This window comes from Ascidiella aspersa, chromosome 2 (genome assembly GCF_963924565.1).
Source record: "Ascidiella aspersa chromosome 2, kaAscAspe10.2, whole genome shotgun sequence".
NCBI classification, from domain to species: domain Eukaryota; kingdom Metazoa; phylum Chordata; class Ascidiacea; order Phlebobranchia; family Ascidiidae; genus Ascidiella; species Ascidiella aspersa.
Genome location: NC_139448.1, coordinates 34,979,965 through 35,268,322, shown reverse-complemented (window position 1 = coordinate 35,268,322; position 288,358 = coordinate 34,979,965). Strand labels below are relative to the sequence as shown.

The 288,358-nt window shown below is 35.4% G+C and overlaps 18 protein-coding genes, 2 long non-coding RNA genes and 1 other non-coding gene across 22 annotated transcripts; 12 read left to right on the top strand and 9 right to left on the bottom strand.

Annotated features, from left to right (window-relative positions):
- Positions 1-9,231: 9,231 nt before the first annotated feature.
- LOC146165506 (E3 SUMO-protein ligase RanBP2-like) lies at positions 9,232-79,539 on the bottom strand. The gene is made up of 72 exons (XM_083380940.1): positions 79,421-79,539; positions 78,582-78,788; positions 77,993-78,124; positions 77,492-77,611; positions 74,998-75,114; positions 74,475-74,620; positions 73,502-73,628; positions 72,613-72,855; positions 71,714-71,849; positions 70,732-70,873; positions 69,970-70,138; positions 69,686-69,738; positions 69,299-69,425; positions 68,638-68,831; positions 67,162-67,276; positions 66,679-66,780; positions 65,992-66,109; positions 65,298-65,356; positions 64,642-64,731; positions 63,800-63,970; positions 63,077-63,226; positions 62,156-62,501; positions 60,344-60,453; positions 59,658-59,753; positions 59,222-59,327; positions 58,661-58,806; positions 57,689-57,847; positions 56,559-56,778; positions 55,924-56,034; positions 55,041-55,118; positions 54,478-54,621; positions 53,771-53,934; positions 52,640-52,771; positions 51,480-51,702; positions 50,538-50,621; positions 49,968-50,050; positions 49,455-49,503; positions 49,196-49,330; positions 48,544-48,647; positions 48,144-48,183; positions 46,799-46,902; positions 46,125-46,164; positions 45,676-45,767; positions 44,383-44,437; positions 43,318-43,452; positions 42,268-42,383; positions 41,103-41,199; positions 39,323-39,499; positions 37,817-37,908; positions 36,818-37,067; positions 36,299-36,373; positions 35,407-35,570; positions 34,664-34,792; positions 34,198-34,296; positions 33,707-33,892; positions 32,713-32,845; positions 31,274-31,410; positions 30,118-30,224; positions 29,544-29,634; positions 28,702-28,839; positions 27,023-27,151; positions 26,180-26,312; positions 25,487-25,693; positions 24,675-24,829; positions 22,739-22,874; positions 21,735-21,872; positions 20,976-21,128; positions 18,029-18,210; positions 16,830-16,979; positions 13,280-13,417; positions 10,571-10,667; positions 9,232-9,653 (listed from the first exon to the last, which is right to left on the bottom strand). Exons 1-72 carry the CDS (start codon positions 79,493-79,495, stop codon positions 9,547-9,549), a joined length of 9,465 nt encoding a protein of 3,154 aa, XP_083237066.1. The 5' UTR covers positions 79,496-79,539; the 3' UTR covers positions 9,232-9,546.
- Positions 79,540-81,139: 1,600 nt separating this feature from the next.
- LOC146165505 (myeloid differentiation primary response protein MyD88-like) lies at positions 81,140-85,864 on the bottom strand. The gene is made up of 7 exons (XM_083382255.1): positions 85,453-85,864; positions 84,811-85,104; positions 83,983-84,133; positions 83,419-83,601; positions 83,044-83,230; positions 81,955-82,046; positions 81,140-81,713 (listed from the first exon to the last, which is right to left on the bottom strand). Exons 1-7 carry the CDS (start codon positions 85,753-85,755, stop codon positions 81,544-81,546), a joined length of 1,380 nt encoding a protein of 459 aa, XP_083238381.1. The 5' UTR covers positions 85,756-85,864; the 3' UTR covers positions 81,140-81,543.
- Positions 85,865-87,245: 1,381 nt separating this feature from the next.
- LOC146165504 (obg-like ATPase 1) lies at positions 87,246-93,471 on the bottom strand. Of its 2 annotated transcripts, XM_083381136.1 has the most exons (8): positions 93,291-93,471; positions 92,610-92,720; positions 92,013-92,156; positions 90,748-90,888; positions 89,925-90,062; positions 89,463-89,515; positions 89,381-89,399; positions 87,246-88,051 (listed from the first exon to the last, which is right to left on the bottom strand). In XM_083381136.1, exons 1-8 carry the CDS (start codon positions 93,426-93,428, stop codon positions 87,662-87,664), a joined length of 1,134 nt encoding a protein of 377 aa, XP_083237262.1. In that variant the 5' UTR covers positions 93,429-93,471; the 3' UTR covers positions 87,246-87,661. The 2 variants fall into 2 exon arrangements, with proteins under 2 accessions (XP_083237262.1, XP_083237263.1); XM_083381137.1 differs by having other exon boundaries at positions 87,250-88,051; positions 89,381-89,515; positions 93,291-93,458.
- Positions 93,472-101,276: 7,805 nt separating this feature from the next.
- LOC146165503 (cysteine-rich protein 2-binding protein-like) lies at positions 101,277-105,198 on the top strand. The gene is made up of 3 exons (XM_083381927.1): positions 101,277-104,058; positions 104,636-104,802; positions 105,123-105,198. The coding sequence occupies exon 1, from the start codon at positions 101,345-101,347 to the stop codon at positions 103,340-103,342; it is 1,998 nt and encodes a 665-aa protein (XP_083238053.1). The 5' UTR covers positions 101,277-101,344; the 3' UTR covers positions 103,343-104,058; positions 104,636-104,802; positions 105,123-105,198.
- Positions 103,956-107,092, top strand: LOC146165502 (uncharacterized). The gene is made up of 7 exons (XM_083380939.1): positions 103,956-104,058; positions 104,636-104,802; positions 105,123-105,198; positions 105,638-105,699; positions 106,005-106,126; positions 106,500-106,599; positions 106,945-107,092. Exons 1-7 carry the CDS (start codon positions 103,956-103,958, stop codon positions 107,029-107,031), a joined length of 717 nt encoding a protein of 238 aa, XP_083237065.1. The 3' UTR covers positions 107,032-107,092.
- A 4,226-nt stretch (positions 107,093-111,318) lies between these two features.
- On the top strand, positions 111,319-112,976 carry LOC146165501 (uncharacterized). The gene is made up of 3 exons (XR_014494498.1): positions 111,319-111,404; positions 112,465-112,554; positions 112,886-112,976. It is a non-coding gene; the product is annotated as an uncharacterized LOC146165501 (long non-coding RNA).
- Positions 112,977-113,757: 781 nt separating this feature from the next.
- On the top strand, positions 113,758-115,539 carry LOC146165500 (uncharacterized). Its single transcript, XR_014494497.1, has 3 exons — positions 113,758-114,081; positions 114,577-114,716; positions 115,398-115,539. It is a non-coding gene; the product is annotated as an uncharacterized LOC146165500 (long non-coding RNA).
- Positions 115,540-116,640: 1,101 nt separating this feature from the next.
- Positions 116,641-153,073, top strand: LOC146165499 (NFX1-type zinc finger-containing protein 1-like). The gene is made up of 37 exons (XM_083380938.1): positions 116,641-116,734; positions 117,345-117,490; positions 118,498-118,650; positions 119,192-119,283; positions 120,103-120,192; positions 120,854-120,966; positions 122,620-122,809; positions 123,214-123,339; positions 124,167-124,286; positions 124,637-124,829; positions 125,542-125,831; positions 127,266-127,412; positions 128,680-128,754; positions 129,223-129,303; positions 130,446-130,523; positions 131,082-131,192; positions 131,958-132,023; positions 135,605-135,782; positions 136,824-137,016; positions 137,690-137,869; positions 138,331-138,537; positions 138,895-138,994; positions 139,493-139,623; positions 140,067-140,156; positions 140,307-140,460; positions 140,901-141,091; positions 141,360-141,519; positions 142,246-142,385; positions 143,054-143,223; positions 143,736-143,829; positions 144,144-144,271; positions 144,959-145,132; positions 146,067-146,217; positions 147,353-147,669; positions 149,430-149,550; positions 150,595-150,772; positions 152,661-153,073. The coding sequence occupies exons 1-37, from the start codon at positions 116,690-116,692 to the stop codon at positions 152,771-152,773; spliced, it is 5,286 nt and encodes a 1,761-aa protein (XP_083237064.1). The 5' UTR covers positions 116,641-116,689; the 3' UTR covers positions 152,774-153,073.
- A 3,846-nt stretch (positions 153,074-156,919) lies between these two features.
- On the top strand, positions 156,920-185,303 carry LOC146165498 (uncharacterized). The gene is made up of 27 exons (XM_083381601.1): positions 156,920-157,059; positions 157,593-157,723; positions 161,321-161,547; positions 163,012-163,166; positions 164,340-164,518; positions 165,187-165,324; positions 166,141-167,842; positions 168,379-168,496; positions 169,584-169,707; positions 170,259-170,416; positions 171,059-171,183; positions 171,624-171,701; positions 172,160-172,259; positions 172,682-172,957; positions 173,751-173,906; positions 174,532-174,704; positions 175,225-175,290; positions 176,731-176,874; positions 177,750-177,961; positions 178,494-178,598; positions 179,414-179,513; positions 180,712-180,866; positions 181,405-181,529; positions 181,993-182,209; positions 182,820-182,951; positions 183,331-183,416; positions 184,516-185,303. Exons 1-27 carry the CDS (start codon positions 156,927-156,929, stop codon positions 184,685-184,687), a joined length of 5,487 nt encoding a protein of 1,828 aa, XP_083237727.1. The 5' UTR covers positions 156,920-156,926; the 3' UTR covers positions 184,688-185,303.
- Positions 185,304-186,253: 950 nt separating this feature from the next.
- Positions 186,254-189,093, top strand: LOC146165497 (testis-expressed protein 264 homolog). Its single transcript, XM_083382189.1, has 4 exons — positions 186,254-186,530; positions 187,248-187,466; positions 187,904-188,034; positions 188,353-189,093. The coding sequence occupies exons 1-4, from the start codon at positions 186,267-186,269 to the stop codon at positions 188,444-188,446; spliced, it is 708 nt and encodes a 235-aa protein (XP_083238315.1). The 5' UTR covers positions 186,254-186,266; the 3' UTR covers positions 188,447-189,093.
- A 197-nt stretch (positions 189,094-189,290) lies between these two features.
- On the bottom strand, positions 189,291-190,955 carry LOC146165496 (DNA repair protein XRCC4-like). Its single transcript, XM_083380937.1, has 2 exons — positions 190,706-190,955; positions 189,291-189,971 (listed from the first exon to the last, which is right to left on the bottom strand). The coding sequence occupies exons 1-2, from the start codon at positions 190,946-190,948 to the stop codon at positions 189,291-189,293; spliced, it is 924 nt and encodes a 307-aa protein (XP_083237063.1). The 5' UTR covers positions 190,949-190,955.
- A 594-nt stretch (positions 190,956-191,549) lies between these two features.
- LOC146165495 (peroxiredoxin-2-like) lies at positions 191,550-194,120 on the top strand. The gene is made up of 5 exons (XM_083383082.1): positions 191,550-191,791; positions 192,081-192,265; positions 192,643-192,882; positions 193,291-193,456; positions 193,766-194,120. The coding sequence occupies exons 1-5, from the start codon at positions 191,747-191,749 to the stop codon at positions 193,814-193,816; spliced, it is 687 nt and encodes a 228-aa protein (XP_083239208.1). The 5' UTR covers positions 191,550-191,746; the 3' UTR covers positions 193,817-194,120.
- Positions 193,984-197,205, bottom strand: LOC146165494 (peroxisome assembly protein 10-B-like). Its single transcript, XM_083383081.1, has 3 exons — positions 197,127-197,205; positions 196,221-196,375; positions 193,984-195,256 (listed from the first exon to the last, which is right to left on the bottom strand). The coding sequence occupies exons 1-3, from the start codon at positions 197,203-197,205 to the stop codon at positions 194,594-194,596; spliced, it is 897 nt and encodes a 298-aa protein (XP_083239207.1). The 3' UTR covers positions 193,984-194,593.
- A 1,528-nt stretch (positions 197,206-198,733) lies between these two features.
- On the bottom strand, positions 198,734-237,040 carry LOC146165492 (kinesin-like protein KIF21B). The gene is made up of 40 exons (XM_083381255.1): positions 236,875-237,040; positions 235,490-235,565; positions 234,769-234,915; positions 234,214-234,329; positions 233,287-233,410; positions 231,419-231,508; positions 229,779-229,919; positions 229,225-229,280; positions 228,514-228,646; positions 227,349-227,464; positions 226,514-226,709; positions 226,094-226,207; positions 225,509-225,663; positions 224,740-224,846; positions 224,054-224,171; positions 223,428-223,530; positions 222,791-222,902; positions 220,486-220,674; positions 219,792-219,889; positions 218,997-219,098; positions 218,078-218,185; positions 217,158-217,296; positions 216,602-216,657; positions 216,440-216,526; positions 215,904-216,044; positions 215,277-215,381; positions 213,987-214,127; positions 212,786-212,921; positions 211,530-211,705; positions 210,638-210,804; positions 209,598-209,753; positions 208,807-208,935; positions 207,556-207,695; positions 206,337-206,413; positions 205,770-205,873; positions 204,962-205,126; positions 204,124-204,232; positions 202,661-202,837; positions 201,474-201,682; positions 198,734-200,506 (listed from the first exon to the last, which is right to left on the bottom strand). Exons 1-40 carry the CDS (start codon positions 236,913-236,915, stop codon positions 200,464-200,466), a joined length of 4,899 nt encoding a protein of 1,632 aa, XP_083237381.1. The 5' UTR covers positions 236,916-237,040; the 3' UTR covers positions 198,734-200,463.
- On the bottom strand, positions 203,541-203,615 carry Trnat-ggu (transfer RNA threonine (anticodon GGU)). Its single transcript has one exon. It is a non-coding gene; the product is annotated as a tRNA-Thr (tRNA).
- Positions 237,041-238,058: 1,018 nt separating the features above from the next.
- LOC146165491 (E3 ubiquitin-protein ligase RNF139-like) lies at positions 238,059-243,576 on the top strand. The gene is made up of 7 exons (XM_083381966.1): positions 238,059-238,380; positions 238,743-238,969; positions 239,402-240,322; positions 240,817-240,972; positions 241,364-241,596; positions 241,968-242,113; positions 242,752-243,576. Exons 1-7 carry the CDS (start codon positions 238,254-238,256, stop codon positions 242,883-242,885), a joined length of 1,944 nt encoding a protein of 647 aa, XP_083238092.1. The 5' UTR covers positions 238,059-238,253; the 3' UTR covers positions 242,886-243,576.
- Positions 243,577-244,858: 1,282 nt separating this feature from the next.
- LOC146165490 (triacylglycerol hydrolase DDHD2-like) lies at positions 244,859-261,116 on the bottom strand. Its single transcript, XM_083383249.1, has 19 exons — positions 260,989-261,116; positions 259,946-260,059; positions 258,699-259,304; positions 258,170-258,363; positions 257,669-257,776; positions 256,937-257,045; positions 256,079-256,168; positions 255,417-255,506; positions 254,819-254,960; positions 254,155-254,363; positions 253,164-253,465; positions 250,873-251,079; positions 249,987-250,140; positions 249,664-249,752; positions 248,526-248,628; positions 247,958-248,094; positions 247,060-247,138; positions 246,289-246,427; positions 244,859-245,670 (listed from the first exon to the last, which is right to left on the bottom strand). Exons 1-19 carry the CDS (start codon positions 261,110-261,112, stop codon positions 245,505-245,507), a joined length of 3,162 nt encoding a protein of 1,053 aa, XP_083239375.1. The 5' UTR covers positions 261,113-261,116; the 3' UTR covers positions 244,859-245,504.
- Positions 261,117-262,287: 1,171 nt separating this feature from the next.
- On the top strand, positions 262,288-263,615 carry LOC146165489 (small integral membrane protein 8-like). Its single transcript, XM_083381278.1, has 2 exons — positions 262,288-262,446; positions 263,451-263,615. The coding sequence occupies exons 1-2, from the start codon at positions 262,291-262,293 to the stop codon at positions 263,613-263,615; spliced, it is 321 nt and encodes a 106-aa protein (XP_083237404.1). The 5' UTR covers positions 262,288-262,290.
- A 24-nt stretch (positions 263,616-263,639) lies between these two features.
- Positions 263,640-264,830, top strand: LOC146165488 (uncharacterized). Its single transcript, XM_083381277.1, has 2 exons — positions 263,640-263,842; positions 264,075-264,830. Exons 1-2 carry the CDS (start codon positions 263,640-263,642, stop codon positions 264,385-264,387), a joined length of 516 nt encoding a protein of 171 aa, XP_083237403.1. The 3' UTR covers positions 264,388-264,830.
- On the bottom strand, positions 263,986-280,147 carry LOC146165487 (vacuolar protein sorting-associated protein 16 homolog). The gene is made up of 19 exons (XM_083381276.1): positions 280,083-280,147; positions 279,830-279,921; positions 279,643-279,736; positions 278,429-278,558; positions 277,872-277,991; positions 276,799-276,955; positions 276,373-276,485; positions 275,637-275,931; positions 274,439-274,515; positions 273,800-273,931; positions 272,951-273,081; positions 272,468-272,612; positions 271,339-271,473; positions 270,660-270,762; positions 270,157-270,260; positions 268,679-268,861; positions 266,855-267,024; positions 265,462-265,662; positions 263,986-264,659 (listed from the first exon to the last, which is right to left on the bottom strand). The coding sequence occupies exons 1-19, from the start codon at positions 280,127-280,129 to the stop codon at positions 264,518-264,520; spliced, it is 2,571 nt and encodes an 856-aa protein (XP_083237402.1). The 5' UTR covers positions 280,130-280,147; the 3' UTR covers positions 263,986-264,517.
- Positions 280,148-280,573: 426 nt separating this feature from the next.
- LOC146165486 (mediator of RNA polymerase II transcription subunit 8-like) lies at positions 280,574-284,762 on the top strand. The gene is made up of 6 exons (XM_083382510.1): positions 280,574-280,666; positions 281,034-281,155; positions 282,486-282,630; positions 283,038-283,181; positions 283,591-283,744; positions 284,148-284,762. The coding sequence occupies exons 1-6, from the start codon at positions 280,661-280,663 to the stop codon at positions 284,243-284,245; spliced, it is 669 nt and encodes a 222-aa protein (XP_083238636.1). The 5' UTR covers positions 280,574-280,660; the 3' UTR covers positions 284,246-284,762.
- The last annotated feature ends 3,596 nt before the right edge of the window (positions 284,763-288,358 follow it).

Below are 288,358 nucleotides of genomic sequence, written 5' to 3'. Positions count from 1 at the left end.
GAAAATTGAAGACACAAAATACCTGCCATTTTTTTGCCGCCCCACCAACTTCAACGCTAATTAACGAACATAGAATAATATAATCGCTGATAAAAAAATCCAAACGATAAAAAATAAAAAAAAAAATAAAAAAAAACGCAAAAAAAACGTGTGCTGTATTTTTGTATCCTTCGAAGCACAACGCTAATTATGCTAACATTTTCAAATAGTAAAAATACTTTACCAAGAAAAAGCTTATTTTCCTTCAAAGTGTTGAATAGGTTTCAGGTCAATAATTTTAATATGGCGATCCTAATGATGAACGACCTTGTGACCTGACAAGCAAATATTTGATGGGCAACTCAGTCACGTTTCTTTTCGTGGCTCTTGTTTCGCGCAAGGCACTGCTAGCGTCTACTTTAAGAGAATTACTTACCCGCGTTGGGGCGTGGAAAAAGTTGTTATGGCTGGCAGGTCACAGTTTGAGAACACTATTTTAGTCTTGTTCAAAATTCAACAAATCGGCCTGGCCGAAACTTGAGAACTCAAGATGTTTTGCACTGGCCATTCTCACAACAAAAATATTTTTTGTAGGTTTTTTTTATTGTGTGTGTATAGTTAATTTGTTGTTTTTATTTTGTTTTATTTGCAGCACAAATTTTATTTTGGATATTTACCTTTACGTGGTTTCCTGCAATTTATTTCAAAAATAAAATAATTTTTACGTGCAAGTAATCGGTTATCAAAGTGTATTCTGCTTTTCAATAAATTACAATTTTGTGTTTATTTTATAGACGCTTTGTTTGGTTTAACTTTGCAAATAATGTGTTGATTCTTATATCAACAGAACGTATTTTAGCTGCATCTATACCAGTCAGTTTTACGTGTTTTGTTGCACCGCTAAAATCACCTAAGAAACGTAAGCATATACGAGATATTGTAGACAACAACAATTCAGAAAATTTTGATCGCGGAATTTATAACATTTTCACCAACAAAACAAAAAAACAACATAATCTCAAGTTTTTGAACAACAGTGGTTTTAGCGCGGTCGGACAGTTTTATAGGAAACAGAAAAATAACGGAACAAAATGTATATTACGCAGGAAAAAAACTTAAAATGAAATGGCGGAGGCGGCTCGACTTTGCGTAAGGCAACAAATGCAGAGAGCTATCCTAGCTGACAAGTCACTGGTTTTTAGTGTTTTCAAACAGTGACCTGCAGCTAGAATAGTTCTTTCCTTTTTCCTTTGCGAATTCGTTTGTTTTGTCAAAACGAAACAGCAAAATAACGCAACAAAAATGTGAATTTCGCGAAAAAATAAAACGCTAAAAAAACTCAAAATTCAACAGCGGAGACTTCTTGACTTTCGCTAAGGCAACAAATTCGCCAAGGAAAAAGCATTTTCCTCCAGTCGCCAAAAGAGCCCACTAAAGCGAGGACGTTTAAAATACAATTAACATCGGCGAAAAATCGACTAGCCAGCGCCAAGTCATCGTTTCCAACCTGCGAGTGAATTACCATGAGGAGGACAAGGAGAAAGTCAGAGAAGAACTGGATGCAAGCCATCACGGCGCATCTCCGCATCAAATGGACGACTTTATCCTCCGAACCGGATGCTCTCCCGTGTATCGAATTGCTCCCGAAGAATTTGCGACGCTCTCGGTTGAGTTTGTACAACGGGAAGAGGAAAAGGATGAGAAGGGTTGACTGGACAGCTGTACAGCCGATCAGCCAGGATAAGGCGTCGTAAAACTCGTTGCCTTTTGTGTATAGGTACCAGACCAGCGCCATTTGGGTGACCGCGTTTAATACAACGAAGAATAGGGAAAATGCACTGCACGCTTTTAGGAACTTGTTCCTGTAGAGGTGACGCAGTGACGAAGCGTCGTTGTAGAAGAGGCGTTGGCGTACCCAGAAGAATAAGTAGCCGCACACAATCATACATCCCACAGTGTACTTGTCACTTAAAACCAGAGCTTCAAAGTGTCCGAAACGCCAGATCATAAGCTGCTCCAACACGAAATGTACAAAGCAGCAAAACGCGCACAACTCGCACAGCATTAGCATAGCTGTACGGTAGCGCTGAATATCCCTGTTGGCTGGTTTTGTAACGGTACCGCGTCGCGATTTGCTCAAGTCCTGGGCGTTACTGCTATGGCTGCTTTGCTCGTTTACTGCAAAACGCGCCTTCTCGGCTCCTGAGCATTTCCACCTAGACCCGGGCTGCACTGTACAGCAGTGGAATACAAAGTAGCAAGTTATGGCCAGGTAGCAGTAGATGGCGGCCAGGAAAAGGCCCACCACTATACCGTATAGCGCCCATTGCTTTGTCTCGTACTCCAAGTAGAGAGGTTGAAAATCGCCGCCCGTAAGATTGCTGGAGTTGTCCATTTATTTTTAAATTGAAAACCAGCAGCGTTTTTTTGAGGTGTGACAGTTACAACCTAATCTATAGAATGACACATGCAAATGTTAAGTTTAAAATATTGATGCTGAATTTATTGTCATGCTTAATTCTTTTCGTGTCTATTATTAAAATATTTTAGGACATTAGTCACACACGAATATAAAAAAGGTTAGTCGACACTGTTGTACACGTTTAAGTAAACAAAGCTCTTAAATAAAGTTTAATATATCTGGCACACGAAGTACTGAACAATGCTGCTGCTTAATATACATTTTAGATTTAAGGCGACATAGTACAAAACTGGTGAATATACCTTCATACAACATGGGTATTTCGTCTAGTTTACATATGACGTAAGTGTCAGTCAAGTCATTTGTAAAATAACTTAAGTCCAAGTCACGTCTTTTAAAATATATAACAAGTCAAGTCCCAGTCATCAGTTGCCCAAGTCAAGTCTCAGTCAAGTCATAATTAAAGCAAGTCAAGTTCAAACCCAATCCTTGTCATTAGAATTAAACGTCAAACTTCTAAAATTGGTAAACTAGCTTGATTACGAGCAAATAACTCAACTAACAAATACGAAAAACGCAACATCGAGCAAGCAAATTGTTTGATGTAGAATAGATACACGACCTATTTAAAAAAATCTTTATGAAAAACCATTCATTTAAACCCAGCAGTCATTTGTCCAAAAGACTTAATTAAGTCAAATCATTTGAAAACAGTGACTTAAGTGCAGTTAAGTCAAGTTATATACTCAAGTCATTACAACACTGAAAAATTTGCAGTCGATTTAAAATCTCAACTAGGCAAACAGTCATTAATAACTCCGATCAATATTGAACTCAAGTAACCCCGCTCATCCTGTATCTCTCCTGCAACTAAACAACGCACTTCCTTCAGTGTGTAACACCTGCTTGCATTGCCACACATGTTTTTTAAAGCTGCAGACTGATTAATTTGACGCATCCGTCAGCTCATGATTTCGTTCGTTGGCCCTGAGCAAATACAAATGACCGCGACAACAATACCTTCATCAAAGCTTCCTCGTTTGCTCATATCCTTGCTTTATTGTCTACACACCTAGCGTTTAGTGTAGACCTGTGCAAGCAGCAAACATTTTGCGAAAGCGATCTATTTAGTTTGCAAATGACAGCTTTTCTGACACCCCTTTGCGTTTTTTTACGCGATAATGCTGTTTTAATATAATACAAACTATATTCTCCGTAAAAATCCCTGTTAAAAACTGTTGTCCCCAGGTTAAAACATACTAGCAACTAAGAAAACTTTTTCATTTGGACACTAAGAGAATATGAACTCTTTATAACTGATAAGCTTTTGTGGCTGGTCTATTTTCTAATTATATTCCTGAATAACACATAACGCGAAGGTATATTTAAAAGATTAAAAAAATTGTAGCATAAATACAAAATCAGCCTGCGCAAATTCAAAATCCCTAGCCTACCCCCCAACTAACAGGTCAAGAACCTATTGGATAAATTCTCACACAACTTCCAACAATATCCTCACACAATTACTACTCGATGTAAAATAAATTAACTTAAATCATCATTGTTGGCAACTCTATGGAAAATACTTTAACAAAATGTTATGCCCAACGCGGGACAAGGTATGACGTAATGCTCAATGCAGCTAGGCTACTCGCAAAGGTAAAAAATATGTTTTGTATTTTTAGGCATCTATTGACCTAGAAGAATATATAGAGTAATAGCTGACCCACTCAAACCCAAACGCTAACCCGTACCGAACCTAACTAAACAACTGCAGTAAGCATTACGTCATACCTTATACTGTGTGGGATATTTGGATATAACTTATCCTGCCTAACATTTGGCCGAAGTATTTTTCTAACATAATAGGCTGTTATTTTACAGGAAAACAGTTAAGTGTAGAAGCAAGGTTAATACGATCCGACTGATTTTCCGACCAGAAATCCTAATAATGACCGCAACTTATAAAAGGCTGCGCTTTTATTCATTGCAAAACACCAGACGCACCTATTTTTATGACATCATTACAGTCACAAATCTGAATAGAATTTGGTTTTGGGCGCTTGACACTGCAGTTTACCCTGTGTTGCTACTGAGCTAGCAAAACAATGCTTTTATAATTCCCGGGTCCATTAGATGTGACGTCATTTGATCAGTCTGTCGGCCAATTGTTTGGTCATAGACAGTTGTGTATTTATTTTTAAATTGAAAACCAGCAGCGTGTTTGAGATGTGATAGTTACAACCTAATCTATAGAATGACACCAGCGAAAGTTAAGTTTAAAACATTAATGCTGAATTTATTGTCTTAATTCTTTTCGTGCCGTGTCTAATATTAAAACATTTTTGGACGTTAGCCTTGTAAGTACTGCAAAACTGCTGCTTAATATATATTTTAGATTTAAGGCGACATAGCACAAAACTGGTAAATATCCTCAACAAGGTTATTTCGTCTGCAAGGCTATTAGCACGAACCGTATGGAACTTGCTATGAAATTAATATTACAATTTGTAGGAATTTAACACAAGTTAAGCGAATTCAAACTTTGTTGTTCACTTTTATATGACACTTAATAATATGCACTTCACGGCTGAATGCTAAATCACTTCACGAAAAACTTTACTACGTTTTTATTACACTAACACTGTACAGCCTAAATTTGCAGTCGATTTGAAATCTCAATTAGGCAAACAGCCATTTATAACTTCGATTCACATTGAACTGAAGTAACCCCGCTCATCCTCTATCTTACCTGCAACAAAACAACGCACTTCCTTCACTGTATATCACCTGCTTACATTGTCATACGCGTTGTTTAATGCTCCAGGCTGATTGGTATTGACTAGAAGTGGCTAAACTGCGGGTCTTTACCCAGTTTCCGTCACTATTCTGTTGGCTTTGAGCAAACACAAATGACCGCGGGGACAATATGTCAATTGAATTTGTCCGTTACCCATTTGTTTGGTTTATTGTTCACTCACAAAGCGTTAAGTACAGACCAGTGCAAGCATTGACAAACGTTTAATGTTTAACGGAAGAGAGATCTATTTTGTTTGCAAATTGCAGCTTTTCTATCATTCCTTTTGTCACATTTTTTACATTATTATTTGTAAGATTGAACAGTTAAACGCTTGCGAACCACATGCATCAACACAAAAGGCGTTTGTTACTTGATACTGCAATTACACAAACCTGTAAAAATTTCCCCTGTAAAAAAAAACTGTTGTCCTCAGTTAAAAATCATCTTGCCAAATAAACTTTAAGCACTAAGAGAGTATGACCTCTTTAGAGTTGATAAGTAATTCAACTTGATCTAACAACGCAAGGGCATATTCAAATCAATGAACATATTTTATCATAAATACGAATTTCGCTTAATAATGAGTCCATAAACCAAAAGGTTGACTAGATCGACATCAACGTGATGAAGACATTTCGATACGTACCGCTCGCCCACTATCACAGTCAGTTCATGCGCAATTAGCCTTTGCAAACTTAAAATGCCGCCAGTTAACAACCCTATGACAATTTCAAGTCGACCCACTTGTTTAGGACCTACTGGACGAATTCTAACACAACTTTTAACCGCATCCTTAGACAATTCTAGTAGTTACAAAAGGAACCTACTCAAATCATTACAAGCTACACATAGGATAACATACCGCATTTCCGAACAGTAATCTTAGCAATGACTGTCTGATAAAAGGCTGTGGTTTTATTCATAAGAAACACGCGACCCGCCGATTCGTAGGATATCATTACAGTGACAAATCAGAGTAAAATTTCTTTTTGAGACCAACGCAAATTATTCTGTTTTTAGTGTCATTTCAAATATCATTTTTTTGCTATCTGTTTAATCAAAATGTGTTGACTCTGCCCAGTAGTGAATACACAACACGACAAATTTTTAGTTCTTGGAATAAGGTTGAGTTGCCAGCACGAAAAAAATTTCATTTGCAACTAATAAAAATGACAAGACATGACATGGTAATTCCAGTGCCACAGTACGCAGTGTATGCCAAAACATGACAAATCAGAATGCAATTTCTTTGGTAATATTAGTAGCCTACCGTAGCCTACAGGGGCATATTCTTCGAATTTATTCAGTCTTGGGTTAAGGAGTAATTTATAACTACAGATATATCACCAACTTGGTTTGTTTAACAACGCAAAGTTCTTCGAAACAATATTTCAAATTAAAAGACATTAAAGCCAATGGGCATGCATTGATTAATACGAAACCACTGGGGATGCCAAATCACTCAACGTGTAAGTTGTTAGAAACGATGTTTTAAACATTAAAATATTCCAAAAACTAAAAAATAAATATGTATGTAGGAGCAGGTTTACCAAGAATCAATAGCTTCACGTTGTAGTACGGGCTAACGCTACCTATCTCAATTTCTTACGCCCAACTAACTCAGGTGACAGGTTTTATTTGCAGGTGGTAAACGTGTTTGCTGAGACTATTTAAACCATAAAACCTTATCTTCAGAAAGGCGATTTCTTTGAAATGGAATTCGAGCATAGCATAACTTTGTGCCAACCATTTGAAACGATGTGCAGTCCTATATTCGGTACTATAACAAAAATATATTACTATAGGTTGCATTATACACTTGACTGCAATTAGCCTTATGTTAAGCTGCAATAATCCACTATATTCAGTACTACAGCCAAAATACATTACGAAGACCGTACGCTACGGTGTAGTTTGGAAAGTAGGCTGTAGAAAACAAAAAAGCTATTCAATCATAGTTACAGGTTGCGTGATACACTCGACCGAAGTTAAAATGCAATTTTGCTAAAGTGGGTGTGTGAATAATGATTTCTCACACAACACACGGGTCTAACAGAATGTAAATTGACCCTTGGGTCGAAAAAATAGCACGCCTAACCTTACCTTCATGCAAAACTACACTTATACGCACGCAAAAAACAAATGCAATGATAAAAGCAAGCTACAGGACAGGAAACTCTTGTCCCAATTTCGGCGCGAACAAGCTTAGCATTGTGCCATACCTTCAGCACATTGTTTGCCTTTTCAGCGTACGGCCTCAGAAATAATTCCAAAGGCCTTGGGCGCTTTAATTAAGCTAATTCCGATCATCTGTTATTATTAGTCGGCTTTAACCAGGGTCGTCCAATTGCCCGCCCTGAGAAACTTCTTAAGGGCGCTTGACACTGAAGTTGACCTGTGCCGCTGCTGTGCTAGTAAAACAAGGCTTTTATATTTCGCCGGTCACTTTGTTGTGACGTAATTCGATAAGTCTGTCGGCCTGTTGTGTTGTCATAGAGAGAAAAGTACCCCGACTTAAATTCGTGACAAGCCAAGTAGTGCTGTTGCACTTTTGTTTTTGAAAAGCGTGCATTGTCAGCCGGTTTGCACAAGACCTTTCAATTAAGTGGGAGTTAAATAGGGAATAAAAGTTTATGTAAACATCGTTTGGAAAACTTTAAATTGGGTATGCTTTTTCATATTAACGTGTCTGTTTTTCTTGAATGCTTACTTTACGCGTTTCAATAATTTGTTTGGAAATATAATAAATATATATAAAAGTCTGCGAAGCACAGACTTGGGCTATCGACTTTACAAAAAGTTTTCCTTCGTGTTGTAGAACTTTAGTGTTGTAATGACTTCACTTCAGTCACTGTTTTCAAAAGGACTTAACTAAAGTCTTTGAGACAGACGACTTGGCTTGGACTCGAGTCATTATGTCAAATAATTTGAACTAAAATTTGGTGCTTTCATTTAGAAATTTTTTTTAATTTGGGTAATTTATATAAATTTTACACGTTAACAATTAAATCGCCGTGTATTGCGATTTTGGCATTTTTAGTTTTTTAAGACATGACTTGGACTTAAGTCATTTCAAAATAACTTGTTTACCACACTGTAACAGCCTAACACTTAGTGTCCAACGAAAAACAGTCATTGTTAAATAATAGTCAAAAAACAAAATTCTCTTTTATGCCTAAGTAAAAAAAACAACAAGCAGTACTCTCTAAACGCAGTAAACGCTTGCTGTTCCAAGTTTCCGCCGTTTAGAATTTCATACTGGAAAAAGCTCAATTGAAATCGACTGGGCAGAAGAGAGTTTTATTACGAACAGAAGCGAATACAAAGAAGCACAGAAGCTAGGGTTGTGAAAAGCTGCTGCTGTTTTCGATAATTGCGCGTGGCAAAAACTGCTGCGTCATCGAACAACAAAAAACGCCCCAGAAGTGACGAGCAGAAAATGCTACGATTCAAAAATAAAATCACCCCAAGTATTAACTCGTTTCGCGTAGTGATTTCCGATACTTGACATTCCGATGCCGATACCCGATATTTAAAAAAAATTATCGCGATCCGATACCAAATGACGTCATTACAGTGCAAAATAGATCAAATTGAAACGTTCAAAGCTAATATTTTTCAGGTTATTTGACCATACTTTGTTTTACGGTTCAAAAGTTATAGTCACACCTTAAGTTGTCAAGCTATTGTTTTTCGATTAATTTAATTTCCACAAAGAAGTGCACAAAGAAGCAAAATGTATTACATTGAAACGCTTAAAGCTAATATTTTTCAAGTTATTTGACCATATTGTTTTACCGTTGAAATGTTTAATCATCTCCAGTTGTCAAGCTTTTGTTTTTCGATTAATTTAATTTCCACAAAGAAGTGCACAAAGAAGCAAAATGTATTACATTGAACCGCTTAAAGCTAATATTTTTCAGGTTATTTGACCATATTGTTTTACCGTTGAAAAAAGCTTTTGTTTTTCGATTAATTTAATTTCCAGGATAAAATAACTGCGTTGGATCGTAAATCAAGCCTGAAAATTCCATGTTAATTTGATATCGGATCGGCACCGATACCACCCTAGTATCGGACGAGTACCGATACTACGACTTGGTATCCGGTATCGGCTCTGATCCGATATTATCGGGCATTCCTAGTTTCGCGCAAAGAGAAGTAAGCGAAGTCAACGGATTTGTTTCAACTCTCAAACAGAACTCACGATTTTCTATAACTAAAACGGGAAATCATTGTATGGCACAAACAACAAAAATGCAAGCCTTATTAGGCCTGCATAAATCACTTTTAAAATAATCAGTTTTTGGACAGTTGGTCCATTTTTTGTGTTTTTTTCCTGCCTTCAGCCCTGCTGTTTTGCAATGCAATCTTCCCACACGTCTCTGAAGTGATTTGCGATCTCCGGGTATTTGAAACGGGCCGTGAACTGCTCGACGGTCGCCTCGGCACCTGTACATTGTTACGTCACAGTTGGAGGATTTCAAAAGATGCGATTGCGGTTGATAGGGTGTTAATGGCAACTGGATGCATTGTATATATTCAGGGCAAACATATCTTAGGTGGATTTAGAATCACTTGGTATATCAAAATCGATTGGACCGATTTCGATAAAAATATTAAAGTCAGAATATAGACATGTACCTCTTTTAATGCTTTCACTTTTATATTTTATTGAAAGTTATTTTTTTTTCGTATTTTGAGGTCAATTCTTTATTTTTTGCTCGATTAGTAAATACAGAAATAGTCGTTCAGAAAGAGATTAAAATCTATAAGATTGAAAGGATTTACAAGCCATACAATGTAGAAATGGCTTTAGAACTAAATTACCTTAGCGACTAATATCACATGACAATATTTGGATTTTGGTCCAATTGATTTGTTTCAGACAGCTAACATTTCGTGGGAATGTTGGGTTTTGCACACTAATGTTACCTTTATAAAAACAACTTAGTGTTTTTTGATACCGAACACTTATGATTTTTTTTCGATGGTATCCATTTTCGGAAATATGAACTATTAGCATTAAATTTTACATAAATATTAAACAGTATTGCTAATGTAACAACACAACACTCTAATGATATCATATGTTTGTAACTAAGTTACATAATAAAAACAGAGCTTGATAACCAATTGCAAAGCCAAAAAGGTCGAGTAAATCGACATCATCTCAAAAAGACGTTTCAACACTTGTATCACCAACAGTCAATGTGACTGAAATATATCAAAACCTCACTTATAAAAGGTGGGACGCAAATCGTAGTTTTAAACAATAAAAATAACATGGGTACAAGAAAACTATTTTGTTTATATTAAAGTAGGGGATGTTTTGAATTGATATTCATTTTAGACATGATGCAATTTACCTGAACGATCGTTGGCTACATAGAGCCAGGCTTTCTCCCCATTTGACATTAACTCCATGCCAGGTGATATCAGATGGTTGGCGCAAACCTTTAGAACCTGTAACATGCAGAAAAAAAATTAACACACGATTGGCGACGAGTAGGGCGTGTAAACAATTTAATATCACGATTTTTGTAAATTGAAGTAAATTCGATCAAATAAATCCATCAGTTTAAAACTAGGGGTTAAAATGGCACAATGATTTTAATCCCAGTTGGCAAATAAAGTTATTCCAAAACGAGGTTCGAAGATATAACATTAAAAAAATAATAAATTAAGGCCAGAAAAAAAAAGATTTTTGCTTTGTGGCTCGAATTGAGGCCGATTTGAAATCGTGGGCAAATGCAAAAGTAAGTTTTACACTCTTCCTGAAAAACACTTCAAAAAAACAAGGCTTGAAATAAAACAAACGTTTGCAGGTCATAATTAAACTGCTTTAAATTCATAGCCAAAAATTATTAAAATAGTTATAATTAGAGCTCAAAATGAATCAACCCAACATTCTCCCTGAAATGATTTTTCCAAACAACTTGTGGTATAAGCAAGACTTAAAATGTTGCAAAAGGACGGGCTCAAAAATTTGCATCTAAGATAAAATCTACGGAAGTAAATGCATTCAAGTTGTAGGTAAATCGCCGGTATTCGTGTTTCGCGTATATACCTTAACCGAGCCTCAATGCAGGAAAAAACAAACATGTCCGGTTCTACTTGTGCTTATACACAACACAGGGAAACACGAGGGCGGTGGTTACGGCGTTGAAAAGCGCGCAAGTTTATGTTCGTGAGTGCTCGACATTCACGATTAGAGCCTCATATTTGGCCAACTTTCATGGTCGCTTTGATAAATCGGCGAGGTTCCAGCCATTTTTGCTCCTATTTAGTGGAATTTGGCTAAACTTAAACTTGGTCAAAAAAATGAAAAAATATAAATATTAGGTCCTAAAGAACAACTTTCGTTTCTAATGTTTATTACGAGAATAAAAGTCGTATACTTATTTTTTGACATACAGTTAAAAATTCGATTTTTTGACATATATTTTTTTGACATATTTCATGGCCGCTTCGATAAACGAGCTAGGTTCCATTTTTGCAGCCATTTAGTCAAATTTGGTTGAACTTAAACTTTGGTCAAAAAATGAAAACAAATAATACAAATTTGGCGCTACAGAACACTTGAGTTTCTCATGTTTATTACGAGAATATAGTCACATCAAAACGATTTTTTGACCAACGGTTAAAAACACAACCATAAAAAAAATTGTCACTTTCCGGATCAACCTTGGTTTATACAGAGAAAAAAGGTATACAACTACTTTTTGAACGTTTATAAACTAATATATTGATATATTTACAAAGAAAATGTAACGGGATTTATCTGTAAACTATCTGAAATCGCTGCCATGCTAAAATAATCACCTTTTGGGTTGCAAACCGATTAAAAAAAAGTAAGTTTCAATCGGCCAATTTGTTTTAAAAGGGCCATTTTATTTTGCCACCAAGGACTTGCCAAAAACACGAACATCTGAGCAGGCAAAAAGCCGGCACGACAGTAGTTCGAATCGCCGCTGGCTATCATGGTTTTGCGCGATAATTAGTCCAGTAATTTGCCAAACAAGCCACCTTCTCGAAATATTTCGTTGGAAATTTATTTTAAAATAATTTTTAAAGAGACAATTAAATGCATTTAACACGGGGTACTTTTTTTTTTGAAGTTATATAAGTTTGGAAATTATGTTCACAGGTGCGATTTTAAATACATTTGTCGAAGGAAAGTTGTAAAACAAAAAGACGGACTCGAGTCATTCTGCAATTAAAAAGTCTAATTTTGTTTCATATTTTTAGTATAATTGCATTTCAACCTTGGTTTAAAAAGTAAAAAAAAATACCGTTTTTTCCAAAAAAACACCTGAGTGGTAAAATCAAATTATTTTTCCACAATTTATGTTTTGTACGTTTATTTATTTGTTTGGTTAGAAAAAGTATGATTAGCAAACATAATTTCAAAAATCTTCCAATTAACTTAAATAAAATAGTCAACAAGCTTTTTATGATAAAAACATACCAACAGACATAACAAAAAAAAACAATTCGGTTTGTTTAAGCTTGTTCAAACCAAGAGTCACCAAACTACGACCCGCGGGCCAGATTTGGTACACAGAGCTAATTCAACCGGCCCGCGGCATATTTCCTTAATGAAGATGAAGTAGAGTTTAAATACTGCCGGTTGCAATTCTAAACTAAATTTTAATGAAATTTAAAACTGTACGACTATTTATAAAGGTCCACTACAGTTTTCATTTCTTATCGTTTTTTATATTTTTGTCGTAGTAAGAATATCAAAGCCCATACAGAGGTAGGTATCATTTCGAACTTTTCGAATTACTCTTTATCCTTTTTCAACACAGTCTGGCTTCTTCATGGGATTGATATTCTTACTACGTCTTATTACAACCTCCAACCATTCCTATATCGTTTAATGATAATCAAGTGAATAAAGTTCGACACAAAAGTTTAAATCCGACCGGCGACGGTCAAACCTTGGAATAATCCGAACTTTTTGAAAATATTTTTGAAAAGTTGAATAATTCCTGATTTAAAAAAAACAAACGTTTATTAACAGAAAATAAGTTTTTTAATTGAAAAAACTTAAATAAACCCAAGATGCCGACCTGTTCTCTTCGCATCACCACCCTGTATGTTCCCCTCTCAGGATGATACAAAATCCTCATCTCGCCAAGACCACGTTCCTTCCACTGGTTGGCAGCAGAGTCGAAGCGGAACAACTTGCAGCGATCTTTGAATAGAATCTGAAAAAACAAAGTTTACTTAAAAACAAACGGTTTTTGTGTCATAATTGTGCTATAGTCTCTATTATGCATTCTTTTTAGACAGGGACTGAAAAACGTTGAAAGAAAACTGAGCCTTGCAGAAAGTTTTAAAGAGAATCTAAAAACAAAAAACAATTTTAATTAAACTTTATTGTAAAAAAATTGTTTTTCTGTCGTAATTGCGCTATAGTCTGTTGTACATTCTTTACACAACGTTAAAATAACGTTGGAAGAAAAAAAGCGTCACAAAGTATTTAAAGAACATCTGTAAAAACATTTAAAACATTAAAAGTAGGTTTTGTGAAAAAAATAGGTTTTGAAATAAGTTCTTGTGGCTTAATTGCACTACAGTCTATTTATACATTCAATGAACAAGCTCGTATCGAAAGGTCTTAATCACAATGATGTCGATCTACTCGACCTTTTGGCTTTGCAATTCATTATCAAGCTAAAAAACTATTTATCTATAAATCGTTTTGACAAATAGGTGTGAATAACGAGCCATATGAATTGCAATAATACGACAAAATGTTGAATTAAAACCTCTAGGGTTGGTAGCATTTACACAATTCAATAGTCAATAGACATTTTCGATTAAAAATGTGCTTTCTCACGATTTGCCAAACTCTGGAATTTTACAGAGATCAGGAATTTTAAAAATAAACATTTCATCACTTTATCAGTCTAAATTGGCACAGTTTCGCATTCGAAAAACTTAAAGACGTCGAACATGCAATGCTAGCTATAAATAATCAAAACAAACCCAAATAGTCGTCAAGCGACGTATTTGCTTATGAGTCAAAAAACGACCAACCGCTTCAAAGTCGTGGCCAGACAAAGACACTTTTAACAACTTTCGTTTTTAAAACATTACTCTGAATTTGGGAGGAGTCATAGCACTACTATGTAGTCTCAAGCCAGCTGCGTTTTATTCCCAAATTTTTTGAAAAAAAAACACTGTCTAAAAACGTGATATCTGTAAAGACTCTAAAAATTGCTAAAAGTTCATTCGCGTTATTCGTCGATTAACTGATTAGCTAATAAAGAAAAAAATACCAAATTTCGTAAGATCCCGAAAAACTTATTTTATAACAAATCACTACTTGATCGGAAAATTTTCAAAAAAATACAGTAAATTTTTTGCAGTGTGTTTATAGCATGACCAATGCTCAAAAACGTGGTATCAGTAAGGTCTCTATAAATGGCTAAAAGTTTAATTTTTTGTCGATTAATAGATTAGCTGGTAAAGAAAATTCGGCCGAATTTCGTAGACCCTGGAAAACTTTTTTACAATCATCAAAATAGAACTTACTTGTTCGCTAACATATACGATAAAATATTAATAGAAAATTTGTGCCTTGAATTAAGATAGATTGGTCCTCAATATAGACCTAGTCCTATAGTGAAAACGTTGAAAATGAAAATAATGGGAAATTATTGGTTTGGCAACAAAGTCATTCTGACAGTGATGAAATGACCCTGACATGAATAACAGTGATGAATAATTAATAACATTTAAGGAATTTCAACCTATGTGAGTTCGTTAATCAATCATCCAACGCCTATTCCTAAAAGCCGTTAAACCGTAGTTCATGTAAGAAGTCATGAGTAGGGCGATTATTTTTTGACCTAAAAAATAGGAAATTTTGACCTGAAAATAATTTATTTTGACAAAATTTTGACCTGTTAGAAATATGTTGATTTAAATAACCTAGGCGTCGTTAATCACGCGTTTTTTATACCGTATATTGCTCTAATGAAGATGTAATACGGTTAAAATGACTTTAACATATATCAAAACTACATTTTTTTGATAAAATTGAACGATAAATTTGAAAATAACTGAACGATCAATTTAAAAAAGCTGACATTAGTTTTTTTTTTCTATTTTTTAAACGATTTATGTGCATTTTTATTCGATTTTGACTTAAATTTTGACTTTTTTTGACAAGTCCAAAAATAATCGCCCTAGTCATGAGATAATAAGGCGCCCTTGTACTATAATAACGACAGGTTTCCAGTCCAAACACATCACGTTTATGCATATTTCTACAGGCCCTATATGCTTTTCAGAGCTCGAAGGAAACCTTACTTCCAAAACAATGGTCAGTCCGCTTGCAAGGGCATCTGTGAAAGCAGTGAAGGGTCGCGACCCAAAATTGCGCCTCTGTTTGATTTGGTTGGGTCGCCAGAAGAACTTACTACTTAGGGTTGCCAATTGTCATACATTATTCAAACAACAACAAATACATTCAAAGAAAATGTGCAGGTTAATAGAGTGGAATATTTTCCAACCATCTATTGCAGTACGTTCTTTTCAACCTTTAAAAGAACGCACTTTGTTATTTCGGAAAATTTTCATTTGTACCAAGCAAGCACACTAAGTGCGCAACCTTTAGTCTTCCCTATTTGTGGAATAACAATGAAAGGGTTTGTGTATTAAAATCAGCGAGCCTTAACCGATATAAAATAGATAGCTTAAGCTGTAATGAACTACTGAAGAGACTATATTGCTGTACCTGTATTACAGAAGTGGGTGCTTCAGTTTATTTGATTACTATATTAGACATACCAAAAAATAATACAGTAAGCACCACTTCCATCAGCACATTCAACCTGCACAACGTCTGTCATGCGCATTACAATTTTTATCTTTCGCACAAGTACGCACCATTTCGCGGGTTAAAAAGCACTGATCTATTGTGTATGGGTGATCTGTATGACACCGCCAAGAGTTGTTTGCTGAATATCCTTATGATTTAGTTCGGTTGGAGTCGAACTAGGGTTCAATTTTTTTTAACCAGAGTGGGACTTGTGTTATTTTAAACCGACTCCGCAGCCTTGGTTCAAATAATAATTTTGTTGTACGTTTGTACAATCGTTACCTGTTCGCCTTCTTGTCCAGTTACAACTTTACAACAGGCGGAGGTTCAGCCAGGGCAGGTTTATAAGATTAATATATAAAAGGACCAATATAAAATTATAAAAGTCTAAAACAACAAATACTAAGCAAAGTTTAATAAGATTGTTCACATAATGGCTTTACTTACTTCATTTTTTTCGAGACATGTTGAATTGTTTATATAGGCCCAACAACTTCCGCAAACTGTAAATTATATAGGTGAAATAGCATACAGTTGAATATTTTCCAGCCACGTATTGTGAGTGGATGAGTTATATGACACCCTTATGAGTAGATTGATGGATATCCACCTTGTTTTGGTTACGTAAATGGGTTGAACCGTGGAATACAGACTATAGAGTCGGAGCCGTCTCGGGACTCGACGGAATCGGCATATCTGTCCGGAGTCGGGGACTTGGGTTGTTTTAAACCGATTCTGTAGCCCTGGTTTAATTGTTACTTCTGTGTATATGTTGTACAATCGTTTACCTGTTCGCCTTCTTCCCCAGTTACAACTTCTACAACAGGAGGTGGTTCAGCCATAGCAGGTTTATACTCAGGGTCGTAAGCTTCAGGGTCGTATTCCTTCTCCTCGTTGCTTCCAGTGAACATCATCTTACCAGCGTCGGACACGTTAAACTATGGGGGGGGGGGGAAAAAGGAGAAAATATATAAGCTGCTCTGCGCCTTTGAAAGCGAATTGACAGCGAATTAATGGCGTTTTCTAGGCGAAAGTGTTTTTTATGCGTCTGACACGTTAAACTATAGGTGACAAATTGCACTGTTCAAACTTTACAGCGAGTTAATGACGTTTTCTGTGCGTTAGTGAATAAAAAAAGGAAAAATATTAGGCTTTTGGCACCATTAAAGACAATTATAGGCGTTTTCTATTCGTCCGACACCTTAAACTAAAGAAAAAGAAGAAGAAAATTGTAAGCTGGTCTGTACTGTTTAAAAAGAGTTAATGGCGTTTTCTGGGGTTAGTGCTTCTAATGAAAACTGACGAAAAAGATTAAGCTAACATCATTTTTAAACTATGGGGGAAAAGGAAAGAACCTGTAAGCTGACATGCACTGTTTAAAGCGATTAATTAATATTTAAGTTTAACACTTGCACATAAGTAAGACTAAAAACAGAAGGTTTTCTAAAGGTACTGTAATCATCATCTTACCAGCGTCCGACACGGTAAACTATGGGGGCAGAAAAGAAGTAAAAAATTTAAGCTCACGTTCATCGTTTAAAGCAAATTAAAAGCATTAGGTTTTGAAATAAGTTTTTGAGTCTTAATTGCGCTATAGTCTATTATATATTCTTTCCACAGCGACTGAAAAAAGTTGTAAGAAAAATTTGTCTCGTTGTTTAAAGAAAATTAATGGCGATTTCTATTTTTTTATGACCTTTTTTAAATTTCAGTAAACTCTTTGAAAAATGACACGACTGTTTCAAAAGAAAATAATTTTAAACGACAAAAAAAATTTTTGGCGCCTCATTTAGAACGTAATTAACTCCATCTTCTCATATGTTTTGGACCAAAATCCAAAAAATATATATATACCAATGTCCCTACTCCACGCGAAAGTAATTTTTTATAAGGGCCCGAGCTTAAAAAAACGTTTTAAAAGAAAATGCAAAATTAGCAAAATCATCCCAAACATTGAACATAAATAAAATAATATCAATAATCTCACCGCCGCGTCCTTTCTTTGTCCAAACGCCGCCGCATTTCCCGCTGCCAAGTTCGCAAAACCGCCCAAGTCCGATGAGACCGCGAAACTGCCGAACACCCCCGGCCCTGCTCCCTCTGCTTTTGTGGCGTCATCACTGAAGGGCTTCTCAGAAGGCGTGACGTCATCCTTTGTCGGTTCTGCCGCTAGAGATAAAAATACGCGGTGGTGAATTAAAGTATTTTTAGACTTTGTTGTAATTGGTTTATAACGTGACAATTTTCTTGTTGCACGATTAACTTGAGCTTGACTCAGCAAATTGCGACGTGACTCATCGATATTACATAATATTTTCATGTTTTAACCGTATTTGACATCTTTGTTTCTTTGAATTAGAAAATTTCCCAAACATTCGAACGTGGCCTTGTTTAATTTAATTCTGTCCATATGTTATCAAAAAGAGTATTAGATTGGTTGAATTAAAAGGATACATACATAATTAATTTCCAGCACTGTAACTCAACCATGTTTTTACCAAATTTGACATCCTTGTTACTTTGAATTAGAAATTTCCCTATGAACGTAGCCCGGTGGTTTATTTTTAACTTTGTTCAAATGTCACTTTTTTGTTCATAGAGGCCTCTATATCTGATATAGCTAACAGTAAGTTTGATACAAAGAAGTACGCAAATAATATGAAAATAAAAAATAGCAAGATGTTTTATATTTAAGGGGTATTTCACTAAACTGATCTTTAAAAGTAAAAAAGTAATTTATGTTTGGTTATTGCAGTGAATTTTTTATACTACTAGCGACACATATACGTCGTCATGTTCAGTCATGTAACACAATTGGTTTAATATTACGCAGAATTTTTAATCGGAGAAATGGCAGACAGAAAACGGTCCTTTTATGTGAGTTTTGGCGCAAAATTATGTAGCAGGGCGGGAAAATTGAAAAACACGGATCCCAAGATAATTTCGAGCACTGTGACCACACACATAACATTAACCACACACATAACACATCAGAGAATTTCCAAACCTGCAAAAAGGGCCATTAAGAGTTATAATCAAAAGACTTGGCTTTGCACAGGTCTCGCCAAAATTTGAGCAGTTCTATTTGGGCCTAGCACAGTGGTCCTCAACTTTTTATCTTTCGTGGTCCATTTTCGTTGCACAAAAATTCTGTGTCTCAATAAATGTTTATGAAAAAAAGATTAATGAGAAAAATATTAGTGAGACGTGCATAGGTGAGATAGTTGCTGCTGAACAATAAATTGGCATTCCTTCTCAATTCCTCCCCAAGTCATTATTCATGTAAAATTAAGTATAGTGACACATATGAAACTAAATTCTTCAATTGGTCTGTGGCCCACCTCAAAATGTTCTTATGGCCCACCAGTGAGCCATTGCACACTGGTTTAGAACCGCTGGCCTAGCATATGTTTACAAATAATTTCCCCTGTGATTTAGGGTTAAAATCGCAAACAAGCGGCAAAGTAAAAATGGCAATGACGTAATAGAAACATGAACATGTCTATAGCTGCCATCGTAATTAACGTCTAAATTACAAAATGGCGGGTGTTTCCAGCATGAAATGACTGTGGCAGAGACGATTACTTTGTGATGTTGACAGTATTTAAAACATCTGCGCTTTGGGAAATAGTGACAGCTAGTGGCAAACGATTCACAAACTGTTGGCATTTTTGGAGAAACCTCTATAGCAGGGGAGGGCAAATTACTTTTGACAGCGGACTGCATGACAAACAAAAAATGTAATGTCTTGGCGGGCCTTGTGAAAAAAGGGGATCTCGAATACACATAGTGCAACAAGTGAATTATTTTACAATCTTCAAATATCCTTGTTTTGACAACCTGGTAAGAATAAGAATAGGTGAAGATGCCTTGCAAGAGTAATGTATTCAACAAAATATTCTGAAATCTAGAAACAAAAGGTTGAGGCTTATTTTTGCTTAATAAAGTTCTATTAAAAATGGGGCGCGGACCGGATTATATTGCTTGGCGGGCTTTAGTTTGCCCAGGTCTGCTCCATGTTCTAAATTTCTAAAGCAAGGTTCAACGACTATTTACGCCCCATGACATTATTTATAAAAACTCTCCCCATCAGAAAGTTTGAAACAGCGGTTCCCAAACTTTTCTAAATATTTTGCCTGGAGGCCCCGTGGCAATTAATTTGATCTTTCGCGGCCCTATAAAAATTCAAGGGTCGGTTTATCCATGTTTCTTGCAGTACCTTACACTACTAGTGCAGTCACGATTCTTTCTAATGTAACAACTTTTCGAACTCATTGTCTTTAACTTTTCTTACTTCAGGGTGCACCTATAGAGACATTTAAAAAAAAGCGTTGCGGCGCACGTGGCGAGCGAATTTTTTGCAGTATACCTGTATTTCTTTTGAATTACTCGCATAGTTTCACTATACATAGGCTTCGTAGTTATATTGAGATTACTGTGAAATCAATGAGCTAAGCCGAATGGAAAAGTAAAAAAATATGTTTTATACATCAAAATAATTTTCCTTTTCCCCAGGTGCACCGGCAACTTTCCATGGCGCACCGGTTAAGAAGCGCTATTGTAACTAACGCGATCTAGCTGATAGCAGGTAGTACAGCATAATAGATGCTTTATGATGTCATATAGGAGACATCATAAAACACGCTATATTATCGGATAATAAAGCATAACTAAAGACCATATTGATGACAGATAATGTGTAAAACATAGACTCTCCTTGCGGACCCTCTAAAACTGCTGCACGGACCCCAGTTTGGGAACCGCTGGTTTAAAACGAGGTAAAAATAATTTCACAAACAACAATACCGAAAAAAAAATCATTCTTATAACAAAATAAATGACTACCAAAAAATTTTACCAAAATAAAGCATATTTAAAAATGTTCTGTCAGTAAGGAACGCGTGTTTATAAGGTTCGTACAAGAAAACACCAACCTATGGGTTCAGCGGGCGGGGTTTCCAGGGTGACGTGGGGACTTTCCCCGTCTGTGACGTTACTACGCTCTACACTGACGTCGTAATCGCGCTCGGGGTCGTCACGGCGACGGATGTAATCGAGGATTCGGTCTTCCTCGTCGCTGTCCAGTTCTAAGGAAAAAAAAGAAATAGGTTACGTAACGAAACAATCTAGGTTAGCCTATTTAACATCAACTGATCAGCTCTTTAAAGGATGGAACACTTTTAGCTTAAAGGAAGGAACACTTTAGATTTTTTTTAGTGGGTTATTTCGTGTTTAATTATCGTTCAGCTCTATTTCTGTGTGTGTTTTGTAACTGAAAAACCTTTCTGTTTTTTTGCTGTTTTTGTTTTACTGATTCAAGTGCTACATTTTCCAATATAATACCTTACTGGTATTTATATTGCTGATTCGCCCACAAATTTACAAAACAATGGGAAGAAGCCTTTAAGCTACCGCGTAGTTTCGTATCTTGGCACCGGAGGCCGAATAAACGCTGTTTACAGTTTACTTTTTCAACTGTTCGTGTAAAATATCCATGCGTGGCCTTGAGGTTAAACCACATTTTGTATTAATTGTAACTAAAGTAGTTGCAGTCAAAGAGGGGCTGACTTAAGAAAAACTAAAAATTAATAGGTTACGTTATAATCTAAATATGCCTATTTAAAGTTCTTTTAGACAGTCTCTATTTATAGGAGTGTTTTAACGTAAATCGCTCCAAACCGAACATCACTGACCCTTAGCATTTGCGTCCTGCTCGTAGATGAAGAAAGTGGGAGGAAGTAGGAGCTGCTCCGCTCTTCTCCTTTGCTCCGGAGTGGGAGTCGCCTCACACACGAATATCACGTCATCGTCATCATCGGAAGGAGAAGACACTGCGGAGGTTATAAAGCTATAAGTGCTTTTAGCATTGGTGCATATCAGGACCAGTTCGGTAAAATTGAAAGGAAATAACAATGGCGTTTATTGCGATAAGTTTGACTTCCAGTCAAAAATATGCTGTGTTATAAATGTAACATTTGTATTAACATAATAACCAAAATCATTATGCAAACAAACAAATTTGACTAATAATGTGGCCAAATAAACTTGTACTTTCCTTACGTTACACTCAACTTAGACGTTATTTTTTTTGTCTTTTCAACCAAAGTCATATACATCTAGTAGAATAATATTACAGTTACAATAATATTCAAACCAAGGTCGACACTTTGCACAATAAATTTGTTGTGAAAAACCTAGTGTTTACAACTTATAGCGAATATGAAAAATAATAATTCAGAAAAATGAAAATGCCTACAATAAAAAATGTTGATTGATGCACGTCATAACCAGTTTGATAACATTAAAAGGAGAAAATATTGGCGTATATTGCGATAAGTTTGACTCAATGAGTAAAGCATGTCTCAACAATCCAGTCGAAAAAGTAAAATATATGGAGCGTTCTGAACGAAAAATTGGTGTTAGAATTAGAACTATGCAAATTAAGGTTGTCACTTAAGGTCGGCACAATAAATTTTTTGTGTGAAAAACCTATAGTGTTTCCAACTTAAAAAATAATATTTCGGAAAAATGAAAAAGAAAAATTTATTACAGAAAAATGAAACTTTTTAACTAAAATTAGCCTACAGCGTGACTATGGTAAAAAAATAGTCTTTAATCATTACTTAATGGAGAATTTTATCACATGGGAGTACGAACGAAGTAGTATACGTTTTCACTTATCATTTCGCACGTTTACCTTGGTCAACTACAGCTGGTTTCGGCTCCGGTTGGCTGACCAATGAGCTGACGCCAAGTCCTGATTTTGCTGACGTGGCGGGCGCTGGTTGGCTGGCGCCGAACAGGGACTTTATCACGGTCGGTTTCTCTCCGATCTGAAAAGTTTTAGGATTTTGAAAGTTTGAATGGCTCAACTTTTATCTTGAAGACGTTCAGTTCCTTTCGATTTTTAACTTAATATTTTTCAATAAAAATATGTTTTAAGGTAGGAAACGCTGCTATAAAAAAATACTTTTCTTAGATGGATATCGGATTTACAACGATACAACCCTAGCATTGGACGAGTACCAATAGTCGAGTATGGACAGTGGACACTGATCCGATGGTACAGTACAGGGATGGCGAACCTTTTTATCGCGCGGGTCACAAACACGATTTAAATCCTTACAAAATGCACAAGTTGGTTATATATTTTATTATTCGCTAATTTTATGCGAAGCTTAGCTGTTGCGTCGTGTGAAGTGTTATTGTCTGGATTAGCAATTCAAGGTTTTTGGACGATTTCAAAATTCGTTTTCCCACGAATATTAAGAGCCTAATTAGTTAACAAATGTTGCATTTTTTTATGGGATTACAGGACAAAAAAAAAGCGTTTCAGCATGGTTTAACCAGGTTTTTGAGAACGCGGTTCAGTGGTTCGCCATCCCTGGTATAGTACATCGTTAGTAGCAAACCATCCTATAGTGTCAGACGAGTCTCTATGCCAGTGTGTATCGCCTGTATCGGGTGTCGGGTCCGATCCGATATTATCGGACAAGTATCGATCTTGGTCGTAGGTATGTGTTTCGATTCGATATTTTATCGGACGACCCTAGTACCGATACTACCACTTTGTATCGGGTTTCGGCTTCGATATGATATTATTGGGCATCACTAGTAGAGATACCACTCTATTATCATATCGAATAAAGATACCATCACATGTTATCTATAGCAGGGTTTCTTAAACAGGTGAATGGTTCACACCAGGGTGAACAAAATTTTTGCAGGGGTGAATCAACCAAAAGGGGCAAATAAGGGTGAACCGTCAGAAATGAATGATAGCTCTGCAGTAAATCGACTACTGAATTGGTGTTTTTTGGTGTTTTTTATTGTAATAGTGAAGTTGGTTTGCACTGATTGTATAAGTACGAAAATTTGGTGACTGTGTTCTGTTCTTTTGTAGCTTTATATTTCTGGACTCGAGAAATTGTAGATAGACGAGATAGTTTTATCATATCATGAGACAAGGGTGAATTAAATCTGGAGATGGATGCTAGGGGTGAACGAAACTAAAATAGTTTAAGAAGCACTGATCTATAGGGTATTGGGTCTGAACCTATATTATTGGACATCCCTAGAAACGATGCCACCACTGTATCGGACGAATAGCGATACTATAAGCTAGGTATCGGGTATAGGCTTTCAATCTAATATTATCGGACCTCCCTACAGCTTAACCTCACCTGGTTTGACTGTTTACTTCCATTATCACCCACTGGGGCTGTGGTTGGGGCTGGGGTTGCGCTATATATTATCGGAGTACCGATGCTACCACTTTGTATAGGACATCAGCTTAGATACGTTAATATCGGACGTTATTAATACCGATATCATCCTAGTATAGGACGAGTACCGATACTACTTATCATCGGGTATCGGTTCCGATCCGATATTATCGGACAAGCACCGATACTAGAATGGTATATATGCTGGTATCGCCTCCAACTGATATTACCGAACAATCATACCGAACCTCACCTGGTTAGGTTGTTTACTCCCAGCATCACCCACTGGGGCTTGGCTTGGGGCTGGGGGTTGTGCTATATATTATCGGACAAGTACCGATACTAGAGTGGTATATATACTGGTATCGGCTCCAGCTGATATCACGGAACAATCATACTGAATCTTACCTGTTTAGGTTGTTTACTTCCATCGTCACCCACTGGGGCTGTGGTTGGGGCCGGGGGTTGCGCTGGGGTGCTCGTGCTACCGAAGTTAAACGAAATCGAACTCAGGTTGAAGTTGAACTTTGAACCCGCGGCCGGTGCTTCTTGCTTAGCGCCACCTGGTGATCAAAAATGTTATCGTTTACTTTTTTATCTGAATTCAAGAATTACATGGCGAGTGTGAAAGGAATCAGTCGTATAATAGGCCGAAATAAAATTATTTAAGCTTTCTCTTAGGTTTGGATATGGGGACAGTTTCCAATGGATATAATTTGCGTTTCTCCACGTTCCACATTAATATATTGAGAGTCGAGACAGAAACAATATACTGATGCATTAGGGCAAAAGGTATTAATTAAAAGGTTTCGACCAAAGCAAATGCTGGATTAAAAAACAATATAAACAGTTGCTGCCAAAAGATAAACCAAACTATCGATTTCTTGCAATAAATTTTGCACTCCAACACAGGTCGCCTTCGGTGAAGCACAAATATATTTGAAATAATAGGTTAAACTCCGAGAATGACGTCAAACAGAAAAGCGGAATAACATCAAACACCGAAAATAACGTCACAGATACTGAAAAACGTTATAAACACCGTAATTGTCGTCACACACCAAAAATGACGTCACACACAATGGGAATGACGTCACAGTCACCAAAAAAGGTTATAAACACCGTAATGACGTCAGAAACTGTAAATGACGTCACACACCGTAAATGACGTCACACACCATAAATGACGTCACACACACGACCGGAAACAGTGACGTCACCTGTTGGGGCGCCGTTGCCGAACTTGAATCCTTTAGAGAAGAGATCGGTCCCGAATGGACTTCCCTTGACGTTTGCGAATGAGAAGAGGGGAGCTTTGCTGATGACCTTGACCGGTGACCTCTGGTCCAGGGGGGTCTCACCACCGGGGGTCGTTGCGGAGGTTGAGGCGACTGAATCTTCTAATTCGTCCTCGGGGGCCGTTGTGTCTGTGAGGAGGGAAAGTGGTATCACAGTAATGTCGATGTTTTGTTTACTTCCATATAAGTTGGCCAATGTATTGTCATTCAACTTGCTTGCCCTAAATTAGCCAGCTAGTATTTTCTGCCTAAACTTTGCTTTACAATTTCGTTTACAGAACTGGTTTTTAAACTTCTTTTCTTGCGACCAATTTAGAAACTTTTTGTCAGCACCAAGTGACAGGAAATTTTACATATTTTATTTATTTATTTGTTGTAAAAAAATCATAATCCGATGATGCAGTTTTCTCGCAACAATGAGTACATTACCATTGGATAATGATATAATGATATATGTAAGCATATTACTCCGGCAATGGAGTTAAGATACAAACCGGAATCATTGTGTGACGCTCTTTTAAATTAAAACGGCGCACAGAGTAAGAACTTTTGGCTAAGGACAAAAAAATATTTTTTGTTCACGTATTTGCCAAACACCAAATGTTTCCCACTCACAAGATTGCTCGCGACTAGCGTGGAATGATTCGAGCAGTTTTCCATCTCCAGCCGCCTCCTTCGCTTCACTCAGTGCTTCCATGAACTGGGAGGCAATCGAAGCTGTCTTGAACTTAATCGCTAGTTGTAGAAGCTGGGAGGTGAAGCGAAAGGAATTTAAATAAACTATACGCTTTGCATTGCTTATTACGATTGGCCTTTTTTCGTAATATATTTTTTGGGGGAGCTTTTGATAGGCGATGTGACGAAAAAAAGCGCAAAATAAAATAATTGCCGTATTTTTAAACCACTCTTACGCTTTGTTTTGCTCATTACGATTTGCCTTTTTCTAATAATATTTTTTTGGGAGCTTTTGATTCAAAAAGGCGAAAAGTAATACTTACATCTAAAAATAAAATATTTTTTATTGAATCACTATGGAATTTCTAATTGAAATATTTTACCATTAGAATGTGAAGGACACAACTTCTTATGCTAAGATTGTCACGCTTTAAAGTTAAACTAAGAAACGAAAAATGCCATTGAGATTTACGGTAAAACTTGAATTAGTTTAGAAATAAAGCAAAAAACATAAGCATTTCACATAATAGATTAGAATTAGTAGTATTTCGCTCTTACTCGTCGAATAAGACATTTTTTTGACAGAAATTTATTAAAATAAATTTATGTTTTTATTTTGTGTATAATTATTTTTTTAATAACTTTACAGTTGTCGAATTCTGCGTGAATGTTGTGCCAAGATAGATTAACAACCGCATAACCACGAAAAGAAGTCCCTTTTATAAACTTTTCATACATTCCGCAATTCTTTTTCAATTGTCGTTAACACAAGTGACGACTTACCTCCCCGTTTGGTTTTTCGGGGTCCGAGAAGTCCATGGCTGTCCACAAGAGCGACTTTTGGTCGGTTCCGTCCTTGTACGTAAACGTCATCTCTGACGTCACACGGTGGTTGAGGCAAACTTTGAGCACCTGGACAATGTAGTGGACATTTACTTTTTCGACATTGTTCCGGAATATATGTCTTAAATGCGCCGATGTCATTTTTTTTTCAGCCACTGAAATAATTCAGCTGCTCACCCGCTCCACAGCGACACCTGGCGACACGCACGCGCAATGCGTCCAAAAAATCACGCCACCCGGATGCTGCCCGACTATTATTCGGTTCAGGTACAGAACTTGAAAAGGCGCCAACACCCACAAGCTGTACGTCAGTCGATATAATAGACCCATGGGAAAATATCCAAGGCAGACCAGGGCAAATGGAGCATTTTAAAAAGAAATGAGTTAAAGGCGCACAAACATAGATCTATTACATTCATTTATCTTTTTATTTTGTTTTTTTACGGTCTATAAATATAAGAGGCTGGCTTATGCCCTAAAAATTGTATTTTTTTTACGATATGTAGTGTTATAAAAAAATCTTTAAATTTTGAATTTAAGCTTAGTTTGGTTGAGTTTTTTAATATCATCTCTACATTTTAGATTTAAGGTATGAGCACATGGATGGACAATGTAGTGGGGGTTGGTATAAATTAAATTTTGGGGTGGCGGAATGTTGGGAGTAAAAAGATTTGAGAAAAAATCGAAAAAAGTTAATGCTGTTTTAGCAACGACATCTCTAAAAAACGGAGTTGAAAGAACAAAACATGTCAAAACAATACCCATTTGGCTAGCACCAGCTAACTATTTGTTTATGTTAATTACCTCACGATAAAGACCCCCAGTCCTCACGATAAAGACCCCCAGTCCCCGATCTATAAATCAAATCTGTGTTTATAAATTCCACTGTATATTATGACGGGGAATATTTTTCAACAATATATTGTGGATTGATGAATGACACAGCCTATAAGTGGATTGCTAAATATCAACCTCATTTTAGTTACGAAACTTGGCGGAATACAGGATGTAGAGCCAGGGCCAGGAATACTCAACCTTTTGACGCGGCGGCCCAGATGCTAAGCGTAAGAATACCAGCGAGGCTTTAGAGACCTAATTCTCATTACTGAACGTTTGTTACGTACATTGGCGAAATACAGGCTCTAGTGCAGAGTCATGGGCTGGGAATACTCCATCTTTTTTCGCGGAGACCAAATTCTCATTATTGAACGTTATGTACGCGAACAAAACAAAACATAAGACAAACTGCACCAAAAAACTAGAATTTAGTTAAAATGAGCCAGGTCTACGTATTTTCCCAATATTTTAACCAATCTCAATATATCTAACAATGTGAACTACTGAAGTCGGCCAACAACAAAATTAAACGGCCAAGTTCAAATTTGATTTTTATAAGTCATGTCTCTGTATTACAACGGCAATTTTCTTAAAATTTAGAAAAAATCTTGAGAAACAATCCTAATAAATTTAAGCTTTTGAACTCTGCAGTCGGCGACCCAATCAAATCAAAAGATCATCCAATTCCGAATAGCGACCCATAGGTTGAGAAACACTCGTTTAAAGCGGCTCCATAACAAGGCTCTTTTTTGCTCTCACTCCCTCCCACTTTTTTCTCTCACCTGCTCCCTCCTCATAACGAGTCGTATCTTGAATGTGTTTGTGTCCTGGAGGAGCTTCACATCCCCGAGTCCCCTCTCCTTCCATTGTTGCGAGGAGCGATCGAACGCGAACGCCTTGGAACGACTCTCGAACAATACCTGAAACAATGGGGGCATTGGTGACGTCACCATCAGATGAGCATGCTTTTGAATAAAGGCGCAATTTGTTTATTTTCTCATCATTGATATCATTTTTTATTCGATATGTTGGGTATTAAAGTGTCCGTTTTCCATATATTAAGATTGGCATTTTTGGGGTTTAGAAGCCTGTGCGGAAACTTAATTGCATCGTATGGTATTGTAAAATGTAAACCAAATGTCTGAATCAGAATCTAAATATTTTCGGTTGAAGTCTTTTTTATTTTATTTTTCGTGGTTGCAAATTTATTTCCCAAATTTATTGCTAGGACTTTCCCTGGTTAGACAGCAAAACCAGAACTGAACATCGACAATCCTAAAGTATGACAGAGATCCAGCACAAATGGTAAAGATACATAAATAACTGACGATTTCGGGTAAAACCAATCTCCGGTATTCAACAGAACCGAAAATGGGCAAAAATGTAGGTTAAATATGTAAATTATATGTTTAAAGAACAGGAACTAAACCAACGTTTTACCAAATTTAGAAATACAACTAATAGCAGTACATCGAAAGCCATTGCAGACTCATCGAATCTGTCGATCAATGATGCAAGCAAGGCAGCCTAAAAAACACCTAGCCTGCAGTGAGGTTCGAACTCACAACCCCGGTCATACACATGTGTGCGCAAACTGCGCATGTTTCATGGAATATTAACAAACCTGTTCATTTTCTTCTCCGGTTACGGTTTCCACTTTATCGGGAAGAGGGATTTTAGGTTCGAAGTAGATGTCGGCTGCGTTCGAATCATCACTGGAGGAAATAAAAATTATACCAAGTGTGATTTTACGGAACGACGTTTGTGACTATGCTCTGCTACTGCTTTGTACTTTTGTGAAAAAACATCTATACGTAAAGCAGGGGTGAGCAAACTACGCCGCGTCATGCTTGGATAAAGTAAACCAAAATTATTTTATTGGTAACAATTTTTAAGAAAACGCCCAATAAAACACTTGCATAAAATTTTAAGAAACATCTTTCTTAGAGACCAGGAAACTGACAACGTTTGTGAAAATTTTAAATTTCTAAAACAAATTCGGTCTGGTAAAAATCGTTCTAGCATCTGTATTGTCAATATAGATAAAACGACAAATAAATTTATCTTTTTAAGTATTTAAATCATCTTCCAGAAGCATTTCTAATTTAGTCATTTTTACCGCTTTGAGCTAATACAATTATTAACGATCGTTCAACAAAGGTCTAACAATCGCGTGTTTGTTACTGATTATGACGTACCTGGTCGCCGAACAAATGCTGACGTCACGCCTTCTCGGGGCATCTTGGCTGGCCGCCAACTTGAACTCGAACTTGCTCAAACCGATACTAGTTGGTGTTGTAGCGGTCTTAGTGTCTGTTAATGAATTTAAGAAACTTTTTCAGACACTGTAATATGCAGAAAATCGATTTGTTTTATAATTACAAAAAACTGTCAGAAGAATAAAATAAAATTGAACTGTGATGAAAGGTTAAATTGTTCGGAATAACAAAAGAAAATGATCGTTGCATGGTGAAATGATTTGTTTGTGAAAAAGTGCTTCTATTTCACCACCTAAAATTCAGAGGTTCTGCGTTTACAATTGAAAAATAGCAGCTAAAAACTAACTTTTACGAATAAGTCCTCCGCCATTTAGTGTTTACGGTATAGTACAAAATACTTCAAGTTTTTAAGTTATGGTAAGGTAAATATTAAATGCGAAATACAAATGCGGGGGTTATTACATTATCATAATTAATATATTAAACTTTTTTTGAGCGATCCTAAATAATTAAAAGGGTAAACACATTCTGTGAAAATGATATCACTTTTATCCATTATCCAATGTAATAGTATAAGTCAGGGGTAGGCAAACTGCTGCGGCACTTCGGCATGTTTTTTGTGGCTCTTCTAGTCCAATCGTAAAATTCAAATTGTAAAAAAAAATAAAAAAATAAAAATTGTAAAGGCTACCAAGAGTACAGTTTATGAACGTTCCCCTTTTTTATTTCTTTACTTAGGCCAGTATTTTGATTATGACGTAACACTAGACATAGAAAAGTTAGTTGCAAGTCAAGCAATTTCATTGCTTATATTTCAGAGATTAGCAAATCAAACAAAAGACTGATATTGATAAATAATGTGCGTGTTGCTTTGTTATTACAATTTTGTAATTATTGCTGAACTTGCACTATTTTGCGTTTTTGTATTGAAATATTTTTGTGGCTCTTTGGTACTTGTATTTTCTGCAAATGGCTCTTCCATTGAATACATTTGCCCACCCCTGGTATAAGTTAATAAATGAGCCCCAACATTGTTTCGAAACTGTGGTGAGAAATATTGCAGTTTTTAAAAAGAGACTAATAATAAAATAAAAAAAAATCCGAAAAAGATTTTACGATCCTTAAAAGGAAAAACTTTTTTACCTTTAGGAGATGTGACCTTGGGTTCAGTGGTGACCTTGGATTCGCTCTTCTGCTTGATATGACGTTGAACGAGGGGGGTGAGGGCCACTTTTGTGGGGTCAAACGTTTCAGGCCCAGAGGGGGCAAGACCTATGGACGGACGAGTGTAAGTATAACAAGGTAATAACCACCAGTAGTTTAACCTGGTCGGACGGTTTTAACTGCTTTTCTGAAATCTTAAAATTGGTAGTAGGGGCGGCCGATACTTTACATTTTATTCCGATAACCGATAAAAAAAAAATAGTTGCGATCTGATCTGATACTATAGGACGTCCTTATTAGGTATTTTATAAAAGATTTTTTTAAGAAAACATCCCAAACCGCAAAGAGCAATTGTTTACTGGCATCAAATATTAGACATAATCAAGAAATTATACAAGTAATTAGTAAAAAATAAAAAGTTGCTCCAGAGGCAAAAAAATGCTTTTTACATACTTCGACTGATATGTCTTCAAAATTTTATTATACAAACAAAGGTTTGTATAGGTCGGCAACCTACTGTACCCTCTTTGACAAACTATACACGAGTTCATTTCAAAAACTTTTTGACTATTTTAACTACGCAAGTGCGAAAAATTTTTAACGTTTTGATGCTGTATTTTCAACTAGATCAGCGCTTCTTTACCGTTGCGCCGTGGAAAGCTGTCAATTGCGTCGCGGACAAACCGAAAACATATTCAAAAATATTTGACATATATTTTTTAACATTTTTCATTTTCGGCAATGTAATAAAAACTTACAAGAAATTTAAAAGAAACGCCGTTATACCAAAAAAAAAATCGCGCTCGCTTCGCTCGCCAGGTGCGCCCAAACTTAAAACGGTTATCAAACGCTGAACTAAATTAACTAACTATTAAAGTTAGACCGTTTTTTCGAAATAGTTTTATATGTCGCGCTAATCGAAAAAAATACCCGGGAAAAACGATCTCCGTTTAGTATTGCAGATGGCGAAAGACGTGCTTGCAATATAGCCTAGTCCCGTACATGGATCTACCAAAATCACACATATTTCATGGTTTAGTTTTTCGCCTGAAGTTAACGATTGCACACTAAGCGGTTTCGCAGCTGACGCCTGGTAGGATTGTCGATAACGCACGTGTTCGCTTTGCGTCTAAATGTTCGTTTCGGATGATTTTTTTTCTTGTTTATGACGTCATTACCATCGCTATTTTGTGACGTCCTATCCGTCACTATTTTATGACGTCATTAACGTCAGACGAAAAAACAACGGGGACTTCCCTAAGTTGAAAATTCGTAACCCCCCCCTTTTTGAATTTCTGGATACGCCCCTGACTTGTATAATTAAGTCCAATTGTTTTAATTTGTTATTCAGAGAAAAAACGCAAAGCATCGATTCCAACATCATAATTCGATAATTTTGTTTACCTTGACCTTCTCCCTGCTTCGGTTTCTCCATGAGTTTGTCCTTGAAATATCCCAGTTCCGATTTCATTTTCTCGACTTGGTTGATGAACTTGTTGGTGCTCTCCTCCGATTTACTGCCTGAGCTCGAGTTGAGAAGCAACTGAACATATTGAACAAAAAACTTCAGCAAAACTTAAGGCATTGAAAGCAGTGTATGGTATTTTGGAACACAATAAAACCACAAGTTATCGATACAAATTTTGAGAAAAAAAAAGAAAATTAATAAAAGCATGGCTATAGGAGACAAAAATGCGTTTTTTTTTAACTTGAAATCGTAACATATTTTCGATTATTTGCCAAATTAAAAAAAAATACCTAATTTAAAACAATCCAGAAAATAAAGAATGAAAATCGCGAGGCTTTCGTTTTAGATAATACTTTTAAACAGGTAAGAGTTTTTGGGGGGAACGTTAAACAAAATATCACATTAAAGAAAATATTTTAATATTATATATATCAACATTGTGTTTTTTCTTTTAACAACATATTTCTAAAACGGCTGACTTCAATGCCAATATTTTGAAAAATACCAAATTAAGCGATTTTTTATCAATAATTATTTGATAAATATAATTAAGATTAAGTTGCAAAATATAGAAAATAAAATCATGTTAATGTGGGACACATTTACCATTTGTATTGAATTAAATTTTCGACCAAAGCTACAGGTTAATTTGCTAAATTTAAAAAAATATTAATTCTAGCAAAATTAAATCAAAATGGCTATTATTCATTAACATTAGTTTTTAAAACATGTTGCTGATTCATTAACTTAAAAATGAAAAAAAAATCGTAAAAAATCGCAATTTTCTCAAGCTAAATTAATCCCACCATTCTTGAACCTTCAAATTAGTTTTTGTAAACATTTTACGGATTAATTCGTCAAACTTTTATAAATTACAAAATTGCATAAAATCACGAAATTAAAAAAAATGCGATTGCAATCGTCAATAATTTTTACCTGGCATTCTTGAACCTTCTCCTTAAAGCTTTCTGCGATTTCCTTGTTTTTGAAGCGAATCGCGAAGTTCTGCATTACGGGGCTTACCCCTTCCGAGAAGTCGTTGGCTAGCCAGGTCCAGGCCCGGTCTGACCCCGACATTGGGGTCAACTTGAGGTCAGGGGTCAAGTAGTGGTTCGCGCAAACCTACAGGAATTGAAAGCGTTTATATGTGTTATTTTTAAATGTTTTTTTTTGCGATAGTTGGGAAAAGTTTAAAATGAATGATTGTATCTTTTGGTCTCATATACCCTTTTTTTTTTTTAAATTGAGTTATTAATTTATTTTCACATATTCTGTATACTAAAGGGAAAAAATATACCTAAAACTGATTAAAAAGACATCATTTTTTTCATGTGATCTCCAAACATAAAATCAAATTGTTTTATCATTTTTTGCAAAACACCAAAAAAAATCCGACATCATTACACCAAACACAAACATTTTGTTACCTTGAACACTTGCTCCCTTCTCATAACGATCCTGTACCGAGATGTGCTTGAATCGTACTTCACGCAAATATCACCAACACCACGTTCCTTCCACTGGGTCTACAATACAAGCACACAAGGTCTCGTTATAAATATTCAAATCAACAGGTGCGAACAATATTGAGCTTATTTGACCGTTAGCTGCTAACAAATCCCGTTAAGAAAATACAATGTAATTTAAAGGACTCCAAAAACTCCAACAGAAAACACGTAAATAACGGGAACACATCTGTATGGGCGTTTGTGCGTATTGGCTTTTTCTTAACCATGTTTTGCCTCATAGAGCACCCGTGGACCTTATTTTAATGCTTGTTTCTGGTTCAAAAAATGTCGAAAAACGCCGGGTTAAAGGATTAACATCGGGGTGTCGGTATAATAAAAACACCCCTATCTCTAACCCCATAACGATAACACCTGTATTTCTCACCCCGTCAAATCTGAAGAGCTTTGCTCGTTGTGAGTAGAGAGTCTCCTCATTTTCCTCTCCAGTCACAAGATCCACTTGTTCGGGAAGATTAACGATCGGATCGAAGTGGATGTCCCTTTCCTCTTCCTCCTAGCAACGTCATAAATTTAAAGTTGGTTAAATATTACCATGCGGCAACAAAAGCTATTACAGGGTATATTAGTCGGGTCATTCAAATCAATTCTGTTGTTTAGTATTTACGGCTTTTTAAAATCTGACAGCAAACAATTGTAGTGAAGTCATTTTAAATACGCGTCCAGATTCACAAAATTATGCCTGAAAGTTGAAAACCTTATGGCCAAAAAAAAAATCTAAAGTAAAAAAATTAAGTGACCGTCCGACAAAAAACAAAAAACATAGAAATCATGAAAAATGGATCGTACATGGGCCGAGCAGTTACAACAGAAATTAAAATGAAAAGTTTTCGATGAGCGTCAACATGAAAGTTTTAAAGAATTCGATGTCCTGAAGCCTCAATAAAAACAGTTAAAGTAGAAACTCTAAAATCGAGAGGCCTTCAAACTCCCGAAACAGAGTAATAAAAATCATAACATTAAAAGTTGGGTATGGTCTTTATAAAAGCAGTAAACATTCAAAATTTAAATAAATAGGTTTCTTTACGCCCAATAAAAAGGATAGATAAAGAGGACATCTCAAAAAAGGAAGATAAATATGTATTTTAAAGTCTGAAAAATAGAAGTCACCTTGTAATGTTCACCACTCTCGTTTGGATCTTGACTCTTCTGCGCGGAGAACATGGGTTTAGAGTCCGGTTGCCATGGGGACGACTGCTGCTTGACCCCTCCGAAGCTGAACTGGGTCTTTGAGGCCGCCAGGTCCGCGAAGGTGGATCCCCCAGGGACGCCCCCTGAAGATATGTTACGCCATTGATTACTGTAGCTCATGTTTGAGGTTTATATGTGACAGCTAAGCAGTCATAAGATTGCAAATAGATAAATATTCATAGGAATATAATGGTTGGCTGCAGTAAAACGTAATAAGAATATCGAAGCCCATACAGAACATAGTGCATTATGTTGAAAATGAATAAGATATTCGAAACGTTCAAAATGATACCTACTTCTGTATGGGCTTTGATATTCTTCGAACGTAAGTAGTAATAGATTCACAAAATAGACAGATCACTAGATATTCATAAGCAGGGACAGCGTTACCTTGTTTCAGATAGCGATAATTTGCAGATAACATTGCTAAATAGTATCGCTAATCATGGCTGAACTGCTTATATTAGTTTGGTTTCATATCGGTACCAATACCGCCCTAGTATCACATAATTACCGATACTACAACTTTGTATCGGGTATCGCCACCGATCTGATATTATGGGACATCACTATTCATAAAGAACATCATAAAGGCATTTCAGAAACACGGTTTTAGCAATAAAATAAATAACCAGTAAGAAATCACAATTAAAAAAAAGGATTGTATTCGGCATCATGCACAACAAAGTTTTTGCCTTTTAAAGTGGACTAATAATGCCTTTTCGACTGGGATCTTTTTATTGACTACAACAGCTATTCGCTTTAAGCAACTTAGCTTTCCTATTGCAACAACAAGATTATGATTACTTACCAAATGTGGGCTTGGCGATTGGGTCCTTGGGTTTGTCCGCAACTTGCTTTGTAGTAGAAACAGTTGCCGACGGTTCTGAAGAAATCAAATTAAAGTCAATCGTTGGTGATAGGCATAGGAAGGATAACTCAGATTTTTTTGACAATTGATTAAAATAAAAGATTTGTTAGCTGTGGTAACCAGGGTTTCGCAGACGGAGTCGGTTTGTATCTCCGGAGTCAAATTCGAGACTCAAGTAAGACTGCCCGAGTCCGTATCCGCCGAAAAAATGAAACGGAGTCCGACTCCGACTCTACAGCCTATATTTTACATATTTTCCTCACTAAAATAGGGTGCATATATAGCAATCCACCCTAGGGGTGTCATAAATCTCATCCACCCACAATACTTGGTTGGAAAACATTTAACCTTTACAATATACAGTACGTCGTTGTGAGTTTTAACAATTACCATAGCCAAACCTTACCCAAAAACTGCCCCATGAAATTCAGTATCAAACTACAACCTCATCCAACCCACCCTTTTTTTCCCCACTGTTTTCCTCTTTTTCATCTTCTTCTTCCTCTGTGTCGCTGCTCTGTCCTCTGTTGCTCTTCCCGTCTTCCAGGTAGTTGTAGAAGCTCGGATGCAGCTGGAGCTTCTCCGCCTTTTCCTGGAGCTCCTTAGACGGCAGAATCTCGCCCAGACAGATCACGTCATCATCTGGATTCTGATCCGCATCTTTAGGAGGACGGGAGGTGATTGGAGAGTCCTCAGCGCCTCTTTGCTGCTGTTGAAGGAAAACAAATTAAAGCAAGAAAAAAACGTTATTTTGTCATTTTTATGGTTCGCTGTCCATAAAAAATTATCACAACAGCAGAAATGATTCTTTATTTTTTTTTGTAATTTTAAAATTTTATTGATTTAATAACATTTCTAATTTGGAAGTTTAACTTTGCTTTGTCGATCCTTACATGTCTTTTTAAAAATGATTTATTTGACATTGTGGATATTAAGTAGTGAATTTTTTTACGGTTTTACGGCAAAACATCTTGCATTTTTTTGTATTTCTCTTATTTTTCTTACCAAATTTAACAATTTTAGTCTGTTTTTCTTTATATTGTTACAACTAGTTCTTATAAATAGAGGCATTTAAATTAACAAAGGTGTTTAACAGCTTTTTATTGTCGTTAACAAAATTTGAAGTACGTTAATATTAACTAACAGTTTTAATAAAATATTTTCTGTTTCAAAAAAAAATGTTTTACAAGCGTTAAATTCCTTATTAATGCTGTAAAACGCCACTTTCAAGTTTGGAGGTAAAAAAACAGCGTTTATTTTATTTTTTATTTTTACAAGTTTACCACAATTTATTTTACGAGTTTACCACAACAACAATATTCTCCCAGGGGCGTTTACCAGCAAAACACTGATTTCTCACATTACCTCCCATGAACAACGCAAACAGCAACTGTTACTTCGAAGAATTTCAAATCTAACCATTTTAACACATCCGCAGTATTTCTCAGGAAAGCTCACCTGCTGAGCAAGCCTCGTCATTGGAGATTCGTAAACTGCTCCGTCTTCTTCGTCTTCCCGTTCGTCATCCGATGAGTCCTCCGTCGTGTAATCTGAGTAGAAATACCAAATGAAGTTGTTGGGGGTAAGTAAAAAAATTAAAATTAGAAATCGTATAAGGACGTATGAATAACTGGCGTAGTCTGAACAGGAACATCGACTTGTGTTATTAAGGCAGTAAAAACTGTTGTTTAACTGGTCTATATCTCTGTTGTTTAACTGGTCTAAAATTAGATTGACTGATATATCGGTTTTACGATAATCTTGGACGATATTCCGCTTCTACAGATATATCGGTATCAGTAAATTTTGGCTGATATTTTACTACGAAAATAAGATATAGTTGTTTCTGGATAACAAACATCATGCCAAGTTAACATGCAAAATAAGAGTCTAATGAATATAAGTAGCTAAACTGACTTTTAAGTTAAATCTCATTTTTGATTCATTTATCAACATTTCAGCTATGTAGAAGTCGGTATCGCCCCTAAAAAGTGATATTGGTCGATCTCTACTACTTGTAGTACTTAGGCACAATGTATTTACGCAAGCGAATTAGTAATGTGGTAAACGCAAAACTGGAAATTTAGATATTAATTAAGACGTTTAATTCAGTTGGTTTGTGCTCATTGTGTGATTTGCCGTATGCGTTTGTCGAACAAACTTTGTACGGTATACAAAACTTTGTTGCTTTGGGATATGGACCAGCAACGTATTTTAAAAGGTATGTTGAATTCACCATGAAGTTTTATTGTTGCAAAAGCGAAAGAAGTGGGAAATAGGCAGTGTTGTAATGACTTAAGTCAATGACTTGGCTTAAGTGCACTAAGTCACTGTTTTTAAATGACTTGACTTGACTTAAGTCTTTTGGACAAAAAGACTTGACTTGACTTAAGTCTTTTGGGCAAATGATTTGACTTAAGTCATTTGGACAAATGACTTGGGTTAAAATAAATTGCTTTCAGTAAGCAATTAATTATAAAATTGCGTTATTTAGCCCAATCTTTGCACATAAAAGAATTTGCTTGTAATATGCTGCTTTTATGTTATTTTTGACTTGTGTTGCTCATAATAATCGGAGGAGTTTGCCGGTTTTCATAATTTAAAGTTTTATTTTTTTTACAAGGGCTGGACTTAAGTTGACTTGCTCCAATTATGACTTGACTTGGACTGGAATTGGGCAACCGATGACTTGGACTGGGACTTGGCTTGTTATTTTAGTCAAAAACACTTGACTTGAACTTAAGTTATTTTACGAATGACTTGACTGGGACTTATAATAAAAAAATAAAAAACCTTAAGATGTTGGTAATATAACGGCGGAATTCCATGCGCCAGTTTATATTATCGTAATTTAAAACAATATTCAGACTGTAATTTAAAGCAACAAACAGAAACAAAAATAAACACGACTTAAAGCCGTTTTGATTCGCAGTCATCTCTCTTAGCTTTTCATTGAACTCTAACCTTCATCGGAAGACCCAGACGAAGAAGAATCTTCCTCTTCCTCTTCATCTTCATCTTCTTTGTTGCTCCCTAAGCTTGGGAAGCGAGGTTTAGGGAGCTGAGGTCCTCCACCATCCGATCCTGCTCCGAAGAGCTTGACGGTGGGATCAAGCTTGAAGATCATCGGCTTGCTCGAATCTGGGAGAGGAGGATGTTGAATGAGGAAGATACTTGCTCGAAAAATCAAATGGTTTAAAAAGCAACAGGCGCTTCAGAACCTCACCATCACCTGAGATTTAATAAAGTGCTAGGAATTGTGTTGGCCACAAGCGATATCCTATAACTGACACGGGCAGGTTTTTTTAAGGTTTGGTTTGGGTGACCGCTAAGTAGTTTTAAGAGACCGCAAGTGTTTCATTTAAATACCAAAAAGTTGCAAGTCCAAAATTTGGGAAACCGCTGGAGAAATTTGGACCGTTTCGGTCCCCCAAAATACCTTAAAAAAAACACTGGACACAGGCCTCTGGCCTAAATGCATATAAAAAGTCCAAAAGTTCGATGTGCATTCAAACTTGAACAGCCGACTAAAATATAAATGGATTTACCAAAAACTTAAAGAGTATAGGTTTTATAGCATATATAACGAAGTATGTAGTTTACAGCGGTGAACTTGTTTTAGTAGGAAGTAAAGCGGATAAAGTTCGTGCGACCGCGTAAAACTTGTTTTTCTATGGTTGAACTTGGCTAAAACTATAGTTTAGGGGGCTATGACTTAAATGCCTGTGATGCCAATAAGCCACTTTTAGAGGGCCGCGAGCTTTTTTATTATTTTATTCAAGCTTGAAATATCAACGGCTCTTGAGTCTTGAAGACAGGGGGGTGTTTAATAAAGAAGGTACTTATCGAAAATAAAAAAATTGGTTTTAAAGGTGACTGCTTTAGATTTGAATGTACACCGAAAGCCGTGACAGACTCAATGAATCTGTCGATCGATGATGCAAGCAGGGCAGGCCAGAAAAACAACTGGCCTGCCGTGAGGTTCGAACTCACGACCTCCGGTCAAGCCGGGACCGTCGCTCTACCAACTGAGCTATGCAGGCTCAGAAAGGAGCGAGTCGAGAAACAACCATAGGCCAATACTTGCTCAATCTGTTAGTACAAGCAACGCTCAGTTGGTAGAGCGACAGATTCGGTGAGTCTTAATGATACGTAAGCCGTAATCGTTGGTCAAAAAGCAGCTTCAGAAAGGCCAGATCACAGTTGTTAACACAAATATGTGTGTGCATCTTTCATTGACTTTATATTTGAACTCACAGCCTCGGACATAACCTTGCTGTACCAACTGAACTGCACAGAATTAGCGCCAAGCAGGTCAAACGACACAGGACAAGTCATTTCTGCAGATATACTAATTTTAAGAGCTTTTAAGCAAATTCAATTAATTGCAATCAGGAAATTCATGCCATGAATCGGAATTGAAACTTTATTTTAAAGGTTCACGGAAATCCATCTTAAATTAAAAAAAAAAGTTTTGTATGCTATTTTTGGTTTCTATAGTTTGTAATTCCAAAAATCGTTTAGGTTATAAAATTGAAATAAGGCGTGTTTCAAACGAAAAACGAGTAAAATCTAGTCATAACGTTCAGAGCCTATTAAACAATATTTCTAGAAAACCATGCCGAAAAGTCTGAACAGAATTTTCAACATGGAACAGAGTTAAGGATTAAAATCAGATCTGTCATATTCAAGAAGATAGCTAGAAAACCGTTTAAAAACAACATTTTTCTATTAGATCTCGTACCACCTGCGGCGTTAAGGTCCCCGTCCAGTTTGAAGGTGAACCCCCCGTCAGTCTTTTGGCTCCCCCCTGCTCTCTGTAGCACTGGGTGGCTTGAAAGCTGCAGAAAAAACAAAAAAATAAAGAAAAGAAACAAAATTAGTAAAGGCCTAACAAGATAGCTAGACTCTACTAAGGTATATGCTTTTTAAAATGGCTTTAAAACAATAAAACTTGCAAAGCGTATGTGGCTAAATTGCACTAGACCAGTGGTTCTCAACCTTTTTAGCTTACGGTAAAGTTTTAAAACAAGTTTTGCGGACCGGTGGACCTTCAAAAATAAAAATCAACCCAAAATTTAATAATAACCCAACAGTTGCAACTAAAACACTCTTATCTTTCACATACAACTGGTCTTAAAGTTTAGGACTTAAACGAGTTGTAGCCTACTTTAAAACAGTTGGGCAAAATACTTGCAGCATTGTGACGATACAATGAAGTTTAAAGTAGACCTTTAACTCATATAAGTTACGTGACAATGCTGCAAATTACGGAGGTGGCGAAGTTCTTAATTTGATGGATAAGCCTTCAACATCTTGAATTTGCAAATTGATTTAAAATTGTACTACATTTGGCGGACCGGCAGGAGAGTTGACGCGGACCGGCGGTTGAGAACCACAGCACTAGACTTTTATTAAAGTTAACGTGTTGATTTTATATTTATGTTGGTTATTTCCTTTTTCTGCCAAGAGTGGAAAATTAATTCTATTAAAAAAAATAATTTAAACTTGACTTAATTTGGCCAATAAAAAATTGGGGTCAGTGGGCTAATTTGAATAAAAGGCTTGGACAAAAAATATGAGTGAATATAACAGGGCATTTCAATTTTGTTGATGTATGATCGTTTATTTTGTGACTTTTAGGAAAGTTTATAATTTATTGCTATACAAAAAAATAAAAAAATGCATTATTACCTTGAAAAATAATTCGCTATTTTTTACGGTAATTTATCCAGTTTCAAGCAACGCTTAAACACAAAACGGGAGCAAATTTCTAGTAAATACTTTCCTAAAAAACATTTTTTTTAATGTTAATTGTTAATACTTTAATTTATGTTTACTTTCAAAAAACAAATATTTACAACTGAACAAGCGTTTGAATCAACTATAAGAATTTAAAACACAATTACCTTTGGGGCATCTTGACCTGGTTTGACCCCAAACGAGAATCCAGATGTGGCTGGTGGAGCCGAAATCCCGGTTCCGAACTTAAGTGACCCCGAATTGGAACCAAATAATGACGGCGCTGGAAGAAAACAAGGTTATGGACATGGCATTTTTAAGTTAATTGCTTCTCACACCATTTGTGTAGTTAACAGTTTTTTTAATTTGATGTAAGGCGTTTATTTATTTGCGGCCTAAAATGCGAGAACAGTGACAAATATACATTTGCGTCAGTGGAAAATGTTTTTTAAATTGGCCAAATACCTTCTTCTTAGAATAAATTTATAAATATGGATGTTACAAAATGTCATTATAAATGAATAGCTGGTCGCAAAGTTTGAATAATTTACTACGTAATCAAAAACCAAGGTGTTTTTAAGTTTGGCTGTTTAAATCTTGTTTGGTTTAAATTAACCATAATTTCAATAGTACACCGGAAGTCTGAGACCGTCGCTCTAACAACTGAACTTCTCAGGCTCAGAGAGAAGCGAGTCGAGAAACAATCACACGCCAATGCTTGCTCAATCTGTTAGTACAAGCAACTTCATATTGAAGGGGATCTACAGTATCATATCATTCAATGAAAGATACACGTTACACATACATATGTGTACAACAACAGTGATCTAGCCGCTATGAAGTCCTTTTCAACTAGCGATATCGGCTTAAGTGTTAATATTAGTACACCGGAAGCCTTCGACAAACTCATCCATTCAGTCGATGAACTATAGTTTTTCAAAAACTTCAATGCGCAAATCAATCTAAATACTTTGTGGCCCTGTAAGCCGTTATCGTTGGCCAGTGCGACATTCAAAGTGGCTGATCACATCAGTATATGTAAAAGGCAGGGGATCTTAAACTGGGGACCATGGAAAAAATAGTTAATTACAAAAAATCCTGAAACGCTTTTGGACTCTATTTCACTTTTTTTTTGACTGAAAAGAGCAGATTTCTTAAGCCTATTTGTATTGTAACGTTAATTATGACGTAATAGAAGTCCATGTTTCAGATCCTACCTGCAGATGTTTCCTGCTTTGGAGCACTTGGGTTTGGGGCGCCACAACATTTGCACTTCACTTCGGTTGGTGGGTTGTTGGCCAAACAGTCGGGACAGCCCCAACTACCAGATGGTCGCGAGAAGCCGATGTAACCTGGAAATATATTTAATTTACGACTTTCGATACTAAGGGGCGTAAGTTATCAGTTTGGCTATACTGGCGATAAATAAAACGTAAATTCCGTACGATTTGGACGTTATTACGAATATATTAGGTATTTATTTTGGCCTTATTTCGAAGTTGATGTTATTCTTATTTCGGTTATTGCCAAACAAAACTATCTTTTAAATCGTTGTAAGACAAAAACATTCAGCATTCAAGTTTCAATTTTTAGCTTTTCACTTTTTTCCTTAGCCATACTATAGTCACTTATTGATCACTAATAAGCATGTCCGATGCATTTTATTGGCGATTTTTTTGGACAAAAGTATCGCTATTTTATACTTTACCAAATGACGTCATGACTACGCTTAAACGAGCAAAATAGTGAAATTGAACGGTTTAAAGGTATTTTCCAGGTTGAAAGACACACACAAACATATGTGTTTGACCGGAGGTCGTGAGTTCGAACCTCACTGCAGGCCAGTTGTTTTTCTGGCTTGCTCTGCTTGCATCATAGATCGACAGATTCGGCGAGTCTGCGATGGCTTTTCGGTGTACTATTTTCCAGGTTATTTGAAGGAAATTAGCTTCAACGCAAAGAAGTTTAGTTACCGCCACTTGTTAACCTATCATTCGATAAATTCGCCTTTTTAAGGTGGAGTCACAGCATTGGATTGTAAATCATCGATAAAATTCTTATATTAATTTGGTATTGGATCGGCACCGATAACCATCCTAGTATCAAATGAATATCGATACTTCCACTGATTTCTAAAAAACTTGAAAACTAAATATTTAAGAAACAAACTTTGATGTATAATTTTGATATTTCCTTTTGAAATAAAAAAAAATCTCTGTCATTTTTTTTACATAAAATATTTTTTTCGCATATTTTACATTTATGTTGCTTCGTTATATTACCTGATGTTGTGGAGGAAACGTCAGACGACTGAGTAGATGGCAACGAAGGTGCAGGCTAAAAAATATTAGAAAAAACCAAAGTAGTTTGAAGCGAGTGATATACAGTGGTGCTCTGGTCAAGATTGGTTATAACATTGCTTTAAAATATAAATACATGTTTAATAGTCGTACAGTATTTCAGCATCGTTAAAAAACTGTTACAAACAGAGATAAATAAATATTACCATTTTTTTTTATTTCGGGCCATAGAATACAGGATATTTTAAAAATAAATCTGCGTTTAAATTAAAAGAAAAAATAAATTTTAAATACTCATCACCCCTTGCAACTGTTTTCCAAGAATTGCGAAGATAAAACAATTACAAATTCCACTAACATGTGTGCTTTTCAAATCAGTAACTTTTTTTAGCAAGCAAGGTTACTGATACGATTAATTGTAGCCTTTATGGTTACCAAAACACATTTTAAAAATAGTACCTTTGGCCTCCTTTTAAAACAATGTATCTCAACCTATGGGTCGCGATTAATTATAGGATTGTCGTTTAATTTGGTTGGGTCGCCGACTGCATTGGATTACATGGTTAGGTTTTTTGAAATGTTTTTTTTGGAGCAATAATTTTTCACAAAATTGAGAAAGCGTGAGACGGATCCAAAGACATGCTTCATATTCTTTAAAGTCGAATTTATTTATACTGATGTCGTATGTAGAGTGCAGGTAATTGGATGGCCAAAACTTTGCTGATACACCCAAGCTTAGCATTCTGGGCAGCCACGAAAAGAAAAGTGGTTAAGAAACACTGTTTTAAACCTTGTGCAACATTAAGTCACGTGCCTTTGGATACTGTTTCATGGGGCCCACTCACTATAATGGATATAATTCTGGGTTTGCAGCTTTGTAATAAATAGTTGTGCAGGCAATTTTAAAGAGTTTTAATTACCATCGTCAATTTAAAAAAAAAACATCAAAAATTTTTTCTTTTTTTTTCTGTTTTTTAGTTAATCAGATAAATTTTCAGACCGTTTAAAAAAATTGTTATAGCATGAATCATCAAGTTATAAAAATAAAATGTGACAAATTCGAAGACCTGGTTCGTGTTAATCGAATTCGAATTTTGTTCGCTTACAAAAGTTGGGTGACGGTCGCCTAAGCTGTTATACTCCAGCATGGTTTTTGGCTCGCCACGAAAAAATATTAAGAAACACTTTTTTAAACCTTGTGCCTACAACCATATATGGCGGCATTTTTTGTAGTGCACATTTCCTCTATAGCTAACAGTAACTTTTAACACCAACCTTTTGCGTGTCATCCTTCTTTGGAGCAAAACTAAATGAAGAAGCTGGTTGGCTGCTCCCAGTTCCAAACTTAAGCAGTGGAGGTGGAGCACCTTTGGAATTTAGAAGTATTAAAAGTCTTATAGTTGTCACTAAGAGACGAGCATCCCATCAGGCATTATTGTTAAACAATGATTCAGCGTTGTAATGACTTGACTTGACTTAAGTCACGGATTTCAAATGACTTGACTTAAATAATTTGCTTGGTATATGTTGCGTTTTGTGTTATTCTTTAGTTGAGCTACTGTTCATAATCGGAATATTATCTAACTTATCAGCATATTTAAAGTAACTTTGGGTATTAAAAAATACACATTTCAAAGGCAGGAAAAAAGCGGTTTAAAGTTCTGTAATATTTAACATAATTTAGCAATTTTTATTTCAGCAATAGTTTAAAATAGATTTCTTACTTGTATTTGAGCCACTCGACAAACTAAACGACGAAGTGTCCTAGAAAACGAAAACCACAGCGTTAAATACAATTTCAACCGAATAACGAACTTACGTATTTATATTCATGTGCAAACCAGGGATGCGGACTCGGATTCAGATCCAGTTTATTTGGCTGGAGTCGAACTCGGTACTCGAGTAAGACAACGCAAAACTATACGAGTCCCTGAGTCCGACGTGCGTATGCGAAAAAATTCCGAAAACTGTTAAGGTTGCGAAACGAAAATTGTAAAACTGCAATAGCAAATGGTGGAATATTTTCCAACCATGTATTGCGGTTAGATGAGTTGTATGATACATCTACCGATGCACACTAATTAAGTCACGTGAATGGTTGAAAAACAGGCTCTAGTGACAGGGCCGAACTCGGGACTCGACGAAATCGCACGTTTTGGCCGGACTCGGAATCGGGACTCGGGTTGTTTTACAATGGCTCCGTAGCCCTGGTACAAACATTGCCAGTTATTGACCAATGCCGCCAATTAAGTAACAGCCATATAATAATAGCCAAGAAGAAATGGGTAATTGTAAAACAGGTTGGAACAACTGAGTATGATAGTTTAGAAAAACAAAAGTTGCAAGTTTAGATTTTTGAAAACTATATAAGTTGAAGAATAGATTAAATCGCACTTACTTTTTGAGGAATGCCAAACAGTGACGACTTGGGTGCTTCCCCCATGCCAGTACCGAACTTCAAACTTACTTTGGAGTCTGTCGTTGAGCTTGTTGGAGCTTTGTCTACAAGCAACACAGTGACGTATAAGTTGCACTGAATATGTGATAATGAAATCACCTTGACCATTGCAAGATAAATGTCGACCTTAATTACTGATCAGTAACAGCAGAATAATTTAGCGAAGCTAGCAATTTAGGTCAGACACTACTAAAATATCTTAAAGATATATATATTTCGACAACAAAGGTAACTACTATTCAAATATTTTTTTGAACTTTATTTATTTTATTTTGTTTTATTTATCTTTCAATGTATCTGACTAATTCTTATACTGTTGCGTTTGTTTATTTAGATATACTGAAGATGCCTTTGTTGGCGAAATACACATATATCTTTAAGGAAAGTTTAATAGTGTCTGACTTGAATTGCTAGCTTTTTTAGATTATTCTGCTGAGGGTTAAATTTCCCGATCTAATAGAAAACTGACACATTTAGAAATAGTTTCGCGGCCCACTGGTTGGGAAGCTGGTCTAACACAACGTTGTGCAAAATAATAGCAAACTAAAGAGAAGGGTTCAAATGAGAATCGTAATTTATTTAGGGCGTGTCCTCAATCTGTTGCGGCACACGGATTAGCATAATTGGACGTTTTGGGGGACGCCTGTATTGCATCGACGTTTGGGCGCCTCTGTTCTGGCACCGGATTGTTTCCCCGTGTTTGGGGTTAGTGGTGGTTAATGGCTGGGGATAGAAATTGTGTTGGGGTTAAAATTATTAGGGAAGTTTTTAATAAAGTTTCGGGTGGGGTTTAAGGTTAGGTAAAAGATGTTTAGGCCTGATTCTGACCATTTAGGTCTTATTCCTACGGGCTTAGGTCTTTTCGATTTAAACGTTGTTACGACTACTAAAAGGTTTTACTCATTTTTCGGCCTTATTCTGTGTTTTATTCCGACGTTGATGTTGTCTAATTTCGACCTGATGGGATCGAAGTATACCACCTGGTTCGGAGGAACCTAAATTGTTTAAACTTGATAGGTTAAATGTTGTATGTTTCGTACAAGACAAGCATCAATATGTTTGATTGCGCAATGCGCATATTCACAACCGCTTGGTTTAAATTAAAAAGAAAACAGTGTAATTGTTACGTCAAAATCAACTCTCTCGTATTATAGTTCTTTTTGTAATTGCAAACAGTTTATTTAAAAGTTTAACACGAAAAGTTTTAAATACAAACGTACAAAAAGTTTTAAATAGTAGTTTATAAATAAATAAGTTATTAATAATTTTTATACAGTTTTCTTACTTGCATTTGAACCACCGGACAAGCTAAATGATGAGGTGTCCTAAAACAAGAAAACAACAGGGTTAAATACAATTTCAACTCAACAAGAACGATCACCGTTCATTTAAGACGACGTCTTGAAGATATCTCGTTATAAATTAATAAAACGGAACATCAAAAGAACATAATATAAGAGAATGGTAGTTTAGAAAAAACTATACGTATATAGTTTTAGCTACGTTCGCAGTCCTGGTACAAACGTTTCAAAGCGTTAATCAAATTTCCTAAATAGCTTATAGCCAACATAGTGGCCAAGAAGAAAAGGTTAATTCCCAAAACAGGTAATAACAACTAAATAAAGTGTATGACAGCTTAAATTTTAGAAAACTATAGGTTGCAGAATAGATTAAATCGCACTTACTTTTTGTGGAATGCCAAACAGTGACGACTTAGGTGCTTCCCCCATGCCAGTACCGAACTTCATAATTACTTTGGAGTCTGTTGTTGTGCTTGTTGGAGCTTTGTCTACAATCAACACAGGGACGTAACTCGTAAGGTTAGATATAAAAATGAATAGGAGGTTGGTCTACCACAACGTAATGCAAAACAGTAGCAAACTAAACGAAAGAGATCAAGTGAAAATTATTGGCCACCAACAATTGTAATTTTTTATGGCAGTACTTTCCAAAGCTTTTTGGTCGACGGCGTAACTGAAGTCTAAGATTAAAAATGTGTAAAATAATCTAAAGGCCGGCGGCTTCAACTTGAGAATTTATCTGATAAGACACCTTAAAATTTGCTAAATAAGGTAAAAAAAATATTTGATAAAGTTAAAATACACTTTTAGCAAAAACAATTAAAGACTTTTGGAATAAAATGTATAGCATTTCAAAGACCTAAAATTAAACCCCTAGTCGTTTTTGATGTTTCTAAAAGCATAAACAGCATGTTTTACTCCACACAGCAAAAAAAAAAATAACAAATAACTTAAGCTGGGCATAAAAATAAATTCAAAGACATTTGGAAAAATAGGGTTTTTAGAGCAGCCTGAACTACAATTGCAGGTTGCTTACCAGTAGATGTTTCCTGCTTTGGAGCACTTGGGTTTGGGGCGCCACAACATTTGCACTTCACTTCGGTTGGGGGGTTGTTGGCCAAACAGTCGGGACATCCCCAACTACCAGATGGTCGCGAGAAGCCGATGTAACCTGGACAATTAAAGGGCATGGTTACTGGTTAGCAGTTAGTAGACTGGTTGCTTTTGTAAAATGTCGATAAAGTTAGAAATATATATTCAAGCGATGGTTTATTTCCTTTTTTTAGATGACTTACCTTTATTTGTATCAGCTTTGGGTTCTACACTTGTCTGGGAAGTTGTACCCTGAATAAGGTTGGAAATATTCACTCAAAAAATAAATAAATAAGTTTGGTATTAAAGCACAACTAATATAGACGCAAGAACACTTTTATTTTAATTTAAAATAATAAGGGCAATTGATAGTATTGCTATACATACATAATGTTTGCTGTGGCTCAGTTTTTGCCACAATATATATTACTTTCTTTTAGTTTGCCAGAAATCTAGGAAAGAAATAATATAAAATATTTGTTAAGGATACTAAAGAGGTAAATTTCATAAAAAAGCACTCAAACTAAAAGTTTATTTAAACGTCTTCATAGAAGTACTTGAGGCAAAGCGTGTTTCTCTACAAAGTTGTGATAATTAATCTTTCATAAAATTATAAGGTTTACGAAACAGGGTAAACGAGAAAGCAGAGCTTTAATTTTTGGTAATTTTAAAATAAATCATGTTTTAATCGAATAGCCGGCGAAATTCGAACTTACAAAGCCACCAAACTTGGTTGTGGTGCTGCTGTTGTTATTTTTGCTAGAAGGTGCACCGAAACTCGAAGGCTTCGCAGTTGAACCTGCAATTCACATAATACAACGTTATCAGGGCAAGAGAAGAATAAAAGCCATTTGGTGACAACAAAATAAATGACAAGTAATTTAACGTATTTGTGCTCCCCCTGTTTTACCCTGGCCCTCCACAATATTTTGGCAGCTCCTATAAAAACTTGCCCACCCGTGACATAATGCAAAGACCAACAAGTTTGAAGTTAAAATCATGAGTTTAACAGACTAGTACTTAATTGGTCACTTAATAAGTTAAATATATGTTATAACTTTGCATGCAACATTTTATACTTTACGGACTAAAAATGAAGTGTAAATGACAGACAAGTGTATTGCACAGTGTCAGGATTTATTTAATCAAATTGAGAACATATTTAGTTTACCAATAAAACTAGATATGCAGACAAGGTCCAGCAAATTGCAAAATCGTTTAAAAAAGTCAAATTCTAGTCAGAACTACTTTAGTGGTGAATAGTGATTTACACTCAATGTATTCACCTTGTTTGTCGCCGTCTAAACTTTGCTGTTTCATGAAAGCAGCGGCTGCTTTAGATTGAGATGTTGGTGTTGGCAACAAAGGTTCTACGAACAAAAACAGTGTAAAAATAACAGTGTTTCTCAATCTATGAGTCTTTGGACGTTTAATTTGGTTGGGTCGCCGACTGCAGTAGTTTATATGGTTACATTTATTGGGATTGGTTCTGAGAAGAAGTTAACCAAAATTAAGAAGACATGGCTTGTAGTACACCGAAAAGCCATCGCAGACTCGCCGAATCTGTCGATCTATGATGCAAGCAGAGCAAGCCAGAAAAACAACTGGCCTGCAGTGAGGTTCGAACTCACGACCTCTGGTCAAGCCGGGACCGTCGCTCTACCAACTGAGCTATGCAGGCTCAGAAGGGAACGAGTCGAGAAACAACCATACGCCAATACTTGCACATTTTGTTAGTACATCGGAGGTCGTGAGTTCGAACCTCACTGCAGGTCAGTTGTTTTTCAGGCTTGCCCTGCTGGCATCATAGATCGACAGATTCGGCGAGTCTGCGAAGGCTTTTCGGTGTACTATTGATACGGAAGCCGTTATCGTTGGTCATAAAGCAACTTCCGAGGGGCTAGATCACAGATGTTATTAAACACATATGTTTGTGTGTGTCTTTCATTGACATGGCTTGTATTATTAAATTCGATCTGATTAATGCTAAATCCTTGTGCTTTGTTCGCTTAAGAAAAGTTTAATAGGAAAATTGAGTCGCCAACGCTTCGCTGTTGGACTTAACATTCCAGATTTTGCCTCGCCGCAAAAAAGTAGACTTTTTTGGGGAAAAATGACTTTACTTAACTAGAGTATTTTCTTTCGGTAAAATGACTTGACTTAGACTTGGGGACCCAATCATTTTCAAAATGACTTGTTTACAAAATAGGCGAATACACAACACCAACCTTCTTTGCTCTTCACTTGGTCACAAGCGGCGGCTTCGAACTGCGCCTTAAACTCGATCACGTGATCTGGGTTGCCGAACTTGGCGACGAACAGCTCCGGTTTGGGGGATTCCCCCAGCTCTGCGAAGTCTACTGCGGCCCATGTGAGCGCTTTCCCGTTCGTCCCGTGTGCAGAGATTTGCATACCTTCGGTTATGTAGTGGTTCGCGCACAACTTCAGCACCTGGGGACAAGGGTAATGGTTTCGGGTTTTAATTAGAAGTTGGTTTAAGAATAAAACACCAAGTATGAGAAATCTATAAATCAAGAGATCGTTAAACTTATTCAAACCGATAACAATACCCCATTTTTACGTTTTCGACAAACCGATATTTGATACCGATCATGATTTATCAAACCTGGGATATGGTAATAATTTAATTAAATATGAACTCTTATTTTAGCATAATGCGGAACAACTTTTTTGCAAAAAATAGGAAATTTGTTTGTGTTTCAGGAAAGCTATATCCTATTTTTACGGTAAAATATCGGCAAAATTATTGGCAAAAATTTACCGATACCGATGTATCGTCTACGCGGAACATCGGCTTTAATCTTTACATTAAAAAAATCTTTACATACAAAAAATTAAGCATTATATGTGATGACTAGGGCGAATATTTTTTAACTTGTCAAAAAAAGTCAAAATTTTGTCAAAAATTACACGTTAGGGTCAAAATTTTTTCAAGTCAAAATCGAATCAAAATGCACTTAAATCGCTTAAACAATGGAAAAACAAAATACTAAAGTCAGCTTTTTGAAATTGGTCGTTCAGTTATTTTAAAATTTATCGTTCATTTTATCAAAAAAATTTAGTTTTGATATATGTTCAAAGTCATTTTAACCGTATTATATCTTCATTAGAGCAATATACAGTATAAAAAACGCGTGATTAACGACGCCTAGGTTATCAAAAAAAAAAAATTGTCAAAATAAATTATTTTCAGGTCAAAATTTGTCAAAATTTCCTATTTTTTAGGTCAAAAAATAATCGCCCTAGTAACCACCTAAAAATGCTGATATCAAGCATTTAAATGGAAACCGGGCAATTGTCTTCAGTGATAATTTCAACACAGGGCCACAACAACGTTTAATTGCATGAACAAATGGATTATTTTTACCTGTTCCCTCCTCATAACGACTCTCCACTTGTTGGTAATCTTGTGACGAAGTATTTTGATTTCTCCCAAACCTCGTTCTTTCCACTGAGAGTCGGAGAAGCGGAACAACTTGGATCGCTTGCAGAACATCACCTGAAAATACACATTTAAAATAGATTTTTTACAGGCCACAGTAGATTTAAGTGTTTTTAATTTGTAACTTGAATTGTTTCGTAAGATCACGTTAGAGAATACCCACTGTGCTTAAGGTTAAAAACTTAGTGTTTTTTAGTATTTAAAAAGGTAAAACTGTGCTAAAAAAATGAAATTTGTACAAATTGAACATAAAAAAATGGTTAGGTGTAAAAACAATTAAAGCAGGGGTTCTTAAACTGGGGTTCATGGACCCCTTGGGGGTCCGTGAACTAGTTTTAGGGGTTCCATGAAGGCCTAGTTAAAGAACTAGTGTATACTTAAGTAATTAATTTTTCAAAGAAAACACTTTAATTAAAAATTAAACGGTTTTGCACTGAATGTATAGTTAGACTCAATTTAACTTTTACATTTTCGGACCGAAATAAACAGAGTTATGAAGTCAATTTGTATTGTGACGTCATATTATGACGTCATTTTGGAGCATTTGTTGCCTACCGGGGTACATGCAAAGCAAAAAAAAGTAGGGGTCCGCGGTAAAAAAAGTTTAAGAACCCCTGAATTAAAGCCTTTCAAACAACCGATGACAATTTTGTACCGGTGAATGGTTAGCAAATAGAATAGCATGGTTACAAGGAAAAAAAAAAGAACTAATTCATTTTGCCTTTAAAACGGTAATACCGAAATAAGGGTTGCTTATGCTGCATTGTGGCCAATAAAACCTTTCAATTTAATTAAAAAAAAGCTGTTTAGCGAACAAAGTAAGTGTGGGCTGCTTTTATGTTCGTAAAATATAGCGCGCGGCCATTCTCTATTACTCTGGGTTTAAAAGACCAAATAAACGGGAAACAGCAAATCTTCATTTTAGCTAGTTGTTAGCAGACTCCGGAAATCTTTTGGAGGCCGAATTAAGTAGCTCGGCGAAATATAGGAATTGGCGTTAACTTTTCTATAGTATCCCACATATCATAAAAGAAGAAATATTTTACTGATTCTTACCTCTTCGTCTTCTTCGCCTGATTTTGCTTCCACCAGAGCTGGAAGATCGATCTTTGGTTCGAAGTGAGGTCCGTCGCTCCTGTCGTGATCCGGATGTTGATCCTCCTCTGCATCGCTCTTCTGACTCTCACCAGCTTCTGTGGGAGGAGCAGGTTTGCTCGTTTCTCCTGAAAAACAAGGAAGAAGAAATAAATTTAAATCTAATATTTTAAAGAAAAAAGTAAAATTCTACTAATTTTTTATAGAACTTGTTTTTTATCTACTAAATTTCTCCTAGCTGTAAATGTATAATTTATTTTATTTTTGTATTTATATTGTATAACTGAGGTTTGCTCGCTTTTTTGGAAGAGAAAGAAAAATAATATCTAATATTTTGAGGGATAATTTGAAATTTCCATTAAATGTTTTCATAGTTCTAAATGTAAAATTTACTCGATTTTTGCTCGTATAACACAAACTTTGTTTTTTAGATGTATAGTTGGCTTCTTCTGGTCAAGAATAAAGAATTTAAATCTAATATTTTAAGGACGAAAATTAGAAAAATTCTATTACATTTTTTCGTAGCCTTAAATATTTCAGCACAAAATATATAGGTCAGGAAATGACAATTCTTTAATAAAATCTATTCAACATGAATTACCATAACAGTAGAGCACGCGAATTATTTTTCTTAGTCAGTTTCCACAAAACTTATTCATTCTAATTACCTGCAGGTTCTGGTGCTTTGGGTTGTGGTTTGCCAAAACTGAACTTGAACGTCCCCGGTTTGATGCCCCCCTCCGGCCCACTACCCCCGAACCCCTTGGAAAGTGCTCCAGCGAGACCGGCGAACGCAGATGGCTTCTCCACTTCTTCAAATAAAAATTGCATTTTTCTTGATTAAAACCAGGTGTTTTTTTAACAAAATGACAAAATGGTATTTCTAATGTAATTCACGTCTCTTATGCAAAAATTCTTTAAAGTTTAAACAGAACATCTGCCATTTTGTTATTTCAGGCACAAATTATATATTATTTTTATAATAAATAGCAAAACGATTTCTCGCGTTCTGCTGCGTAGGGGGGGGATGGGCCTATAAGTGTTGCTCATGCAAATTTAATTGGGCAATTATTTTGTTGTTGATGGAACTGCTTGATTTTCAATTTAGAACTTTACCCCTAATTATATGACTCACAAAAATCAAAATTATTTAAGAACACCTATACAACAGCAAATATTGGTTCGAAGCATGGATTAAAACTTAAAAAAGGTTAAATTTTTATGCGGTTACCTTCTTTGGGTTTGGGTTCCTCTGCAATCTGCTCAGGCTTGGGCATCGTAAAGTGGAAAGAGGCTGCCGCGCTTGCAACTAAAGAATAAAGTATAACAAGTAAAGTATCACTAAAAAAAATAAAGTATCACAAGTTAACTTGAAACAAATTGACCCCGAAAACTAACCAGGGCAAGTCAGTGATATCCAAAGGGCTTGTGATTTAAAAAGAGCTTTTAATTTCTATTTGTTTACTTTCGCCCATCCAATTGAAATCCAAATCAGCCCATTCAAGATGCAAAAAGCAAAACTGATAGCTCCAATTCAGTGATTTTCAATCTGCGTACCGCGACGTAATTGTGCCTCGAGAGAGTTTTAAGTGTGCTGTGAAACTTTTTTGTAATTTTATAAAATAAGGTATATATATTAGGGTTGATCAAAAAAAAACACTTTTTTGTCAAATTTCAGTGGGGACCCCCTGGAATTGTTAGGTAGCGTCTAAAAACCAACAAACCAAATATATGTCCCAACTGAAATTTGACAACAAAGCGTTTTTTTTTAACAAACCTAATATATATATTTCATTAGACTTACACTCAAGCATTTCAAACTTGAAAACTATCCATTACAAAATTGATACTGGATCATTTGCCTATAGTTTGTTGTGCGTTAAGCGTGCTTGTTAATGACCTTTAATGTTGTTTTGTTGTAACGTGTGCCGTTAAATATTTAAGATTTTTAAAGTGTGCCGCAAGCTAAAAAAAGTTTGAGAAGCACTGGACCAACTGCCAATTAAGGTCAGTAAAAATGCTAAATTCTCATGGTAATAATACAGACCCGTTCACCTGAGGTATAAGCTCACAGCTTTAAAGCAAACACAGACAGTTTATTAAGCAACGCTTACTTGCAGAAGGAGCTGTTGTCGTCACTTGTGGTTTTGGTGGTTCAGGAGTCTTCGGTTTATTTTCAGCAGGTTTTGCGACTGGCTTCGTTTCCTCACTCGCTTTAGACGCATCTAAGTCATATTAATGTTTGTGTTTAACGTTTTAAAACATTGAAATAAAGTCGGCCTATGTCTACAAATGGTAACTGAGTTAGTAATAGAGGAATCATGTGGCACTTCGTTAGACAAGTGCGGCCATTTGCTAAGTTAGTGATGTAAAACATTTTTATTTTTGCAAAAAACGTTATATTTTCTCTTTTTTTTATCGAATTGATTGACAATGTCATTTGGTAATTTATTTACAAAAATCTTCATTTAGCTTATACTTTATAGCCATCATCTAGTTTTTTTCCAAATATTTAAGGCCTCCTAATTCGATCGCAAAAAGATCAACGTGTAAATAAGTTGCTGCTAAATGAACAACTACACGTGCGTTTTGACAAAAATATTGTCGGGCGTCAAGAAATATCTTAAAAAAAATCATTAAAAAATTGCTCTTTTAAAAAAGTGCTAATATCTAAAATCCAAAATAATGATTATTTAAAATAGACTTCAAAAAATAAAATAAGATGCTAAATTACGAAGAAAATGCCCACCCTTAGTAGTAGCTTGGCCCGCTTTAGAAGCCGCATCCATAACCGCCTTTTTAAAGCTTGCTGCGATTTCTGAAGTCTTGAACCTTGCGGCGAGTTGTTCGTTTCTAGCTTCTCCCTCACTAAAGTCAAGAGCGTGCCAGACCATGGCTCTCTCTGAAGATTGCATGGGGGCTAGAACAGTACTGCTTAACACGGAGTGGTTGCAGCAGACTTTGTGCACCTGAGAAATTAAGCAGGTTTTATATTGGCTCGGTAATGCATAGTTTTTAAAACATTGGATATTAGGTGGGTTAGCCTAAACAAAGAAGTTTACAAGCACTGTAGTGCTCGATACGGAATTGTTACAGCAGACTTTGCGCACCTGACATATCAAGTATGTTTCACATCGACTCGGTAATGCACATTTTTTTATGATCTTGGAGTTCGAGTGGGTTAGCCTGGTAAAAAGGGTTTACGAGACATTTCGCATTTTGCATGGACAGTATTTGCTTTAACCTAATTGATTCTATATGAAAACAGCTTGTTTAATTTTTACCACTTTTTTCTAAAACAAGATTTTCAGGTCAGCCTAATTATTTATAGCGTGAATAAAACTTTTGGGTACGTGCTGGTTGAAAAAATATTACAGTCCGGTGGCCAAATAACAGCGTTACACTTGTTATTCAAATATTTGTCGAAGTACGATTACTTTTATTTTTATTTTTTTACAGTTCGTAAAGCGTCGTTTTAGTGTGTGTGAAGATTGCATGGGAGCAAGCACAGTACTGCTCGATACGGAGTGGTTGCAGCAGACTTTGTGCACCTGACATATTAAACATGTTTTATATTGGCTTGGTAATGCATAATTTCTTAAGTCCTGGAATTCGGTGGGTTAGCCTCAATAAAGAGGCTTACAGGACAATCGTATTTTGTATGGACAATTGGCTGGTCTGAAACATTAGATTTAAAAAAATACATATAGAAAAACAGTTCTGTAGTAAATGGACATTTTCACTAACCCAAATTAAAAGCTATCCCTAAAATGCAAATGTTTTAGCTCCAATATAGGTTTGATTGTTTCTAAAAAAACATTGGTGTCAATCGTTTCAAATAATTCAGTCAGTTCATTTATTTTGTTTGTTATTCCCCACCTGATCTCTCCTCATAACGAGTCTGGATTTGCTTGAGATCTTGTGTTGAAGCAACTTCATCTCCCCGATTCCACGCTCCTTCCACTGATCAGCATCCCAACGGAAGAGACGACATCTCTCCATGAAGAGGACCTCATCGTCCTCTTCACCAGTCGGGATCTGCACGAGGAAAAATCAGGATTTAAAAAATTGACTGTTTATTTACTAGGATTACCGATACCCGATATTTTAAGCAAAAGTATCGTCAAACTGAAAAGTGCAATGGTAATCATTTTTAGGGCAATAGGCCAAAATTTGCTTTAAATGCAAAATTTTCCTATAATTTTGACTTTTAAAGTTGATGGTAAAATAAGGCTGTTAATTTAGTATAGGATCGGCATCGATACTAACCTGGCATCGGGTATCGACTCCGATCCGATAATATCGAAAATCTCTAATTAGGGCTAGGATCTTGTAACGACAAGCCAAAATGGTAAAAGCGCAAAAGATTGTAAGGTGAATTAATTCTGATTTTTTTTTTCAACTTGAGTTATTATAAACACGGGTTTCAATTCGACATTCAGACTCAAAATAAGCAAGCAACTGTATAAAAGAATACCTTAACTAAAAAAACGTCAAAAAAAAAACAAGACAAAATGGCGCTCCAACTTTAAGATATATTTTTAGATATCCTTATAGATACATTAAAACGCAACTAATTGAATATGTCACTTGTGCAAAATATTCAATCAAGTTAAAGATTTAGTTCATAAAAACCTAAAAAAAATTGAGTTTCTTGTTTTTGCATTTAACTATCGAGACAAATTGCTATTTGTCCATTTTGTGTTGTATTACAAATTTAAAATGTAACAAATAAGATAACCCATAAAACAATTCGAAAATTGACCCGTAAACATATGTTTAAATATTAAAGCTGGGACAAAAATGCTAACAACCGACTTAAAAACAAACTTTTAGCATAAGCAGCTTTACCTCAACTTCAGGCAGCGACACCTTGGGTTCAAAGTAGGGTCCGGTGTCGTTATTTGATGACGTGTTGTTATCCTCGTTCTCCAAAGCATCCAACTCCCTGTTCTCACGATCCATTTGCTCTGGCGATTGGAACGTCATCTCTGCGCCTGTATGTGTGACGTAACATTCAAGTGTGATGTCACAGATTGAAAGTCGATCGCGAATGTTAGTATTGTTGATGTTTTTTATTAGTGAGAAATCGATGGACCTTCTTGGGCATATTACTCTTTCATGAAAAGGAACTCTTGAAAGTTTTAGTTTTTAATAGGCTATATTTTATATTTTGTCCAACTATAATTGTATTGCAGTTTCGGCAATTAGAAAAAAGTAGGGTTCTTTTTGTGAAGCGAAGTACCGAAAAATAAAACGACAAGACACCTTTGAGAATAAGCACGGTATTTACAAGTGAAGAGGTAATGCCGATTTATAAATATACTCGAAACAAAGTATTTTTTTCTAAATATCAAATATTCTTTAAAACTAAACAAATTTGAACTCTATGTTTTAATAAGCTATACTTACCGGGTGATCTTGGCGACACAAACTTGGACAAAAAGTTGGCCTCGTTCTTTGGAATTGCAAGCGGAGGTTGCTTCGGGAATGTAGGCGTTTTGGGAGAATCTTTCTTCTGCAAGAAAAACGTTGGAAGGGATAGCACTTATTCTGGATTATTTGTTTGAAAGCAGTTTAACACAAGATAATTTGTATTATGATGGACTTAGGGGCAAACTAAAATTAAAAGTTTTATAAAATGTAATATAGTTAGGACGTCACAAGAAAAAAAAACATTAAGAAAAGAAAAAATCTAAGCAGAAAAAATAGTTTTATTCAATACAATGCACAATAAACTAAAAAAAATATTTACACACTTTACATGGTAGATATTTATACAGATAAATAATATACACAATACATATGTACATTTACATGTGTTACTATATATCAATGTATTGCTAACCAGAAGTTGCTCTATGAGTAGCGACTTTGTACCAGAGGCCGGTTGTTCTTTGCTTGTCGTTGGGGTTTGTTGCGACGACGGCTCGTCACCATTTTGCTACAAAAACAACCTTGCTTTTAATTTTGGTTTTACAGGGTTGCCGCACAAATTTATGAAAAAAATCAACATTCAAAGGCTGTTTAGAGAAAAGTTATACGTTTAAAGACTCAAAATTGGATCGCTCGACGTTTTCTAAATATACATAGAGGTTTCCTAAAATAAATATTTTACCTTTAAAAAAAGTAATTAATATACAGTATTATAGCCACCAAACTCTAGCACTACGGGATTTTTCTGTTTAAATTTATTTCGAAACTGTTCTGTGAGACATTTTTACCAACATCATGGTTGAAAAACTAAACGGCTTTAAAGCATAAGGAATGGGGGTTCTAGTTAGGTGCAGTAGGAATATTAAATACCATACAGAAGTAGGTAACAAATTGTGGGGCGTTTCGAATGACTTCTCATTAATTTTGAACATCTCGAAGAGATATTGGAAACGTCCAAAGTGTTACCGACCTCTATATGGAATTTGATATTCCTACGAAGTGGCTTTGACGGACACACAAATAACTCCTAAACAAAGTCCAAAAACGGACCAAGCTCCGAAACCAAGTCTACAAGATAAGAATATACATCAAACCTACCATCTGTTGTCTCTCAGTAGGTGTGCTTTGTGCTGGAGGTTGCGATTGTTTTTGCTGGCCAGATGGTGACGACGTAATGCCAGCGAAGCGTTGCTGCAATGCATCGGTGCCTGAAAATCGAAAGCAGTTTCCTTATTTGTACTTCGTTTAAAGTTTTTTCTTTGATGTTCCAAATAAAATCATATCTATCTTTCAAAGATAAACTACTTTTTTTACTTTTACTACCACAGACCAATTTAAAAAAGCTAGATCGAGTTTCATTTGTGTCACTACATTGAATTTTACAAGGATAATGGCTTGGGGAGGAATTAAAAAGGAATGTAAATTTATTGTTCAGCATCAAGTATCTTACTAATGTACGGTTGAATAAACAATCTGTTTTGAAACATGTTCTGCTGTGTTTTGTTCTAAACCTATTTTGCAGTTTTTCTTTCATAAAAATGTATTGGGCCACAGAGTTTTTTTGCAACGTAAGTGGGCCACGAAAGGAAAAACGTTGAGAACCAATGTACTAGAACAGTGCTTTTCAACCTTTACGTTTTCCATCCGCACTTTTTTATTTCAGAAAATTTCCATCCGCACGAAACAAGCTCAGTAAGTTTGCAACCTTTAGTTTTAATTGTGAAACAACAATCAAAGGGCTTGTGTATTGAAACCTTGTGCCTAAGCCTTGGCAGATATAAAATAGAAAGCTTAAGATGCAATAAACCATTGAGAGACTATATTACCGCAGAAGCAACTCATAGGTGGGCGCACCAGTTTATTTGATTACAGTATTACACATAATGAAAAAAAATAACATGCACCATTTTCATCCGCACATTCACCCGCAAAACGTTAGTCATCCGCATTACAATTGTTTTCATCCGCACAAGTGCGTGCCATCCCACGGGTTGAAAAGCACTGGCCTAGAACTAACGATGCCCGATACCGAAATCTTAAACAAAAACTATCGCGATGCGACCGATACCAATGACGTCATTATCAAGCTGAAACAAACAGAATAGATGAACTAAAACGTTAGAGGTGTTGTTTTTCAAGTTATTTGGCCAATCGGACATCCTTACCTTTAGATACAGTAAAACAAATTGAACAGACAGCTATATATGTCTGGATTGTATAAAGACGACATAAATATTTGTGTAGCGATTTACGGTTGTGAATTTTTTTTCAGGGCTAATTTGTTTTAAACACGCAGGGAAAACGATAATTTGTCTGTAAAATGTAACTCAAATCTCATTTGTTTAAACTTTTACACCATATAACTTTCAGGGGGCAATTCTAAATAGTTTTTCATTTAACACTGTTCTACTTCAAACTAGCCTAAATTAACTGACTCTACAAAACACAATATAAATATGTTGAACAAGCAAATACTCACTGGCTTTGTTCTGTAAGGCGTTACTAACTCATTTATTTAAAGTTTTACACCGTTTTACTTTCAGGGGGCAATATTAAATAGTTTTTCAATTAAAACTGTTCTACTTCAAGGTAACTATAATTAGACAAAGATTCTAGTAAAAACTATAGAAATATGTTGAACAAGCAAATACTCACTAGCTTTGTAATGTAGTAAGGCGTTACTGACTCATTAATTTAAACTTTTATACTGTTAACTTTCAGGGGGCAATTCTAAATAGCTTTTCAATTAACACTGTTCTACTGAAAATACTTACTAGCTTTGCTCTGTAAGGCGTTACTACTTATTTATTAAAAACTTTTACACCGTTTAACTTTCAGGAAGCAATGCTACACAGTTTTTATTTTAAAATTGTTTCTCCTAAGACTCTTGTTAAACAAAAAAATACTCACTAGCTTTGTTCTGTAGTGCAGCTGCCAGCGAATTCTGGCTGTATGCTTGCGTCGGGTTCTGGGTGACATTTTGTCCAGCGAAGGCAGTTTGTCCAGTGGGGTCGGCTCGGTAAGCAGGTACCGTCATACCATTTAACATAGCTTCAGAACCGTAAGAGTAATACGAAGGGACGGTTGGACTGTAGTAGTCAGGTTGTTGTTGTTGCTGCTGCTGTTGTTGTTGTTGTTGTTGCTGCTGCTGCTGTCGTAATTGTTGCTGTTGTAGTAATTGCTGTTGTTGCTGTTGTTGTTGTAGTAATTGTTGCTGTTGCTGTTGTTGTTGCTGATAAGCCAGAAGGTATGGCATCTGAAAAAAAAGGGTTGCTCAAAAGTCAAAACTAACAAATTATTTTTTTATTTTTTGGGGATAGCATTAAAAATTATTTATCCTATAGTAATTAGTTGCTTTGATAAGAACCTATCCTTTTTTTAATTTGTTTTAAATAAAAACTGTATAATTCCTTTGGGTTCCTATTACTAACAATTTCACGTTAGAATTTGGACAGTTTATTTCTTAGAGATTTAGAGAATGGTTTCCTTTTTTGATCAAGTTAAAGGACAGACGCTTACTTGTCATTAGGAAATGCTTGTTTTTAAACCCAATAACTAAAGCATTTAAAGTTTATTTAGTCGAAATTTTAAATGTTAATTTTGTTTTATAAAAAAAGGTAAAACAGTGTACACACTTCTTCACTTCTTTAAAAAAAGAATATAAAATTTTAGTAAAACATGTTTTTTTTAACCAATTTCTACAAATATTTGTGTTTTAAATTAGCTTCCATATTTTAAATGATTATTTTCCTTGATAATGAAGTTAAAAGACTGTAGACACTATTTAAAATATTATTCCTTCCATAAAAAAAATAAACTAATTTCTCAAACCATCATTTCAGTTGGAGTTCCAACCCTTCCAGGCTGCAAGGGGGTTTCCCTGTTCTGCACAAAGGGGCGCTGAGGAACGGGGGTCAAACTGGGGGCAGGGCGGGTCAGGCCGTCCGGGGTACCACTGTATATGTGTGGGCTCATCGACCCCTACAAGAAGAATACAAATTTTGTACAAACGGACAAAAAATATTAAAAATATCCACTGTGAAGGTTCGGAATACGCCCATTCTTAAAATGATTGCCAAGTTTAGCGCTACTTCAATTTTTCAGTTTTAAAAAAAGAATTTTTTAGTTTTAAAACTTCGAAACCCATAAGCATTGCCCTGTTTTTTTGGATTTTCTAGTCACACACTAATAAATAAAATATTTTGTTTGTTAGCTTAAATCGTTCTCCGCTCATAAGGCATAGCTTTCAGTAAACTAAAAAAAAAAAATTTGCAATACTGACTAAAACACATAGTTTAAATTTCAACAGTAATTATACTATATTGACCTAATTTGTAAAGCTACTAGTTTTATAAAAACGTTTTTGTTGGAAAATTCCTGCGAGGAGAAATTAATTATACTTACATGACCGAATTAAAAAAATACCGGAAAATCACTGATATTTATTTATAGAAACTTACTACTGGATTTTAATATACATAACATTGGCAACGATAATAGAACCACGGTATCTATTCCTCCTTCAAAATAGCACGAACAGTTAAATATACGTACCATGGGCAACGCTCCCAGTTGGTGTGCTTGTATGACGCGTTGGGGCGTGGCGTGGGCGTGTGAGAAGGACGGTGAGGCAGCATATTGTGACGAGGGTGACGCTGCATATTGCCTCACCCTGCTTTCTTCGCGTAACTGGCCCATCTCAAGCTTGAGACTTGAAACCGCCGTCTGTGAATAATTGTTGGTAAGCCTATTATAGTAATTGTTGGTAAGTGTATTATAGTGGTTCCTGGAATATTGTACAGTTGCATAGACGCCGACTAGTTTTTCACAGGGGTGCTTAAAATTTTTCTCCACATATGACGTCACTCGAAGGAAAAATAAGTTTGCATGTGGAGAATATGTATTTAACTTTTAGAATTTTATACTGGAAAGGTGGCCAGCTGTATAAATTTTCGCCGAGCTGTGAAAATAGTTGGCGAGCGCTATTTACTATTAAATTGATTGGCCTGTTATATTGTTGGTAAGCCTATTATAATGATTCATTAAATGTGTACAGCTGCGTGACATAGTGTTCAATAAGATTTTTCACATTATGTATATCCGATATTCATGTAAATTTTTCTTTTTGTATGTTCAGTGGGTTTTTGCTCGTTGATACATTTATTTTAATGTGTTTCATAATGCAAGTCTAATATTAACAGTTGAAAAACATTCATTTGGAAAGGACGAATACCAACTAATATTTTGTGCATAAAAATAGTGCAAAGATTTATTTAAAAAGTCAGGGAGAAATAACACACTAAAATATGTATACATTTTCTAAGAGCCAACGTTAGAACCTGGGTTGACTTACACATAATTTAAGACTTGTATAATATCAATTTGCTGTTACTTACAGTGAGTGAAGCTAGACTATCCACAAGATTGGTGACCGAATCTTTTTCCACCAAAGTAGAGAGAACGCTGTTTGCAACCGATTCATCCAACTAAAAGAACAGAAACAATACTTTAATAAACTTGAAAAAAAACGTGTAATTTAAAGTGTTAGGTTTTTTCTGTTGAGAGTTGGTTATTACCAACTGAAGAAAAAAAATATAACCAACTGAAAAAAATATATAACCAACTGATGTAAAAAACGACAGGAAGATGAGATTTAATAGCAAAGTTTGTCTCCTTTAAACAGGTGGATCGATATCACTTTGTTCAAACTGAAACCGATATTCGATTTTTTAGTGTTTTACAATTTCAGAAGTTTAAAAATTGGGGAAATTTGTTTATTTTAAAGAAAACGCTATATATTATTTTCACAGCAAAATATCGGAAAAAATATCAAACGTAATTTACCGACCCCGATATATCGGCAAATATTATCATCGGCAAACCGATATATGGTCTATCTCTACTTTCCAAGGTATTCTTTTCTTTTTTACTTACATACTACGTGCTACAGAAGATACCCTTTTAATAACAAAAATATAGAAGAAACTTAATAGTAAATATTCTGATAGGTCCACAATATAATGTTTTAACCCCATAGTTAATATTTATTTACCTTAGGTGTTGATTGCTTGCTTGGTCCTGGGATGCTGGTGTCATGTCGCGATTTGTCAGCTAAAAATATTAGCGTGGTGTTTGCATTAAACACATCTCACTTGTATAGAGACAATTTTTGGAAATCAAAATTCGTGTTTCATGCTAGAATGCCTCCAAATCTCAATGTTGTTTAACTATGTCATATATGTTTTATTTAGTGGATGTTTAACTAAGCTTTACCTCAATTTAAAAAATGGTAAAATACCGATGTACAGTTTAAATACTGACAAAAATATAACCACAAAAGTACCAGCACTAAATAAAAACGCAATTTCACATAAGGAATAACAGACCATATTTGGTTTTGAGTTATAAAAATGGCTATAAAATACAAGTACCGGAAGAGCTTTTTATTATAGTATGCCTGCTAGCAACAGCGTATATATGTGAAGGATTTTCAAAAGAATTAAAAACCCACTGAAACCTTTTACAAATTTGAGCAATCACAAAAGAAGTAGTTAAGGTTTGAACTCAAAAAACAATACATTTCGGTCATAACCTGTAGCCATTTTTATAACTCAAACCAAATATATCGCTAGGCTGAACAACCACTTAATAAAAAAAACAAAATTATGATTTACACGCAAAAAAATAGCATAGAGAATTGCAAAAAAGCAACAGAAGTCTTAAGAGCAAAACAATTTATAGTTTACCTGAGAATCTCGGAGGTGTGATTTGCAGGCTGGCCAGTAAACTTACGGTCCTCTCATGCAGTTTATCGTCTGGGTGTTGTTGAAGCCGAGTCAAGGTCACCTCCAGACAGTGCTTGTACTAAAGCAAGTTAAAAACAAGAAATGAGTGATACTTAATAGAAAACCACCTTTTTTATAATAATAGTTCTTCAGAAAACGTCCAGTATAAAAAAACCGAAAAAGAAAACAATATATTTGTAAGGGATTACTTTAGGGATTACTTTTAATGTATTATGATTTTCTGCATCATTGAGTATATGCTAGGCATAAATGGTAGCACAACATTACAACACTAGCCAGTTGCCAAAAGTTGGAGATTTACAAACTGCCGAAGTGTAACAAAATTTAATAATTTAAATGAAGCCACTCGTAGGTTGGTGTTAAGTAGAATGGAAGAGTTATTACTTTTTTAGTGCAAAAACAACATAAAAAAGAAATGTGTATTATTCCATATTATTCTTTTTCGTAGCAGCAAAGTTCCAATGAAGAACAAAAAGAAAATGAATAGTTTGTTTGTAAGAAATTATTTTTACAGTGTGATGTTTTTTCTTTTTCATTGAGTATGCTATGCATAAATGTCAGCACAATATTAGAACACTATTTATAAGTACGATGGAAGACAGTTAACCATTTTTTTTTAACAAATACCTTTTTAAAGTACAGCTCCTTTTGCTTTTCCCCGTCCAACATCGGATTTTGAGATACACTTAAGTTCATGGCATTGTCAGATAACCTTTTGTAAATGTGAGCCTGAAAAAAGAAATTTAACCCTTTAACTTTAGCACAGAAGTTTACAAAAGCTTGAAAAAAAAGCCGTTTAGGTAAACTATGACAACATTTAAAACAGTGTTTTTTACCTATAGCTAACTTAAAGTGAACCTAAATCTCACCTAAAATATACACTTTATATTGATCAACTGAAATAAGAATAAAAGTTTTAATGGCAAAATGGGAAATAATGTTATATTAATGTGGCATTTAAATCCAATTGAATTTTTAATATAGATAATCGTCACCTGCTAAATCTATCAGCTAATTTTCTTAAATATTTATTTTAAAACAAAACAAATCGTGGGAAACTTAAAAACAAAACACGGGCCAGTGTATTTAGCAACTTAATTTCTTACTCACTTGACAAAAAGATGCTTGAGGCATCGTTGCTTTGCCGTAAAACGAAATTGCGTCCTCGATTCTATTTTCGTGGTTGGCCAGTTCACCGTGACACATGTGGGCGTCAGAGAGCAAGCTTAATTTAAATAGAAAAACTTCAATAAGTTTATATCTGGCTATTATGCTAGCAAGAGGTTCGTTGTTCGTTATCCTTCAAGACGTGAAACATATTTGTTACGGCCAAATATTATTAGAAATTTTGGTAATTACGTCAACTTTCATTGGCAATGTGCTTTACATTTTTATTTTTATTGTTTTATAAAAAACAGAGATATGTACATAAAATGATCACACTTTGAAGGAATGTTTTCAGCGGGTTAGGCAAAGCAACAGGGTCGCCAAAATCAAAGAAATAGAGTGTTGGATACAATCCTTATTTTTTCCATCCAATAAACTGTTTAAAGTACCAACAAAACAGATTAATACCAAATGTTATCTTTTGATCTACTAATGAAAAGCAGTGGAAGTTTTCTTCCCATTGTCCCAAAAGTAGGACAGGAATAACTGAAACATCAGTTACGTTCAGACCCAGTCCTCAGGACAACCAATCTCCCATAAGGAGACGGTGCCGACACTTAGAGGTAGGGCCAGAATTCTGCGCATCGGCAGAAGGTTAACATTTTTACCTTTTTGTTTATGGTGTAAGTGTAAACTGTCAATGTGAATAATAGGTGAAGTTTTAGTATTTACTGCAACTCAAATGTAAACTGCTGGGATACATTGGAAGAATTAAGTTTAAAATATGTGTGGTAAAAAACTGCGTGGTGTTCTAAGGTTACCTTTTTATGACGTCATGCTTCAAAGCATCTGGTATGACGTAATATTGTGACGCCATCTCTGATTTTACTCCATGCCGTATTTTTATGTAATAATAGAAAATGTGTCGCGAAACTTTTTTCTTAGTTTGCCACAAGATAACAAAGGTTTTGGCAACAACTAGTTAATTGCGTAATGTTGGCAAAATACCTTACTACCAGATGCTGTGTTTAAAAAAACAACCTGACAGCTTCCCCGCAAGTTGGATCAGAAAAGTAACGTTTTTATCTTTTTGGTTATGGTGTTGCTGTAAAGTGTTAATGTTTATTAAAAATACGTGAAATTTTAATATTTATTGCCACAAAACACAGCGCTACGTGGGGAAAAATGGCACAATACGTGGTTCGGAGAAGACCCCCCTCGGGTAAGTATCAAACGTCATGAATATTGAACATGCTGTTGCTGCCAGGCATTGTTTTAACTGTAAAATTGTTCTTCCGGCAAAATTTTATTGAAGTACCAACGTTTTGATTACCTATTCGGGTAATCTTTTTCAGCGCAATATAATTGCAACTATAGGCGAAAATATATGTATACTAGACAAAAACAACAATCGAGATCGTTTTTATTTTATTGTTTGTCTAGTATTTATTTATCAAACGTCATGTTTTAAAAACCAACCTGACAGCTTCCTCGCAAGTTGGATCAGAAAATACTTGAGGAAACAATCTTTCCTTGAGTGTCGCTTTGTGGAGAGTCCTTCCGTTGACTGCTCGTTGTAACTCGGGTAGCGCAAGTGACCAGTAGAGGGCAGCACGGCGTTGGTAGATGAACCAAGCGTTTGATATTCCGCTCTCCTCTTGTAATAGAAATGCCTGTAAAAAAATTAGACAAATTAGAACTGCATTTGGGTACGTTACATTCGCTTCAATGGGGCCAATTTCGGAGTTTGTTTTCCAAATACAGTATTTATTTTTTATCGCTGAATATATCTTACTGAACCAAAAGTTATGGTGTGATAAACTAAAACATTTTTTTTCTGAATTTTAATCTCACTTAGTTGGACAACAACTTAAAATTTGTAAGAATATATTTTTAGAAATTTTGTTTTTAACGACAATACAAAAATAACCGAACTGAGCAAAAGGGCGCGATTGGAAATATGGGAAAGCAGTTTTTACTTTTCAATTTAAAATAAAAAAGGTTATAAGAAACAAAATGCTGGAAATTATTGTAAATCAAGTCTTCAACTTTTTACCACAAAATTTGTCATTTATTAGTGCTATCTAATTTTTAAAACAAATAAAATAGAAGTGTTGTGAGAAGCTATAAATTAACTTACCTTAGACTCAAAGTACTTTGCCAGCTTGGTGATAAGTAGTGTTTCCATTCCATGATTCCCCACTCCCCTCACACATTCCACTCCTCTATGCAGCAAAGGTTTCAACTTCGCAAGCTCACCTCCACTTCTGCGAGGAAAAATATTTGTAAACACTAGATGCGGTAACCCGAAACTGCAAGTTGAGTAAATCAGCGTAAAAAGTAATCACGGAATGTGGTAATCGAGAAGTAATTTAAACTCAATTTTGTGTAACAGCATCGCATGATAAAAAGAAACACTAGATCCACAATAGTTACTGCTCATATTTGTTATTTGTATTGAAATTTGGGTTACTAACAGCTCTTCGAACAATGTTAATGTAGCACATAGGCTTTGCCTGTATCTTACTTCGATATTTTCGTTTTTCCGGCGATCGTAATTGCTGCGTTCCACCATTTCTCCTGTAAAGAAAGCATAAAATAAATTTAAGTAAAACAACTGGAAAATATTTTTTCAGTGTGAAAATTTTGACATAAACAGTTGTTCCTACTGCAACTTGGTCAATACAGCCTTGTAGCATACGTAAAAAGTTTATAAGAAAATACCTAAATTACAACACTCTTTTTCGGCCAAGGATTATACTTTGGCAGGTTAAAAAGGATAAAAAAAATACATTAAAAACTACTAAATACCTGAGCCTCCGACGTGAGTCGCTTGGTGAGCTGTGGTGGGTTGTCAGCAATCATGAAATGTTGTTCGCGGTGGGTTTGCGACAAAGTGTCGAGCAACTTAGCTGTGGTGAAGATACAAGAAGCGACAAACGCTTCAACATCAAGGAGGCCAGGAACCAATACAAGAGCACTGAAAGAAATGTTTGGAAACTATCATTGTGACTTTACTTGGGAAAAATGGCAATGGTAAACATTAATAAACTTGTATTGTAAATACTGTTGCTGCCAGGCATTGTATGCACTGTAAATTTTTTTGGCCGGAGAACAATTTTACAATTAATTAATAAAGTCGTTATCCACAACATTACATTAATCAAGGTTATTTGGCAAAATTAACTAACTCAAAGTCATATTATAACATTACTCAAGGCAAAATTATTTTGCAAATAAAACTTAAGTAAAATTATTTTACAACATTACCTAACTCAAAGTCATGTTACAACATTTTAAGCAAAATTTGTTTTGCAAATTACTTCTTAAGTCAAACTTTGAGTCATTTTTTTCTACTAATGTAAAAATTGACTTGTTAAAATTTAAGTAAAAATTGCTCATTCAGAACATTAGGTATAAGTTTGAAAAGTATACTGCTGTAAGGAATCTCTATTTTTCACATTTCGCCATTTTTTTCTAAGCATAATTCCATCGAAAACAAAGAGTGTTTAGTAGTGTCTAAAAATGGTTACAACTCGTCAAACAATTAAAAAAATGGCAACTTTATTATACCTTGAAAACTCTGTGTTTGGTGCCGGACGCATATTTGGAAATAACTTTTGAACCCACGGAAAGTAGTCAGTTGGACAATCCAACTTACTCCAGCGGAGTCCCATCCAAACAATGTCATGCAGAATGCCAGACGATGCTGCAACTAAAAGGAATATAAAAGTTTTATGCGTTCGGCCGTTCGATTTTGTATCAGCGAACAAAGGCAATTTTTGGCATTTATTTTAAAAGTAGCTTAAAAACGAATGTCAAAGGTGAAACTTCTTTATCAAAATGATGTTGATTTATTCAACATATTTCAGTTTGAAATTTATTTTCAAGCTACATTACAGATCCATGAATAGCATACCAATTTTAAAAGCATATATTTAATTTAACAAGACATATATGTATTTATGAGTATTGTAAAATATCGTAGTGTGAGTAAAGAATTAATTTTAACACTAAACAAAGGTGAAGTTACAAAAAAATAATATTCAAGTTAAAATCGTAATTTAGCAATTCTACGATCTCAGAGGTTCTTAACTTTCCTCTCAGAGTGACCAACAAAACTATTTTGTTATATAGGTTGGTTTAACAAAACATAGGCATATTAAAAAAATTAAAAAAAAATACTTTTTGGGAGTTTCTATTAAATGTGTCAAATTAAACACAGTCAAAATATAAGCATTACATTTTTTCAATTATTTTATATATAGAAGGCAGTCACAAATCTATAAAATTGCTCATGTTAAAACACCAATTACAGCAAATAAACTCTAAACTCCTAAAACAAATTTTCTCCATAACAGCTGAACTAGTTGAGAAATTTATCTTTCCGCCTTCACTGGTGTCATGTTTTTGTATTATCATGTATTTAGTTCTTATTTGCAAAAAATAAAAGAATCTAAAACCCAAAGGTTATTGGGCCCTGGTCAAATAATGTTTGTCACAGACAAATAATTTAATAATTTTAGTCCCGGTTTACTTAGCATTGGCAACTTACTTTCATCAAAGTGTAGCATTTGATCGACATCAGGAATGATTTGTTTAATGAGAGCAAGTCCCTTTGTGTTACTTAAGTAGGAGTTGTGTAACTTGGGTTTGTCAGGCCATAGCACTTGTCTGACATTTGATCCAACCTAATAATACATTAAAAAAATTGTTTATTAAATGTAAATCATATATAATTATTTTAACAAGAACAACAGTTAAATGTTTTTAATAGAGATAGACCAATATATATTGGATTATTGATAATATCGGCCAATATTTCACTTCCACCATTACATAAGTATCAGTAAATTTGGGCTGATAGTTTTAGTAATATTTTACAGTAAAAAAAAAATATTGCATTTTCTTAAAATAAACAAGTAGCCTATTTTTTTACTTTTAAATTTATCATTTGCTTCTAATTTCATTAGACTGTATCAAAGTTAATATGCAAAATAAAAGTTGTATAAATAAAACGTTTGTTCAACTGAATGTATTTTGCATTATGTTCGATTAACCAAGTTATTACTGTATCCAAGGTACATGTAAAAAAAATTGGCAGGCTGTATCAGTCCAAAAAGTTGATATAAGTCAATCTATAGTCTTTAATTGAAATTTTACCTTTGTGGCTGGAATTTTTTTATTTTAGTTCATTAGACAAATATTTGTAAACATGTAACAATTCACAGATTTACGAAATATGTGTGAAAATTATCACAATTACTTACAATAATAAACTTTATGGAAAGCTCATAGAAGTAAAAAAAAACAATAACTGAAGATGATTTAAGCTAGTATCAAAACGTCTTAATCAAGATAATGTCGATCTACTCAACCTTTTTGGCTTTGTAATTTATTATCAAGCTACATTATAAATTCCTGCATAGTGTACCCAAATTAAATAAAGATTACCATTTCAAGGTTAAGTCCTTGCAAGAATTGCGGTGGCTCTGTTTCGCCGCAGATCGTCTGTATCAAGTGGCAGCATTGGCTGCTACGCATTCCCGCAGTTTTAACCAGTCTCTGTGGTAGGAATGGTAGCTGTCGGACACAGTGCACAGCCCAAGCACTTGTCATGCTCGGGAGAGGTTTGCCAGCGCTGTAAAGAAGTAGAACTAGGGAGAGAAGGTGGGCGTCCTTGTGTGATATTTTGTGCTGGAAAAATAACAAGATTTGTGTTTGTGCGGTTTTAGAGAGGAAAGATTTTCTGATAGTCAAAAAATATTAGCTTCGCCTATTGACTGTTTCAAAATATTTCCTTCTTAAATTTAGAGTTTGGAGGAAGAAAGATATTCCAGATATGAAGCCCAAACTATTGGCTTTCTCTATTGATAATATTTAAGCTGATATTATAGTATGAAAACATTATATAGCAAGTATAATTCTTTCTCGATATTTTATGCTGCAAAATCCATGATTCACTATGTGTGGTTTTGATAAAAAGCTTTGCTAATTAAAAGATTCCCACATATTATTTTGATAACATATAAAAGCTAATAGACAGAAAAGGCTATATTTTTATGATTTTAATATTAAACTACAAATTAAATTTTGGTACAAAATATTTCCCAAAAATTGTTTTACTGTGACTTATTTTTTTATTAAAAATAAAAAAGGCTACCCTATATAACAGATTTCATTGTCTTAATATAGTTTTCCTGCATGCAAAGTGAGCTTAGTTTATTTTTGGTGCAAAATAGTGCAAAAATCATTTTTTAAGAATAAATTTGGGTCAAAAATTGTTCTATATTTTTAGCAAATATACATGTGAAAACAGCTTAGTATTTTGCAGAATTGTTACCATATTTTTCAGATGCAACAACAGGATTGCTGCGAGCCAGACAAGCTGGGCCTTCATTTCTTCTTCTACAACTTGCCACTCGCCTGAGATGGAATTGTTTACCGCATTCATCAACACTTTGTCAGCCCTGAAAGTGGCATAAATCAAAGAAAATTAAATTCTGGAATGCTAATTATACTTACAATGATGCCCTATAAAAAATACAAAAGTCAACTGTATGTTCAGACCGAAATTAGAAGGTGTCAAATTGTAGTTAAATATAGAATTAAAGCCCACACATAATTTATTAACATTGGTTTAAACTTTTATTCTTTATTGCTAAGACTTCTACCTTGCCATACTTAAAAAACATATAAAAACAGATTTTTTTTACATTATTTACATTCGCTTTGGTAATAGAACCTTACTATGGGGTTCTAAAAAAAAATACAAAAGCCATTGATATGTTAACAGGAAAATTGTAAAGTTGAATAGATATGGGATAAACACGATATCAAACATATAGGTGCACTGAATATGTGAATAATGGAAATCCCCTTGACCCTTGCAAGATAAATGTCGACCTTAATTCCTGATCAGTAACAGCAAAATACTCTACAATTCAGGTCAGACACATGAATCGAGATTCTTTTGAATTAAGATGTACTGACGATGCCTTGATTGGCGAAATATATATATATCTTTTAAGATCTGTTTATTGTGTTTGACTTAAATTACTAGCTTTGCTAGAGTATTTTGCTGTTATCGAACATAGGTAGTTAAAATTGCTTAAACTTTGTAATTTTTTTTTTTTATCTACACTAGCCATACTAAATAGGTCACTATATACATTGTTTAAAAAAGATTTTTCTAATTAAATATTTCTATTCCCTTTGTGAATCAAATAATACTAATAAACTAAATAGGAAAAAAAACATGTTACAAAATTATGAAACTTTTATAGCTAATGCTTAATTTTTATTTGTATTCTTACAGATGAAGCATCTCAAAAGCTTTGTCGAATCGCTTTTTTGAAATGCATAGCAGAACAAATCGCATCAGAGCCTCCATCAAGACGGACTGTGGCACCATAAGCTCATGGGGAGACTTGGAAACATTCCTCAGATAGTCGTAGTATTCCTGAAAGAAGGTATTGTTTCAATTAAAGGCTATGAGAAAATGTGTTGTAGTTTCATGCAAAATATACACCATATCAAGTATCAAGCTTATGCCTACTCTACAAAGCATTATGCTGTCAGTAAGTTTGATAATAGAACTTTACAGCTAAGTTAATATGTAGAGGGATTAATGGAATAAATATAAATAGACATTTTAAATTTTTTTATCTGAAGTTTAAAAATCTGATGTGTTACATTAACTGATGATGATACAATTAGGTATCAAATTATCTTTATCAAGGTGCTTTTTGGCTTTAAAATACATTATTAGGCTACATAACAGAACAGTGCATAGTGTCCCTAAAAAGCTGGAATTATTTAGGTTTTATAAAGGCTTACCTTGTATGTTGAAATTACACACAAGTTCCAATCGTAGTCCACCTCAATATTGACTGGTGTGCGGTTGTTCTCCATGTCACTGCAATACTTGTAAGCATCAACCACTCTGCCTTGGGTCTAAACAAAACAGTAAAATTTAAGCTGAAATTGCAATTTTTTGTGGAATTCTTCTGTGATTGATGGATTTTTGCACATTTTTGTGATCAGAATAGTGTATTAAACCTTAACCTAGTTTGGCTAAACTAGGTATGTTTGTGTGCTGCGGCGTATTTAGGGAATATTATTTAAAAAATTACAAAAATCTTTTACCTTTTAACTGATAAAACAAATAAACTTTTTGTACATTGCACAGTTATACAATAAACAGCGGTCTTATCCCTTTGCATATATTTGCATTTCTTAACTTCATTTTAATGGTCTCAATGTTGGTTGAACTGGTATGTAAATATTATATATATAACATCTCAGCGTTGTAATTGACTTGAAAGTCACTGTTTTCAAATGACTTGACTTAAGTCTTTTGGACAAATGCCTTGAGTTGAAATGAAGTGTTGTCATTAAGCATTATAAAATTGGATTATTTATTTTAAATTTTGCACATAAAGCAATTTCCTTGCTATATTTTGTTTTTTGTTTTTTTTAAGTTGAGTTACTGCTCATTAAATTGGATTAGCTTACTAAATTTTACAGTTTAACGTTCAATTTTTATAATAAAGACTTGATTTGAAATTAACTTGCTCTAAACTAGGGGCGTGCAACCTTTTTATACTGCCGGGCCAAATATGCGTATCCGGATTGGACCACGGGCCACTTGCATATCTTGTCGTCTACCTGTTAGTGCAGTGGTCGGCAAACTTTTTGTTGCGGCCCAAAGTAGTCTTTTCAGAGCTACTTAAAGGCCCACTACGTAAAACCACTACGAAAACAGTGGCGCATTCAGGCTATAATATAAAAGATTGTATAAAAAAGAATATACGCGCGAAGCGCGAAAAATTTGCGTTTACATAGAGTTAAACATAGAGTTAAACAGAGTTAAAGTTGGCAAAAAATATAGTTTTACAGGCTCACAAGACCACATTTGACACGTGGGTCTTTCCAAGCTGAGCCAATTTAAAACATTATATTCCACACCAATTGTTAAAATAAAGTGTAATGAATGTACGGCTATCATGCGGCCAACAACTACGTTATATGATAACACCAAGCTATTCAAAAATAACTCGCGGTCCACAGTTGGCCTACGACCAGGGACGTGCAGTCAGGGGAGGCAGTGCCTCTCCTGTCAACATCTGGCAAACACCAAGCTATTCAAAAATAACTCGCGGTCCACAGTTGGGCCTACCACAGTGCTAGTGACTACCACAAAAAAAATTGATCACATACGGGCTACGTTGACCGAACAATGCCACCTTAAAAGCGACGAATTTTCTCAGTTGTGGAAACTTATTTAGATTGAGATGTTCGCGGTAAAAAACTACTTTTTTAGCTGCGCAGAGAGAAATTGTTTCTTTTTTTTTAACTCACATGAACATTGAAATTGAATATAAAACAATTACATTTCAAATGAGCGAACATGATCAAACAGACATTTTTAATATGCTTTCTTTACATGGCCATAAGAAGCTATTCGAAAGAATTTCAAGAACAAAAAAAATGCAGCGCTAAGTGCAATTTACTTTCACACAAAGTTGTACACAACAACATCCAAAACACATTTTGTAGTTTTATTTTGTTAGCAAGTCACATTCTATTCTAATATGTTAGCAGGTCACATTCTATTCTAATTCTAATAAACTAAAAATTTGCATGCTATATAAGGCGACCTAGACTAAGGAACAGTCAGGAAGTTTCAATATTTTAACACCTGAAAGTTGAGTTGTGCGGGCCAAAAACCAAAGCACACCGCGGGCCACATATTTTGGTTCCGCGGGCCGCAGGTTGCACGCCCCTGCTCTAAACTACTACTTGACTGGGACTTTTATTTAGTTATTTTTCAAATGACTTGACTTGGACTTAAGTCATTCCAAAATAACTTGTTTACAACACTGTAACATTTTTAATTGTCATCTCCCACTTGTTTAAACCAGGCCTGAGAAGTCAGACTCGGGACTCGAGTAAGACCACAAGTCTCGAGCCTGACAGCAAGTTCTAATTTTAAAACTGATATTGCCGCCAACTATAAATTGTAAAAGTGTAATAGCAAATGATGGAATATTTTCCAATGTATTGTGAGTAAATGAATTATAATGACACCCTTATGCGTGGGTTGCTGAAAATCCATTCTAATTGAGTTACATAAATGGGTGAAATACATGCTATAGAGTCGCGCCCTGATTTGGGGCTCGACGAAATCGCGCATTTAGCCAGAGTCGGACTCGGGTTTATTTTATTGGCCAGAGTCAGACTCCGGTTATTTTTAACCGACTCTGTAGTCCTGGTTTAGCCTTGGTACTACACTTGGTATAACAAACAAAAAAACATAATTACAACTTACTTTGAGAAAGCTGACATATTCTGTGTGCAGTGAAAGGTCACTTTCTCGCAGTTTCAATTCTTGCTTGATTGCCTTTTCCAATTTGTGTGGCGAGGCTTCTTCCGCAACTAAAAGTTCCATCTTTATGCAAAAAAATGTGTTCATGTAAAAAGTTAAGCTTGAAGACTCCCTGGTATAGATTTTTCTTTTTATTATCTGTTAGCAGCAGTTATTACACAGAACATAGTTCAAATTTAAAAAAATAAGTGGTTCCACTTAAGAATATCATCAAAATTATTAACCGTGAGACATAAATGTACTAAATTTTGCAATAAAATGTGTTCAGACATAAAAATTGTCACAGAAATATATTAAACATGAAACAGAATAAAATAAATCTTGCAAAAAAAGCGTCAGACTTAAACTTTACCACAAAAATATGTACTGCAGTCTGTGGACTTGAAGCATTTTTTCTAATTTCAGAAGAACAACAGATTTATCCAAAACATAATAATTATAAACCTTCAGTTTAAAAACTTTAGGGTCTCCTGGCATTGCAGCTGAAGCTTTTTCAAGCCACACTTGTGCCTTGTTTGCATTTTGTGCCGGACCGGGATTTAGAAAGAGTTCAACGACATGTAGAAGCAGATCAGACTAAAAAAGCATAGTTGGCACAAAACTGAAACATTTTAAACCACAAGCAGAAAATTATAAAGCAGCTACAAAGCTATACTTTTACAGATATAACATGCATCCATCATAGTATGTTTAAATAAATTTGGTTGCCAAACTTTCCAACTGATTTACAAAGCAACATAATTTTTTTAGACAAAATTTGAAGGGCCCTAAAATATCCTAAACCGACTCTCAAATACTATGCCCTTAGAAGAAAAAAATTGTTCCCAATTTTTACCGTTGTGGGTCATATTGTTGGCAATTTTTTTGGTAAATGCATACTAATCAGGTATGAAGTTTGGCTTGAAAACACCTACTGTTTATAGCTGTTATCAAAATCAGACTTATTAAGCCTACAGGAAAAATAGAGGCATTTTTTACAAAATTACACTTGAATTATACAAACCAACAAGCTTACAGGACAGCAAACTGTTACCTGGTTTGGTTTTATCTGTAGAGACTGCTTATAGCAGGAGAGAGCTGCCTCAAACTCGGACAACTTTTCGAAGCATTCCCCCAAAAGCCGGTGGGCCGGTGCATCACGGTCATAGGTCTTCAAATACTTGGTAATCCACTCGGCGGCATTGTTGTAGTCACCGGCATCGTGCCACAGTCGACCGAAATATAACCCCTTCAAAGGTAGCTGTAACCCATAAAAATAATGGTAAAACTGGAAATGGTTGAAAAGTCACAAACATGCTAACTCTGAGGCAAAAACACGTTGTTATGAAATATGTTTTTAATTATATCACTTGGATGTAAGTAATTTGCCTTAATGACCTTAGTCCAAGTCAGTCATTTGGGAAAATGACTTCGGAAAAGTAAAGTCATTTTCGCAATAAAAGACTCTAAGTACAATCATTTAAAAACAGTGACTGAAGTACATTTAAGCCTATATGTTGATAATTAAACATCTTGGTTTACTGGATTCGTTTTTTGGTTAATGGCACTTTATTGTATATGAGTAAATATCAATTGGTATTTATATACAATTAAAGCAGGGTTTCCAAACCTGGTGGCCATGGAGCCCTTTCCAATGGGGCCATGAAAAAATGTAAAAAATATTATGTTTATTGTGTGTAGTATTTGTATCATTTTATCATTCTAACTACTCGTTACTGTATAAATCAGTATTTTAATTAAAATGACATTTCCTATTTTTTTAAAAGGTTGAAAAAAATTGGGGGACCATTGATTTCTTAAAATTTCAAAGAGGCCCTGGTGTAAAAAAGGTTTGGAAGCCGTGAATTAAAGTATACCAAATGTAAATCTTACCTCTCTTGGGTTGGCAGTCTTTGTTGTTTTCTGTATTATACCTTCTACTTCGGACACTGTTAAAGTTGAAGGCATCGCATTGGAAACTAGTCAATTCAATTACTGTATCTATATACGCTGAAAAATACAATGAGAAGTGGCCATATTTACCAGAACCTTATACTGTTTTCTCTAGCTTGCATAAACTTTTATTTATTTTGCAAGAGACAAAACAAATTTGTTTGATCTGTATTTTAAAATTTACATCAATTTAGGGTTGCCCCACATGTTTATGAAACAAATTTAAAGAAGTGATGAGGAAACATTTTTGGGTTTTCAAGACCTGAAATTGAAATACTCAATATTTTAAACATAATTTGAAACTAAAAATGCCACGGTTGGACATATACTATTCAGTCTGTTTTACTTATACACTTTCGAAGTTTTACTCACAAACCCAGCTTCACATAAAATAAATTCAAAGAGTTTCTAAAAAACTTTTTCCAAAGACTATTTAGGTGCAATTTATTCAGAGACAATCAAAGATGTTGAAAGAATTAAAGGGTTTGTGACAACCCTGACTACCAGTCTGAATTTCATGGCACCGAACACAGAGATCTTGGGTGTGCAACCCCAAATGTTTGCATGTGTGCAATTATCCTTTTTGGTACTATAAGTGCATAATATACCAATTAAGGTGTCCACACAAACTTTTTAAAAAAATCTTAGCGCACACCTCGCACCTGCCACAGAATGCAGACTGACCTGACAATAACACAGTCATCGACTTCGTGAATTCATAGCAGATGTGGACGCTGGTGTAGAATTCTACCAAAACGCACATTATTTGGGTTACGGTGGGTCAAGTATTATTATTAAATAATGAATATAATAATACTTGACCCACCCTCACCCGCACCATAACCCAAACATTGTGCGTTGATTTATTAATTGTGGTGGGATTCTAAACCAGCGCCCCCAGATGTGTCATTTTTAATGACTTGGTTTACGTCGGAAAGCTGTAGATCATTATCAATTTGTTGCTGTATTTTACGAAAGTACCTGCGTTTCATTTAAACGTTTCAGTCACATTAACAAACAAAGCCTACGAACATACTAGTTTTAGCACCGTTGTTGTGTTTACTTTCCAGAAGAGTGATATTACCATGCAATATAAAAGTGTGGTTAAAAAAATATAAATCGTTACCAACTTACTGCTAGTTTTTAACTTTTTCCGCGCGCTAACATTTTTCGGGTTCTTGACTAACTTTTGAATCCCATGAGAGATAGGTAGCCGAAGTTCATTGGGGTCACATTTGTTTAAAACGCTCGGATTGCTCTTTCGAAAACTTTTTGACTATTGCTACTAATTCTTGTGCATTGTCCAAGACCTCAAAGTCTAAAAGTCGGACTTTTTGATCCTTTGAATGCACTGATTGTCGTAGACCTTTTTGCTTAGAACTGCACTGATTTCTGACGGATCGGGTGAATTCTTATTATAAGAAGAAAGCCATATTTCGCACTTCAATTATTTTTTCAACTAAATAAAACTCCCATGTCGATCCCCAAGTGCTTAAAATAACTACTAACCCTTGTAATGCCGAAATTCAGTTCTTCTTTTGTAATATCGAAACTTCAGTTCCTCTTTTTATATAAAATAAAATTTTCTCTATTCAACAACTTTAATGATGGTATATGCGAGAACTTTTGCTAATTTTCTCTGACAAGAATATCTGTTTTCGAATAAAACAAGTTTATTGGGATCAGAGGAGAACTTTGCACAAATTTACAGATATCGGTAAAACAACATTTTCCTTCATTGCAACAGGTCTTTAAAAACACGATAGTGCAATCTATAAACAGTTAAGTAAACAATATAAAAGACATCACCAAATTGTGACGTGTTTATCACATATACAAAAGTAGGGCAGAAAAAACAAAGCAAGCAGCGAAAAGAGGACTAATATCATAGTTTTATCAAATAAGAAAAATCACATATAAAATTAATCTGTCGAATTGTGTATCCTTGGTGTAAGTTGTGCGATCAATTAAGATGTAAAGTAAACACATCAAAACAAGATGAGTGTAAAACGTACATATCAAAATCAGAATGCTAAACAGGGATAAAACAAAGTGTTGCTTTATTAACGGCTTCCTGATAATGCCCTTCCTTTTTGCAGGCTTTTAATCAAGCTGTTCCAAAACCACTCATCCTTTAAAACTCTTGTACGATCACAGGCATTGTAGCCACCCAATATGTTCGGTTTGGTGATCTTCTTGTAAATGACTGGAATAATCTTTCGTAATCTCGATGCTAAAAGAAAATGCAAACCATTAGCTACTGTTTTTTATGTGAAAAAACTCCCTGAAACACTTTTTTTGTCAAATATCGGTGGGGACCCCCAACAAGTAATGATTTTTTTTCGATAAAATCATTACAATCGTTTATAATGAAGAGTTGCTTGTTCATGAAATTTAATTAAAAATGGTCCTAGTGTCTGTGATAACTCATTTTTACTCAATAATTCAAAAAAAGACTCAGAAGGGCTATTTACCTGGATCAATGGAAACACCAGCGTTCAAGACCCATTGACTTTCCGGACTTGTAAGGAATTCGTCGGACAGAATAACAATCAGTTTGTTGCACCTGAAAATAACCACAGGTTCATGACCAAATGAATTTCAAAGATTTTTTCGTAAGAAAAGGGAACTAACAACAACCAGGTTACCTAAAGGTTTCTTTCAATTTCTATGAACAACCAGGATAGTGATTTTACTGGACAGATAACAATACAAAGGATTAAATAATAAAAAACGTGTTTATTAAAATTTAGTTGTTCATTTTGAGATAAGAAATAATAAAAAAAAAATTTATTAACCTTTTTGATTTAATTGAAACATAACATTTACTAGAAAGACATTACGGATGGATTAACAAAAGAAAGTTTGCAACAGGATATTAACATCAACAATCAACATGCTATAACTTTCTGATAAAAAATTAAAAAATATTTTACACTGTTAGATACCATTGTACAGGCTTTTATGTTAATATTTAATTGTGACTATTTTTATTCTTTAATAATAAGGGGAACTAGCAAATAAACAATATAAATAAACTTTGTACATTTTTCTGTTCGTTTTGCCAATGTTTATGTTTTCAATTTTTTAAGTACTTTTTTCAGTGAGGTAATATAAAGTAAAAAAATACTAAATTGTGTGTAATGTTTTACAACAGAGGTGTCCAATTCAAACATGCCGATGTGCCAATTTTTATCTTATAACTTCTTCCCATGCCGAAGTTTAGCAACTATTTTTTTATAATATTAAAAGCGCTTTATACAAAAAATAAAAACAGTATAGTGTTAATAATATTAGAAGTAATTGTTTGTTGTCGGAAATTGCTGGGATTGTTTTGTATTGTGAATAAACAATGACAACACGCTGTTTAACAAATTTAGCTTTTTTGACAATTGGCTGTCTTTTTTGGACGGCTTGCATGCCATTTTTTATTAGGTCGCATGCCACATTTGGCACACGTGCCTCATGTTGGACACCCCTGTTTTACTATAATCAGTAAAAATTTTAAATTGTGACATATTCAGCAAAAAATGACTTGTACAAAAAAACTGAACTTAACAAACCTTGTCATCATGGCTTGAAAACTGTTCTGGTAAAACTGCACACCAGCAGTTGAATCACGTTCTTGCAAAAACAGCTTCATATTACACTCGTCTTCAATCTTGGGCAGAAACTCGTCCAAAATAAATTTCTTGTCTGCGGGATCGTACATGACATAGCCGTCGTAGTACTGGTCTGGTAGCCAGTCTTCTGCAGCAAAAATGAGAGGAGTTTGAGTGGAGGATAAGTAATACACCACTAGTGTAAGTTCGATGGGGGTAGTTTATGAGCGATCTTTGCAGTTAACCAAGTAAGAAATACGGCTCTTGATATCAGACTGGTTGGCAACATTTACTATACACAGTAAAAACAATAATTTACAAAACACGTTTCTATACCGATAGGATCAGTGGTCGAAATAGAAGAATCTTGGAAGTCCATTGGGCAGGCTAGGTTGTGGTATTCTGTTGTTCTGTAGGAAGGAGCTGGACTCATTGGACTGGTTCTGAACTTTGCATCGGCGGCCAAAACACTAGGACTTGGCACGGATGACTTTCGCTTCCATTTCTCGTGGTCCCTTGCTGTAAGAAACGAGGCATAAAATTAATACTTAACAGGAGTGACCATGTTAGATTCCTTTAAAGCATAATAGCTTGAGGTTGTAGTTGGACTAAAAATGAAAATCAAACTAATACAAAAGTATATAAAGTTGCTTGTACAAACAGAACGTGGCAAGCATTGGCGTATGGTTGTTTCTCGACTCGTTCCCCTTTGAGCCTGTGTAGATCAGTCAGTGGAGAGTTTTGTTAACGTTTGAAATAAATCTTTAGATAATAGCTTGAGACATAGAATAAATATCACAGCTCATACAGAAGAAGGTAGCATTTTATGTACGTTTAGAATAAGTCTAAAATAATGGCTGAAGGTTGCAGTTAGACATAGAATGGAAAAACAACACCAACCAAATCTTTCGTCCAAATCTGTGATAACGTCGTGCCTTTCTAGATCTTCCAAAATGTTCCACAAATCACCGACAGTAGCCGATGGGTTCCGCGACTCGTAAACGAACAACACAGCATCCGTTTTGCTTCTCTCTGACTCAAAGTTTCTGATCTACAGATTTATTAGGAAAAAAAAATTACATATATACTTGCTATATATATATAATGAAGAAAACAGACTGAAAATTATCTTAGTGATAAATAAGCTATGTTGCACTTGGCTTACCAAAACATGATTAGTTTTATTATTGAGCACATGGGTTGACATAAAAGATGGAAGTATGATTTGGATCAGTGGTTCTGTATCTTTCTAGTGTCATTGTAATTACACCGAGAAGCACTTCATTTATATTATTAAATTAGCATTCAACTATAAAATTTAAATGTTAATAATAGTTTACACATAGCACTTGGTATCATAGAAAATTTTGTCCCTAGAGCCAAAAGGCAATGTTTTTTATGTTATTTAATATTTTTTTGCAAGTGGTGAGACTGACAATGTTCTCACTCAAATACTATGTGGCCCAACCTATAAAATACCTCTTATCAAACTATGCAAATTATATAGCCTACATCAGGGGTTCTTAAACTAGGGTCCGTGGAATAGGTTTAGAAGGTCTATAAAGGCCTAATTAAAACCAAAAACAACAGGTTTATTATTCAACTTGTTTTATGACATCAATTTCTTACTTCATCCCTAAAAATTTAACGCCGACCGTGGCCTACACAAACAAGTTTATGAACCCCTGATATAAAGAGACAACAGTTTAGCAAATTAAAACAGCTCACCTCTAAATTGCTGAACTCAAGGCGATCAGCCATCGATCGCCAGTTGGGCACAGTTGCTCTCTCCGGGTCCATATGTAGGCCGAGCTGGCGCCTTGACTCAAAACTCAGCTGGCACAAAGGCATGCTTAAATGCTCTCTGGACGGCAAACCAACGCCGTAAGTCGCCACCAAGTTAAGGTCCTCCTTCTTATCGTCTCCGAGGCTTAGATTTCCAGTGTACGACCTCTCGGGCTCATTAAAATAGGACGGTGGTGGCGAATGAAGGTGTTTCAACGCTTCAGGTTGCGTAAGAGCCTGTTTTAATAATCAATATCGACACTTGTATACATTACTATTAGTAAAATTGAGATCACACGTATAAACACCTTGTATTACAAGATGGATAATAATCTTTTGAGCATCCAAAATGATTCAACTCTCTAAAGTTAAAACGTTCGGGCGATTTTTACTACTTGTGTTTTTTCCTATATAAACCAAAACAGAGCCAAGAAGACAAATACAAACATAAGCAAAGACTTTGTCTGTGTAATGCTGTCCCACAGTTAGTGAAATTAATTAGTGCCAAACAGTTCTGTGGCACACAAACTTGTAAAACTAGATTTATTTTAGCTTTTTAAAATTAAATTAGAAATAAAATTAGACCTGGCTTGACTTTCCGCTATCAAACTGGCTTTCTTGGATGCCCGATGCGCTCGCCCGTTGGAGGCTTGTCCGGGGTTGATCAGCTGAACTCTGTGGTTGGAAGACTTCGCTGTGCAGAGTCGGAGAATAAGCGGTATTTGTGCTGTCGCATTCAACGCCGACGCCTTCATTTTCAGGAAGCGGGGTTTTTTCGTCATTGTTAGTTCCCGCCGAGCCCAATGAGAACCTTTCCAGCTCTTCGCGTTGCATTTGAAGTGAGGGACTGTCGACGAACACAGTCGAATGAGGGCTGTTGGAAGCCATATTGACTTAATTAAATCGTTTGTTGTACTTCCCGAAATTGCGGAGTCAGATCAGAGTTTAAATCATGCTATAATCCTATCAATTGCACAAAAAGATCTGTCTGAATGTGTTGACTAATGAAAAAAAAGTTGAAAATTGTTTAGATTTACACTCTTAAAAAACTTTATTCCTTATTCTTAAGTCTAAATTAAAGTATCCTATTTTAAATCTTGTTTTAAATTGTATTCTACAAATAATCACTGTTAACATTTTTCTTGTAAGACAACAATTTTCATAGAAAGAACAAGTATATAGAAAATACTGAATAAATATGACTTGTTATTCAAAAGTTAACGTTTGTTCCGACTTTTACTTAAAAACGTGTTTAACTCTGGTACAAATCTCAAACTATCATTTTAAAACATGTTTAAAACCCCACTTTAATAAAAATCCACAGTCAATGTGCGGTTTACCACACAACACGCTTAGTAAATACTAATTTACATGCATAAACATATCTATAAACGATAATCTAAATGTTTGCTTAAAATATAAGGCTATAATTTGAAATGTGTTTTAAATCATATATTACACATTAAAAACAATAAAAACATTAGCAAAGAAACCATAAGTTGAAATATAGTTCTTTTTAAATGCATGAAACCTACAGTCAACGGCAAAAACACGTCCGTTTCTTCTCAAGCCTTCAACTGAATTGATCAATTCATTCACGAACCGGGAAATTCCGTTGACACGCTTCGCTGCGTCACGGCACCAAGCCATTGTTATTTTAAGATCCGGGAATTTTCGCGGATTTGGTGTCTCTCTCTTTATGGAGATCGAAAATGCGACGTGGTGAAATTGCTTTTGCGATTTGAGAGGTTTAATAGTCGTGTTTTTCACGCTTTTTTACAGAAAAAAGCTTTAAATCCGCATTTGTCATCACGGCCTAATATTTACTAGTTTTGTAAACTGGTAGCGCAGGCTCAAATAGCTTAGTACAGTATAAAAGTGTGTAGATTATACTATGTACATAAGCGCACATCTTGAAATTCATATCGACGCTTGTGTGATTTAACATTATTGAAATTCAATTGGCGATGACAGGCAACACCTTGCATTGCGACATGGACTATCTATTTGAACTTCTAAAATGATTTACCTCATCAAGTTCAAATGTTTGTTTTTTATTTGCGTGTGCATTTGTCCATATAAACCAAAACAGAGACAAGAAGACTAATACGAACATAAACGAAGACTTGTCGGTGGTATGCTGCCTCACAGTAATTAAAAGATGCGAGGTTTAATTAATTAGCACCAAACAGTTCTACCAGTTGTGGTGTACGATCGATCTGATCACTTATCAACACTGCAAAGCGTGTTAACAATAAGTGTGGCCTACACAGGACTTTAGCTTTTATTAGTTTACAAGCCAAATTAGTCCTATTTCCCTCAACTACTCAATCAAATTTTACAACGTTTATAGATTTAGCAGTTCAACTATTTCAAAAGAGTGTTCTCCATTCCATTGCCCGTTCCTCCACGAATTAGTGGTTATTGTTCTTTTATTCGTCAGAAAAGCGATAAAAACTTTGAACGACATAATATCGCATTTTGGAAGATGATATGAACCTATTAAACAACGCGCCATATAAACATTTTGATCACTATAATAGCAACATTTAGCAGCAATTTCAATGCACTTGAAATATAGTGAAAATGTCATGCCAAAACAGTTTTAGTCTGTTCTAATATAAAATACCAGTCATCAGCCATACAGTAAAACTTGCATCTAAACACTTTGAAAGTCGTCAAAATTAAACTCGCGCCGATGTTAGTGTTTAAATCTACCCAGAAATCGAGCGAAATAACCGCATCTCGCAACACATACGCCCCACGATACAAAATAGCGCTTAAGAGACCACTACTACTTCTTTTTTGGCTGGGATGGTGTGTTGAACTTGAAAAAGATGATGTCGCCGTCCAGCACAATGTAGGTCTTGCCCTGTTGCCTGTACTTGCCCGCTGCTTTGACAGCAGTTTCGTTGCCGTGCTCCTCAAAATCCGGAAAATGCATGACTTCGGCCATAATGAAGCCTTTTTCGAAATCAGTGTGGATCCGACCGGCGGCCTGGGGGGCAAATGTGCCCTTCTTGACGGTCCAGGCCTTGACCTCATCGGCGCCGGCTGTGAAGAAGTACTGAAGGCCCAGAGCCTTGAATCCGGTCACCACTATCTTGTTGAGAGCCGACGCCGCTTCGTCCTTGTATTCCTCCTTTAAGAACTGAGCCTTCGCCTCGTCGTCCAAGTCCACCAACTGAATAGAAAGGTGAACAGCGTTTATTGCAGTGGTTCTCAACCGGGGTGCCGCGGCTTTCTAGGGTGCCGAGAGAGATTTTAAAGTCCTAAGGATTCCAATAGTTGCTCTATTGTTAAGCTTCTTGATACAATTTTTTGTGTACGATAAAAGTGCAAAAAATTAAAGACGTGGGTTTTAACCTTTGCACAGATAATGTGCTGTTTCAATTTAGTTGCAACGTTACAGTTAACCACTCAGCCAAAAATGCGAACAAGGGTGCCGCGAACTAATTATAACTCCTGTAGGGTGCCCCAAGCCAAAGGTTGCGAAACACTGGTTTACAAAGTAGTATAACGTTTAAACAAGGGTTAGAGTGTGTAGCAGCGGGCGGCCGTTAATAAATTGTCCTAAAAATTAACTTCAGTTTATGTTTCGATTTTATCTAATAGTAAGCAAATTGGCTTCGTCAACTAACTGTATAGGGTTAACGGTTTAAGTTAGTGTTCGTTGTCGTAATGGCGCAAGATAATGACTTGGCCGAAGTGTACTTAAGACACTGTTTTTTTAAATGAAAAAGCTCAAGTATTTTGAGTAATGGTAAATATGGAGATATTGTTAAACATGTGGAAACAAGGGCTAGAGAATGTGTTGGGAGCTATCGCTATTGAATGGCCTTCTAAATAACTTACATTCAAGTTGATGTGTCCATTTTAAAGAACAGTAAGGAAAAAAATATAATTTAAGCAAAATATTACTCATCCAAAAATTTCCGATTAAATTCATCTAAAAATATCATTTTGTAATTTAGGACTTAAGATATTTAAACTCAAATCGAGCCGTTTAAAAGCAGTAACTTAAGTGTTTTAACTCTGGCATTTAGGTTCAATATAAAGCCCTGCTCAAACAAGCTTTGCTCAGCCTGGCATACTTTTAGCAGAGGTCGGCAACCTTTTGCAATGCGGACCGGTTTAAAACTATAATTTTATCACGGACTAGCCTTTACAACAAATGTTCGGTAATGGAAATTTATTACAACTTTGATTCACTGAAAAACTTGAGCTTTTTTTGCCGCTAGTCCTAAAAGTTCGTAATAAGACAACATATAGTTAAGTCGTAGAAAAACCTAAAAGAATAGCAATATGAGAAAATGCGAACGCCAGGCTGACACCTGATAAACTAATATAGACCTACGGAATACCGAGTAACAAATTCCTCCCGGTGGTGCCGACAACTGAACTATAGGGCAAATATGCCTTTAGCTAGAATATTCTGCTGCATTCTCCCAAGCACGGTTTAGTTTAGTATTTAACCAGTTGTAGGGCATTCTACAACATACTACAGTTTTACCTGCAGTTCGAAAGCACCAGAGAATGGAATTAGGATTGCAGTTGGGTCATTTGCGTCCACCCAAGCTTTAATCTTCATCAACCACTTGTTCTTCTTTCTTATGTAATCCTTAATGCTAAGATTGACAAGATATATCTGTGAAACAAAAAAGTTCGTTTTTATTTCAAGAAATTCAGACTAGTATGGCAATGAAAACTTTTTTAAATAGCAGTAATGCCATAATTAGGCCCTCAAAAAATGTCAAAATGTTTTTCATATTTTTAAGGATCGTGAAAAATAAGTCAGTACTAACCATATTGAAGTAAACCTCATTTTTTTTATTTTGCAAAAAATAAAAAACCCGGGTTGTGCTACATCTCACTCAAAGAGGTATTAAAATATATATTTTTTTGACTTAGAAAAATAAAATAAATAAAAACTTTAAATAAGCATTAAACAGAATAGACTAGTAAGCAATAACTAAGTCTATTAAAGGTTTAATATGTGGTTTATCAAAGGTTCAATACGTGTTTACCATTACAACAATAGGTTGAACCACATTTACCTGGGGCTTGGAAGTGAGGAAGAGATGTTCGTTAAGAACCTCAATCTCTTTTGTTCCCCACTCGCCTTGTCTCACTGGCTTCTTTTCATCAACGAGCAAGTGTTGAATTTTGGTCAGTGTGTCGAATTCCAATTTATACTGAAAAGTATACAAAGTTTTGTAGTAAACACACACAAAAAGGTGCAGTATGATAATAAAAGCTTAAGAAGCCCACCGATTCGAACAAAAATCAGTCAGTCTTAAACTTTTAATGTAAATATGCATTTTGCCATTTAAATAATAGGCATCATCAGTTTATCTTAATTGGAATGCATTATCCAGCATTATGTGTTAGGTAAAACCAGTGGATAAAAAAAAATTTACAAAGACCAAAAAGGAAACCAAGTTAACCACTGTAAATTGTGTCATTTAGCCAATGCCATACAAATAAAACTGAAACTTTTAAAAAATGTTAAAAAAAAAATTAAAAATACAATTAAAATGACAAGTGGGCTTGTTAAACTCTAAAGGCTGGTTCACACTAGACGCGTCTAGCGTTAACGTAAAACGTTTTTAAAAAAACGCTTTCGGTTGCGGAAAAGTTGAAATATTTCAACTTTGACGCTTTCGGTTAGAAGCGAGGAAATTTGCCGTTAATGCTGGCAACGCTTTATGTGTGAACTGGACAACGTTAGTCGTTAGACGCCAACGCTAGACGTTAACGCGTCTAGTGTGAACCAGCCTTAAGACAATTAAAATTAATCAAAAACCGGTTAACTGGCAATTTTACTTTTTTCTCCCAACTTTCAGTGACTTTTTAAGGCAGTCAAAAGTTGTTAATTACCTTCTTTTCTCCCCCTCTAGTGTAGACTTTTTCCAGCTCAGCAAGTCGCTTTGTTAGAAATTCAGTGTCCTTCAACCTTAGCTCCTCCTGAATGATTTCAATGTCTCTCACCGGATCGACTTCACCTTCCACGTGAACAACCTAAAGCAGACAATTTTATAACATTATTGCTCACCATGTTCATCTAGTAAAAATGTTTTTAACAATTTGTGTAACTTATAAATCAAAGGTTGCTGGCTACAACAAGATTATCAGGGTTGTCTAAAGCAGTGGTTCTCAACTGCCGGTCCGCGTCAACTTTCCTGCTGGTCCGCCAAATATATTACAGTTTTATATTTCAATTGCAAAATGCAAGATGTTGTAAACTTGTCCATTAAACTTAGAACTTCGCAAGTTCCGTAATTTCCAGCATTGTGACGTGCTTATATTTATATTTGGTGGTCCACTGGTCTGCAAAATTTGTTTTGAAATTCTGCCGGGCCGTAAGCGAAAAAGGTTGAAAACCACTGCTCTATATAAACTTAAAAGCTAGTGTAGAGTTACAAATTCAAGCCTGTTTGTTGTGATTGTCTAAAAGCATATTATTATTTGTTGCAAAATTACTATTTTTTAAATATTGCATTTTTGCAACTTAGCAAACTTGCATTTTTTATATCAGACTGTCTTTTATATCGTCCTAAACTCATATAACTACCAGTGGAGTGAACTGACATCATCTCTGATTCAACACTGTCTGACAAACTCAAATAAAAGAAAAGGATACCAATTAAAACATTTATCTTAACCTCATGTAAAATTTCATGCAAAATGTTGCATAATGAAAAGTGATGGGAAATCAAATCAAATAAAAAAGGTAAACAGGAAGCAATATTAGGTTTTGTTAGTTGGCAAAATAACGATTTTATATTAAACTCTGTTGTGGTTATTGCTGTGTTTTTAGGTTTATTATGTTGTTAATAAGTCAGGGATTTTCAAGGGAGTATGAATAAATTGAATATTAAATTTTTTTCTAATTTATCATCTCTAAGTCTACTCCACTATAACAAAATAAGTGAATTAAAAAATTATTAAATTTGTTGGTTTTTTGGGGGACGATTTTAGATCATATTCTGCTGTGGTTATTGCTGTGTATTTGGCTTTATTATGTCCTTGGTTGTAAACTCTTAATACTATGGTATTACAACTTCTTTTAATTTATAGATTGTTGCTTTGTAGGTTTGATTGGTGTTCCCATTTTATAGTAGGTAAAATATGCTTTGACAAACCTCTGCATCATCAAACGCTCTAGTCATGTGGAAAATAGCGTCACAGCTGTTGATGTTCGACAGAAAAGCGTTTCCAAGACCCTGGCCCTCATGGGCACCCTTCACCAAACCAGCAATATCAACAACCGACAAAAATGCTGGCACCTAAAAAAGCAAAAGAAAAAAATTTTATTAATGTTATGGCATATCAGTTTAAGGTATTTACAGGAAAAACAAGTTTTAGTATAAAATGTGTGTGCTATATTGCATACAAGAAAATCCTTTGATTGTATACACCAGGAATTTAAGTTGAGTAACCTGGGGCAACCATTGGTTAAATACTTTTGGAATTTAAGTTGAGTAACCTGGGGAACCATTGGTTAAATACTTTGGGAATTTAAGTTGAGTAACTTAGGCAACCATTGGTTAAATACTTCTGGACACTTAAAAAGTTTCATTTAAAAGCGTTGTTCCTTGTTGACAGTATTTTTTTTAAACAAATCATGTTATAATAAAAATATATTATGATACATAATTGCTTTTAGCTCAAAGCTAGCATTGAGTTTGATATTAAACAAGAGTTTGTTAATATGATGAAGTGATATAGTATTCTCCAACCTTGCTAGCTGGTTTGTGATGTTTGCACAACATTTCCCATCTCGCATCAGGAACAGGAACTCTGCTTTCATTTGGATCTATCGTGCAGAAAGGAAAGTTCTCCGCATGTGCCTGTCGCAAAAAAGTAAGTTTTGTAAATATAGAATGCAATAAAAATTTGGAGCCTAATGGTTGGAGGTTTTTACTTGACGCAGTAGACATATCTCCGCCCATACAAAAGTAGGTGGCATTTTGTAAACGTTTTGAATAAATTTCAAGATAATGGCTGGAGGTTGTAGTTAGTGTGTAACATAAAACCTAAGCTTGTAACGAAGTTGGTAGCATTTTAAACTTTTTGAAACCTTACAAATGCTGCCTACTTCAATATGGGCTTTGAAATTCTTACAAAGGCCACAGGTTGGAAAGTAAGGCTTGCAGTAGTCAACCTAAAATGCTGTCAGCCACGAAAATTCAATTTTAGAAATAAAATTATTCCGGTAGCGCAAATTTTACTGAAAATTTCATTGTACAGCTGTGCAAGTTTTATCTCCAAATATAGTCTTCCCAGCTCAATATCTGAAGTGTCTAATTTGGCTAAAGCAATAAAATTGATTTGTATTTGCACATTTTTCAACATCTTAAAATAGATAAAACAAAACTATGTGTTCAATAATTCGAAAATAAAGTTTTACAAAATATTACCTGGCTTTTTGTCAGCACATTAAAAAACGTGGATTTTCCGACATTTGGCAGTCCAACAATTCCGATCTTCAGGGAGGTTCCGAGTCGACCCAAAATTAAAGGGGGCTTTTCAACTTCCTTCTTTTTCTTTGGCGGCATTTCAAAGCACACAACTAGAAACTCCCGACAATTTTATCAAACAATCTTAAAACAAAAAAGCAACATTTTTAAAATTGGGTATTTTCTTTATAAGCCAAATTTAGGTTGTTAAGTCCTCTTGTTTTATTATCTAAACAAGATTTTCGTTGCAATATCAATCTTTAAACAAAAAAGGAACATTTTTTGATGCTCTTTCACTATTGTACGTAAAAATTAATAAAAAAATTTTTTTCTTCAAATACCACATACCACAACACATATTGTTTGGGTTAGGGTGCGGGTTAGCGTTTTGGTTGAGGGTGGGTCAAAGTTATTATTAATAATAAACCCAATATTACTTGACCAACCCGCACGCTAACCCAAACAATATGCGTTGTGGTATGCAGTATTATTATTATTATTTTTTTTGCATAACTTTTCACATATAATAGTGAAAGAGCGCCCATTTTTTCTGGGTATTCTCTTTGTAATTTAAATTGCAACAACAATATTAGGTTGTAAAGTACGTTTGCTTTATTATCTATACACAAACACGATGCCCGTTGCAATATTTACAAAACACAAGTCCACATTTTTGCAAATATGGGTTTAAAATACACAAATTACCGATTTAATTATAAGATGCTGCTAGAACTATTCAAAAAAAGGTTCTATTCAGAGCTCTAAAAGTATTTTTTCACAGGCTGATATAAAGCCACTACTTAAGTCAGTTGTCCACACGGAATTAGCAGATAAGCTATTAATTGTATCACTTTAATAAACAACGTTTTTCAGTCACAGTTGGTACAAAATTTAACACATTTCATTTTGTTCATGCTGCGTGACAGCTGTGCTACGCATGAATGGAGACACATTTACGTCGCAATTTTAGCAGAAAAATTTCTCAAATCAAAGAGATCTATTTGGTTTAAGGTTTAAGTTATAAACAACACACCAACTGTTTATAAAATCCTGTTTGCAAATCTCAAGTCACCAAAACTGTACTTAAATCATTGTAAGTTGTACGAAATTATAGCAGACGAACTTTACTCTTCTCCAGACTTAAATACCCAGCAAGGCGTCATTAAAATTACACAAATCCTAGATTCATCATCCAGCATTTACCTCAAAATAATTAGTATACTTACCTGTTGCCTCATTAATGTATTGCTTTACCCGAATAATTTTATTCCAATAATATGGCAAAAACTACGCTCCTTAAGTCGGATAGAAAAAAATACGGTCCTCTGGTCTGATCTTTACTATATTTAAATAAGTAAATTTATAAAATTTAGCGAACGAAGTCGAAATTTGTTTTCAGATTAGGAAGCTTATTTACCTACGATTGTTTATTATCATTTGCATCGCGAAATAAAGCCAAAATGCCTTGAATTTGAGATCAGATCGCAACAGATTTGGACAAATGCCGGACAAGTAGGCCTATCACTTGGCTTTGGGTAATTATTATTTATCGGTCCATGATCCAATATAAAACTTCTATGTGACAAAAGCGACCGCTGCTCTACCAAATGAGCTAACGATAAAATTAACAAACTATAATCTTTACTAGGTTAGGCCTCTCATCTCAGGAAAAGCTAAAAAACTTATACAACTATAAATAATTCGGCTTATTCTGGTTCTAATATAATTTGTGAATTTCCTGTTTGTTCTAATTCTAGTTTAATCAATTTTGTTCGGTGAAAGCGACCTAATTGTAAAACATTGTATTTTAACCCAAGTCATAAATTAAGTCAAGTGTCATTATGCCTAAAACAATTTAGTTAAGTCATTTAAAACAGTAACTTAAGACATTATACCAAACTGTCACAAATGCACTTATATGTAGCCTATGCAATTTTGATACTGTGCTACATTTATTATAAATCTAGCAGAGCAAAGGTACGGGTATGTGTTATGTGACCAAAAAACAAGGGGATACTCGTTTCTGCTCTAGTGTAAGAAGTGGCTTTTTTGCGGTTAACACAGCAGTAATGTGGCTCCTAAACAGTCTGACTGGTTGGCCACCCCTATTCTAGTTACTCCCAAAGCGCTGTCGCATCTACTAATATTTAAAACAATGAAAGAAGTTTAATTTGTGGTCGATTTTAATTGAATAACTTTTTACGAACAACACGCCTACATATATATATACAATTTGCAATCCTAAACTTACTTATTACCCGTACTGCTTACTTAAGTAAATTGTCACCATTTAAAGTTGTACAAAAGGGATGATTATTAAAACGGTCTATAGTTTAAATTCTACTAAAAAATATTATGTAGCAAAGGTGTATTGCCACACTCGCAACAGGGTGGTCGATTTTTCTCCATAAATTGAGGGCTGTTTTCGAACTCTGCTTTGCTTTGTTATATTGCCCCATGTACAAACAACATTCACTGATATTCAAGTGACAGAACGCTATACTCATTAGTAGATCTAGATCTTCATCGGTATTTGACGTTGAAAAATGTTTTAGGTGATGTTCAAAGCACTGCACCGCGTTTTCAAACTTGCAAAGTTCTTGATACGAACGAGCGACACAGAAAAACGAATATTTTTTTCGATCCAGTGAAACTAGTGTTAGGTATTCTTTCCCCTATTCAAAACTGGCGACAATCTGCTGAGGTTTATGTAATTTAAAGCTGATATTAATCAGTGACACTAAACATTGTCCAATGGTTTCATCTCTATCTTCAGATTTATAAAGCATAAAAAACTTTTCCAAAGCAGTTTCCAGTCTGTTACTGGCTTCCCCGTATCGATGAAGTGCAATGAGACAATCTACGGTTCTCAATTCGGCGGTTGCATTCAGGAACAATGCATCATATTTCTGAAGAACATCACTTGTTGAGATTGCTTTTTCATACTCCTCCACCGCCATTTCGTAGTTTTTGTTGCCTTCATGTTGTAATGCTCTGGACATATATATCCTAGCTTTGACACTGACTTTCAATTGCTGAACAGGTTCACCTAAAGGATATAGCTCATAAGCTTCGTTATATAAATCAATCGCTTGTTGAAAGTTTCTTTGCTTGAAGTGAACTTCAGCCCGAAACCATTTGCATTTTGCTGACAATTTGGCAGCATCGGTTTGAACGAAATGCTTTTTCTTTCAAATATTTTCCGCCATTTTAACTGCCTTTTCAGCTTCGATGTAGTTTTTTGCACAGTAGTACGTTTCACCAAGATCAAGCCACGCAATGACAGTTTCGAAATCTGACGATTCATCGAAGGCCTTTTCACGGCATTGAAGAAGATATTGTTTGCCGTGTTCAATACTTTCTTTGTATTTCCCAGTACTAAAGTAGTATCGAGCGATATGCTGTTGTGCATTCTTTTCAACAAGGCTTATCATGTTGCTAGCCTGCTTAAACATACCCTCATTTACATAACAACAAAATAAATAACCTTGAACGGTTGTTGTATCTATACCTGTGTTGCTGAAACGCAAAACTTTTTCCAAATAATTTATCGCATCCAAGTTCATTCCAAGATGTTTGTAACAACTTCCCATCCAAAACAATGTAGGCGCCCGTATTACATCGTGATCTGCCATAACATCTAAGGCATCTTGATAGCACTTCAAAGCGGCTTTAAGTTCATTCAACTTAAAGTGACAGAAGCCTTGGTAAAAGTAACTGAGTGCTTTTGTTTCTAACCAAACACGTTTTTGTTTCTGCCGTTTTTCAGGGCTCCAATTGCTTCGTAATAGAAGCGTAAAGGTACAAGTGATAGCACAACACGAAGCCATATAGTTTTCTTTGGTTCAGATTCCTTGATAGAATACATTTGCAAAGTGGAAGCAGATAAGTAAAAGGAAACAATTTTTGATGCTCCAAATGCTTTAAGCAACAAATCATGAAAGGGGTCAAATCTTTCGTCAAGATAATCGTACTGACCGCAGTATTTAAGGTAAACCCGTAACCTAGCTTCACAGGCGAAAGCAAGTGCGAACATAAAATCATCCGATTTTTGCTGTGATATATGCACTGGAGTCAATTCCCGCAGAATATCGAAAGAAGACGACGATTTGCAATTATATCGTCTACCAAGTGCTGCTACAAACAATGTAACGCTTCGAAATAAGACGCTTTTGATGTTTACTGATTTGTCAAAAAGTATCAAATCTAAGCATTTATCGATATTAAATTTGTCAGTATCCTCCTTTAGTTGGTTTTCTAGATTCTTGTCGAAACGATGTTTTTGTAAAATGTCAATTGTTTCCACCTCCATTTGATTGTAGATTGTATCATCGCCACATACAAAGCATATTTTAGTTAAAATACCACCCAAGTGGTAACCGTTTTTGAGGTCGATATCCCGTCCAAGATATTTTAGCATTTTTGAAACAGGTTTGATCAGCTCAGTATCCCAGGGTTTGTTTGGCGTGGCTGACCTACCAAGTGGGAACTTGCAAGCAAAATTAACCATTCCATCAAACGAAATGCCACGAGGTGTGTGCGCATCAAAGAACCAACCTTTACCATTATTTTCCTCTGGGTCATTAATGAAAGGCAAAGAAACGTGAGGTATTAGTGTTTTACCAAAGTTTACAACCAACTTGAAACATCACAGAGACCCAGCGGAAATATTCCAGTACTTCTTCATAATCTCGACGATTTTGAACACCTTCTTCCAGTAAATAGATGTGCTCGAAATCTGAATAAGGAGTGATTTCATTTCTAGCAAGTGATCCCATTCCAACCAAAGCATATTTACAAGGAGCTGGACCTATCGCTTCCACACAAAACTCCATGATATCTGACATGAGCCACTTGTATTTTTCTGTGATGATTTTTTGTAAACTTTCTGTCAGACTAGCTCTACGTAGATCAGTTTCTGCAAGTGAAATTGCTTTTAACGCAATATCCTTTATCCAACACCGAAAGTCTTTCACTTTAGTGACAGATGCAACAACCAGTTGCTTCAAACTGTCCACACTGGTGTTATGGCTGCCAGCAAGTTGTAGAACACGCGAACAAAGCTCATCGAGATCTTTCTCAACCTCAGCAACGTTGTCAGGTTTCCTCACAACAGCTGCATTTAACAACACGGCATGAGAGCTATTTTCTTGTCTCTACCCTCGGGTAATTCATCAGCTATTTCGTGATATGCCTGGCCGAGTTGATGGATAACTTTGGCGGATTGTTTTACATCACGTTCCTTTCCGTTTGCGTAACATACTGACTTTAGTTTCTTTGCAAGTTGAAAAGTTTTGGTTTTGTGAATACTAGATTTATCATCTGAGCGCCCTTGCATATTTTGAAATATTGTAAATTCTAAAACAGAAATAGTTGCAACACAGTTAAAGTAGATTGCATTAAATCGTGTTGTTTACCGGTTATCTACACTTCTGTTTCATAAATAACCTTTATCATCGCCTTTGAACCACAGGCAACGAGGTACTTGCTGACTGTAATTTAACCTATTGCAACTACAGCACAACATCAAGCAGAAAGCCAATAGAAATAGACTGGTTGTTACACAACAATACCCGACTGTCACGCACCGTTACCCACGCTTGGAAGCAAATCTAACGCTTTATTACACTTGTGTGAAAACCAGTTGAGCTTAGCGTTTAGCGATACATATAGCAGCTGCCATTGTTGTAAACAAGCATTTTGAAATGATTTAAGTGCCAGTCAAGTCATATACAAAAAAACTTAAGTCCATATTTTTAAATAAATAACAAGTCAAGTCAGAGCAAGGCAATTCCAAGTCAAGTCCTTGTCAAAAACATTAAACGACTATTAAAATTAGTAAACTCTTCCCACTATGAGCAAATACTCAACTAACAAAAAAACGTAAACGCAACACACAAAAGCACATGTGCAATAAAATAGGATAAATAACTTAATTTTATAAAAAAAAAAAATGCTTAATGAAAACACTTCAATTCAACCCAAGTCATTTGTCCAAAAGACTTAAGTTAAGTCAAGTCATTGACTTAGGTCATTGGCAACTACGTCATGACCTAATAACAATCTGCTTTAATGACGTAGATCCATTGTGACGTGTGCGAACCGATCTAGTTCATCAATCATTTTTTATGTCTGTATCTACCATCTATTTTACTCCGGTTATTGTTTAGTTGATTTATTATAATCGGACGAGTTACCTATTTAAATAGTTTAACGTTTTTATTTTATGTCAAGGACTTGACTTGAGTTGACTTGCTCTAATTATGATTTGACTGGGACTTGACATGTTATTTATTTCGAAAGACTTGACTGGGACTTAAGTTATTTCAAAACGTCTTGTTTACAACTCTGGAAGTTTGTCATTTTGTACAACACTTTACATCGCTGATGTTGACTCATGTGTGACCAACGCCAAATGCGAGCAAAAGGTCACTGTTCGCTATTCGCTTGGTTTGATTTCCATTCTTTCTGCTAGTCGATTAAATCATCGTTTATTCTGTCGTGTGCGCTCAAATTTAACTGTTAATACACTCTATATTAAATATCAAGCGAGTAAAAAGATTCTGTCCATGAGCTAAAGGAGCAATGACCATCTTTTCATTTTGCATTGCTCAATTTTGTGTATTTTTATACTTTTTTAACTTTTCAAAAGTGTAACACCAGTAGGTAAAAATGTGTCAGGAGCAAAGGTACTTTCCGTTTTTGTTTACTGCAGTGATGTTTGCTGTTTATTGTTACGAACGCGGCTCTTACGTTGCACGCCGAAGCGTGTCGGCCGTGGAGTCAGCTTGCAAAAATGCACTACCCTTTACGTTGTACTTCACATTTTATTTCGATACACAATATTTTGGACAAAAAGTATGGCAATCCAATCGAAAACCAAATTGCGTCATTGTTACGCAAAAATAAAAAATAGAAGAGGTTAAAATTAAATAAAATAACAAAATAATGTATTATTTTCCAAAAAGTACCTTACTAACAGTTTCGCTAAAATCAGCCCAAATTCGGTTATTCGGTTCATAAATTTCATGTTCGGGTTTCTTGGTCTAAACGTGAATCGCTTCGTTGTTATCTTTCTCCACTGTGCTTAGTTTACGTTTTAAATTTCAAACTGAGGGAAAGCACCTGGTAATTTTGTTTATCCGGAAAACCTACCTCATTAAATCAATGCTTTATAATAATGTAACAGGTATCATTTATACCCGTTTCAAAACAAAAAATCTCTGATGAAAAATTATCTAACATTTTGTTTTTCTTGCAACACTTGCACATAGCAAGCAATGTATAGTTTGATGTTCAATATGTTATCAAAATATACGTTCCGATCATTAGCTTTGGAGATTGCGGGAAGAATAGAATTCGTAAATATTAGAAATTCCCTTTAAAAGCCGTCAAATTAAAATGCAAATGCACTATGAATTGTAAGGATTTAGTGATATTTATCTAAGTTACCAACAATAGGCTAATATCAACATTAGCTGTAATAACCAACTCTTATATAGAGCGCTGGCATTGAAGTGTTTTATTTGCTTTGGCTGGATATTGTAAACTAGTGCAAATTTATTTTGGATCGTGACCAATTATTTCATTGATTTTAGATCCCCATTTTCGAATTATACTATTATGTCAAACAAGAACAGTAAAACGAAAAATCGTTATTCCAGGCTTCCAGTAAACTCATTTGATTTGTAAATATTGCAAATTGCAGTGATAAAGTGAGTTTTTGAGAACAATTGTGCCAGGTGTTATTCTATGCAACTGTGGAAAGTATGGCAATTGCATCCACAAGTGTTTTAACAGTTTAAACCCGCCCACCAAAAAAACAATTAAAGATTTCCCTTGATTTTCTTATATATACAAAGTTTTTGGCCATGCAAGCAAGAGATCTGCCATTCTTCCCATACAGGTTTTTCTATAAAAGTTATTGTATTTTTTTTAACAGTTTTTTTAACTGCTTTTAATATTAAAGATAATATAAGAACTGTTTATATAATTAGGTAAATCATTGAGTTGCCATGGATAGCGACGAACAACAGGTCGACGTTGTGAACACCAGCGAAATAAAGCCATTCGAACTTTCAAAGTGCGCCTACTGCGATTGCAAGAAAGACGGTGTCCTGGTTTTTCACTGTGAAAAATGCTCATCATGGGTTCACGCCAGTTGCTTGCATTCCCGTCCACCTTCAAGCGTCTTAGCGGACAACTATTTTGTTTTCCGGTGTGTTTCGTGCACCGAAACTGGTCAGGAAACGTTCGAGAGAATGAAGCTTACCTGGGGACAGGTGGCGCAAATTGCACTCTACAATTTATCACAATGTAGCGTCGGCAATAAGGGATACTTTAAATGGAAAGAGGACATTTGCAGCTACATTGAGGCACACTGGGACGTCTTTTTCGGTTCCAGCAAGAAAAAAATGGGCCAGTGGTCGTGCACGGTTTGTAGCACCCTTTCCGCCGGCAACCCGCACAAGTTTCAAAGCGGGTATGGAGTTTTTAAGGACGCGGGTTGGTGGAGGCTTGCAGACCCAACAAAAGCCCCCGAATACACCCCCGGGGTATCAACTGCCCCGTCCACGCCACGTGCAAAAAGTCGCAAGTTTTTCGGGTCTTCGTCCAGGTCAAGTTTGCGTAAGCGAATGCACGCTTCGGCTTCCCGACAGCAATCCAACAGTAACAAATCGGCTAAGAAATCTAATTTGGAAGATGAAACAAGTTTGTCGACTTCGGGTGATAACAACACACCCCCGTCTACCCCACCCCTCTCGGATTACCCTGAAAACAAACTTTCCGACCCGAAGAAGTTAAAAATAGACCCCGAACTGCCATTGGCGGCAATAAACCAAAACTCTGATGAAATCGATGCTTGTTTGGAGGAATGTTTTAAACAGGATTTTGGAAACTCTGAACTTGAAAATTTATCGCAAAACAGTAGGACAGAACTCACTGCCAATCAAACTTCTAGTACCATTAAGGTTTCACAAACAAACAGCAAAACACAGTCTATTGAAAACGACGGCCAGTTAGATCAAAAGCCATCTGTACCAGTTGGAAAACTAAGACCAGTAAACTTCTATGAGGAGCGAAAGTTACTCAAAAATCTTCAAAATGCCCCAAACCTAGCCGGCAAGACTGACTTGATTCGCTTTCGAAGAAAGTTGCTTCTTAGAATGAAAAGACGAGTGCTGGATGTTCCACAGTTTAGCTTTGATACGCTTGCCTACTCCCTGGCTGCAAAGGAGAAAGGCTTAGTTGCTCCACCTAACTGCCACAATATGTCACTGCAACATTTGGCCACAAGCACAGTTGCGTCATTGTACTCGCGCCACCATAGCATTCTGGACAGGTACATGTCGGTGGATGCTCACCTGTTAAAAGTTGGCCACACAAAGCGATCGTTTCACCAGAAGCTAATGGGATGTGGTGACAGTGCGGCTCACAATCCAATTGTCAGTCCATTTACTCACAGACTTTTGAAGCCATTTATTCAGCACGATTTTGAGACAAAGCCACCAAAATTGCGAGTGCTACAAGATGTGATAAAGCATTCCAACCCAGATGAGGATACTAAGTCGTCGATTGATTTCTGTTATGTACAACACCACCACATCCCTATTATCAACTCAATGTGTAGCTACTTTTTCTGGCCGGGCATTGATCTTTCGGAAAGTCTACAACATCCAGACTTCAGCGTTGTTGCACTTTATAAGAAAATGGTGATCGGATTTGGATTTTTGGTGCCGGATGTTGCCTTTAACGAAGCCTACATCTCATTTCTACTTGTACACCCAGATTGGCAGCGTGCTGGACTTGGAACTTTCATGCTCTACCATTTAATGCAAACTTGCATGGGAAAGGATGTAACCTTGCATGTGTCAGCTTCAAACTCGGCCATGCTACTCTACCAACGCTTTGGTTTTAAACCGGAGCGGTTTGACGCCAATTTTTACGACAAGTACCTGCCACCCGACACTGACCAGTGCTCACATGCGTTTTTCATGAGATTGCAGCGTTAACTTAATGAACACCGCCATATATACACTTACACATATTATAAAATTGCCAGTTTTATGTATTGTAAATGTGACAGAGATATAAAGTTTAACTAGGGATGTCTAATACTTGGTATTTTATTTTGATACAGATACCCAATATTTTGGTACCAAATGGTTTCATAATGTGGTTAAAAGAATTCAATTTGATCAAATTGAGAAGTACAATTCTAATGATTTCAGGGTATTAGCTCAAAGATTCATCTTTGATTTTCGATATAATATTAATTTCTTTTCGGTATAATATTAAAATTGAAATAATGACAAAACTGTCTGTTGGGCACAAAACTGTAACGCACAAAATTAGAGTGGTATCTAAATGGCATTAATACCACCCGAGAATGGACAGGGGGTGATCCTATTACTTGACATTGGGTATCCGATCTAATATTATTGAACATTTCTAGTTTCAAAATAGTGTTCTATCTAACACCACTTTATTTTCTGTGACCATATTCATGCCATATTATTACCGTTTAATCTATGATGAGCATGAGCACCATTTTTGAGCTCCTATTGTTATTATTTTTATTCCAGGGACAAATGTGAAACTATTTTTTTTTTAAATACTGCTAAAATGGCTAAACATCGTCAGACAAAAAAGCAAAAAATTGTCAACTCAACGGAAAACAAGACAGCGAAGCTAAAGCAAGAAGCTATTCGTAGTTTTGTAGAGCAAGGTGAATTGAATAGCGTACAAGCAAAGCTTTTTTATCACTTATTTGGTTAAATTGGCAAAAACTTAAAAAAACACAATTTTAAAGAATATGTGATGCATGAGGCACCTAACAGATTTGCACATTTGTTCAAAATAATGGCATTTACAGTCTAATTTGTTAGAAGTTGTGTGCAACATTTTGAGTCACTCAATGCAAAATGCCGCATAGTATGTATAAAGCTCTTGGACTGAATAGATTTGCTTAACACAGAGACACAAGCATCAAAACTGGTTGAATTTCTGCACCAATTTCTTCGTTTTTATTGCTGATTCGCCAACATTTTGCCATACTATGTACCAGCAAAGCTTGTATATGAGTAGAACAATATTTTCTATATAGTATAAATTAACAAAGGTGGTCTTCTCAATTTTTGGAACAAATCTTAAAAAAGAATTAAATCTGTTAAAAGTTATCATCCCATATCAAATGTTGAATGGGTTTACACATATTGTCTAAATTGTTTTATTTTGCAGTTATCATCCTATATCATATGTTGAATGGGTTTACACATATTGTCTAAATTTTATTTATTTTGCAGTCGACAATGAGATTATTCAAATGAAGAACAGTGCGGACAAGATCATAAGACATTTAGAGGAAGATATGCGAAAAAGACTTTGTAATATTCCGAATAGGATCCTTAAAATGACAGTGGAGGAATATTGCCAACAGTACGTTTTGGCTTCCGAGCAAGATGAAGAAAAGGTTTTTAACACATTCATCTTTATTTAGATTGTTTTGTGTGATTTATGTTAATTCTTTTTTTGAAGTTATGTGACTGTCTATATCAGGGTGGTTCAATTCCATGCCTAATACCCCATGTCATCGTTATATTATGTGACCAGCAGAATAATATTGAATTTAGTGATTCTACAATTACTAGCACTGTAGTTTATTTTAAGTGTAGCCAATAATAGTAAAAAATGGACAAAAACGATTGTTACTCCGGACACAGTCAATCTTGACCCACCTGGTTCTAAATAATAGATCAAGTTTTTTGTTTAAACTTGTTCGACCAATTTCAGGAAAATGCCCCTGAAAACGATATTTGGGATATCAAGGAAGAGTCAGTTCCCAACAATGTTGTCATTCAAGTGCAAGGTAATACAAGATTACATAATATAATACTTCTGTTCCCTAAGGCTTTGGTTCTTAATCAGGGTCGCAGCCCTTTTAGGGTCTGTAAAGTCTTTCCAAATTGTTTTTCAAATTTATTAAAGTAGGGTCTGTAAGATCTTTCCGAATTGTTTTTTAAATTTATTAAAGTATGGTCTGTAAAATCTTTCTGAATTGTTTTTTAAATTTATTAAAAGGTTCTGCAAAAAGTTTGCATAATGTGTTTCAAATTTATTGACTGCGAAAAAATCATTCAGTTTTTTTATTGAGTTTAGAAAGTTGCAGTAATTATTTTACTGTAATTTTTTACTTTTTACTTTGGTTTTAAAAATTGACGAAACTAAAAGTGGTTCGCCAGATGAAAAAGTTGGTAGATAACCACCTTTGGAGAAAACCCCTTCAAAAATAATTTTGTACTTTTCAGAACCTGCGTCAACATTAAGAGGTAACCGGGCATCCAAGAGAGTATCCAAAAGAGTATCAAAGGTTTGTCATGTTTTCAGGGTTTTTTGTATAGTTTTTTTAAGCAAGAATGACAAAGCACTTTTATGAGCATATCTGGTTGTCATTTAGAAGCAATTTTAGAGTAAAAAAGTCAAAGCTAAACATTTACCTTTTGAAATTTCCAATTTTGTGCTACATATATTTGTATGTTTTCAATAAGCAGTCAAACTTGTTGTAAACCTATTTTAGCCAATGAAATTTCACCATATGAGAAAAACACAACAAAACAAATCTATTCACTTCTTGAACTGTCCAGTAAAACCTGTTTTTGTTTTAAATTTCAACAGAAATCGAGTATGGCAAAGAGAAGGAAAGTGACTGAAACGCCGATGGGTGCAAATCACACCAGAACACCGTTTAACTTTCGAATGGTGGAAGGCACGCCACTGTTGACCATTGCTGGTGCTAGGTGAATATTTATAGATTAGTTGTCCTCATTGCTGTTTTTTCAGAACAATTTCCTCCTTAACTATTGATCTAAGACTGTTTATAAAAACAGATGAAACATAAAATCATTTTTACTTTTCTTTAAGAAATAATTTTATGTTTTATCTGTTTTTATAAACAGTCTTAGATCATCTGATACAAAACAAGAATCTTTCGTTTGCATTTTATTGTCTGCGGTAAATCCTTACTTCTAAAGTGTTTCATCTCCTTAACTATTGTTAGTAATAAATGTTCTAAGGTGACTTGTTTTAGGCGTTTTGTTATGACATAACCTTGTGACGTCATTCCCCAATTTTTTTTCCGCTAACTAAATTATGCTACTTTGACTACTGCAGAAAACCGAGCCTGTTCGACAAGCCACTGACAACGCGAAAAAACGCAAACATCTCAACAATTCAACTGAGCCTTTTCTCCGAGAGGGGAAGCCCCATGAGCGTGAGTAGAATTGCGTTTAACTTTGTTTTTCTCAAAATGACTTGTTTACAGCCCCGGCGCGCTCAAATCTTTTATTCTTTAAACTGATTTGCGTGTTAAAAAAGTTTTCCGAGGGACAACATCTAACAAGACTTGAATTTAGGTCATTTTGCAGATAACCTGACTTTGAATTACATCATTTCAAAATACCTTACTTGGTTACAACTCTGTTTAATTAACCATTCTTCCAAAAACACCCAACCATGCTCAAATTTTTATAAAACTCTAATGTTATGTTTATAACCATTCTTCCAAAAACACCCAACCATGCTCAAATTTTTATAAAACTCTAATGTTATGTTTCAGGGCAGCAACATGAGCGAAGATGTTTTGAAGAAGGCAGCCGAAGGTTTATTGGACGCTGCAGAACAACTAAGAAAGCAGCAATGCTGAAACTTTTTTATCCACTTTTGTACAAAGATTTCTTCCTTCTTTATCGTTTTGTGAATAAATATCTGCCCAATAATTCGAGTTATTATTTGCCTTGTTTTTTTTTTTGTAGTAACGCTAAAGTCGCGAAAAATGGCTCGGTTTAATGTTCTGTTGACCAAAGATCGCAAAAAAATGTTAGCAAACTCTCAATTGAAAGGTAAAGAGCTTACCCTAGTGCTGGAAACGATTGCGTTTAGAGCTTATTTTGACAGAAATTGCACTCTGTAGAGTTTAAGGGTTCATTTGGAGGAACGTGATATACAATAGTGAGTTTTTTCAGCTGAAAAGCACCAAACCATACTAATATCATAAATTAGTTCGCGCAAAGCGCTAACAAAATTGGATTTACAAAGTGAATGTTGGCAGACAATATGGTTTGGGGGAGCATGGGCTATTGGGCTTGTGTATACTTCCTTGTATCTTGTGTGTACTATCCTTGGCCACTGAGCGCAAATGATTTTGGTTTTGCGCGTTTTACAGACTTTTTTGAACGTATATTATGGTGGTCGGGGATTTTGGACGATAAGCGTGGTTGAGAGTACAACTGCGCGGAGGACCTTTAACATTCCAAACTTTAAAATGTGGAATACGTAAGCCTCAGGCGGCATTACAAACAAACATAAAATTATGGTACGTTAAACATTAACAGCTCATTGGACAAAGGTACTTAACGCCGACATAAACACACACAAACATGACGACAAAGCGCAAACTAAGGTTGAACTGCTGCGTTTAAACAAACGTAACATCGATCAGATTCGAGCAATTGGGCTGGACATCAGCTGACTCTATACGTGTGCCAGAAGCAGGGCTGCGGAGTCGGATTCGGACTCGAGTAAAACTATGTATGACTAACCAAGGTGCGCAGAACCAGTCCAAAGAAAGATAGCCTACACTTATATATGTGTTCAACAACTGATCTAGCCCTTATGAAGCTGCTTTTAACCAACGACTACGGCTTACCTATCATTAGTATACCGAAAGTCATCGCATACAGAACGAAATTTGAAACAAGGCTGCCACCTGTAAATTGTAACGGTGCAGTAGCATTCAGTTGAATATGTTCCCACCACGAATTGTGGGTAGTTGTGTTAAATGACACCCCCATGAGTGGATTGCTGAATATCCACCTTAATTTATTTAAGTAAATTGGTGAAATACAGGTTGTAGAGTCGTAGCCGGGCTCGGTACTCAACGAAATCGGCAAAATTACCTTAAATGTAATACCTGTTTCAGCAAAAAAAAAATAATAACAAAATAACAGCTAAAATTGTAAACTCGCTTAATTTACCTTAAATATAAAAGGCACTTCAACAACACACTGAAACGACATTTAAAAAGGGTTATCAAAGATTTAGTCAGTAAAAATACAGCGGCAAATAATCGTAGGCGTAGTCAGGAGGGGCTGAGGGGCCATGCCCCCTCAAAGTTTATAAATATTTTACTCTTTAAAAATTGTTTTCTTAACATTTGTGAGCAGAATCACAACAGTCGATCACATGCATGCCACATCTTTAATTGCCTGTTACGTCACAAACGATGTAGTTAATATTACGTTTACTATACATTAATGTAGTGTTACTACTTTTAGAAAGTTTTTCTCTTATGGTTTTTTTCAGTATTGCGTTAACACTCAGTCAGTTGCTGCTCGAAACGGTTTGCTAACATTGGTTTTTGTGTTCGTTACGGCAGTTGATACAACAACAAACGCTAAACAAAAAGGTTCGAACTTTTTGGCCTCCCCAAAATTTTCGGCTGGCTACGCCACTGCCGCCTATTGCCTTAAAGAAGCGACCGCAGTCCAAACTGCAAGAACGTGTATTTTTGTAAACATGACTTATCCAGACGCAGCGTTGGTTTCTACATTGGGAGTTCCCCAATGTAATGAGAACGCTTTTGTGATGACGCGAAACAGTTTGGCGCAACGTTATGCACTTTTACATAAGAAAAAGAGGAACTAGGTAGGCTGTAAATGCTGCGTTTGAGCTGCTTGTAAATAGTTTAGTAATCTACGGTTCGCAAAGGTTAAACGGTATTGATTTTTCTCAGTAAAAACAAGGCACATAGGAAATTTAAAGCTAGCATTTGCTAGACTGGCAACAGTATAATAATTCAGTGCTGTAAAAAGCACACGAATGTTGTAGAACGAGTATTTGGTACTAGATTTTACTAAGTTGTTTATTCTTGCAATTACAGTTTTGACAACTCGTTTCGTTACTGTCGAAAAACTGGTAGGATTTAAGACCAGTGGCCTAAACTTGCAATACATTCCAGGATAGAATGTCTTTCGATCGATTTGCGCTTCCTATGGAGACTGTGGGGCTAGTTATAGTCATTCCGTGACGCAATGGCGCCTACACACATTGCCATCAGAATACGTTTGTAATCGTCATAGGAGTGGGTGTTTGTCTAACAGCCACGCCATTGTAGCACAAAAGGCGAGGCATTGTTTACTTCGAGAAATCATTAGAGCCTATACTTTTTAAAGGTGTTAATAAGTAGGAAGTCGTTTCAAGGTTTAAACTTCGAAACATTTTAGTTGTTTTAATAAATACATTTTTGCTGTATCCCAATGCATTGTAATTCTAACTTTTAAAACTGTCTGTTTTAAGTCGAGTTTCAGTTCAAGTCATCAGTTTCCCAAGTCAAGTCAAAAAAATAAAACGTATTAAAATTGCAAAACTTCTTGCCAAAAAAACTAACGTCAAGTTAAGTAATTTAAAACAGTGACTTAAATCATTGACCATTGACCAAGCCACTACAGCAGTGGCTTGCTGTAGAAAAGCGAAACTACTTGGGAAAGCAAATGTTTCCGCAAGTTCATGCATTACGTAATTTTCGGCGCTGGTCTAGCATCCTACCACATTTTCGTCCGGGTTGTTTTTATGCTAACATTATTAATATGATTAGGGTGCGAGTTAGCGTTTGGCTGGGACAAGTATTTGGATTGATTCTCACATATTTCTTTCTTTCTTGCGAGTTCGATTTTGACAACTCGCTAAGTTAATGTTAAAAAAGTGGTAGAATTCTAGATCAGCGTCCAGTTTTCTCGTTAAGTAACCCGTTAAGTAACAATCCTATAAGCAAACGGGTTGCAAATACTGTACATTTGTAGAGACAAGCACACAAATTATTAATTGATGCTTGGCGATAATCTCATCTACAAAGCTTTAAACCATTTTTACGTAAAACCTTAAATGACTTGATATTTGTTTCAGTGATTAACGCTTATTTCTAAATAACAACAGTTTTATTGCTGATTGAAGTGAAAAGTTTGACCGATGTCTCAAGGGCCATACAGGGGTCGGGGAAGGTAAAACACTTTTCATTTTATTTGACTTTAGTTTAGTTAGTAGAATTATTCCTAGCTCTTTACAGTCAATGTAATGGTGTAAAAGAGTAGTAGTCCCATCATATTACACCAGGAGCCATCGCAGACTCACCGAATCGTCGATAAATGATGCAAGTCAAGCAGGCTAGAAAAACAACTAGGATGCGGTGAGGTTCGAACTCACGACCGACGTTCTCACTACAGATAGTTGATTTTCTAGATTAACTCGATTGTACCATTGGTCGACAGATTCGATGAGTCTGCGATGGCCTCCCGTGTACATAAGCCGTAATCGTTGATCATAAAGCAACTTCAAAAGGCTTAGATCACAGTGTTTAAACACGTATCGCATAGGTGTGTAATACACACACACTGTGTATATCTTTCATAGTCCCATCATACTGAGAAAAACAAAAGCGATTGAGCTGTTTTATTCTTCTAACCGGAATCACTTTTTATCGTTTTTTTTTACTGTTTACCCTTTTGCTAAACCCTTTCACAAAGTAGAAAGCTGGTTTCTGTTTTAAATATAACACTAGATTGGGGATTGGGGATCAACTAGGAATAATAATTGTTTTAAAATCAACTTCCCCGTAAGTGTTTTAGCATTTGTTTATATTAATTTTGTATAAAGTATAAAACACTTTTTTAACCCAATGTAATTACCAAAATGACCTAAATTAAAGTCAAGTCTTTTGTCCAAATAACTCAAGTTAAGTCAAGTAATTTTGGTCAAAATATTTTAAAAATTAAGTCAAGTCATTTGGAAACAGTGACTTAAAATGACTTAATTCATTGCAACACTGGCTCTAATTTATCTACTTATTCACATTTGTCAACTTGATTTTCACACAGTTGACTTTTGTTTGTCAAATGCGTCTGTGTTTAACACTAACAAGTTAAATGTTTACAGACCGCACACCTCAAGGGGGGGTTACGCTCCAAATCAACGCGGTAGACCTTCCGGACTCAACTATGGAAATGTTGAAGCTCTTGGTCACCAGTAAGTAAACAACAATTTCTTACTATAGAATATTTCTTATGTGGCCAAGCGGATTTTTATAAAACAGCTATAGCCCAAAGTTGTCGCGCGTCTCTTCGTAGCCTCGAAAATTAAACCTTTGGCCATTATACCACCTTTCAAGAGTCGGCTTCAGTTTAAACATGCCGTTGTTACGTCAACATCGAATGTTTGCGAACATCGGCCTCGACGTTTTACTTTTTCGTATACAAACTTGCTTATCAGCCAACTTCAACGAATAACTGAAGGCGAAAGAGAAAAAAACATGCTAATGTCAAAGCTCCAATATATTTCGAACTCACGACCGACGTTCTCACTACAGATAGTTGGTTTTCTAGATTAACTCGATTGTACCATTGGTCGACAGATTCGATGAGTCTGCGATGGCCTCCCGTGTACATAAGCCGTAATCGTTGATCGTAAAGCGACTTCAAAAGGCTTAGATCACAGTGTTTAAACACGTATCGTATAGGTGTGTAATACACACACACTGTGTATATCTTTCATAGTCCCTTCATACTGAGAAAAACAAAAGCGATTGAACTGTTTTATTCTTCCAACCGGAATCACTTTTTATCGTTTTTTTTTACTGTTTACTCTTTTTTAAAACTCTTTCACAAAGTAGAAAGCTGGTTTCTGTTTTAAATATAACACTAGATTGGGGATTGGGGATCAACTAGGAATAATAATTGTTTTAAAATCAACTTCCCCGTAAGTGTTTTAGCATTTGTTTATATTAATTTTGTATAAAGTATAAAACACTTTTTTAACCCAATTTTAACCCAATGTAATTACCAAATTGACCTAAATTAAAGTCAAGTCTTTTGTCCAAATAACTCAAGTTAAGTCAAGTAATTTTGGTCAAAATATTTTAAAAATTAAGTCAAGTCATTTGGAAACAGTGACTTAAAATGACTTAATTCATTGCAACACTGGCTCTAATTTATCTACTTATTCACATTTGTCAACTTGATTTTCACACAGTTGACTTTTGTTTGTCAAATGCGTCTGTGTTTAACACTAACAAGTTAAATGTTTACAGACCGCACACCTCAAGGGGGGGTTACGCTCCAAATCAACGCGGTAGACCTTCCGGACTCAACTATGGAAATGTTGAAGCTCTTGGTCACCAGTAAGTAAACAACAATTTCTTACTATAGAATATTTCTTATGTGGCCAAGCGGATTTTTATAAAACAGCTATAGCCCATAGTTGTCGCGCGTCTCTTCGCAGCCTCAAAAATTAAACCTTTGGCAACTAAAACGATAAAATGGCATTTTTCTAACTGCGCGAATCGATAACTTCCTTGTAAAGTAGCTTTTGTGTTAAAAGTAACTTTGTGACGTCACGCTTTGCCTCACAACGTCAACTTCGTGACGTCATTTCGATAAAAAATTTCGCTACAGTTAGAGGGCCACTGTTTCAAGGCAAACTTTTTAAACGTATTTTCTCCTGATTTGCAGACCAGGAAGTTCCCGAGGTGGTCAACAACAATCGAACCGTGGAGGAAGACCAGGGTTGAACTATGGAAGCGAACGCGGTCGACAACACAGGTTTCAACTATCGATTGATTTTTTAAAGCAGTTTGTTGCTAAAACCACCAAAAATTGTTACTTTTCTCTTTTATCCTTAAACTTTTGACAATAGGTAATGCTACATTTGTGTAAAATGAAGTAAAGATGATAAAGCTATTCATTGATGGTCAGTGGTGGATCCAAGGACGGGGCGTATCCCCCAATTACACTGTGTAACCTCGCTAAATATTGGCCTAAAGTTGACCTTTAAGTAACCCTGTAGCGTATTGTGTCCAAGACCAGCACGTTTTACAAGGGGATGTGACTTTTGAAAGTTAACGCATTTAAGGAAATTGCGAACTCTTCACCTAGCATTACACGTTAGTCGCTCGCCTAATAACGCTTGAATGACACTTAATTATTAGACGAAGGTTGGGTAATCGTTCGCCCAAAAAAACGCTGACGCCGCACTACATTGCTGCATATAAAGTAAGCAAAGTGGTTGTTTTGCCAAAGCTAAAGCCCTTTTATCTAAACTTGCCACTCGTGTATGTTTAAACAAAACAATTCGCGGTAAAATAAAGAAACTTTATCGGTTCCAATTACCCGAAATAAACGTAAAAATTAAATACGAATCCCATTTGGATTCGAATCCAAGGATTCGATAATGTTCTACTTTGAACATCCCTAATTGAAAAAAAAATATCATGGCCCTCCCCCAAACTAAATTCCTAGATTCGCGCCTGCTGATAGTGGTACGAGTTGTCGAAACGTTTAGAACAGTCTGGGAGGTTTTTAAATTGTTGATTGGTAAATTACATAAACCTTGTTTAAAGGAAGTATAACAAACAAGATTTTAAATTCATAACTTGAAAATAAATTTATTACATTTATTAGTAACTTTCACAAGTTGCTACCTACTTCTGTATAGACTTCGATATATATTCCACTTCGAACTACATCCTCAAACCAATATCTTAAACAGCTATTGTAGACAGAAGGTTTCGTTCGCTGTTATTTAACTGCATCAATCGCAGGCCAAATGAGCCAAGGGAAGACCAACAACAAAGAGGTTATTCTCACCACGATTCAACAAGGAATAACTCGCAAAACAATAGCGGACGGCAGCCAAGGTCACGCGAAAGGTAATGGTTAGACAACATGCCAGTGTTATTAAATGCACTGAAGTAACTGTAACTGTTTTTAAATGCTTTGTCTTGAATTAAATATTTCCGGCAAAATTCCGTGATCTGACTTTATTCACTTGAATTAAACTAAGGTGCTTCAAATGAATGCATTTCAGTAAAAATAGAATATCTAGGCAAAGTATTGATTGTAATAAATGCTACCTTGCCTTTTGTTTCGTTTTTGTGTTTGCTATGCAAAATAGCGCTCAGAATGTGACGCGTAAACGAGTTTCATTAGTTCCGTATTTATTTTTGATGTCGGTAACTTGTATTTTGGATTTGGTACTGAAGAAAAAAATGACCAAAAGTTCTGCCTATGTAAAAACAGCGTTTAGGGTTGAAAACCTTAAACTTTAAATCTGAATTTAGTTCTTTGATAAAATACTGTCATAAATGGAATACTTTCTCACATTCCACGCTAAAAAAATTTACAAAAACCTCTCGAACTTTTAGCGGCGAAATTCGTCCGACTTCATACAGGGTTTTGGAAACTTGGGTGAATGACGAAGAAATATCTCCGCGAGATTTGGCAACTCGGCTCTCAACAGATAGTTCAGGATTTTACCTTTGTCTCAATCAAGAAATGAAAGCCGGTGGGTTTTGGTAATTGCTAAAATAATTATTTTGCAGCAGGCAGTCAGCCTATAGTTGCGATAATCTTCTAAAAAAAACTTTTGTTTGATATGTTTGATCACAAATCTAACTTCACTACAAATTGAACTTTTTTTCTTGTTTGATTAACTTTCAGTTGGTCAAACCTTTTTTTAATTAGAAATATAAACTCACTATAATAAAAACAGATGTTTTTTTTTTAGTTTTACCTACAATTGTATTTATCTTGTGACTTTTTAAACCCTGCAGCACTTTTTCGCTCCACCGTTAAGAGCGTTTTTTTTCAGAATAAACAATGTCCAACAACAATTAAATTAACGGTGTACAACAAACTGTACTTATTTTTCAAATTTTAAATAATTAATTAATTGGAACTTTCCCAAACCTTGTGGTAATTAAATATTATAAATTAGATAAAACATTATAAATTAGCGTGTTAGTTCTATTTAGCGCCCTGTTTAACTTCTGAATTAATATAAATTTATCACGTTACTCGACCTTAAAAAAACTTGGTTACACAACAGACAATGTTCAGCAATAATTTACGAACTCTAACATTTACTTTCAACTAACCACATTGTATTGTTGAATGGTACAGAGCCTCACTCAACTTAAAACAGTAATTTAAGTCACGTGACACATCTTCCATGTTTACTGTGTAGGATTGGTTCAGATGATCCTCCAGGTCTACGCCAAGATGTCACGTGACGATCTCGGCGGCCAATCACTGATCGCGGTTTTGCAGCACGCTCTGACATCAAAGTTCTACTACAAAGTGATAGACTTTATTCACGGGCTAAGCGAGGAAGCGTAAGTTATTGCTCTTTGTGACAATATTAGTTGATTTAAATTTTGAAACTTTTTCATTTTGTGAAACAGTGCTTGGGATAGAAAGTTATACGACCCAAAAAACTCGGGAATTATTTTCACCTTTGATTTTGCTCTTTTTTAGCATGATGATGCTGATAGATATTTCCACGTTGCACGCGCCTTGGTTTTTAACGTTTTTTTATGGAGAAATTCCAACTTATAAGGGGTTGACTGTACAATAGTTTACAACCGAAGTTATGAGATTTGTTTACTGAAACAAAAACTTATTTTTTAAAAGTTTAAAAAACTTTTTATGGATGACCTTACAAATTTACGTCATAGAACAAGTAGCTTAGGATACTTGTCATTTTACGATGTCTTGCAGAAATATGCAACTGAAATCTTAGTATAAATATATTTAAGGAGATGGCGATAAGGCTTTTGCGTGAAGGGGAAAATCCGTTTATTGTGTTTAAATTGCCAAACTAACAAAATAGAAGGAGGCGTCCCGCATCGGACACAAACAAATCTCACATTGCTTGATAAATTAGTAGGCTAATCAATTTTTCGTAAAACAACTTGTGAGCCTAACACATGTATGTTGGTAAAGAATGTATGTTGGTTTGTGTAAGGATTAGGTTAAAACTTTTACAAAAATATTTAAAAGCGCTACAATATAATGGAAATTAAAATAAGTTTGCGTCAAAAGAAATACATACGCCATTGTTGGATTTTTACGTTAAAAAAAACGTTAAAGCGATTATAATAGATTAACATACTGTCGTATCGTTGATTAAAGTATTTTTTTTATATTGCTTAGTGAAAAAAATATATTATTTTAGCCTATGTCGCAAATGTACCTTGTAGCTGTTGACTGTCCAGCTGCGAAAAATAAGGGAGTTGTATAACGTAAGGTTCCTCAGAAAAATTGAACGAATATTATATACCTCCCATAAAACCAATCATGAGGTATTAATTCAGACGAATCAATAGAGATCACTGTTAAGCACAATAAAACTTCGGCAACTCAAGTTTTTCGGCCACATAACCAGACAACAAAAAAGGTGTAATTGTTTTTTTTATATCCAGAGCACGAAGAACGGTTTCAAATGGCGGAAGTCATATTTCCAACTGCTTATGTCTGATGAAAACCTGGTTGAGAGTCATACCCAAGTCGTCCACTAAAGCGGTACGTATGGTTTTGAAATATTAGAGTCATTTTTAGTTTATAGTAACGACAGATAAATTGCCTGTAGTAGTATTAATAAGAGGTACCTTATTGGTACTTAAATATAATCTTTAACTAAAGTTTAGGGACATAACTAAATTAGGCCTCAATTTTATCTTAGGGAAGTTTGTATCACAAATACAAATCAATATGCCCATAACAGACAGCTATTCGAAAAAAGTAGAAACTTATGATTTCTAATGTTTAGCAAGCAAATAGTCTGACCTTATTTTTGTTGGTATTAGATCCTGGTATAGTAATAAACCGTTTCTGGATTGTTGAAAACGTTTCGCCGGAGGTTCAGAATCTATGCTGTAATTCTGTAAAAAAATGAGACCTATATTGAAAAAATGCGATTTAAACAAAGCTGATTTTTTTGCTATACACACATTTAGTGGTAGTAACCGTAGTAATGACGTCATTTACTCCCCGATAGGACAGCTGTACTTTTTACTAAAGTTATCACCTATCCGTTTTAGAATAACAAGTATCAGAAATCTCTAGTTACAAATTGTACCTAGTTGTGTCACGGGCAAATAGGCGTAACGTTACAATTGCAACTTTTTGACAGGTTTCTATGCTGAAAGTAATAATAGACGACGCGGCTGTAAAGCTTCAGTTGATGCAGAACGAAGAAATTGTTGCCGATTTGGATGAAATACAGCAAATGATCGACGAACGAAAAGAAGTGCAAGCACCCGGGACTCGTGAACAAAGGTACTATAGGTCTTGGGTATTTTTTTAACTATTTTTATCTACTTAAGGTTGCCATTTAAAGAGCCTATTGGGGTGTTATTAAATATATGGCAGGCGCGGACTTTTTGTTTCTGGGGCCATGGAAAAAATTTTCAGAGATGGCGTTACAAAGTTTGTCTAAGGTGACGTCACAAGGTTGCGTCATTATGTGTGGTCACAATGCAACATCACGAGTAACTTTAAGAACACACACAGTAGGTTTATTTGGTTAAAGTTATAGGTTGCAGAGGCGTTACTTCCAAAATAAGAGCTACATCATAAAGATCTTATCGATTCCTTAAGAACACCCTTGCGATATTTAAGTTGGCAAAACTTATTTTCGGGGGTGCAATGAGGCGCATGATGTCTTTGAACGATTTTATCAACATAAACTAAGACCTACTGTAAACAAAACTAAGATTCGGGCAAAGCGGGAAAAAATGCATTAACGTAGATAAAATAGGCAAAAAATACAGTTTGTGGATGGGGGTTTGTGGATGGGGCACGGTCACGTAACCCCATTTGCATTCGCTCCTGATATATGATTATGATTGTATAAAACGAGTTTTCCTATAACCTTTAATCCCACAATATAACTTGAATTGAAAGTAAGTAAAATAATGAGTCCACGTAAGTTATTTACCCGATTACCTAGGCCTACATAAATCACAATAATGTTGTTTGACTTTGACTTTTAATATGACTAGTTTTCAAGAGCATCAGGTGTCATTGTTGTCCAATGTGTTTCACTGTCGACAAGTTTTGCCATTGAAGTAATAGTATACAACACGAAATCTAGTTCTTTAGTTTAACTCGTTAGTATTTTTTCGAAGAAATGCAGGGTTGTGTCTTGCAGGTCTAACACTTATATTATTTGGAACTCACTCTGACTTTTACTAAAGCTTTCAATATACGATTCGCAAACTAAAAAACATATTAAAAGCCAGTTGTCGACAATTAACATAGTTTGTCTTTGATTAAATCTTCAGACAAAGTGAGTTTGAGAACAGGATGCAGAAACTCCATGAAGCGAATCCACCAGATAACTTTCGCAACATTCCAGTCTTTCCTCAACTCAACGACATAAACACCGATAAGGATCCATTCGTTCGACAAAACCTCACTTCGTCATCGTACAGAGAGTAAGTCATTTTTGTGGCTAATTTAAAATGAACTATTTTTTCGTGTTTAACGAAAATTTTACGAATGATATTTTTTATTCTATGTTGAAAATGAATAAAGATTTATTGGAAACGTCCAAAATGATACCTACTTCTGTATGGGCTTTGATATTCTTATTACGTCTTACTACAACCTCCAACCATTATGCTCCAATCTTTTTTATTATTTCGTCTTCGTATAGAAAAGATACTGGACCCAATTTGTTATATTTGTTAAATGTTAATGAAGGCAGATTTAGGTTGGTTGATATTTTCTTAAATGTTTAGGTAAAGTAGATTGAGATTTGTCAAACCTATTTTGTTACAAATCTTTGGAGCATAATGGTTGGAGGTTGTAGTAAGACGTAATAAGAATATCAAAGTAGTTCTACTTCTGTATGGGCTTTGATATTCTTATTACGTGTTACAAATCTTCAATCGGCATTTAAGGAAATTTATTTCGTTGTTTTTATGTTAAAGAAAAGTAAAGATTATATCCTGATGTGGTTGTGATATTTTTTAGTCGGGACCACTACCTTGACGTTCAATTTCGACTTTTGAGAGAAGATTTTGTTCGCCCGCTGCGAAAAGGAATACAGGAATACTTCAACAACGGTAAGATTGCGACTTAAAATATGCAAGTTTGTTTATAAAGCTCCGTTTCAGAGACGGGGATGCGAAACATTGTTTGCACAATGTGCGCAAAAATGTGCACGTGAAAATGTATAAAATTGTGTAAAAATGTGCGCACGTTCTGAGATTGGTAATGCGGTCACATTTTGATACCTCTTTTTTTCACTGTTTTTTTTTCTTACGCTTCTTTCTTTGCCTCTACCCTTGTAATTTTTGTCCACTCTTTTTCTCTAAATATTAACAACGGTGAGATTGCAACTTAACATAATTTACGCAAGTTTCCTCGTTGCTGTGAGCTCCGTTTTAGCCGCCAGTTTTCTATCGTTTTTTACTAGGATTTTTATTAGAATAAAATAAACTCGGCTACACTATATGCACAGATCGGAAATGTAGCTTGATAATGATTTGTCAGCTTATTTCCTCGATCTTTTTTTTTTTTTTTTTTGTAAATCATTATCAAGCTAAAATCACTATAGTTTTTAGAGAATTAGGTCAAGAAAAAATACACAAAAAAAAAAACAATAAAACTGGAACTTGGTCGTAGCAAGCTCGAGTCGTTTTTTTATAAGTTTTTCAACTTTTTATTCTTAAAAATGTCAAGGTTTCAAGGGTATATATTTGTGTGTGTTTATAAAACAGAAAACACCCTGTTATTTGTTTAACTGTCCCTCAAATAATTAGCACGGATGACATGTTATAGGGCAGGCTGAACCCCATGTCAGCATTTTTTGCCCACTGAAGGGGAAAGTAATAATTTTGTATTAATCAAAAAATATTTACGCCGCTTAACTTGCTTCACAGATGTTGCAGCCAATCAGAAGCGAGGCAGGCCTCAGAGCGTCAAGGTTTACCACAATGTTAAGATCGAATACCCGGTACCGGCACAAAAAGGTAACTTATACCCCAAGGATATCACAAAAAATGTATCCATTTTGTGCAGATTTTTGTTCGCGGCGAACTAAATACTAAAAAACAAAACAGCAAAACTTTAACGACCGAATCCCGGTCACCTTATTTTTTATAAGTGGGAAAAACGTAAAACAAATGGCATAAATATAGTGTAATTAATGCCATGTCTTTGTATTTATGCCAACTTTTTTCCATTTTAAAAAAAAATTGCTGTTATACCTCACAAAAGTAATTATGGCAGTTCGAATTTGTTTACTTTTCTTGGTGTTTCACAGTTGCGTAATGAAATCTTCAAGTTGTTTTGAATTGGGATTGTTCAACTCAATTTAAGTTTTGGGCCAGAGGAGAATATAAGCCGACACTATAACCGGCCTTGGGCAGAACCTTATTAGTAAGAGATAAAGTATATGGGTAAATTCGATAAGTCTGTTACCGTATTTTTCGCTTTAAAACCCTGTAGCAAACCTATAATAAAGAGTAATCGTCTATCAACCTGTTTTTCACATTTTTTCCAACAACCTGTTTTTCACCAGTTAAAAAATAACTACTTTGTTGACCGTTTGATGTTTAACATACTTTGTAGTTTATTATTTTACAATGTTTATATTTCGTAACAGAAGTCCATTAAGAGCTTTTTTCGCAGGAATGCTGCATTGCATTCACTTCGACCCGACTCCATTCCAGAAAATTCGATGGCAAAATACGAAGCGGTTGATGTACGGAAATCTCATCTGTTTGTCGCACGACAACTTTAAGGTTGGTTCAACATAGAAACAGAAAGATAATATCCGGACAAAGGATTGGGTTAAGCCAGGTGTGGGCGATTATTCTTTACGGCGGGCCGCATGTTAACATAAAATTACTTGGCGAGTATATCAAAGCCGCTAAGAAGTAGTTAGCATTTTGAATGTATTGAATAAATATTAAGATAATGGCTGGAGGTTGTAGTTAGATTTGTGACTAATATTAAAGCCCATATAAAAGTAAAGATTAGACTAAGTACAGAACTCAGTAAACCGAAAACAGTTTGTTTGGATGTTATAAAAAGATAAATATATTTCGCTAAAAAGCATCTTCCGTATCTAAAAACATAACACAACATAAGTCAAGAATACGCTAATAAAAACCTTAACCAACTGTTCTAGGCAAGTGGTGCACTACGCAAGCCGCAACTGCTGCAACTAAATGGCGATGCAGTCCGTAAAATGACGTAACAACTGATAAGACAGATAAAAGCGCGCCATGAGGTGGAAAATAGAAAAGAGTTTTTTTTATCAGTTGTTACGTCATTTTACTGATTGCATGTAGTGCACCACTTGCCGGTTTAGGTTTTTATTAGCGTATTCTTGCCTTATGTTGTGTTATGTTTTTAGATACTAAAGATGCTTTTTAGCGAAATATATTTATCTTTTTATAACATCCAAACAAACTGATTTTCGGTTTACTAAGTTTTGTACTTAGTCTAATCTTTATCATTGATGTGCAACCAGAATCGTTTGTTTTCACCATTCGGATGGAGGCAGATTTTGTTTTTCGAATGAAAACTTTGACCATACAAAAGTAGTTAGCATTTTGAACGTTCCGAATAAATTTTGATTCATTATAAAGAGTTATTCGAAACGTTCGAAATACTTCTGTAAGGCTTTTAAATTTCTTACTACGTTTAACTGCCAATAAAATGCAACCTATTTATATATGCGCTTAAACATTATCTCTACGTTTAACTAAAACCTCCAACCATTATGCTCCAAACATAGAGGTTTTGCATAATCAGAACACAGTAATTTTAACAGAGCGCTCTTTTTCGATATCCATGTGAACCAACTCGCTTTACAATCAATGTGGGCGTAAACTGCTTGAAATTACCACAACCATTACTCTGTGAAACGAAAAAGCTCCAGGTTCCCTAAAGTTCCTTAACGAATTCCAGCGGTAACTAAGGTTAATTTGTCGGATTTCATAAATAAATTTAATATTACCTTTATTCTTACAAGTTAGAGCGAGTATAATTGAGTACAATGGCTTAATGCAGGGACAGGCAACATACCGGCCCACGGGTTGGACCCGGCCCGCGATGGGATTTTGAGCTTTTTTTTTACAGTTTCTGGTCTTTCATGATAATGTGGCCAGCGGCAACAGTCCGCATCCCCTACTACTAACAACCATACGCCAATGCTTGCTACATTCTGTTAGTATTATTGATCGACAGATGATATGAGTCTGTGATTGCTTTTCGGTGTACTATAATGGCACGGAAGCTGTAATCGTTGGTCAAAAAGCAGCTTCCGAGGGGCTAGATCACAGATGTTATTAAACACATTTGTGCGTGTTTTCTTTCATAAACCCAATATCCTGCGAAACTAAAAAAGTTTTAGGTTCCCTAAACGAATGCTGTTTTTCGTCCAACAGAACCACCTTCTGTTCGGGACCATCGCGGACCGAGACGCCGACAAGTTAGCGCTGGGATATTTGTGCGTCGAGTTTGTTCACAGCACCAATGAGAGACAACTGGAAGAAGAAGCCCCGGCTCGAATCCAACACGAAAATCCACTGTTGGATGATTTAGTAGAAGAAGAATATGAAGTACTAGAAGAAGAAGGTAAAGTTATAATGTGGAATATATTTTTGCTGCTCATAATTTGACTCGAGTTTTTAGTTTGGTGAAATTAGGGTCTAAAATAATATCATTTGTGCTTTTAATGATTTACGTTTTTAGTGTTGGTAAAAATTAGGGTCTGAAATATCATTTGCTTGTAATGATTTACATTGTTTTTTTTTAAATAAAAAAACCTTTCCACCTAACGGAGGATATGTGCTGGAAATAATTTACATCTTCCTGTTTTTTCGAAAAAAACTTGAAAGTTGAAATTATTAGTTTTGCTAATAATGATCAACTAAAATCTTAGGTAAAATAGTATTCGAGTGTAAGTATATAATAATTATATATTTTAAATATACTGCATATAAAGTGAACGAATTTCATCTGCAACGTTTCTGATTTAGCGGAGATCGCTATGGAGGCTGGACGAACCTTCACAATACCCGAAGTGGACATGAAGCGGGAATACACAATGGTTGAGACAGAGGCCTACTTCGAAGCTTACCGACATGTTCTGGCTGGCTTGCAAGGTAATTGCCTTTTTACTGATAAAAACTACTTCTGACAGGGGTTCTTAAACTTTTTCACCGCTGAGCCTTTTTTGCGATTTTAATTTTCGATTTTCGATTTTATGGAAAAATTTCGATGACGTCAAAAATTTATATCACAATATAAATAGACTTCTAAAATCTGTTGTTTCCGGTCAAAAAAGTGTGACAGTGAAATAGAATCTAAATGCATGTAGTGTAAAAACGTTTGATTTTCTATTAAACTTACTTCTCTTAAAATCTTTGAATACTTTTTAAATATACACTAATATTTCAATTAAGCCTTCTTGGACCCCTTAAAGCTAGTTCACCTACCCCCAAGGGGTCCATTGACCCCATTTAAAGAACCCTCTTTTTAAGAGATTGAAATGTCATGAGTTTCGCCAACTATACATTTTGTTACATCAAAACTTCAAAGCAGGAAATACGAAGCTTATTAGATGTAACTCGGATTTTTAAATCATTTCGAATCTTAAAGGATTTGTACAAAATTTATCTCCGATTGATTTTACTTAATTGAGGGAAGAACTTCAAGAATAATAAAGTTTATTTTAAGTTTCAAGTGTTATAACTAAACCAATAGGTAAAGTCTTTCTAATTTACAAAATGAAAAATAAGAGTATGAAGTCCTTGCTGAATATTACAATTAAAACAGAAAGCGACTTGGATATTCTGGTTGATTTACGGTCCATCTAAAGAGAGAGAATAAGTTTTACTATTTTTTCGCCGAGAGCTGTAAAACCACAGCAACGAATAAAAAACAATGTGGTTGATTCATTATTAATTCGGTCGCCCTTCTTAACATTTAGAAATCGAAAGAATCCCGTTGGACAGGTATTTGCTTCACTGCCAGAAAGACGTCCGACCTCCAAGATACCTTACAACTACTACAGATGCCTCCAACTTCGACTTTAATTGTGTGCTGGAAGGTATCTACTAGTGTTGTTAAGACTTTAGTCAATGACTTGACTTCAGTGCACTAATGTCACTGTTTTTTAATGTCTTGACTTGATTTAAGTCTTCTGACCAAAATGGCTTGACTCAATTTAAGTCTTTCGACGTAATTTCTTGACTTGACTTAGGTCTTACGGACAAATGACTTGACTTGGACTTACAGTAAGTCATCGTGCCATTCACTTGGGATAAAGTTAAGTGTTTTCATCGAACATTTTTTGAATAAAATGATATTTTTTTTCCAATTTTTGCACTAAAACAATTGTTCCCGACTCCGGCTCCGAATTCGTGCAGCCAAACCCTTTAGTAACCTCGCTCATTTCAGATCACCGCGCAACGAAAGTCAATGTACTGAAACCGAAGGATTGGCCTAGCGCTGCTCAGCTTGGAATCGACGGCTCCCAGAGAGCAGCACTGATGGACGCAGTTACAAAGGAGCTGGCCATTATTCAGGGACCCCCTGGTACGGGGAAGACTTTCGTCGGGTTGAGGATCATGCGGCTTTTGCTCAAAAACAGGTGACTGGGTGATATTCACGTACAATCTGCTAGACTTGGACATCTAGATACTTTTAGCTTGATAAATGTCAGAGCCAAAAAGGTAGAGTAGATCGACATCATCTTGCTTAAGACGTTTTGATACGAACTTGTATCATATTCACCATCTTTCACCATTTTGACTTTGCAATTTAGTATCAAGCTACATTACATATCGGAGCATAGTGAACCCTGGATACTTCTAGTTTTCTAATTCAATGAAATAGAGCAAAATGCGGATAATTCTAATTCGAATCTAATTTGTGAATTGCTTGTGTGCTCTAATTCTAATTCTAATCTAATTCGGATTTTATTCCAAAAGCTAACTAATCTAGCGGCATTTTTTTTCTCTTAGTCAAAACAAAGATTTTGAATTAAAATGTAGGTAATTTTTAGTCTGAAAAGCAGATGCTATTTGACCTAGATAAAATTTTCATTTTAAAGTCATTATCGCCAGTTATTAGAACAAATAGACGCGTTTTTTTAATAACAAACTGATATGCTTTGTGCAAACCTTTTAATTCCAAAGGTGACAAAGGCGCTTTCTGTGCCGCCGCCCAAAGTACGAGCTATTTATATCAAAGTACTCCACACCTGCACTATACTGCAAAACAACTAAACTTATTTTTAGACTGTTGATAAAGTTGCAAGTTTTCCGCAAAATAAACTGTTTTTTTTACTTTTTAATTCCAAGGGTTAAGAACGCGGTTCCTGTCCCGGCGCCGCGCCGAGTACCTGGGGCCCGTGGTGCGGCCATAAGGGCCCGGCCCCAGAACCCCACCAACCCCATCCTGGTGGTGTGCTACACCAATCACGCCCTGGACCAGTTCCTTGAGGGGATAAGCGAATTTCACCCCCATGGAATAGTCAGGGTGGGGGGAAGATGCAAGACTGAAAGCCTGAAACAATACTCTCTGAACTTTGTGAAGCGAAACAGTAACCACCTCACTGCATTCCAACGGAAGTCGATCTGGCAAATTAGAGGTAAGTTATCTCTCTTGAGTTTACTTTTAGGGGGAGACGTTTTTTTTTGTTTTTTTTATACAGTTTTTAATTGGTAAGATTTCTGCTGCTGGCTGGAAAGTTTACCTTTACCAACAAAGTTTACTTTTGGGGGGATACGTTATTCCATTTTCTGTCGTTTTTGTTTCTTTTTTACAATTTTTCGGGTAAAATTTCTACTGTTGGCCGGTATCTTATTTTTAAACCTTTAGAAGTAAAACAAATTAAACCTTTAGAAGTTGAAAAACGCACGTCCTTCCATTTTCTCGATTTCTTAACCTTTTTTGGCTGTTAATCTATAATCTTTTATGTCCTGTTATTTGTCCAACAGGGCGTAACAACTCGCTGATAGAAAAGTCCTTTCTCCTTTCGCGCAAAGTTTACCTTTTGGGGGACACGTTCTTCTATTTTCTGTCCCTTTCGTTTCTTTTTTACAATACTTTTGGGTAAAGTTTCTGTTGTTAGCTAGGATATTTTATTTTTAAACCTTTGGAAAGAGTTGGAGTAACTTTCATTGAATAATAATATGGTAGACCCCTTCAATAAGAAGGAAATGTAGCAAGCATTGGCGTATGCTTGTTTCTCGACTCGCTCGTCTATGAGCCTGTGTAGTGTAGGCTACTTTAGAAAAAGGTTGTATTTCGTTAACATAAAGTCATACATTGTTTAAAAGCCTCTTCTAACATAGAAAAGTTCCTTTTTCTATTTTACCTCGTTTTTACACTTTTTTAATTGTCCTTCCCCTTTCTTCTTTTTTTCAATGCTCATAATCGTTAGACGCCAAGAATAACGTAACATCGCCGAATGTTTCCATGGAAAAAATAAACTACCTTGAACCACTCATGTAAAGTTGTCTCCTATTTTTGTAAATAACCTCTGTGGTGGTCTTATAGTTGTACGACTTTGTATGTAAAGAGAATAGTTCAAACATTGCTGAGACAAAAAACAACAACATTTAAAACTTTTGTCCGCCATATATAACTCCGGTGATGTAGCGTACCCACCTAACCTTAGAGCAGGGGTTCTTAAACTTTTTTTACCGCGGACCCCTAAATTTTGTTTTCGCTTTGCGTCGACCACGGTAGGCAAATATTTTTTAGAAATGATGACATACATTGACGTCACGATACAAATAAGCTTCTTAAATCTGCCTATTTTGGTCTAAAAAGTGAACTAGTCCAAGTGCATTCAGTGCAAAAACGCATTTTTGCTGTGAAAACTTGATTACTTGAATTATTATTTACTGATATATCAATTAGGCCTTCATGGACCCCTACAACTAGTTCACAGACCCCCAAGGGGTGTATGGACCCCAGTTTAAAAAATCTGCTTTAGCATCCTGCGTTTAGTGAACGTGTGACACCCCTTCGAACATTTCGATTTTTAAGATCTAAGAACACGAACTGAACTTTGTAGACGAACTTAAGATGGGGCAAGCAACGATGGCAAGAAACAGCGAGATACTAGAAGCGTCGACCAGCACTCTACTTAACTTGAAGACCCTTCATCCAGTGATCCCCAAGCATTTGCTGCATCAGTTGGAATGGGACTCAAGCAACCCAGGTAATTGCTGAGCAAAACAAAATGTAACACAATACTTAAGCTATTTGTGGGTAGCCCTTTTTGTGTAATCCTAATCCTGGCAATTTTAAGATTTAAAATAAGTGTATGAAAACGTAATTGCAAAGCCATAGATCGAAGAAAAGGATTGCTGCAAACGACATACCTCCGAGTCAAAACAAATGCTTTAGATCAGTGCTTCTTAAACTTTTTTAGTTTGGTTCGCCTCTAGCATCGATCTATAGATTTCATTCACCCTTGTCTCATGATTGGATAAAACTATCTAGTCTATATATATAACAGAACAAAATTACTTAGGTTGTTTCGATTTTTGTTAAGATCAACTCAAGCTAAGTTTTACCATTGCAAATCTACAATTTTTCAAATCCAGAAATATAAAGCTACAAAAGCACAAAACACAGACATCAAATTTTTATACGTGAAAACACCAAGAAACAGCAGTTCAGTAGTCGATTTACTGTAGAGCTATCATCCATTTCTGACAGTTCACCCTTATTCACTCCTTTTGGTTAGTTCACCCCTGCAAAAATTTTATTCACCCTGGGGTGAACCATTCACCAGTTTAAGAAACACTGCTTTACCTAACATTTATATAGGTAGGTTGGCCAATTTCTGGGAAATGTTAATATAACCAAGCTCGACGATATGTTAAACAAATCTAAAACGGCGAGTGTTTGGAAAATTAAATTTATTTATTCAACATCTATGGTTATCAAACTATTTTTTTTCTCGGAAAATTTTGTTTGACTTACAATGCTGCACTCGTTTCAAATTTTACTTTTGGTGTAGTGACTTCTATTTGTATCACAAAATCATAATAAATTGGTGCATTTTTTTCGTAACAACTAGTTCGAACGGGTATACTTATACATGTAAGCGTTTTATTACTGAAATTATGTTTAGATACCAAACAGAAACGTTAGCGCGACGTCCTCTTTTTTCATTAATGATAAGAAATGCGTTGGTTGGGGTGCTGATAATATTAATTTTAATTTTTCCATTATTTTGACGTGTCTAAACATGGCAGCTCTTTTACTCAAAATAAAGACGATTTGAAAAACAATAAATTTTGTAGTTAGCAAAATAATTTTTTTAGTTAGCAAGTAAATCCCGTGTGCTACAATTCAAAATATTTTTATCAGTAGTGATACGACGCACCAGAGTGCATGCGCGTTGTCAAGTGTGTTGTTGAAACCTACAGTGGACAGTTTGCCAATTAAATACAAATTTTAACCATTATGATTTTCAGGAGATGCGACGTTTTTGGAATGGCTGGGAATGGAAGACAACAAACTTGAGATAGATCCGACAATTTTGGCCCAGGGTTTGTCAAAATATATTTTATGTCAACGAGCAAACCTAAGTTTAAATCAGTGTTTTAAATACGTTATTTGTAAAAAAAGATTAAGTCCGAACCCGGTCTTGTTAATGTAACAAGTAAGCTTGTCCGATTAAATTATAAAAAAATATCTATAGCGATAAAATTGTTTTTACGTGCCAAATCAGGATTGAATAACCTAATTTAAAAAAAGCTTAATAAAAATACTTTCAACCCAAGTCATTTATTCAAAAGATAAAGTCAAAATCATTGACAAATCGTAAAGTCAAATCATTTTACCCGAAACATTTAAGTCAAGTCATTAGTGAAGTGTACTGAAGTAAAATCGTTTGCCTAAATGAATCAAGTCAAGTCATTTTACCCAAAGACCTCTAAGCGCACTTAAGTCAAGACATTGACTGAAGTCATTACAGTACTTCTTTAAAGTAACATGAGTTTTACGCTTTTTACCAGAGGCCTTCGGGGCAGTTTGTCACGAAATGCGGCAAAGGGGATTCGCGGATCCTCTAACTATAAATGGAATTATTGCAACAGGTAAGTTTGTTTTGTGTTTTGTTTTTTAACGACCCGAAAACGTACAAAGAAAGATCTGCGGTTATTTTTTTTATAACTTTATGTTTTCCTGTTACGCATGATCTCGATAAATGCCGTTAAATTTTAATAAGAGAATCTTGTTAATTGAAAACAAATTTGAAAGTTCATTTAAACTAATTTTTCCATTAAAACTTAAATTCAGTGAAATATTAGCGCGCGACTTTTTTTTCACGTTACTTGTTTTATCACGTCATTTGTAATTTCCAAAATATTTTATGTTCCGAACAAACAAATCTCACAACGAAGTTATTTGTTTATTTTTTTTTTAAACCTTAATTTTTACGTTTATTTTTTCTGGGTGTCGTGTTTACAATTTTTATCGGCTAGGGGTACAGGGGTCCTGGGGTGTATATTTGTACTGCAATTTAAGTACAGGAAAGTAATATGCAAGTTTTTTCTTCGGTTAAAGCCAAACTGTAACTGTAAGGTCGGGGCACGTTCGTTCTATCCTTTTCTACTTTTGAGTTCGTTCGGCCGTAAAATTAACTATACGTATTTTAATTACGTCGCATGTTGAAATGACGTAAGCGATTGTGCAAAGAATGACGTAACTTGAATAATTCGGTTTCAATTTATGCCAAAAGAAATTACAGCCCTCCCGAAACAGCCTTGACTCTTACACCAGCTTGTTAAAACAAAGTTATTTACTTTTTTTGATTAATTACTCTCATAGTGTGATTTACCCGCTTTTGGTCCCGGTCCTTGGAAACATTTTATGTTTGTCATACGGCCCTCTATAAAACAAAGTTACATATCCCTGATTTATAGAAATTAAAGACACCCGTGATTCTAAAAAAAAAAAAAAATGGAAAACACTACACCTTAATTAAAAAACAATGTAATTAAGTTTGAAGCACCGTGTTCATTGTGTTTTTACTTTATTGTTTGGCTGCTATATATTTTTTCGTCCAATTGCAAAATCATTGCCCTGGTGACGATTTCCTGTATAGATTGTTGTCGAAACCGCGGTTAAATAAAAAAAAATAATGACGGAACATTTAATAAAACAAATATTCACTGAAGAACGAATTTTCACTTCATACAATGCCTGGCATAAAATCCAATCTCTTTGCATAAAATAGAATCGCTGGCACCTTTGCATCTTATCAACTGGATAATGGACAATGATTATATGTTGCCGAACCCAACGTTGCATGCAGGTAGGTGAACAATTGTACATTTTGTATTTGGATTAGCAAATGTCAGTTGTTTTTTCGAGACCTGAGAAATAAGTGTGTTGAAAATCCTAAAATAATCTTATAATTATAACAGCAGTTGCGCCTTAATTTGTAAAAGGCAGATAATTTTTCGTGTTTTAGGTATTTACCAAAATATTTTTCGTGTTCTAGGTATTTTACCAAAACGTTTTTGTTTTTTTATTCCACTAAAACATTTTTCGTGTTCAGGTATTTAACCAAAACGTTTTTTTTTATTTTACTAAAACATTTTTCGTGTTCTAGGTATTTTACCAAAACATTTTTCGTGTTCTAGGTATTTTACCAAAACGTTTTTGTTTTTTTTGTTTTTTTTATTCCACTAAAACATTTTTCGTGTTCTAGGTATTTTACCAAAACGTTTTTTTTTATTTTTTTTTATTTTACTAAAACATTTTTCGTGTTCTAGGTATTTTACCAAAATATTTTTCGTGTTCTAGGTATTTTACCAAAACATTTTCCTCCTCTACGTATTTTTCCAAAACATTTTTCGTGTACTTGCAGAGATTATTCTGGATTGCCTGGCTAAACTGGAGCTTGAAAAGGGATTGTTGAAACACCTGAAACGACGCGGGTTCAGCAAACTGGAAATCAAATGTGCCTACGTGGTGAACGGTTAGTCGAAGAAATTAAAAATTTACCAGTTGCCTATAAACTACTAGTTCTCGGCATTTCGTGATTCCTGACAGTCACCATAAAATAACAGCGTTGTGAAAAAGTTGAAAATGACTAACGTGGTCGTTAAAGAAATAACCCAAGTTCAAGTCAAGTATTTTTGAAAAAACAAAAGTTAAGTCATCAGCTGCCAAGTCAAGTCATATTGAGAGCAAGTCAACTCCAAGTGAAGTCATTGAAATAAAAATGAAACGTTGAACTTTCAAAATGCGTGACTCAAACTAAAAATAAGAAAAACGCAACATATAGCGAGAAAATTGTTTTATATGCAAACTTTGAGATAAATAACGCAATATGATTTAGAACATTTAATATAAACACTTCCTTTCAACTAAAAATCTTTTTACACAATCACCAAGTGCAAGTCAAATCATTCGCCTAAAAGACTTAGGTCACATTAAATTATTTTGCCCAACATACTTGACTCGCGTCAAGCGTATAGTTGGAAAAATTTAGCTAGCTAGTGTTGAGGTTCGAACTTGCGACCTCGTCCAAACGGGGACCGTCGCTTTATCTGCGAGACCGAGAAAACATGCCACAATATCTGAGAAATTTATTTATGTCACAATATCTGAAAACTTCGTGTATTTTAATTGCTTGTATTTCTACTTTGACCTGATGAAGCACGCTTGTGCGAAAGCCTGTCAAGAATGTAAAACAAACAGAACAACCTGATTTCCGTATTGCAAACACTTGTTTATTTAGGGAGAAGTTCAGACCCGGATGTACTTCACCAGTGGCTGGAATCGAAGCGGTTCCATGCACAAAGTGGTAAGTAACTATAAAGCAGCGTTTTAATGTAATAATCATGTTGAAAATAAATGCCATATAATATCTAATGGCTGCTAGATACAGTCCTATAGCGTCGGCATCTGTCTTAGGTTCACTAACGGTTGAAAATTGAAATGTTTTATAGCAGGTAATTAATGCAGTAAAAATATCAAAGTCCAAAAGGAAGTAGGCAGCAGTTTGAACGTTTGGGTTTAAAATATCTCCAAATTTATTTTCAACATAATGTTGAAAAATGGTGTTAAAATGAATAAAGGTATATTCCAAACGTTCAAAATAATACCTACTTCTGTATGGGCTTTGATATTCTTATTACCTCCTACTACAACCTCCAACCTTTATGCTCAAAGCCTCAAAGGTAATTAATGCTTTGTAAAACATAAAACTATAATATCGCTGTGAAAATTAACTTCGTTACGACAAATCAAAGCTGATCATTGTGTTTGCATTTTTCAAATTTCATCTAGTTTATTTATTTGACGGTGTACTGTCCATATAGCTTACTTGGTTGCGGAAAGTATTTTTACCGTAAGTTATCGGGTCAAAATCTTTACCAAGTAATCACAACATCTGTTGTGTTATGTGTACAAGCTTTAACTTTATTTTAACGCTTGTTCATTCCAAACAGGGCTGCCAGGTCAATTTGCCCAGCTGCAAGTAAGTGAGGATACACAAGGCAAAAACGCGGCTGAAGAATACTTGATTGAAGAAGAATCGACCTTCATACAGGACCGTAGGATCCTAGACACTGGTAAGATTTTCGCCAATACGCTAATGCCCCTCTTTAACGCTGAGTAGTGTTTTTCAACCTTTATTTCTAAGTAGTAAGGGTAATCATAACCGCGGGGCTTTGGCGACCCAATTCTCTTCACTAAACCTTGTGTAAGCGAAGAAAAGATGAGATCATCTATAAATTGGAATTGAATTAATATGATATATGCCTTTCTATGGCTCCAGAAACTTTTCCAAATTTTGGAGGAATCTTGCTTAAAAGTAATCTCAAGAAATCTAACAATAAAAAAACTACTACTGTCGGTGACCCAACCCAATCAAACAACACTCAAGTGTGAGTCGCGATCCATAGGTTAAGAAAAACTGCTCTAATACGAGTGTTTGATAACATTACAATTAATGGTATCACCACGCAGGCAAAGTTAACTTACTTAACAGTTAAAATAAACTGAGTGGTTACATTGACTTGGCAAACCGTATGTGGTGGTGTTGCTAAGTGCCAACTGTTTGGAGCATTAAGCTACCAGCCCTGTGTTTAAAAGTTTTGCAATGTTTTGAGGCACTGCGGCCAAGCCATACTGATGCAATTGGATTCTATAAAAAAACGATTGAAAATATTTTTCTCGAATTTATTACCGTTGTGAAAAGTGGAAATTTTTTTCGGTCCCTGTCAAATATATTACTATGTAGAACGTATCTCTCTAGTTGAATGATAGGCACAAGTACAAGACTGACTTTATCCAATATATATGAATATTAGATTACCCCACCGCCTCCGAGATATACCGACAGGGTTTTTTAAACTTTCCAAATTATACATGAATATGGTTGTCAAGAGTTACTCAGTCTTCAAGCCTTGTTACATACACGTTTGTACATTTGTAACTGCGATTATACACTCCATAGTAGAACTGGTCATCGACCTTGTAATGTTATCCCTGCATGATTGTCCGGAATGCCCAACTTACCGGATGACCTAATGTACACGTGAAAAATGTCAATTTAGGCATTAATTTACCCGCTGAAACTAGTCCACGCACCCCCGAGATCCCGTGCTTTGTATCAACACAAAAGTAGAAGATAAAGCAATAGGCAGTATTTGGTTTACATGGCTATTGTATCTAGCTGGATTCGACTAACTTTACTCGTTAAATTGTTTATAAAATATACGATCTTATGAATTTTATGATGAAATAATTTGCAATTTTTCTCAATCCAATGGCCTTGAAATATCGCAAACCGTTTTAAAGGCAGCGAACGGACCAGAATGAAGTATACGAAATGTAAGGGCATGGTTTATGTTTTTTGAGAAGTGTAAAGTGCACAAATTTAAGAAAATTTAATTACTATCGTTTTTCGAACAAAACTCATTCCAGACTTTTTATTTTTATTTTGCGTGTTAATTGTACTATCTCCTGGCTTATTCTCAGTTGATGTTGCTGGCTCGAAATTAAAAAATTAAAAAAAAAATTGGATAACCTCTCCTTTGTAATTATATTTGTTAACCAACGTAACGTTTTTTCTGTTTTTGACTAATAATTTGCTTGTTTTTTAATTTATGTAACGTTTTTTTTTCATATATGTACAGTTAAAACATCCTGTTTTTTATATATGTTACAGTTTATCTTTATAATGAATCTCAAAGTTGAAAAGTTGGAGTAAATGGACATTATCTTAATAAATGGCCGGTCTACTGGAACTTTTTGGCTTTAAGATTATTATCAAGCTACATTACAGATCCGTGCATACTATAGTGTACCAAATTTTACAGTTCATATATGTAGTTTTAAATGTTTGGTTCAAAGCAATTTTGTTTTAATTTTCGGTGCAAAGACGATGTTTTTCGCAAGTATGACGATCCGAAAAAGAAGAAGAGATACAATCAAGGGGTTTCTGCAGAAATATCGGCGATCACATTCGACGAACTTGATGGCAAGTTCATGTTTTATGCACGCTTAAAGCTTAATTTAAAAAACGGTTTAATAGACATAGAAAGACGTAATAAGTATCTCAAAGCCCATACAGAAGTAGGTACCATTTTGAACGTTTCGAATAACTCTTTATTCATTTTCAACATAGACAGAAGGCACTGATTCAGTGCCTTTAAAATGATACCTACTTCTGTATGGGCTTTGATATTCTTATTACGTCTTACTACAACCTCCAACCATTATGCTCCAGAGATATAGAAAATTGTGAAATATACATGCACTTAGGTGTACAACAGTGATCTATATCCCTTCTGAAGTCGTTATCGTTGATTAAAAATGATCGAAAATCCTAAAACGCACGACTGATTCGGTTAATCTGTTGATAATTTCAACTTTTTTCATTGAATATTTCGGTGAATTACTTGTTAAAAATTAGTACTCCTACGTGGGGGATTTATGTTACGTTTTCAATGAATAAAATCATAAATTAATAAAAAATTGGCTTTAGCTTTTAATTAAAATTACAGTTATGTTCCTATGTGGTTATAATATTGGCACGAGGTAGCTAATGCTATATCCAAGCAATAAAAATATACATATACATTATAGGATGGAAAATACTGTACATTCTTTTTGAGGCCTACAATTTGTTTTTGTATAAATTACGTATGTTAGGGTTTATTTCCTATAACCACAGATCATTTTTACTACTTTTACATTTTTTAATACTCTTTCACTATATGTTTTAATTTTTATAGTTACGAGAATCCGATGATATTTTATTGTGTAGTTGTTTTATTTATGTACTTCTTGTACCATAACTAACACGCACCACATTGTCCTTTATAAAAATCAAACAACAAGTACTCCCTAATAAAGATTTTTCTTTTTTCTTTTAAGGACGAGAGAGGCACCCTGACACTCAGGAAGAGTGGCAAGAGGTGCAGGGGAGCAAAAGAAAGCTGAAGGAAAAACTTCAAAAGGAAATCGGCAAGACCGATGCGATGACGTCACGTGAAGCCGAAGGAGTTAAGTTCCTGGATGAACTGGACGGCAAACAAAGATGGCGACTGTACAGGTTCGGCGAATGCAGATTATCGCACTTGTAACCACTTTTTTTAATTCATCTGTGCATTTTGTCTATTTGAATTCCAATGTAGAGTTTGCTACCGGTTAATTTCTCACATATATTTCAAAAAAGTCGAAGCTAAGATTAGAAGCCCATTCACATATTTTAATAAAGTGGAAATATAACCACAGTTTTTTTTCAAAGTAACTGTACAGGCCAAGTTTTAAAATATTTTAATAAAATCGAAGACAACTGTACAAGTGTAGCGATGGCTTTAGCGCCTCTACCATATCGCACTAAATATGTTTTTATTGGCAAAAACTCAAACCTGTTTAATATGATACACCGAAAGCCTTGGCAGCCTCACCGAATCTGTCGATCAATAATTCAAGCAGAGCAGACTAGAAAATCAACTATCCTGCAGTGAGGTTCGAACTCACGACCTCCGGTCAAGCCGGGACCGTCGCTCTACCAACTGAGCTATGCAGGCTCAGAGAGGAGTGAGTCGAGAAACAACCATACGCCAATGCTTGCTCAATCTGTTAGTACAAGCGACTTCAGACGGGCTAGATCACAGTTGCTGAACACAGATGTGTGTGTATCTTTTATTCTTACTACACCGGGAGTTTAAAGAAAATATTAAATAACACTGGTAAAAGTACCACCCCTTTAATCTTTGACTCGATAGGTTATTGTTGTGGGGTGTATAAAATACGTTTTTAGTGGCTATGTCCATTTTTTTCTCTAATTTAACTGCTAGTATCGATATGAGTTATTGCTTATTGCAAATTACCTTAAATTGGAGAATATACATTGTCAAAAAAGTTTGCCTATAACATCTCTCCAACCTAAAACTAACACTATAAACGCACTGTGTGGTGTTTGTTTTTATGACGTTTAGACGTAGCGTCATAACGTTGTGACGTCACATCTGAAAAAAATGTCATGCCCACAAACAGAAATCCAGGATGTCAAGGTTCTGATCTACCAAACATACGCTTGAAAAAGCTCAGTTTTTATCCATATTAATCGGAAAGTTTTTTATGGCAGGAGATGGGTTGATGATTACCGCTCCAGTCTGCGCGAAGAGATAAACCGACGCACTGACCAATATTGTCAAACTGCGAAGAAACTTCAGCAGATTCAGCGGGACGAAGATAGGACTGTGCTTGAACATGCCGACATCATTGGAATAACGACAACTGGGGCTGCAAAGTACCGCGACATTATACACAAACTGCCGGTAAGCAAAAAACAAAATGCTGCAAAAACACATCTTGTCTGTAAAGAAATTAAAATCTCGGTAAAAATAGACAACCTGCCGCTAAAAACTAAAATTGCCTGAAGAAAAACTTTAAGCGAAAATTCATAAATTGCTGCAAAAGAATCAGAATATACAAATGAAATCCACAGGTTGTTGGTAAAAATAAAACTCGCCGCAAAATATACACATAATCCTGGTAAAACATTATAACCATGCTGTTGTAAATTTACCAAATACTGCTTAAAAAAAAAACTACCAAAAAACATAAATTGTTGTTAAAAGTTTCACACACTTCAAGTAAAATAGTTTAAACAGTTTGCAAAATCCTTGGAAACAATTGAATTAAGCTTTCAAAAATTTTGTAACTGAAACACGTTTCAAAGGTGCTTAAATTTCGATGTAGGAATCATGTGGCACTGTATAAAGACAAACTGTATTGAGTTATCGACAAGCTTTCGCACAACCGTGCTTGTTCAGGTCATAAGTATTTACTTCGGCCTGATGAAGCACGGTTGTGCGAAGCCTTGTCGAGAATTCAATACAATGTCTTTATACAGTGCCACCTGATTCCTCTATTTTAATTAGACAAATACGGACATTTACATAAATTTCTATATTGGTGCTTTGAAATCAGTTTCAATTCCTTCTTTAGGTGAAGGTCGTAATTGTTGAGGAGGCCGCCGAAGTGTTGGAAGCCCACATTGTGACGTCAATGCCCGCGTCAACGGAGCACCTGATTTTGATCGGCGACCACCAGCAACTTAAACCATCACCGACCGTTTATGAGCTGGCCAGGAACTACAACCTCGATGTATCTCTCTTTGAACGTATGGTAGGTAGACCACGTTCGTTATTTAGACAGTACTAAATGAGATTGCATCAGTTGCCAAGTAAATTTGTGTTCTAGCATTCCCATTGAAGTTAATTGTGTTTTATCTCCTCGGACTGCCGTACTTTTTGTTCGGTATTGTATTTACCGGATAACGGAATAAATTACAAATTATATCGGGCATCCCAAGCAATATCATAGAAATGTGTAGCTAATAATGTTTGCTTTGCTGTTTCCCTTCCAAAGTTATAACAACCACTTTTAGGTGGATTGATGTAGATGGAAGACACCGATAAAAAAATTACATTGTCCTTGCAAAATTAACTTACATCATTTACTCCACTCTGTCAGATCAACAACAATATATCTCGAACGTTTTTATGTTTCACTGATTTTTAGCTACCGGTATGCAGCTTATGAAACACAGGTTTGCCACGCCGTTATTTTCTTCAACTTGTTTCCAGATCAACAACAAAGCTCCCTTTACACGACTTAACATCCAACATCGGATGAGACCAGAGATCGCCAACCTTTTGCGGCTTGATATCTATGACAACCTGATCGACCACCAGAGTGTGCTAGAGTACGAGCAGGTGAGCGGAGTTGAGAAGAACGTCTTCTTCATCACTCACGAAGTCATGGAGGAGAGCGTAGCTGATGGAAGGAGCAAGGTGATGATTATGAAGGAGGCGTGAGCCTTTGACGTTATAAAGCCTTTCTGGCCAATTTTGACGTCATAATACTTGTTTGTTGTATTTTTTGACGTCATAAGTCTTGTTTGAAGGTTTTGTTTACAAATCTTCATGTCACCAGGCTTGTTTACTATCTTTGCTCGACTATATTCCCTGTTATGCCTAAATTTCAATGACACTTTGCCGCAATTTATTGCAACAAACAGTCAATGAAGTAAGCGAAACAATACGTTGTAAGAATATCAAGCCCATGCAGAAGTCTAGCTATCATTTTGAACATTGCGAATATTTCTTTATTCATTTTCAACAATTTTTGCATGTTGTTGTTTCACGCAGAGCAACCAACATGAAGCAGACTTCATGGTCTCCTTATGCGAGTACTTGATGCACCAAGGATACAAGCCTGAACAAATCACAATCCTAGCCGCCTACACCGGTACGTTTCGTTTGTACGTTTTGGCATATTACGTTTGCATTTGACGCCCAATAGCAAAATAACTTAAAAATTAAGTTGGTTTTGGAGAAAGTGGTTTCTAACTGTAAATTTATTGTCACTGATTTATTGTTAAACAGCAATATACAAACTGCTGCTAACATGCGTAATATTGATTATAATTGTTTAGTTAACATTCATTTAAAACTTTTAAAAAAATGTCATACCATTTGGCGAATGTTTTTCACTTACACTATTTTCCTTTATTTATGTTTACATATTTTTTACTCCGTCTTTTTGCATTGAAACCCTATACAAAATTTTAAATTTATTTTCTTACTAACCCTTATGATACGTTTTTTGATATCGTTCTTAGAACTTCAAAGTTTTGCCCAAAAAATAAAAAAAATTCGAAAAAAGTTTGTTGTTAGAATAGCTAACACGTATTAGTTGGTTTTCTATTTAAATTAGGTACACTTATAGATTTCTTTTTAATTACAGGCCAGCTTTTCGCCTTTAAACGCACGATGAGGCAACAGCTCCACCAAGGTGTGAGAGTAACAGCGGTCGACAACTTTCAAGGAGAAGAAAACGACATCATTCTACTCTCTCTGGTACGAAGCAACGAAGAGGTAAGTTACATTGGCATGCTTTTTTAATCAAGTTTAGGGTTTATGTCAATATTTTAAAGATTTAAGGCTACATAACCACGATGAAATAAATCTGTAAATGCTTTAAGGGTTGCAAACATATTGGAAAGTCTTGTTTAACGTATCAGAATTTTAGAGTTTATATTACTAATTTGAAATTTAGTCCTTTTTTCAGTCATTTGGGGGTCCAAATGTCATTTTACTGATTTTTTTTAATTTAAAATTTTTAGTGTGCAGTTTAATAATTAATTTGGAATATCGTGTAATCCTGGAGGCTGAGTTGGATTCCACGTCAGGCACTATTGTGTTAACAAAGGTTGGGTTCGGTAGGACAACGTTGCTGTTCGACTATCACCCGATCAACAAAAAAACGTTTATGTGTTTTTTTAAGCAAGGTCGTGACTACTTTGTCCTTTATGTTTCAGGCCAAAATTGGCTTTCTTAGCATCAAGAATCGGGTGTGCGTTGCTTTGTCAAGAGCCAAAAAAGGACTTTACTGCATCGGAAACTTCAACGTAAGACAATTGGGTCAAAACATTTGAAATGAGTTCTGAAGAGTTTTATTTTTTTCAAAGGCGGTCTAAAATTTTTGCTTTTGCGCTATGTAAATTGTAAACTACGATTAGTTGCACTATTTGGTCCTTAACAACTCTGTTTATATTTAGATTCTGCAGCAAAGCAGTGAACTTTGGAAGAAAATCGTCTGCAGTTTGAAGGCTGACGGTCTCTTCGGTACTTCTATAGCACTTCAATGCCAAAACCACCCTAAATGCATCACCCAGGCTTCCACTGTGGCTGACTTCAAAAAAGTTCCAGACGGTTCGCTGGTTTTGAGTTAATTTTACAAGATTTGTCGTTGTCTTTCATTGATCCATGTCACTACAGTCCTAATTTAGAAGGTTTGACAACCCCATAAACAAGTCAGGGTGACAAATCGTTCTCAATTGTAATTATTTTCGATAAGCAGGAGCGCTTGGAGTAAAATCACACTTCTTTAGACGAAATCTTATTTAAATTAGCTAAGGTCTTATGCTAAAATTCACAATAAAATAAAATACAACTCTAGTAAAGAATAATGCAAAAAAGTGGATATTTGGGCAATTTTCAGTGTCCTCAGAGGTCCAAGTATTTTCTTAAAAACAAAAGACAAATCCCCGTAAAAGAACCCTAGATATCCTCGTCAGGTTCCAGTATTCTCTGATATCTCTACTTACACACTAAAATACTATAGTTTTAAAGCTGCTATATGCTCATTATAGGTGGCTGTGGAAAGCCTTGCGAGTACCGTCTTGGCTGTGGCCACGTTTGCACTCGAAGCTGTCATCCCGACGACCAGGACCACACCAAGTTCACCTGCCGGAAGCCTTGCACTGAGAAGTGTCCCAAAGAACACCAATGCAAGAAGCGGTGTTACGAAGTCTGCGGCCGTTGCACTGTGCAAGTCGAAAAGGTTGGTATCGTAAGTTACGAATTTAACGTCGCCACGCCTTGACGTAACTTTGTAATGCCCCTTATGTCGTACCTTTTAACGTTAAGCTTTGACGTAACTTTGTTATGTCCCTTATGGCGTAACTTTGTAATATCCCTTATGACGTAACTTTGTGATGTCATTCTAAAAATGTTTGGCCCCCTAGTCGACTTAGTGATTTCAAGTAGTGGGCCTTCAATAGCTTGCAAAAGACTTGCCAAATTTGCCGACCACATATATTTCTTCACAGATGGTTCCTAAGTGCTGTCACATGCAAAAAATGAACTGCTCTCAGGACCCGAAGAGTTACTTGTGCAAAAAACCTTGCCCGGAGACCTTAACTTGTGGCCACAAATGTGCAAGTACGTGCGGCGGTAAATGCACCAGTGAATGCAATGTTCCCTGCAAAGGTGAGATTACACATCTCTAGCGTCTGATCTTCGGTTGGCAATATTCGCCTAAAAAGATTTATCCGATTACAACGTGCAAGAAAAGTCAGGCTAGAAAAACAACTAGCCTGCAGTGAGGTTCGAACTGACGACCTCCAGCCAAGCCGTCGCCCTACCAACCGAGCTAAACAGACTCAAATAGAAGCGAGTCGAGAAAAAAACATATGCCAATGCTTTCGGTGTACTATTAAAACGTGAGCCGTAATCGTTGGTAAAAAAGCAGCTTCAGTAGAGATAGATCACAGTGGTTAAACACATATGTGCGTGTGTCTCTAATTCTTCAAACTAGTTTTGTTTACGAAAGCCCAAATCGTGTTTGGCTCATTTAACCAATTCTTAACAGTTAACAAAAGACAAAAAATCCTGAATAGATCGACTAATTCTGCTTTACTGTGATACATTTTGTTGATTAAAAAACGACTTCAGAAGGGTTAGATCACAGTTGTTAAATACGTACATGTGTGCAACCTTTAAAAATCTTGTAATTTAAATTAAGGTAATAAAACGATCGCAACTGTATTGCAGCCACGTAAAACTATTTTTTGTACGGCCGTATGTTCTCCCCAAAATATGGGGCCTAACTTTTAGAATAAAATATCAAGCATAAAACATTGCTGGATTCAGCTTGAATTATTTTGTTCTAACTTGTTTGTTAAGTACAAAACATTTTTTGGGACTTTTTTGCAGTGTTATCACCGTGCGGCCACGAAATATTCATGGCGTGCTACTTATCCAAGAACCCGGACAAAAATTTGTGCAACGAAAAGTGCAACGAAACGCTGAAATGTGGTCACGTGTGCAAAGGAACATGCAGCGATTGCTTTCAGGTGAAAAAACGTCAGTTGTTGATATAATGGATAGAGGTTGTGATCACCAGTGTTAACTAAGTCAATATGCTGCACCTAAGTAACTGTTCTCAAATGACTTGATTTAAAATTAGTTTAATGAAATATTTAGTTCGGCTACAATTGAGCATTTACTTAAATGTTACGCGTACATTACTTTGCCTTTCGTTTATTTTTGGTATTTGATCATTATTCGGTTTATTTTCGGTAATTCGTATGTAAATTACTACTCGGAATGGTATTAATGAGAATAGGGTATATTTAACAAAAATGACTTTACTTAATTTTCTTAATAACACTATATAGTTAAAAAAATCACTTGTTTATTACACTATCTAGCCTGTACTAATTAGTTAACTATGGCTTTTAACAGTTTATTGCACACCACAAGCTCTTTAGGTATTAAAGGTAAAGTGTTTTTTCTGAAAAATTATGTTCCATGTCTTTTTATTTTGCCTTTTATTGTGAACCTAAAAAAGCTATAAGATTCTCGTAAAATTAGGCTGCGAGAGAAGGGCTTTAAGAACCAATGCGTTTTAAGAATATTGAAAAAAAGGTAACATTACGTTCGCCTTTACAAAGTAATTGCTCCCTATCAGTTGTCTTGAATTACAAGCAACGTTTCGTAAAACCTTATGTTTGCTTTTCAGGGGAGACTGCATATAAGATGCCAGCAGAAATGTGATCGCCTGCTGGTTTGCGGACACATATGCAAGGCAAAGTGCGCTCAAAACTGCCCGCCTTGTGGAGAAAAGTGTGAAACGATTTGCAAGCATAGCAAATGTAAACTGAAGTGCTGTCAGCCGTGTACTTCATGCAGGTAATCGAACTAATTAAAAGTGCAATTTTGCTTAAGTTAGTAAGAACATATTTCGGTATTTTAGTTGCGTAATGTTTCGAGTCAATGTTCTGTTTTGAAATGACGTAAATTGGTCTACCTTTTTTTGGGAAAATCTACATTTGTCGTGTAACCTCGCTGGTAATAATTGACATGGGCTTCATACCGTATTGCCTATTTTTGCGGCTCTTTTAATGCTATTATAATAACAAATAAAACGGTGTTTTATTCTCTTATAGCTTCAGTTTTTACAACTGCTACAATATTTGTTATTTGACTGTAAGATACGTCTCATCATAATAAAATGTTTCTTTGGAAGTGTTGTATTAGGTTTATGTCGAAAAATTAAGATCTATGATAATGAAAAATGTTAATATTGCCCAACGTTTCTAATGATAATTGCTAGCTTAGGTATAAATCGGTAAGTTCTACAAAAATTACGTTAAAAAAATGCAATTTTTCTATGCCGCTATCAGACGAATATATTTTTGCAGTGAGAAGTGCGATTGGAAATGCGAGCACGTGACCTGTAAGAGCAAGTGTGGAGAACCTTGTGACCGACCTCCGTGCAACAAACCCTGTGAAAAGGTGGGTTATGCGGTGGGAGTTGAAGCTTGGAGTTTATTCTTGGTTTACAAATATTTCTTCTGTAACTTTTTTCACTAAGGTTCTAATGTTTCAATTGAAAACATGACAATAAACTAAGTTGTAGGAGCATAATGGTTGGAGGTTTTAGTTAGACGTCGCAAGAATATCACAAAGCCCATATAAAAGTTGGTAGAATTTATTTTTTATGTTCAACATGGGCTTTGGTATATTTTCTATAACTAGGTTTTTATTTATATCTTTCGGAACTAGCTTTTCGGAATGCTCTTATTAATTATTTTATGTTTTTTTATCAGTTAATCGAAAAGTGCAAGCACCCCTGCATCGGTCTGTGCGGAGAGCCTTGCCCGGAACTTTGCAGAATTTGCGACAAGGAAAAAGTTACCGAGATTTTCTTTGGAGACGAGGACGAAGAAGAAGCCAGGTAAAAATTAAACATTTTAAATCGATTGCAAAGATTTAAATTGATTGAAAAAGTTTTAATCGATTGAAAAAGTTTAAATCGATTGAAAATGATTAAATCGATTGAAAAGATTCCAATCGATTGAAAATGTTTAAATCGATTGAAAATGTTTAAATCGATTGAAAATGTTTAAATCGATTGAAAATGTTTAAATCGATTGAAAATGTTTAAATCGATTGAAAATGTTTAAATCGATTGAAAATGTTTAAATCGATTAAAAATGTTTAATCGATTAAAAATGTTTAAATCGAATGAAAAGATTAAAATCGATTAAAAATGTTTAAATCGATTTGAAAATGTTTAAATTGAATAAAAATGTTAAAATCGATTAAAAATGTTAAAATCGATTGAAAAGATTCAAATCGATTGAAAATGTTTAAATCGATTAAAAACGTTAAATTAATAAGTGTTAAAGTCGATTAAAAATGTTTAAATCGGTTGAAAAGATTCACATCGATTGAAAATGTTTAACCTAATTGAACATATTTGAATAGATTGAACGTGTTAAAATCGATTTAAAATGTTAAAAGTCCAAATAGATTTGAAAACAGTGACTTAAGTGCACTTAAGTAAAAAAAATGTACATAAGTAAATAAAGAACACTTAAGTGAAAGGTCACTGACTTAAGTCTTACAATAATGCAAACAGGTTCGTGGAATTGGAGAACTGCCGGCACATTTTCACGTACGAGGAACTGGACACTTGGATGAACCAAAAGGACGACAGTGAAGACCAGGACATCAAACTTAAGAAATGTCCCAGATGCAATACCTACATCAGGAGATCGACTCGATACAGAAAGATCATCAATGAGCAACTTAAGTAAGGTTTAAGTCAGCGGTTTCCCGCCTTTCTTACACCGTGGCCCTCTTGGAAAATTTTGAGAAATCAACGGCCCCCTCTATTTTATTCAACCTTTTCAAAAAACTTAGAAATGTAATTTTAAATAAAAAAACGGTTTATGCATTAACCGGTATGCTAGTTAGAATAATAAAATGATATAAATACAACACACAATAAACATGACCCCCTAAGGGTTCATGGCCCACAAGTTATAAACCCCTGGTTTAAGTGATAATACTGATTCAACAAACATTTTGCGCTAAATTTAAAGCGGGTTTAAAGTTATTTAGAAATTTTCAAATTCAAAAATTTTGTTTGGGTTCACTATGCACGGATTTGTAATGTAGCTTGATAAGGAGTTGCAAAGCCAAATTTTTTGTTGTTCAACTGAATAAAAGTTTAATATATCAACACTTCAGGTGCGTTTTTTAGTGAAAATGATCTTTTTTGCTCTTGAAATCCAATTTTTATGTTTTTGAAACAACTGCTTTAGCTCAAGTTAGATTTTAAGAGAAAAATCTGAAACATCTGAAAGCTTTTTACGAAATTCCAATGTCAATTTTTTTTAAACTGCAGCTCATTAAAAGGATAGAAAAGTAAGGACGAACTCATATTTTGTAATGCCAATTTTTACTCCGTAGTTTTTAAGAAAATCATAAAATTTTGAAAACAACGCACGAAAAAAAAATAATTTGCCTTTCGAATGGATCACCGTGACAAACATACATATGGAAAATTTGGTTATATTCAAAAAACGTATGGGTGTGTAGACTGTAGAATATTGGTCAAGGGATTAATTTTTTTCTTGTCTGTTAATTTTAACTGGTTCTTTAATATATTGTGCCTAACGCTTCTTTCAAATACAGTAAATTTAGAGACACTCTTTTAAAAAAATAACATGTTTTGTTTTAAGATTGATCAACCAAGTGAAGTCAAAGATTGCAGGCGATAAATACGAAATTCAAGATGCGAGGGAAAAACTCCGGAGGGAAATGAACAGCGACAAAGCTTTCCGTAAAGTGTTTTCCAAAGCGTTTGATATTTTAACAGAAGAAGTACACGAGGTAATAAATGTGCTTGGATCTACAAATTTAGCTAAATTAACTATTTCGTCATATAAAAGCACGTACCGTAAGTTATAAACCTCAACGAACATTCGAACAACCTTTTGACTACACCGAAAGCCCTTGCAGACCCACTGAATCTGTTGATCAATTAGGCAAGCAGAGCGGGCTAGAAAAATAACTATAGCCTGTAGTGAGGTTCAAACTCACGACCTCCGGTCATACCGGGGCCGTCACTATACCAACTGAGCTGCACAGGCTCAGAGAAGAGCGAGTCGAGAAATGACCATAGCACTGTTTTCTGCTGCATCCTGTTCGTAAAAGTAGCCTGCGGTGAGGTTCGAACTCACGACCTCCGGTCATACCGGGGCCGTCGCTCCACCAACTGACCTGCACAGGCTCAGAGAGGGTGCGAGTCGAGAAACAACCATAAGCCAACGCTAGATCACAGTTGTTGAACACATATACTTGTGTATCTTATATTACCTTCTGACAATGAATTCCAATTTTTATCTGGTAAAATTAATCCTAAGTAGTTTTTCCCTTAACAGTTGGTGCTGAAAGTTATCTTAGGCTCATAATGCAAATTAATTTTTAGAATTACATTTATTTGAAGTTATAGAATTAAATTGTAAAATATTGATGTGGAGTCGGGTAAACAACCCTAATCCTATTACCGAGTCCAAATCCGGCAAATACACAGTTTGTATTCCATCAATTTACTTAATTCAAGCACGTTAAAAAGCAATTCAGTCAAACGGTCTCATATAATTCATTCATCCACAATGCATGTCAGACTCGAGACCCGGGTAATTTTACGTGGTCTTACTCAAGTCCCGAGTCCGATGTGCGCATGCGCAGCACTGGGTTTGCGAATTAGATAGAAGTAAATTCTAAATTATGTTACTTTTTATATTCTTGTTAAGTCAAATTAGTTTAGTTGCTGTTGTAGAAAAAGGCTGAAGAGAATTGAAAACAACAATACCAACTTATTACAATAATGAAGAAAATTGCAAAATAGACTTTCTTTTCTGCCTAAATATATATATTTCTAATTGTAGCCTAATTACTTTTTGTTGCTGTTGTTGTTGTAATCAGAAAAGTAAATTAAAGAACCCTGCCTTTGTTATCACAGAGCCGAGCCAAGACCCTCACCGCCGTTCACAACGTGAGCGTGAAATACCAGGGCCTAAGCTCCATCGCAAAATCGACTGAAATCACTCAGAAAAACCACAAGAGTCGAGCGAGCATATTCACACGTTACGAAACACCGTCATATCCGCCTGAAGTAAGTCGGGAGTTCGGCAAATGCGAGAAGAAGGTGAGGGACTGGTTGATGCGGAGAAGAGAGAACTTCTCGGATCAGGAAGTGGATGACCTTCAGATGGAGCTGGAACGACTCAAGCAAGCCGCCAACTATTTTGTGCTGAAGCATGCCGCGAAAACGGCTGGGTGAGTTTTACGGTTTTACAATGAGGGTGTAGTAGTATATTGCTCACAGTAAAGCTTAAAGTATGTACAGTATAATATTTTAACTCTGTGAATATAGGTGTAGTTGCGTATTGGGATAAGTGAACGTTAATCTTCTTAAGAGCTAAGTTGATTTAACATACTTAATAGGTCAGTCGCAAAATTGCCGTAGTAAGTTTGATGCAAAACGTAAAAGTTTGTCAACAGCAGGGTAGGTTTTACATAGAGTGCTAAAAGTTAGGGGCAAGTATGCGAGTGTAGTAGTGTGTTGTTCCCAGTAAAGCTTTACTAGGCTCTGTCAACTATAACAGTGTGAATAGGTTTACGAAACAATAATAGTGTTATAAGTAAACAGAAACATCGGGGTACGTTTTACGTTGAGTGCTAAAAACTCGAGTGAGATATGCGTAGGTGTACACATATCCCAGTAAAGCTTAACATTTTTAAAGTGTGAATGGTTGTACGAAATGATAATAATAGTGTTATGAGCAAACGAGATTTGACACACTTAATAAAAGTCGTTAGTAAGTAAGTTGTGCAAGGGAGTCCAAAAGCACCAGAAAGGTTAAAAAATTTCTAAAAACAACTTTGTTACGATACAACTGACATGGATAAAAGTTCAACACTTGGAACAGGCTTAGATCCGAAAATAAATGAAAATATTACAATAATCATTATTCCACTTTATACAAGATTGCTAGCAACTAAAAGTCTGAGTTGCGCTCAAACCCCTCGCAAAAAATGCCGGGCGAATTTACGCAAAGCGCCAATATCCAGAGTTCTATAAAATGAGACTTTAATATTCTTTAGAGCAAGAATAGTGGAAAAGGCGCGGTAAGTTTGACATTAAGTGCCAAAATCTAGCGTAACAACATGCATAAATGTAGGTGTGTGTTGCTAGCAGGTAAAGCGCACTGCACTGAATGCTACATATCAAAAAATACCCCGTACAAAATGCCGAGTTAGTTCCAATAGCCAGGGTTAATTATTCTTTAGAGTTTATTATTTCTTTAACTTTATTATTCTTTAGAGCAAGGAAGAAAAAGGGATTGGTGGAAAAGACAGGTAAGTTTGCACGAGTTCCAAAAGATAGTGCAGCATATACATGTGTGTAAAGGCGCACTGGGCCTATAGTGTAAGAATGTCAGCAGTTAAACTGTACAATTACCAGGAGCAAGAATGGGTTAAAATACTCCACGGTTAAGTATCAGCAAAACGGTTGGGTTGCGAATTTGTTTAGAAGTTACTGGAAGCTAGTGTCGCATGAGAATAGGTGTAGTAGCTATACTGTCCAAAATATGTCGTGCTCGATTCGAGCGCAAAGTTTTTAAATTAGGTTCACACTTTAGAACATCTGCCTATAATACGACTCTGTAAAGTGATTTGTACATAAGTTAAATCTTTCAAATGTTTCACTGTTACACTGATTGTTAGCAAGCTGAGCCCAGGTAAATACATTTACTCAATGCGTTTAATACGGCCTAGCTTGAACCATATTTTAAAGTAAGGAACTATCAGCAAGACCACAGCAAGTTCAAAAATATTAGAATGTTCCAAATCAAAATGCTAGTTTGAAGCTGTAAGGAAAATGTGATCGTTTAGCTGTGGTCAAAGTAAGCCAGAAATAGAATTACTGCCGGAACTACGTTTCGAGAATTTTTTTAGGAAACAAGTATTTTTTTGAAATTTTTTTTGAGTGAACGAACCATCACTAATCCGACGAGTAATGCTTTATCTTTCAGAAGTACTTCTGCCACCAAGTTGTTGGACAAGCTGGGCAAGATCTTGATCGAAAATTGTGCGCCCTTTGATGAAAAGAAACAGAAAGCGGTGGAACAAATACTACATGGGATTAAAGAAACGGTAAAGATCATGTGTATTTTCAGCATACTAGATCACAGTTGTTAACACACATATGTGTGTGCGCGTGTTCATTTGAACATATTCAGCATATATTTAGGTAAAGCTTACCGAAGCTATTGTTCAAAAATGGAATTCTGTTTAAAGGCTCGATTACACTACAGCTTAGCGAAGCTGGGCGTAAAATTGCGTTTGTACTATGGCTGCATAACAGACAAGGCAAAACAACTTTCACGCTTCGATGGCAGTCGAGCCAATCGTAACTTTTTGCTAGCTGCAGCTGCTGAGCTGGCCTTAGTTTAGCAAAGTATGAAACGGTTGAAACAATATATATTAAATGCAAATTACGCTTTGCTCAGCTTCGCGCAGCTGGAGTGTAGACGAGCGTTAAAATGCTAAAACAACACAGGTTGCGATAAGGTTTAAACTTAAGCTCATAACAATACCAAGACCAGGAGTTACACAAAAAAATCTTGCTAAAAACGAGTTATACAAACATCGACCCACACCACAGTAAGCTGACAAGAAAACGTAGCAGTAATATATTGCACAACTGCTGGTCACTTACTCAATTTTAAGGCTGTAATTCCAATACATCAACATTTGTGCTTATTATTCTTTGATTGCCTTTAAACTGTGCATTTTAGATTAAAAATAGGTTTTCAGTTTACGAAAAGTAGTGACCCAGAAAACTGTAATTGCATATTAAGTATTTTTGTAGTTGATGCTGTTAGATTAAAAAACAACTAAGAGTTAATTTCATTCATTTTGTAGATGAAAACACATTTGTTTCGTTTTTTGGGTACAAACTTTAACCCTTTACAATAAAAAGTCAATTTTTAGATTAAAAAAATTTTTACTTTAAAAGAGTTTTTTAATTGTGCTGAAGTTTGAAAGCAAGAAGAATACAAGAAGGAATTTAAGAAAAATTGTGTATTTTTTAAAGGAAAGTGTTAAAATGTTATCATTAAATATTTCAATAGAAAGCGTATTCTTTTATAAATGTAATAATTAACAGCTTTTACTTCAACAGTCAATTATTTCCAGGCACCGGAACTTTATTCAGGACTTGGAATCAGCGTCAAAGAAAAAGAAATGATCGTAAAAGCGATGGGAATGTCGAAGGGCCACTGGTACAAATGCCCCAAAGATCACGTCTATGCCATCGGGGACTGTGGTGGTGCTACTGTTGAGAGCAAGTGCCCGGAATGTAACTCAGTGATTGGTGAGCAACGGTATTACCTTATAACGTGGAAGCATTCGAATTAAGGAACTGACTATGCCAGTGTAGGCGAAATATATATTCCTTTAAAAAAATTCTGATCCTGTGTTTCATTTGGGATTTTAAACTTGTCTATATTGTCATAATGATGCATACAAACATTAACGTGCAGTTGTGGATATACATACATATACGTGTACAACAACTGTGATCTACCTAGCCCTTCTAAAGTGTTTTTTTGAACAAGATAACGTCTTACGTGTCACAATTCACTGAAAACCTCCAACAGACTAATCGAGTCAGTTAATCAATTAAGGATTTTTTATGCAAGCAGAGTGGGATAAGGAGAGAAAAAAACATGACACCTGTTTAGCTTAGTCGGTAGAGCCAACTATACAATTAGCGACAACCGAACATATAGCAACCTAGTTGAGATAAATTACGCAATTCCGAAAAAAAGAAAAAAAGTTAAATAAAACATTAACCTTCAACCCTTTTGAGTCAATAATTACGACCAAGTCAAGTTATTTGTCCAAAAGGCTTAAGTCAAGTCAAGTCTTTTTACCAAAACGATCAACCATCATTTGAATACAGTGGTCTAATTGCACTTAATTCAAACCCTCAAGACCTTGACTTAAGTTATTAGAACACCTTTTATTTTCGTTCTACAAGCAAACACCCCCAAAATAATATGACCACTGGGAAACTAAAAGCTGCTTTTTATACTGTGTCATTTTGAACGTTTACATTTGCACACACAACCTCGCCTTTACTTTACTCTGCATATTACTAACATCCAGGGGGTACGTCATATCGACTATCGTCAGGCAATCAGGTGGCTAGTGAAATGGATGGAGCAGTAAGACCAGCCTTCGGTTACTGAACTTCAATATCACAAACGATGTAAATATTAAGACTATTGTTTTTTTGTATTGGAATTTTGGTGCCGGTTCCAACATTGCCAGTAATTTTTCTTTCCTCAACATCTAATCCTAAAACTAACCACCAAGGCTTTAGAATATCTTAAAAGGCAGAATTATGCAGTTAAGCCTACGAATTAATCAACAATCACAGGTACAAGGTTAAAATATAAAACTTTTCCACTTTTTTTCTTCTTTGCGCTTGATTTTTGCTAGAGCTAGGCTACTTATAAAAGACCTTCTCCCGTCGTAGAGAGCTACGTGGCTCGCAAGGGGTACCAAAAGTTTTGAACAGATCTTGCTTTAAATAATATTCCATTTGTTACCCTAACAACCATTATATGCAAATTTTAAGGGTGTAGTTAAGTAACACGTAATAGTAATATATGGTATGTCTGATGTAATGTACACCAAAAGCCATTGCAGACTCACCGAATCTGTCGATCAATAATGCAAGCAGGGCAGGCCAAAAAACAACTAGCCTGCGGTGAGGTTCGAACTCACGACCTGCGGTCAAGCCGGGACCGTCGCTCTACCAACTGAGCTATGCAGGCTCTGAGAGGAGCGGGTCGAGAAATAACCATAGCACTGTTGCCTGCTGCAGCCTGTTCGTAAAAGTAGCCTGTAGTGAGGTTCAAACTCACGACCTCCGGTCAAGCCGGGACCCCAGGACCAACTGAGCTATACAGACTCAGAGAGGAGCGAGTCGAGAAATAACCATAGCACTGTTGCCTGCTGCAGCCTGCTCCTAAAAGTAGCCTGCGGTGAGGTTCGAACCCACGACCTCCGGTTCAAGCCGGGACCGTCGCTCTACTAACTGATCTATACAGGCTCAAAGAGGAGCGAGTCGAGAAAGGGCTAGATCTTTTGTCACAAGTCATGTCAGAAGGGCTAGACATCAGTTGTTATCACACATATGTGTGTACAATTACATGTTTCATTGATGTCTGACGTAATGATTTCACTTAAAGGCGGAACATCACATCAGCTTTCTGCTGGCAACCAACTGGCTCGTGAAATGGACGGGGCTGCACGACCCGCGTACGACCCCATGAATTTCCACATTCCAGAAGATCTAATGTGATTGTGACGTCATACTGCGCTTGTGACTTTACAATAGGTTTTGTTGTCGTTGTAGTAATTACTAGTGTTTGGGAATTCATAGTAATGCAGATACTACCTGGTCAACTGGATTTACCTTCACGTTATGACTGTCTTATTTTAATTAGAATAACTTCTCACTGACAACGGTTAATTTATAAAATTGTATAAAACAGATTCGTACGATATTTTCACCGATTTTGTTTTGAAAAACAAATAATACCTTCTTTCTTTTACCACATATATCCCTTAGTTTGTCACCACATTGCTACGACCTGTCGAATAAATAGGATTTTTTAATTATTATAAAAAAAAGTTTGGTTTAATCTAAATTTGTTTTTTGTCATTGCATATCTAACTTACGATTTAGCTGGTGAATTGTAAGAAGCCATTCAAACCTAACCACTTTGAATCGACGTACTTCAAAGTTGTAATAAAAAGGTCTGTGATTTTATCAACAAAAAAATTTTGCCGCAGTAACTTGAAGCTTATCTTGTGTTGTAAATGTGTAATCTGTGCATGCTTTGTCCTGATGAGTGTGCATTACAAAAAATACGTTTGTCTGCCTTTAACTATTGAGTGCAAATACCAACAAATATAAAGCTTTTTCGCAACACAATATTTGACCGTTTTTTGACCGAAAAATTAAAAAATTTTGACCGAAAAATTAAAAAAATGAAGTTGATTTTAATCGTTTAGACTTCGTGTTCACGTTCGTTTACTTTCGTAAAAGTCAATAAAAGGCAAATAGATTCAAATCGTGTTTCTGACAAAGGTATTTCAAATACGTCACTTTTACAACGTAAAATAAGTAATGCCCCATCAATACAAACTTAGACTGATAACAATTGCGTCCCACCTTTTATAAGTGATGCTTGAATTACTTGTCAGTCACATTAACTGAAGATAATACAAGTTCATATCGTCTTAATAATAAAGATGATGTCGATCTACTCGACCTTTTTGGCTTTCTAATTCGTTATCAAGCTACATTACAGATCCGTGCATAGTGTACCCAAGAATAAGTGTGATGTTGAAGTTGATTACATTCTAAGTTTGTTGTAAAATTTCCATACAATGAAAACCGCCATTAGTTTTACGGCGTCGACTTATTTTAAGATTATTTCCTCGCTCGGTGTGTTCAGTATTGTAATGACTTAAGTCAATAACTTGACTTAAGTTCATCGTATGTAACTGTTTTTTAAATGACCTAACTTTGACTTCTTTCCATTAGAATATTTGTCTTGACAAGTCTTTTGGAAAACCTTTGGTTAAAATCAAGTGTTTTTATTCGGCATATGTTGTATTTTATTATTACGTTGACTTAAGGCTCATAATCGGACAAGTTTACCGATATTAATAGTTTAACGTTTTACTTTAAAGACTTGACTCTGAGTTGAATTGCTCTAACTCTGGGGTTCTTAAACTTTTTTTACCGCGGACCCCTAAATTTGTTTTTGGTTTCGCGTGCACCACAATAGGCAAAAAAATATGAAAAATTACGTCAGAAATTGACGTCACAATACAATAAGACTTTATAAATGTGTTGTTTTCGTTCTAAAAATGTGAAAGTGAAATGGAGTTTAAATACAGTCAGTGCAAAACCGTTTTGTTTTGAATTAAACTGCTTTCTTTGAAAAAAATGATTACTTTTTTAAATATACACTAATATTTCAATTAGGCCTTCATGGACCCCCTAAAACTAATTCACGGACCCCCAAGGGGTCCATGGACCCTAGTTTAAGAACCCCTGCTCTAACTTGTGAGTTGACCTAGGCAACTGATGGCTTGGACTGCTTTCGGCGAAACACTTGGCTTGGAGTATTTTTTTTAATGACTTCAGTTATTTTTTAAATGACTTGACTGGGACTTCAGCAATTACAAAATGACTTGTTTACCATACAGGGAAGTGTAACATAATAGGATTTATGTCAAAACTAAAGAGAACAATATATTTCGTGCCCATCACCGACCCAGTGGTTTTGGTTAATCGCCGACTTTTAAGATGATACAATACTCTAAATGGTTTGGATGCTTTAAATATCGGCGCTGGTGTACAATCCTACAACTTTTTTTACAGTAACGAAACGAGTTGTCAAAAATGAAATTGCAAGAAAGGAAAAAATATAAAATATTACTTGACCAATCCAAACGCTAACTCGTAACCTTAACCCAAAAAATGTTAGCAATATGAACACTAAACACCGGGACGAAAATATGGTAGGATTCTGGACCAGCGCCAAAATAAGCGATAGATGGATAGAATGCATATAAAACAGTCTCGCAAAGAAACGGACTGAATATTCATGATCGACGAAAATTTACGATTTGCAACATCGGATATATAGTTTAGGTCTTCGGGCAACGTGAACATCAAAAACTAGTCAAGTCGTCCCTCATTAAAAAACCGAAGAGCACTGTATTCTTATAAACACTGTTAATTGTTTGGTAAAAAGTCTGCTGATAACCACCAGTATTATTTTCGCTACTTTTTACAAAGACCGTGAAAATGCTCACCGCCTAAATAATGACGTCATTTAAATTAACCGCACCTTCTAAGGCCGGTTACCGTGCGAACACGAAAGAAAAAGAACAAAAACGAGCCTTACAGCGCGAGGCGAAAAAACAGAACAAGAGAGAGATCGACTTACAATCGGAATCAGTCGTTCCGGGTTGCTGGAAATCTAAAAGTCGGCTGAGTAATCAGCGGCACCGATGCTTTGTGCTGATCTGGCCGATTCGAAATGCTATTCCCGCGCTCCAAAGACCGTCACAATAGGAAACAGCGCGGCTCGCAAAAAGATAAAGACCCTAAAAAGGGCTCGATTGTTTCTCAATTGACCTCTGGCAATCCGGGCCAAAAAGGACCAAGCGTAGCACTCGGAATCACAGGTGTTTCGCAAGCACCAGCGCCCGACGACGTAGCAACACGTCAAGGCAGCCCACCACGTCGCAAGGATATCAAAGAGTCTGATTACAACTCTTTAAAACTACCAGCAGCTTCAAACCGGCAAGACGCAAGCGTTGGCGGTTATACCAGCGACGGTGGCTTCGTTGTAAAACGAATTGTAACCTCGGACGGTCAGACCGCTTTAAATCAGCGCAGACGCGCAAACTCGGCGGTTAGGAGGTCACACGAAGCTAGAACCAGCCAGGTTTTCGCTCCAAACGAACCCCAACCCACTCCCAGCGCCCCACGCAGCACCCCAGTTGCAACTGGGGCAGTCGGGCTTGGACAAGCAGCAGAACGGGCGATTCAATACGAAGCAACTGCTGCCTATAGAACTGGCGAGTAAGTGATTGTTTTATTAAGATTAATTCCATTACTAGATAGAAAGAAATATAACTCAAATTGTTATTGTTTCCTTTAAAACTAACTGAAACGTACGCCTATACATACACAATGTGTATCTGTGATCCGGCCCTTCTGAAGTCTTACTGACCAACGATAACGGCATCAATATATAGTAGACATAAACTAACACAAGATGCCTTCGGGGGCCTTTACCGAAAGGCCTTTACCGAAATCAGTCAGCCTAATCAGGATTATACTGCAAGCAAGGCTAGGCTCGAGAAACAATTGGCCTGCGATGAGGTTCAAACTAACGACCCCCGGTCATATAGCGGGCTAGGTGTGTTTTTAGCCTGGCCTCGCTTGCACAATAATCCTGATCAGGTTGATAATTCATTTAGTAAGAGCGGTAGTAAAGATAATAAAACTTATAATCTTTACTATAGGATATAGCCAATAAACATTACCAGAAACCCTTTTCAAGCAAGTGGTAAGAGGCCTTAATATTTCAATCCAGTTAAGCTTTAGCCCTAAAAACGTTTTGTTTTTAAACTGTTCATGCATAGTTGCGATATCTGTATAGTCCCCAAATTTAAGTCGAGCAGCAACATTTAGAATTAAGGTAGCAAATGAATGTCTTGCAAAGTAACCAAAATTGAAAACAAAACTTACAGTTTTAGAAACTTGCGTCTTGTTATTGTACAATAGGGAAAATGTATATTAAATTTTAATAAATCTTTCTGGTTATATCAAAAGCACTTGTGGTGAATTAACGTAAAAAAACGTACACGAGGCACTGGTAGAGTATAATAATTTTTCTATATTTTCCAGACTATACGGGAACATGGCCGCGCTATCTCGGGAAAGCAGAGACTTATCTCTACCCCGATTGGCCGGCAACCAGCAAAGTATAAGCCAGGATGTAGGTCGACTGGGAACCACAGCTTCCTACACTGCAAGGTTCCCGGGATTACCAGGTAAGATACTAAAGGACTTCAGCTATAAGACCGAAATTAGAACAACATCAACGTCGGAATAAAACACAGTTCGCAGTAAGACAAAAAATAAAACTAATACCGATTTAGTCACAAAACCATACCTGGCCTCAAAACCCACGCATAACTTCATCACTATTTCCCCTAATAATTTCAACCCTAACAAGAATTCTAAGCTCACCCGGTACCCGCCCATAACCATAAGCAGGGGCAAACAATTCGGTGCCAAAACAGAGGCGCCGTTTATACTGGGGCGCAAGAAATGCCGATGTCAAACCGGCCAGACACGTGTCTCTCGATTCTATAGTTTTGGGCGTTTTTTTGGCCATTTATGCCTAATTCCGATAAATCTAGGACTTATTCCGACGAGTTCTAGATCTTATTTTGCCGTGGATTTTACCGCTCAGCCATTAAATATTTAAGGTTTTCTTTGGAAAGCCACTTGTCGTTTACTCGATAAAGTTAAAAGGATATAGCAATGTTTCCAAGCAAGGCTAATCTCTGTTTACTTTCAGGAGGGAGCAGCAACATTGCGACACAAGCACGTCCTGAATCAGTCCTCAGCAATGCAGGTCTTCCTCCTTATTACGTCCGGAGCACTCTGGAAGACACGGAACGACTTCCCGCAATCCATCCATCAGTTTGGGTGAGTGGACTTAACTATTCACAAGTATTTCACATCACATCTTAGAATTGGTTAGTGCACTTAATAACTGTCCATCACTCAGCATGTGTGAGTGCATTTCATTTTTGAGCTGATTTTACTCAGAGAAATTTCGTACGATTAGCAGATAACCATCCATCCCTCAGTATGGGTGAGCGCACATAATTCGCGAGCTGATTTTACTCGGGTCATGTTAGTGGACCCACATCGCAGGTATCTAATAGGATCAGCAGATAATCTGCCATCCCTCAGTCTTGGTTAGTGGCTATTACTTTTGAACAGTCTTGATTTTACCGAGATGACGTACGATCAGCAGATAACCGTGGGCTCACTGAAGCTGAAATTTGTATTGTGAAGTAGCTGCTAGGGATGTCCGATAATATAATATTGGACCCCGTACTCAGTACCAAGTAAAAGTATAGGAAATTTTCGATGCTCTCTTACACAAATTTCGGTCTTAATTAACGGAAAAATACGCTTCGCAAAACTCAGGAACCCAATTCCTTTTAAACATTCATGTAATAGTGGAGAAAATAGAATTAAAGCAGGGAATAACACATCTACTTGCTATGTCTTCTTTAACTGACATGAGATATATCCAAAGTCTGTCATGAAGACATATTCCCATGCAAGGCATACCCAAGCAGTCAAAAACCGAACCCATGTAACTTTTTGAATCATGTCTTGTTTTGCTTGTTTAAAGGTCCGTATCGTGTTTACTACAGTCGTGTCATAAACGCTTTACAATAATAATCGCCCTGGGTGCTACACAGGCTCTGTAAAGCTGCTATCTGTGCTGCTACAAGCTTACGTTATTGTGTACTAGTTGTGTAAAGGATCGAATTAGCAAACCTAACGTCATTGACTACAATCGAGCTTCGCATTTATAATGTCAAATCAACAATCCGTTCATATGGTGTTCGAATGAGATCAAAGAGACCCGGTTTGTAACCAACAGCGGCTATAAATGAAAGAATTTACCCTTGGCGCTTTTTGTACTTTACTTAATAGAGTTAACGCTTTAAAAACAAAAAAATCCTGTGTACAATACGAGTAAATTTAGGAGCATATTGATTGGAGGTTTTAGTTAGACGTAGTAGGAATAGCAAAACTCATATAAAAGTTGGTAACATTTCGAACCTTTGTTCAGTGTACCATCGTGGTGATGTAGCGTAAATGATTAATTGCCGAGCTATTGTGTTTACGGTGCAATTTACGCTGTATTTGCTTATGTCAGAGAATTGTTCTGTGCTAAGCAATCGCAAACTCACAACCATGTGTTAAATGCTAAATGGCCTGTTCCGCGATTATCTCGGCGGTCAGCAGTTTGATTGTCGGTAGCTATTGAAGACCGCTTTCCGCTTGTAAAACTAACTTCTTCTATGTTTAACGTCTTGCTGTTCGCAACTTTGATATTGCAAGTAGCATCTCCTATATGCTAACTTGTCCGCCTCCTATAGTTTCAACTGGGTGTTCGCTTATCAGATAATACAATTAATAATCACCAGAGGCATTGTGGTTGACAAACGAGTCATACGCACGCAACCTTAAAACGAGAGTCAGAAGCTTCAGCAATTAACTTCGTGCCCCACAGTGATACATTCGTGGCTAATTTTAATTACTTCTTTTAAATATGATTGTTGCCTAAAATATACGACAAAATGATATCGTGGCATAACGAAAGTAGGATAACCTCAAAATGTTGATGTTTTAATTGGGGTAAAAACTGCAATTCGTGATATAACTAGTAAAATAGCACTTTTCCCGAATTCAGGGCTTCAAACATACAACTAAATCAAATATTAACATCTATACGAATAAAATATGACGACGTTATCACCAAGACACCCCAAAGGTTAACTAGTGAGTGTATATATTTACGTTAAACTTTCTTACGGGTGTGTCAGCTTAAGGGAAATACCTAAATACCAATTCGGCAGCAAATTTTCCGATATTAAGTCCAGAGATAATAATTAGGAAAGCAGAACTGTGGCCACAACAGTTTACTCTTTGTGGCGCCGCTGTTTTGGAAATATTCGCACCGTTTTGTCCTTGCCATTAGCTGGGCCAAGATACGTCCTATAAATACAGAGCGGCGAATTGTTTCGTCACTAAGACAATGGCGCGCGTCACAAAAGGCCGTCGCGCGGCGGACGCCCCACCAAGCATATCGCGTTACCCCCGACCTGTGTCCTGTGGGACCTTGCTGAGAAGAAGCGAATAACTCTAGCGTATAGAGCTGTCGATCATTTTCCCAAGTCAATTTTTTGTTATTAATTCGGCCGCACTCTAACAAATAACATGACGATTTTTGGACCATAAGTTTAAGTTATTTTTTAACTCAATAAACCGGGAATAGTTAAATATCTTACCAAATCTAAACCTTTCAAAGCGCAGACCAACTGAAATGCTAACTAGAAGAGTATTGGCGAGCAGATTAATAGGTTCCAAACTGTTTCTGTCCTAAGAAGAATCTTTTTTGTTTCTTGTTGTGAAGGTGTTTCATAGTGGATAAAACGTAGAAACGGACAACTCCCGCCTAGGCCTTTCCATCATTTGCCCAAAGCATTTATGTAATTAATGTGCACATATTAACCTAGCTTACATAAGAATAAGAGATGTAAAAACATATTTTCATTCACTATGATCTCCAACAACACACGACACGTCAGTGACGTCACGATGTGAATCAATGCTGCTTTTCTAAAGTAGAAATGTTTCCTAAATGGTAATCATTTTAAACCGACGGTACTTTTACCAGTCAGTGGAAGAACGAACTCAAAACAAACAAGTATAACATCGTAGGCTAAAGCTCAGTATTTGCCATTCGTGTTCTGTCTGGAAATAAGCATTGTATTCGTACTTCTTCAGCCATAAGATCTAAATAAAAAGAACATCAACGTCGAAATAAAACACAGTTGGAAATAAGACAAAAATGAGGCTTAGACTTGATAGTCGCAGTAACGTCTCTGTAGGTCTTAATCCGTCGGAATAAGACCTACATGCCTTTACGTGACCCCAAACCCACCCCAAAGTACATTACTAACCCCCATAATAATTTCAACTCTAACCCATTTTCTACCCCCACCCATTACCCACAAATAATCCAAACAGGCCTAATAAATCCGGTGCCAAAACAGCGGCGCCTTATCGGTCGGCGCCGTTCAAACTTGGGCGGCCAAACTTCGGCACCTAATCGGACGATGACAGGCCCATGGCCCCGTCCCAAACCGAAATCTCTGCCTATAGTTTCAGCGTTATTATGTCCATTTATTCCGATGAATTTAGGACGTATTCCGACATGTTTAGGTCTTATTCAGACGATTAACTTGTTATTCTGTCGTGGCTTTTACTGCGTATTTGATTTTAGTAATTCGGTTGTCTTAATACTATGGTATTATAGATTTTCTTCGCCGACGCGTGCTTTAAAGCATATAATTTTAAAGTTTAATTTGAGCAAGATGTTGGTGACTTTGTAAAAGTGGTAATTTTAAGTCCATGTGAAAAAAGTAACTGGGTTAAAGTTCCGTAACACAAGTTAATGTTTATTTGAATTTCGCTCGATTCTCAATTTTCCAGGCTTCGAGGGGAGAACGTCAGGTGGAGTACCGGGGTTTCGTGACCGCCCCTCCCCTCTCCGCTTCACCCCCCAACACGTCAGCAGCGCGTCGCAGCCCCACCAAGCGGAACGCGATCCCTCTGAAGCGCCCCTCAGCGGTGAAAAAGATGGAGGGAAAGACCGAGGAGTGTTGGAGATGCGCGCTCAGGATCGAACACTCAAAGTGCGAGACGACAAAGTACATAAGGTGGGTGGTCTACTGATTAGTTCCACGGCAGTGGTTCTCAACCTTTTTTTCTTTCGTGGCCCATTTACGTTGCCAAGAGAAAAAAAAAAAAAAAAAAACTGCAAAAGGGGTTTAGAACAAAACACAGCAGAACATAAAACAGATTATTTATTCAACCGTGCATGAGTGAGATACTTTCAGCTGTACAATCAATTTACATTTCTTTTTAATTCCTCCCCAAGCCAATATTCCTGTAAAATTAAATATAGTGACAAAAAATGAAATTAAATCTAGCTTTTTTAATTGGTCTGTGGCCCACCTCAAATGTTTTTATGGCCCACCAGTGAGCCACGGCCCACTGGTTGAGAACCGCTGTTCTACGGTTTCCCCATTCAATTTGTGCCAAATGACTTGGTCACCTACTGATTGTTTCTGCTGTTTTTCCTATTAAATTTGTATCAAATGGATGAGTTTTTCACAAAGTCCTGCTTTTTCGAATAAATGTGCATCAAACGACAGGAATTTTTAACAAGTACATAAGGTGGGTGGCTTACTGATTGCTTTTACGGTTTTACCAATAAAAGTGTGTCAAAAAACAAGGTATTTTAAAAAAAGTCCGGCATTTCATATTAAATGTATGTCAAATGACAAGAATTTTCAACAATTTTCTCAAAGTAAATTAGGGGGGTGGGTTGCTTTCTGATTGCTTGCTCTTGCTTATTTTCCTGCTAAATGTGTGTCAGATCGCTAAAGATTTTCACAAAGTACGTAAGGCTGGTCGCCTACTGATTGCTTTGGCTGTTTTTCTATTAAATGGACATCAGAAGACTACAGTTTTTCACACGGTACATAAGGTGCGTGTCTGGCTGTTTTTACGGCCATAAAGCCCAGTCTTATCAGTAACAGATAAATGCTTAAATAAATACAGGTAACATACAAAAAGAAGAGAAATCAGCCAAGCAAAAGACAAAAAAGAAGACCAATTCTGGCCTAACTTTCACATCTATCCCCAACCTTTCGTATCTACACTTTGGTTCTCCTTTTTCTCAATAAACCAAATTACAAAGCCTAATGCCCCTCACACTTATGGTTTTCTCATATTTTTGTATTTTTCAGTCCCTAAAAGAGCATTTGATAAATGATGGTGTTTAAAATTACTCTACACTCTTATATCTCCCCCGCTCCCCCCAGAAGAAGAAATAAAAAAGACGTATGATTGGAGCAAACCATTCTTTAAAATAATGCCCAATAAATAAACTAGTCTCAGCCTCAATTTATAAGTTCAGTGTAATAAAGACAAGCACATTTAAACAAGTGACAAAACATTTGTATAACACCGCTCTTCAAATTACTAAAATAGCAAATAAAATAACTTACTTCAAATCAACTAACACACATCTTAGAAGTCAACTTTTAGGGACACTAGAGTATTAGTTAACTTGGATGACGTGATTACTCCAACAATGCTCTCTTTGTTTACATCAGAATCGGCGGCGGCTACCGTCACAGCTACTGGTTCGTACGTCAGCTCATCCAGCAAGCCAAGGAGGAGGAGGAAAAACAATTGGCCTTTATGAAGAAACAACAGAAGGCTGTCTTCTCCGAAAAGCTCGCCTGGAGAGTTGGCAAAGACGGAAAGAGTAAGTGCAATCTGTGTTCGGCAAACTTTTTTGTCGCCGCCCGAAGTACTCTATTTAGAGCCATTGAAGGCCCAACACGTAATACAACTACGAAACCAGGACGAATTCAGGATATTTGTTTTAAAGATAATATATTACACGGTGCCTTGATGCCCAAACACTGCCTCCATGCCATAACGTAAAACACACTATAATACAAAGAATATAGGCGCACAATAAAATTTATGCGTTTACATAGTTAAAGTTTGCCAAACAATATAGTTCAAGAGGCTCTCAGGACCACATTTGGCACGTCGGTCTGAACCACGCTGAAACAATAAAAAATTCTAAGCCACACGAACTTTTAAAATAAAGTGCAATGAATGTACGGCTATCACGTGGCCCACAACTACATGATGACACTAAGTTATTCAAAATTAACTTGCGGCCCACTAAAAATGGCTCTGCGGTCCACATTTGGGCCGTGGCCCACAGTTTGCCGACCACTGAAATAGAACAAGTGGTTCTTAACCTTACTAGAAATGACCAATACCATCGATTTAAAGCCTATACTCGATGATGATACTATCAGTTATGGCCCGATACCAAAGCTTTAGGCATTTCATCCATGGCTTGCAAACTGAGTGTTTTCCACGTTTAAAATGATATTATTTAAGAAATAGCATATTTTAAGCAATTTTGCATCGAATGGGCAGTATTTTTGCCCAAAAAATTCCCATATTAGGATCGGAATAAAGTACTAAGTATCGAACATCCATATCAAGTGTTGTGTGTCGAGCTTATGAGAGCGTATAATCAAGAAGTTTTAATTGTCATGTAACTTACATAAATAAACATGACTGCCATGACTACCTGAAACATATTTACTCTATATCTACCCAGTTTTTGTATGTTTTTCAATAAGTTAAACAGCTCCTCTAGTAACCATTTTTTCTCGTTTTTCTTGAAGTATCGGGCATCTTTATTTACTATCTATGACCCAAGTTTGTATAGAAGTATTCTATTAATAACAACAGCTCGTCCATAGTAATTTCTTTTGTTCTCGTTTTTGAGTCCAACGAAGGCCGCCTTCTTTAGGGCGAATCATTTACTGATAAATATGCCTGGTATTCATTGATTACATTATTATGCATGATAGCGACAGTTTACATAAGTATTCTATGTCGTGCGCAGGGGAGCGTCGCATCAAGACGTTCGTTCGAACCAGCAGCGGTCGTAAGATCGAGAAGTACCAGTATGTGTCGGAGGACATCTACAACGAGATGGTTGCCATTAACGACGCAGGATCCAGGGCTTCCGAGTCTGCCAAGAGGAGATTGAAGCAGAAACTTGCGTTGCAAATGGGACTTTCCGTAAGTTGGTAGTAATAAAACGTCAGAAAATGTCAGAAAATGTCTGATCCTGGTTTTACTCAAGTTTTTAAACTAAGAGTTTTATTTTAATATACGCGTCAGCGGAACAGTGATCGACAAGCAAAAACCTGCTGCCAATGGTTTTGAATTCCATAAAGATGCACCCTTTTGTATAAATACGTCAGGTAATGCCGGCTAAAGTAGTGCTTTATAGATTAACTATCAAGATTTTAAATTAACGGACCCAAGTACCTTTTGATTTTCCAGGTAAATTAGGCGTCTCAACTAAATGGTGCCATGTCTCTTAGGATTTTGCCAATAAAAATTCATCTGTAGCCTTACTGAACCAAACGACAGATTATGCTTAACTCGAGAGTTTAAACTTAAAATTCCACTAGTCAATTCTTCTTTATAGCCCTATTTCTTATCTGTTTATACTTAATGCTTAGCATTATTTCATCAAATGCCAGATTATGCTTACCTCGAGAGTTTAAACTTTAAACTGAAAACTCCATTAGTCAATTCTTCTTTAAATCCTTATTTCTTATCTGTGAAGCCATATTGTAATCCTTACTGAAGCGCCAGATCATACTTAACTCTCGGGTTTAAACTTACATTCCACTCGCCTATTTTTATTTGGAACCGTGTTGTTTTCACTCTATCATTAGGAAGAGGACGCGGACATGTTGGACACTTGGGATGCGCAGTCCGTGGGAGTAGATGATGTTGCGGTGGATGAAGAAGGAAATCTTCTCTTGGATGAATTTGGCGAACCGATCAGCATGCAAGACACAGAGAACGTCGAGGTTGTAATACTTGGGTTTTACGCAACTGTTGAAAGTTAAATGGTGTAATTGATTCCAGACCATGCAGTAGGTAGTATTGTTTAGACGTTCAAATAAAACACAGATCGTAGTGTTGACGTAACACTTGTGCTATGTCGCATAAACCTTAGAAGCCATACTTATATGCAATAAATGCATTTTTGCTACCTAAGTGTAATAGTTTGTTCTTAACAAAGTCGTTTGCTGCTAATAATTATTAAACTGTTAGCCAAATTACTTGGAAAATCCGTGGTAGAGTAATTTATTGAAGGCATCATTTCAGATTATAAGCAAATAGTTAAAAATGAATTTGTCTGGTGTTTTAAATATTCTTATATATTACTAGATCGACTGTTTCTGCCAGGAATTCATATTTAATACTATTATACTGTGTTTGGCCGGGGAATTAACAAAAGTATCATTTGTAAGAAAAATGTCTTTCTTAAAATACATCTTAAATCAAACAATTAATTAACCGGTTTTAGGCTCTTTAAAGTTCCTCCTGATTACTAGGGTTTGTGTATCAACTACCTCTACCGTTTGTCAAAATTAAAAATTCTAAAGAGCGAAATCACAGTTTTTATTCACCCATGATAATTGTGAAGCTTATAAAAGGAAACAATCCTCGACCTAACGATAACATCGCCTTCTCTTTAAACTCCAGAAGGCTAGGTGGTTAAAAGGACTAGATCACAGCTTTTTACACACATAGAATTAATGCTTGGATAATACGAAAAACAATGCTTTAAACGTAAATACTTCCTCTTCCAATAATGCTTCTTCTTCTCAAAATCCCAGAAAGCAAGACGTCGTCGTAAGAAGGAGCGTGGTGAACGAGTCTCGGATGATGAGGAAAGCAGAGCGGACTCCGGACTCGCCTTCAGTGACAACGAGGAGCGGGAGCGCAGGAGGAGACGAAGAGGAGGGGGAAGCGCCGATAGTAAGGAGAGTAGGGACTCCGAGTTCCTTCTCGGAGGAACAAAGGGAGGGAGAGGGCGCAAAGGACGCAAAGGAGGAGATGATGACTCTGAGGATGAAGGCAGTGCTGTGTCCGCTTCCGGGAGGAAGAAAAAGGGCAAGAAAAAGGGAGGAGACGACTCTGATGGTTCGGACTACGGAAGCGAACCGGGGGCGGGAAAAAAGAAAAAGGGAAAAAAAGGAGGAGGTGGGGGGGACAGTGGAAGCGAATATTCCGAAGGTGGGGGTGCAAAGAAGGGTAAAAAGGGGGGTAAGGGGCGTCGGAAGGGGTCCAGGGATGGGAGTTTTGACTCGAAAGACAGCGGAGGCGGTGGTGGTGGGAAAAAAAAGAAGAAGAAGGGTAAAGGAGGACTTGACGATGACGAGAGCGATTATGAAAGCGGGAGTAATCGGAAAGGGAAGAAAGGACGCAAAGGAAAGAAGGGAGGCGGTGGTGGGAGTGAGTCCGATGGGAGCGACGATGATAGACGTGAAGGAAAGAAGGGGAAGAAGAAGAAAGGAGGACGCGGTCGTGGTGGAGACGACGGGAGCGAGGACTCCTTTACAGACGACGGAAAAAAGAAAAAGAAGAAAGGAAGAAAGGGGAGAAAAGGCTCCGGGAGCGATTCCCTCGGAAGCGGGGATGAGAGCGGCGATCCTCATCACCGCAAGAGCAAGAAGAAGGGACGCAAGGGAAAACACGGAGGAGGTGATGACGATAGTGAGGGATCCTTCACCGAGGGTGGCGAGCGAAAGGGACGCAGGAAGAAAGATCGCAAAGGAAGACGTCACGGGAGTGATGAGGACTCGGAGTTTAGCGACGACGGAGCCGTTGAGGGTCGGAGGAGGGATAAAAAGGGGAAACACCGGAAGGGACGCAAGGGTGATTACTCTGATGAAGAAGATCGGAGTTCGGGAGATGATGGTGGTCGTCGGAGGCACAGGAGGAAAGGAAAGCACAGGGGCAAGTACTCCGATGATGACGACAGCCGCAGTGACGACAGCAGGGGTGATCGACGTCACAGGAGGAGGAAGGACCGCCATCGACGTCACAGAGATGGAAGTGACGTCAGTGATGACGGAAGTTATCGATCCGACGACTCGCGAAGGTCGCGACGCCGCAGGAGGCGCCGGAGAGAGCGCGGCGATCGGTCCGATGAGGGAAGCGACGACTTTTCGGATGAGGGGAGTGGTGGAGGTCGCAGGAGACGAAGAAGAAGAGATAAAAAGGGAAGACGCAAAGGACGTCGCGGCTCCTCCTACAGCGATGAAGACAGCGTCTCCGGATCAGATGGAAGCGGCTCCGGGAGGAAGAAGAAGCACAGGAGCAGGAGGCGAGGATCCAGGCATCGTCGTGGTCGTCATGGCGACGATGATGACTACTCGGACGATTACTCGCAAGAGTCCGACTTCAGCGGGTCGGAGGACAGTCGGAGGAGACGACGAAGACGCAGGAAGAAGGATAAGCGTCGTCACAGGAGACGGCACTCCTCTTCCGATGAGGATTACAGCGACAGCGACGGGGATCACAAAAGCAGGAGGAGTGAGTCAGGAGTGATCGGGCAACAATTCAGAAGAATGTTGCTGTTTTCTTGCGACCAAGTTTTGTGCCTGACTGCAGAGTTGGGTCTTGTGACCAAGTTGGTGTTCTAACCAAGTCGTGGGCAACATTGATGCAATGTTGTCACGTGATCACTGCGTCCGAAGCCTGTGCCTTCTCCCTCTAAATATTTGCCGATTTTTTTCTGCTGTCTGTTTGGTTTTACTGCGGCCATCACAGCAGCTAAGGTCTGTGACTTTAGAGAATCCAAATTTATTTCCTTGTGGTGTTTTGCTTTTGTTGCTGATGGTTGTGGTAAACCAAATTCGGAGAAGTCGCAGGCTTTAGGTGCAGTGCTTGGTCGTTAAAGTGTGCTAACTTAATACAAAGTAACTTAACCGCTTTAGAAAGCAGTGTAAGACGTGTACCGCCTTATGCAGCAGGTTCCGTTTTACGAATTAAAATTTTTAAACCAGTGGTTACTTTGGAAGAAAGTTAAATACACCGGATAAAGTTTTCCCTTTAATAATCTTCCTCAGGACACAGACGTCATCGACGCCGGAGCGGATCCTACAGCGATGAGAGCGAATCGGACAGTGGAGCGGATGACGGGTCCAGGAGAGGAAGAAGAAAGAAGCACAGGAGGCATCGGAGGAGGTCAGGGTGTTTAGATTAAAGTTTTATGTTTAACTGCTGAGCTTCAAAATTTTTATTTTATTAGCTGAGTGGTTTCAACAGATTTGGTTGATCGTTAATGTACTACATGTTTAAGGAATGTTTGCTGAGTACCTTGCTTGATTTAAAACAGCGTTTCAGCTACTAAAGCTTTACGGGCAATTACTTAATTGCATTTTTTTTAAAACTGTATTTTTTAATTAAATTATGTTCAGGAGCTATTCGTCTTATTCTCAAGCTGTTTACTACGTTCAAGTAAATGGTATTTGAGAAACAGTTTTGGTTTTAAATGGCCACAACAAGCGAATTTCGGTTGATCTAATTTACTAGGTGTTTTACTAATGTGTGCGGAGTACCTTTGCTCTAATTTTCCCCTCGTTGCTTTTATAGGCCGCTAAACTTCGGTTGAGCGTAGCTTAAGGAATAAAAGTTTTAAATACAATGACTTAAGTTTTAATTACCAAATCTTAGTGATCTTTTCGATGCTAAATTGACGTTTTTCCAATTATTCGCCCAGTAAGCTGGGATTTTTTTTTGTTTGTTTCTATTTTCCCCAACATCTCAATTATTCGACTGCTACGAGCCAAATATTTCCTGTCACGAAAACCGTGATCAGCAACATCCTTTTCCACAACTCAGACGTAATTTCTGTTACAACGTAAAAGTAATTAGAATTTCGTGTAATAAAGTTGCCTCTAACCAATTTAGCAAAAGGCGTTGGTATTATTTGGCAATACATCTAAAGATTCGGGAAAACCTGAGACCTGTCATTCATAAGTGTTGTGTTTTATAGAACGAGTTTGTCAGGTTTCATTCTATCAAAGCCCATATCTTACTACGTCTTACTACAGCCTCTGACCATTTTGCTCCAAAACGTTTGTGTATAATTCATTCCACCACCTGATTTAGTCACGCTACAATTTTCCTAGCATTTCAAGTTACCACTAATCAAGTATTACAAACTAACCAAAACAACGAACCAAAATTGTTATCCAAGGTTGAACGTTATTAATGCGACCGTGTCCATGTAAACATACATTTGTATGACGACCCTTTCGTTTATAAACAGGAGTTATTCGTCTGATTCTCAAGACTCTGACGACAGTCGACCTCGAAATCGACGTCATCGTCGCCGTGGACGTCATCGCTCGCGAAGTTATGACTCAGCAGAATCTTCAGACTACGGATCAAGCGTAAGTATTTACGTACTTAACTACCTTCTCGAAAGGAGAACTTAATACAGTGTTAAAAATATATTTTGGTGGAACTATTAATCAAAATGTCACACCAATGTATTTTGTCATCTGTTCAATTCCCACATAAAATGGTTACTCAAATGCCAAGTTTGTTTCATAGCGGCGATAAACAAGCCATGGACATGTACTAACCAGCCTTGGGTTTAACTACACACAAATACACACAAAGTGTAAATTTTACTTCAAAAACTACAAAATTTAACAACGTCTATTTTTTGTTTCAAACTATACTAAAGAACCTCTAACTGAGGTACCTTTTTAACTCCTAACTTTTGCCCAATCTCTATGATGACTCGGTTTAACTATAAAATTAAAACGGTTTATTCCAGAATTAAACAATCACCACCAACCCAGCCGATATCACTTTTCTGCATAAACATTTGTGTGGAAATCGCACAATTATTGAACATTTTCCCAACCTTCCATACATTTTTAACTGAAATCGTATCATTACTCGCTTTAACGTTTTGCCTTCTTTGATGACGTAGCGGAGTCGAAGCAAGCGCCGACGTCACAAGAAGAAGCATCGACGTCACAGCTCCGATTATTCCGAATCGGGATCGGATGACAGCCGGAGACATAGACGTCACAGGAGGAGGAGAAGACACAGGGACTCGGACTCCGATTCAGACGATTCCAGTGGAAGGTGAATATAACTAATATATCGCGGTTAACAAAAAAAAAACAATCCGTAGACTTGTGTGGTAAAAAAAGAAAAAGTAGATTTTCCCCCAAAAAATGTCCCTTGTTAGGTTTGGTTACAAGCTAAGATTGTTTGATTAATACTGTGCATAGAAGAGAAAGCTAAAGGGGCCAAAAAAAATTGTAGTAGCCATTAAAGTGAGCTAAGCAAATTCAAAGTTTGGATAGGACTATTATATTTTTTACTTTTACTATTTGCCCTTTCTTTTTCCCAAACCAAAATTAATATCATTTAAACAAGGGCCTATTTGTCGGCCAGAGTTGTATAATTAAGACACTGAGATTATAAAATGTGTACGCCTGTTTTTTGTTTACTTTTGACAAATTTTTCACTTAACCAGTAAAATGCGGGATAAGTTTCTCAGTCAGGGCCAGCTCCTAAAATATTATCACATAGGCTTTAAATGAAGTTAAGCTAAAAAACAAAAAAATTTACGTTTTTAGTGGCATTTACAATGTTTTTATAGGCACGGTCGACAAACTATGATAGGCTGCTTTGCATTAACTAAAGTTCTGCGAAAAAGCAAACAGCTCCCCGTTTCTGGGATTAATTCTGTTTTTTACAATTTAGAGTTTTTTTTATTAGGCACGGCCGACACAGGCGTAAGGGAAGACGGCACAGGCGTCGTCACAGCGATGACAGCAGTTCGTCTGACTACACAACATCTACCGATGATTCAAGGCCAAGGAGAAGGAGACATCGCAGAAAGTGTGAGTAATTTGTTAATGATATAATAACCAAAAGCAGCTCCTTTCGTCATTGTAATTGTTAACCAACGTTTTCGACAAGGCGATTTGAATAGGTTGCCGAAACGTTGGTTAACAATTACAATTAGCAGTCGAGCTGTCTTTGATTTTTATTACCATGCCTAGTAGCAACAGTTCGTGTATTAGAGACATCACTGGATTTACAACAATCAAAATACTTACGCGTTATATACTTTAGATCTACAATGGGTCAGTTTTCCATTTAACAAGCATAATATGTCAGCTATAGTTCATCGTTTCCTTATATGCTAATTGTTAGCACTCTTAAGTTTACGGAAAAACTAGCATTTTTTCATAAAAAAAACTAGCATTTTTTCATAAAGGTTAATATTTGGTATTTTTTTGTTTAACGTGAGATTTTTTCTTCATTTTGATCATTTTAGACTCTGACGACTCTGATTCGGATTCTTACGATGATCGACACCGTAGACGAGGAAGGGGGAAAGACAAGGGAAAGAAAGGTCGGTAGAATTGTTGGTGTGTCTATGCTAGGGCACACAGAGAACCGCTTTGCAGAAAAACAGCAAAACTCTTGACATGTAATATACTCGAACTAAAACCCGATCTAGATAATGTTAATACAACGTTTGTGGCCTAGTTCGGGACACTTGTATTTACGATTTTCTTGGTATTGAATTACTGTGTGAGGCTTCATCATACACTTTTGAACAATTGACTGAATTAATCTCGGTTAAAAGAAGACTCACATATTGCAAATGACTTTCAGTTAAAAAGCGCCATTGTTAAAACTTTCAACAGTGAACCCAGTTTATTAGAGTTAGAATTTCAACAAAGAACCATGGTGTACATTATTGGTGGGCGCATGGTCGTGCATAGCTGGTAAGGATAACATACAATTTGTGACACTTAAAGAGTCTTAATACCCTATGCCGTTTGTTTATCGCCAAATTCCATCCAGATCGTCGACGAAGGCGCTACTCGACAAGTACAGAGGAAAGTTCGGCTGGAGATGAGAAACCTTCCAAGAGAAGAGACAGACACCGACGTAGAAAGGACAGGTAACTACTGCATTTGCAACTTGCGATGAAAAAACATCCGTTTACATTGTAGTAAATTATCGAGGACTTATCAAACGAACCTCTTAAAAAAACGGGCCTACAGTTAAGGGTAACCGATAAATTGAGATTTACATTTCTACTTTTGGACCTTACCGCTTACTTCGACAGCATAATTAGTTAATTTTTCCGACCCTAAACCGTTTCAATGTTGACATTTCACCATTCGGATTCAGGCAGATTATTTTATTCGAAAGAAATTTCTGATTAATTTACAAACCAAGAAAGTTTAAGTCTAGTTTTAAACCAAGCTTCTTAAAAACACGAGTTGAATTTACAAAGCAAGCAAAACTAACTTTTAAAAACACTTAGTACACCTACCAAATTTTGATTTTTTTAACCAAGATTTCTCTAACATTTTTCAGATACTACAGCGATTCGGACAGCAGCGACAGTTACGGTTCCAGGAGAGGAGGACGTGACAAGAAGAAGAAGAGGCGTCCTCCTCCGCGTCCTCCCAGCTCCGACTCCAGCGATCTCAGCTCGGAGGCTTCGAGCGGAAGAGTGGCCAAGATGTCGAAGAAGGAGCGGCAAGTATACGAGAAGAGAAGGAGAGACAAAATCGCGAGACAGGAAAAAAGGCAAGAGCAGAGGGAAGAGTACGAGAGATACGTCGAGAAGAAGGAGCGCAAAAAAGAGAGGTTGCATTTTTCTTTTTTTGTTTTGTAGAGAATTGTGACTTAACGCAGTGGTCGCCAATCTGTGGGTCGCCTAAAATTTTTATGTGGTCACCATAACTCATCATATTCCTGCTGTTTTAGTACGATTTATGTATTTTGTTTTCTTTACGATGACGTCAGGCTAAACTAAAACTTCCCAAAAGCTATCATTTTGGTGCACATGTGTAGCCACAGTTTTCTGGAATTATGTATATTTTACGCATATTTGCTAGTGTTACTTTATTCTGACACAAAATTGGCCGCAAAGTTAATTCTGATTTCATTTTATTCAAATTCGGGTCGCTTGTTAAAAAGGTTGAAGACCACTCACTGACTTAACGTGAAGTTTTTAGATCTCAAAACGTTTTACATATTACTTACGAGTAACAGCTCAGCACTTGCTAACTTGTTCAAAAATAACTTGTTGCGGAAAGCTACTTTCAAATTTAAACAGAAAAAACTTACAAAAACGCTTTGCACAAATAATTTCTAAAAGCCCTAACTGCCTTTTTTACTATTGTACAAAAATCACAAATAAAATAGAAGGTTAAAAACGTGTAAATTGGCCTAAACACTGCGCAATGATTTGCTGATATTTCACTAAACTGGAATTCATATCATAACGTTCGACCCTTTTAAGGTTACGCTGTGTGTATACAAAATTGGTTCGATAGCTTCTACTTGCATAATTGTATTCTGTTACAAATTTAGTTAGCATTAAATTTATAATGCTAACCATGAATGCCCTTTTTTTCTTGGTTTGTTTTACCGCTAGACGGCGCCAAAGGGAGGGCAAGGATTACGTTTCTTCTTCGTCGGATGACAGCTGGGGAGACGGCAAGACGGCGGTGAAATACGGAAAAGGCGAACGACGGAAATTCATGGACAAGAACAGAAAGACGGACGACCGGGACATTGGATACGATGATCCGTGAGTTATAATACTGTACAACAAATATTCGAGTCCAAAGTTCAGTTGCCTAAGTTTTTACAAACGCTTCAGCGTGTTTAACGTTGTCAAAATTTAACATTTGTTATTTTGTTCTTAATTTCACAAATGTAATAAAAAATTATTAAGCTCTAAACAATATATTTTCAACGAAAGGGTAAAGTCAGCTTCCCCATAGATTGTAATTCCTTCTGCCGTTGTTATGGTGCGAACTAAAATGAAATGTTGGCTTACTACTGACTACTAAGTTAATATCAACGATTGGGAACAATAGAATAAAGTGTATTAAAATTACAAACAGATTAAAGCAGCGATAGAAAGGCGACCTATATTTCTGCAGTGAGAACTAGATGATTATTGTTTTTTTTTTACCAGGGTTAAATATTTGACAGTTCCGGATCCACAATGAAAACCTTTCCATTTAACAGGCTACTCAATATTTTTGCTAGTTAATGTCAAAAACAAAACGCCTTTTGTAACACACTTCAACGACAGTATGCTTTACTAAACAATAATGACAGCAGGCAAACACAACACATCACACTTTACCCATCTACACTGCCATTGCACTAAACATAACAGTTTTTTTAACAACTGTTCCTTTTAGAAATGATCCTTGGACCAAGAAGAAGGGACGTGGGAAGCAACGGGATCGTGGAAGAAGAGGAGGAAGGGATTCGGGGTCGGAACCTTACTCCTCCGAGTCCGACGGCGAGTTTGATCCATCGGATCCCTTTAAGAAGAAGAAGAAGAAGGACAAGGGAAAGAAGAAGGGTAAAGGTAAGAAAAAAGTTAACTCAGTTTGTAAAGCAGTTCTTAATTTATGGTTGCAGATTGATTAAACGGAAAACGAAATTTTATTTGAATGTAAGAAAAAATATGGCAGGAATGCATAAAAACTTAGCGGCGTAGAACTTGTCAAAATCAAAGTTAAAAAAACGCGAGTAACTTAGTATTGAGTTTAAAACGCACACCAAGAAAGTTTTTTGTACCCTAGTCTTGTTTTTTGTACCTTTTTTGTCAACTGGTTTTCGAAAAAATTAAATATTTTTAAAAGATCAATGGTGCGTCTTGGAATGTTTGAAATCTTGTTATAGCGATGTAAAAAAAACTTAAGTTTCTTAAAATGCTTAATGGAAACACCTATTTCAACGCAAGTAATTTAAAAGCATTTTGCATTTTGGAAGTTTTTAAAAGTTTTTTTCTTGCTATTATACGATAAAACGTTTCTTAAGTTTCTAAACGTATTCATTACAATGGTTGGCACAGTCGTGGTAAAGTATTATTTCACTTTGATCAGGTGACGCTGCTTCGTCGGATGAGAGCGACGCACAATCGATTTACGAAGACGTCTTTGAAGAGGATGGTAAGCGATCGCTCTTCTTAACTTACCGAAGCTCCTGCATATCAAATTGCTAAAGCAAGGCAGAGTTATATTGACTTAGTGCGCAATAGGATTAGAAAACAGGGACGTGGCATACATTTAGTTGCCCACCTTCAGCAAATTTGTCACAAATCACAACTAAAAATTCAAGATAATGTGATAAACCTGAAAACAAGCGTCACTGTTAGCAAATTTTATTTTTATATTGACGAGCTTTCGCACAACCTTGCTTCATCAGGCAAAAGTAGGAATCAAAGCAAAAGCAAACCCTACACAAGTTTTTTTTATACAATACATGTGGCTTCTTATCTCTTTTTTAATGGGTTTTCCCTTCAATTTGGCCTCACGCATGTATGTCTTGCCCCTGAAAAGATATCCTAAAGCAGGGATGTCCAACCTGCGGCCCGCGGGCCACATTGCGGCCAGCCTGAAATTTTTGTGCGGCCCGCTAGTCATTTTCACTCCCAAGTAGTATTTTAAACGTTCAATATTGGCCTAATTAAATTGTACCAGTCAGCTTTTAGGGGAGCACTAATAGTATAATATAAGTAAAAAAATATACATGTAACTCTAAAGGCCCGTTATAACTCTAAAGAGCAAGACTTAATCTTGAAACTTAATACGTTCTGCGGCCCATTAAATTATTTCAAGTGTCAATGCGGCCCACTATAATAAAATGTTGGACATCCCTGTCCTAAAGTCATCGAGAGTTTTGTTTTGACTTGACTATATACCAGTGGTTCTCAACCTTTTTAGCTTACGGACCGGCAAAATTTCAAAACAAATTTTGCGGACCGGTGGACCATCAATTTAGACAGTTTGCTGCTGTTTTTTTTGATATCATACGTGTTATAGGCTACGTGGTCATATTTTCACATACAACTGGTATTTTCGCATACAAGTTGTAGCCTACTTTTAAACAGTTGGGCACAACACTTGCAGCATTGTGACGTACAATTAAGTCCGAAGTAGACCATCACCTCTATGTTACGCCACAATGCTAAAAATTACGGAACTGGCGAAGATTTAGATTTGATGGACAAGCTTTTAACATCTTGCATTTTGCAACTACGATATAAAATTGTAATATGTTTGGCGGGCCGGCAGTTAAGTTTACGCGGACCAGCACCGGTCCGCGGACCGGCGGTTGAGAACCACTGATTTACAGGTTTCCTAAACCTGAAACAATCCTTGACAAAAATAAATAGATTTTCCATTGAGGCGCACTTGCACCTTAATAGAAACAAATATTTTTTTTGTATTAATTATTCAAATTAATTGCAGCGTGATGATATTTTAGGACAGTTTCAATGATTTTTTACCCTCGCGTGTTACTAGTTCATCACAAGAAAAAGTATCAAACCCTACACAAGTTTTGTTTCGCCCGGTTTTTCCCCGACTTTAAACGACCTTTGACCTCAGGCACGGTGCAGCGTCGAAAGGTCAAAGTTCGCGGTAAGAAGGACAAGAAGGCTCGAGTTTACGACGACGACGAGCTGGACGCTGAGTCCGAGTACGAGTCGGTTGGAAGCGCTGACCTCGACAAGATGATCTCGAGACAGATTTGTGAGTACACGAGTTATAACCTATAAACGAGTCGGTCAGTTATTTTTTTAATATTTGATTAGTCTGGTATACATATCGACCACCACCTCTATTAGAATCAATATCTAACTGAAGTTACCGAATTATACTAGAAGGTCGAGTTCTCAAACTTTTGAAACCAGGTACAATTTTTATTTTAAAATAATATACACTAGCAGAACCACTGAATATCATAATAATATGTTTTGCTCTTTCACTACAAAAGCATATTCTTTTACATGTTGTATAGTTTGGTGGGTAATGCATTCTTTTAAGAATTCTACGAATTGGTTTCTTAAAAATGCAGCGCAAAGAAATGTAATGTGTAACACAATGACAACGCATTGATTGTGAACAAGTTTATTTTCATTTTAATGGTCCAAACTCAATGCCACACTTAAACACTGCCAACCAGCATTTTGAGAATAACTGACTTAGAAAAATAACCAATCCTCCTACACGGCATGTTCAAACATTGAATGCACCTTACCTTAATGCCGTAAATCTCCATGCCACACTTTAATTTTGCCAAACCCTACTTTGAGAACCACCGGCCAGATAATGGAGCGTATTTTACAACATGTTTTAAAGCTTCCTTAATGTAGGCTATTTTTACGGTATCCTAAATCTGGTGGTTTCTTTTCCAACCTTTCTTTTTAGATTAAAGCAGTTTTTCTCAACCGTTTTTGGCGGCGACAAAAACAAACTTAAGCGTAAATACAGCATCGAAGGTGCGGTGACCCAAGCGAAAAAAATAAGACATTAGCATTGATCAGTGTCAATATAACTAATAGGCCTACTATTTTTCCTGGCCCTTTTTTGTGAAGTAACTTTTACCGCGATTTATCCTCTTCCAGACGACCAGGACGGCGAAGTGATTCGTCTCACCAAAGATGGGAGAAGGATCAAGGACGGGAAGATCAGCAAGGAAGTCTTTGACTTCGACAAGCACAAGGAGAAGAAGAAAAAGAAGAAGAAGGACAAGACCATGATGGAGAAGAGCTACGAGGAAGAGTACATTGAGGAGTTTGTGGATGAGGAGGGCAACGTCATCAAGGTTGTTAAGAAGGTAAGAAATCAGAAGAACGTGGAGGTGGTTGCTGTATAACTATGTGATTTGCATGGCAGCATTATTCCGGTGTTCCTATTACACAATAGATATTATTAACGTCACAAGAATAAAGGTTGTAGTTATGCTTCATTTAAGTGTGAAACCTCGAGTAGAAATAAGATCCATTCTTAATTAACACACAATTAATCGTCTAAAGATAATATTTGGTTTAGATTGTGATAATACGGTAAAGTTTACAAAGCCAATGCAAAACTTATGACATTGTCGCAGCGTTCCAATGACACAATACATATTGCTGGTAAAACAATATATAATTATTAACGTAATAAAACAGCAAACGTGATTTGTTAATTTTAATCTCAACAGCTTAAAATTCAAAGTTGGAGAAAAAAATAATTTAAGAAATCAAGTTTATATTAAACAAGGTTAACTCAATAGCCTACATTAAAAAAAGATAATTTAAGAGTTGTGACTGGTTATATTCGTACAATAGGTTGTTTCATTTCCTTCACTGTTTTTTTTTTTGCAGCGCCTCAAAGCCAAGCCTGGAGCCCCAGGAAAGCGACCCACCACCCCACTAACCGGCCCCCGAAGGGTCCAGGTGCTTTTCTTGAAAGGCGGACATGACATGCAGGTAATTGTGCAAAGAAAGTTTTAGCGTTTTCTATGTTTTATTAAGAGAAAGAGTGATAAGTTATGCAAATGCTAACGAAGTAGCAAAACGATATACGAAAAAAAATATGTAAGTTTTTTGAACTGTTATAGGCAAAAATTGTCGACAAACGAAAAAGACTTATGTTTTATTCGGAGAGAGAGTGATAAGTCTGTCTAGTAATCCAAGTGATTTGAGTTCGAATCTCACCGCAGTAGTTGGGCTTACTAAACAGTTTTAACCTTTGCTTACAATGAAATTCTATTGACTTGTAATCATGAGCTTGTGAACTCAAATATCATCGCAGTTAGGCTTTTCTAAATGCTATTAATTGTTTCTTAAATTGAAACAGAATGTTGCCTAGTAATCATGGGGTTGTGAATCTCACCTCACTAGTTATAAACTGCTTTTTACCGAAATGATTAAGCAACTTTAGATTACAAGACAACAGAAAAACCAATTGAGCGAATGACTCCATTTTTTTTTCAAATGCAAACCAAACATAAGAATCAACATAGGCAATAAACAGTCGCCAGAAAAAACATCTTACAGAGTGATTAACAAAGAACCAGCTCCTCAAGGGATTAAAACACCCGAAAACGAACTTTGATCTCTACAGCCGACTAGATTCAAATGTTAATTGACAAGTACGGTTAATGAGTGCAGTATATTATGCTTGCGCATTTTTCTAACGCTGTATCAATTATATCTTATTTGTCCAAATACAGTTTCTTACGATTAATATTACTATGCCTGGTAGCAACAGTTGATATAATGTTTCATATGTTATTTTCCAGACCCGACTTGAGTGCCTTTTGGCCGAATGTCCACTTAACGACGTGGACCCGAGAATAGCCGTTGCTAAAAACGAAGGGGCAGTGGACCTCGATGAGAGAGGTGACTTTTATATTTATGGTAGATTGGTAGTGGTGGGAGTAAGCAGGAACGGTCAGGAACGCCGTACCGGTAGAACAAGTGTTATTTCGACGCGCCAATGCTTTGCAATATTTAAAATTAATTTTTTTTTTAAATTAGAGTGTAAGTAGATTAATTTTTTTACCGGAACGCATTGAACTTTTCAGGGATGACGTCACAAAGTAAAACAAGAATATTAAGCTATTTGGTCGTGCACAAATAAGCAACTGAAAATTAAGGGATTGACGGGGTGGCTTGATAAAAATGATCATTTTTTACACGACTTACTTTGACCACTGGCTTTAACTACATTTAAACTATGCTTCTACTTTTCATGTTTGCGCACAATTCGAACCAAACCTCAGATTCATTAAGATTGTTGTTCTTGTTTTATGCCGTCCCGTTACAACAGAACTGTTTTATTCCCAATATTTTGAACAAAAACTATCACGAAACTATCCGATACCGAATGACGTCACAACTATGCTCAAAACAGCAAAATAAATGAAATTGGAACGTTTGAAGGTATTTTTTCCAGGATATTACTCCAAAATTAGTTTCTGTGCAAAGACATTTAGTTACTTTAAGTTGTTAACCTATATTTTTTATTACATTTACGTTTCAAAATAAAAATTCTAATTGCAAATCATAGCTGAAATTCCTTTAATAATTTGATCAAATTAGTACCAATACTACCGCTTAGCATCGGGTAATCATATTATAGCGTTCCGGAGAGAAACTTATTTATCGTTTCGGAAATTATTTTACTTCCACATCTGAATTGACAGGGTCACATATCAACTATGAACTTCAGTGAATTACGGCATAAATTCTAGGAGTTATTTGTGAAAGGCAAACTCAGAAATCCACGGAAAGCCTAGACCTGTATTTTATGATCATGTCGGTAAGAGCTGAAAATGCTCTTTCACGCAACATTATGTTATTCTGTGAGGATTTTTAATTTCTCGGACCAAGACAATCAATTCCACGGACCAAGACAATCAAAAACGTGCAAAAATGGATGACCTTATGTTTAAGATAAATATATCGTCTAAAATCAAAACAGAACATTTAATACTAATAGACCAACAAAATAAAACAGCGACAAACATCAATGTACCCTACTACTTGACCAAAAATAAATTTCCAGTATAACCCTCAAATCATATCTCATTTTTAGATGGAATGATCGACTACATTACGCACTATCGTCTGGTGAACCCAACTGATCTGGAGGGTTACGGGAAGGCCTTCCTGGTGGAGGATCAAGATGAAAACAACATTCTTAGCGCGAGTGAAGCGCGGATTGCACTGGACGGGATTGCAGCATTACAGGTGAGCAATGTTGCTAAACAACATAAACAATTTTTTTCATAGAACACTCGCATTAAACTGTTTTACCCCGTGATGAAGAGTTAATGCTCCAAAGAACCAATCCATTTAAAAAGCTATTATACTCATCATTTGTCACTATGTTTTTTTTTTTAATTATCTTGTGGCCTACGGAGCCCACTCTCATTTGATGGCTTAATAATAAACGTTAATCCATTTTATGCGGCTGTTTAAACTGATAAATTTCAAACTGTGGCTCGCGTTGCTGAAAAGTTTGCCCACACCTGTTTCTAGCAGTGTAGCAAAAACCAAAATCAAACCCAGGACACCGCATACATTAAAAATAATTAAAAACTTATAAAATTGTTAAACGCGTTAAATTCTGAGCGATATTTCGCATAGCAAACACCACGTACACGACTTAATCTGACTCCGCATCATAACAACAGTCGAGTAAAGAAATTTACGATCGAGTAAAACATATGTACTTTCTCGTGCTACAAAATTTACTCCTGTTTCGACAAAAAATTCTTACATTCAGGGAATAAACGACAAGCAGGTTCACTACATAATGAAAGTGCTGGGAATCGACGAAACCACGATGGTGACCTTCAAGATGTTTGCAGTTGTGGCTGCCCTTTGCGAAAGATTGCTGGCTGTCCTCGAGTAAGTAAACTTTTTTACGTACAACTTCCAACCAGTCGGGAATATGGCAAAAAATGTCAAATATAGGGCGCTTGTTGCTCCTAAGGAACCAATAGCTATGACTCGAGGCAATTCTGGCGGAGTTTAAAATCCTGGAAATTAATACTAGAATCTATAGAATGTGTTTTACAGAAAAATAAGGAAAAAAACAGAGTTCAACAAATTAACAACTATTTAGAATAAGTTACATAGATTAAAGAGAATTAAAACCATTCCAAACTAGGTATCTCGATACTAAAAAAGTATGTAACCCATAAGTTTTACAGATTGCTAAAAATCGTCCCTACTACTTTGAACCCTAAATACGCCGCAATACTTAACAAACTGTTCATTCAACCTACTAGTTTGCTTGACTGTAGCCAGTCAGTTGTCCGAAAAACTCAACAATTAGATTCAAACCCCAATAACAATAATTCCCTTGTAGTGACCAGACGCGTCAATGGATGGAGATCAACGACCTAACGGACATGGAACGTAAAGTGGGACTTTACAGAGCAATGTTCTACTGGAACACGACCTCCGACCGTAGCTCCAACTACATCAAGGCAACATCCCTGAGGATCGAGTTGATCGCTGGGGGACTTAGCAGGATGCAGGAAGATTATGTTCTTGAGAAGATTGAACCGAACATTTACAGAGAGGTCGGTGGGAATATAAAGTTTTGCCGCGCTTTAGTTTAGCTGTACAAATTCCGTAGGAAACTGTGTGTCTTTATCTTATACAGGAGTCCCATTTTTTTGTAACTGTGCTAAGGTGGATTATTAATATTTTGAACATTATGAAACTTTTTTTTTGTTATCTTTATAATGGCTTAGTTTGAAAAACAGTTTATGTGTCAACGGCTACCTTATGATAAGGTGTTGGACGTATATCTTACATCAGGTTCTTTAACATACTTTTATTGGCCAAGAGCCATCTTTTCAGTGTTTAGTTCATGTGAAGTTCCAAATAATTTTGCTGCACAGACCACAAAATCAAAACAATTGCACAAATTACCAACAATAAAACAGCTAAGCACTCGTAATATGTTTGTGCTGGATGGTATAAAAACGATATATTAGGACTATAAAGGGCAGTTTTAAATGTAGTATTTAAAACGCGTACCTCAAGTTATTTCTAACAATATCACACTTAAACTATTTGCAAGACGACACAAGTGATTTTTGCTAAACACGTTTTTATCAAAGTATTATACAACTGCCATATACCGATTTGTCTGCGCAAAAGGTTTGCAATACAAATGTGTTTTAGATATCTTTCATCGACTACATGGCGTTCATCCCGCTATTCATGTGCACTCACGAAAGCATCATCGAAAACCCCCTTGATATGTCAAGAGACAAGTTCAACGCAGACAAAGTGCTCGAACCACAGCGAGATATGGTAAGCCAGCTTACAATTAAATTGGTTTTAAGAAGTCATAAGCGTCATAAACCTAAGTCAAGCATGGCGCGTTCTCAAACGTTAGTGAAGAACGTGTTTTGTTACCTCGCGACACGCGACAAAAATGTCGCCTTCTGCATTTAAAAGTGAAAAGAAAAATCAAGATACTTTTTAAAATGCTTTAAATGAAGTCTTTGGCATTCATTAATCAGCATGCTTTTTATATTTACTTAAAAACACTTAAAAGGTGCGTATTAAAACTGTAACCTATTAACTTATAAAATCAAGGAAGTTTTGCGCATATTGTTTTGCTTTAGGGAAGCCGACAATTACGTGGTGTACATTTATCATCGATTTGCTGATTATCTGTTGCACTCAGGTACCGCTCGGTCGACCTTTGACCCAAGTTGCGTCATCAGCCATGCAATCAATTCCGATACCGTACGAGTTTGAAAAGCGGCCAGGGTAAGTAAAGACAAGCCTATATACTAATACTATTATATCGTTTCCACAAACCTACATTCATAAGCGCTAATACCTCCTAAAATGCTTTTGTGCATAAACTCGCATTTTAAAGTCCGTATGGCTCTACGCAAAAGCTGTTTTTTGGTTTCTTTATCGGTTTGCCTTGATGGTGAAGGCCATGCAAATTAACTGAAGATTAAAAAAATATATAAAGGTTGGTTCAAAAGTTCGGCCCTCTTGCATCTGGCAACGTTCACTGTCTTTTTAAAGCTTTAAAAACAGCAAACTCGGACGTCGGTAAAACATTGCCAACGTATGTTTTGGTAATTTAGGGTCGGTACGCCATACTATTCCCAGGTTGAACGCACGACGCACGTACTAGCAATCAATGTGCCAAAAAAACAAAAATTACAAATTTTCAAAAAGTGCCAAAACTCTGCTGTTCTGTCATGGACTTCAAAACTCGGCAGCAATCCTTGTGCTTGAGAGCAGGGATAACCTTGTGAACCTGCGAACTCACTAATTCAATAAAACTTTTCACCCTTAACGTTTGACAGTGATAACAGAAGTGTCATGCTCCCTACTTTCTACATGTATAAATTATCCTACGGTTTTTGCACTGAACTTCTGTTACACAAACATTTGTACAAAAAAGTTCGAAAGATCTCACTTATGGATGTAACACATTGTTTGAAATAGACGTATGCATACCCGCGACCTCAGTAGGCCTATAGGTAATTGTTGCTTTAAACCAGTGGTTCTCAACCGGGGTTCCGCGGGACTCTATAGGGTGTCATTTAACGCTCAACGGTGCCGAGAGATATTTCAAATTCTTTGGAATCTCAATTTTTGCTCTATTGGTAAGCTTCTTGATGTAATTTTTTTGTGTACGATAAAAGTGCCAATAATTAAAACGGTTTTTCTAACCTTGTTGCACAGTTAAAGTGCTGTTACAATCTCCTTTATTGTAACGTTACACTTAACCACTCACGGAAAAAATACGAGCAAGGGTGTCGCGAACTATTTATAACTTTTGTAGGTTGCCGCAAGCCAAAAAGATGCGAAACACAGCTTTAAACCTTTGATAATAATTTTTCAGGTCATCGTTGCGCAAACGGATTCGGCTTCGAACCCCCCAACCAAAGATTCCGACCCCTGACCCCAACGACAATGACTCCTTCCCAGGGAGCAGGGCTTCATTTTCGCCGGTGCCCCCCAAAGTTAAAAAGTTAAACGAAATTCGGAGGGGAACTTTGATTGGGGCACGATGAGAAAATTTGCCGAATTTGAAGAGGCATTTTGAATGCCTAAATGGGACTTGGACAAAACTGCTGACGGAATTTTCCCCCACTCAGCGGTGAACCTGTTTTGTGAACCACAAACGGCTTTAAAGTTTAAACACCATGTACAAACAAAATGTTGAGGTATAACCAGTCATTTCGGTGTGTTTAGAATCGTCAACACTAACACGCCTTGTTTCTAGAACACTATACAGCTTCGACTTTGCTATTGTGTTTTTATTTTAAGCGATTAACAAATAGTTTTTATTGATTTATGGCATACAAGGTGACTTCCAGACAAACACGACCGACTTTCACTTCTGTCATAGTACCTTTAGAATGACCTAAGCGCAACTACAACTTCATGCAATGTGTGGACTAACATAATGCCGCCATTACATCTTATTCAGTGTAATAAATTTATTTATAGGTTCTTAAAACTGCCGGTAAAGTAGACTGCCTATACTCCTTTGAACAGAACTGCATCAGTGTTAAGTTTACTAATTGCGTTTTTTTAATATATTTTTAGGCTACAAAGCCAAAGATGTATTCGTAGTTTAATTATTCTTGTGGGTGTATGTTTTTATTTTGCCTTTTGTAAATAAACGTGGAAAATATTTTTTACTAGAAAATAAAACTCACTGTTGCCTAGGTGTTGCCGGTTGTAACCTACACCTTTTATATAGTAGGGGTGTTCAATACATTTATACTCAGTCAAGAAAATATTTAACGCAGCAAAAAGTAAATAATAGTCTTTATTTTCGCCTCAATGCTATTAAAACTTTCGAATAGTTTCGCACAGGTGCAGCCTGCAAACACACAAATTTATAAATGCACCAGACATGAAAAGTTGTGGCCTAAATTGCACTTCATAATAAACTACTTACGAATCGCAAGTTTTGAAATGGGCAAACGCCAAAAGTATGAAATTCCTTTTGTGTCTCAAACAGTATCAAAGTAGATATAATTACTGATCTCGCCCAAAGATTAACAAAGTAGTAGTAATTTAACTTAAAAAAAACGTAAAATATTATTTACAAAGGGTTTTAAAAGATATCGACAGAGAGATATCGGAGATGTCTTAGTTGTAAGTCGTATAAATTGTTCGAAAATTCAACTTATGCTGGCGAATGCGCAGCAAAACTAAAGTCAATGAAGAATCGTGCGCGGCACCGCGACAAGCGACACAGTGTCGCTTGCAGTTGCACGTGATGACGTAAAATCAAAACAGAAACAAAATGCATTGAAGCGAAGTTTCGCGAATGTGAAAATAATGTAATGAGCTAAAATTTTGGAATAGGAAAGCTATAAAATAATGTTAAACTGCATTTTGGGTTTGCTGTTTGTTAACTTAACAAAAAATAGATGTTGTAACATATTTTGCCATTTTTTGTATAAAACTGTTTTGTCTAGTAAACGAAAGAATATTTATTATAATGGTTTTCGCATGAACAAGTTCATCTACTGGTTCTTTGCAATTCGTTTTTATCGTATGACAAAACAAAAAAAATCGTATTATGAAAAAGTTTGAACAGTAAAATGTGTTTTTGCAGTATACAAAAAAATCGAAATGGAACTAGAAAACATAGCAATGTTAGCCTGCATAGTCATACTGTTTGTCTGTCTTCTTGCCACCGTATTTTACCTGCTGTCCTATCTTGGAATAACCGGGGCCATCAAAGTTTCGGTTGGAAAGCCAGAAGTGCAAAGTCTTTGGATCGCTTACAAACCACACAAAGGGCCTTACAATAAATGCGGACCGCATTTCACGAACGTAGTGGCCTTACTACCTGACAAATCATCCATTGGAGTGTATTATGATGACCCAGACAAGGTTTGTAATATTTTTCTCTAGTGTAGATTTGATGTGGTTTCCAACCTTTTAAACTTACAGTAGAAAATATAAATTGGTTGTGGCCAGGGCTGTGGTGTAAGCTAACAAAACCAACGTCCGTCTGCAGCCAATTTGACTCCAGCTCTACAGCATTTATTCAACCTATTTACTTAGCTTAAACATGTGGATATTCAGCAATTTTGGTTGCTTTCCACCTTTTTGTAGGCATAATATACTCCGGTAGTTTTGTATAGTGTCTTACTGGAGTCCCGATTGTGGCTTTTGTAACTTTTTAGCAACGCACATGGTCTGTGCAAAACAGAGAAGGGATTTCTTACCTTGAAATTAATTTGACAACACAACGCATTCCAAAACAAAGAACTTATAATGTCAAACTACATACCTCACATGTTTTTGTAAATGGCACCCTGTGTAAATATCAACTAAACAGATTAGTTTAACTAAAATAATTCTGCTTTCGTTTGAAAAGAAACAGATTTCCAAAGAGTTATCAAAACATAGTATGGTATGAATGTTTAAAACATCAAAATGATTCGGTTTAAACACAAAATATAAAGCTTAAAAGCTAATATGGCAACTAAAAATGACAAGTTATCTTAAAGATTAGTCCTGACATTGAACTGGGCATGTGATTGGTAATTTTTTAACACAAAGTCAGTAATAGTTTGTACTAATTAGTCAAACATTCTATTCCAGGTACCAAAAGACGAACTGAGGTACATTGTTGGTGCTGTTTTATCGGAGGAAGCTTCACCTCCAAGTGAAATCGTGTCTTTGATGAAAAAGTATGACTTTCAAATCGCTCAATTTCCCAAAATCGATTTTGCAGTGAAGGCAAAGTTTCCTTTTCATTTTGATTTGTGCGCTTTAATTGGTGCTTGGAGGGTATACCCAAGGCTTGCTAGTTATATAAGTGTAAGTACAAAAATATTTATTTCAAATAAATAATACTGAATATTTGCACTACAAATATTTGCACTTGCTACTTGCCAGTTATATTTAAATGTAAGTATTTAAACTAAAAATATCCAAAATGGAAAAGTCCTGAATGGTAGTTTTAAGTCACAACCATTATTTTACCTTATCATTAATTCATACTAATAGTTAATGGTGTCCATTAAAACATTCCTTAGTTTCACCCGATTTACAACAAGTGTGCAAAACAACACAAACAAACATGATGAAATTGCATTTCTGTGTAAAATCAAAATAGTAATCTTAATACTAAATAATTTTTGGCAGTGTGCATTGTTAGTTCAAAACAATAATTCCTAAGATTGTCTTGTGGAGTCAAAATAGGTTATTTATACCATAATTTATCCCAAAGGAAACATTTGGGTTTTTCGTTTCAGGAGAGAAAACTGTCAGCATATCCATTCATAGAAATCTGCAAGGGCAGTTTTATTCACTACATGGCTCCACTGAGCAAACAAAATGACTTTTTTGTGCCGGAAATAAAACAGGAGCAAAGCAGATCAACTGAGTCCAGGTAAATAAAGAGAGTAGCCTCCCCTAACTGATGTACAGTGAATTTTAGTTTAATATCGGTGGTAACAATATAGTTAGGATGTAAACGAGGTTGAACATTTATTGTTATAATTTCATTCTTAGCCCAAAGTAAGTTAAAACACTTTCAGGTGTAAGGAATCTACTGCAGACAAAAAAATGTAAACAATATATTGCCTGTTTATAAAACAGGTATAAAGCGTAAAACCATTTCTTAAATTTTTACAGAAATTCATTTGAATGAATTCACCAAAATATTGGTAAAAACCAAATGACAGCATTTCATTAATTTCAGTGAGGCACAAAGTCAAACCGACACTACTGACGATGAAACACAAAGTAGCACCAGCTCGTTTGAAGAGATTAATGCACTGGAAAAAAGCAATTAAGAACTACCTTCCTTAAGTATCACTGCTTATCTGTTCACAGATATATTATGAACAAACTTAAAAACAGTTAAATACAAAAGTACTGTGGGTGGCATTTTGCTTCTGAATGGGCTTTGATATTTTTACTATCAATTATGCTCCAAGGTTTAATACAAAAAAAGCAAAGTCTAAAACACTATACGTTTTTACTTTTTGAGAACTGGGTATTAGCAAGACCTCATAATGCAAACATTTTTAAACCTGTTTTTTGTGCTATTAAGTGTTGTAATGAGTTTTTTTAACAAACCTTTTTTAGAACTTATGCTACAGCTTATTTGCTGCAGTGTTTTTCTTTCTTGAATTGTGTATGAAACATTATTTATTTTATAGGTCCAACCCTGTTTTTATTGGTGTGACTTTTGTTTTTTGTGAATTGTCTGTTATTCCTTAATGTTACTGACACTAATTAAACTACTTAAATCACAGTTTATTGTCTCAGTGAATAACGTTTATAAACTTTGAACAATAAAGTGCATGAATAACAAAGTTGAAAAATGGGATATTAAACAAAAAAAGTACAATTTGCATAGATGAAGTGTTATACCCAGATGTATCTATTGAGTATCGATAACATAAACCGCTAGTTTGGAAACCTTCCAAAGATGTTTAAATTTTGCTGGGTGATTATTTGTGTGAATATATAAAAAAAACAAGCTAGCTTCAAACAGTGTGTGTTCATCTATGAGCTAATTTAGGTCCACTAAGTTAAAAAATAAACCACTTCTGAAAAATCCCATATGGAGTTAAAACCCAATTTCTCAGCTGCGATTATGTAAGTATAAAAAACAAACTTCAAACAGGAATCTTACATTTCATCTATGAGCTCATTTAGGTCAACAGTGGAGTCAGAAGAAGTTGTCATTGCCAGATCTGAAGTTGTTGTATCTAGTTTGTCAGGCTCTTCATCCGATTTAATCGGTGAATCATGTCGGATTTTGGGAGCTGGGACTCTACTGCGCTTCACTATCACAGGACAAGAGTCCTCTTCTTCAGACGACGAGGAAAATTTACGAACCTGAAACGACTTTGTAACATTGTTTATAGTGTGTTTTAGTGGTTTACTATGTGGAAGTTCATTGGCTAAGGATTGCTGTTGATCTTGTAAGTCGGCAATCGTTTTCAAACACTCTTTGTTTTGTGCCAGCAGTTGATGGATCTTTTTCTTTTTTTCGTTCAAGACCAACACAAACTTGGCGAGCAATTCACTCTCTTGTTCCTGCTTAAGTTTGGTGCACGTCGCTAACTCATCGATCGCATTCAGATATTTCTTTTTGACAGCTGAACGTTCACTGTTAGCTGTTGCAGTCATTTCGTGACATAGCTTTAAATCTCTGCAACATGTGGTAAGGATGTGCTGTATACCACAAACAGAGTCTGACTTGGTAAGTTTTACCTTACCAAGGCAAAACTTAACGTCAGCTAAAACAGCCTTCCATTGAAGTTCCATCTGAGTACTAGAGATGTGTTCAAGGTGGTATTCAAACTCCTATAGATACCAAAAACCAGTGTAAACCAATGACTTACATAAACTTGACTTGGATTAGGTCTTTCACACTTATGGACTATTGACGTGAAGTCAATTGACTTGCTATATGTTGTGTTTATTTTTAGTTGAGTTGTTGCTTATAATTATAATCAGACAAGCTGATATTATTTTTATATCAATCACTTTGACCCCGTCAATTGATGACCGGGACTTGACTTGCACTTAAGTTATTTTTTAAATGACTCGACTGGGACGTCAGTCATTTCAAAATTAAAAAAAAAACATGTTTGTAAAGGAAACGAAAAAATAATTAACCTTTCAGTGTGCACCGTTTGTGCAAGTCTGTTTAGCCTAAAAAATTGTGTGTACAATCATGGGATTCGTTTATGGTGGTCTGTTAAACAGAAATAGATGCCTAAATTTTAGGTCATATTGTCTATAAAGTTTGATTTATACAAGAGAGCATTTATTAGGAGATTTAATCTAGACGGGTTTCGATATTTTGTATAAAAATCTGCTAACACAGACCTAAGTAAGTTAAAAATTCAGCAACAAATACAAAATAATTTTAAAGGTCAGACAGAAATGAGTAACTTGTAGAATGAATATAGTAGCCCAAACAGAAGTATATGTTTTATGTCAATGGCCCTAAAGCAACAAATTAAATCTCTAAAATTTAATATACTATACAAGAACACCAACTTTAAACAACAAGGGTACAACCATATAATTACCTGTGTTTTAATGTCGCCTGAGATTCCTGTAAGTGAAGTTTTAAGCATGGCAACGTACTTATCTTCGGTCATTCTTGTTTCCTGGGCACCGTTGTCGACATCTTGTTTACTGATTTGGCCCTCCCAACAATTTCCACCATCTGTGAAGAGAACATTGCATTCTCCAGATTCTTGAAAGATGCTCGAAACAAAATACTGCTTGTTGTTTGCATTTATTGAGTGCAATGTCTGTTTCAGGTCCATGTTTACTAAAAACCTGAAAACAATAAAGATTACTGCCGTAAGAATTGGTCAAAATGCACAGGCAACAGCTTCTCCAGAAAGAACTTAAGTGGCGACTGCATTAAACGATTTGTGGCCACCAAAGTTTGCCACAAAGAATTTTCCGAAATTCTTAAATATGCAAGAAATTTTCTTTTAAATTCACCAGATCATATTCTTATGCCTTTTTTATGCTTTTTGTTAAAACAAATTATAGACACAAATATTCAAAGGAAGATAAACATTATGGATTCAACACGATTTTTGTGCCAAAAATTTGTTCATAAATTTTTAACAAGAATCGCTTGCCAGTATTTGGTAATATAATTAGTTTAGTCAAAATAAAATTGGTGACTGATCAGAATAGCAAACCCTATCTATACACTAAAAAGCTTTGAAAAATATCTAAAGTTTTAGGATATCATGCATAACGGACATTTTGTCATGCGTGAAAAAGACGGAATTTAATTGAAAAAATTAGCATTGGTTGCATATTTTCTCTTTTTAATGTCGACAACTTTTGGGAAAAGCATAACGAACTAAGTTTATTCTATGCGAATCGCAATAACCATCGTGAACCATTTTCCAGGTTACAAAATTTTGGGTCTTTTTTCTGGAATTCAAAAATCTTTCACAAGGTCAATTATGAAAAACCGCGAAGCATGAAAAACATGAGACAGCAAAAATTTTGCTAAAATAAGTTTCGCTGACATCATTCTAATTTTTGTACAATCGCGTTTGTATTTATTAAGGTTTAGTAATTAAAGGTAATCCTTCAAAATGGCCTTTTGCGGAAGAGTATTGCGAAACATTGGAAAGGCTGTGGTAAGAAATATTGTTTTTTAGTTAACTAATAATGCATCAAAATATAACTTTTCCATAAATGTTTTCTTAACCCTAAACGCTGTCCCCAGTCTGCATTCTGTGACAGGTGCACACCTGGATTGGTGTATTGTGCACTTGAAACTTAAAAAACACTTAAACTCGGAAAAAAGGTAAATTGTGTTAGGATTTCCAACTTAAGTTGTGAAAAAAGCATGATTGCACACATTAGAAATGTGAAGTGCCATGAAATGCAGTCTGGTGCTGTGCTTAATCTTTTGATTTTTACCAGGTTTCTTATAACCAACCAATATTGCGACGCAACCTCGTCACAAGTAGCCGATTTGCACAAGCGGCAGTGACAGCCCCAGCACCTTCATTCAAAGGAAATGCCGTTGTGGGTGGTCAGTTCAAAGAAATATCCTTGGGCGATTACTCCGGTCAATACGTGGTCTTGTTTTTCTACCCATTGGATTTGTAAGTATGAAATATTGGAGTTTATCATTGTAGAATTTGGGTTAAGCATTATTCTTATATTTATTATCCCATATTTATTTATTTTATCAATTTCAATTTTAACAACTCATTTCAACACTTTACAAAAAGTTTTAGAACTCTATACCAGACTCAAAATATTTCTATTGTAATTTCTCGATCCAAATGCATTATTTAAACCAAAATTCTCAATATATGTATGTTTGAAACATTTGCACACTCTAAACTTTTGCACTGCACCCTCAAAATCTCGGCATGTAATGCTATTGAATGCTGACTGGGTTTAAATCATCAGCAGAACTGCATTTAATTACAACTTAATATTTTGTGAACCGAGTTAATAAATTAATCTTTCACAGCACATTTGTTTGTCCCACGGAGATTATCTCATTCAGCGATCGTGCCGGAGATTTTGAAAAACTCAACACGGCATTGATCGGAGCTTCGGTGGATTCCCACTTTTCCCACTTGGCTTGGATCAACACCCCAAGAAAACAAGGGGGACTCGGAAAGTTGAACTTCCCGCTGCTTTCCGACCTCACTAAATCAATCTCAAAGGATTATGGAGTTCTTCTTGAAGCAGCTGGGATTTCTTTAAGGTATGTGCGATCTACTGATTGTCTATAGGTTATTATATGCTTGGATTATAAATTATATCTGCAAACCATGAGAGGTTATGGATATATGTTTCACTATTTCTAATTTATATTATGAATTCTCTAAACCTAATTTACAATATGTCTAAGCTGTAAATTAATTACAGAATATTTCATTATCTGCAAAATCTAAAAATCATGGACTTTTGATAAAAGCTTGCTTAGGGTTTAAAATTAATTTTATTTGTTTAAAAATGCATAAAAAACTTTAGACTAAGTTCACAGATTCCTTAACAAATGACAAAGTTATATTGTTAACTATTTTGATTTAGACTTTCATTTTAACTATTTAAACGCAATTTGTTTTGTTCTTTTTGTACAGCCATTAAAAACGTTTGATTTTTTATTTAGAGGATTGTTTATCATTGACGGCAAAGGTACAGTCCGCCACTCAAGTGTCAACGATCTACCGGTCGGCCGCAATGTCGATGAAGTTTTGAGGCTTGTCGAGGCATTCCAGTTTACTGATAAACATGGAGAAGTTTGCCCAGCTAGTTGGACACCTGGAGCCAAAACGGTAAATTTTCATGTGACTGTTGCTGTATTATAGAGTTTTCTATATCAAGTGAAACAAATTTGGGGCCATTTTTAACAGTTGTAATAGCCACGTGTAACCATCAAGTGTAGGCCTTTTGTTATAGGTGTGGAAAATATTTGTATTAACATAGTTTTTATGCCAAGTAGATTACTGGGAAATGTCCATATAAAAACCCCCCAAAAAAATGATGTAATCTGCATATTTTCCAATGTCATAAAGTAAATATTAATATTTGAAATAGCGCAGTTACCTAAACTGTAACTTAAATTCATTATTTTTATATTTTAGATTAAACCAAGTGTTGATGGTGCCAAGGAATACTTTGAATCCAGCAGCTAAAATCAAGAATTACAGAACTACATTTTACCTGTAATGCGCTTTGTGTGTGTCTGCTTTCTAACGTACCTAACTGAACATCATGTGTCGCACATGTAAAAAATCTCCACCATAATATTGGCTGCTTCTTGAATAGAAGACTGTGTCAGTTGAAAAACAGCATTTATTTATGTAAAATTGGATGTGGATTATGATACTGATAGGGACAAACACAATAAGTGCCTTACGTCTTGGGCTATGTTGATGGGAAAATATGGTTGACATAGTATAAAAGAGACATACCAATATTTCTTGTCTCATCAATGACCACACTTTGACAACATTATTTTGTTGAGAGAAAAACTGTCCAATAAATACTAGACAAACAGTGGATTATTTATCAAAAAGGAAATACCTGAATAATTAGGCAATGAAACCCATTACACAATTAAAGTTAGTTATAAAGTATATTTTATAAACAGAAAAAAAGCGTAATAATTACACAAGATTACACCTTGATATGTTAGGAAGGTTTGCATAAAGTGTTTTAAAATAGATAGTACAACAGTATAGCAAAGCAACTGAAATACAGGCTGTTAATCCCCTTTCAAATGATGTTGTATGCCTGGACAGGTAGTATGACCGAATGTCATGAGTTTGAACCTCACCACATGCTTGTTGTTTTTCAAGCCTGGTCTTGCTTGCACTACAATCCTGATCAGTCTGACTGTATCTGGAAAGCCCTCCGAAAGCATCTTGTGCAGTATGGCAAAGGCAGGCTATTGGTGTACTAAAATTAGACTAATAATTTTGCAAAAAAACAATCTCACGGGGGTCCACGGCTTGTCTACACAAAGGACATTCCGGTTTTGACGAAACCCAATTATGAATGCAATAGTAGCAAAAAAGATGTCCGCAGGGTGTGCAGCTAGAGTATTTTCTTCTCTGTAAACAAAGCGTGCAGGACATTTTTTGCTCCGATAGAAAGGGTTCATGCTCTTTGTACGTCATTTTGGCGCTTGCAAGATCTTGTTCATTTGATTCACCCCTTGGAGAGAAATCCCTGTAGAGGCTGTATCCTTGAACACACAACATTGTGAGATTCTGCGCTAAGGTTAACCATCCAAAAGCTGTGAATCTTCTGTCAACTGGGGGAGGTTGATTTGGGAAAAACTTTGTATAGTGGATGGCGGAAAAACGTTTCGAAAATGTCTGGTACACACCCCAGATGTAGAACACAGATAAGTGTAATCTGTGGATTGTTGCAAAGGTAAGCTTAAGTTTTGGCAAAGCCAACAGCAGTTTGTCTTGGATTGGCAAAGTCAGCCAGGTTACTTGTTGGTTGGAGAGCAGATTTTCCAGTTTGGTGAGAATCCTGTCAATCAAGAGAGGAATGATTGTGTGGGTGATGATCATTATGATTCGACTGCGCAAAGATGGTGTCCGCTTTCCAGAAGGATCAACCTATGATAACATAGGCAAATTTAGTAATTTAATACCATGGAATTATGTCTTACCATTAATACCAACTAGCCTGATTGTATTCCATAACTTGTGGCTGCCAAAGACTCGCTTAAAAACAGTTTTAACCAAAATCTGATGCTAAAACCGTTTGACTTTTCCGGTTCAGGGTTCAAAGATTTTTTCGGAATCCGGTTGAGTTCCGGTTTTCGGTTTTGAGCAATTTAAAAGTTCCGGTTCAACCGTCGTTATTTCAAAACCGATTCGGATACAATATAACTGGCGTTAAATCTCAAAATGAGGGTCAATAAATGTAGGGAATAATCTTTGAATTGTAAGTCATTTAATCTTAGTTACGTGACGTATTAAAAAAACAGCAACTCATTATTAAAATATCTAAAAATTGAAAAATCTACGTTTTATTTATTAAATATTCATATATTTTTCATAAAATTCGAACATGGCGTAACTTGACTATTTAAAATACAAGTTGTGACGTCATGCTGGACTGAACCGCTTTTATTTACAGGTTCGGGTTCGGTTAAGGTACTTCAAAATATTTGGTTCAGTCCGGTTCGGCTCCTTAAAATCTTATAAAACCCGGTTCAGGTTCGGTTACGGTTCGGACAAAATTGACCCAAAAACGGTTTATTAAGTTCCGGTTCGACTCCCTGGCTAAAACAGGATGATATATATTTTATTGTAAATTCAGAAGGCTGGCAATTTTTCTTGCAAAATCATGTAACTATAAATTTGGGCAAGCATTACATGACAAATGCCTTAGCACTGAAATGCAAACTCCATATAATTGTCTGTTAAATAAAATACAATTGAAAGAAATGGATGCTACCATTTGTTACTCAGCAGCTAATCAATCTTACCCTCAATACTTGCAAAAGGGTAAAAACACTAATAGCTTGGAAATATTAAAAAAAATTACCTTCATGGTCAAATTCAACTGGTTTACCTGGATAATCCCTGTGTATTCTTCTCCCAAAGTTTGCAATCCACTAACAGTTGTTAGTGAGAAATACAAAACATCAGCTAACGCACTGATGTGCTTGGACCATTTCAGTGTTTGTGGGATTCCAAAAGCTCTCTGGGTAACTTCATTCAGCATACCTTTGCATTTATAGAAAGGAAATCAAGGTATGGTATTAAGGACTAAAGAGTGTCAGTAATGTTTATTTCTATGTTGGCGCTGAAATTAAAATTCACAAAGTAGGCTATGACAAGAAACAAATTCATGTGCGATACAGTGTCAAAATGCTTCAAATTAGTATATATTTTTATTTTTTTTGGCAAATGCTTGATAACCTCAAGGGGTGTTGGTCAAAACATCAATTGTTTGGGCTTCTCTCTTCATTTTTATCGATATGTAACAATTTTGGGCGCTGGTCTAGAATCCTACCACAGTTCTAAAATCAACGCACAAAATTTGAGTTAGGGTACGGGTTAGCGTTCGGGTGTGGGTGGGTCAAGTAATATTATATTCTTTGTTTAATAATAATACTTGACCCACCTTAACCCAAACGCTAACCCGCACCCTAACCCAAATGGTGTTTCGTCGTGGTAGGATTCTAGACCAGCGCCCAATTTTGATTAAACAGTAGTTCTCCAATGACTTGATTTAAAATTGGGTTATTTATCTCATTTTCTGGAACATTTCGAGTGTTGTTATTTTTTAAGTAAGTTGTGGGTCTTATTCGGACAATTTTACCAATTTTAATAGTTAATTCTTACTTGACTAGGACATGACTTGGGCAAGTAATGACTTAGGCTTGTTCGTTTTATAAAAAGAGTTGACTGTGGAGATTTTAAAATGACTGAAGCTTACAACACTGTTAAACGGAACTATCAACTGTAAACTTACCTCGGAAGGAGTTCATGCAAAAGTCATCTTTTTGCAGCGAACAGATCTGGGCAACGATGCTTGGCTTACTCAAAGGCATGATTCTTTGTAGCTGTTACTATTTTATGTGTTTGTAAAGTTGTTTTTGTTTCGCTCTTTGCATGAATTTTTGATCACAGTCAATGTTGTGCAATCATGCGTTTCCAAAGCCGTTGAAGCATGTTAACTAAAATTTTTGGTTCCCCAAGATATTTTTTGTATTGTGAACCACCAAAGAGATTTTTTGGTGTGAACCTTATGTTGAAAAAAAACGGGGGTTATTCGCAGTGTTGTAATAACTCAACCACTCTAGTATTTTGGACAAATGACTTGGGTTGAAATGAAGTGTTTTTTCTATTAGTAGTTTTTAGTTTACGAGTTTAAACATTTTAGGACGTGACTTGTTCTAATTATATAAGCTATTGCTGCCAGGCATAATATTAAGTTTGTAGAGCTCTTCTAGCAAATGTAATTTTATTTTACATTACATTAAAAATTACATTTGCTAGAAGAGCTCTACAAACTTGTTCTAATTATGATTCGACTAAATACTACCTAGTTCTCTATTGGATTTGGTTTTCTACGCCCCACTACAACCTCAAACCAATATGGTTCAAAAATAAATCCGATTTACAAAAATGTAAATTCAGCTTTTGTTTATCACCTCAACAGTTATAGAATTTTGCTCATTTTCACTTTAAATAGTAACCACACTTTTCAGACATTTTTTAAAATGTTTCCAAAATTTAGTAAACACTGTGATGCGTTACATTCAATTCAAACGTTTTACAGTTGAAAACAAATTACCAGGTAACACTCTATAAACCATGTGTTAACATCATAGACCAATTTTGTAATCTTAAACGTTATTTCCGCTATATCAATTTGACCACGAAATTTTAACTCGTTATAACGTCGACCAACGGTTTAGTAAAGTTTTATTTTTCGTCACAAAGACAACGAATAGCAAAAGAAGATTGCGTATGGCGACGAGCACACAATAAGTTAATTTGCTAGAATGTAAAGCGCGAAAAAATACGACACAGTGACAAAAGCTGTAGTATTTAAATACGTGAGTTCACAAGAAAAAAAAACGAACGAAAACAAGTTACAATGGAAATATGTCTGGAACTGATAAAGCACTTTTGCTATCACACAAAATTGCAACTACAGGTCTATTTCTTTAGATAGATAGTGGCAATGCTTTCTGAAAAGTTATTTTGGTCCATACCAGAAAGAAGAAAAACGTTTACTAAACTGCTGCGGCGTATTATTGCACTATACGACGTTCTATGGCAGTGAGAGTTAACTCACTAAAGAAATAAAGAACCAAACACCAAACCAAGCATTCACCAGCTAATAAGAGACATGCTTCAAAATAAAATACGACTTTTTCCCGTGCTAATACATTGTGGAGCCAAGGTGCATAAGATAATGTTAAGGTAGTTCCGGCAGGTCTTTTGACTAATTTATAAAAGAAGTTCAATTTTTTGGTCGATTTTGACATCCTTATTTAAAGTTTCGTTTAAAAAGAAAACGAGTTTAAGAGTTTCCGAAAAGGCTATTTGCAATCTTTTAAAGCAGTGATTTTCAACATGTGGTAATTTGAGCGATTTTTTACTTTTTTATAAAGCAGTTGGTGAGAACCACAGCTTTAGAGAATCAAAAATAAGTTTGTGTAAATGAAATACAAGCAGATTGAAACAATGTAGAGAAATAACTACATGCACCATGCTACAGGCTGCTGAACAATTCCTTCATTTGAATCACAACCACATTCCATTCATGACCGAAAATTTAAATCAACAAGAGAAAATCCAAACTGGGATTTTCGTGCAAGACTGAAAGTTTCCTGGAATACTATTGATTAACGGGGTAATATATTATGGGATAACATTCAGGACCAATGGTTGAAAAAATCAAATAAAACATGAGCGACCCAACATTTTAATTATCATGTAAAAGCGATGGGTATAATTGGTACGTTTTTTGCCACATATTTGTAGATAGAACCATTGGCTATCTCTAAAGCACAGAATCAAAGTTTCTTTTGTTTCAGCGACTGCCTTGTTGCTTCCAAACCCGCACCGAACGATCGCTAAGAAATGAACAGAAAACGTTGGAAAATAGAAACAAAAATGTGTTTTAACAGCAAATGAAAAGCGAGAACAACAAACGGGCGGTAAAATCTGTTCAACAAGACGTTACAGATATTGACTACAACAGTGGTTGCCAACCGGAATGCCATTTCTAATACTCAAGGGTGCCAAGACATATTTGAAAATTTTAAGTATTTAATTTTAAGTCCTTTGATAGAATTAAATCAAATTATATTTCCTACATTGTTTAAAATTATTTGTGCTGTAGTTATATTTATTGTGACATTACAGTTAACCACTAAACGAAAAATCTAGGATGGATGCCGCAATCTATTTATTTTTCTAAGGTGCACCGTAGTCAAAAAAGGTTGGGAACTACTAAACTAGACCGTATATTAAAAAAAACGTGGATTGTAACGTCTTGTTAAACATGATTAACCATTCGCTTACTCCCACTTTTCATAGAGGTTGGGTTAAAATCGAAGCCAATCCAGTTCATGAAAAGAAATGCTATAAAAAATAAACTGAAAATAAAAATATACAAACTGAGGTATTCTACCACCAAACTAAAACGTCTACATGCTAATAATTGATATGAAAATATTTTGGTAGTTTGAAAATGTGTTAATTTGTGTTATGTCATTTCGACATATTCCCATTTGCCTCAAACGTGCAAATTCGTAGTGAATTTGTAATTTAGTAAATCAATTTGTATTTGGAAAGTAAAATAGCATGCAATAAAGTGGAATAGTTAATGATTGGCCAGTTAGTAGTAGATCTACAAGTGTAGTGCTGAAGTATATAACAAAATTTGGAAAGTTATGTTAAAACAAATTACTATAAAACAATAACATATTTTTTAACAGTTTTAATGTTTAGAATTGAAAAAAAAAAATTGTAAGTATATATCGTTGCTTATTTTTTTCAGGATATATCGTTGCATACAACGCTGTATGAAAACAAATTACTACCCCAAATTAATCATGATAACTTTGTTTTTATAGTTTTTTTATCGTTTATAATTTATTTGAAATCTATACAATATTTAGGCACATTTTGTACAGTGCATGGTTTGAAATTAGGAGGTCGTGCAATTAGGTTTAGTGCTTTTTAGCATGTTATTGCGGACAATATACAACGTGAAAGTTGTTTATTGTGCACAGCTCAAAGTTAAGTGGTTATTGCTATCGTCTGATGTTTCCTACAAGAGTCTTTAACCGTCATCTATCCATTCTGCGTTTCCAAAGTTTTATTGTTGTGTCGCTGTTGGAAAAATAAAACGGTTAAAACTAAACTATACAAAATTAGAATTCCTTGACCGTTATTCTGGGAGGTTTTACAAAAAAACGTCATCTTTTTGCTAATTTAGAGCATAAAAATTTAATAGGAGTTCCTAAATGTTATTCAAAACCAGGTTTAAATTGCTTTACAGCCATTTCGCTTCCGACCAAACCTTTTAACACTAAGCTCTTTTAGTTAGTTTTCGCAATTAACATTACTTTATATGTCATTTTATACTTCTTTAGCAAAGTTTGAGCACACAATTCCCTTATTTTCGCCTTGGGACTTCATTAAGGTTTGTCTCTGGGAACGACTGAGAAATTTAAAAAGACAGCAACTGCAAATAACCGTAGTTACAGAAGTAGGCTAAGCTTTCATAGACCTTTAAATAAATTGCAGAGAACGTTTCAGGTCCTAAAAACCCTTTACTAACCATGGTCCGGCTTAAAATTTTCAATTCTAACCCCAAACATACAGCCCTGTGGTTACAGGAGACCATTTCATTACCTTAAAATGCCTAAGAAAAAAACTGAACATGTATTGTATAGGCTTTGCAATTTTTAATTAGAACCCACACATGCAATATCTGCCATACTAACAGCTGTAAAAATGTTCAAATCAGTCATGCTACGTAACACCAAATATCCTGGTTTGCCAAATTTTAAGCAGTGAAAATGCCCCCCAAATGATTTAAATACTTTTTAAAATGAAAAGTATGCATCATATACCCAAATATAGCCCTTTGCAAAGTTTCAATACAAATCAAAAATTTCTAAATTAACAGTTATGCTCGTAACCCCAAATATACCAGCTCTCAAAATTTAAAAAAATACTAAAAACGTTAACTCATGTTTGATTTAAATAATTTCTAAATTGACAGATATGTATCGCAAAGTTCAAAAAATCCTTTCCAATCACAACCCCCACACACATACATCCTATCTCTTACCTAGAAGCTGTAAATACGTGTTCCTTATTAGACGCGATGCAGTTGATGGTTTCCGAGTGAGCTCGAAGCGATCCAATCGACCCAAAGCTCTCGGCGTCCCACAACTTAAGCATTCCACCTCTGCCACCTGTCACTAGCAGTTGGTCGCCGTCGCGTGAAGTTATAAGGTCCATAGCGCACACCCAACTGTTGTGCGCCTGGTACTCCGACTGGGGAATGAAATAAAATTGATGACGTCATGTGGAAATCAATGACGCCATTAAATAAAACAAGTATAACGTCACACGACCTGTGAAAATGGTGGGAAGACACAACTAATTACGATATAAAAATATGACATTATATCACACATGACGTAGTTCAAACACACTTTTTTTCGAAAAAAAAAATCAAGACATTCAAAGACTTTTCAAAGAAAAATGTTTTTGAAGACTTTAAGTTTGGATCAATTGACATAACAATATAAGTTGTCGTGCGCCTAGTATTCCGACTGGGGAAATATTAATGAGGCTAGGGTTGCAACACGTTTTTGTTTGAAAAAACTCTCAAAGACAGGAAGGAGAAATTGCCGTACATTGCGTAATAGATGACGTCTTATTTAATTAATAAATAATTTAGTTAAGACTTTTTAACTAAAATTATAATTTTTTGAAATGTTAAATTAGGATCAATTGACATGTTTCAAAAATAATTTATAGACAGATGTTGTGCGCCTAATAGTCAGACAAGGGAAAGAAAATTGGTAATGTCACGTGAAAACAGACGAAGTCGTTAAATGTCAAACGTATGACGTCACAAATCAGTGAGAAGTTGGAAGAACATAGCCTACATAGGCCAGGCGTTCCTAAACCTTTTTTCAGTAGAGACCTAAAAAAAGCTTTTGGTTCGCGTTATCATAAATTGACGGCACTCAAAAAGACATTTTAACGACAATTTTAAAGTTTTAAAATACCTTAAATTTGGAAAATGACGTGTTTTGAATATAATTTGAATCCAAAACAGTATAAATCTCATGGTTAAAATAATACCAAATAGTTGAAACATTAGTTTTAAAGCGGCACTTCTTAAACTCGTTAATAAACTCATAACTTGAGCTGGGCTTAAAAAAATTCTAAGACTCTTTAAAGACTATTTATGAACTTCATCGCACTAAATTAGGTTTTTAAACCTTACCAACAAGCACCCACCTTAAGTACAGACTTGCTTGTCATGTCCCACTTTTTAATCGACTTGTCTCTGGATCCTGAGAAAAGGACGTTTGACCCTGACGAGTAAGCCAGGGACTCCACCCCGTCCATATGCGGGGGCTCTAGGGTGACGCTGGGGCTGATGTTGCCCTGGGCACCGTTCGAGTAATCGTACACCTGTAAATGACGATAAATGACTGCTTATTTGATAAATGCGAGCACAGTAGCATTAACCAATTAACAGCCACTATGATAACAGCATGCGGAACGAGAGTCACATAACACGCAAAAAAACGTTCCAGGAAGGCAATTCGATTTATTGGAGGGTTCATTGCAGATAACAACACAACTTGACATAGAATTAAGCCATCAGATGCCGCTTAAAAAGTTTTAGAAAAGGATCCACCAACTTTACACAACGCAAGGTAAATTAGTGGGCAGTAGGAAATATCCAAGATGATCATAAAATATGGGAATCAATATAATATTATCCGAAATGTTGTTGAACACAGAACTATACGTTGAATTTTGATGTTAATTAAACTAAACGACAAGTTTACAAAGCTCACTATAAATTTTGATAAAATTTTACTTTCGTTTGCTTCGTTTTATAACATAATTTTAAGTCAAATAAAGTAAAAACCAAATTTTATTTTAGGCCCGCGATCTTCAATCTTTTGGAGTTATCCGCACCCTTTATGAAACAAAGTTTGGCGACCATTGATCTAGGTTTAGGGTTTAAGGTGCAAATGTCATTGTTAAAAAAAGTTGTAATATATAGAAATTTGTACTCAATTTAATATTAGTACACTGAAATCCATTGCAGATTCACCGAATCTGTCGATCATTGATGCAAGCAGGGCAGACTAGAAAAACAACTAGCCTGCAGTGAGGTTCGAACTCACGACCTCCGGTCATACCGGGACCGTCGCTCTACCAACTGAGCTATGCAGGCTCAGATAGGAACGAGTCGAGAAACAACCATATGCCAATGATTGCTCACTCTGTTAGTACAAGCAACTTCATATTGAAGGGGATACACAGTACCATATCATTAATACAATCAAACATATGGACACACATATGAGTGTTAACAACTTAGAGCTAGCCCTTCTGAAGCTTCAGAAGGGCTAGATCTCAGTTGCTAACACTTATATGTGTGTCCATATATTTCATTGTATCAATTTAATATTAGTAATAATAAAATAGCGCGCCCAAACTCAAAAGTTATGTCAGGCAAGACCAAAAAAGCAAGTTTTGCAAATGATCGCGTTAATTAAAACAAATAACAAAAAAACATAAACTTACTGAGGGTAAACAGGTGTTGTGGTCACTAAAACAAATCACAGCGGCAAATTTATTTTAAGAACGGCGATTTGAATAGGTCGCCGAAAAGTTGTAGTTAACAAGAGCTGTTTTGAGTATTATGCCTGTAAGCAGCCTTTATATAAAGTTATTTTTACCTTAATAAAGTGGTCTTTTGCGCCAGTGATGAGGGTGGAGGTTGTATCAGGGACGACCATGGTCATTATGTTCCCTGTGTGTCCAGTCATCTTTCCAATCACCGTGAACCTTAAGCAGTGGAGATTTTTTGTTATTTTTATAGTTGCAGCCATAAGGTAAAAATATATTTTTATAGGAAAAATTTGAGCTGTTGATGCTTTATTCGTAGATGCGTCGATCGAAAAAGGGGTCAGGGCAACACAACACGCGATTATAAAGCACAACACAAAAAAGGCAAGTTGCACACTTCGCTAAGCGCGCGCCAACGGGCAACCATGATGTATGCCAGAAAATAAGATTTATAGGAAAAATAATAATTATAGTAAAAATATTCAAAAGAACCACACAGGTTAAGAGATCTGAAAGAACTTTGTCAAAAGACAGAAAACTACAGTTACGCCAATAATGGCGTAATAAGTTTTGCTAAAAACTGCAAACACAAACAAAATGGGAAAAAAGATTTACAGTTAAAAAAAATACAAATATCAAAAACACAACCAGAATACTATAAAGTCCAAATAAAACTCGATGTTGTAGTAAATGTAGATCCGAACATAGATAATATATATAGTATCATTAATATTATTATGTTTTCACCTTTATTGTAACTAAAAACATAATTATTTTGTATACCGTTGGGGCGTTGCGATGCTTTTTAGTTTGTTATGTACCTTGCATATTAAGAAAAAAACATCGTCCAACTATCAAATTTAATGCATTTTTTTTAGTAATGCACACGCGCCATAGCAGAATCATAAAAACATATTTTATCATCTTTAAACCAGCGATTCAACTCACTTATTGAGGTCCCACATCTTAACGTTAGTTGCGGCAGCGCAGAAGAGTTGCTTCGAGTCTGGACTCAGCTTGATATCGTTGATGAGTGACTCGTTGTCTGGCATCTTATTCGTCCTGTACATTGTGCTCATGAAGTTGCTGGGTGAATGGTGGACGCCAGACGTGCTACAAGTGCGAAAAATGCAGGTTAAAATGGTATTTTTAGGACTGTGCATTTTTATGTTAACCAGCGTGCGAATTTTGATATATTTCTGTCAAGTTGTCTAAATTATTAGAGCATTTTACGTTTTTCTAGCTCTCATGTGGTTTTGTTTGTGTTAGCATCATGTGATTTAGATCTTGGTTTGTACTTCACTTTGTGTTTGTATTTTAAGCAGTAAGGAGCTCTAGCCTTTCTAGTATGGTTTACTAGTCTTTTATCTTAGTTCTCTACATCTACAAATATCTCTTTTATTATTAGTATATACTTTTTTAGTATAGTATAATAATATTGTCCCTACACATTCTATTTGATTAAGCTTTAATGCTTTAGTGCAGTGGTTTTTTTAAACTGTTTTGTATTGTTAGCTTTGATCAAGCTTGCGGATTTTTATTATATAAGGACTCTTTTTGTAATACTTGAATAAAGAAAACATTGCAAACAAAATGGTAAGAATTTGAATTTAAACTAAAATCAGAGAGAAAAAATAAAGCATTGAATCAAATCTCCAAAGTTGTTGTCCAATGTACGTGCAAGGCTGAACAAAACTAACCGCTAAGACCCTTTTTTTTATATCAATTTTAAAATTAAAGATCGCTACCCACTTACCTTAGGACACACACACACTTTGCATGGCTTCTTATATCCCACACCTTTATGTAGCAGAGTGATACGCTGTACACAAGACCGTTGTGTGGGCAGTGGCGTACAAGCTGAAAGGTAAAACATCGTTGTCACAATTAACCCTTTAATTCAACATACGGGTCTCGGAAATACTGGCAATCTTGCGCGGAAGATTTTAGTATTTATTTTATGTTTCACCTGTGAGTGAAAAATCAATACATATCAAACATAGATTGTTTTAATTTGTTACGGCTGTTATTTTATTTGCAATAATAAATCAAATATGAAAAAAAAAATAAAAATAGAAGTTTAATTAGCACAATCAATGCAAATTTTTACATGGTTTCTAATCGAACAAACATACAATTTAAACAGATTTAACTTTAAGATAGAACAGAACTTTACACGAACACGTACATGTCAATTTAAGCTAAGATGTAGCCCTTCTCAAGTAGTACCGAATGTCACCTGATCCCTATCAGCGTTCTGAACAGATGTCCAGCTACGTTATGTGTATTTTAGGAACGCATTGCATATATACTTAGCACTTACGTTTACGTTGTTTGGGTGTCCGTCCAACGACATTATTTCCTGGCCAGTGACAAGATTCCAAACCTTAACCGATCGATCTGGAATTTGATTGATAACATGAACAACGCTAAAGTGATAGATTTTACACATCAAGGAAATCATATTTAAAATATAACAACAGAAGAGCCACAAACAATGGAATGACAAAATTCAACGACTGCGTATACTATGGTTTTGACCTTTTATGGTCCGTGGAAATCCTACGGCAGGATCCCATGGACCTTTTAGTTAAAGGGGTATATAAAGGCCTGATAAAATATTTGCGTTTTATTTCAAAAATGAAATATATTTGAAAAAAACAAACATATAAATTAGAATTTCGTGATTGTATTTTTTTGGGGATATTTTTTTTGGATTTTTGGACCGAAAACAGCAGGTTCCTAAGTTTAATTGTTTTATGACGCCAATTTATAAAGTAATCTGTAAAAAAATCATGCCGACCGTTGTACACAATCATGGTTGTAACGTAAAAGCCATTTCTATATTAAATTCGTTTTTATTATTAAAAGATAAACGTATAAACAACCAGGAAACAAACAAGCTTTTAAACCGCACGTTTAAGAAGCAAACGGCGAGTTTTATTAATTTTATTGAATGTCAAAAACACCCGGGATGTCATGCCTTACAGTTATACGGCCTTTTGTGAGGAAAGTTAAGTGGCCCCTGCTGAGTCTAGTTGTCTAAGCGTTTTAAACATCCCTGTACCTACCAGTGTTGTAAACAAGTCATTTTAAAAAGACTCAAGTCCCAGTCAAGTTATTTGTAAAATAACTTAAGTCCAAGTCAAGTCTTTTCGAATAAATAACAAGTCAAGTCCCATTCCAAGTCATCAGTTGCGCAAGTCAAGTCCCAGTCAAGTCATAATTAGAGCAAGTCAACTTCAAGTCATGTCCTTGTTATAAAAATAAAACGTTAAACCCATTATAAATTTAACTCGTACGATTACGAACAATAACTGAACTAAAAAATAAGGAAAAGGGAACATAGAGCAAGCATTTTGTTTTTTGTGCAAAAATTTGGACAAATAGCTCAATTTTAATAAAAAAATACTTAAAGAAATGCTTTATTTCAACCCAAGTCATTTGTTCAAAAGACTTAAGTCAAGTCAAGTCATTTAAAAACAGTGACTTAAGTGCACTTAAGTCAGGTCATTGACTGTCATTACAACACTGGCGCCTACCTTTAGATCCCGAGAAGAGCAGGTGATCTGTTGCTTGAACCGACAAGACAGCTTTATGGTGGCCCTCTGCGACTTGCACGCAAGTAAGTGGGGCTGAACGTGGGGTCGTCATCTTGGGGGCAAACGGGTTCATGCGGCCCCTGTAAATATTTAAAAAAGTGTGGTAAATCGTTTAGGTCAGTGATTATTGAACCTTTTAGTATTTTGACCAGGTGTTATACGATTGGTCAGATAATCAAGTTGGAAGTTTAAAACAGGCCGGTTTCGATTTTAGGGCGTAAACGAAAATAAGTTGTTGTTTTTAGGTTTAAATATTAGAACAGAATAAAAGTCTAGATGTCGTAGTGTAAACTTTTAAATTTTTACCTTATTATTGAACAAATCTTTTCAATTTTTATCGTGATGATCTTTTTTTAAAATTTTACATGCATTTATTGATTGCTGTACGTTTCGGGTTAAGCTGCATAGACGACCGGCTTTAACAGAAAACGTCATAAAACTCTATGGGGGGTTGCCTGAACTGTAACATTAGTCCAACACATGCAGTTAAAAATCTCAAGCGACACCGTATCATTTATTTTACCGAAGAGTTTACTACGATACACATAGATCCGCTGCAAATAATACAATAGATGGATATTAAATAAGAACGACAAGCAACAACAAATATATACCTCAGTCCTGGAATAAACGCAATTTCGTGATCGCTAAAACCAAATGGGACTTTAAGAAGCTGTGTTAGTACGAAAATGTATATTCAACCTTAATATTTTTTTTACTTTAAGGCGCATTTTTTTCTAGCTTTTTAATGAGGATAGAACGAAAACGTTTTTTAATCTTGACATCACAATTTTACACTGATTTGATCAGAAATCAAGGTTAAGTTGTTCGTGTAAGTCGGAATAAAATTTTGAAATTTGGTGCGGATGCGGTTGCACATTTAGCCAAACAACCCGCTTGAGAACAGATGATTTTTTCAAAGGTAACATAATTTCCGTTAAGCGTTTCATAGTTTTCGGCTATCCAATTGGCTATTAAAAATTGTGCATTATAATCATCCATTACATAAAACTATACAATATCAAAATAACATTATCTACATAATATTATACCTCAAATTGAGTATAGTTTTTTGGAGGTGTTTACCAATGCAGTTTTGTGTTTAAAATAACCCACAAACAAAAAAGTTTTCTGAGAGCGAAATGAAAATGGCATTATTGCGGCCAGGACTAACACCACACTACAACTTACTTGTTTGATCTTGGCGACGATAGAGCGTAGGTTGTGAGTCTTGAAAATACGTTGACTGGTATGGCAGACTTTACGCGCATATCTGGTGATCCTGGAGGCGTTTCAAGGATGGGAGAAGGTAGGGGGGTTCTGGGGAAAGAATCATTCGATAAATAATGCTGTAGGCTTTGAGGTAAGGAAACTGTTTAGGGTTGTAAGCTGTAAGCGGAAACCAATTACATACTCATTTTTTAACTAGCTATTGGTAAAACAAAGCGTATTGGCAAAATTTTTTGATTCACAAACCCAACTTTACACAAAATGCATGTTTGGAAAAGCAGAGCAGTAAAGTCCATGGTGGTGTTGCGATTTTTTACCAAAAACAACGTTTGTTTCAACTTGTTTTCGTAGTGAATTAGTCTGACAGTGGGCGAAATTTACTTGCATTATCCAGTCACAGGTTTGCAGTAGCAAGACGACCGAGGGACAAAAGAATCAAATTGTTTGCATGAATATTGTTTTGGATTCCTGAGTCCTTGGCCAGCAAACGTGGCTTAAAAAAACGGATGAGTCGTTACGTCAGAAACACTAATCAAAAACTCTTTTGGTCAGTGTCAGTGTTTTTAAACTATTTACTCGCATTTCAGATAAGTTAGATAGGGCAAAGGGTGCGTAACTTGAGCCAGCCGCTAAATTACACTCGTACAAAAAATTTCAAAACACTGTAAAATTTGTTGCGTACCACTATAGCTGTACGTGAGCCATTTTGAAAACCCCGTATTACATACATTTTATAATAAAAAAACACCTACTTGTCGGTCTTGTCTTGGCCAACTGGGGGAGTGGACTTAAGTCCGTTGATTTCTCCCACTCCTCCCACTCCCTCCTGCTCCTTCTCATCTTGCTCTTGCTCCTCCTTGGTGTAAGTTCCCAACCTCTTCCTCGGAGTTACGATTACGTCATCACCAGTGACGATCTGTTGCAAAATAAAATAAATGGTAAACAGAACAACTGTTGAAATTTTGAGTTGTTTCGAGTCCTTATTTGCCTTTTAAATAAATACTTGGAGTGGGTGTCGAAATTTGCTCGGTTGCCCCTGATCGCAAAGTAGTAGAATGCTTACACATTTAAATTAGTCATAAAACACTTACACTGGTTAAATTTTCTCACACGTTGATTAAAAAATACAAGTTTTCCTTTGCTTTTATTCAGGGCAAAATAGGTACGTTTTTATTTGCAGTTTTAGTAATAGATCCAAAGCCGAACATTCCCTACGTACACAATATGCCTTCGAACTAGCTTACCGAAATCAGTCAGCCTTATCAGGATTGCAGTGTTGCAAGGTCAGGCCAGAAAAAATAAAGTGATGAGGTTCGAACCCACGACCCCCGGTCATACCGGGACCGTCGCTCTACCAACTGAGCTACACAGGCTCATAGAGGAGCATGTCAAGAAACAACCATAGAACTGTTGCCTGGTGTATCCTGTGTGAAGCAGGCGACGGTGCTATGGTTGTTTTTCGATTTGCTACCTTCTGAGCCCTAGCCTGTGTATCTCAGTTGGTAAAGCGACGGTTCCGGTTTGGCCAGAGGTGGTGAGTTTGAACCTCACCGCAGGCCAGTTGTTTTTTCAAAACATGCTGGCTGATTACGGTAAGCCATAAGCACCTTGGTACATAAGGAATGTTTGGTTTAATTAATTTTTTTAATTTTGTAAGAATTTTTTTTTTAAATTTTGTAAGGGAAAGAATGTTTTTTTAATTTTTAACGATAAAATTTTTTTTTTTTAAGAGAAAAATTATGTGAGGAAATTCGACCAAATTTACTGCAAACCACTCACATCTTCGGCCGCTCTTGGGGTGTCATCCCCATTGGCGTTGGTGATCGTTTTGTCGGTCTCGGGCGTCGAGGTTCCGTTGGGCAGAGGGGATTCCCCGCGCACAAATGTGTCGTCACTGAAGGTGGCCACGTGTTTGAGGTGCAGGTTTTGGACCGGGCTTGCCATACCGTGGAGTAACTCCTGGAAAACCGAGGTTTATAAATTAGCAATACATTTGCGAATGTTTTTTGATACACGTATAATTTTAGTATCAAGTTGAAACCTTGTTTTAAAACACCGGGGTCTTCAAAGGGCGAATCGAAACAGTAAATAAATTACGCAAGGTAGGCTATAAAAACAATTAGATCACGGTGAGGTTCGAAATAACTCCGGTCAAACCGGAACCGTCGGTCTACCAACTAAGTTACACAGGCTCAGAGGGGAGCAAGTCGAGAAACAACAATAGCACCGTTGCCTGCCACATAACTCCTGGAAACATAGTGTTATGCGGTCTAATCATTTAGGTTACTTTGCTTTCCAGTCGTAACAAAGTAAATATGAAAATGTTTAGGAAAATTATTAAAATACTTCGCTATGTTTTTTAAACGATTGACAAGTTTTTAGGTTATTTTTAAGGTTATAGACTTATATTTATTTGAAGGTGAAATTGTAGGGAGATTAACAAACTCAAACTAAATTTGTTTACCTAAACACTATTTAACTAGCTAAATAGGTTCAATTTTCAGGAAATCTCCAGGTTGTGGATGGGACTTGCCATGCCGTGCAGTAACTCCTGGGAAACCAACGTAGTATGCAGTCTACTGTTTTAGGTTACTTTGCTTTACAGTAGTAAAAATATAAATATTAAAATGTTGTTTATTAAAAACCTTCGCGATGTCAGAAATGATCTATATATCGTCCCTAACCTGTGGTGTAGCGGTCCTTCTCCTAGCCTTTGCTTCTTTCTGTACAGGTTTGAGTCGGTTGTCGCCGTCAGCATTGTTCGAGTTGTTCGGGTTGAAGAAGTTGCTGGCCGATTCAAAACTCTCTTCCTTTCTACCGGGAGATGAATCACGGGAGCTGCAACTGTCGCTGTTGTAACCTGAAAGTGGTTTTCAAAGTTTTTAGGTTGCGGTACACTAAAAAATCTTAAATATATTTCGCGACACACTGTTAACAGAACAACAATATGGTAACTGTAGTACAATCGCCCTTACCACACGACAAACTGTATGTAAATGTCTCAATATTTTTACTTTGTAATAGGTAATGAGTATTAAGTCTAAAGTGCTTGCGTGTATGCCTATTTCTTATGCAAATAACTTATTTTCCAAAATTACAAAAAGTTTCGCGGCACACTTGACAATCTCTCAAGGCACAATAGTGTGCACACAGTCTGGAAATCACTGCTTTAGCTGGTTTGGAGTAACGGAGGTCTCAAAAAGTTAAAAAAATCACGGTAATATTTATACAACTTGCTATACACAAGCTGTTAATATATTTTATCATTAAAACTCAAAGAAAATGTTTAGTTAATGGTCGTAAACCAAGACGTTCTGCATGTTCAACTATTTTACATATGTAGATAACTGTAAGCAAAACATTAGTTTTACGATATAGAATTGTGTGCAAACTGTGCATTATTGATCTTAAGAACATGAATAATTCACAAAATCGATTGACTAAAGTTCAAGTGCACGTTACACATTTGTCTGCGCCACATTAGAGCTAAACAACTTTAGTTTTCCAATTTGACCAGGATTTTTTTTCAAAAAAGCAGTCCGTCAACAATTTTTTTGATTAAAAAATGACATTGTTTCCAGTTGAACGTGACTTTTTCGACTGATTACATATGGTAATTACAGCTAGGTTTTACGGATTGCTGATAATATTGGATCAGAGCCAATACCCGATGTAACAGTATTGGACAAAGGTGGTATCGGTGCCGATCCGATGGCAAATTAACATGTGCATTTCAGACATTTTTTATCGTGATTCTGCCTTGCAAGTTGAACTAATCAAAAAACTGCAGATTAACAACTGGAAGTAAAGTTCTTAGCTTTTAAATGCGTCCAAAACATCGGATATTGGTACAAGAATAAAATGCCAAGCATCAGTCATCCTTAATTAAAACAAATGTTAAGGTAACTTTGAACTTCGCACAAGCAAACAAACCACCCACCCTTCATGTAGTCGTTAAGGCACTCTGCGATGCTTGCGTCCAAGTTGGGTCTCTCCTCCAGCATATACCTCATAAGATCGTGAGCTTGCTTCCAAGATTGCTCGCTCTCCGTCAGACGAGACTGGATGTCCTCCATCTAAAGGAAGATGAATTTAAATGTAAGAGCGTAATGGTTGGAGGGTGTAGTTAGGCGTAAAATGATTATCAAAGCCCATAAAGAAGTAGGTATCATTTTGAACGTTTCGGATAAATCTTGAGATAATGTCCGTAGGCTGAAGTTAGACGTAGAATAAATATGAGAGCTCATATAAATATTTTGACCTTTCTAAAATCTAAAATGTTGAAAACGTTTAAAGATCTATCCGCAACGTTCACAAATTGCTACCTACCTCTGTATTGGTTTTGAATGGAAAGTACTACTTAGTTATGAGTTGATAGATGTCATTAAAAAAAGTAACAAAGCCTTTATCTTAGTAAAAGTCTGAATAAGATTTTTTATACTCAAGCAGTTTTTTTAAAGATTACGATTGCACTGTCAAACGGGACTCTATGTCTTTCATCTGGAAAATGTTAAATGGGAATCTGTTAAAGAAAGTTGAATGGGAATTGTTACATTGTAAGAAGTATTTTAATGGCCGCGAAAGAAGAAAGCAAACACGTATGTATGTATTTCTGCATCCAAGGAAAAATATATATGCTTGTGCAATAGTCTATTGAATAATGGAAAATAGAGTAAATACGCTGTCAAACGTGACTATAAACCTTTATCTGGGGAAGGCAAGTAATAAAATGCTTATTTAAACGCGAATAAAATTAACTTTAAATATTAAAATAGTTGCTGCGGTCAAAAATAGTTTACATATTATTAGAGGTGACATTATTTTTTTTCACACGAGAACTTTTTTTATGAATTTTAATTCCCAGTTAAAGTCAACGGTTAAACAGAAAAAATACATTCAGGGCCCTTCGATCAAATTAACAAGATAAATCAGTCACTACAATATTATCGGGCAAACATATTTTAAATTTAACCTTGTTTTAAGCTTTAATTCTTATGCGAGTTTTTTCTCTAATCTATACCAGAAATAAAAAGAATAAAACAACGTGTATGAAAATATCATTTTCGCCATGTAAAGAATTCCATTAAATTCGCAAAAGTTGTATGTTTCTCTTTTCATACATATAAACATTATTTCCCCACCTTGCTTTGTGCCTCGATTCCAATAGCCGACTTGTTGATGGTCATTGAAAGCAGGTTCTCCAGCATATAACGAGCCTCGTTCACAGAACACGTGTGTATGACGTCAGCAGCAAGTCCACTGTCCTCCATTGATTCTTCCACCTGAGGGAGGTAAGAGTTACTCAAGGTTAATTCTGCTGTTAACATTAAATCGTGCTGTAACCTAAGTGCGTGAAAATAAATTGCTGCAATCACGCCTTTGTCATTGTCACAAACACATTTTAGAAGAAAATATTGCGATTGATTGGAGTTAACATATTAATGTATTTTTAATATTTTGATTGCTTGGTTTGCTAAGTGCTCAATTGTAACGGTTTGAAATAAATCGAAGCCCTACTTCCCTACTTATGTTTTTCGTTTACCTAATACAATAGTTGTATATATCGATAAAGTTTATGTTGATTTTGTTTTATTTAGTTATAGAATTGTTTTTAAAATAAATAGTTGCAATAATGCTTTAGTCATTGCCCCAAATACTATTTCAAAAGTAAATATTGCGATTGATTGGGAATTAACAGATAAATATATTATTATTATTATCGTTTTTGTTTTAAAAGTGCATTAATTGCGGCTGTTGCAAATAAATCGAAGCCCTAATTATGCTTTTTGTTTACCGAATACAACTGTTGTCTAAATCGATAAAGCTTATGTTGATTTTGTATAATATAGTTCAAGAATTGTGCTACGGTAGATATTCTGCCGAGCCCGACGTAAGTCAGTAAGTAATGTTTATTTTCCGTTGTCGCTAATATTAAAACACACGGAGGAAACAAAGCTAATGCGCGATACGGCCGTAGCAGCGATGGGTCCAAGTGACCTTCCAGTCAGCTGCACGGTAAGGTAAAAGTCAGCTGCACGGTAAGGTAAAAGTCAGCTGCACGGTAAGGTAAAATTAAATTAACTTTTACAAATAAAGAAAGTACGTAACTTAACGCCTAAATCAGGTTTTGTTTTTTAGGCATTTAAATTATTAATAAAGAAAGTCCTGAGATGAATTTAAAGTGTCGTGTAAGAAGCTGAGGTTTTCGGCGTGGTGACGTAACGTCTAGACTGCGTACGTTAAATTACGTCATATGTGTTGAAATCGCCAGTTCAGGACACTAGCATCGATTTTATTGATAATTTTATTTAATTTTGGCAAAGAAAGAGAAAATATACCTAAACAATCCCCAAATTTTATCAGAACATTATTTTTAGTACGTTTTAATTTCGCCAAAATTTATTAGTTTCGTTAAGTTAAATAGCACCGACCTGCATGATTTCCATCTGGCATTGTTGTATTTGTTCGTTGACAAAATCGATACTTTCTTGCAAAGTATCTTCTTCGTCTTTCAGTTGCTGACGAACGGAGGCACTCTGAAAGAAACATCAATAAGAAAACAAAACCACAAACAGGTTTCAAAAAGGTTTGTTACATAAGATTCCACAAGAGGATGATGGGTTAATCTATCTCAACAATAAAAGATACATATACACACGTGTACTGTAAAAACACTTTGATCTAGCGTTTAAGTCGTATTTTGATGAACGATAACAGCTTATTAACCAAATCAGTTGATCAAGACGCAAGCAAGGTAGGCTAGAAAAAGCTTTACATGCCTACGTTGTTTGCATCTTAAATGACTGATTAGGTTTATCTGTCGAAGGCTTACGGTGTTCTATCTCAAGTTAACAATTAAGAATTCGTTCAAAGTCAGCCAAAGATCGGGTTGTTAAAATTCTGCAATGCAAAAGCTTGAAATACTAGATGACAATATTACTAGTGTAACATTGCTTCTATAAAGTATAACTTATGACATTAATTGAGCAAGAAACATCATGGCAAATTTGCCAACGAAAAAGCAGAGACCGTAGACTTTGTTAAAACACCGCACTGACCTCTCCCTTGACGGTGGCCCGTGTCCTCTTCCGATGAAGATGCTCTATGTCCCTCTGCATCCGCTCCCGATCCTTGAGGAACCTCTCCATCTGCTTCTCGATTCGCGAGATCGTCTCCCGCTGCATCACAACCTCCCCGATCTGGAGGAACAGTGAAGAAGAGGTTTGGGTTAAAATGATAGCTTAATCGCATTAAAAATTGGTTAAGAATTCCGAGGGTCGGTGGTTCAAATCCCTCGCACGACAAACCTATTATTTTTATTAAAATAACAAGGAAGGAGCTAGGCAAATTGAGAACTAACTTCAGAACTACATTCCTTCACTAGAAATTCTCGAAAAATTTTGAAATTCCGAAGGTTACAAGTTCGAAACCCAATCGCAGAAAGATTATTTTTCAATTTTGTTAGACTAAGTATTATCTTCGTGTGAAACAAGGTAAAAACGCTACGCATTGAACCGAAAATAAGTGCAAAACATATATTTCGTTCTTACTTAAATCATGACGGCCCGGGATAACATAAAACAACCAAGTTCACCTTATTCTGCAAAGCTTTCCATTTGACTCTGGCGGTTCGTGATGAAAATTCGCTTGACGCTTTTCGATTTCTCTGCTTGGCGTTGCTCTGCTCAAATAAAAATGCAAGTTTACAAGCCTGAAGGCAAAAATCGAAATCAACAAACTTGGAAAAATAACGAACCTGAGATACTACAGACACCGACGGTTTGTCGAGAAGATAAGTTGAATTGAGTGATGCTAAAAAGAGAAAAACAATTGTCATCATAACGTCTAAAAACCACTTATTTTACATGCACTTACAAAAATGCACATGTTTAAATACTGAAAACGCCAACATGTTTGGTTAAAACGTCAACAAACGACAATTGTTTGCTTAACGCGTAATTTTGCGTGATTAAGGCATTAACGTATGTTATAGATAATAAATGTGTTTCCATAGCAGCGAATTATATTTTGTCTTTTACTGATTTCAGGCAGATTATCTTGTAAATGGTTAAGTGTGATCTGGCCCTAATTCAGATATAGTAGATTGATTAAAAACAAAAAATTACTGACACAAAAACTTTTCTCAATCACCTCAAATTCAAAAATAATATTAAAGACATACTATTGAATAAATTCAATAAAATTTATTTACCTATAAAAAACTTGTCCATCAACAGCGCAAAATACATAGAGACAAAACTAATCACATTTTATAAAAAATTGAAAACAAATCTTGCACAGAAAACAGCCACCTTGTTTTGCCTGCTGTCTCTTGCCGTATCTCCCCGATATCGGCTTGAGTTGTTTCCTTAATGTTGCCACCTCCTCTTGCTTACGTCTCATCATCATGTCCTTCTTACGGTTTTCAGTCTCCATGTTGCGCAGCTTGTTCTAAAAACACAAGTTTTTTAATAAATTTAGCTAAAATCACGCTTTCGCCCTAACTCAGGGTCTCTTAAACATATTGTAACGCGGACCCCTAAAAATTGGGTTGCTTGGACTAGAGTGGACATTTTTCAGCGATGACGTTATAATTGACTTAGGAAATCGAGTCTAAACACATTTAAGGAGACAATCTTACTTTAAATAGAAAAATCAGGTGGCACTATACTGACAACACCAACACTATATACAGTACAGACAAATTGCATTGAATTTCTCGAATTTTTTTAATTTTTCTTTAGATAGTGCGATCTGTATATGCTATTTACAATTAGACAAATACAGCAATTTACAAAAAAAAATATTTTGATATTATGTACCCCAAAACTAGTCCACTGACCCTTGCCCCAGTTTTTCACTTGTATTTATTTTACTGTTGTGGTGCATCATTACATAAAGTAAATAATCAATTAACTATTCTTACAACAATCATCCATAGTGTCAACATCCATAAACGTTATTCCGTTAGTGGGCCATTCAATGGGGTCTTAGTAAATACATTTTAAAAACGATTTTCTTTCCGGGTAAGATTGAGTGAACGTTTGCATTAAGCCTTTTTTAGTATCGACATGATATGCTCAGTGTAACTTTATTAATTCTATACGCTTAGAAACTTTAGTTTTAATTTGGTTGAACGCCTATCAGTATGTGTGTTTTTCACTTTTTCAACTATGTGCAAATTAATTTACGAAAATATGTTGCGCTGCGTAAAAAAAAACAACTTGCGCACATTTTTCTGCGTGAATTCCCGTTTAAGTTTCATGATCTCCTTCAACTGTTTACTCTCGTGAGCCTTGCTTCGTTTCTGATCCTCCTTCATTTGACGCAGAAGTCGCACCTGAGTAAAATGAAACAACAGATAACGTAGTACAGATGGCAAACGAATAAGTCGGCAGTCAATGATTTGTATGCAACCAATGCATTGGTCGCGAGAAAATGCTTGTCTGTGTTGAGATTCGAACCCACGACCTCCTTGAACTGTAACTGTCGCTGTACGACTCAACTAGACAGATTTAAGTCAGAAAAAATATGGCCAACTCTACTTTTTCCTGCATGTGTTTTTAGAGGCCACAGTTGACATATATTACTGGCCTATATGGGTTTATTTAAATTGAAAATTCATGTTGCCCTGCTGTAAAAACTTTAATTTGTCTCGTAATCTTGCTTTATGAGGTCGATTAGAGAAAGTTTGGCCTTAAGCAATTCGTCAAACGTGTTATAAACAAAAATGACTTGAGTCCAAGTCAAGTCTATTTGAATACATAACAAGCCAATCAAGTCATAATTATTGCAATTCCAAGTCAAGTCCTTGTCAAAAAAATTAAACGTGTTACTATTTAAACTGGTAAGCTCGACCGATTAGGGGCAGTAATTCGACTAAAAATAACAAAAACGCAACAAATAGCAAGTAAAACGTTTTAATGTGCAAAACACCGAACTTTATAATGCCTAATGAAAACACTTCAATCCAAACCTACTATTTTGTCCAAAAAGATTTAAGTCAAGTCAAATCATTCGAAAATGGTGGCTTACTGTTTTTGAAATACGTTCACTTAAGTCAAGTCATCACCCTAAGTTTATTAAAATGATTTTCATGATTCCATTACCTTAACTCGCTGCGTCACAAAGTAGAATAACAGACAACTTACTTTTGTCTTCTTCATTTGGTCAAGTTCCTGCCTCAATACTTTCAACTTATTGGACGACTTTGATTGTTCGCGAACCAGACGGTCGTGGCTTCGCTTTGCATCCTAAAAAGCAGTAAAAACTAACGTTAGTATGTGGTAAAATATTTGTTTATAAATTGTCGCCCTTGATAAAAATATATTAAAACCACAAACGAAAAGTTTTTTTTACAACACCCTACCACATATTAAATAAACATCGAATTTGTTGCAAAATACTTTTGGTTTGTTTTTTTGCTTCACGAAATACTTGCTATTCTGTCAAAATTATAAAAAAAAAAATAACGACAACGACATTAAATTTTCGAATCTTATTGTACTTTGGAAGTAATAGTTGAGGTTCGAAAATTTTATTGAGTGATGATAAACTAAACCAGTGCTTCTAAAACTTTTTTGTTCACCCCACGCATCTATCTCCAGATTTCATTCAACCTTGTCTCAAAATATGAAAAACTTATATTGATTTTGTTTTTGGAAATTCCCACCTGTTCACTGAACAGGTTGAACACCCGAAATATCCGCCTTGTTCGCAAGCTATCATTCATTTCTGACGGTTCACCCTTATTCACCCCTGAAAAATTTATTCACTCTGGGGTGAACCATTCACCTGATTAAGAAACACTGAACTAAACCATAATGCGTACTCTGGCAGATGGCAAATGGCGATTCTTGGGGTGGACTGGTACTACTACCGAAACCTGTTTGTTTTGTAGTTTGGTGGTTTTCAAGTTTGGCTGGTGAACTTATGAACAGTCTTACCTGTAGCTTTGACATTTCCTTTTTCATGGAGTCGATTTGTTTCTTGTACTGAGCTCGAACTTTAGTCGACTGTTCGTTGTTAGCTCCGGATTTTGAATCTGTGAACACAAGTAGTTGCTTAAGTTTGTTAAAAACCGAAATTTTAACGTGGAAAGATATTATAGCAGAAAGAAGTTTGGGCAGTAGAAAATATATGACAGTTTAAATACAATTTTAAGGCCGAAATAAAATATGAGGTTTCCTCAACAAACCGTGAGTACAAAAATTAAATGAACAAACAATTCAAGTCTCAATTACAGAACCTAAACATGCGCAAGTTTTAAACACTCCTGTTTTAAAATCAAAGTACAAGTATGCAGACATCTAAAAACTTATTTTTATCAGGTTGAAATTGCGCTCAAAAAAGAAAGGAAAACCCATTAAAAGTGTCTTATTGCCCGGATGAAAATGAAAAGCAGTATCAGTAATATCTTACAGCACCTCTAAACCCCACCCGCCCAAAAATAAAATGGTTTAAAATAACATGCATTGTAAGGAATCCGTAATACCACAGCCCAAACCGCACCCACCTATGGTATTGAGTACTTTGTCCCTCTCCTAGTTTTATTTTTGCAATTGAAATTGTCTTATTGTCCCGTTTTATACAATCTAGAAAGGAAGGAATCACTAATATCCAACTCTAAACCGCACCCACCCATGGTATTGAGTACTTTGTCCCTCTCCTGTTCAGTTGCCTTGATCCTAGTTGACATGAGCCTTAGTTTATCCTCGTACTGCTTCTGCATTGTGCTCATGCGCCGGTTCATCATCTCAAGTTCGTTCACAAGCTTCTGTTTCACGTCAATCTCGTAAGTTATCGTCGCGAACTCGGTCTGGATTGACTCTGAGAACATAATAAAATGTTAAACGAAAGTTGTTATAAAGTGCTATATTATTAAGATTTTTTTTAAGTGCCATAATTTTGAGATTCTTTATTAGTGGAATAATATTGAGATTTTTTTGTAGATAAATATGTTTTAGAGGGGTGAAGTCATCATTTTAAAATAGATATATTTTCAGGACATTGAAGAAATTATGGTATGGGAATTTTAAAGGAATGTGAAATGCAGCTGTTTTTGTCGACAATAATATTGAGATTTTTATGACTCTGAGAACCAAAATCTGCGAAATTAGTCGACAATTGAATGGTATTGAGGTAAACAGGTAAGGCTGTTATGCCCATTTCGTAAGTTATGGTAGTGAAGTCAGACTGGGTGGACTCTGAAAACTGAAAAGCGGCAAAGTTAAACGAAATTCTCGAAAAGTACAATGATATTGAGGGTCCCTAGATGGTATATTCACTCGGCCACGACTCCATTTTATTATTCCATGTAATTACGACATTTAAACAAGGCCGTTTTTTCGCTAGTTATAACTTAATAATATATGTTTAATTTAAATAAAAAAAAGAACTCTAACAGTGTCCAAAAGTTAGTGAAATGCCTAAATATGTTTAAGTCAACATTTGATTTAAAGACTATTAGAGCATGAAGGATTTTTAGGCAGGAGGTACTAAACCTTTGCCCTAGATTTTTTGTAAAACATATGTTCTTAATGTTTTAATGATTGGATCAATCACAGAACAACTTTTACTTAATTAATGCAGTGAAAATTATACTTTTGGAATTAAATCACCTTTTTTATCGCATTGTGATTTAGTCCACTTACTTACACTTTGTTGTTTTTACAAAACAGTCTTTATTTTGTTTTATTTGCAGTGCATTAGAAATGCGTGAAATTAGTCTAAAGCTGTGCTGATCGTTTAGACATTACAGCCAAAAGTTAGACCAAGCATGAAAGACAATTAACGTTACTTAAAAAATATATAAATCTTAAAACTCCTTACAAATCTTGAAATTAAAAAAATAAATATTTAACGTATCTGACAAGAAATAGAAAATATTTTAAAAACCGTACGACAAAATGCATATTTAAAATAAAATAATACATTTTCACCCAAAATAACAAAAAATGGCCACAAACTGAAAAAATGCAAGGTTGCAAAATAAAAAAAAAAAGATAGCAAAATGAAAAATCGGCGCCACCTTTGGTTAAATAATGCAAGCTACGGTTACGTGATTAAGCAAACTAACTAAAGAAAATCTTATCTTGTACCATCGTCAATCTTTTTAGCCTTTTCCTGTGATAGTTCTGTCAGAGAGCAGAGATAAAAAGCAATAGTTAAAATACGATTTGCGTAACACACGATATATTGAATTAAATAAAGATAATAACACCAATTATTTCACCGCAGCCTTTAAGCGTTTGCAATTTCAAGGCAAGCTATATATTATATTTTGTTATAAATTTAAGCAGCCAGTGTAAAAGTCCGTTTTTTCTTTTTGCGAAAAGATTCAGAGACTGATGAGTGTTTCACCTACCATTTTGTGCCTGTTTTATATACAGTAATCTATAATTATTGCGAAGGATTTATCCATGCAGAATATTTTTACGCCAGACTTGTTCCTGACAACAATAACACCATGATGAAAGTGCACTTTCCACTCTTTTCAAATTGCTTAACTTGACGTAAGTCGTTTTGGTAAAACGACCAGACTTCAGTCATTCAGTCAAATGACCTGGATTGAAATTAAGCCGCTGGGTTTCACTTTATTTATCAAATTTGGGTATTTATTTTAATTTTCTTGCTGCATGATGCGTTTGTCTTATTTTTAAGTTGAAATATTGCTCATTATTACTAAAATTGAATTCCAGTTGACTTGCTATAATAAGGACTTGTTATTTTTTAGAAAAAGACTCGACCTGGAGATAAATTATTTTACAAATGACTGCCTGGGACTCTAGTTTTTAGGCATCAAGAATCTTTCTCAATGCAGCTATTCTACACGTATTTTAAAAATTGAAAAAAAAATCCCTCGCAGACTTGTTGTTTAAAACCTGCCTAATGCATTATCTGCAACAAACAAATAGTTTTTCAATCAATCAACAACATCCACCACCTTGGTCTTCCTCTTCAAAAAGCTCATCTTCGTCAACCTCAATCTCATCTTCGCTCGTTGCCATGCCAACATCCTCCGCCTCCGACGCCTCTGTGTCATTTTCGGAAGCAGTCTGAACAAAAAAAGTTGTTGTGAATTTATGTTTATCGTCACGCAAATGTAAATATCAGGATTGCCAAGTATAAACTTAAATACAAATGTTTTAACTGCATAAATGTTGCCATTTTTTAGGCGAAAACATTATTATATACATCATTCTGGGTAGAACACAGAAAACAATAAAAATTGCTTTTAAATGCTTTTTAGCAACATTAATTGTTTACAAACGTTAAATCACTGATGGGAATCCTATCAGCAGTGGTGCAAAAGATAATCAAATGTGGTTTGAAAAACAAAACAGTGAGTTTTTGTGACGTTTTTCCAACAATTCAATGTTTATTTTGTCACAATGGTCAGCTCCGCGCGACGAACAATCGATTTTAAACGCCAAACAATGAATTTGGAACACGCGCGTGTTCTCGAAGGATGTCTTTATAAAATAAAGAAAAACATGAACAAATATAACTATAAGACTGAAAAGTCAGTTTAAGTATAGGACTGATACGCTTTAAGTAAACACAAAAACAACTTTACTGACATCAATGTCTTTCCCACTTGCAGCATTCTCTGTGTCTGATTCAACTTTAGCGATTCCATTTTCTTGTTTCTCTTTCTTGTCATCATTCTCCTTGGGTTTTGTTCTACAAAGTCATTTTTAAAGAACATAAATAACATGTTGTCCCCGCAACATGTCTTCTTTAGAAGCATTTGCATTAGTCACAAGTTATAAAACAAACTGAACTTCTTAATATTATATACCCTTAATATTATGTACCCTTAATATTATATAATCCTTAATGTTACATACCCCCGGACTGTGAAAGTTATTAAAACAACTTTTAGATTTTTTCCAACCATTAAGGGGCATTTACTAAAAAGCATTATTTTTTCGCATTTATCATGCAATAAAATTAGTTAATCTTCCTCCACATATAAATTCATGCGGGTAGTTAATGACGTCATATTTAGCGGAAAATTTTGAGCACCTAGTGGAAGACAAAAGTCGGCGTTCATGCCTAGACTTCTTATTTTTTTATACACGTTCTTAATCCCGATTCGTTAGATTACGGTGCGCAAGAAGGCAAATCCTTCTTTCGAAAATAAATCTTTAATGTGTATTCAATTCAAGTGTTAATCCACTTTAATATTGTGCAGTTTACAAACCTCTTTTTAGTCTTCAGTTTGACTTTTTTCTTCTCCAGTTTGGTAATGTCTTCTTTGGCAATTTGCAGAACAGTCTTGCCGTGAAGGAGATCATTGGACGTTTCAAAATCAATCGAAGCTGAACAATGTAATATTTATATAATGTACACGCAGACCGCTTGTGAGTATTTTGGATGTTTAAAGTAACAACTGTAGTAAAGGGTAAATGTAAAATTACATTTTATAAATGGGGAACAGTTAAAAATGTTAATGTGGGTTACACATTAAACCATTCACAATCAAATACTATTACACATATTTTTATGATTAAAGACAAGTTTTATGGGGTCCGTATAGGCCTAATAGAAATTTCGGTGTACAACTTAAATATTGGAATAACTTTAAAAAAGTTAAATTGAAAAAAAAAACTTGGGCCACTTCTCCTTAAATTTATTTAGACGTTTTTTTTAGTTTCACATTTGTTGGCCGAAAACAGCAGGTGACTTAAGTCTGACTGTTTTATGACGTCAATTTGTGACGTCTTCTTTAAAAAATCCATGTCGAACAAAAAAATTGTTGGGGGTTTCTGTTAAAAAAATGTTACTGACCGTTATATGAAGGCATTCATCATAAAATTTGCAAAAGTGAAAAATTTGCAAAGTGACAGGTTTGTTTAAACATGGGTTGCAGTTGATCCAAATACTTACCATTAAGAGGCACAGGAGGTGGACTGGTGATCCTTGTGAATGGAGAACCACTGTCAGATCTTCTCCTCAAGGTTGAACACAGGGCTTCACTTTCAAGCAGCTTGGCTCTAATACAAAAATGAAGTATGGGACCATTCACAGTTTTATGCGTAATTGACTAGATAAAAAATATAAACACCTTAATTAAATAAATATAAATCGCTCTTCTGGTGTAAACGAAGTATAAACCGACGTTTCGGCAGCAGATACCAGCTGACCTCATCAGGGTTAATAATTAAAACGAGAGTGCGTTAGCCATCTTATATACTGAGCAGTAAAAATATTTTTACTGTCGTTTTAATTATTAACCCTGATGAGGTCAGCTGGTATCTGCTGCCGAAACGTCGGTTTATACTTCGTTTACACCAGAAGAGCGATTTATATTTATTGATATGTTGCCTGGTGGAGCTAACTCTACCTTAATTAAATGATAATTTTTTGGCATTACTGGGTCTATAAACTCCTACCTAATCAGCAAAATAGAAAAAATATGTTAAAACCAACATTTGTATAATTTTTAGTTAAAGTTCTCTTTGTTGACTGTTGAGATAAACTTACGTCATCGAATTAAACTTATACAGTGCACATAACAAACTATACTAAGAATAGGTAAATGGACAGAGCAAATTAATTGTATTTACTACTAAGAGATTCAATGCAGAATATTGTATCAACATAGGAAGTTTGAAAATATGCTTTGCAACATGACAACAACGTATTTATGTTTTACCTTAGATCCTCAATCTCGTTAATGTAGTTTTTAACCATGGTTCCAATATCTTCATTTTCTTCACCTTCTGCATTGGATTCTGCGTTGGATATCTTACTCTGGGCAAACTTGGTCGCCAGGTCACTGTTCCGCTGACTGAGGCTGTCAATTGTGCCCTACATAAAAATATCTAGTTAGAAAAAACAAAAAAAAAATATTTGAGTTTGGATTTTTCAGTTGTATAGTAATGAAAGCAAAATGCAAAATGAAAGCTAGCATTTGTATTTAGATTTATGAAAATATCTGGTGATTATAAACAAAAACTTGCCCATTAAGAGAAAAACAAACTTCACCCAAATTGCATTTTTCAATTCTAATTCGTATCAGAAAAAAATCGTATTAAAAAAATAAATAAAAAAAAAACTAATTTAAAATTAAATTTTTCAATGGTAACATGTATTTGTAAAATTTTGGATAAACGAAATAACAACCTCATCCAAAATATGGATTCTGTCGAATGAATTCGCCAAGCGAACAAAATATAGGCAAGGTTATAATAATATACATAACAAGATAAAGTTGTTTGGTTGGTCACCAGTTATAGACCTGCATAGCTTTGATCTTCATTCTGAAGTTGTCGTTTTCTTTTTGTAGCATGCTGTTTTCTTGGAACATATCGTTGTAGGCCTCCACGCCATCCTCACCAACTATGCGCTTGCCCTGCCACAAATGTAGTTCAATACGTTGAGGTGTTGTGTAATGCTAACTGCTTACTCACACAATACAAGGGTAGATACTTTTATGCTTTTCTTTTTTACCTAGGATAATATTGTAACCTTTTTTAAAGCCACAAAGTTTTTTTTGTTATTTTTTAAGTAAGAAGAATCAGTATCATAATTTGTAGATTTAAGGGAACATTTCACTTATTCCAATGTCCTATAAATCAGCAATAAACAAAAAATGGCTATTTGTAATGTAAATATTAACAGAAATGTTATAGAGCAAAGATAGAAAGGCAATGCTCACGGTCTTGTATTCCGTCAGTTCCAGTTGCAGACTTGCAATCTGGTGTCGCAGGACCTGGATTTGTTTGCTCGTACTGTCCTGGTTGGCCGACACCTTATTCTTAATATTCTTGGCACGGTTGGCGTACTTTAAGGTGTTTAAGGTTTCCATGAAGTCGCTATCGGAGGGGCTGATGCAGGCTATCATAAGGGTACGGCTGAAAACGTATTTCATTAAATTTTAGGCAGTTAAATTGTTCAGGGGGACCTAAATCCAGACCCAAAAAATTACCATCTGTGGCCCACGAAACATTAAATTTAGTGCTGCCGAGACTTTTTTAAATTACACATATTTTGGAGGATTTTTAAAGTTTTTGCGTACTTACTGTTTTAAAAAAATGTAAAAAGTTGCTTAAAGAATAAAAGCACAATGGAAGAAAAACTAGGTAGATTTTTACATAACATGAAACTGTTAAGCTCTAATAGTTTAAACAACTATGAGATAAAAAACTAGTTTCACTAGTAAAAAAAAATAGTTTGACTAGTAGGTGGGGACTAAAAAATTTGCAACTTTCCAATGCTATCTCACTTTAGATAACAAATGTAAATAAAACAGATCTAAGGAACACTAAAGGAACAAAAAAAATCTAAATGTTGAACCAGAATAACATTTTTTCTCGCTTTTAAATTTTTTTAATTGGTCATGACATCATACAAATGATATTATTATTACGTTAAGCTTTTGATCCGGATTAATTGTTGTAAGGAACAATAAAAATAAACCTAAACCTATGATTTAAACAGCATGTAATCCAAGTAGCTCACTATGTTAATGTTACACAGTTTAAAATGCTTACCTGTTTCCACCAAGGGAATCCTGAAGCATTCTAGTCAGCTTTGAGTCTCTGTAGGGAACATGAGACGACTTCTTGCTTAAATCTCCCAAGGCACTGATCACGTTCCCAAGAGCAAGCTGAAATGTACAGACAAAAATATTTTTATCTTTTATTTTATTAAACATTGCTCCTAGTCTCGCACTTTGCTTCGAGCAGAAACGTGTCTCCTTCGTGCACTTCATTTTAGACGTGACTTTGTTAGTGTTATCATCTACTTTTGTTGCGGTGTATGTTTAAGTTTTATATTTATTTTGTGCTGATTAATTATTATAGTGTTGGTAACGTTTAAGTTGTGACAACCATCATTGTGTTTATTAAATGTTAACTGATAAAGACTTCAGTTGACCCCAACTTCCAGGTGCCTTGATCTGATGGTAAAGTTTTATTGTTAAAAAAAAAATCATGCTCATCTATGTTAATCAAAAACAGATTCTCTCAAAGGTATATATTTCTTCTCCAACTTTCTGCAAACTATTCAAGCCGCCTTCTTTAGGTAAATGACGTTGAACGCTTGTAGTACAATTCATCCCACCCGAAGAAAGGCAGTTGGAATAGAATTGCAAAACAGTGGTTAACAATTTCAATTATGAGCGGAGCTGTTTTCAGTAATAGTATGCCTGGTAGCACCACTTTATATGCTTATCTATAGTCTACTGCAAAACATGAAACTAGGTTTACATTTTTATAACCCTACAGTACAAGTAGAAAATAACATTTAGTCCTATTTGTGAATCTTGATTTTAAAAAATTACTAAAAAACAACAATCACCTCAACCAACAAACTTTTAAAACATTCGATGCTTAGATGTTATATGCACAAAGCTGAATAATTTATAGGAAAGAAATATCAATTCAAAACGCATTTATACAGAAGTGGGTTAAATAGCAATGTATTCAAAGCCCATACAGAAGTAGGTAGCATTTTGAATGATCCGAATATCTCTTTATTCATTATCAGGATGTTAAAAATAAAAAAAAAAGATATTCAAAACGTTCAAAATGCTACCTACTTCTGTTTTGGCTGTCTTACTACAACGCTCAAAAATATGCTCCTAAATATATTCACATTGCCAAATTTTCAAGAAAGGCTAAAATTTAAGGAATCACACACGCTAAATCCACTCACCAGTCCACAGTTTATAGAAATCCCTTCCTTAGCTCTGTCTCCGGTTGCACCGGTTCGTTTTAATCGCTCGGAACCGGCGAGATCGGTGAAATGAAACTTTGCCGACAGCGTTTCAAACTCCAGCTCTGTTTCCCTTATAAAGAAGAAATCAAGTGCCGGTGTGAGAGACAATTTAGGTCATTCAGACAAGTTTACGACCACATAAAACCTACTTGAGGATGAATGGTGTTGCAAAAGTTTCTCTTTTAATTATTTTTCTGTAACCTGGTTTTCTAGGTTAAAATCAGTTGAGCATTTATAAAGAGTACCCTTTTTGGCTTATTTATCGTAAATATAGGCCAGAAATTAACAGTAATTTGCCTAAAACGATATTGTAGTAATTTAGAGGTAAAATTTTGAAAAAAATTCAGCCTTTTAAAAATTAAATTCAGTTTCAAAGAAAAAAATTAGACATTCAGGAGACTTGATTACAGAAAAATTTTAAGCATTTTTCAATTTAATTTAGCAATTAGTTTGTATTTGTAAAGAAATGTGCAACTATATATGAATTCTATTGGTAAAGCTCTCTATTAAACAAAATAGCTCTTTTGGCTTATTGTATTCTTACTCCAATGATTTAATTACTCTAAAGGTTGCATTTATCAGGGTTAAGCAACTTTCTATTGTTATTCTAAAGGTGACATTAGTGTCAGACAAATTATATGAACTTACTTCGGCACAGCGGTAATTTCTTTCTCTGAACCACTGTCTGGGGTAGATGCAGCACTCTATGGAGAACAACAAGTTTTAATGAAAAAAAAATTCAGTTTGCAATTGGGCATTCCAGAATATTGTTTGTAAATTTATTATGATATTAAACCATATGGAACGCTTGTACTACCAAGTACCAACAATGCAATTTGTTTGTTTTAAAACTCATGTCAGAGATTATTTAAAATAATATTGATTAAACAAAAAAAGTGTGCATAAATGGCATGGTCCAAGTAAAATGACAAAGCCAAGGGTGCTGTTTTGCCTTGAACAAACAGACTTAGCTTTTATCTTGTAACAACACTCTTGACAAGTTACAAAAAAATAAAATGGTACTATCAAATAAAATTACAGACTTTTGTTTATGGAAAAAATATGCTGTTTTAACTGGATTTGCTAAAACCACCATAATCTTATCACATTTAAAATTCCAGATCGACATTTACCATACCTCTGAGTTGCCTAATTTGCATACAACAATTAGAAAATGCAAAACAATATTATAATCAACTTACATTGGGTTGTGACTTTGCCTTGAATACTCTTGTCTGCTTGACGTGGATTGAAAATATGGCGTGCGATCTTGAGCTTTGCGAATTCATTTGTGTGGCGGCGGTTGTGCGATTTAATGCACCAGAATGCAGGCACCTCAGAGTCTACAATGGAACAACATGTGTGGTTAAAATATTTGGGGAAATTTCAAAGGTAGTAAATATCACTGTAAATAATTGTTTTACTATAAATATACCAGAAAACCTAAAAATAAATATATATTTGCGGATAAAAACCTTAAGTAGCCTGTGAAATTTGTTTTTGAAGTTTAGAAAAAATTAAAATACCAATTCAAATCTAATTTGTAAGATTTTTTGTTAAATAAATACTTCTAAGTTTTAAACATTGTATTTCATTGCACTTTTTAACTAGTGTAAAAACTGTTTGTATACCCTACGACAAAAAAACAGATATATCCTTGAAAATTTGTGAAAATTCTGGTCAGGCACACAATACAATTTTTCCAGGTTGAGAAAATCACACTATAGAGGGAATAATGGACAACAAATAATAACCATTTCTATTGTTAACAAATCCTCTTGTGGGTTAACAAAACATACATCCATTGTGGTTCACAGCAGGCATTTTCCGGCTGGGAAAATCAAAACTATTTTCATTTGACAAAATTTGCAGAAAACGTGATTAAAACCTTGTTCAGTTTGCTATCGACTGGTGTATTTGAACAGCTGTCAAATGAGCAATTCTGGTGGCATTAAAGTGTAATAAGCTAGTGCTTAAGAAGGCTGTTGGCACCACGGTTACACTCTACTTAAGAATACTGGGCTAAAGTGTTTGGTACTTTAAAGAAACCACAAACAGACTGTGATTGTTCACTGGCAAGTCAAAAGTGGGCAATCCGTTTTAACAAAGGTTAAAAAGAAAATAGGAAAATTTCCCTTGGAAGGTTGGATTAAAAATAGGATGTAGAATACACATAATATGAAATGCAAATCTTTTAAAATTTCTGTAAAAATTATTCTTTAGAAAGCTGGTAAAAGTAACGAAAAACGAGGCTGCCTAAAAAGTGCAAATAATTCAATGCCATATTCTAAAATGATAGAATCTTAAAGGCCTATAAATTGTACTTAAAAACTTGCTAAATGCTAAATTTATTAGCTCATATTGCTCATTGATGGCAAATCATACCGTTTTGTTTTGGGGAAATAGACAGGATGATCATGAAGCTTTAGAATTGTTATTTTAACTAAACAATTAGTTTTAGCCCATTTAGTGTTCATTGCAAAACAGCAACAACAAACAAAACATGGAGGGTTCTAGGCTAACACAGTTTTACTCATAATATTTTGACACATTGTCAACTGTAAGGTAAGGTTACAATAACTATTTTTTTTAAACAGTTTGAATATTGAACTAATAGAAAGCAAGAATCTATTTAAACATAGTGTTTCAGCTATTGAAAAAAAATCACATTTTACGTTTTAACCGTTTTTGCTAATAATAATGCAAAGTCATATGTAGATTTTGTAGATTTTTGCATCATGTTATTGTTGTAAATCAAACTTCAAACATAATGGAGTGTACTTTATACATAACATTTAATTTGTTTTTGTAAAAAAAGGGCAAAACTTTTGGGCAACAATACCTCTTCGGCGCTGGCAACCTCTTGCGTTGTTACACCGACTGTGTAAATATTGCCGTTGGCATCTTCGTGAATCCGAATATTTGATCTCCCCTGCAGAGAACAAAGCAAAGCAAATATTTGCTTAGAGACATTTAAGCTTTTATAATTACCTGTTTATTATGGCATCTGCTGACCATAAAAATAACTGAGACTTTAAAAGTATTTGAAAGCTCGATGAACAGAATTTAGTTATATCACGCAAGTCCAAATAAGTTGAGTAAATTAATATTGTTCCAAGATGTTTTAATACACATCAATATTGAAGATGAATATTTTCAAATATTTTAAAAGTTAATTTTATGGTTTATATTTTCATTTAGAATTTTGCTGTAACTAAGAAAAAAACAGTTTTAACTGGCTCATTAATTTTCTTTAAATTTAAGTAGAAATTTTAAGATTTAAAAAAACAACATAAATTATAAGGATATTTCAATTTTAGTCCAATTAAGTTCCCATACTGTTTTGAAAAGAAAAAAAAACTTGAAGTTTTTTAAGTGAGTTAACATACAATAAATATTACTAACATACTGTAGATATATAGAGATTTTTGCCTAAATAAAGTAAAGCCTAATAAAGTAATGCCAGTTGACTAGTTTTAAACTATTATGATAATGACAATCAAAATGGACAAGTTGAAAGTACTTTGGCAAGGAATTTGTCTCCCCTGCAGCAAGCAAAGCAAATATTTGCTCAGAGACATTTAAGCTTTTATAATCACCTGTTTAATACAACATCTGCTAACCATAAAAATAACTGAGACTTTAGGAGTATTTAAAAACCCACTGAACAAATTGTAATATCACTCTTGATTAAAAAGAGCAATTTCAAAAACACCAAATATTGAAAGTTTTTTTTCAACAAATATTTTAAGAGGCATTTTAATGGTTTATAATTTAATTCAAATATTTGCTGCGATCGAAAAGCAGTTTCAAATGGCTGACTAAATCTTGTCAAATAAAAAAAAAAAAGTAAAAATTTTATATAAAAAAAGCGAAAAAAACTATAATGATATTTCAATGATTAGTCAAATTAAGTTCCCATACTGTTTTCAAAGGAATAAATTAGAAAACTTGAAATGTTTCTTAGTTGGCAGCAAGATATAATAATATCTTACTAACAAACTTTAGATATAAGTTTTTGCATAAAAGACAGTAATGCCAGTTAATAGATTTAAACTGTTATGACAATGACAATCAAAATGGACAACTTAAAAGTACTTTGTCAAGAGATTTGTAATGTAGAGTACATAGCTAATAGAAAAATCAATATTAGTTCAAGAATCTAAACATGCTTATTGGTATAATTTGTATTTCACCAAGTTACCAAGTAAAACCAAAATGCAATGAAGCATAAAAAAGCCTAATTCAACATTACAAGAAAAAATTCACTACAAAATAACATAAAAAGCAAAATACTGATTTGCTTTAAAAAAACAATGCACTTTAACAAACACTTTCGTTTGTTTAGATTTCATTGTGATTTAAGTAACTTAAAAATGTAAAAAAAAATATTAGTAAAACTTTACTGCAAATAATGTAGATATAAACAGGTTTTTGTATGAAATTAAAAATAAAAAAATAGACTTTAACAAACATTTTTATGTAATTATTTCTAACTAAAATCTAAGGAACTTGAAAGCGTGAAAAAAAAACTAATCAGTACGCACTACACTGCAGTTGTATTTGGAACAATAGTTTAAAGTACAGCAGTCAACCATAGCGTCCCACTTAATACAGCAACATATAATTATGTCAAATCAGTCACATATAAGTCAAGTGAAACGTCATTTGTAATTAAACAGCAATTTTAATCGGATTAGTGGTCATTACCCTTGAGGCTGGATCTCTGGTTGTGTCGAATAAATCGATAATTTCTTCGTTGTACAACTCCATGAACTGTGCGCTGATTGCGAATTCTGGCAGAGGTAACCCTGATTTTGTGGCTTCAGCTTTCCTGCAATGCAGATGGTTTGCATTAGAATTTGGATTTTATTTTGTTTATGGCTTAAAGTTTGGCATAACATGGAGTGGTGCTGTTGGCAGTTGCGTGTTTTTAATTGTATGGTTTGGAAAAATATTGCATAAAACGACATTTTCTAGTTAAATGCTATATAAAATGTTGTTTGAGCACAACATTTTATGCCAAACCTTATAAACCAACTTCAAAAATAAAATATATAAGATTAGATCAAATTATTGTAACGTCACATTAAAACGACACCTGGATTGGCCATGGCTTGTTACTTTATAAAGCTGTTTCTAAAAACAAGTCCCACTTTATTTGCCTACTAGTATATCAGCTTGTAGCACATTCGAAATCCTGTGGGCGCAGCAGTGACATACCACTCATTAGGTAAAATGTCCAGGTAAAATGATACACAACCTGCTATACTTTAAAGTACTTTGAATACTGGTATGTGATCACTGGTATGGTAAACTAAATAGTTTCAAACTAAACTGATTCTGTAGACCCTTAGGGGGTATGTGGACTAGCTTTCAAGGTCCATGAAAGTCTAATTAAAATTAAAGTTTATAATTTGCAAAAATAGGTTTTTCAAACAAGAGTTTAATTAAAAACAACACATTTAGCATCAATGTATTTTGTATCAATGTATTTTGGACAGAAAACAACTAATTTTAAAATACTTATATTTAATGATATAACTATATGACGTCAGTTTAACCAAATGCGAACCACTTAACATTATAGGGACCTTGTTAAAAAAAGTTCATCAACCAATTTTAATGCACTTTTACCTCAAGGCAATTCCCTCAAACAGGTGAGACATAGCTCTGGGTATAACTCCAAGTTCATCTGGGGAAGAAGTGACATCAAACCCCGTCCCCATTGTGTATGTCTTGCCAGATCCAGTCTAAATAAAATCATACTTTAAACAAACGACCAGAGAATAGTATATACTGTAGCATCTAAATTGTATGCAACTAAAAACCATCCAATTAAAAACTAAAGGTTGGCCAAAAAAGGCAAAAAAAATTGTTTAAAAGTTGCATACAGCTATGGTCAAAAACACATATAAATATAAGGTGCCGTAAAATATTGGAGTTATTGGCTTTTTTAGAAAAGGAAAATCCTACTAAAAATGTAATAAGGCTGAGAGAAAATACTCACCAAAATAACTAATAAAAGTTAACAGAAAATGAAATAATTAAAAGTTAATTGTCTTTGCTGTTTAGACTGAAAAGAAACCGCTGGCATTTAAATTGCATATAACAAACCATGTGAAATCAGTTATTTTATCAAATTAAATATATATACACAAAGAAAAACAGAGTTACAGAGCGAAGAATTACCTGTCCATAAGCCAGGACAGTTGCATTGTAGCCTTCAAAACACCCCTCGATCAAAGGTTTGATGCACGTTCCATAAACTGTTTCTTGTTCAGTTGGTGTGTCGTACACATAGTCAAAAGTGAAGGCTTTGTCCTTGCCTAGAGTAATCTACAATGGAACCATACAAACATTATTAAACATATATTTAATTTGATACTAAACAACAGTGTTGTAAACAAGCCATTTTGAAATGACTGAAATCCCAGTCAAGTCATTTACAACAAATAGCTTCAAGTCCCGATCCAAGTCATTAGTTACCCTTGGAAGTCAATTACAAGTCACAGAATTGACATAAAAAATTAATATTGATTTTCTAAAACTCCACAACGTTTCATTTTGACTAATATATCGCATAAAGCAATCACAAAAAATAGCAATTCAACGTTTATTAAATTTAATAATTGGCTTAAAAAAAACAATTTTACTGAAAAGTACTTAATTAAAGCATTTTAACATATATACATCAAGTAATTTGCGTAAATTACTTTGGTCAAGTCATTCAAAAAAATTGACTTAAGCGCACTTAAGTCATTACAACACTGCTAAACAATATTACACAAGTGTTTACAATGGCCATATTAACAGCAATACAAAAAAGGTTGAAATACTTTTAAGCACAAATACCATTTAGAGAATACAATCTTCTTCATATGCATAATAAAACAAAGTATATTAAGGTTACCTGCGGCTCTCCTGGTGTCACATATGTACAAATCCTACATGCTTCTATCTTTTCCCTTGCTAGCTGTGGCCGTATCCTGTGAACAAAATATATTTTTTATACACAATTGGCAAACAGATATGTACAAGTTTTAAAAACATATTATCCTGCCTGGAAAAGATTGCACTATCAACAAAATAATGTAAGTGTCCGAGTGAAAAAAATGGGTCAGTTAAGAAAATTTGTCTTTCGAAGATATTAAGGCTGTAAAATGTGTTAAAGAGAAAAAAGTAAAGCAAGTTTGATGTATGAGTTTGAAAACATATTATCCTGCCTGGAAAATACGGCAGATCGCAACAAAATAATGTAAGTGTCCAATTGAAAAAAAAGGGATGACAGCCAGATTAGAAAATTTGGCCTTCCAAGGGAAATTAAGGCTGTAAAATGTGTAAATGAGCAGAGAAGTAAAGCAAGTACCATGAATTTTCTGCCGAGTTTACAGTTTTCGCTAAAATTTATTCATTTTTATCTGCACTAATCTAGAAGTAACGCTATAACAGTCACGCGAATTTTAAGCTGCTGAAATATCTCCCCCGAAGTTTCCAATCTCGCCCAAGTTTACTTAAATAACATCAAGATTACAATAAAACAAAGTAAAGGATTTAAAACTTCACTATAAAAGATCATGCTAGTCTACAATCCTGCCACATTTTGGGTTTATATTGCTACCGGGTTTATATTTCTAACATAATTTGGGTTAGGGTGCAACTTAGCGTTTGGGTGCCAGGTCAAGTATTATTAATATATTTATTTGGAAGGTGCTATTTTTGCGGAAACCCGTTATCGACCTGCGAAATTCGAAGTACGGTAACCAATCTATGTTTTGTGTATAGAAGAATGAGCTAGTCACCCAGGTTTAAAATTTAAAGTTTAGTAAGGACTAACGGACATTATAGAATTAGTTTGCAACTAAGAAGTACCATCTTCTGCGCATTATTTTAAGGTGTTGGTTAGTGTTTGGCTGAGGGTGGGTGAAAAATTATTATTTAATAATATTGCTTAACCTACCCAAACCCAAAAGCTAACTCACAATCTAACCGAAATAATGTTCGATGTGGTAGGCTAGACCAGCGCCGAAGTTTTTCGAAAGTTGCACTACTGTAAAACTCGTTTCATTACTGTAAAAAATGGGTAGGAATTTAGACCAGAACCGAAAAATCTTGCATAATAAAAATCTCGGCGGTGGTCTACAATCCCACCACAACGAACATAATTTGGGCTAGGGTGTGAGTTATCGTTTTGGGTTAGGGATGGGTCAAGTATTACGCTAACTCGCACCCTAAGCCAAATAATGTGCGTTGATTTAATAATTGTGGTATGATTCTAGACCAGCGCCAAAATCTCACCTCAAAGCAACACGAACGCTAGTTGATTCATCATCTGCCATCTTTTATTTTTTTTAATTCTTTGCTTGTTACCATTACGTTACACATAGCATTAGCAAAGCCAGGATACAACAATTTTACAGAGTTTCTCTTGTCGATATTATCTGCAGAAAATGCTGTCCAACAATTTGCATAACAAATCTGAAAAACAAATTTACTCAAACACTATAATTACTGCGCGAATTTATAAATATTAACAGCCATTTTATGAAATTTATTTTATAAATGTTATATGCAGATAAAGATTTCTGAAATAGCTCAAATAAGGGGAGGAAAACACAAATGACTTCTTATTACTAACACAAATTTAAGCAAAAGTGTAGCACGCGCAAAGGTGCAAACACAACGAAATCTAAACACAACAAAATTGAATTCAAAGAGAATGCCACCAAAGCCAATTTTACTTGTCACGAATAAAATTGTGACAGTTGTCAACAGTGATTTAAAGATTTTTAATTATTTTAAAATGCTTAGCACTAAATTTCGAACTAAAGATTAAATCAATCTGCCAAAACCATGAAAGTAATACGGGATAAACACTTGAATGTTTTGCAAACGGACAAATTCTTACTTAAAAACGCAATAGATTTCGAAATGGATACAAAGCAACAATGTTGTGGCAGGCTGGTATGGCAAGGTTATCCATGGCACTTGACAAATGATTTACAAAAAAATTATACACTGTATAAAACAAAATTAAAGCACTGTTTAGCGATAAATTGTAAAACTTTCATGGGATTTAAATTTAAGAAGTTAGCTTATTCAGCGCTGCTTTTAACCGGCGAAACATCGCAAAACTGTACGTCATTTTCCCCGCGTTGCCTATGGCATATGGCGATTGCCAATCTGCCATAGGCTTGTTTACACTACGATGTTTGAAATTTAATATAGTTCCTGTTCTGGTCGATATAGGAAGTATATTTATCGAAAAACAAAATTGTTAGTCATTTATTCTAGTTCCTGCGAAATCTACAAGAAATTTAGTGTATTTTCTTTACTATAACATCGTGAATATAGTGAGTTAATAACATTTATATTTAGTTCAACAATTTAATTACTGCTGAATATCTTCATTTTGTACTGAAATTGTTTCATAATTTTTTTAGATTTAATGTTGATTGTTACATGTTTTACATTTTAGAAACGCTTATAAGGGTTGTTTTAATATAAACTGTCATGACAGTGAATTATACCCTGTAAAATGCTGCAAAAAGTTACTCAAAAACCATGATCTTTCAGTAACATTCAACTTACAATACACTTCACACTAACGATAGAAATTTCCTAATCTATAATCTCATTCATCACTAAAAGAAACTCTGGCTATCTCTATTTCCACCATGGATTACAAAGTGATTGACGTGCTGCGAAGTCCGACCATAATTTTGTTGGACACAATCCTTTCCCGGAGGTTAAAGTTCATGTGGACGTCCAACCCTTTTATCAATTTTGCCATTACAGTAATTGGTATGTGTTAGCTTTTTAAATATGGTGATGCATGTTTAAAATGCATTCTTATATATATTTAATAGATCATTAAGCTATTACGTATATAAGTATGTTTACTTTTTTATGTAAGACTGTATTTTTAAAGGCACAGGCATGTATTTAATCGATAAATAATTATTCCTGTTCTCATAAAACCATATTTAAGGTTGCATAAACTATGCCAAAATATGTGCAAAATATAAATATTTTTCTTATCATGAATTTGTTTATAAAGTTGTTTATACTTTTGAATGTTCAAGTTTTTGTTAGTTTTTTCATTAAAATTTGTATTATTTAAAATTTATATTAAATAAAACATAACAGTATTAATTGTTTTCCAGGGTCCATTGCATCACTGTCCCTATTTGCCTGTCACCAAAGATGGCTTCTTTTGTTTTATCGCTTTGTGGTCGGTCTTGCACTGCTTGTTGCTTCTGCGCTGTTGCAGATATTCCTGGTCGCCGGCTGTTACAAAAGCTATCACACCAACTATCAACACTTTAACCAGTCCGTCTTGTATAGTGTTGTGTCCAGTACATTACATGCGGATACATTGCGTGTACCTCAGGTATATGTAATTCAAACTCTTTGCTTAAATACTTTTCGACCTGGCCAGTTATAGTTATCTTTTTCATGACTTTTTAGATTATCATTATAGCCCCTTTTTTGCAAGCCACAACTTATTGCCACATTTTGGTATGTAAAACTGCTGTTTGCTTAAAAGAAAGAAAACATTTTTTGCATGATCAAGCGTTTAGTAAATGATTGTACAATAAAAGGTATATTTATCGTATATTTTGAAAGGTGAACTTATTTTGTGGTTACATTCATGCTTTCTTGTTTGCTAAATTTCACTTTATTGGCAGTTCTATTTTATGATTTTCTTTTTGAAGCAGTTTTAAATTCAAATGCTTTTTTAAGATTTGATCAACCAAAAACTAATTTTTTTCTAGGCCAGACCATCTTATAACATAAATATCAACCTTTTTTTAATTTTCAGCTTGACCTAACCGTCAAAGTCCTGTTTTTCCTGCTCGTCCAAATCGCAATTCACTGCTTTTTCACCAGCAAATATCTGTTTCCTTCCACAACCAGCAGTCCACCGTCACAGTCTCTCTCCTTATTATGCATCACATCATCGTCCATAGCAATACTGGCCAACGTGACAGAGGGCTGGTTTAATTTCTCAATATGTCTTACTTTACTGCCCCAGTTCATTTGCCTGTATTCCACGTTGGGCCGTGGTGTATCATTTCTATGCAAGCAAGGGCGATCAAATCTCCAGCGGCTTTGGCGGACAATTAAGGAGCAAGGCCTGCCCTTGTTTGTCGAAACGATCTGGGACCATTTGCGAGTGCCACAAGTCCTACGCTTGTTCTTCATTTTCCGTCTATGCAGCCTAATTGCCGTTGTTTTTACCTCGCAAAGCCTCGAAATCAGCAATGAAAATGAGGAATCGCCACAGGGAATTTTGTCCTATTTCGTGAGAATGCCCTCGGCGGACATTGGCAATAACAGCTCTTTGGAAAACGACACAAGGACAGGTTTCGTAAATGTAACAAACCACACCAACACCACACAAATATCACCCAATTTCCATGCGCTAGAATTTGTAGGCATCATGTTCACTGACTCAATGCTGTCTGTATTTTGCATTGGGTCAGCTATTTCGGTACCGTTTTTTTACCTCGGTATCGAACTGCACAGTTTCGTCGGAGGGGCAGACTTAGGCCACGCACAATCCCTCGGTTCAGTTTCAGCAGTTTTGTTTTGCTTGCTGGCGATTCAAACGGGACTGACCGGTCTCTCTCCTTCGCTACGACTTGTGCGACTTTACAGAAACATGTGCCTGCTGTTCGCCGCTGTACTTCATTATGCCCACGACCTAGTGCATCCTGTTCTTGTGACGTTAAGTGCCCAGGTCAGTTATAATTAAATAAATGATATAAGTAAACAAATATATACATTTTTTATAGACTTTGTATCCAGATTTTTCTGTACCCTTTCAATTTTTTGTTTAACTTATTTTTGAGAAAATTGTATGCATATTTTAATAAAAATATTAAAACCATTATATATATTCAAAAACAAACATTTTGCTGTTTTATCACTTGAATTTTTGCACTGATAATGTCATAAGGTATTGCCGTTCGCAAAATGTTGATTTAATTGAATAATATGGCTTTGGAACTTTTTTTCAAATTCCTAAGAAAATTGCGTATTGTGTTAAAAAGTATATGCATATTTTCTGGTAATAAAACCTAATTTTTAACTAATGAAATATAACAAAAACTTTCTAAAATGCCTTTTTAATATTGTTTTATATACTGTGAAGCAAGTTTGTGTATACTTTTAAAAACTTTTAAAGCTAATTTTTTAACAAAACTATAAAAAAAAAACTTGTTAATTTTTCAGGCCAACATACCCATGAGAAGGCACATCAAGCCATTATTTGTTGCATTTTTTCTCGGCACCGCTCCAACTGTGTTTTGCATTTGGTTGGTGAAGACAAAACCACTTTCAACTTGGCTCATCGCACTCACTGCGTTCAGTATTGAGTTGATTGTCAAGGTAAAATAAGTAATTTTAGAATAAAAACTCCCGTTGTACCAGTTGGTTTTATACCGAGGATTAGGTTAAAGAAGAACATTTATATTTTTCTCCAGAATATGTGTGGAAATAATATCATTAGGACCAGGGCTGCGGAGTCAGTTAAGTCTCAAAAATTAACCTGAGTATGACTCCAGCTAAGTGTGTGATTTTGTCTAAATCTGCAGCCCTGTTTAAAACCATGGTTTTAATTAGCAAGGACATGTTAAAATTCAATTGAATGTAAACAATAGTCTTTTTAAAAGGCAATTATTTTTTAAAAATTGTTTACATTGCAGATAGTCCTAAAAATTGCTAAACTAAACCCTTTAAACATGTTCTTATGTTTGTTTAAGCGGTATTTTTTGTACAGGTTGTAGCCACTCTATTACTGTACACTATTTTTGCTGCGGACGCACGAATTGAGCACAAGCCATGGCCACACTTGGACGACTGGGTGTTCTATGTTCAATCGACCTCTCATTCAATTGAGTTTGTCTGCGGCTGCGTCATGTTTGTCAATGGCGCCTATGTACTCTTCTTCGAATCTGGAAGTGCCCTGCGAGCTTTCATGATGTCTATGCACGCCTATGTGAACATTTACAAGTAAGTGATTTTTTTTTGCAAACACTTGTAAAGGGTTTGTTAGTTCGGCAATCATGTTACTTGTTGGTTGAATTTTTAAGCTAGCATTATTTACAGCATTGGAAAATAATAACCTAAAAGTCAGTGGTCAGAAATGTTTCAATTTTTTTTTCACGATGAACAATTGCACTGTGATAGTGAAAAAATAGTAAAAAAACGATTCATTAAAGGCTTTGCGATTTACAGCTGAGATAAATTAGGTCAAATGTTATCATTGCCAACATTATTTTGTTTAAATTTTTCTCTGGATACAGGCTATTAGGTTCTACCTGCAAATAAAACACGAGTTTTAATTTTATTCATGTGTTATTTTGAGTATTTGTTTAACGCAGAGCCGCTTGTGATGGGTGGAAGACTTTAAACAATCGACGAACAGTTAACACCAAACTCAACACGTTGATTAAGGCCGAACACGAACTATTGCAACAACAACATAAGGACGATGTTTGTAGTATATGCTACCAGAACTTTACATCAGGTAAATAATGTTTCTATTCCTTTCAAATGGCCCGTGCATTGTGGACTAAGTGGTAATTAAAAAAAATAAAAACAAATGTAGGAGCATAATGGTTGTAGGTTTTATTTAGACATAGTAGGAAATGTCAATGCCCATAAAGAATTTTGTGAACGTTTAAATATCTTTTTTTTTCATTTTCAACATGTTTAATATGGAAAAAGAGATATTAGAAATGTTCAAAATGTTACCCTATTCTCCATGGGCTTTGATATTCCTATTATGACAAAATATGTTCTGCTAGAAATGTCTGAATTATTCCAAAATTTTGTTGTGTCAATATTATTATATGAAGTACTCGATACAATTAGAGAAACAACATTTTAATTGTATCCACTTTGCGTTGCACAAGTAATTCTGCGTTTGTTTTAAAATCAGAACCTACACATTTTTTTAACTATGAGAAATATATTTAAAGCACGTTATAATTTGAATTAAAAAATGCATTTATAAGAAATACCAAGGCTATGTAGACATCAAATGAATTTAAACTTTATATGCGCCCTCCATAGTCTCTATCAACATAGCTCTGTGTCTAAAAGACAAGATATTACTCCAAGTTAATGTTCCAGCTATATTAATGCTTACTTAATCGTTTGCAGAATACGGCGAGGTGCGAATAACTGAATGCAAGCATCTTTTCCACTCGTCCTGTTTACGTAAGTGGCTTTACATACAAGACACGTGCCCCATGTGCCACCAAGCAATCTTCGTCGCCGAAAAAAAAACGACCTAACTTTATCCCGATTAAGCGAGAAAAGCAAACATTTCAAGAGAGGCTGTTTGGAATTCGAAGAAAGAACAGTGAAACGCCAGATTTGTTCTGGGGGAAAGTGGAAATTTGTACGTGTTTTTTTAATTATTTGTAAACTACATTTCCGCAATTCAACTTTTTAATTATTTATTAAATAATAATATTTAACCTTTGTTGCTAAAAGCAATTGGTTTTGCAAATCGTCTAAAATAGGGAGCACCAAACTTTTTTATATTGGAGATTGCGGGCTGAATATACATAACTTTTGTTCTGGGACAAAAGGAAGAAATATTCACCAAAATACGGAGTGAAAATACCCATAATTTCATTTACACTTTCTTAGATATGCAACCAAGAAAAATTTCCGTTAATAAAGTATTAACCGAATTTCGGGGCATTAAGGAAAAATGTCGGGCCCCAAATAAGTAAACTGACCCCGGGCGTATTTTGGTGACCCCCTGCTATCGGGAATAAAACCCTTTAACTTTCGAACATTTACGGAAAAAATCGGTGTCTTGGAAATGCATATTTTTGTGAGCAATTATTATCATAAACAGTTCGTTTTCGGGAAAATTCTTCATTTTATTGATAAGCTGACCCTTCTTGGGCGAAGGCGATTTTTTATTTTAGCCAATGTGCGCTTGCTTTGTTTTTGCGAAATAAAATCGTTTTTAATCAACGAAATGTTTTGTATGCTTTGAATTCAGATCAGCCATTCACTAGAGAGGTCTGGTTTCGAAAAGCTAGTTTTTAAACTGCTGCCATCCGATAATCACTGTATTCACAATGTTTTGTATGAATTTCATCAGGAAACAAATACACACACATTTCAACGTTTTGAACACAGCCAATTCCAATCCGATATTAGAATATTTTTTGCATCTATGGCACGAATTGCAATGCAGCATGTTAAGCTTTTAAAAGTAATATATTATTAAAAAAAGATCAAACCAACGCTACAATAAGTTTTCGCTAAACTCTAAAAAAAATATATTGAACGTTTTAATTTTATTAGTTTTACCATTATACCATAGCAATGTCATTAATCAGACAACCGTTATTTTGTCCGAAATATGGTATTGAAAATTGAAATCAAATACGTATCGTACATATCTAAACAACAATATAACCGAGTGCAGAAACTATCAGCCCATCTATCCTCTTCTGCCTAACACACGAATCCATAATTAACAGGAGCTCATTTTCAACCCCAAATACTAAAAATTATGGTTCGCTTGGATCAGGGCTGGCCTAATTTTTAAACATGACAAAATAAAACAAGCCGACATACGAAACCTCATGTTTTCGGTTTAAGAAATTTAAAACTTAAATCGAGTTTAAATATACTCAACATATTTTTTTAAATAATTCTGTTTGCCTAACTATACAGAAATACTTAATTTATGCTTCCACCACCCTCCACGGACCCCGGTTTAAGAACCCCTGATATATAGGCTACTCAAGAATTTAGAGTTAAAGAGGAAACATGCAAAGTTGATGAAATCTGCCTTTTTCGAAAAGACCGACATGTAGCCTATATTCTTTTCGGTCAATTTCTTAAGAATGTATATAATGGAGTGTTGCTCTTCCAGCAGTATATATATATATATACTGCTGGAAGAGCAACAGTCCATTATATATTATGCCTGGCAGCATTAGCTTATTTTAAGAATGTATGTTTAACTTAGTAGGTTTCATTTTGAACGTTTCGAATAACTCTTTATTCATTTTCAACATTGACTTTGATGTTGAAAATGAATGAAGAGTTATTCGAAACGCTCAAAATGATAACTACTTCTGTATGGGCTTTGATATTCTTATTACGTCTTACTACAACCTCCAACCATTATGCTCCTATGTTTAACTTGATTAGCACAGTTGGTTGAATTGTTCTACAACATTATAAACTGGTAACAGGTCCACTTAAAACAAGTTCATTTATACCCTGTGGTTGATTCAGTTTTATTTCGCATTAAAACATATTTGCCTTAATATGTACAATTGTACAGTTGCGCAATGCATACGAGCCGCGAGCGAAAACGGAAATAATTTCACGTTAAAATTACCGAGCCAGCCGTTCATCAGCTCCTAATGCAGTGATTTCTAAACGCACAATTATCCCTTCATGGCTAATTCGACAATTCTAGGAAGAAGTTGTGACAAAGGCCCATTAATAACCGTTCAAATGTATTTTTTTTTCATCCTAGGCCACACTTTAATGTTTTTATTCATTATTTGAGTTTAATTCACCACTTTAATAATTTTAAAAGGGGTATTTGAAAGCTGACAAGCCCTCTTTTGAGTAACGACGGTAAAAAAGTTACGAACCAGGGCTTAAATGATTCTGCATTGCGGCAAGGCACCATCAACAAAAAGCAGCTACAGTACATTGCACGTTATTTCTCACTATCAGACTCTTCCTATAACTCTTGAAAAACACTTTTGAAAAATAAATATAGGACATTACACTACAAGACGTTCTCTGAAGCACAAGCCCAGCAACCAGCGACAGAAATGCGGCACAAAATATAGATTTTTTCACTGACTTTTCTCGGGCCACATACTGATTCGTCTTGTACAATTGCAAGAAAAGAAATGGTTCTATTTGAGCGGTATAGTGGCCATTGGTGGTCCGCCCTGGGGACTGTAAACCACTGGGCTTAATACGGCCTTGTTCATATTCTGCCTTTCTATTTGTCTGTCAGTGAGGACACCACTGGAACCGTAGAGCTCCTTCATAATGAGGAGGACAGTGTCTTCGTTGTTCCTAGAAAGCACCAAAGTTTTTAATTTATAAGAAGTGCTTTAACCTAGTATTATGTTAAATATTTTTTTTTAATTAAAGTCATTTTAGATTGAAAGTCAGCAAATAGCAAGTCAAGTCAATGTCTTATCATCATAAGTATAAAAATAAAGGTTTCAAAGTGTTAAAATTGATAAACTTAATAAATTTTGAGAGTTTTATAATTCCGATGGCCCCCCAAAAGACAAAGTAGAATGCAAATGAAGTTTTACTTTTAAATAATATTTTTCACCTATTTTATACGCATATTCAGCAAAAAAAATGTAAAAAAGGCACAAAAACAGGCAAATGTGCCAAAAATAGCGATGACAAGAAAAATGATTATAGCTGTCGCCGAAATGTCATTTAACTTAACTTACGCCTAAATGCTGAAAATAAAGATTATAAAAAGTCAAATAAAAAAACGCTCTCAAAGAATGACTAAATAGTAGGGTTATTATTTATAAAAGAATTAAAAAAACAAAAATAAACTTGGTAATTAAAAAAACGTACAAAAACGGTTATCAGTAAACCGTCAAAAATCTTTTACTAAAAAACACAAAAAAAAGTTTAAAAATTTCCAACAAAACGCGCAAGTCTTACCAATAACAGAGGTGGCTTTGAAATGCGAAAAGGTAATCATTGAAACTCTCTAGCGGCCTCTCCTGGAGAACGTAGTCGATTCGCTTCCCACCGTTCAACCGACCGAGGTCGGCGTGGGGTATGTCTGACGTCACTGATGCTGTAACGAGAAAATAATGTCATCAAGTAAGAGTAAAAAGAACTTATTCTATCAGTTATGGCTTGGATTTATATTTCTAAATTTTCGAGTTAAAAGTCGATTTTTCTCTAAATTTACATTAGTTTTTTTCAAACTGGGGTCTGACAGATCGTTTCAGGTGAATAAGTACTATTATTATGTTTAATTTATTGACTGTTAAATTAAATAAACAAGTGTACATTATTTTTTTTGATTTAGATCGTAAAACCATTTGACAGAAATGTTTCTACCTTTGTTTTACAACAGCAGTTATAAATATGATGTGTCCAGGAATAGTCATGAATTATTGGCGGCTGCGTTTAAAGAACGTGTTTTACAGATAAGTAAGAACTGTTTTATGTACTAAGCGACAAAACACATTATGCCGCTGATAAAAGTTTGAATTATGTGAAAAAATTATTCAGAGCGGATTCCCTACTCTCACATGCACGTGTTTGCCAAGTAATAGGCCTAATCAGTTATTCCATCCAAACAAACAAAAACTTTGTTTACTGGCTTACCATTTACTTATATACTTCAATTACCCCGCTATTAGGCTAATATAAAACAATCCAATATAGTGAAAGAAGTCACCTCTTAGGCCATAAACTCACCAGTTTCTTCCATATCAATTCCCTTGTCTTGCTCTCCGCGCAAAATTTGCTCAGTCATCGTTTTCACTTCTTGTTCAACCTGAAAAAAACGCGTTTTTTCAACAATTATTTTTAACTTGAAAAAATCAATCTTCAATATTTTTTTACTTAGTTCTAATGCGTCTACGTAATCAGAGAAATAGGTGAATAGTTAAAACAATACGTTTGAATAAAACGTGTATTATAAATTGGGTTACAAAAAATTAAGCCGAAAATCACGCTATTGAATTATACCAGTGTTTCTTAACCTTTTATACTTGGGGGCGCACCTAGAGACGTATGAAAACGTGGCGGCGCACCTTACGAGCGAAGCGAGCGCGAAGATTTTGAGGTTTACCGATATTTCTCTTGAATTTTTACCGATAGTTTCTCTTGACCGATATTTTCTCTTGAAAGCCTGCATTTTTTTATTATATGGGTTTTATAGTTGCATATCTTTAAAGGGACTTCCAGCCTTTGAGACTAAAACGTTATTTTGCCCATTAAAGTCTTATTCCGATTAATTTACTTATTTCGACATGTTTTTTACTATCGCTCTCGGCGAACCTAGCAGCCTTCCGTGGCGCACCAGTGCGCCGCGGCGCACCGGTTGAGAAACGCTGAATTATACAAATAAATGACGTAATAAAATATCAAAGCCCATAGAGAAGTAGGTAGCATTTTAACGTTTCGAATAACTCTTTATTCATTTTATTCATAACATCAAATGTATGCTATTTACATTTATATGGGCTTTGACATTGTTACTACGTCTCACTACAACCTCCAACCATTATACTACAAAAATAAATGAGAATTACAAATACAAAGAAAAGTAAGTAAGCAAGTTACGACTATTTTAATGGTAGAAGACACTCGCCTCTGCTTCAGTTGACTTTTGTGCTTGGTTCCAGTGAGATTGCGCGAACTTCTGCATACTTCCAACCGCAAGCTTCACAGATCGCATGATGCTCTGCTTCAATTCCTGACCCATTCTGCCCAAACTCTCCTTAAGCTCTGCAATACAAATTGAACAAAATGATCTTTAGAAAATAAGGATTCTGATATTGTTTCGGTGCTCTGCGAAATCATTCCAAAATTTATAAACTGCCAAAATAAAAAGTAAAAAACTAAAATTAAGTTTTGGGAAATAACATTTCGACGTATGTTAAGTATTGTGTCCTTTTTGGAGAAGATTGCTTCACAAGAGTAGATTTTGTTTTTTCGTCATGTTGTTATTACGTCCAGCACTTTGTATTTATATCATGTCCGAATACTGCTTAAAAAACTTTTTTTAACTTTGGTTTATGTTGGTGTTACTTGATTTTGAAGAGTATTAGCCATAATTGTTCACCGCTACAAATAATCTTCATCGCCAAATTGTTAAATGAAAATAATAAGCCGCAGCGGAGTCGTCGGAATGATATATTAAGGTTTGAAAAGCTCACCCAAGTGCATTCGCTTCCTTCCTTTGTAATGTGGAACAAGGATGGGCTTTTGGTCAAAGTCTGGGTTGATGAGGGGTTCCATTCGGTAAGCCACCGGGTCGAACTAAAACATAAGTTAAAAGAGAATAAACAATAAACGCTTGTGATTTCAGATGCAATACAACACAGGCTGGCAAACAAAATTCCTGCCGCTTTGTTCGATGGGTTTGCCCCCGAAAAGCGCCCCAGTTCGCCCGCTGTGGGCTTAAACAGCATATTCTACCCCCTTGCAATAGCTGATTGGAGAACAGGGGGCTTTTATGAACATTCGAAAAAGGAAACCCGACATTGGTGTTTCGTATTTTTGCCTAATCTATTTTTCGAAACAGTTGTCAAGACTAAATACACAATCGCAAGACTAAATACACAATCTTTAAAATGATATTTTATGGGTTTCGAGCATATGGTTAAAATTACGTCGTGGAAAAAAAACACTCAACGGAAAGCAGTCTGTTTTTGTAGCATTAATTATTATCCGAAAAAAGCTAAATTACATTTTTGGCTAAGTCAGGGGTGCCACCCGCGGGGTTCAGTTTGTCGGCCAGCAGGTATATTTTGCTAATGAAGATACGTCGACCGATGGTTCAATACTAAGTTTTATGGCAAAAGTATAATGTTTGTTAAACAGTAATTTATTTTTCATTCATTAAACGATATTTCAGTTAATGAAGTTCAATACAAAATTTTGTATTTGTCCGTGTATCCGCTATCGTCTAGTTGTACAGTAATCCGGCAGTGATCGCAAAAAAATGTAAGTGGATTATCGTCGGCGGGCAATTGTGACGAACATTTTTCTGGATTAAAACTTTTACTGAAAGCATGCTTAAACAGCGTTATACAATTTAGTCTAAAAAAACGTAAAACTTGTTTTCTTGTAATTCCCAAGTCATGTGGTTTGAAACTAATCACTGTTATTTATTACCACTATCAAATTCAAATCTAAATAATAAGAACAAGATGGTCAAAACCAATTATTGATAATAAATTAGTTAGCAATGCTGTTGGTTTCAAATGTTTTGGGACACCGTGTACAATACCTATTAAATGAAAATTTTAAGTGGATGAACGTTGCAGAGGCCAGTATTATTGCTAGTCTTACCGGATGGAAAATGTTCAAGAATCCCGGGCAAGTTGGAAGCGCGAAATCTTCACCCAACTCTGAGACCCCACGCACAGTAAGAAACACACCTGAACAAAACATAAATAAAATTGTTTTTTAATGATGAAGCGTAAATTACTACGAAAAAGTGACTTCACTGTATTAAAAAAACACTGTATTATTCGGTTACAGTACTGGCGCAAACACCAACATAAAAAAGTAAATGTTTATCCTGAGTACACTAAATACTACAGGGATATGTAATTGGTCTTTGACTCTTTCATCATTATTTTGGGTGGATGATGTTTGAAAGCACAAATTACCGATCGGGGATCCAAGAGCGAAGAGAAACTTAGGGTGGAAGTCGAGGGTTGGGTAGTGGACCATCGGCTGACCGATTCCGGCGTCAAACTGCTGGAAGTCAACGTGGACGTTGGTGGCGCATGAGAGGAAGCTGCCGAACGAGTCCATCGTTTCCTGAGTCAAGAAATAAAAAGTAAAATTTAAAAGTTGAAAAAAAAAATAAAAAGTAAACTTTAAAAGTTAAAGGAAAATAACGCTTTGCGGCCTCAGCCAAAAACCCGACACTGCCGTCCTTATTTTTAACAGCATTAAAAATGCAAATATTAAAAAAACACGGGTTAATATTTGTTGGCCCTACATTCAGCAATGCTAATGTTGTATTGCATACATCTACATAATAAAAGAGAAAGTTTGTGAGATGTGTGTGTTTTTCCGAACTTTTTCCGAATCCGTTTGTTATGCGAGGAATTTCTCGCAGGCAATAAAAAATAAGTTGAATATATAGACTGTAAAATAAAATAAATAGGTACAAAGCTTCAATCATTTATTTTTATGTTAGTTTTTAAGAAATGATTTTTTTGTTTCTATTTTTTTCGCTTCGTTTCTTTTTTTTATAAACGGTCCAAAATCCAAGTACTCAACTTATTTTTATTGTCTTCAGGACATTCCTTACATACATAAGTGTTTGAAAAAATAAATAAATTTTAGGCATAATGGTTGAAGTTGTAAGTTAGACGTAGGAAGAATATCAAAGCCCGTAACATTTTTTTGATACACATTTTTTTTCTTAAATTTAAAATGTTTCTTACTTCTACTGACGAGTTTTTCAAACAAACCAAAAATTCCACCTACTTCTATATGGCTTCGATTAACCTACTACATAAAACAAACAATTAATTTTCTCACCAGTGGAGCCGACACTTTAGTTTCGAGGAGCGACATTGCGACTTGCGCTTCCTGTTGTTGTCGTAGCTCATCCTCGATCGCTCTTCTCGCCTCCTCCTCCTTCCTCCTCGCATCCCTCTCACTCCTCTCAGCGAGGAATCCCTTCAACTTCTTCCGAGGACCCATCGGGAGACCAATGTCCTTCAAGTCACCTTCGCTGCACATCATCTGAAGCAAAACAGTGGGATTAGAGCAAAATCACGTAAATTTGTTAAGAAAGGCTTTCTGGGAATTCATATACACTTGCATTACAAACTACAATACCACAATTGAACGAAAAACATAATTTCTAGATTTTGAAATTAAAGAATGTAAATTTTTCCATCGGGGGAAGGATGTCGTTCAAGTTGCCTTCACATCATCTGTGATGGAACACGGTGATCGCAAAATTAAAGACTTTTATGTGTTCAAAAAAATATATACACTTACATTACAATAAAACAAATAAAGAAACAATAATTTCTGGAATTTAAAATTACAGATAAAAAATTTTGTCACTAAGCAACAATTTCCTAAAATAAAAAAAAACTCTACATAAAAGTTGGAGATTTAGACTTTTCTGAACAGTATTTTATAAATTAACTTCAATATTTTATAAAATTGTTTTACAACCTGTGATAACTATTCATGCAGATTTTAAGATCTAATTTCTATTGGATTAAAACTACCTTATATTAAATTCTGGTTGGTAAAACAATTGACAAACCTTACGGTTTACCAAACCTTCCTTATATTAACTCAGTGGTCCGCGCAACCGGTGTACTGTAATAAAAGTCATTTTGTCGGCTGCTCCGCCTACGTTATATATGCATTGCATAACCAATGTATGTACGCGGATTTTATTAAGCCTGAGAATTTTCAAGAAGATAAAAATGCAAAACGAAACGCTAAGAGAATGGAAAACGTTATTATTCTTTGCGCCAAAGAAAGAACATCGCTAATTGCTATGCTAGAGTTTGGTTTTCACATACTTTGCCGAGATTGCTTTTAATGCAGACCGCAGAGCCAATATTTCACTAGGACCAACGTATCCCAGGTTGGAGGCATGGAGTTCAAATTTCTTGCGACAAACTTTAGACAAGTGCTGTATTAACGATTTCAATGAGTTGGCTTTAGTGCACTTAAGCCACAGTTTTTCTAATGGCATGACTTTACTTCAGTCTATTTTTATTACATGGTATATCATAAAAAATAGCTCTTTTTGAGTGATCTTATTAAGAAGTTTGGTAAAATTATTCCTTAAAAGGTGTCACATAGGCAACAAACAAACTTCAACAGATAATAAAATACTAACCAATGCTTCCAGAAAAAAATTCCTAGACAACATTATGATCCCTTTAATACAACATTATGATCCCTTTAAGAAAATCATAACTATAATCTCTAAATTACAATTATAAATTACAAAAAGGGGTTTAGTTACAATAGTAACCCATTGCGTTTTTAAAAAAGCATCAATTGTTTCACACAGCAACAGACAAACCTCAACAGGTATCTAAAAACACCCGATCCGTTAGAAATCAGTGCATTTCTAAGCAAAAAGGTCTACGACAATCAGGGCATCCAATGGCAGAAAAGTCTAGACTTTTAGACCTTGAGGTCCTGGCAATGCACTGATTTGGACCTTTAGGTAAACTCCCGGCGTAGACAAATTGAAAATATTCGCTCAAAATTCATAAAAAGATTACAAAAAGTGTGAGATGGCATTAATAACACTTGACCCACCCTAACCCAAACGCTAACCCGAACCCTAACCCAAATAAAGTTCGTTAATGTAATAATTATTTGAATGCTGGGGAAAAAAACAAACTTTCGTTGGGCATAGAATAGTTTCTCGTCCATGGTATATAGGATTGTTACGTCACAAAATGAGATATTGGGGCCTAAAGCGTTTATGTAATTATTAATTCAACGCACATTATTGGGGTTAGGGTGCTGGTTAGCGTTTGGGTTTAGGTGGATCAAGTATTATTAAACTTAATCTTTTTAAGCACATTGTTAAGTCAAATTAGTGCATTGTCCGAGACCTCAAAGTCTAAAAGTCGGACTTTTTGATCCTTTGGATGCACTAATTGTCGTAGACCTTTTTGCTTAGAAAGTTGATTTTGAACTTAAATAACGCTAAGCTTAACATAGTTGCCATTCTAGATTATTTTAATCTAGATTTAGATGTTTTGGACCTAATTGTCGTAGACCTTTTTGCTTAGGAATGCACTAATTTCTAACGGATCGGGTGTTAAATAAATACTCACCAACGCGTCCATATCAATTTGTTCATCCTCAAATTTACTCAAAAAGTTTCCCAGATTGAGTCGATTTAGCAAATCCTCAAGTGTTTCTTTATCGGCCGCTGCTTCACTCAGTGAATGTGAGCTGCCACTCATTTTGAGGCTGTTCGAGCCAGTGTCACTTGCCACTGACAACACACTCGAGGTGTCAGCGGCAAGACTGGCATTGCCATTTGTCATCGGCGGCTGCTGTTGCTGAGCTGGAGGTTGCTCAGTTTTTGGTTCTTGGTTTTGGTGACACAGCAAGTCGAAGAGGATAAGGGAACCTGGGTTTGTTAAAATAAATGTTTAAGATTTACGAAATATATAACAACACAATCAAGGGAAAAATGTAAAATTAAGGAAGCGGAAGATGTTATTTTATAAAATCTGAAAGTCCAACATAACCTATAAAAAAGCAAAAAAAATATTCCGTTTCAAACAAACATATGATCCTACTTTGTTCTAGGGCTTTTCAACTTTACCTTTACTAGATAATCTTTTGGGCGAAAAGTATGGCCACAGTCAGATCAAAAAAAAAATGCCGACTATTGAAAACTTTTAGTTGACTTTTTCAAACGGCTTTTACAGTGAAATGAACATACAATTTAAAAGCATATTACTAAAGGCCCTTATCTAAAAGAATTACTTGCAGATGTTACATCTATTATTTATTTTTAATTAGGCTAGCCATATTAGAATAATACTAATGTAAAAATGTTTTAGAATTTTATAAAGAATAAGCTGTGTCCTTATAAGTGAAAACATGTTTTTATAGTAATGATTTTTTTAATTCATTGATTTGATCCCAAATAGAAGTAGGTAGCATTTTGAATGTTCTATTTTAACAAGGCTTTAAAATTCTTATTCTGTCTAACTAAAAACTCCAATCATAATGCTTCAAAATTAACTAAGGGTGTATCTTTCTGGAAATTTATTAAGGGTGTGATATAAGACTGAAATAGCAAAGACAAACCTAAGCTGTGTCCTGATAGTGAGACTTCTCCCTGGAAAGAAGGGTTGCGAGACAAAAAGAGCTTATAGAGCGAGTTGATTTCGTTTCCGATGGTGTCTGCGATCGTTTGGCAATAAACTGGGCTTGAGTAGAAGAGAATGTCGAGGAGGGTTTCGTTGGTGAAATGTCGCAAGCGGGAAATGCTGGGGAGTGTCAAGTGCTGGACATTTCTGTGAAAATAAAACAGAATTTGAAAATAAGACTAAATCCTACATATTGGTAGCATTCTACATCCTACATATTGGTAGCATTCTACATATATCTAAAAGGGCAAGAAGATTACAACTGAAACAATACAACTGTAATATACATGAAAATATTTAAACATTTTTGCAATGACAAACAAAACAATGTATAATGGCATTATTACTGTTAATTTTTTACATCTTCGAGAGCAATACTTTTTAAAAAAAAAAAAAAAAAATGTTAAGTAGAAATATTTGTTTTTATCAGATTTGGTTCAGGAAAAACAAAAAATTCCAAAAGTTTTTTATTGAATCTTATTACCTTATTGTAAACAAGCATTTACTATAACACAAAAAAATACCCCAATTTAAAAAAAAAGATAAAAACCAAGGAATTAACCTCACATTGTAATTAGGTTAAAAAAAACAACCACACCAACCTATCCACGCCAGTTGCATCTCCGTGGAGAGCTCGGTGCCAGTGAATCGGTAAAAACTCAATTCGGTGAGCTTTGTTAGAATCAAGGCCTTTTTTGAAGTGGGTTTGTAGAAGGTTAAGATGAATAGCCCGAAAATCATCAACTGAAAATCAGGTGTAAAAGCTAATGGCGCTATCCTATGCACAAAGGTGAATTGAACAAATTAAATTTAACGCAGTTTCTTTTAAATATAAGGTTTGTTTAACATATTTTCAAACACTTTCTATTTAAATTATTTTGCATAGATATTAAGAACACTAAAATACAATCGTAAATCTCATCACATGAAGAAGGTCTACACCGAAATTCTAGAATGCAGATAAATAAATAAAATTGCAGGAAATTTGTAAATTACATAAAAGTAATGATTTAATGATGTTAAGATTTCATGCAAAGCAAAAAATCACTAAATGGTAATTAAATGAGCTTTTACAATGAATAAAAAAAGTCTTAAAAGACCAGATTTCTTGCATTTTGTATTTAAAACACCTCATACAATAGAACTGTAAACTTTCAAAAGAAATAAAAAAAACGGTTTTATTGTTAGTCCACATCTCACCACCATCCTTTATGGTTTTGCGACGTTGCGAATAACCTTCGCCGATACCGTGTGCAAATAACACGAGGTGGCAAACATCTTTCGCTTCACCTAAGTGAGAAGCAGCATGCAAACATAAAAGCGACACACAATTACAGCTGTTAGTAGGGTTTCCGGGGTTTTAAAAGCAGCATGCAAATCATGTGACGTTTAGTACTCAGCCGAAAATTTTGCATTTGACAAATTTTGCATTGACATTTTTCTTTAATATTTTTTGTGAAAAATTTACCCTTTAATTTTAACGTAAAAAACACTTTTTTTGGATTACAAACTTAGTCAAAATGATATCAATTTAGTACGGTATAGGACCGGCATTGATGACAACCTAATATCGGATGAGTAGTGATACCTCCAGAAGCCATTTGAGCACCACTACGAATAACAACTACACAACCATTTTGGGGGAAATGATTGTTAAGAATTAAAGATGCTTCACCACAAACCCATGCAAAAACTCAATAATTTCTTCATCAAACTTTTTAAAATCATCCTAGGGTAAGAAAAGCATGCTAAGTCAGGCACATATGATTTTTGCATGCCTAGCAATTCTATGTTATAGCAAGCAGAGACACCTATGCTGATTGCATGACAAGCCACTATGCGACATGCAAGTGATAACCTACCGCACTCTACAATGCTTCTTGATCGAAGGTCGCACACTGGCCCTATGCCATGGCACAGGAACACCACGTGATCTGGTGTACCTACCTCGCCTTCAAACACAAATTTATGCACACTATATGTTTGAACAAATCATGACTTAGAAGTTAAAAGCAGGAAACCTTGTTTGTCACATTTACTTTGTTAATGCAGTTTAACCTGGATGTTTTTTTTATTTATTGTTTGACTGTGTACCTACCTCATCTTGAAACATGATTTACACACATAGTAAACATTTCAACATAGGAGGACTAACAGTACTTTGTTTAGACCAGAAGAGCGATTTCTACCAATTGATATGTTGCCTGGTGGAGCTAACTCTTTTTTATAGCAGGACTAATTTAAAAAAGAAAACCTTGTTTGTCTTATAGAATTTGTAGTTAAACCTGTATCTTTCAAAAAGTGTAGTTTAAAACCTTAAAAGCAGTAATAATTTAACCTGCATAATATACAATGGTGCCTTTGCAAAAACTTTAAAGTGGTGAAATTTTTTTACATTTTTTTTATTCTTAACTTTAAGTGTTAATAATTTAACCTGCATATTATATGACAGTGCGTTTGGAAAAACTTTTTGCAATTTTTTATGCTTAACATCAAGGGTTATATGCAAGGTAGACCAGTTATTCACTACTGGTTTTTCTTATAGGGAAGGTTCAGCAATAAAAAAAAAACTTCATTTTTCAAAAATCTGCAATACTAAAACTAAAGTTTGTATTAATGTAACAACAATTAGTTTACAGCATTCTCCCCTCAAACTATGAATAAACATTAGAAATGATAAGCAAGCAGATATAAAGTAAATATATAACACAGTTTCTTACTGGGGGGAATTTCTTTTTCAAATTCAGTGCCAAATATTCCTCGTTTCACAACCTTGGAATGCATTTGGGTTTCAAAAACACCACCAAACTCATCCTTGGCTGCAATTGGCTGAATAACACAAAAAAATAAAAGCACTATTTATTTTTCGTGTACGGTTGTTCGAGAAAATTACGAAATACATACCAAAAAATTAAAAGCACTATTTGTTTTTCGTGTAAGGTTGTTTCAGAAATTTACAAAACATATAACAAAAAAATAAAAGCAATATTTATTTTTCGCGGAAAATTATTTCACAAATTAAAAAATAGCAGAATAAACTAAGAAAATTTTAAAGCTTAAATGGCAGGAATAAATTTTCTTGAAGAAGTATTGCATATTTAGACAATAGAAACATATGTTTTGCGATCTGTTTATGACAAAAATAGAGACTGTTAAACACAATTAAAAAAGGTTTACGTAACAGTCTGGTTTTAAAGGTACTTTTGTTTTCTGTCCTAGTTTAGCCAGTGAGGCAAAGGAATACTTTTCAATTAGTGTTTGTATAACAAAATTTTGAAGTACTTTTGCTTTACAGCAGCAACTTAATTTACTATATAGGCCGTAACCCATAACATATCTTCTTTTTGCCATAATTGAATGTTCCAGAACAAAACAAAAAAATAACTATAAAAAAAAAATAAAATAAATGTGCTGTTATCAAATAGCTCATGAGCACCATTTTAGTTCCTTACCTGAAAATGGACGATCAGTTGTGGGCTGTGTACTACAACCACTTCACCGTTTTCCAATTCTATGCGCTTGTGCCAAAGTCCGTTTGACACAACATTGCGATATTCAGCCTTAAGAGAAACATTAACAGCATAAGGTAAAAGGCATGACCTAAGTTCAATATGTCATATTTTAAGTCATGGTATAACACAGAGTATGATTAATTTTTTCAAAAAATACAAAACATTACATAACATAGAGTTTGCCTTTTTTACACAATTATATAATAAAATGCACACAAGCATTTATTAAAACTACAACACATTGGAAGAAATTGGTGTAACTGGTTTTTGCACATTTGTTTAAAGTGCAAGCCACACATATCCACTTTATAAAAACACAACACCCTCTTGAAACTAACATAGGTAATGGAATTTTTATTGCATATCTACTAAAACAAAATCTACACACAAAGTACTCTTGTTACACTTGAGCAAAACGAGCGAAGTCAATATACATTTTACCTCTAGTTTAACAGCAATGCTTTCTTCATATGGAGAGTAGCGGTTTTCGTTGTCACTTTTGCAGAACCAGGAAGAGCGACGTACAATCGATGTTTCCTCTTCCCAATAAACACTTTTTCGTTCTCTTTTGCTAACAGAAACGTCGTAACGTCCGCCGTCGGTACTTATGGTGTCGGAATTTTGATAATTGGACGCTTTTTCTAAATTGAAAAAAATATTTTTGAAAAAACTGCAGTGTGTGCTAAGTTTAAAAATGTTATGCTTTTTCTAAATTAAAATATATATTTTTGTGCCAATTCCAAAATGATCAAAAAGACAAAATTAGAAAAACAAACAGTTTAAAGTAAAGAAATTGTATATAAACTAATAAACATGTTTAACATTGCAATCATCAAGAGAAAAAAATGAACATCAATAAAAAGAGACTGTATCAGACTTAGCATTGCACAAAAGATAAAATTCAAACTCAATACTGTATTATCCAAGTTTGAAAAACCAACAATGTAAATAAAATTTAAATTAAACTCACCATTGTTTAGAGCTAATTCCAAGTTGCTTGAATCAGAACGCGAAAAAGGACACCAGACCAAGTTGTTATCCGAGAGCTTCTTGCAGTAAAACCAATGCGACGCGACCGGCTGGTACAAACTTTGACCGGTCGGCGGGCCAGGGGGCGTCAGCGACCGACTGGCGAGCGCCTCAAATGAGGGAGGGGCAATCGACGTTACTGGAATCTGGGGTTCGGATATGGAAGTCATGGGTGGAGATTGCGGCGGAGTGTTGTACAAATTCGACGGTAGGGTAGCCGCAGGAGCTTGGTACATCTGCGGGTTGGGCGGGAACATTGCTCGGGGCCTGGCGCCGCTGGCCCCTGTACGAGCGTAGGGGTTACCTGTGGGTGTTGACTGTATATTGGTTGGAACAGGAGGGGTGTTGTTGTAGATCGGCGGCTGAAAGGAGACTGATTGTGGCGTGGCACTAAAAGTTGCTGGCGATTGACTGGTGAAGGATGACATCGGGTTGGTCGGTTGCACTGATGCTTGCGGAGGAACGAAAAGCTGAGGTTCTTGCTGCTCTGAGGTGAGTATTGCCGAGCTTGTGGGCTTGCTTTCCGATGTTAGGCTTGAAAATGGATCTGCGGTTGCGAGAGTTTGTGAAAATGTTGTGATTAGGAGCATTTCGGAATTCATGTAGGTATTTAAGTAATTTGTCGCTGAAAAAAGAATATTGGGATAATAATTTGACTTAGAGATTGTTAAATAAGTTGTATTACATGCCACCTATCTTGCCAGAAAGATAATTTTATTTAAATAGATTATTCCATTTGTTTAGCATTCTCAAATAAGCCTAGATCCGATTCAGTGTTTCTCAACTTTTTTTTGCGGCGGCCGGCGCCTTCAATACTAAGCGTAAATTTAACAGCAAAGCGTTGGCAACACGATTTCATTCCCTGAACAAGTTAACAAAACATAAGACCAATAGAATAAATAGAATTTATACAAAAATTAGCCATGTGTTTGTATTTCTCCCACAGGATCAAAATTTTAAGAAATCTTGCTCAGAACTGATATCAATAAATTTAACCATGTAAACTACTGCAGTCGTTGACCTAACTAAACCATTCAGCGCCCAATTTTTGGCTGAGAACCATAGGTCGAAAAACACTGCCTTATTTAATTACGCATTTACAGATGAAAAAAATATTTAAAATTTGCTAATCCTAAATTGATATACAAAGATCTTTATTTTCTACACTAAGATTAGTTTTTTACACACCTTGGGCCTTGTCATTGTTTTGTGAGAACATTGTGAACGTTGCAACATTTTGCTGTTCCTGTCCATATGAAGGAGCTTGGCCTATGAAGCTGGCTTCCTCTGCCGGGTCACTTTCTAAATTATGCAACAACACAATTGTAAATAAAATTCCACTTTAAAAAATCCAATAATGACACTACATATTGGAGCATAATGGTTGGAGGTTGTAGTAAGACACTGTAAGAACATCAAGACCCATACAAAAGTAGGTAGCTTTGTAAATGTTTTCAATATCTTTTTTTTCATATGTTAAAAATAAATAAAGAGATATTCAAGATGTTAAAATGCTACATACTTTTGTATGGGTTGATATGTTTATTACAAAACTAAATATAATCAATGAAATCCAAGTTGAATTTTTATTTGTCTTAAAGAATTTAAGGATATTTCTTCAAAATATATTTTCTGTAGTCTTTAAATTTTAAGGATATTTAATTTCTTACAATATGAACAGTTCCTGGTTCAGAATAAAGTTTAAAGTTTGAAATATCAAGCAAACATTTAGGTTTCAGCTTTACCTATTTAAAATACTGTTTGTGAGTTGAACCAAATTTCCAAACATCCAACAGGTGATGTAAATATGCTTTTACCAGGCATAGTATATACTAAAAATAAGCTCTTTCATTACTTATTTGAAAAATCTATTTTGAAAAACATAAGTACTGGAAGAACTTCGTTACAGTGCTGTTTTTGGAAAGGTTACAGTGCTGTTTTTGGAATTGAATGAGCACAACTTATTTATACATATAACAATGCTAAGATTTTATTGAACCCAGTTTAGAAAGTTTATTCTTTTGGGCTGTAGGCATGCATTTTAAGAAAATAGTTGTAAAAATTGTTTAAAATTTGTGAGTCAGCAAATGCAAAATACTGAAGTCAAGTGAACAGTTCAATCAGGTTATAAATTTTGGAAATTTCACGAGCACAGAAAGTAATGAACATTGTTAGGATAATATTGAACCAAAATGTTCATTTTGTTAAAAGAAATAAGTTCAATATTGTACCTGGGGAGAAAATCGCTGAAGAAGTGTTTTCCTGCACTGGCATAAAAAGTGCATTCGGGGAAAAATCCAAGTTTGATGATGAAAACAGCGGATTGGTGCTCGGTTGCTTATTATTTTGCGACATTGTGATTCCTGTTTGGTTTTAAGTTAAAAATAAAAAGCAACAACTTTCATTATACAGATTTGGTAAATGTATATTGCTGCCTTATCAGGTCTAACTAAAACACAGTAAAGTCCATTTAAGTTATAATTGGGAAGAACGCGAAGAGATCTTGCGGGTGCACGGCCGAAAAATTTGAGGTGACCGGGTGCACCCCAACATTATAACATTTGGAAAAACCGGGTGAATATTTATTTTCTAGGGGTGCGGGTCTAGTCTGTTGCGAAAAATCGTGGGTGCACTTTACCATACTTTCAATTGTGGACAGGTAAATTCATAGTTCAATAGCTGATATGTTGTAATTTTTTGTTAATGTTTAATATATATTCAGACCCATAATGCGTTTGAGAAATAGCCTACGTTATAACCGGCAAATTAAAAACCGGCGAAACATAACAAAATACAAAACAACTTTCAATCTAAACTTTCTATCTAAAAATGTTTCACCCAACATTCACCTCAAATGGGTAACACTAATTTACGTAATGATGAATGGTCGGAATGGTCAGAACGCTCAAAGTATTATTATTAAATATAATAACACTTGACCCACCTTCACCCAAACCCTAACCCCACCCTAACTCAAATATTGTGCGTTGGTTTAATATTTTTTTAAAGTGGTAACACTTAAATAAGTGAGCGTTCCGACCATTCATCATTCCGTAAATTAGTATTACCCCCTCAAATGTTTCATTGCCAAACAGTTTCAAACGGCTTATTATAAAAAACATACTCAGTTATGCAGCAGTTTCAATAAATATAAAATACGATTTAACCAACGCAAGATATTTATAGTTTTATACCATATATTGACATGTAGCTTAAAAGAACTTGAACCGGCTTTTTGTTAAAAAGTACTTAAGCTTTAGCTGCCACGGATATCTCAAAATCGGAGAACGTCGCATAAAACGGGTGACGTGTATGTTTTTTTCTAAATTTTGAAAAACAAAATATTTAAAATAAACAAAGCCTTGAAATAATTCGCTTAATTTTAAATTTAGTTGGAACAAAAAAATAAGGTTAACAAAATACAGTAATTTATTTAATTGGTCGGCAAAACTTTAAACAATTTTAAATGCTGAGTCATAGACGTTTTTTCATATGCACATTGCTTGCCAAGAATAAACATAAGCGAAAACGAAATGTCCGCTAACCCTGAGACGCCAAAAGAACCGGTAGATAAAGTGCCCCTTGTCGATAAAGAACCACCCAAAGTTGCACCAGATCAGGGCGGAATTCGCAGCCTTAAAACTTCGGCTGCGTTCCGTGCTGTTAATTTCGAGCTTTATGCCAAGCCGGTAGGTTAAAAAGACCTTAAAGTGAACATGTAAATTAATGATGTATTCAATCTTGTTTTGCGAAATCGTTTTATTGTGGTTTGCAGTGAAGTGTTAACATTTTTTTTTGGTTCTACTCTTTTGCACAGTTTTCTGTCATTAATTTTGTTGTAGACTTTGTTTACCTTTTTTCTATTACGAACTCAACCTGTCTTGTACGAATTTGTTTGTTGTGTTTTATGTCTAAACTGTTTTTTGTACAGAATAAGATTGTATTGGGAATTGACTTTATGTGGATTTGCTCATAACTTCAGATTATTAAGTTGTCTTTATCATGCTTTGTGCTATTTTTTTTATTTGTACTGAATCCGGTTGTACTGGTAATTGGCCACTGTGGAAAGTATGGCAAGTGCACCCGCGAGATTTTTTCAACCTTTTAAAAGTGCACCCCGAAAAAATCTGAACTGCACCCGAAAACACTAGTGCGGAATACGTTAACAGTGCAAAAGTATGCAATACAGTATACATTGGAAATCATAAAGTGCACCCAGATATTTGAAAGTGAATCCGAGGTGCACTTTTTTGCCCTTTGTTGCACCCGGTCACACGGATATTTTCGGCCGTGCATCCGCGAGATCTCGTCGAGATCAGCCATACTTTCCAGCAGTGGTAATTGGCATGGTTGTGATACCTATAAAATTTGTTCAAACTTTTATTTTCATTTCGTTCTTACCAGTGTCATTTTGAAATTTGTATAATAACTTTAGTCCAAGATATTTCAACCCAATTCATTGACTTATTCATTACATAAGTGGTTCTCACTGCAATCTTCTTCCTAAAGTGGCAACTTAAACTCTAGATTTGCGAGTGTGTTTTTCGTGTTCTGTTTAACTGTATTTTTTCTTTTTCGCAGAATAAGGTTGTGATGGGAATTGGCTTGGTTATGATACTTATAAAATTTGTTCAAAGTTTTACCCTAGATTTGTGAATGCGTTTTTATGTTCTGTTTTTTTTTCCTATTACAGAACAAGGTTGTGATGGGAATTGGCCTGGTTGCTATTACTGGATGTGTTGCCTATCTTGCCTACTTAAACGCAGTTTCCGAAAATAAATCAGCCGGTGTTTACGAGATTTACGGGCCCGACGGATCAGTGAAAACTACACAGAGAAGAATTTCAAAGTGGGATTAAAGACTTCAACATACACAAAAAAACATGCTAATGTTTGTTATATTTATTTTGTCTGTTTTGCAATATGCCCTCCACTATATTATGAACTTGTGTGTGGTGCCGATTAAGAGGCTGCTTCTGCTATCTCCAAGCTATAAAGATTTCAACAACATGCAAATGGAAATGCAAGCGCTGGTTGAAAAACAAAAGAAAATTAGCATGATGGATGAATTCGCAAAATATGCCAGGTTTGATAAAAACTAAGATTAACCCTTGTTCACCAATTTTAACCAATAAAGTCTGGTGATAATGAAAAAATTGCTTCTGTGTTTTCAAAAAATAGGAACTTAAGCACCATTGTACACTCTCTAATATAATATTATTTCTTAATTAAATTTAAACAATTTATGCATATTTTATGATTTTTTCAAAACCATATGTATTGGAATAACAGAATGACAACTTTCATTTTTTGTTCAGATTGCAGAGAAAAATTGATGCTCTAAAGCAGAAAATTTCAACAATATCGTCAAAGTTCTCGCAGCAAGTTTTGATAATCAGAACAGCAGCCTACTGGATTGCAAGAGTAACAATTGCCATTGCTTTCATCTACATTTCAATAATGTACCGATATGAACCAGTGTGGCAGTTCAATGCTAAACACATTCCTTTTGGAGCTTTAGCGTGGATAATTGCTTTCCCAACGGGTGTTTACGGAAACGTTGGGTGCATTTTCTGGGTTTTGCTGAATCAAATAACCCTCCGAACAGTGTTTAAAAGATTCAATCTTTGACGCTTGTTATTTCATGAGCGATATATTTGTGAATCATTAAGAAAAAATTGCACGTTGAACATTAAAAATAAAAAGCGATAATTTGTGAAAAAAGTTTCAGATTTTGAATTTATAATGCTGGGATTATTTTTTATCTGCGTTGTAATTGGATGAGTTGGTTTTTCACATGCTCCGCTATGTCTCTGTGTTCTGCCCCGCATCTTTTTAGAACCATGTCCAAGTCGACAGGATTCTTGGTTTGAGTTGCCAAATCGGAGGCAGCTTTCACATTTCTGGAAACATTAATAAAACAATTCCAGTTTGATGGAGTTGTGAAATCTCTCCTAATACCAAACTCAGTAGGATAATGCATATGTTGCAAATACATGTTTTTCGATGTAGTTGTTGCATTTTATCAATAAAAAAATGCTCCTCTCAAGCTATTATTACCATGCTCACCATCTGTATGGCAATTTTTGCAATTAATTGATGTCTAACCAAAATAATAATACGTATAAAATAACGATAACATTTGTTGCCAAAAAAGCTGAGGAATCTAGTCATTTGTAATTTATAACATTCCAGTTTTCATAATGGAACTGAATGTATATGGAACAGCAACTGTAACTTTGTGACAGTCAAGGCCTAAAATGAGCTAAAACCCCATATATATATATATATAGGGTTGTCACATGTTGTTTATAATTTACAGTTTTACAAAAAACCTTTAACGGAATTTTAAAAGATTTTAAAGACCTAAAATTGGATTACTCAACACGTTTCAGATACAAGAAAACAAAAAAGTATAAACATTCTAGTGGTCAACACAAAAACAAATAGTTTAAAATTTGTTTTTACAAAAGTACTTTTTAAACAAGTTAAGCCCCACATAAAATAAATTAAAAACTTTACAATACACAAATTATTTTAAAGTCTTTGTGGTAATTAGGCCTAAATATATCTGGTATTACTTTTTTTTGTTTGGTGATAATTGGATGTCCAAAAAATAGTGATCACTCTTTCTAGCACATGACAAGCCTTATCATTAGCTTAACAAAATTCGGTCGGTTCAATAAACGAATAAAAACATCTCACCCGACTTTAAGCAGAGCAGGTACTCTCTGTTCAGTCGGCACTCTGGAGATATACTTGCTGACTTCGTTAGGTGCGTTGTGCTTCATGCACATCTCAATGAAGGGAAGGTAGCCGATGGGAGACTTCTTCGACTTAGAGAACGTCTCCATTTCACTGAAGTAGCCTTTCTCTGCCAGCGCCTGTATTCTCAGCCACCACCATCTTGTTAAAACATGTTTTGGTCATGGGAGTATTTTCTTCACAGGTTTTAACCGTTATATTACAGGTTACAGCACTCGCGTGGCGTGTAATACGTTTTAAGTTGGCATTTTAGTCCCTTTGAAAATATTTAAGATTTATTATATATAGTTTTATATAATATAACCTAAAATAAGAAATTGGGAAATTGGCCATAAAATCCCTTTGTAAAGTACCTCAAAAATCATTCCAAACCAGTTTGTTGTAACTTATTACACAAAAAGCTAAATAAACTGTTTGCATTTATAACGTGAAATAAAAAAGGAAAGTGTTTGATGTAACAAAACAATGGCCGACACTCTTAGTCTAAAAATAAACATACACTGCTGAAATTGAAGAATCACCGAATAGGCACGTCTTAAAACAGTGTAACTCAAACATTTTTTTAGCTGTGACAAAAATACTAAGGCTTAAAAGCAAATCTTTGGCTATCCAATTCTTTTCACGGAATTTCTGTAAGCTTGAAATGAAAAAAACGCAAAAACATCTATAGCAAAATATAGTTCGGATTCAATGAATATCAGCTTAGAACCAATCTTAAAAAATCTAACAACGGAAACAACTGTAGTCGGTTCTTAGTGAAATATGCAAAGAAAACACTTCATTTCAACACAAGTCATTTGTCTGAAAGACTATTTGTCCAAAATTCCTAAGTCAAGTTATTTTGTTTAAAAGACTCACTGTTTTCAAATGCTAAAAAACGAACATGATTGTGGAGCATAATGGTTGGAGGTTGTTGTAAGAATATCAAAGCCCATACAGAAATACGTAGCATTTTGAACGTTTCGAATTACTCTTTATACAAAATTAACATCATAATGCTCCCTACTTCTGAATGGGCTTTTATATTCTCACTACGTCTTACTACAAGCTCCAACCAGTATACTCCACCAGCATGTTTGTTCTTTCCGCATTTGAAAACAGTGAGTCTTTTAAACAAAATGACTTGACTTAGGAATTTTGGACAAATAACTAGACTTGACAAACGTCTTTTAAATAAAATGACTTGTGTTGAAATGAAAAGGTTTCATAAAGCATTTTTCACTGAGAAATTGGGTTATTTATCCTAAGTTTTGCACATAAAGCTATTTGCTTGCTATATGTTGAAAAAATATTTAGAATCAAACAAGTTTGTGTTGTGTTACAGTCGAGTAACCTTTTATCGACGACTTTGTACTGTTTCCTCATCTGTTCTGCCTTCTTCAGTTGGTCGCACATGAGCAGTGCGTGGATGGTGTCGTGCAGGGAAAGCTCTACAAAGCTCTTGTCGGTTTCTTGCTCAAGCTGAGTTTGTTCGCGAAGAAGCATCAGCTGTTCTTCGGTCATCTACGAGGAAACCAGTTTTAGTTCTTGAAACGAATTATTAAATGACATAATTATATAAAAAACAAGTCCTATTATTAAGCGATGTCAGTCACTTTTGATTTTGTTTTCACAAAAAAACGGCACTCGGCTCCTTAAACTTACATAACTCAAAACTTTTTTGTCATGTTTTATGAATTAGCGTTAATAAGTTACTCGTTACTCGACCGAGTTAAGTCTTACTTTAAACTAGTTTTCCAAGTACTAAAAAACGACTAACGGCAATAAATGATGTAATTACAGAGTTCGTCACACTACTCGTTACTCGGCTAAAAAATACGCTGTGTCAAAGTCAAGTGATTGCGCAATAGTCGTTACTCGACCGAGAAAATAAGCACGACTCTAAACTTGCTTTTATTGATTACAAAATAATTACCGCTTTCCACCTAAACGAGTGTACAAATGACATGAGCGACCAAGCCCGGTAATTACTCATTACTAGGGCGAATATTTTTTGACTCGTCGAAAAAAGGCAAAATTTTGTCAAAATTTTACGTTAGGTCAAAATTTGTCAAATTTTTTTGTTAGTCAAAATCGAATAAAATGCATATAAATCGCTTAAAAAATAGAAAAAAAACTAAAGTCAGCTTTTTGAAATTGGTCGTTCGGTTATTTTGGAATTTATCTTTCGATTTATCAAAAAAAATTAGTTTTGATATAAGTATAAAGTCATTTTATCCGTATTATATCTTTATTAGAGCAATATACAGTATAAAAAAACGCGGGATTAACGACGCCTAGGTTGAATTTCTAACAGGTCAAAATAAATTATTTTCAGGTCAAAATTTGTCAAAAGTTTAATTTTTTAGGTCAAAATTTCCTATATTTTTGGTCAAAAAATATTCGCCCTTCTCATTACTCAACCGAGTAACGTTTTCCGAAAATTCGACTCAACCTCAAGCGCGTTCCTATTCGTGCTAATTTTTGTTTTACTGCTTTAACACGGGTTATAAAAATAACGTCACCGCCATGAAAGTGAACCGAGTACTCGTTCTTGGTCCAGGTTTACTTTAACGATTGATAACGCTTGTTTGTTGCTACAAATGCGAACACAGTAGCAAAGGATCAACGAAGAACAGCAAAGTGGTTATCGAGTCAGTTGACCCTGAAGGTATAAGGAACTCACGTTACAACAAAAAATAGGAAATATCAACGATAAAAAAGAAGATTAAAGCAAAAATGCTAAGGAACGTTGGCAATGCAGAATATGTTTAGCGAAAAATGAAACAATGAACAACCAATCGTTATGAGAGTAACTAAAACCACAATGCGGAACGAAATGTTCACAGATAGGAAAACACGTTTTCGGCAATCAGGCAGGCAAATCAGTTTTGAGTTTTGAGATCCCCACGGCAATGGTTAGTTCAGCTGAAGGCAACGGTCAATACGAAACAGGATTTGCTAATTTTTTTTCAAAATATTCCGCCATTATTCGGGTCGAAACATGACGTCATAACTGTGGGCGACAGTTTTACTTACCTTAAACCCGGACTCGTCCCTGGTTTTGCTTTTAGAAAAATTTACCGCTTTTACACCAGAGGACAAATAATGACGCCACCGCCATGAAAGTAAACTGAGTAATTACTCGTTTTTTGGCCAGGTTACTGGAGCTACTCACCTTAACTCCGAATTCGTCCCTGGTTTTGCTGAAGCTGTCTCGCGCGGCGTGCAGTGACATCACTCGGTCCTCGGGACGAAACGTCGAGAAGCTGTCTATGACGTGACAATGGGCTAGCGCGGCGAAGTTGTCTTCTTGCTCGTGAAGGTCTTTGAGCATCTGCTCGTTTTGATCGCGACACGACTGTGACGTAACAATAAATGGGTGATTGTTGACTGAGTTTCTTATTTCGAAGATGGTGGCTAGTTCCAATTTTGAAAAAAAATGCAATGAAAAAGGTAAAAAATTCCATAAACTATAAATAGTGAGTCTAGTTATTTTCTAACCAAACCTTATTCCGAATACATCCTATTAGATCAGTGATTCCCAAACTGTGTGCCGCGGCACGCTAGTGTGCCTCGAGAGATTTCCAGGTGTGCCACGAAACTTTTTGTAATTTTGGAAAATAAGTTATTTCAATTACCAATAGGCATACACGCAAGCATTTTAGACTTAAATACGCACTATATATTACAAATTATTCATATTGAGGCATTTACATAATTATAGTTTGTCGCGTGTTAAGGGCAATTGTAAAATTACTCCATTGTTGTTCTCTTAAAAGTGTGCCGCGAAGTATTTAAGATATTTTTAGTGTGCCGCGAGCCAAAAAAGTCTGGGAACCACTGTATTAGATTCTGATAGTATTGAATAGATAATAATCGACCGATACTTTTTTTACGTATTTTGGTCATAATCTGTTTGCTACAAATTTCGACATTTCTACTTTTTCCTGAAATTTAGCTTGTTCGTATTGAAACATAAAATATTCAAAAATTGTGCTAATGTTTGTAGAATGCTATTTGAGCGGTCTTGTAATCTAGCAAAGTTATACACTGGGTGAAAAAAGAGGCACATGTACTTATGCTGCATAAAGATTGTCGTACACCAATTTGGGACCAAATCTCCAAAGTAGCCGCTAAGAACATAGATTGACTTTTTGAGAAAGACGTTTATTGGACAGTACGACAATCAGTATAAGGCAGGGGTTCTTAAACTTTTTTTACCGCGGACCTCTAAGATTTTTTTTGGCCTAGCGTGCACCACAGAAGGCAAAAAAATTCAAAAATGACGTAATAAATTTACGTCACAATACAATGCATTCATTGACAAACCGTTTTATTTTTAACTAAACAACTGTTTTCTTTGATAAATTGATTACTTCTTAAATATACACTGATATTTCAATTAGGCCTTCATGGACCCCCTGAAACTAGTTCACGGACCCCTAAGGGGTCCATGGACCCCAGTTTAGGAACCCCTGGTATAAGGCAAACACACATGCCGAGTCGACGGGTAGCCGATTTAAAACAGTGGTACCCGCGCCAAACGCACATCTCAATAGTTTGGCACAAAAGGGCTGCGATAATTAAATCTTTGACAAAGATACTATCCTATGGGGAAATTATTAGTTTAGGCAAGATTTTTTGTTTTCCTACCTTGAGATAGAGCTTGTAGGCGACCGGTTGTCGTCTAATCGCCACAAGAAAGTCGGAAAGACTCGATCGTTCCCTCAGCTTAGCGATGGCGGAGTAAGCAAGGTCTGTTGGTTTTTGAGTGCAAAGATAAACTTTTGTACAAAATGTATGGGCGCATTGAATTCATAAAAAAATTAAAAGGTTTCGCAGAAGGAGAATATATGAACATATTTTTTAATTTTTCTTCAAACTTCGGTTAAATGCATAGTGACCAAAGCAATAAAAAATTTTTTTTAAAGCTATGGACAACTTAAAAACACACTTTTGACTAACAGAGTTTGTTCACCCTAACCATGGTTTAAGAATAAAATCGCAACTGTCGTTAAAATTTAGGTGTCTAACCTTCATATTTACGTCAAACTAAATGTAGGTACCTCTCAAAACAGTGAAAAACCAATATAACTTGGTAAAAATGGTAACACAGTTTTTTAAGATTAAATTCCAACTATAGTAGAATGTAATACCTGTGTTGCCGCTTAATACTGCCTTCTCTAGCGCCAGCGTGTGGTTGCCCAGCTTGGATAGAAGTCGAACTTGTTCGGAGGCGCGAGGTTCGAACTCCAGCAACTGTAAAACAAATTGAGTGTTTGAAAGCGCTTTGAAATGCAGGGACTATGCTAAGCCTAGAGAAATACCAAATTTCAAGTGTTTCATTATAAATAGACGAATAACGGTTGGAGGTTCCAGCAAGACTTCAACTTCAATGCTCGAAATTAGCTAACATTGTAATTATGATTAAAGGCAACATTGTCAAAATACTTCATATTTTTTAATATTTACTCTCATTGCCTTTGAAAATGTTGCAAACAAAAAAGTATTATTCTAAACGTATTTCTGTCGGCTTGTTTCTGTATATTCCGCTTTTTACGCCGTATAAAGTGAAAATATACTGAAATGCGACGAGACAAGAGCAAGTAATAACTGCTATTAGGTAACAACCATGGAAGCCGAGTTTGATCTGCTCAGCCGGATATCCTGTAAATATCTTATATTCTCAGCGCGCATTTAGTGACATCATATTTCGAAAATTTTGGACACACTGTGAAAAAAGTCAGCATCTAGATAACAAGCAATACACATGATCAATGAAAATATGCAATTACTGTTTATAAATGGCAACAAACTAACGTTTCTTCAACCTACTTTTATGGCGAGATCCTTTCTACCACATTCCACAGCCTTTTCAGCAATATCAGCGTAAGACACACCATGGGCGAGTTTAAGCTTGTCTCTGATGGCTCTTGCTATGCTCTCATCATCAACGTCACTTTGCTGCACCTATGCAACAATAATTGCATTGAAAATCAGTTTCAATAGAAAAACTCTGTCTACAGTGATAGGAATATTTATACTTAAATATGTTTGCTAGTTCAGTGCTCTTCAACCGGTGTGCACGGTGCACCCTAGGATGCACCAAAATATGCATGGGGTGCACCAGTACGAAAAGGTATACAACGTGCATTACAAACTTTTAATAAACTATTAATCTTTGACATTCAGGATATTAGAAAAAAGATGTAGGTTTCCACTGATGAATAAATTGACCTCTGTATAATACTCTCATGCAGTCTGCAGCCATAATCGAACTCTCACAGACAGTGTTTTCGACAGTTCCGTTCGGTTTAATTGACATGATGGTATTGATGTGCGTGAAGATTTTTCATATCGCTTCTTACCTCAGTTTACCTTTTAAGTAAACAGGGTGCATGAGTTCGTCACAACAACCTTAAGGGTTCGCCAAACCAAAATAGGTTGAAGAGCACTGTGCTAGTTGATACAGACCGACAGTAAATTCGCACGAAAAATTGCGCTAAAAATGATTTTAAAACACAAAATAAAGTTTGTTTAACTTAGGGTTAAAGAATATTTAAAAATATAAATTCAAACAAATTTACTAGAAGAATAAAGAGTAAAATGAATGTGGAAGTAAAGTATAATACGGGTCAAATATTCAAATAAATAGCAAAACAACTGACATATTAGCCAAATAAAGGACAAATGCTAGTAAAGAAAAGTTTTTTCAGAAAAAAATTTTTTAGTCCATTGTTCATGATTGCATAAATCCTTAACTTTTTTAGGAAAAAAGTGCTAGCTTTCGAAATAGATGGCTTTAAATCTTCCTAATAAATTATATAAAAACACATACACACAACAAAAGCGCCTATATAAAGTGTAACTGTCCATTAGTGTCCAACCATTTATTCCCCCTCGTATATTAACCCAATGGTGTAATGTATTTCCATTTTTTCGAAAAGTTTTAACAACGATTTACCTTGTAGCATGCCCAGTGTGACAATATCCTACTTGAACCCTTGTCCTCAGGTATCTTTAGATACTTGCAGATGTGAAAAGCGAGGTGGAATTCCCTCCGTGACACAAGACGGTCAATTAAAACATCGATCGTCAAGTGATTCAATCTAAAAAGTAATGTTTGTTATAATCAAAAAACAGCTCCTCTGGTAATTGTAATAGTTAACCAACCTTTCGGCAACCTATTCAAATAAGCGATCAGTCAATTCACTATAGGTACCATATGAGATATTAACAGACTTGAATGTCGTAAAACAGTTTAAAGATAAATCACTTCGGAAAACGCATGTAAACTTGTAAATCGACATCATCTTGATGAATACGTTTCGATACGAAAACGTCTTAACTAGGATGATGTCGCTCTACTCGCACTTTTTGGCTTTGCAATTCATTATTAAGCTACATTACAGGTTCATGCACAGTGTACCCAAGTATGTAAACTTACTGTGCAGCAGTTAAGGAAATTCCAACGTTAAAGTCACGAACGGCGTTCAAAATCCTCAAGCTTTGACAAGTGTGAACGAAAAGGTTGGTAAGCTTTGGACTTGGCACGAAGGATTTTCCGAACGAGGCAGCCTGTGAAAATGAATTTTTTTAAGCATAAAGGAAAGACATAATGACGAAATGACTGAATATTAATTACTTTATTCATTGTATCAATTGAAACTTTGAAAAACGTACTAAAAAATTGTAGTAAATCATGTGGACAAAAACGAGGATTTAAAATTATTTACTTTATTTAAACTCCATTAACTAACTATTTACGCTATTTGCAAAAATTTAGACATAAAAGCGTTAGGTTCCAACCAATAATTATTTTTACCCTATTTGTGGTGTTTCTAAAAGTAATAAAAAATGTAACTTTAGAATTTGTATATAAACATACTTTACACTCTTAAAAACAAACAACAAACAAAACAATCGATATCATTTTGATTAAGACGTTTTCGATACGAGCTTGTATTCGCTGTACACTGTGATATATAGAGCAATCTCGCATCACAGTGGCGTATCGATATTTCGAATATATAAAAAGGGTACACTGATAAACTAAACTACTTATTACCAGAAAGTAGACCATTCATCTAAAAATCATCCACAGTTATGTATAAATTTTCGAAATTTATTAGAGTTTCGAAAAAAAAAAAATGCTATTCAGCCGAAATTTATTTTCTGTTTTTCACAGATTGATTTATTCAGGAAAAATCACTTTTCTGCAACATACAAAATAGGGGTCGAACATGATATCTCGTCTCTTTTTTTACATTTTTTTAAACAAATAAGACATTCTTACGGTGAGCAGTATCTTTTGAATCCTCGGCTGAAATTCTGCGGCAGCTGCCAGTGTACATTTCTCCACAGCTTCCGGCAACTGACCGTTGTCCAACAACATTCGCAAGTATTCGTCAGCCTTCTCACTCTTTTGCTGCAAAAACAAATCTGGAAATTATTGATTGATCGTTTAGCAACAGAAACGAGTGGGAGGTTAAATTCCGGTGCGGCATTTAGAAAATGAAAAGTAATTAACCAGTCACAGAATTTTTTAATTTATCATAGAGTTACCCATATACGATAAGTCGTTATTTCGGAGTATTTTTTAGTAGAAAATATAGACTATAAATAAACAGGGTTGGCAGATTAATAAAAAAATCATAAATTTAAAAGATATTCAAAAAGAAGGTTAGCGAGTTTTTTAAAGACCCTAAATTGAATCGCCCGACGCTTTTTGAATGTGATTAGAAAGGAAAACAGCATAAATGAAATGGTTAAAGCAACTAAAAAAAATTACTTTCAAAAACACATAACTTAAGACATTCAATGATTATTAAAGATTCCAATACTATGTGGCAACTCTGAATTAAGACGGGTTAAAAATGAATGATACAAGTTTTGTAAATTATGTATGTAATCCTACAATATTTTAAAAACTTACACTGTATTCCTTGGCGGCATCGTTCAAAAGAGCCCCTGGGGCCATTGACCCAACTTTAAAGATACTTTCAACAGAACCTGAATAATATAGATCAGCTGAAAAACACCACACGTGAATAACAAAATATCCACATACTTAGCGCACAACGTTTGAACGATTAAATCCACGATTATTTTAAGGGATTTCTTTATGAGATATTGAAGACCACAAAGCAACTATTACACTTATTGGACGAAAGATCGTAATCCTAAAATCTATTTAATAAAAGATGGGAAAATAGAGGAGAAACGATCGACTTTTCGGGACAAAACAAACGAAAAATGAAATAGCAGCTAGAGAATTCTGATTAAGAATCTGTCTATATTTTTACACTAAAATTAGCCAATTTTAGGTGACACACCTACAACGGAACTTAAATATTCTAGGTGCCCTGGTAAACTGTCCCTTATCTGGGCGCACTTGCAAAGATTTGGTTTTCAAACACTAACAATTTGGCATTTCCGATACTTGTATCCTATTCCGATACCAAAAGCCGATAACTAACGTTGAAAAATATCACGACCCGATTAGATGCCAAGGGCAACGTTTTATAAGCTGTTAAACCAATAAAATAGGTATCCTTCGATCAGGAAATTACAATTTTCTTAAGAACTTTAAGGTATGAAATGCGGAGTTCCATGGCGATAATACATTAATTCGGTGAGGGAACGGAATGAATAATTGAATACCCCCCTGTTATAGACGAGTACCGGTACTACTAAACGGCATCTGGAGAAATGACTTGACTTGGACTTAAATCATTAAGTCTAATGACTTGGGTTGATATTTCGCATTTTACTATGATACTGAGCTATTTATCTCAAGTTATGACACATTAGAATGCAACATGAACAGTAGAATGCCACATGTTTTTTTTTGTATATGGCCGTATTTGTCTAATTCTAAATAGAGGAATCAGGTGGCACTATATAAAGACAAATTATACTTTGACCTGATGAAGCACGGTTGTGCGAAAGCTTGTCAAGAATCAAATACAATTTGTCTTAATACAGTGCCACCTGATTCCTCTATGTTGTTTTTTTGTTATTTTTTAGTCAAATTAATAAAAAACTGGCTTGAACTAAAGCCATTTAACAAATAGCTTGTTTACAAAACTGATTAACAACTCTAAACGTTATAAAAATAAAAATCCACGCACTTGGCACATGTTGTAGAAAGTCGTGTCGATCAGCAGTCACCACATGAACCCCATCAATATCAGCACAAAGCACAGCAGAACCCATTCCAGGGCTTCTATCGTCTTCATCAACTGCGTAACGCACCCAGTCCTTCTTGGGCCCCACAACCAGCAAGGTACCCGGCCAGTAGACCACCACTGCTATGTCGCGTTCTGCCAGGTTACGCTGGTTGTTGTTTGGTGCTATTGAATCGCAGCACCATACAAGCTGCTTTGGACGACTGCCGTTGTTGGTGTTGAACTCGCAGTATTTTTCCTGTGTTTGTGGGAAAACGTTAAGTTTCACGCCTTTCAGCCAGCAACAATAATATTTAAACTAGATGGGAGTCGATAGCTACAGCAAACTAAAACGATGACGTCACATTATTGGTTTTGTCCCCCAATCAAAGACCCCTAGGGGTGCAGCCTCATAAACCTAGTATATGCACCTACATACCACTCTACGAAAATCGGTCTGAAACATACCATAGCAAACCAAAAAATAATAACGGGAAAAACAGGATATGTCCCAAAAATAAATATTCGGTCCAAATAATAATCGGGGGTTAAAAAAAAAAAATTAATTTTTTAAAAAGTGCTGAGGACGACTGCCATTGTTCGTGTTGAACTCGCAATACTTTTCCTGTGTTTGGGGAAAAATTGTTTTCTTGCCGGCTTCATTCTGTATTGTAGTATGTACATTGTACTTGAACATCACCTGTAAATCAGACGATCCAATCCACAAGGTTCCGTTATCCAAATAAAGAACAGCATGCTTGCCATCAACAGATACTGACATTTTGATGTACGACGATGGATTTGAATTCATGCCTACATAATAACGTTACAGTGATACCGACTTTTGTAAATAGCACTTATTTTGAAAATGATCCAGTAATCTTTAAAAAAGCTTTATCATGAAATATGTAGAAATTTAGTAATTCTTTGTATCATAAAAACTTTATCAGGTATTAAACAGAAAAAATGTAAAGTAGACACTTTAAAGTTCATTTGGTAACACCAGTAGCTTTTTTTAATTTTATATACAGAGACTATATAGAGTACACAACAGCCAATTATTGTTCTAACAATTTTAAGCTATTTAGAATGCGATATACGAACTGTGAAACCAACATGAACCAACCAGTTGGTATTAGTGTGGAGCAATGATCACCCTGATCAAGCAGAAGAATATCTCGTTCGTTTGAGGCGAGAACTTTAGCGGTTCGGGGTCCTGGGAGAACACACCAGCTGTTTGGTGGGCTGCTCTTAAGACCTGGAATGTCAGCAAGCTTACGAACCTGAAAAGTAAAATAATTTTTTATCAATTTCGATAGAAAATATATTTCTGTTTGTAAATATTTTATATAATGTCAAATATTATGTCCTACAATGCAACCTATCAAAGAATGTAAAATTTTGGAGCAGAACGTCTGGGGCTCATTGTTAGATGTATCAGCTCAAACAAACTAGGTAGCATTTTATAAGCATCAAGAGTATAAAGGTATGATCTCCAAAGGGTATAGTATACCTGGCTATCGTTTTAAACCAGCGGTTCCCAAACTTTTCTAAAAACATTGCCAGGTGGATCTGTTGCAAACATTTTAATATTTCGCGGCCCTATAAATATTTAAGGGTCAGTTGACCCATGTTTCTTGTTGTAGTACACTAGTGCAGTCACGATTCTTTCTAATGTAACAACTTTCTAACTAATGCCAACGATTCGCTGATAGCAGGTAGTACAGCATAATAGATATGATGTCACAAGAGATATCCTAAAACACGCTATATGATTGAACAATAAAGCATAACTTAAGACAGTATTGATGACCCATAATGTTTAAAACATAAACTAATGTTTAAAAACATTCTCTAAAGCCTAATGTTTAAAAACATTCTCTAAAGCCTAATGTTTAAAAATCTAAAGACTATTCTCCTTGGGGACCCCAGTTTGGGAACCACTGTTTTATACACGAATGCTACTAGGCACACAACTAACAACTCATAACATGGGTTAGTTTGCGATTATGCCCCTCACTTTGCCATAAAATTGCTAATGTAATTCATACTTTTGGCAAGTTAGCCAACAAAATAAACACTAAAAAAAAACAATATCAGACTGCATATTTTGGAAAACTTATATTTGGTGGATTAAGGTGTATAGAAAAATAAAAAAAAATATCTAAACAGTAGAAAGAACATAGTTTAGTCACCAACCTTTTTGTCATCTATGTTGTTGATGAGAAGAAACCTGTACAATCCCGTCATAACAACAATCCCTGTTCCATGCTGACCAGTGAACACTTCATATTCCATCACCTTGTTTTCTCTGCATTCCTGAGCAAAATGTGTTTTAATTAGCACATTAATTTAACTTTTAAATGTCGCAATTTAATCATTTTCATATTTTTTCACCTTCACATTTTTTCGAAAATCTATTTGTTGCTAAGTTAAAACCTTTAAATTTTTTTTAGATAAAACTTTTTTAATTATACTTTTCGGAGAGTGTACAAAATCGAAACACATGATCAGTGTGACTCAACAACTAAACAAAACATTTTGTGAAATCACTAGAATGAAAACTTTTTAAAATATTTATCTGCTTGTTGCTAAGCTACAAAACTTTATTTTTTTTAGATAAAACTACTTCAATTATACTTCCCATTAAGTGTAAAAAATCAAAACATAAGAGTAGTGTGACACAACCACTAAAATTACTTATTTTTTCTGTAAAACCACTAGAATCAAACTTTTTAGAAGGAAAGTATTAATACCATGCCCATTGTGAAAGATCGCTGATACTGTCCGAACACGTTGTAGATTAAAATTTGTCCGTCCTCTTGTAGACATAACAGTTCATCAGCGTGAGTCCAATCCATCCCAATAAGTGCCCCGCTGTTCCATCTGTAAACAATATAATGCACTTTAAAAGCAGTATGGCAGAAAGCTGGCGACTTGGCGACTATGTCGGCCGAAGAATCAGACAGAAAACCGAAGAAATTGGTCCAAAAAAAAAAAAAAAAAAAAAAAAAAATTGATTTTAATTTTTTTTTTTTGAAAGATCGACTTTCCAAACAAACGTGTGCTTGTTCTACACATATTAAATCAATATTTTTTTCAAATGCTGAATATGTAGGAACATTTTGCACTAAAATTGGCAGAAAATACTTCTTTTGGGCCTTTCTGAAAAAAGTATGAAGCCTGTTGTTTAGCATCAGGGAAAAGCCAGTGTTTGGCATATAGATGGGCCAAAAAACTGAAGAATTTACGCCAAAAATGCTTGTCACCAGAAGGCTGGCAAGATTCTGCCAGCCTGCTTTAAAAGTAAAAAAGGATGCCATAAAAATGTAATGCAGAGTAGGTACACACACGATAAAAATTACCTAACCTGCTTATTGATCTTCTCGAAATTGGGGTTAAATATAATCAAAAATGTATAAAATTGATATGTACAACTTATTTGTATTTTATATCAATTAAACATGTAATATAAAGTGGTTAGCATTTGGCACAATCTTTCACCTTTTTTAATAAATCATTACACTGCAACCTATATTTTCAGATATGTTACTGATGTAATTTTGATAATTCTATGTTCTGCAAATAGATCATTTAAAATAACTGAGCCCATGTAAAGTACTTTAAAAAATAACCATGTCGATATTTTGGTTTAAATAACAAGTCAAGTCGTAGTAAACTCATAATTAGAGCAATAAAACGCAACACATAGCAAGCAATTGTACAACCCAATTTCATTAAAAAATAATAAATCAAAACATTTAATTTCCACCCAAGTTATTTGGCTGAAAAGACTGAAGTCCAAGTCAGTCAATTGTCCAAAATGACTTAAGTCAAGTCATTCAAAAACAGTGACTTAATTTGACTTTAATCATTATAGCATAGTCAACATGACACTGGTATGTGACTTGTGTTCACAGATAAACCAAACTTGTTCCAGTTAGAACAATAAATTTCTTAACACATAAACCTAAAAGTTGAAATTTCCTTCCCAGCAGCATTAAATATCGTCACATCTGGACGATTGCTGCTCTTTGCACCTTGCGACTCATCATAAGATGTTGCTGGAAAAACATACAAACAAAGTGTTTGCTATTTTGCAATGAGGCTACTTTTTTACAATAAGTGAACTAGTATTAGTCACTTAACTAACTCACCAATCAGACCACCGTATTTTGAAATACAAACTATTTTTTTGGCAATATCTATATTCAGCTTCCAGCACATAGGACTGTAAAGTGTACATTTTCTGCAAAACAACAAAAAAATAAATTTCAGATTAGTGCAGCAAACTTGATAAAGTGAATTTTTTTAAATATTCTTAGTTTTTAATTATTGTTATTTTCCTTGTTTATTATATCACTACATCACCTGTAAGCATAAAACGCAGTTATAGTATCTACAACTTACCGAATAGTCTTTTGTCCAAAAGGATTCCAATCAATTGTTTCAGACATTTTTCATTAATAAGTACTCTGGTAAGCAAAAAAAAGTTTATCCCAGGACCATTTTAGTTTTCACTTTAACCTGATCTCTATTTCAACAGTTTTGTAGCTAATCGAAAAAATCATTGGGTTAATTCCTTAGTAGAGAAAACTAATACGAAGCGAACATGTTACTTGTTACCGTCTGTGAGTGCTTAAAGAGTATAAACAATATTAATCGGCAAACCCTTCAGTTAAAAAATATAATTTTATCCGGAAAGTTACTATCGTATATCATATTGGGTGATTACCCATTGCAAAAACCAACAAATTTATTTTATTTGGGTAAAATTTGGCACGAGTGATAACATTGTAAAACTTTGCAATCGATATTTTCAAGACAGATTGGTTTACTTGTGCATGCCTAAAACGTAGTTCATATGATTTAATAAAAAAATCATGTGCTTGTGGGGACACCTGGTGGTAAAAAGTAACAATCTTCTTCAAAACAAATCAAGCAGCGAAATAAATTTTCGACGACCGTAAAGATTTGTGGAAGATAAAATGCAAGTAAGTACACATTTTATATTAAATATTACATTCAGCTATTTAAAAGTATCCAAAAAAGATAAGAACGGTCGGCGCTGGTCTAGAATCCTACCACATTATTAAAACAACACACAATATTTGAGTTAGGGTGTCGGTTAGTGTTTGGGTAAGGGTGGGTCAAGTATTAATATATTCATTATTTAATAATAATACTTGACCCACCCTAACCCAAACGCTAACTCGCACCTTAACCCAAATAATTTGCATTGTGGTAGGATTCTAGACCAGCGCCGAACGGTCTAACCATCTCATTTTATAAAGTTGTATCGGTTTATTAGCGAGGCAATATTTATTTAAAGACTCTTTATAAACATTTTAATGCGTCCAGGGGCCAGAAAGCAAAGTGTTGGAAGGATCTGTTGAATCACTTGTTGCGAGATCAAGGGATGTGCAAAAGTCTCTGGAGAGCTTTCTCTACAAAATCGAACATGAACATGCAACACTTGCTTGGTAACTTTTTATCAATTCAATTCAATTTTTATTATTTTGGCACATAACATTGATACAACAACAAAAGCAATATGATTATTTAATACGCCAGGAGGCACTGATACAACCAACAGGTTTACAAGTTAAGGGCCCCCTTTCACAATATATATTAGCAAACACAAGAATAATTTGAACATATTAATAATAATTATTTAAATTATTTATTAGTAAGACTCTGAAAAGATCATCCCGACACCAATAAATAAAGCAGTCGAAAACAACAACTGTTAACTTGTAGCTCAATTTGCATTATTTATATTTAGCAATCATTAAAAAAGTCTTTAAAATGTATAGATTACTGTATTCAAGTGTTTAAAAAAGTATCTAAATTGTAATTGAATAAAAAAAATTTTAATTGCAATGTTTGTGTACTGCTAGTCTGCATTTCATGTCACTCTTGGCTGAGATTGCGGTGTGTGCGCTAAATTTTTAGGTTTGCAGATGTGTAATCATGTTTTTGCCCACCTGAAGTGCAGAATTCTATCACAGCTTAACTTTTTTTCGAAATCTACTTGTGCAGTTTTCAAATTCAGGTATGCAAACCAGGGCTGCGGAGTCGGGTAAAAATAACCAGAGTCCAGAGTCCGACTCCGGTCAAATGTGCGATTTTGTCGAGTCCGGCCCGTACTCTACAGCCTGTATTTCACCAATTTACGTAACTAAAATAACGTGGATATTCAGCAATCCACTTATAGGGGTGTCGTATAATTCATTCACTCACAATACATGGTTGGAAAATATTCCGCCATATAATGTTCCACCTTTACAATATCAGTTTTAAAATTCGGTACTGCGAATGCGCATGTCGGACTCGGGACTCGGGTAGTTTTACAAGGTCTTACTCGAGTCCCGAGTCCGACTCCAGCAAAACAAACCGACTCCACAGCCCTGGTGCAAACTTGAAAAAAATCTTGGGTGGTCAGAGTACAGACGGGCTGTTCAATTTGTTTTCATGCATTTATTTAGAATATGTAAATCAAATTTAATGTTTTTTTCCGACCAAGGATTGTAGTTTCTAAATACTGGCAGTCGTGGGCAGGATAATTGTGATGATAGAGATCGCTGGTCAGAAACAAAACCTATAAATGTATCAATAATCTATTTTAAGACCATCATGAAAGTATGCCATGGGCTGGAATAATACAACCAGCGGGTCAGATGTGGCCAAACGACCGTAGTTGAACCCTGGTTTAGACTTAGAGGTTATAAATTTTGATGTTGCAATTCACGCAACCTAACTTACATACATCAATTACTTTGTTTAAAATTTACATGATTTATATGTTTACAGGCCGTCAGTCCTGGACAACTTTGCCCTCTTATCCGGCCAGATAAGTTCTCTCCTCACAGTCATGAAATCCGACAAAACCCCAGCGCTCCGGAATTACCCGGTTGTGCCCTTGAAAGTCACACAGGACAAGGATCCTCACTTGAGTGTAAGTTAAAAGCATTTTTTGTAAGATTTATTTAACATTTTTTCTTTAACTAAAATAAATTGTCACAATTTTCTCTTATAACACAATGTGAAAGCTTGACCAATCATATATTAAATTTGGGATATTTTTAACAATTTAACTTTCTCTAAAGTATTTTCGATATATTTTACTGTAAACTTCATTTTTTTTCAAATTGGTAAATAGTTTAACTGACAAAAATAGTCCTAACATTTATTCAACAACTAGTTAAGTTGTCACGTTTTTAGAAAACATAAAATAAAATTGCAGACAAAAATTTTCAAAAAAAAACAACTTAGATTCGTGAAATAGTTAACTTGCACAGGATATTCATGATAATTCCTTAGTAATATAGATTTTGTCACGCTAACAATGTGAAATTTTTTCAGAGGCTCACAGAAGAGCGGGTCCCTCTTATGTCGCATTTGGAAGTCCCGGATTATTTGAGAACGAAACCGGACCCAGAAGTTGAGTTGGCCGAAAAACAACTTATCAGCGAAGTTGGGGCCCAAGCTGAACAAATGACAATGACAGTATGGACTTGCATGATTTTTATTTGTTTCATCTCAAGTTGCAATTACACTGTTTAAGTTAAACACTTATATGATAGGCCATATTTTAGATCTGTATACATTAAGATAAATTTATTACATGCCAAATTAGATATGAATTGTGCCACAGAAAATTGAAAATAACGCCAAAAAGTGCCTAATATTATACTGCATTATAAGATTAATGTTGTTTTATCAGTAACCTTAAAACATAAAAAGCGATTATGCAACTAATTACTTTTGTAAAAAAAGCCAATAAAATTAAATAACTGTTAACCACCATGAACCGTTTCTCCTTTTTCAACACATAGTTACCTAAAAAGTAAATTTTAAACCACTCGTTTTGTCAGGCAATTATTTGTACTATTATTTCTTCTTTGTTTTTAATTAGCAAGTGAACCAGTTCAACAAGCAATGTAACCGAGTGATTGAAAAGATCAAGACAGCTCGCAACAACTGGAAAGCAGACTCCATTCAAATGGGAACCTCAGCACCTACGCAGAACCCAATGGCCACAAATGAACTGCTTGCAACCATCAACTACGGTAGGCAGAAAATATCTTTACATTATATTCTTGCATATGAATAAGCAATGTAAATGTATGAAATAAAGTCTAAAACAAAATGCAAATGTATAAAATAAACTCTAAAACAACTAAAATTTTCTCAAGTTCTTTTGGGCCGTGTAATAAATTTTTTGTATGTTCGTGGGTTGTGGTATGATATAGCCCATTCATATATTTTAAACAAATTTAATTTAAACAATAAACACAAGGAGCACCAAACGTTTTTTTTTTTTGTGTGATCAATTGAAAATCATTTATCTTGGTTTTCAGCAGTCGATTTCGTTTTTTTTTTGTCTATCAGGCCTATATTTTTACACATCCCTTTTGCTGGCCATAAAGGTGTAAATATTTTTCCCCTTGATAAAAAAATACGTTGTTACAGGCCGGGGAACAAAATCCAACCCTGCAATGATTCAACAGCAACAACAACAAATGCAAGCTGGGCATCCGATGTCTGTGGTCGGATCCAATGTCATTTAACACGATGCAGCTGATTGCACAGCAGGGCTCAAAATGAGCTGTATCTGCGCCAACCATATCAATCTCTGCCAACTCAAAGCACTGACTTTAGAAATCCCCTCTTTCGTTTGCGATTTGCAGTCGGTATTTGTAAAGAACGCATCTTAAGATGGAGAACCTTCACATGAGAAACCGACTTTAGTTGAATCTTGACGTTCAAGGCGGCTGTATCACACAGTTTATTCCGATTGAAATGCTGAACAGTGATTGACAAGCAGAAACCTGCTGCTACTGGTTTTGGATTCAATTAAGATACGCACTTTTACGAGTCTTAACATGTTTCATATCGTTTATTCCGATTATAGTCACGTAGGCGTGGTTTTGTGGAGAACATTTCGATTTGTCAACTCACAACACCGCTACTAAGAAATTTAAGCCCTGGATTTTGATCTTACGCAGCGCATTCTAGTTTTATCACACCATGCCTCTAGGTTAAGACTTGTGCTTTCTAAACCGTTCCAATCGTTGCTGTTAGGGAATAGGGCGCATGTATATGGAAATTATGCAAGGGGTATTCACCAAAAAGGTCGAGTAGATCGACATTGTCTTGATTAAGACGTTTCGATACGGACTTGTATCATCTTCAAGTAATGGGACAGAAGTAAATCAAAATATCCTTTATAAAAGGTGGGGGGCAATTCGTGATATCATTCTGAGTTTTTAGTCTGAGATTTTTAGTTTTCCAGGTCGACCTTTTTGGCTTTGATTATTATCTAGCTGCATTATAGATCCGTGCATACTGTACCCAGGTATTTACCGCACTTGAAAATTCAGACGCATAAAAATACACATGAAATCTTGCATCTATAAAAAAGGTGAAGCAGCCAGATTGAAACAAGAATACAATTTTACAGCCTTAGCATGTAGTTTAAATCTCGCGCAATGAATCATAATGCAAGTTATGCGATTTGGGAAAGTCCAAAAACGGAATGCATGAATTAATAGTCACCTGATGTCTATGTGCAGTCATTCACGACTTGAAAATTTCCCCCACTCAGAACCGCTTAACGCAGCTCTAAGCCGGCTATGTCTTCTCCGATTTCAGGCATATTTTTACAAGCATCTCTTTCGTGTTATTTCCGTCTAAACCCCAAGATTTTGACCAAATTTTGCAACGACGTGATGTTTGCGCTGTCGGCACAAAACCTCGATTTCCCGAAATAAAATAAAAAGCCGCTGTAACACTCCGCGTCAGCTCGTGGCCACAAAGGTCAATTCCTAGGGTTTGGCGAATTTACATCAAGCCATATCAGGAACAACTGTTGTAAATTTGAAGGGATATCTTCAATATTTTGTTGGCAGATGTTTTGTATTTCGCTTTCGAGAGATAAACTAGAAAAAAGGACATATTTCGAAGTTTAATAATACTTGCATACAAATCATCTAGCCATAGAAATGCTTAATATAGTAAATTCATAGGTGAATTTACGAAAAAAAAATAAAAATTTGGAGGATAATGGTCGAGGTTGTAGTTAGACGTAGAATAAACATCAAAGACCATACTGAAGTACGTACAACTAAATTTGTCATTTTAACCTCCACGTTATCTTTATGTCAGGGCAGCAAATTTACTTCGACCAACAAATATTTACATGTTTGTCAATGGCATTTTATTCTTAAAACTGCACCAAGGTGACTGGCTTATTAAGCATTCATTTTTCTACAGTATAGCGCTTAATAGATTCAATTCCTAGCTATGAATATAATTCGGAGAATACAACCCTTTAGAAAATAACATTTTACAGACGACTGTGTTTTTGATCAAAAACACTCATATAATCGCATGCTTAAAATATCACGTTATCTCCTGTAATGTGGGTCAACTGTTTCCGATGCTAATCTACACCGATGGTGACTGACCGTTATTAGGGTAACTTAACGCCTAATTAAAGATAAGCGAGGTGATGTCATAGGGCAATTTGCATAAATTAGCGGCATGATCAAAAGCATCCCGCTACATAAATGACATCATCACACCTTTACTATTGGTGACGTCAAAATGCATCATGACTCGACGAAATATTTTCATGGACAGCGGTGTTTTGTTACTAACCCAAGTTTTGAAAACGCTTTATATAGGATTCAAAGAGAGGTCAGTGGTGTCATTACCCTTTGACTTACGAAATCAGAAGCGAAAAAAACAATATTATAAATATATATAGAATTTAACAAACATTTTTTTTTCAGTTATTTTTAAACGACTGAGCATTTTTGTGGGCTTTATCACAATATTTTTCTTTTCACTAAATTATAAGTTACGACAAACTTCAATGTGCACTTTTATTTTGGAACACACTATGAAAGCTTCCGACATAAATGTATAGGCCTACTTAAACTTTTCAGGGTTATTTTGATCTATTTAGGCTTTCTGTAAGGGATTTTGGGATGTGTCACTGTATGCCTTATTTCCTTTTCATTTGCGAAACAATTAATATTACTCATTTTCGTTGACAATTTGTTTTCCTTTTGTGCTTATTTGTGGCGGAAACGCATATAGTACCTCGTACTAACTTTAAAAGTTACCCTTGTTTCTTTTATTTCTGTCTGGAAAATTATATGTGACAGATTTGGATTCACTATTTCACATGTATGAAAAAACAAGACTTGGGAAAAATACGAAATATAAATAAAATAATGCGAATAAACAAAACCCGATCACCCACAAATACTATAGTTACCCCGCATTTTGGCACAACTCACTAGACTGACCTTTCACTTAAATGGGGTCGATCTATAATAAGATCAGGGCCATACGTACGCGCACCACATCAAAAGATTTGTATTTATAAAAAGGTGGTGGTTTTTTCTGGGATCTTATGATTCGGGGATGATAGAATTTCGTTTATTCATCTATTTTTATCTATATTTTGTGGATTTTCCCGAACGTAAATTTTCTGGACATGTATGACTGGAAACCTATACCTTACAAATACAACTCAATTTCAAACAGAACATAATTTTCCCTATATGGAAGACAGTTAGGAACTTTATACAGCAAAGCAAGTCGAGAAAATACGTTTATAAAAGGGATTTTACGCAATTTAGACATTAATTTAATAAAAGAAACAAAAATCCACTAAAAGTATTTTAAGGAGAGTAAAAATATGTGGGGCTTTATAGTTTTAGCCCCGCGACAATAATACTCTAAAGAGTTAATTGTTTTATGTCAGGTTTGAACATAGACTTGTTAATCGCACGGACAATTTGTCATTTTTTTTTTAATTAAGACACCTTATGTATATATAGTTCAGACGATAACAAAACAAATTGTATTTCTCTATACAACAGAAAAACTTTTGAAATCCGAAATCACAAAAAACGACCGAAATTCCCCCTTTTTTTACAAAAAAATTAAATAAAACTCCACCGGTTGTCGACGCACGTTAATACCTGGAACAAAAACCTCGAAGTTAAATACTTTCAAGACGTTTACTTAATTCGTCACCTTATAGCCTTGACTATTGCCAGCGGAGAAAAGCCACTACTATTTCGGCGTTTCGTGCCAAGACGCATAATCCAGGTTTGCAATTTGCAGTTATTTACGCGCACACCGATCTCCCCCAAACCTCTCGGGTTTCGCCACGTATGACGTCATCAGAATTTTGTTGTTCACCGCCGGAGGTCGCGCGAACTTTGGACCTGCAGAAGTTCGACCTTTTTGGCGTTGAGATTCATTACAAAGCTACCGTACATTACAGATCCGTGCATAGCAGTTGTTCAATTGCCGGTTTGGCCAGTGTCGAACCGTCTAGCCTTCGCGCAGGCCTTATTGTAAAGAAGTCATTGTGAAATCACTAAGTCCCAGTCAAGTATAATTTCTAATTATTTTAAGTCCAAGTTTTTTTGCAAAAATAAAAAGTCCAAGTCATAAGTTTCCCAAGTTAGTTCATTTGAAAAATAATTCAAGTCCAAGTCAAATGTCATTTCAACACAGCAACAGGTTAAGTCCAAGACCGATCATCATTTGACAAAATCAAGTCATTATTAGAGCAAGTCAACTTTAAGTCAAGTCGTTGACATTAAAACGAAACGTTAAATTATAATAAATAACTCAACTATAAACAACAAAAAAGC

Coding starts and splice junctions, on each gene's coding strand:
- LOC146165492 (XM_083381255.1), bottom strand. CDS start 236,915: ATGGCAGATGATGAATCAACTAGCGTTCGTGTTGCTTTGAG. Junction 216,045..216,439: donor GGAAAGCTTTGCAGAATAAG/GTGAACTTGGTT, acceptor CTGTTCCTCCAG/ATCGGGGAGGTTGTGATGCA. Junction 207,696..208,806: donor TCGTCGCCAAGATCAAACAA/GTAAGTTGTAGT, acceptor AAATATTTACAG/GGGCCGCATGAACCCGTTTG.
- LOC146165489 (XM_083381278.1), top strand. CDS start 262,291: ATGTCCGCTAACCCTGAGACGCCAAAAGAACCGGTAGATAAAGTGCCC. Junction 262,447..263,450: donor TCGAGCTTTATGCCAAGCCG/GTAGGTTAAAAA, acceptor TTCCTATTACAG/AACAAGGTTGTGATGGGAAT.
- LOC146165499 (XM_083380938.1), top strand. CDS start 116,690: ATGAAAACCTGGTTGAGAGTCATACCCAAGTCGTCCACTAAAGCG. Junction 127,413..128,679: donor ATGGGACTCAAGCAACCCAG/GTAATTGCTGAG, acceptor TATGATTTTCAG/GAGATGCGACGTTTTTGGAA. Junction 146,218..147,352: donor TAACAGAAGAAGTACACGAG/GTAATAAATGTG, acceptor TTGTTATCACAG/AGCCGAGCCAAGACCCTCAC.
- LOC146165488 (XM_083381277.1), top strand. CDS start 263,640: ATGCTAATGTTTGTTATATTTATTTTGTCTGTTTTGCAATATGCCCTC. Junction 263,843..264,074: donor GAATTCGCAAAATATGCCAG/GTTTGATAAAAA, acceptor TTTTTTGTTCAG/ATTGCAGAGAAAAATTGATG.
- LOC146165505 (XM_083382255.1), bottom strand. CDS start 85,755: ATGGCTTCCAACAGCCCTCATTCGACTGTGTTCGTCGACAGTCCCTCA. Junction 82,047..83,043: donor TTTCAAGCCATGATGACAAG/GTTTGTTAAGTT, acceptor GGTTATTTTCAG/GTGCAACAAACTGATTGTTA. Junction 81,714..81,954: donor TGGTGTTTCCATTGATCCAG/GTAAATAGCCCT, acceptor ATTTTCTTTTAG/CATCGAGATTACGAAAGATT.
- LOC146165496 (XM_083380937.1), bottom strand. CDS start 190,948: ATGGACCTGAAACAGACATTGCACTCAATAAATGCAAACAACAAGCAG. Junction 189,972..190,705: donor CAGGCGACATTAAAACACAG/GTAATTATATGG, acceptor TGGTATCTATAG/GAGTTTGAATACCACCTTGA.
- LOC146165502 (XM_083380939.1), top strand. CDS start 103,956: ATGGCTAAACATCGTCAGACAAAAAAGCAAAAAATTGTCAACTCAACG. Junction 105,700..106,004: donor TATCCAAAAGAGTATCAAAG/GTTTGTCATGTT, acceptor AAATTTCAACAG/AAATCGAGTATGGCAAAGAG. Junction 106,600..106,944: donor AGAGGGGAAGCCCCATGAGC/GTGAGTAGAATT, acceptor GTTATGTTTCAG/GGCAGCAACATGAGCGAAGA.
- LOC146165497 (XM_083382189.1), top strand. CDS start 186,267: ATGGAACTAGAAAACATAGCAATGTTAGCCTGCATAGTCATACTGTTT. Junction 187,467..187,903: donor GGCTTGCTAGTTATATAAGT/GTAAGTACAAAA, acceptor TTTTCGTTTCAG/GAGAGAAAACTGTCAGCATA. Junction 188,035..188,352: donor GAGCAAAGCAGATCAACTGA/GTCCAGGTAAAT, acceptor CATTAATTTCAG/TGAGGCACAAAGTCAAACCG.
- LOC146165495 (XM_083383082.1), top strand. CDS start 191,747: ATGGCCTTTTGCGGAAGAGTATTGCGAAACATTGGAAAGGCTGTG. Junction 192,266..192,642: donor TTTTTCTACCCATTGGATTT/GTAAGTATGAAA, acceptor AATCTTTCACAG/CACATTTGTTTGTCCCACGG. Junction 192,883..193,290: donor GCAGCTGGGATTTCTTTAAG/GTATGTGCGATC, acceptor TTTTTTATTTAG/AGGATTGTTTATCATTGACG.
- LOC146165494 (XM_083383081.1), bottom strand. CDS start 197,205: ATGCCTTTGAGTAAGCCAAGCATCGTTGCCCAGATCTGTTCGCTGCAA. Junction 196,376..197,126: donor TTGCATGAACTCCTTCCGAG/GTAAGTTTACAG, acceptor ATAAATGCAAAG/GTATGCTGAATGAAGTTACC. Junction 195,257..196,220: donor AATACACAGGGATTATCCAG/GTAAACCAGTTG, acceptor ATGTTATCATAG/GTTGATCCTTCTGGAAAGCG.
- LOC146165506 (XM_083380940.1), bottom strand. CDS start 79,495: ATGCCTTCAACTTTAACAGTGTCCGAAGTAGAAGGTATAATACAGAAA. Junction 48,648..49,195: donor AAAGCAGGAAACATCTACTG/GTAAGCAACCTG, acceptor TGTTGATTGTAG/ACAAAGCTCCAACAAGCACA. Junction 35,571..36,298: donor AATCGCCAAGCCCACATTTG/GTAAGTAATCAT, acceptor ACATATCTTCAG/GGGGCGTCCCTGGGGGATCC.
- LOC146165503 (XM_083381927.1), top strand. CDS start 101,345: ATGGATAGCGACGAACAACAGGTCGACGTTGTGAACACCAGCGAAATA.
- LOC146165486 (XM_083382510.1), top strand. Junction 281,156..282,485: donor GAACATGCAACACTTGCTTG/GTAACTTTTTAT, acceptor ATATGTTTACAG/GCCGTCAGTCCTGGACAACT. Junction 283,182..283,590: donor CTGAACAAATGACAATGACA/GTATGGACTTGC, acceptor GTTTTTAATTAG/CAAGTGAACCAGTTCAACAA.
- LOC146165491 (XM_083381966.1), top strand. CDS start 238,254: ATGGATTACAAAGTGATTGACGTGCTGCGAAGTCCGACCATAATTTTG. Junction 238,381..238,742: donor TTTTGCCATTACAGTAATTG/GTATGTGTTAGC, acceptor ATTGTTTTCCAG/GGTCCATTGCATCACTGTCC. Junction 238,970..239,401: donor ATACATTGCGTGTACCTCAG/GTATATGTAATT, acceptor TTTAATTTTCAG/CTTGACCTAACCGTCAAAGT.
- LOC146165490 (XM_083383249.1), bottom strand. CDS start 261,112: ATGTCGCAAAATAATAAGCAACCGAGCACCAATCCGCTGTTTTCATCA. Junction 254,364..254,818: donor GATGCAACTGGCGTGGATAG/GTTGGTGTGGTT, acceptor TTATTTTCACAG/AAATGTCCAGCACTTGACAC. Junction 246,428..247,059: donor AATTGATATGGAAGAAACTG/GTGAGTTTATGG, acceptor TTCTCGTTACAG/CATCAGTGACGTCAGACATA.
- LOC146165504 (XM_083381137.1), bottom strand. CDS start 93,428: ATGCCGCCAAAGAAAAAGAAGGAAGTTGAAAAGCCCCCTTTAATTTTG. Junction 92,721..93,290: donor ATGTGCTGACAAAAAGCCAG/GTAATATTTTGT, acceptor TTTTTGCGACAG/GCACATGCGGAGAACTTTCC. Junction 88,052..89,380: donor CTGGTGCTTTCGAACTGCAG/GTAAAACTGTAG, acceptor CTTTCTATTCAG/TTGGTGGACTTGGACGACGA.
- LOC146165487 (XM_083381276.1), bottom strand. CDS start 280,129: ATGTCTGAAACAATTGATTGGAATCCTTTTGGACAAAAGACTATTCG. Junction 279,922..280,082: donor TTTGGACAAAAGACTATTCG/GTAAGTTGTAGA, acceptor GTTGTTTTGCAG/AAAATGTACACTTTACAGTC. Junction 270,763..271,338: donor GAAAGGATCTCGCCATAAAA/GTAGGTTGAAGA, acceptor TTTGTTTTACAG/TTGCTGGAGTTCGAACCTCG.
- LOC146165498 (XM_083381601.1), top strand. CDS start 156,927: ATGGCCGCGCTATCTCGGGAAAGCAGAGACTTATCTCTACCCCGATTG. Junction 175,291..176,730: donor AGACGTCTTTGAAGAGGATG/GTAAGCGATCGC, acceptor CTTTGACCTCAG/GCACGGTGCAGCGTCGAAAG. Junction 178,599..179,413: donor AAGGCGGACATGACATGCAG/GTAATTGTGCAA, acceptor GTTATTTTCCAG/ACCCGACTTGAGTGCCTTTT.